The sequence below is a fragment of the Malaya genurostris genome, chromosome 2, assembly GCF_030247185.1.
Source record: "Malaya genurostris strain Urasoe2022 chromosome 2, Malgen_1.1, whole genome shotgun sequence".
NCBI classification, from domain to species: Eukaryota; Metazoa; Arthropoda; class Insecta; order Diptera; family Culicidae; genus Malaya; species Malaya genurostris.
This window is the reverse complement of record NC_080571.1, coordinates 343,896,846-344,185,203: the sequence shown is the minus strand read 5'-3', so window position 1 is coordinate 344,185,203 and position 288,358 is coordinate 343,896,846. Positions and strand designations below refer to the sequence as shown.

At 38.3% G+C, this 288,358-nt stretch overlaps 4 protein-coding genes across 6 annotated transcripts; 3 read left to right on the top strand and 1 right to left on the bottom strand.

Moving 5' to 3' along the window:
• Positions 1–47,135: 47,135 nt before the first annotated feature.
• On the bottom strand, positions 47,136–49,481 carry LOC131431920 (eEF1A lysine and N-terminal methyltransferase homolog). The gene is made up of 5 exons (XM_058597878.1): positions 49,316–49,481; positions 49,133–49,255; positions 48,192–49,074; positions 47,765–48,138; positions 47,136–47,710 (listed from the first exon to the last, which is right to left on the bottom strand). The coding sequence occupies exons 1-5, from the start codon at positions 49,405–49,407 to the stop codon at positions 47,155–47,157; spliced, it is 2,028 nt and encodes a 675-aa protein (XP_058453861.1). The 5' UTR covers positions 49,408–49,481; the 3' UTR covers positions 47,136–47,154.
• A 13,733-nt stretch (positions 49,482–63,214) lies between these two features.
• On the top strand, positions 63,215–213,579 carry LOC131431918 (uncharacterized). 3 transcript variants are annotated; one of them, XM_058597877.1, is made up of 3 exons: positions 63,215–63,529; positions 74,080–75,001; positions 207,229–213,579. In XM_058597877.1, the coding sequence occupies exons 2-3, from the start codon at positions 74,257–74,259 to the stop codon at positions 211,866–211,868; spliced, it is 5,385 nt and encodes a 1,794-aa protein (XP_058453860.1). In that variant the 5' UTR covers positions 63,215–63,529; positions 74,080–74,256; the 3' UTR covers positions 211,869–213,579. The 3 variants fall into 3 exon arrangements, with proteins under 3 accessions (XP_058453860.1, XP_058453859.1, XP_058453858.1); XM_058597876.1 differs by having other exon boundaries at positions 74,069–75,001; XM_058597875.1 differs by having other exon boundaries at positions 73,985–75,001.
• A 17,020-nt stretch (positions 213,580–230,599) lies between these two features.
• On the top strand, positions 230,600–233,695 carry LOC131431917 (uncharacterized). Its single transcript, XM_058597874.1, has 5 exons — positions 230,600–230,845; positions 230,906–231,516; positions 231,580–232,857; positions 232,915–233,149; positions 233,246–233,695. Exons 1-5 carry the CDS (start codon positions 230,750–230,752, stop codon positions 233,579–233,581), a joined length of 2,556 nt encoding a protein of 851 aa, XP_058453857.1. The 5' UTR covers positions 230,600–230,749; the 3' UTR covers positions 233,582–233,695.
• A 29,039-nt stretch (positions 233,696–262,734) lies between these two features.
• LOC131431916 (fatty acid synthase-like) lies at positions 262,735–281,187 on the top strand. Its single transcript, XM_058597873.1, has 5 exons — positions 262,735–265,155; positions 265,220–265,640; positions 276,762–278,912; positions 278,972–279,321; positions 279,379–281,187. Exons 1-5 carry the CDS (start codon positions 262,763–262,765, stop codon positions 281,060–281,062), a joined length of 6,999 nt encoding a protein of 2,332 aa, XP_058453856.1. The 5' UTR covers positions 262,735–262,762; the 3' UTR covers positions 281,063–281,187.
• The last annotated feature ends 7,171 nt before the right edge of the window (positions 281,188–288,358 follow it).

Here is a 288,358-nt window from a genome sequence, read left to right as displayed (position 1 = left end):
TTTTGGATGAATAAAATTTATATTCGATCCAGTGTCGACTAATATTTTCAATGGTTTATCACGATTTTCATAATATAAAAAATATGGTAACGCAGAAGTTACTCTAAAAAATTTAATGTATTTGCACAATATCTTTCTAATGACATAGTATTATTTTCTTGTGCCAAAAATGGAACCTGTTCGACATATTGGTTTATGTCTTCCTCATCATATGTTATTGTTTCAATATTGAATTGTTTTGGAGCGGAGGGTCTATTACCATAATTGATCTGCTTCGATCTGATGGATGAATCAACTTCCATAGGTTCGGGTTTGTTGACTTTTTGAAAATTTTGAGTATATTTTGGTGCTTGTTGATGTTGATTAAATACTGAAGGAGGTTTATGGAAATATTGTTGATTAAATTGTTGAGTGGGCCTATTATAATATTGTGGATTGAATTGTGGAGTGGGTTTATTATAATATTGTGGATTCATTTGTGGAGGAGGTTTAAAAAGTATTTGTTGCGGATGATGGTATTTCATTGGTTGATTAAGATTTTGTGGAGAAATGTGTACTCTATTTGTTTGTGGTACATACATTCTAGGTGGTAGTTTTGGTGGATTTGAATTGCTTAATGTTGAACTTGTTTCATTGAATTTTGTTCTGATAGCCGTTTTTCTGTATTCTATATTTTGATACGTAATGCAATATGCATATGCATTAGCTAATGATTCAGGTTCGTGATTTTTTAAGAATTTTCCAACTTCCCCATCCAAACCTCGTATGCAAGCGTCAATTGCTTTTTTGTTGTACATATCAATCATTTCTTTTGCTGCTTCTGGGTGATTGTAAGCTGGGCATGTTTTTATTTGTCCAGCTATTAAAGACAATAATTTATTTATTTCCTCGTATTATTTCTACTGTGCGTCCTTTTTGCGTACAACTCATCAATTGGTAATTGAGAGTTGTCAGATCTCTTTTTTCTCCATAATAGGTTAAAAGTGTTTTTTTATTGCATGCCAATTTATGTTAACGTTCGATTTTAGCAGGGCATTGTTAGCTTCCCCTTGAATTTTTCGTCTGATTGAAGTACAAATAGCATAAAATTTATTTTTTTGTTCAATTGTACTCAACTCATTAGGTTGATACGCTTTGACTAATTGATCCACATCTCTGATCCAATTACTCAATTCATTTGAAATTCCATTGAATACTGGAATTTCTTTTATTAAATCGGGTATCTTTTCTATACACGATGGATCAACAATAGATCCATCTGGATTCTGATATATTAAAATAGGATCTATATAACTAATACTTTCTTCATTTGACAACTGTATTTGTTCGGACGACAGTTGAAAACAATATTTTCGGAAATCTGCTATTCTGTATTGGCAGATCAAACTAAATAAAATTCACTTTATTATTCGAAATTTCTCATTCTTACTTATACTACTTACAATTGTTTGTTTTCTCTGCTCGAATCTTTCCCTTCTCTTCCCGTTGTATTCGTTTTGGTATTGTTGAATTGTCTCCTAACCACACTATCTTTGTGTTTTTATCCAGGAAACTATCCAAATTAAACCCGTCCGGCGATTATCTGTATAGATCTATTCTAATCTGAGCTCAATCCAGACCTTTCTACCTCCAAATATATAAGTTGAATTTTCCACGCTATCAACATTCACTCTCTAGCAACTTTCACGTACATATTTGTTTACAGTTTTATGTTCTATCTATTGACGTTTGTATCTATTTTCCCTCTCTCTTTCACTATCACATCATTTGACAGCTACTTCATCTCACCGATGACGACGCAACATTATGTTGGCCAGTGGTGCCAGAACAGTATTGTTTCCAATGCACGTAGTCTATTCAGAATCTGTTGATTCTGTGTCTGTTGTTGTTGCAACTGCTGTTGCAGTAGATGTAATTGTTGGTCTGTCTTTGTGAAAGTTTTAAATTTCGAAATTAGGTCGTCAATTTTTTTTATTTTTTTAAACACAAACTATAGCACTAATTGTATTCAATAAAAAAAAATCACTTTATAATTATCACTTTATAATTTATTTTTTTTTAATTAAAAAAATCACTTTACTCTTTAAGAACGTAAAAATAAATTAAATTACTTACAATTTTAAAATAGAGTTCATTTCCTCTTTCGGTGAACTCGATTCGGTAACCAGAGGGAGTCCTGATTATCCCAGTGAGGCTGCGGTGTTCCTTTTTGTCCGGTTGTCCTTCTGTCAGGTCCGGTGACTCGGGGGCAATTCCTCACGGCTGCTTTTGCGGTCAAATTTGGATTTGTCGCGTACTCTCACGTCGCGAATCTTCTTACATTCGGGCGCCAATTAATTATTTTACTACACTAAATTATTTCTTAAAAGAACATTAATTTTATTACTCTTACTAACTACTTATGTCTATACACTACAATGGTTAAATCTAAACTGAACTCGTTGGACAACTTCTCTTGGGGTTCAAGCTCCGGGTTATTGTTATTGTTTAGACTGCCGGTTAGATTCTCACGAAGTTATGTTGATGTTTTGAATTCTTGTACCGTTTGCCCATGTGTCGTAATTGTTGTTGTTGGATTCCTGTGTTGATCATCATTTAACTCTAATGCTCGGAAATGTCCATGCCTCTATAACAAAGTTTCTACATCAAGGTTGCGGTTACGCTGATATGAGAGTTCGCTTGACGAGTTTCCGTCACAACTTCCTACTTTTTCTACAATACTGGCAAATTCAAAGAAAAATTTGCTGATGGCACTGCATTGGGTTTATCTAAATCTTTGAGCTTCTTTTGTTTGTATTTTTGGAAAAGATTCCGTATAATTGCTCTCTTCGTCTAATTCTTGTAAAGAATTTTGGAATATTTTGAAAGGTTTTTCAATAAATGTTGACTAAAAACTTGTAAATTAGAGCTAGCTTATGATAAATATTATCAACCCCACTGTAATTCCCAATATGAAGTGCATGTAGCTTTTTGGGCAAATATTTATATTCTCGTTTTCCCGACAGTATAACCCGCAGGGCTTGCATTCTAATGGACTTACCAGTGTTTCAACATCTCCAAGAAGTATTCTATCAGGTGGACGATTATTTTGACTGTAGTTGTTATTATAGTTATTGTAATTATTATTCATGTTGTGACTAATAATGTTATTATGATGTCGTTTTGTAGATGAATAATGCGTTGAAAGAATATTGGATCTGTTATTGTAATTTTTTCTTGAATTTCGCTTTTTGCGCCTTCTTGACTTGTCAGCCTCATTTTGCTGACGTCGGAACCTAGATTGGTGTGCGTCGTACTCACTCCAAAGAGCTTTCCATACCTTTTTGGTGCCTAATAAATGCCACCCAGAATAGTCGGTTTTTTTACAGTTCAATTCGTCATCCAAACGGGGGCATGAGTCAGGTGTCAGGTGATGATGATGATACAGCAATATTTGTTGATAAAGACTTCAACTCCTCTAGAATATCCAACTCGACCGTAGAATTCGGATTTTTAGGTAAACAGGTTGCAGGTGTCAAGTGAGTTGACTTCACGTTTGCTTCTTCATCTTGTGCGGCGGCACCTTCTGGCTCCTCTGCTACATGCACGTTTCGTCTTGGGTTACTATTGTTTCGGTTGCCGGAATTGTAACTATTCGTTCGGGTAGCCGAATTATTGATATTGCCCTGGTTTTGTTGCCTATTACTATGGTTGCCGCCAAAGTTTTGGTTATGGTTATACCGTCCATAACCTCGGCGGTTGCTATTAGGTCTATAGTTATTTTCTCTACCTCGTTGGTTAGAGAAATCTCTATTACTATTATTATTGTAATGGTTGAGGTGTGCATGCACCTCGTTGTTTTCGGTCGAGCGGCGGCGGGAGGAAAATACCGAAGGGGGATGTTTCTTTTCCCACAATTAATTGAAAGTGATAAATTTGTTCGTATTTGGAACGTTTATTTATTACTATTTCTTCTCAATCAAAACAACACGGTTCTATTTTCATGCTTTTACACTATGGCAACAATCTAGTTTGAATGTTCGAGTATTCTTAATGACCGGACTTTACTCTTTAGTTTTCGCGGTCGAAACAACAATAAAGAGAATTTAGGGGTTAGCCAAATTTTGTGCTAGGGCACATAACCGTTTTCATTATTTTTACGTTTCGTCTTTGACTCATCAGTGCAGAGCAGTTCAAATTGAACTGCTTAGTGCTAAACTCGGCAGTTCAATTTGAACCGCTAAGCAGACGTAAAGTTTCTGCTACTTACAGAACACTTTTTGTTTTGCAACGAAGTGCAATGTCTTTTCTGACGTGCCGAACGAAAACGTGTTTTCGACTATTTCTGGCCGATGCAGGTATGGTCATTTAGGGGTTAGCCAAATTTTGTGCTAGGGCACATAACCGTTTTCATTATTTTTACGTTTCGTCTTTGACTCATCAGTGCAGAGCAGTTCAAATTGAACTGCTTAGTGCTAAACTCGGCAGTTCAATTTGAACCGCTAAGCAGACGTAAAGTTTCTGCTACTTACAGAACACTTTTTGTTTTGCAACGAAGTGCAATGTCTTTTCTGACGTGCCGAACGAAAACGTGTTTTCGACTATTTCTGGCCGATGCAGGTATGGTCATTTAGGGGTTAGCCAAATTTTGTGCTAGGGCACATAACCGTTTTCATTATTTTTACGTTTCGTCTTTGACTCATCAGTGCAGAGCAGTTCAAATTGAACTGCTTAGTGCTAAACTCGGCAGTTCAATTTGAACCGCTAAGCAGACGTAAAGTTTCTGCTACTTACAGAACACTTTTTGTTTTGCAACGAAGTGCAATGTCTTTTCTGACGTGCCGAACGAAAACGTGTTTTCGACTATTTCTGGCCGATGCAGGTATGGTCATTTAGGGGTTAGCCAAATTTTGTGCTAGGGCACATAACCGTTTTCATTATTTTTACGTTTCGTCTTTGACTCATCAGTGCAGAGCTTCTTTGACTCATCAGTGCAGCAGCAGAAAAGACATTGCACTTCGTTGCAAAACAAAAAGTGTTCTGTAAGTAGCAGAAACTTTACGTCTGCTTAGCGGTTCAAATTGAACTGCCGAGTTTAGCACTAAGCAGTTCAATTTGAACTGCTCTGCACTGATGAGTCAAAGACGAAACGTAAAAATAATGAATAAAGAGAATGCATAATATCCTCAATCACAGATTTTCCGACATATTGGATGAAATATTTTACTCTGATTCTCTGATATATTGGGTGGAACACTTCACTGTTGTAGTTTTCCTGGAGTTCACAAAGCTAAGGTTACTCGCGACGCCGTCTTGTTTCATATAGTTTCTCATTGGTTCTACGAACTGGAACTGACACTGAACTCACGTAAACTGACTGTCCGACTAACTACCGTTCACTCTTTTGGGACCGACTACTCGAAACAAAAAAAAAAACTACTTAATGCCGTCCGCCTCTAACTCTTTAAAACAGAACTAACTAACCGACTACTTAATAACGACTCATTAATTTGTCTACGGGCCGACGCCCGAGACTAACGGCTATTTACCGCGCACTATTTAAAACTGAACTAACTCTTAACTCTTCCCAACTATGGGCTTTTAAACTCCTAACTCTTACTTTCGGGTGAAGCCCGAAGATTTTAGTACAAGCTGAGCTTGCGATTTTTTTCAAAAGTTCATCCGACTTTCTCCCGAAGTTCTACCGAAAGCCGAGACCACTGTCACTATGCCAGAGGCAGTGTCCGTAAAAAAAATATAACTTTGTTTTTACAACATTGCTGCGCTGACTTATGCCCGGAACTGTCTATGGTTTTATAACAAAGTTTCTTATACATCGTTGCGATGACTAATGCTCGAAAATGTGCACGCTTCTATAACAAAGTTTATACCTGAAGGTTGCGGCTACGCTGATATGAGAGTTTTCTTCACATTTTCCTACTTTTTCTACAATACTAGCAAATTCGAAAGAAAATTTGCTAAGGGCGCTGCATGCCCCCCTACTTACTGAGCTTGATGTTACCTGAAGGGTAGACATCAAGTCGAATGTGCCGGCTTATAACATTGAGGTTTGTAGCTGAATCACAAATTTCTGTGTTTCTAATTACTATTGCCGAACTTGTTTATACATGTTTTTTTTTCCTTTTTGGTTTTGTTTTCGTTTTTGGCTATACGCAAATTAAATTCCCTAACCTTACGATGGTCCTCGTGTGTGTGTTCTCCTCTGACGCCATCATGTTCCATGGTATGCTTCTATTGTTACTTTATCTGTGGGGGTGATCGAACGGTTGCTAGTCTCGGACTCTGGGTTCCGTGTCGTTTTCGTGCCTAATAGCTCGATCTTCTGTGTTGGTGATACGTATTAGGGCTTCTCGTTGTTTATGTACTCGCTTCATTGGGCATAGTTGAAAATTGATCATTGACTTCTTTGCGTTTTGGGCATCATTTTCAGCATTGGGATTACTGCCAGTAGTAATAATAGTTCCGTAAAAATATATGTGATGAAGCTTCTTCGTTGATTAGTCATGTATTGGTATTCTGTATTGTTGCTTCTCATCATGGCTTCTCGTTGGGGCTGTTGTGTTATTTCTTGTTGTGTTGTGTCATGTGTTGAGGCTCCTAGCAGCTTTTATGTACTTCATTTGATTTCGTGGTTGTTTTCTTCGTAGTGTTTTTAGTTTTCCACGTATTAATAAACTTTGATTTTCTCGCAGCTTCTCTTCCTGTTTTTCCTTTCTAAAAATAAACTCAAATCTGGACTTTAATATTTTTCCAATAATAACCGGAACCTATAAAGTAACTTAGAATCTAATTCCGTTCTGAATGTGTTGTCTTCAATCAAACATATATTTTTTTTGTCTTGTTATGTTTAGTTTCCGAACTACTCCCCTTTATGCTGCCAATTCCTATCTCTCTGTTTCTTGAGGATTCCATTATTATTAGTTTGTTAGTGACAGAGTTTTCATATATATGTATTGTTTTTTTAATCCCCCATGAATTCTTTGGTATATAATATTTGAATTATTTTTTTGTATCTTTCTTTCATTGTGTTTTCGTAACTTTTACATGTCTATATTGTCGTATCTGTATCTTTTCGACATCTTAATTTGAGTGCGTAATGTGCCCATTAGAAATCCTCAATTCATTAATCTAGTACGCATCTTGTTTTTTTTCATTCCGGGGTCGCGATCCCCTTGTCCACACACACTTGATCACTCATACTAAGATCATTGTATAAATGCATACATTAGATAGAAATTATGTGCTGGCCAGCGTCATTTTGATAGTCGTCCGCTTGTGTCTTATCATTTCTTGTCGTATCCGTCATATCTAATCACTATTTTCTTTTTAGTTCGAAGTACATTTGTTTTAGTATGTTTTCAGTGTTAGTTTTATGTTATTCAATGATAAACCATCTTATTTCCCCATAGAAATTTTCCTTGTTTATACATTAATTCCGTATTCCATGCCATTATGTTTACCTCTCTTGAGTAATGTACTCTCTTTTTTTCTAAACGCATTGTAACTTTTCCCCAGTTCATTTCAATTTGTAGCATTATAGCTTCCTCCCAAAGACACATTTTTCTCACATCTATAATCTTCATCTTGAATTTAACATTTTTTTCTTCTGACCAGCACGGTATTGCTGTGTATGACATGATTCCCATGTTTATAATATAATTGAATTTTCTTGATTGGTTGACTCGTCTAGGATCATTAGAATCCCATATTTTCCCATAGTTTATTTCCACTTTGTATTACTTCAACTATATGTTTGAGTTTCTTTAAGTATACTCTCTCTTTTTTCTTCTTCATATGTTTTCCCCCCATTATATATCTTCTTTGACAATGTAACCTATTGCTTTATTGTCCCTCTGATGTATCTTTATCATCATCAGTTTATAATCATTAGTTTCACCTTATTTTTCTTTCTTCGTTTGGTGTCCATTTGTTTTCATTGTGTTCGTTTCATTGCATAAGTAAAATTTTTATTTCTTATTGACCCCCTCTTATTACCCTATTAACAGTTTTAATATCCTCATGTTTTTTTTTTCTCGTGTTCGCATTGATTCATTTCGACTTTCATCTTACATATTTCGTTGTTTTTCCTCCTTTCTTGGTATACAAGGTCTGTTCAAAAAGTACCCGGAATTCTCATTTTTCTAAAAAAATATTTATTTATTCGTCTACATCTATATGGTCCCCTTCAAAGTAATCCCCCCCCCTAGATATAATACACTTATGCCAGCGTTTTTTCCAGTCTTCGAAACACCCCTGATAGTCACTTTTTGTAATGCTCTGTAGCACTCTCAGCGATTCTGCCTTTATCTCTTCAATCGATGAAAAACGCTGTCCTTTCATGGGTCTCTTCAACTTTGGGAACAGGAAAAAATCATACGGAGCGATATCTGGGGAATAAGGAGGTTGGGGCATGATTAAGCGATGGTAATGCGTTTATTTTTTTGATCAAAATTCAGCAGTTTTGGAACGAATTTTGCTGCCACTCGTTTCATGCCCAAAACATTTGAAAAAATATGATGGCATGAGCCAACTGATATGCCAACTTCATCCGCAACTTCTCTAATAGTGATTCGGCGATCATCCATAATCATTTTTCCACTTTTCTCACAAATTTCATCGATTATTGACGTGCTGGGTCGACCGGAGCGTTCGTCGTCTTCAACGTCTTCGCGGCCATCTTGGAAACGCTTATACCACTCGTAAACACTTGTTTTTTCATAGCAGACTCACCGTAGGCTCTCTGTAACATTTCGCACACTTGGTTACACTTTATTTCATTTTTCACGCAAAATTTAATACAAATTCTTTGACTCTTCAATTCTTCCACTAACAAAAATCGCCGAGCTCAAAAAACACGTCTACACCAGCCGCTACAAGACAGAATGTAAACAATTAATACAGCTGAAAATTTCACCATACATTAGGGACATATGTACCAACACAATAAAAAAAATTTTGACCACCGGACTCTCCAGACGCGCGTAATTAAAAAATTCCGGGAACTTTTTGAACAGACCTCGTATACTTCATATTTTTATCTTATCCATTGTTTTCCTTACACTGTGGTTTTAAATTTTTCGTTAAAATCCTATGTCAACGTATCATTGTATGATGTTTGCTGTTAATTTCTGTTATAACTGTATCCTATTTTTCTTTATTTCGATTACTCTCAGGATTTCAGTTTCCCTTATATTTTTAATATTATTTCCTTTTTATTTAGTTTTCCGATGAAACTCTTAATACAATATGTTTATTTTCGTGTATTACTTTGTATACATTTTGAATCTTTTTATTTCTTTTCTAATGTTTCTTGGATCATTTCTTAATTATCTCAATATTCTGTCGTGAGATTCAGTTTCTCAATCCGTATACCTTTTCAATCGGTTATTGTGAACCTTTTCTAGTCTATTCCCATTTTTTATAGTTGTTGTTTGCTCACTAGGAAGAGCGACTGCTTCATACGGTCCTCTCCAAAGTGATTGTAACTTTTGTCCTGCGCCTGTGGGATTGGCTTCTACTAGCACTAAGTCTCCCCACATTGGTTGCCATTCATTGGAGCTTTTATCATACAATTCTTTGCGCTTTTGTTTAGACGCAATTAGATTCTACCTCCAGTAGCAGTTCCTTGCTGGACACAGAGCGGTACTCGCCGAGAGCGATCCTCCCAGCCAGCACCCACCAATAGCTGATGGTATAGATGATCGATGGTGTCACCCATCCTATCGACCGAAGTCGGTACGAGATAACACGTATACGTCATCTTGTCGGGCACACACACTATACTCAGGACGTGGAAGAAAAAGAACTTTACGTTTACTTCTGTTGTTTTTATTTGGATATAAGGTTTTGTGAATTTTTTCTGCAGTTTCAAGTTTATCTTTCAATACATCTGTAAGGTCTTTGTGATTTGGTCCATGAAGTATGTACACTGCTTCACTAGTTCTTCGTTGTAGTTTCTTCTCGTTGCCATGATATTTTTTTCCCCGATGCTAAAGTAACACACGTCTCCTAAACTTGCAGCGCCGAGAGTCTCACGGTTCGTTCGACCACGCGCTGAGTTTGCTCACTGTGCAATTTGATTGCCGCTCGGGCCAGCCAGCACATACCCTACTGCCACTAGTGCCATAACGCAGAGTGCGATGGTTTGGTATATTTCGCATACTTTTATTTTATTGTTTTTAGCGAATTGAATGGTTTTCAAATTCTTAGATCAAGATGCTTTTGTTTCATGAGCAAACCTTCAAATTTTCGCATCGAAGGACGAATTTTGCACTGCCTGAAGTCAACAATAATTGTATTCTTTCGTAGTGGCTTTTGTTCATTTGGTTCACTCATTTCGAAATCGTTCTACTGTTCACTACACAATACTGTACTTGGTTTCTGCCGTCCCGAACGTGAGCAGGTTTGTTTTATCGACTGACTTGAACGAGATGTGAAAACTGAATTTTGTAGTTTCTATCTAACATTCGCTATGCCGTCGAGTTTGACGAGAAGAGAAAAAAATATCTTAATTTTTTTTTTACTTAGCTCTCGATAATCCGTCGAGCTGAGTAAAGGTTCGGATTATCAATGTTTGCTTTTTAATGATACTCGAGTAACGGATAGTAACTAACTACTACAAGCACTCGGCATTAATTATAATGTAAAACTGCTAACTAAGACACCTTCAAATTTTCTTGTCGTAACACAACTTATAGCTTACATTGGTATACTTGGACTGTAGTAGACTCACTGATCTGTAGTAATTGGATGTGTGTTTCGTCATTTACTACTGACCCTCTTACGTTAGGGCAATCTCCGACTGATTATATGGGAAATTAGTAGTAAAATTAGTTCTTGGACGGGCATAACCTAGACGCCTGAGATGTCCAGAACATTTCTCTACCATTGTTGTTTCTAGTCCGCTTCGAAGGAAGATCTACTGGGCTGTCTTCATCTCGTGGGAACTAATGCTAGGAATACTTTGCCTGGCCAAATCTATAGCTTCTTCTATGGATTCTAACTGTTTAATGAGCTCATCAATGTTGAACAGCGTGTTTCTTTAGCTATTAGGTCAAATTTTTTGAGTGTGATTACATCATTGTTTAATAAATTATTGATTCTGTTTTTAAAGACATTGTTAGTTGTGATTTGTTTATTATTCTGATCTATCAGTAAATTTGAGGTACTGCGAGACACGTACTTCCAAATCTTACCTAGTGTTTCCCATCTTTTAGTTCTTGACTGGGGTAGCAACTTCCGGAAGCAAGAGTTTAGCATTTCTATTTTACAATTTAACAGTGAGCTCATCAACTGTTCTGTTTCTGAACTGGATAATTTAGTCGCTCTATAGCTTCGTGAATGAGGCCTAAATCAATCATTCTTATAAAATTATTGCTAAGGATTCTTGGTCAAGTCGTGTATTTGTATGTCGGTGGTTCTCGTCTTTATCCATAGGAAAAGTCTGAAAATGTAGAAGAAGGGTCTGTCTTAGGTTTTAATGCCTTGACTTGCTCGTCGTCCGTGATGGTTTTGTCTATCTGATTTTCAAACTGTAGGGTTGATCTGTTACAAATCTGCCAGGAATTCCTCAGGAAGAAAAATTTCAGGATTGAAGAGGCACACGTCAGAGACTCTGAAACCAGTTTGGCTTTTAAACAATATCACGACAATGCTCACATTGGTCTATTAGAATAATTTGCAACTGTTCTGATTTTAATTTTTTCAGGAAAAAAAGCTGCAATAGGTCAGCTGGTACGTCCTCATTTTCTGCGCAAATCAATCTGAAAACGATATGTTTAAAAGTGTAGCAAAAAACGCTATATCATACTATATAATATATTTTTCTTATTATGAAGTTTTAAATTTTCTATCTAGTGTCGGTAGTCAGACCGACCTTCGGAGAAGAGTCAGTTACTTACACTTTCTTCGCTTTCAATGGTCCAGAATGAGAAGAGGACGAGTCGCTTTCGTTAGCGACCGGTCTACTAAGATAGCTCAATTGGAATCATGAGAGGAGAGAAAAAAAAGCGAGAGAGGATCGAGCAGATATCACTCCTCATAAGAAAACCGTAGTAACTCGTTGTAAGTAATATGTATGAGGGAATAATAATACCGAGCGAATAGTAAGATTAATTAACTATGAATACAACATAAATTTACAAAAAAACCTAAATTTACTCAAAAGCGTCGAAAAAAAAAGAATTAACACAGGGACGACAACACAAAAACACCTTAAGTTACGTCGGTACATGGGTGGCCTAATACTCCAACAAAATCACAATAGATGTCGCCTTTGCGCATAGTAGGCTTTTCATAAAAGTCACTCGGCCAACTTGCCCCTTCAGTCAACTAGCCCCGGTCTGCCCCTACTAGTCTGTAGTGGCGTCCATAAGGAGAGGGCTTCACCTTGCCTTTAACAAGGGTCATTGGTTGATTGATTTTTTTTTTCATTCATCAGAACACATAGTTTTCAACTTTGCATTGTGACCATCGGCCGAAACTTTTATGTTATCTTTGGCGGTTTAAATTGTTTTTTTGTTTTGTCAAATTTATCTCGTCTATGAATATGTTTTCGAATGGTTTCTCGTAAACTCTTCGAGTGATCGGAATTGTTTTTCTTTCGTTGTTGTCACAATAATCGCTTTTGGTCACCCTAGAAATGGAGTAGCGCCAAAAGGTTGTGAACGGTGACAGTTTATATTATACGAATCACACTAGCAAATATTTCTCATTATACTTTCTCCTTTGATTGAATCAGGAACATATCGTTAGAAACATTACCAGCAAATTGAGTTTGAGAGTGTTTATATTATCGGTTTGAAACCAAAGCGCCAAGGCAAGATAAAATACTCAAAATTGTAGGTACAATGATGTAGCATTGATTTCAATAATAAAATAAAATTATACAGTTGAAGCTGATCAACACCCAACTGAAACATCGAGTATAGATCTGCTATCAGAATTCAATACGTGTCCCGCCCTGTTCGCAACATTCGTATTTGGAAAATTTACAATCTTCACCGTTTTATTAAGTGTACAACTTTGCTTCCGCCGTTTTTTTCCAAAATTTAAAACTTTATTGCGAAAAAGTGCTTACAGATGTATTATTCAAAGTGTTGTCCGTCGCTAGCGACAACTTCTCCCATCTTTCCGGAAATTTTCGGATCCCGGCTCGAAAAAAGGAGTCCTTTTTTGACGCTGTCCATGAAGCAATCCATTTTTCCAACTCTTCGAAGGATTGAAAATTTTTGATCTGCCAGGCCGTGTGCCATCGAACGGAATAGGTGGAAGTCATAAGGGGCGACATCTGGGGAATACGGCGGGTGGGGCAAGACTTCCCATTTCAGTGTTTACAGGTACTTTTTGAGCACTTTTGCGATGTGAGGCCGAGCATTGTCGTGTTGGAGGACGACTTTGTCATGTCGCTCTTGATACTGTGGCCGCTTTTCTTTAAGCGCGCGACTAAGGCGCATCAGTTGCGTTCGGTAGCGATCCCCTGTGATGGTTTCACCCGGTTTTTTAAAGGTCGTAGTAAATTGTTTTTCTTTTTTGAAGGTTTTTTCTCTTCCACCATCATGTTTGTCTTCGACATCGAAATCACCATTTTTAAAACGTGGAAACCACTCCCGACACGTTCTTTTACTCAGAGCAGCATCACCGTAAGTTTCTGAGAGCATTCGATGCGCTTCAGTTGCATTTTTTTTTCGAATTGTAACAGAAAAGTAAAACTTCCCACAAATGGCGAGATTTGGGCACATTAACAGACATTTTCGAGCGTGAATAATACGAAACCAAGAACAACTGTCACTGAAACGGCGATGACAATTCGTTAGGCACTGTACACACTCACTTTATACGCCTTCGACCACACCACTCTCGTTCTCTTAGGCAGCTTGGCTAAGTTACCGACATCCTTCCTTCTTCCGCGACGACTGTTCTTGTCACTAAACTACTGATTTGACGGCTAGCAACGATGGTCCTCCGGTCACGGTGGGTTGCGTTCATTGGCGTTCCACTTCGGTGTTGCTGACTTCGCTGTATTGCTGCGAACTTCTATCGGTTGTCCGGGTAAGTTCGGTTGGGGAGTATCGCGTTTAACTGCTTCCCCCATAAGTATTGCTCGTCCCGAGCAATTTCCTGTTTTTGTAAATTTCCAGTGTTTGAAGATGCCGATGGCCAAAAGTATGAGCGTGAGAATGATGACGGTGCCGAATGATATGAATCCGATTCGGTATTTGAATTCTATAGTTTTCATGAGTTGTCTGTTTTTCAAAAGGATATTATGTAGTTCGGAAAGGTTTACGTTTACGTTTCGATTTTTGTTAGTTGCAGCGGAAGAATTGATGGTGGATAAAACCGTAGTTCGTAATTCTCAAAAAGCTCGTTATTGATGAATAACGAACAGTTGTGAAACGCAACTAGATGAGTTCCTTTCAACGTTTCTGGTTTGAATGCTATTAATGATTACGTCTACCGTCTATCGGCTATCGTTTTTGTAATGAATATATGGTGGTTTTTCTGATACCGGGCATTGCCCAGGCTGCCCTCTTAGTAGTGGAGCTTCGCGTGCATTGTTGCTGATGTCCATTAGTTGACTCCTTTCACAGATCGTAATTTGGTTGGCTTCTCGACATTGTGATGTAATAGCTAGTACCTGCTTTGGGTTTATCAAAACGGTGTTATGTGTCAGCTTCACTGAGTGGTTATTACGGGATAACGGTTCAATAATAACTTTCTCGTAGGATATCGGTTGTAGTCTGTTAAGTAGTTGCTAGCGTCTTCGAAGTGTTGAATTTCTATGCCCTGATCTATGAATTCTTGAACAATGATTTGTATTTCTTTTGGTGTAAGTAGGAATTCACTGACGATATTTAATTTTGATAACACAATTGCATATTCTATTGCTTTTGGATTCTCTAGGAATGTGTCTATTTGAAAAGCTATTGATATTTTCTGGTTCTCTGACAGAGTGTAATCGTCGGTTTTTACCAGTTTTTTGCAATTCATCTAAATTATTACTGATAATTTTCAGATCTGCTGCGTCGAGATAACCTGTTATGAATTTGATTGTACTTTTTAATAAGTCGATAGACCTCCTGTATCTGTTTGATTGCAAATTTAGTGTGCTATAAATGAATTTTACTTCTCTGAGTTTCATTTCAAGAATATCTGATAAACTGCATGAAGAATTCTTAGTTTGATTAATTAAATTTTCTAAAATAGATATTGAAATTTCAAGTTGCGAGAAATCGATCACAGGCAATAATCTGTCGTATCCTGCAATTACTCGTCCATCCCCCTTTTTAAGAAGCAACGCTCCTGCGTTGTTCGTAATGTCATGAATCTGGATGGATTGTGCATGCGATGGATTGAGGATTATGAAGGTGGTATTATTAATTGGTTCTGCTTGTTTGGTTTCTTTCATGGTGATAATTTGCTTCTTCTGTACAAAGTCTTAGAGCGTCTTTTAGTGTTGGGGGTATTTCTGCTCCTATGATCGGTCCTAAGGGCTCTTTTAATCCCCCTAAGAAAACTTTGAGGCCCATATCCTGATATAGTTTGATTGTAGCTAACTTTACCTGTTCGTTTACCGTGTTCAGGTTTAGTAAATTGATTAGAAGTGAAATAATGATCGGTAGCAATTGATTTATTGACTTTAAAAATGTGTGTAATTTTATGGGGTTGCCATCAAACGATAGAAAATCTCTGATGATTTGTGGCGTTTGGAGGGATTTTAATATTTCCTCTACACGCAGTACTTGGTTATGCGTAGCAGCGCTCCACTTGAAGCTGTGCGATTTGCTCGTATTTTCCGTTCAACAGACGACTCAGCTCGCCAATTTGGTTTTGGTATTCCATTGTAAACTTTATTAAATTATTCACTTTTTGTTTCTTATTCACTTTTTGAATTTCGTTCGTGATCTTAGATAAGTTCTGGATTGCGATTTTCACTCGCGGGTGGGACTTTTAGGTTCGCGAATTTTTTTTGAACACAAATTCACGATATTATTCGCTCGTGAATACTCGATTGCGGTTCAAAAAACTATTCGGTAAAATCCGCACGGCTGCGCCAGTTAAGTTTTAGATTATATTGAGAGGGTTTTTGAAAAAAATCATAAAAGTCTAAATTGGAACTGATTTTTTGTGTGAAATGTTCGATACATCGAAGAGCCCTGTCTTTGTCCCTAAACTGCTGATTTGACGGCTAGCAACGATGGTCCTTCGGTTAATATATTGTCTAAATGGTAGCGGATGGTTTCCAAGTGAAATATAACATTGTGTAGATGTAGTAATCAATAAATTATTTGAATGTTTAAGTGTATTTATTTGGTTGTTCAATGCTAAAAGGTCTTCGTTGTCAAGGTTACCGGTAATTGATTTAACTATGCCTCCTAGGTTTTGTAAAGTCACACTAACCTGTTTATGTTTTAAGCTTAGGATTTTTGTCAGTTCTTCTACTTTTATATTCTGTCGAAGTTCAACAGTGATCGATTCATATTGCTTAAGTATTGAATGAAACTGGTGTAGTTCGAATTCGTGAATTAGTAACCGTGGTAACCTTGTTTAATAGATACTTTCCCTAATTTGATAGCGAACATGCCAGGATTATGGTTTAGGTCGATTATGTGCAGGTGGTAAAGCATGATGAAACCCATGGGTGCCATTTTCCTGAAAAGAAAAATAGACGTGATTAATATATTGGATGATTACTATGTTTTTCTTTTTCTCATCAATTTTGTTTTGTGAACTTTCCTTCCGTTCTCGTCTATGATGATAACAAATATCTACAACTTTATTTACTTTATATCTCTTGATGATTTAATTTATTGCGTTTTCTTTCGTATACCGTGTCGTTCTCTCGGAAATGTTCAGGCTTTTCTCTGTTTTTGTAAATTTTTTCTAAATCTTTTTGCTTTTATCGTTTTAGTTTAGTGCGAATATGTTAAATAATGTTTCTTTTCTCATGATTCTTTCTTCGAGATCTTCCGGTATGGTATCTTCGTTTTTTGAATCCGAAAACTAGTTCTCTTGGCGTTAAGCCGGTCTGAGAATGAATAAAGTCGTTATGAATTGATACTGCGAGATTGATCTTAGTTGTTTCTGCTAGATCCTTCGTAGATTCTTTATCGGTCAAAATGTTGTGCAACTCTCTCAATGTTCTATGAACAATTTCTACAGTGCCATTAGAAGTGGATTGTCCAACACTCGTGTAGTGGTATTCAACATTATTTTCTTCCAGGAATTCTTTAAGAGTTGTAGACGTGAAAGAAGCTTCTTGATCCATCACGAGAAGGGAAGGTTTACCGAGGCTAGAGAAAGCATGAGAGATTGCTTTCAATACGTGTATGAGGTTTCTAGATTTTGTCTTCGGATCGGAAACTTCGTTATCGTGGCGTCATTGAGCTTCTTTTTTCTTTGTGAGTATGGAGACACTTTAACTTCTTTTTTTGGAGTCATTATTCTCTAATTCGTTGCTGCTTTTTTTTGTTTGCCCGGTATCATGACTGTAATTTCTATTGGAGTACGATTTTACACTCAATTCCGGGAAAAAAATCGAATACTCCCCGTGGTTGATACTCAACTCACCTTTCGGTAGAAACGGTTAAAGTGGAATTGTCACTAAAGGGAATTCGGTAGATCGCACAGATTTAGAACTTTCCAAGTCAGCCCTTTAAAAAACAGGCTGAACTTTTATTTCTCTTATTCTATTCGATAGCCACTTGATGGCCATGCGGCCAGCAAGCAGGACTAATTTGATTTTCGATGTTATTTTCGAACTTATTAATATAAACAAAACATGCACGAAAAACCGTTCTATTTTTCTAGTCGAAAGATCTGGTCTCTTCTGCAATACTCGCTTCACTCATTCACTCTCTTCTCTGGCAATTCCTGTGATCCGTTTTTTGTTCCGCTCCCAGCATTCCTGGCTGCTGTCAAACGTGTATCGAAAGATTTAAGAACGTTATGGACAGTGCTAGCAGGAATATCAAGTTTTTTTTTTCTGCAAGTTTTTTTACTGACAGATCCGGATTTTCATTGCGACTGCACACAATTGCTTTTCGCACTTGCTCTTCTTTCGAGGCTATATTCGATCTGAAAGCTTTTAGTATTTTTAAATATCAAACTTTAAACTGATTATCCGGAATCAGGTCTTACCTTTCAACTACCGAAATAATAAGAAGATGATTCTTATTAATACTCCGAAATATTTCTCAGGAACTATAGCAAAATATAAAAGACGTCCAACAAGGAGAACTATTAGGGATACCTTTCGGAGGAATCGACAGGAGATGAACGTACTAATTGACATCTATAACTGAACTGAACGATGTCGTCCGTTCTCTTTATTCTCAAACTTCGAATGCCATAAAAGGCAGTGTTGCCAGTAGGCAATAATTTCAATTTATATTTAAATAAAACCTGTTATAATATATAACAAGTATCACCAAAAAATTTGATTTTTCACAACGAACAGACATACGTTCATCAGTCTGCGAAATATTGTACGCGATGAGGAAGTTTTTCTAGAGATATGAATATTTAGTGGTGTCCAGATTTTGTTGCGAACAAGTCTAAGTCAGTAGATGAAATGGTATGATGCATGCGCGCTATCACAGACATATGTCCAGAGATTTTCCGATACTCACCACGCGACTCACGGCGTTCGGGAACTATTGGAAACGAACCATCCGTCCCTGTAACTGGCATTGCTAATGTTAAAGTGACGTCACCTATTCTTATTTGTAATACCTGCGCTTTTCTTTGGGGTTTCATCTCCGGATGCTCCTTCGCTACGCGTCCTATTCGAACTGGTTTTCTGATGATTCTCAAGAACTATCAAGTTCACCAAGTTAACAATGTGTTTCGAAATGGCGAACGGATTCGTCGTCTCTTAATTTTGGACTCAAACCGTATCGTACTGTTGAATACTGTTCCAATCGTCAAGATGGTGCCAAATGTTGATTACTCGATATCGTCTGAATCATCTGCTTTTAAATTTTATGTGTTCTTCCGTCGTGTTCTACTTATATTAATGGCACTGTTATAAATAAACGATATTCTAATATTCTGACCTTCATACTTTAAACTATAATTTTAATAATTTTCTTCGATTACTGCATCTAAAATTAAGACATTTATTAGCATATTTTTACTAATCGCTCGCACTTCGGTAGTCGGAAATGGAACGAGCTTTTCCAGTTCATACCAAGGTAGTTTATCAAGGCTGGCTTTGATGCCAACTTCACTTCTGTCTAGCTGCAACAACAGCGATGGATGGTATGTTGCGCGACACGTTCACACCGTAGCGTAGCGCGATATACCAAGCAAGTACTCACTCTGATAGACGTGGGCCTACACATTTGTATGCCACGCGAATGATTTACTTGCGCAGCACTTGTACAAAGCGTCCGAGCCCAATGATTGTTCGAGGTGAAAACAAATCTAAGTTTTTTTGTGTTTCTTTATTGGACGAAAATTTTTCCTACTGGGGGTATATTCATTTGTCTCCGATATTCTTCTATCACCTTTACTACTTCCTCGTAGGGATGGGTATGAAAAGGTAAAGTATCGATACTTGGGATCGCGGTATCGTTTTGTCTTTTCAGGTATCGGTATCGATACTATAGGAAAAACTATCTATACTTGGTATCAGTATCGGAATCGATCGAAAATACAAGTCCCCAATGCTGCAAGAATTTTGTTTGTTGATTGATACAAATGCGGGAACTGATGGCAAATCGATTCCCATTTGTGCAGAGGGTTGCAAGTTCTTGGTACCGGGTTTCTATTAAAAAAAGCCTTCATTTCATAGCGAGCCTCGCTTGAAAAGTCGTCGTCCGGGTGCTGAAAATCGTATCATGCGAACTCCATAGATTTTCAGCGGTCTCGGATTCCGTCGCATCTCCGTTAAGGAACGAACTCGAATGAAGTTGCGCATTTGAAGAAGCCGAAGCACTTTGACAATGCAACCTTATAAACCTGGTAGTGTCCAGTAGTGTTCTTTGGTTGCCGGATAGAATGGGCGCTTTTAATGTCGCTAGCTGCTCTTTGATTGACTACTAGAGTAATGTTTACTTTAAGCTGCTAGTATCGACAGGTGTCGACCATGAAAATATCGACACCACGCGATACCGCTTTGCACGGTATCGATCCAAAAAAATCGATACTTTAGGCCTAGGTATCGATACCTTGAAGTATCACAGTATCGATATCCATCCCTAGCAGCTCGGGACTCGCTTCTTCTTGGTGTCGGACTTATTCTGTTACTCTGTAGCTGTGAGTCTTCGGTTGATTATTCTTTCCAGTGTTTTCGCAAGGCAGAAAAGCAGGCTGACAGGCCTAGAGTCCTGGATGGTTTGAGTTTTTGTTTGTTCCTTCTGGTCAATTGTTAATGCTTCGGAGCAATTCCAGGAATGAGTAGACGAAAAAGTGACAAAATCAGAATCGACCTTCTCCGATTTGGATTAACACTTTGCACATGGCTACAGTGTGGTAAACCATAAGTTTTGAACCGATGGAGAGGTCAATCCGACTCACGACTGATTTTTAAAAAGGGCGTATGTATTTTTGCATTACACAAAAATTGCCTTTTTCAAATCGTTGTAACTCGGAAACCGTTAATCGTACAAAAATGGCGTTCAAGAAGAATCGATTGGGCACTCTAAAAAAAATATACACTGAACGAAAGTCTTGATTTTTTTTCTCTATAATTACAAAATAATCCGAAAAAGTTAAATAAAAAAAATCAGGGTTTTAATTTTGTTTTTGATAATTTTTATTTTAAAGCTGTTATTAAAACCTACAGATTGATGGCTATTCCATCCGTGCTTTTTACAAAATGAAGAAGTTAGAGCTAAAACAGTTTACGGTTTCATGCAAATGATCAAGTTCTTCTCGTTGTAATTCAGAAACCGTTAATCGTACAAAAATGACGTCCAGGAAGAAATTGTAGGGAATCAATAGGATACTCTAAAGAAAATATACACTGAAAAAAATTGATTTTGACCAAAAAAAAAATAAATTTAAAAAAATCAGGGTTTCGATTTTTTTTGATAATTTTTATTTTAAAGCTTTTTTTTTTTAAACCTACAGATTGATGGCTATCCCATCCGTGCCTTTTGAAAAAATGAAGAAGTTACAGCTAAAACAATTTACAGATATATTCGAAATTTCAAGTTCTCGTTGAAAGATAATCATCGAAACAGTAGAGCTAACGTAACTACGTCAAAACGAATAAACACATGTAGAATCAAAGAGGTGTGCCAGTTGACTACGTACTACGTACTACGTTTCAGTGCTTTTAGTTTGGCGATGACTGAATCGGCTGTTTCTTTATCGCTGCACTGATTTTGTACCAGGTCGATTATTTCTATTATAGTATTTGTGGTAGGAGATAATGCCGTTCGCGTTCCGGCGTAATTAGTTCTTTTAATAAGTTCACCGGTGCACCGTCGTACGGCTGGCTGCACTAGTGAAGTGGCAGTCCTAATGTCGAACTGTTGTGTCGTCATTTTACTAGTGGATTGTCTCTGATCTATAGGGCAATTCTACAATTTTATTTCAATAATTTTTATCGTTTCTCTATGAGTTTTTTACTAACGCGTAAAATTCTTGATCTGGGATTTTATCCCCATTTTCTGTTAGAAAAAGCTCGAAGTTTGTAAATGCTTCTGTGTACTTTCTTGTTTTTGTTTTCTAATAATTCCCTAGATACGGATGTATTTACTGCCTTTTTGCAGTAGATATAAAGATTTTTTATTATCTCATAATCATTCATCACCTAGCTAATTTAACATACGATAAAAAAAGTCCTGGACATTTGACAATTTATTTTTTTTATAAGAGGACAATATAACACATGGATCAATAAGTCCCGAGACTAACAATGGAAACAACATTTTTTTTGCAAATTTTTTTTTATTCATCAACATAATAACCTTTTAGGGTGATACAATGGTTCCAACGTTTTTCCAATTTTTCAATACCATGTTTTTTAAACAAAATTATCTTTCGCTTCAAAATAAGCTTCAGTTTCAGCGATGACCTCCTCATTCGAGCCAAATCTTTTTCCCTGGAGCATTTTTTTAAGATCAGCAAAGATCACTGGGGGCTAAATCTGGCGAGTATGGGGGGTGGGGAAGCAGATCAAAGTCCAATTCGTTCAATTTCGCCATTGTTTTCATCGACTTGTGGCAGGGTGCATTTTGTTCCATCGAAAGCAATCGCGGCACCCACTTGGAAAAAACTTTTTTCATGCTCAATTTTTCATGAAGGATAGTAAATACACTTCCATATGATATCCGTGTCATCTCAGCAATCTCACGGAGCTTCACTTTACGATCTTTCATTATAATTTTTGTCACTTCACTCACATTTTCCGGTGTAACGGCTTCCACAGGTCTACCCGAGCGTTCCGCGTCATTTGTGTCGGTACGACCAAAGTTTAAACTCGGCGAACCATCGTTGCTTTTGATGGAGAAGAGTCAGGATAACATTTTTCAATCCACTGTTTCGCTTGCACGGTGTTTTTACCCATTAAAAAACAATGTTTTATCAAAACACGAAACTCGGTTTTTTCCATTTTTTAAACAAACTACAAAACGACTTAACTCTAACCTCGATAACTCAGCTGTTTCTGGTCGGATCGACTTAAAATTTTGACCCGTTTCAAGCAAAGGTTAGTACTCTAGAAAGACGTGGTTACTGGTTTACTACGAGCGCCATCTCTGCTTTAGTCTCGGGACTTATTGATCCATGTGTTAATACATTGTAAGATTTGTATTTTTTTTACTTAAACTCAACAAGTTCTCTCAGTCATTTTTCAAGCACTTCTTTTACATTAGACTACTACTTACTCAACAATCGGACGATGGAGATAGCATTGACTAGGTTGCACCTGTACCGCTATTCCTCGATCCACAAGCTCTTCTTTGTCGAATATTGTAGTATTTTTCTTATTTTGTCCCGTAGGACCACTGTTCCCTGATGGGTAGAAAGTTTTGCGTAGAATTGCGGCCATCGCCAGTGGTAAGTTTGATTTCACTGCTTTCGTGAAATTCTGAGTGACTCGATAGTTCGTTAAGAATGTTAACTTGTGCATCACCGCTTTGATGCGTTTGTTTGGACTTGTTGTTTCCCATTTCGGAACTTAATTGGGAAAAATGTCACGTATAAACTCGTTGTTACTGCTAGTGTCGCAAATTGACCTAGCGGGCGGCAATTGTACCGAACGATACACGTGGTATATCGTCAATCACACTGATTGACCCACAAGTACACTTGAATCGCATCAACGCACTATATTGATATATAACTTTTTATTTCAGGTCTATGACGAAGTCTGTGTCGCGTCACTTTTATCGACATCCTTGGGACCCATAGGTCCTTTGTCCATGATTTCCCGCGCCACAGGAAGTGGCGAGATGCCAATGGCCTACTAAGATGTTTGTCTACTTTATCGCAATTTCAGTGTTCCTTTGCTTGTTGGACAACATTTTTTCGATTTGAATTTGAACTTCTTTTTTTATGGCAGACAAGGAGATCGAGGATATCTTTGAATTTTCTGCTGAGATCGGTTATTTTTTCCTTCTGCTTCTTCTCCATTGAGATGGTTTAGAGCAGATGGAGTTTGGTACTTGACTTGCACCTTCAAGATGTTTGCTGCTTTCCCAGTTTGGTTCGGATCAAATTAGGGTATTGAGTTGTCACTGCAGTTTGAGCATCTGGGAAAAATAGCACGTGATATTCCCACCCTTGCCCATATTTCCTCATTAACTCTTGTTCTTTTTTTTTTGAGTGGAATGGCATCTCTTGGAAAAGTGTCTCTGTTGCCATGAATGCAACCAGACATGAAAGCATACTCAAATCGGTTGTTCGCTGAGGCGTAACCCTTCAGTCCAGCAGTTATATCTTGGCGTGCTAATTTAGCTCGCCAAGCTCTAACTGTTGGCAGATTAGCTCAGCTTGTGATTTAGTTGACAGTTCGGAACTGACAGAAGAGGCCTCTTCGAATCAGCTGTAGCGAGATCTTGACTAGTGCTACCAGCCTCTCCACTAATGCCAACTTGTGACAGGAGATTATGAGAGGGGGCGCGTTTTAGCCGATTGTAGGCAGTATAAACTTGAATCGCCACGGTTTCCGGCCAGAGTCCAACCAAACGTGGAAAATGGCTTTGACCTGAACCCAACCTATTTCAGTGGGCAGAGGTTGGAAAATGCGTTTTGATGCAAGTTCATACAACACTAAAATCAGCAAGTCTTGATTTGCTCCAGACTAGAGCCAAAGCACAACTTGCGACAGTGTCGAACTTGAAGAACTAAATGTGATAATCACTACACGCGAGGATACACACACGGTGGTCACTAGTGGTATACTGATTTATTAACAATTTCTTAAACTATTTATAATGAAGAAAGTGTCGCATAGAATTAGAATGTCGCGCAACATATGACGCGACGTATTGCTGTTTTCTCTTTCCAGCCTGTATTGAGTCCTGGCGGTTTACTCAGTTCCCTAGCTCATGCATACGCGCGCATCTGGTTTACATAATTCTTCTGCCTGGTTCTTATAGCCGGCATTCGTTTACCTCCTACATTGAATCGTCTATAAGGCCCTAGCGCGTAGCTCTGTAAAATTGATCCTGCCTGTGCGCATATGCTGATCCCTTTCTTAAGTGGAACGGAAAGGTTTTATTACTGTGGCCTTAAAGTGAGACCCTAATCTTGAGCAAACATTTTCAGTTTTCTGGTGCTCGGTGCTGAAATGAAGCATTCCTTTTGACTGATGAAATCTCGGATTTGAATCTGATGAAATGAATGAAATTTGATTTAATTTAAATCTGCTCATGTAATTCGCTAATTTCAAGCCGTGTTGGAACATCGGTGCTCCTAAGGATCTGAATAATATGCTTTGCCAATGGGGTCTCCTTAGTGATGATATGACGACATATCGTAGCTTTCAACTAGGGGGTAGTCTGACATGGTTTTAGATACCGACATGAGGGATGCAAAATCAATACCACGATCAATCAGCTTGTCTGTTTGTACATTCATTCGACGAGCTGCCTTTGCAGATTCCAAGTGTTTCTTGAGAGCAGTTCTCGTATTATCATATTTCGTATTTATTAATCCGTATTTCGTATTTATTAAACCATTTTTCCAACAGAAAGGGGACCCTTTATTCCATCTGCTTGAATTGACTCTAGCTTCATCTGTTGGTTTCACGATTACGTTGATTTTGTTGCGTTTTATTATTTGCACTAATTTTTCTTGTCTTCCCTTTTTTTCTTCAACTTGATATAAACTGTTTTTCTCTGTCTTTATGGATTGGGTGGTAATGGTAAGCCGTAGAATTTGGCTTTTCAATTTTTTAAACTTCACAAATTCTGGTGCACAGGGTAGACATTAATTCTGTATCTCTATCTGTCAGAATTTGCTTGGGTACACCATAATTCAATATGACATTCTCAACAAATGCTTTGGCCACAACGTCTGTTGATTTGTCTTAAATTGATGTTGCTTCATCAAATCACATTGAGTAGTCAGTGTCAGTGTCCGGTAAAAGTGGACCAAATATATCCCAAAAAAATTTTTTTTCCGAATGCTTGACTGACTGTGCCTGTTATTTGCATAGGATATTTTGTTGCAAGATCTTTGTTTCTTTGGCATTTTGTACATTTCTTTATGAAATTGGTCAGGTCACTGTCCATTGATTTCCAGTGATATCTCTGTTTTGTTGTGTTTGGTGTTTGTTTTATTCCCGCATGCCCTGCCGTTTGGCAATACATGGAAATCATTTAGAATTAATCTCTTTTCTTCTTCGTTCTCTATCACTTGTACGCCGAACGGATCGTCGTTTAGCAAGTTTAACACGGAAGCATCTGCAAACTGCGTTGGAGTTCGTACAGTCATGTATGACGTGGACGTGGTTGCCGTCAAGGAATGCGTAGAGGAATCTGATTCGACTGGATGAATTACACAATCGTGTATGTAATTCCGTAACTGTTTCCAGTTCTTGGCATCTCCATACACCCGAATGCCAATACCTTCTTCTGCTATCTTCTCTTTTAGAATAGTGCAAAATTCCTCTTTTGAGATATTCTCTTTCTCGTAGAATAGTAGCTCCATCATCAGCTCCTTCCATAGACCATAAAGAATTGGCGTCGGACTCTGCGGAAACTGTTCCTTGTACATCACCAACAATTCCTTCAGTCTCTCCAGTGATACTTTCTGCTTCCTCAAATAGATCCATATCTGGTGGGCTACCGTTTCTACGTTCTTCGAAAGTTTAACATCGATAGCACAAGTTTCTTCTACTACGGAAATTTCACTGTCAGACAATTTCGACACTCTACATTTATAAAACAACTAATACTTGTGTTATAATTTCACTGCTTATATAGCATCACATTTTCTTATCAACACACTGATAACCTTCAGTCACCTCTAACTCATATCTCTATCCGCCGCTTTCTTATCATCACACATCACGCCACATGCTGACATCATCCACCACAACCATACTTGCACTTATTGCTTGCTCGATAGATTAGATTAATACTAATCTATCCACTCTAGCCAGCCTCCTAACTCCAAACGCCAAGGGGCCAGGGGGCCAAGGGGCCATCCCTAATGACATAATTATGTCGAGCAAAGCTCATAGGATGGCCCCTTGGCGTTTGGAGTTAGGAGGCTGGCTAGAGTGGATAGATTAGTCACACCTATAATAGGTGGCATGCTCTTTAAACAAGGATTTTCATTTTTTTTACATTCGGTTGTGTTTCGCACAACAAGGCCTTTAATTTTTCTTGATTTCGTGAAATCCACTAATTGTTTTATCACTTCCCGTAGGTAAGTAAATGACATGTTAGGATTCAATAAAATCTTTTCTTCTTCGAGTTGTTTTCAATGTTCTGGTTTTTCTCATCTTTAGATATCTCTATCTGAATATAGTCGACTTTCTCTGTATTCGATTTTTCGCTATTATTTGCCATTGATTGGGCTTTGTTGATGTTTGAAGTTTGTGCTCTTGTTGTCACCAAGCTTACTTGAGGTGTCAGAGCTTTGAGGTCGTCGATCGAAATACGTGATAACGCGTCCGCTACAACATTTTCCGTTCCCTTTTTGTATATTACGTCAAATTTATATTCTTCGAGTGATAGACGAAATTTTGTCAGTCGTCTACTCGACGGGTCTGTTAGTGTAAATAGATAGACTAGTGGTCTATGGTCTGTGTACATTTCAAACTTCTTACCGTACAAGTAAGGTCGAAAGTGTCTAATTGACCACACTAAACCTAGAAGTTCTTTCTCTATAGTGCTATAATTTAATTCGGCTTTGTTTAAGGCTTTGCTTGCAAATGCAACGGGTCTATTATTATTTTTACTCAATACGGCTCCCAGTGCTTTTCCTGATGCGTCAGTATGCAACGTGAATATGTTATCCTCGGAAAAGTCTGGATAATCAAGTACTGGAGGGTTCATAAAGCATTTTTTTCAAATATTGGAAAGAGTGTTCGCACTCGTCGGTCCAATGAAATTCAATATTTTTTCTAGTCAATTTATTCAATGGACTGCATAATTTAGCGAAATCTTTTATATGTTTCTTATAGTAGTTCGCAAATGCGACGAATCTTTTAACTTCGTCTGCCGTTTGAGGGCTACTCCAATTTTTGATAATTTCTATCTTAGAAGGATCTGGTTTTACGCCTTCTACAGATACTAAATGCCCCAAATAAAGTAATTCGGTTTTTAAAAAATTACATTTCAGTGGGTTTAATTTCAGGTTTGTTTTTCTCAATCTTTCAAACACATTTATTAAATTTCTGTTATGTTCATCTAGGGTTTTACCAAACACTATGATGTCATCTAAATAAACGAGACATTTCTCCATATTTTGCTCCTGCTAATGATTCTATCACTTCCTCCAAATTTGGAAGTGGAAATTTATCATCTTGTAGGGCATTGTTTAGTTTCCGATAGTCGATAACTAAACGCCATTTTTTGTTATCATTAGTCGATTTCTTAGGAACTAGCAGTAGCGGACTATTCCATTCGGAAACTGCATCCTCTATAATATTATCCTTAAGCATCTTATCCACTTGCCTTTGAACTTCGTCCTTCTGGGTTTGTGGTAGCTTATAGGGTCTTGTATACACAGGATGTGTGTCAGGTTTCACAGTAATCGAAGGTTGATAAATCTTCGTTACCGATGGCTTGTAATTTATCAAGCAAAAATATCATTATATTTCATACAAAGTCTCTCAATTGTTATTCTATCTCGCTCATTTAGTTCCTGTAAATTTAATTCTTTTAATATTTCTTGTGCTCTATTGTCATTATACTTATAGGCACTCTTAATTTCAATTGCGTCATAATTCGCAAAGGGTTTACACATTGGTTTTAAATTTTTGATTTCGACTGCTTTGTTTTTTGCATTTAATATTCTCACTGGTATTTTTCCATTAGTTGGTTCCACTATAGCTCCTGCTATGTAGACTCCAGTCTGAATTTCTTGGCTACATATTACCATGGATTCAGAGTAATTTACTCCAATAAATGTCATTACCTCAGTTCGTTTGGGTATAATACAGTTTTCCGCAAACAAAGGTTTTCTCAATGTTAATGTAAGCGTCTCAAAATTTATGTTAGCGTCAAATTTTCTAAGGAAATTCGTACCAATTAGACCTACGATATTTTGTGGTAGTTTATCAACAATATGGAAAGTAATGGGGTAGCTACTCCCATCGTATTCCATAAATGTATTCACTGTTCCTAAAGTGGTAGTGATACCATTAACACCATGATGCACCTGTACGGTTTTTGACGTGTCAATGGAAGCGTATAATTTCCCTGGTAGGTGACGTCTGTCTAATATGCAACATGATGCACCACTATCTACTACTAGGTTGAGGTGTTCATTTTCTATGATGAATTTGGATCTTAAAGCTCTCTCGCTGTTTAAATTATTCACGAAAAAACTCGTTTACGTTTGCTTCTTCGTCATGTGCGGCTGCACCTTCTGGTTGCTCCGCTACATGCACGTTCCGTCTCGGTTGACTGTTGTTTCGGTTGCTAGAGTTATGATTGTTTGCTCGGGTAGCCAAGTTATTGGTATTACCCTGGTTCTGTTGCCTATTTCTCTGGTTTCCGTCAAAGTTTTGGTTATGGTTATACCGTCCATAACCTCGGCGGTTGCTGTTAGATCTATGGTTATTTCCTCTACCTCGTTGGTGAGAGAAATCTCTATTACTATTACTATTACTATTGTAATGGTTGAAGTTATAACCCCTGCCGTAATTTCCGCGGTTTCCTCTTCCACGAAAATTAGGCCTATGGAATGCGAATCCCTGCGTCCAAAGGGCAGACTCTGGTGACGATTGCGGCTGCACTTCCAGTGCATCCGATATCGCTCTATTAAGGTTTGGCGGGTTCCTCGCCTTAACGAAGAATGCCATCTGAGCGCTGTTTAGTCCAGCTATAAAAGCGTTGGTAGCAACGGGCTGAACTATTGCTCCCGCTACTGACTCGTTTGGAAAGGTATTGTTTGATACATAGGCAGTTGCTAGTTTCGCTGCCAACTGCTCAATTTCTTTTCCGAATTCGGCGATACCTTTGTTTTTCTGTTTGGCGAGCTTTAATTCAGCTTCGCATGCTGTTGGTGTGAGTTTTATTGCAAATTTTTCGGCAAGCATTCGCTTAGCCTCATTAAGTGTGCTTGCACCTTCGATGCATCCATGTGCTGATCCCACTAGTCTTGTCTTCAAGAAAGTGATTATGTGCCCTTCTGGAACGTTAGTAGAATACGCTCTCAGCAGGTCTACCGTTTCTAGGAAATGCCCCAAAATTGGGCTTTCCCCTTCAAATTTGTCGGCAATCCCTAAATCTAACTTTTCTTCAGCCATTTTGGACTCACGATCAGAGTCACTGTCTGAAGTTTCTTCTACAGTGGGTCAATAAAGTATTGGCACACCCCACATTTTCTTCAGATCTAGACTCTCGTACTTATTTCGAAAATTTCAACATCACCACGTAATTCCCCGTTCAAAATAACCCCAAATCACTCATTTTCAATAAATAATTTTATTTCGATTAAAAGAAAATGCAAAAAAAACAAAAACAGAAACCAAAAAAGTATTGGCACACTGCCGGAAAATAAAAAATTAACGCTAAAATTCAACAAATAAAACGGTAAAATGATAAAATGTAGGACTAAAATCGATCTAATACTTCGTATTCAAGCCATTAGCCACGATAACGGCTTCTAGCCGTCGTTTCATAGAGTTTACAAGCGATCGAGTGTAGTCTGCTGAAATCTTCTCCCACTCCTTCAGTAAAACGGTTTTCAACTCTCGAAGGTTGGCTATGGTGTGTTTTCGAATTGCCCTCTCCACCGCTGACCATAAATTCTCGATTGGGTTAAGATCAGGTGATTGTGGCGGCGTGTTCAGTTTATTTTTAACATTGTAGAGTAACCATTCTCGTGTCACATACGCTGTATGTTTTGGATCATTGTCTTGTTGAAAAATAAACGTATCGAGAATATTCAACTTAGCCGCGCTCGCATGTAGATTTACTTTTAAAATATCGATATATTGTTTAGCATTCATTTTTCCGTCGATAAATTCTAAATTTCCGACGCCATTTGCCGACATACAACCCCAAACCATAACGTGACCGCCGCCGTGTTTTACCGTTTTTAAAATATTTTTTTGAAGTAATTCAGTGTTGGGTTTTCGCCAAACCACTTGATGACCATCGGAACCAAACAAATTAAACTTGCTTTCATCTGAAAAAATAACATTATCCCAGAATTCTTGAGGTTTGTTAACGTATTCTTTTGCAAAATTCAAACGTTTTATTCTGTTCGTTTCAGAAATCAATGGCTTCTTACGAGCTGATCTACCGTAATAACCGGCTTTGTGAAGGCAATTTCTGATTGTTTGTGGGTTGACTTTTTTATCTGAAGTGTTTTCAAGTTCGTCGGCCAAGCTTTGGGCACTTACTCGAGGATTTTGTTCGACTACATGTAGAATACGACGTTTTTCTCGTGGCGTAATCTTCGCTGGTCGGCCACTTCTTGGTTGATTGAAAACGGTTCCAGTTTTTTCATGTTTTTTTATGATTGCCCGTATTGTAGAACGACTTATATCCATTGTTTTTTCGATATCACCATAACTGTAGCCTTTTAAGTGAAGATTAATTATTCTTTGACGAGTATCCGACGACCATTCTCCAACTTTAGTAGAAATCATATTAATTTTTTAATAAAAATAATCGAAACGTGACCGGACAGTGTTTAATTAACACGTAGACAAACTTTTTCATGTTTGCAACAAGTGTTTGTGAAAAAAACAAACAAACAATGTGATTTTTTAGCAGGGGTGCCAATACTTTTTTGGTTTGTATATTTGCATTTTTTGTGCTATCTTCTGATTAAAATGAAATTATTTATTGAAAATGAGTGATTTGGGGTTATTTTGGACGGGGAATTACGTGGTGGTGTTGAAATTTTCGAAAAATGTACGATAGCCTAGATCTGAAGAAAATGTGGGGTGTGCCAATACTTTATTGACCCACTGTATTTCTTTTATAGGAAGCAACTCTGAAGCGGATACCTCAGCTTCAGTGTCTAATAACTTTAAGCACTACGCAATTAATTTCTTTAATGCGTTGTATCGGGTTACTAAATTAGTTTGTTTGCTAATTGTCTGCGCGTTAGTTGCGATCAATTCAGCTTTATTTTGTGAATAGAGCAATTTTTCTCTCTTGATTTGTTTTGTTTCTAGCCTGAATTGACTCCTCACTTGCACAAGTTTTATAGAATTTATTCGATCTTTTGGAATTGGAAATGATCCATTTCATCTTATTTGATATGCTGTCATCAAACTTATTGTAGTGTTGAATTATGTTCATTTAGTAAAAATAAAAAAAATGAAAAGAATTTTTCAACCAGTTTAGTGTAACATTTTTTTTTAATTTTTTTCAATGTAATCTTTTTAAGAATTAAGATTTCATTTCTTCTTTTTATCAATATATATATATATATATATATATATATATATATATATATATATATATATATATATATATATATATATATATATATATATATATATATATATATATATATATATATATATATATATATATATATATATATATATATATATATATATACTTATGTACTTTATTTCATTAGTAAGTTTTTAAAAATGTTACACATTGATTCACTTGTAACACCGAACTGGTTTATTTCTTAAGTCGAACTGACTATCTTGTCCTGCCTGAATGTTCGTTAGACCTGACTACCTAGCCCTAAACTATTGTATCAGCGGTTATCCTGTCCGAACATGTCGAATCGTCGATGCGGCGTGGTGGTTTCGGCTGATGCAATTACTAATGGTTCTTGGCTGATGCAACCATGGTGGCCGGATGTCTGCTGCGATGTCAGCGGTTCAATAATTGGTAACAGGGTGGTTGACATCTCTACGCGTTGGATACACTGGCGACTTACTGCTGGCGCGTACTTTGCTGAGGTCTGTGCGTACAAGCCATATTAGTCGTATTGATTCGAAGATTGTCATCAGCTGGTGGTGGATCGTGTCGATGTTGAAGATGATGCTGTGTACGTGTAGAATGTGTTTCCAGTCGATTGGCCTGTCTAAACTCAACCTAGCTTGTTTTATGATGCTATCAATTTCTATAGATTGTCTATAAGCTTCTTTCGTTAAATTGTTAATCCTGCTTTCAAATAACTCATTTACTCTGACCTGTTCATTGTTTTCTGTAATTAAAGCATTGTTTGAATATTTCAAAGATTCCAATTGATTTTCAATTTTGAGTAAATCTTCATTATCAAGGTTTCCCGTTATCATTTCTATAGTAGATCCAAGAGAATTGAGAGATCTTTTTGTTTTCCTTCGTTTTATAGTTAGATTTTCTAGTACAAAATAAGCTTGGCTATGTTTTTGTTTTAAAATGTTGACTATTTGGATAATATTTGAGTTTTCTTCTAGTTTGTTGATAATTGTTTTATATTGTTTTAAGATAATTCTAAATGAATACAGATTGAATTTGTGAATTAGCGTGTGGGAACCTTCTTTTAAAAAAAACGGGTTTGGTTTTGAAAGCAACAATGCCTGGATTGTTGTTTAGTTCGATTATTTCTATGTCAGAAGGACTGATGAAATCACACCACAGAAGTATGATGCAACAATAAATTATAGTAACTCTGGGTGTCATCTTCTAGCTGTAAAGAAACATTAAATTGAAGACAAAAATGGGATTATTAATTATTGTTAGGGTAAAATATTTCGTTTTCGTTTTAGCTTAGTTTTGTGGATTTTTCTTCCGCTCTCGTCAATTATGTTAGGTTTCCTATTTTCTATTACCTTTAGTTCTTGATATCGAGGTTGGTGTTTTAGATTATTGCGTTTTCTCTCGAAGATCGTGTCATTTAAAGAAAAATTTTCAGGCTCTTCTCTGCTCTTGTTGAGTTTTTCTAAATCTCTGAGCTTCTTTTGTTCATATTTTTCAGAAAAGATTCTGTAGAATATCTCTCTTTGTCTAATTCTTTCTTCTAAATCTTCGGATACCGTTTCCTCATTTTTAAAGCCAAAGAATAGCTCTTTAGTGGTTAATTTTGTTTGCGAGTGTATGGATTCATTATAAATAGAGACTGCCAAATTATTTTTTGCTGTTTCTGACAAATCTTTTGTTGTTTCTCTAATACTCAAGATGTTATGCAGTTCTCTCAACGTTCTGTGAACAATTTCAACCGTTCCGTTGGAAGAGGACTGCCCAACACTTGTATAATCGTACTCAACATCATTTTCTTCAAGGAACTCTTTAATTGTTGTTGAAGTGAATGATGCTTCTTGATCCATGACGAGAAGGGAAGGTTTTCCTACGTTTGAAAAGAAGTGTATAGCGTTGCGTGTCCTTAGAGGGATCGCCATTGTTAGTCTTGAAAACTTATCGCATAATGTTAGATAATGTTTGGTTCCCCGCTATGGCCATATCCATTTCCCTTTGATAGCTTTCTATGGCGTATACCACATCCCGGTGCGCCCACATGAGGGCTTCCTTCAGGGTATTGCTACTTTCGCGTACGGCAGCACCCGCGCCTAGGTAGAGACATGCACTCAACAGTGCACTGGTAAAACACCTTCACCCTTCGGGAGATGAATGTAACGAAGTGGAACTCTGTACCTTGATCTGTTTTTAATTATAAAAATTTACCATATATTAGTATAAAATTTTCCACTTAAGTCTTTGCTATTATGTTAGCTTCTTTAGTAGGTATTGGTGCATAAACTACGTATTTCGTTAGTTCGCATTGCATTGTTAATGCGTACCGGTTATTTTTGTTTGTCTTTGGTAGTGGTCCGATTGTATCGATTGCCACTATTTCAAACGGTTTTGATGGTGTAGCTGTAATTAGTGTGTTTTCTTTAGTATTTTTAGTTATCTTATTCAATTTGCACAATTCACAGGCCTTGATGAATTGTGAAATTGACTGTTTCATTTTTCTCCAGACATAAATTTCTCTTAGTTTGAGGTATAGTCTATGCTGTCCTATATGTCCACCTGTTGGTGTTTCATGATGCCTTTTCAATATTTCATTTACCTTGCAAAGATCACTAATGAAAATTGCTGGTTTGAAAATTATAATTTGCATGGCTTTTAATGTTTTATTACTCACTTGTTTGAGTACTTCCATGGGAATTAGTTTAAATATTTCGTCTTCTTGAGACAGCGCAATTTTATTTATTTGAAGTTTTTTCATATCTTCTTCAATGTCTGAAAGAGCAAAGCTAATTTGACTTTCATTATTTATTTTATATTCATACTTCAGTATGCCTTTCTTTAGTTTATTGTTTATTATTTCCTTTGCTTTAATATAAATTGAAAATGTTATGCAATTTTTTTCGATTATTGTGCTGATTTTGGCTAATTTTTTTGTTTCTGATTGGTTTTCGGTGGTGTACATCGCAAGTTGATCAGGCTTGGTTTCACACTCCTCATTTTTTCCAATCGGTTTGGATCTTTGACTTCGTGCCATTGATCGCGTATTCACTATTAGAATCGACTTTTGTTTAAGTTCATCAGAGGTAACGACAACACGTGACAACGCGTCCGCTCCCACGTTATCCTTACCCTCAATATACTGTATTTCAAAATCGAATTCACTTAGATCTAGTCGCATTCTAGTCAGCTTCGACGTTGGGTCTTTCATGCCGAAAAGATATACTAGTGGTCTATGATCCGTTTTTACTATAAATTTTGTACCGTACAAGTATGATTTGAAGTAGTTAATAGCCCAATGAATAGCTGTTAACTCCTTTAGAATTACGGCTTTATTTTTTTCGCCTGGGGTAAAAGTTTTACTGGCGAATGCAATTGGAAGTTCATCTCCATCTATGTTTTGAGATAAAACTGCTCCACAACCAATGTCTGAAGCATCAGTGGTTAGAATAAAAGTTTTCGTGAAGTCTGGGAATTGCAGTATAATTGGAGACATTAAATATTGTTTTAGAGTATAGAATGCGTTTTGACATTGTGGTGACCAAATGAATTGATGGTTCTTTTTCAGTAACTGGTGTAATGGATAAGCTATGATCGAAAAATTCGGAACAAATTTACGATAGTAGTTGCAAAATGCTACGAATCGTCGCACTTCGTCACTATTTGTTGGTACTGGGTAATTTTTTATTGCTTCAAATTTTGAATCGTCTGGCAAAATGCCTTTATCGGTTATTTTATGTCCCAAGTATATTACTTCACTTCTAAAAAATTTGCATTTACTTGCATTCAATTTTAAGTTATATTTTCCAAGTCGTTCAAATACCTTTATTAAATTCGATAAATGATGTTTAATTGAGCATCCTATTACAATGATATCATCAATGTAGACGAAAGCCATTTCTGGTGTCAGACCAGCCATAGCGATTGTCATCATCCTTTGAAAGCTATTCGGGCTGACATTTAGTCCAAATGGCAATCTTGTAAATTGAAAATGACCTGTCTGGGTCGAGAATGCAGTGTATTTTCTTGCATTTTCGCTTAGTGGTATCTGATGAAATCCGGACATCAGATCCAGTGTGCTAAAAAATTTTGCTCTGCCAAGTTGATCTAGAATAGTATCAATTCTTGGTAGCGGAAATTTATCCGCGAGAAGTTTTTTATTTAGCTGTCTGAAGTCAACAACTAAACGCCATTTTTTTGAGTTATCCTCACCTTTCTTTGGTACTAGTAGGATGGGATTATTATAAGAAGATATGGAAGGTTCGATAATCTTTTCGTTTAGCATTTTATATACCTGCCCATCGATTTCGTTTTTCTGCGAATGAATCATTTTATAGTTAGGGATATAGACTGGTACGTTATCAGTCAGTTCTATATCCTGGGTATCAGTCGCGTATACAGGGAGGTGTTTTAGGGGTTCAAACCCCTTCCGAAACTCAAAAAAGTATTATATTATGTAAATGGAAACTATGGAAATGGAAATTATGGAAATTGATCAACATGTTCTGGAACACCCCCCGAAATTTTTTTCTGGGTACGCGCCTGCTGGGTATAAAAATTGTTGGTAGTAAGTGGCTCATTTTGTAGACAGAAAATGTCGTTGTAATTGCTTATAAGTTTTTTGAAATCGTTTGCTGCATAGAATGGTACATCCGACTTTTCTATGCTTTTTAAAATTTCATTTGTACGTTGCTCTTTGTTGTTATCGCCTAAATTTGTTTTCAAGTGTTTATAATTTTCTAAAGGTTCTAGTTTTAGGTTGAGATTATTGGTGCTTAAATTAACGGTTGAGTCTGTGGTGTTCAAAATTTTAATAAAAGTGTTTTCTGGTGATATGATAGTACTTCCACAGAACACACCAGGGGTCAATTCCTGTGAAACTATTATAATATCTTTGTTAATTTTGAGATTGTGAAGTTGTCTTATTACTTCACACCTTGGTGGTATAATATATTTTTGGTAAATTGTATCTTCAATTGGTAATGAAATAATATTATTATAAATTTTGAAATTTAGCATCCAACATTCGTAATCAATGATGCACTTATGAGAAGACAGGAAATCTCTTCCTAAAATGCCATCAGTTAGGATTGGAAAGTTGTTATCTACTATGTGGAAAGTGTGGTTGGTAACAAGTCCATTGCCAAAATTTAATTCTGTTGTGGTTGTTGCCAAGGTTTCGGTAGAAATGTTTGTTATGCCAGTAATTTTTATTTTATTATTAGCGTCTAGTGGGTGGTTATTATTTACTTTGTTGATTTTTATGACGGAAATGTCCGCTCCGGAATCTAATAAAAAATTGCACAATGAATTAGCCATTTGTACATAAATTTTTACAAAATTTGATGCACAAATGTTCATTGAATAAATCTTCCTAAAAAATTTTGTGGTGGTGTTTGAGCATTGTTAGAATTATTCGGAATAACAGTAATATTACCGTTAGGTTGTGCATTCGGGGCTGCATGTTGATTATTCGGTTGTTCTGGTTGTACGAGGAGCATTCGAGGGTTTCGATTATTATAAGCTCCGCGACTGTAACCTCTGTTATTGTAATTATGCCAGTTTTGTCTGTTTGAATTAAAATTGTTTCGGTATGTGTTGCGGTAGTTTTGGTGTCCTCTGGAATTAGTTCTGCTATTATTATAGTTATTGTAATGTCCGGGGTGCCCATTGCGATGTGAGTATTGTCCACCAGACGTATTTGGTCTTCCACGCCCGCGACTAGTGTGTCGTGTGGTAAAAATTTGAGCAGCATTGCTCGTTTCTGTAGTGTTCTCTCTTACCTTTTGGGTTGCTGCATTAATGTCAGCAAAATTGCCCGCTTTTAGTATGATTTTTATTTCTTCGGACTTTACTCCTTTAATAAGAGAGTTCAGTCCGCTTTTGGTTGCTAACGAGTTAGCCGTCTGCTCAGGGACTCCCTGAGCTAGATAGGTACATTTTAGCCGTAATGTAATGTGGCGGAGGTCTTAGTTAGGTTAAATTAGTCTGATTTTGTGGTAGTCTTCAAAAAGACTGAAGCCTTGAATCAATGAAACTCTAGGTTGCAGAAAAAATTTCCAGGAGCCAAGAGCTATACGCGTGTGCGGTGCGAACGACTGTTCAACACCGACTGAGAAATTCTTATCCCTTACTGCCAGTATGGCCACCTCAATAGCATACCCGCGTTTTTCTTTTTTCTTTCCTTAGTACATGTGCTTCGTACTAACCGTGGTCAAAACGTAAGCAAATAAAATGCAAACGTAATCTGTTTGTTGCCTTTAATGAACTTGAAACTTGATCGAGCTCAGGCTAGCTCCGATCAGAATAAATACAATAACGATAAACAATTTCACTTTACTCACCCTATTATTACTAATCCGTCGATCATAATTTTGCCTGCAATTTTTCCACTAGCACCGTTGGCGTTCCCCTGGCCGCGCTTTCCTAGCGTCGAACACCGCTGTCACCACTTGTAGTCGCCTTGGTCCGAGCAGCGGCGCGAGGAGAATTGGAACGGGTTTTCTTTCAGCGAAATAAAAATTTTCTTTTTCTTCTTTAAACTTTTTGTGTATAGGAAGGACCTTCTGCTATGCACTAAACTGCAGGGGTTCGGGATTCAAGCGAAATCCTGAGAAACGGCCTCTCCAATTTCTATTACACCAACGATTGTCGTGTTGGCTGTAGGAGCGTTTAGTCCGCTGATTCTAAAATAGACTTAGATGTTTCATAATGTCGTATTTAGCCCCGTAATTATTGTTTGTTAGTAACAAAATTTTCTTATATATGGCCATTTTAATGCTTCATTAATTCTTTGTTCTTTGTTATATAATATTTTCACGGACGGGGCCGATAGCTGATAGATATATAGCAATAGAATTTGGGATCGACACATCAGATGGTATTAATGATTTGATGTCGATATATTCAGCTGCAGATATATCGTGTTGTTCACTCTTGACGAAGATGAGACGTTGCCATAGTAGGATCGTACAGTAGTATGTCCACATAGATGATGATACTGATCGAGACCAATATCTGTCGTTAGCCATGAAATCGCGATAGGTAGCATCAACGATATCATAGTATCCGGTGTAGATCAATTGCAATTCTGGGATTTTCTTGCGACACCCCAAAGCTGTTAAATCGAGTACTGAAAAAGCATCGATGTCACATGGGTCGTTTTTCGGTGTTCTGAAGGTTGTTGAAAGGTGTTTAAGAGAAAGGTCAGGTTCTTCCGGGAGATCAACAGTTCTAGCCATGCCTCCGATTTTCTGCCTGGGAGGCTCGTCTGCTGAGATCTAACCTTTGCGCGGCTTAAATTTTGATTTAGGCGGTTTGGTTCTGGGTTTGGTAGGATGAGTTGGCGCCTGAGCGCCGGGTGTTTTATTTTGAGATTCCATCTTAAATAAAACGTAGTTTGACTTCCAGTCTATCCCCAATCTACAGATATAGACCCGGGTTTGTGGTTCAATGCATAGGGCGCTGGTCTTACAAGCCAGTTGTCGTATGTTCGAGCCCCGACCTGAAAGGATTCTTAGTGTCAGTAGGATCCATAGTACTTGCCATGCAATGATTCTGTACACTAAGAATCGGCTGCGAAGTCTGTTGAAACAGAAAGGCTAAATTCCACAAAAGGAATGTAATGCTAGGACTTTTGGTTTTCCCAAATATCGCAGTGTCATACCACTTGTCCAAGATATTCTCAGCTGCCACATCAACTATATCACTACGCATAGTGCTATTCCATGCGCTGAAGTCAAAACTAATATTTAGTACATAATGGCTTGGATTTTTATGTCGCATTGTTCTAAAGTATAACAACTTCTTCAAAACTTCCAGCTCTCCTGGGGTTAACAGCTGATCTGGGATGAACTGGTCCATGAATGTACTCGCATTGTACTCCTGTATAATTCTTCGCATCCTCTCGGGAAGAGGACTTCCACCAAACATTCTTCCCTCCGGTTTCAACTCTAATTCCTTGGGTGTAAGCTTGATCACTAGGTAATTCTTCACAAGATCGCCCCATGCTGAGTTCTCATAAGCTTTCAGATACGATCTGAGGGTGGAATCAAAATAGGGTTCCATCAAGTAACTCAGTAAAACCTTGGTGTCCTTAGGTTTTCTTCGAATTCTGCGGCAAGTTCCATGTGAGCGACAGCCAGCTGAGTGGCTAAGTCTGACCTTGTTGCACCTATTGCAGTGTCCTTCAGAGTCCCGAGAATGTTGTCAATAGGATCAAACTCAGCATTTTTCCCGAATTGGAGTTGGTACCAATTCTCGTATGGAATCTGCCTCATTAGCAACCTCCCTCGGAGTGTCAGCGGATCAACGCCTAGAGTTATGAGTGTCTGCAAGTCAAGAGAATTGGATAAACTTTCAGGGTCAACTCTAGGGTAACATTTTTTTAGCTTGGAAGAAGATCTTACAGATATCCCTTTTTTAGGAGACCAATACATTTGTTGCGGGTGTCATGATTAATTAACTTAACAGCGTGTGTCCTTTCATAGAGTTTGTTTAGCCCCACTACGACTTCTATGCTTGGATGTCCCATAATCTTTACTGTTCCAATTAACTCTGCAATAGAAACGACTTCCATACCTTGAAAAATCTTGTATAAGGGGGACGTTTTATAGTCACCCTCTGCTAGGTAACTCGTGTCCTGCTCGTTTGATCTGCTAAAATCTCAATTAGAGATGCCAGGCCCAAGCCTTCTATATTCTTCAGGAGCACAAATGGGACATTCTCCCTAGCTAAGTTGGGGCGTCCCTTGTAACTCAGAAACTTGATCAGTTTGGTTGATAGAAACTGGAGGAACTTACAGGTGTTTTCATAGTGATTATTAGGCATATTAGTTCCGGATTGCAGATAAGAGTATAGGAGTAGCACTGATGTTTCAGCTATCTTATTGAATAACTCTAAGAACAAAGGCCTAGATACAGACCACTGCGCTCTCCGAGTATCGACATCACTATGAAGTCAGAATAGACAAAACAATTTACACTCAGAGACGGGAGGTGAACCTCGGTTCTTAGTTGCCCTGATTCATTTAGTACATTCATTAAATCTGTGTACACAGCTAGAGCCCTATTTAATTCAATTGGCAAATGGCGAACTTTTGATAGCATATTATTGAGGAGTCCCTTCCAGACTCGGTCACACTTGGTCTTGGTTTGCGACATTAAAATACCTGAGTCTTGACAGCCTCACAAGCACTAGTAAAGGCTCTCCCTCCTTTGCCATGTGTCCAAAGATTCCCTGTCTTGTCTTTCACCCCGCCTAGAAATATCCCTTTTTGAACCCAAGCTACAATCAGAGGTGAGACCCTGTAAGACCTTAAATCATAAGATGGCACATAATTGCTAATCAGTCCCCTTATTGTGGCATATCCCAAACCTGTCATTCTGGTTTTATAGATTTCCATCCAATCATTATATCCATAAGTAAGATCATGAAGCTTCTTGAGAGGCTCTAAATTTAACCAGGTGTCAAATTTTTCCTCATATAGGAGAGACGCATGGTTAGTAGGGAATCTAGATTGCATATTGACAATTATTTAATCAAGATACAATAGATCAAAATTACTATCCCTTTGCGAAACTATTGTTTTATTTCTTACTCCCACCACCTGATTGAGTTCTCCGCCGTTCTATTAGCGTCTCTTTTCTGCTAATTTTCCCAGATATGCTTTCTCTGCGTGTTGCTGGGCGGTCTGGATTTGGGTCTATTACGATTGAACCGCTCAATATCTTTATCGACTTCTCCTTTATAATAATATATCGATCTGTTAAATTGTTCCAATCATCAATTGTTAAGCGAAATTCGCAACGCTCCACTAGATTGGTATATTCCTCGAAGGCTTCTTTCAGCGCTTGAGTTTTTCCTAACACGCCTTGTAATGATCTCGGTCCTGTTTTGTTTTTATACACATTATCGTGTTCTCTTTTTATGTACTCTTCGAATTCGCTCAGTCTGTCCATTTGCGGGGACACCTTGAAATTTCTCACGAGTCCTTGCTATAGACCCACATTTTCTTAATCAAAATTCCCAAACAGAAAAAAAACAAAACACACACACTCACCTGGCGAAAAGTGTAGTGGTTCTCTATACTTGTCTACTTCATCTGAATCAAATAGCTTTCTTAATAACTTTAATAATAATTAAATTCAGTTGCGTAATACTGTCATATATACGTCCGAGAAAAAAGAATAGCGTGTTGGTTTATTAATTGCCGACTTGGCGTCTATGAAGTCAAACTCGATACGATACGTCACGTGTACTTTCTCTTACAAAATTGCGAACTGTGGTCCGAACCCCAATATATGAGTGCGATCCACTTTTATTAGTACCACTGTACCAATGCTCTTGACTTCACTGCAAGATCATATCTAGGCAAGAATAATTCTGCTATAATGGTTGACGGCATATGCTGCAACGAAACATCATACCATACTCGTGGTTGACCGTTATTGTTTACCGTACGCGACTCAAAGTCAATGCCGGCTTATTATTATTATTGTCTCGTACCGCTTCTTGTCCCCGTGCTCTGTTCTTATTTTGGTTGCCCGACTTTTAGCCACAAATATGACCGCGATTGCTTTGGTGTGTCGCCTAGCAACGCATTTTTCCGTAGGCTCCGCCCATACGGTTTGGTTTACCACCTTTTTTAAATAACTACTTCGTGGCATGTACTTCTGGTGCCTAACTCACTGACTTGCTTTGTTATGTTTGTTATGTCAGACGGCTACCTTTGCTTATTCGGAAAATGATGCGTCAGATTACCGATTCTTTCGCTCATACGCGTGAGGTTCGGTTGGTCACCTTGACCTACACCAGTGCTAACTGTTCAGCTGGTCGTGATTTTCTTGTCTCTTCAACGAAGGCGACAAAAAAAAAACTTCTTAGGCCTTCATGCTAGTATGGCCACTTTTGTAAATATAATCGCGGTGTTTTCTTTAACTTTTTGCCACTTGCTTCAAACTCTTGTTTCTCAATCCTCCAATGAAGTGGCTTCTCAAACATTTTTCTGCATACGTGATCTCAGTTTGATTATCTCCCTGCATCTCCTCGATACACTCATAAATGTGTAATGCTCTGTTGGTGTATGCTGTAAAAAACTCTGTCTGCCGCTGCTCAAGTGTTTCCACTTTCTGTTGGATATCCCCACTCGAACTTTTTCTGCTGAATTCACGTTTCAGGTTGTGAAACATAGCCTCCCATGTATTTGCCCGTATTTTATTGATAGATCCGGATGCTTTCCCCTTCAACTTCATTAATACGGTATTGAGCAGTGGTCTTTCGCTTTCTCCTTCCGGTATATCATCTGCAAAATATTGTACAGATTGGCAAGTGACCGGGAAAACCGGGAAATAGTCGGGAATTTGGTTTTACCGGGAAAAACCGGGAAAAAGTCGGAAATTTTAGTGCAAATCCGGGAAAAAAATTTACTAGTCCTAATTTTAGTAACGATTTTCAGCATCATGATTTTCCTGATACAACAAATGAAAAGATGAAGGCCATTTGAAGTAGAAGTTCAGTACAAGTTTTAAAACTTCATATTGTCCCTCACAGGTTCAATGGAGCCAACACCTTTGCAATTTTATATCAATAAGAGCTTTCTTAGTTGTCATCAATCACAGCAAAATGAATGCTCATAATGAAAAATAAGGATAATTTGGATGCTTCTGCTGGATTTCTATTAAATCTCGACAAATATTAGAAAAGATTCCAAGTGTAAATGACAGTTTCTCTTTGTTTATTTTCTCTTTCAATTATTCCTTTCCAACATTTTTTTAACAGCAAATCGAAAGTTGATAGTTTCAGTCGTTATTCTATGCAAAGTGTAAGATAGAGGAACTGTCATTTGCACTTAGGACCTTTTCTAGTGTTTTCCTTCGAATTTCAGAATAAGTATGCATAATGGTAAAAGTAACATCAGGTGACATGTTTGATTTTTTTTAAAGAATTCTAAGGAGCCGTGTTTTTAGTTGCCAGCCAATGATTTCCCCAATTTCACCAAAATTTGTCTCAGTAATGTCAAATTGTGATAATACTTGTTTAGTAATCTTGGTATTGATTTCAATAGGATTCACAAAATCGAGCTGTCGACTTTCATTTTATTTACCGTTTGCAGGGAGTATTTGATTTCCTTCCTTGACAGCTGAAACTGGTTTTTCAGAGTTCGGAAGAGCCTGTTCAGTGTCGATGATAGGAGAATCAAATTTAGATCATCTCAGTCACTAGAGGCATAGATTGTTGTTGTTTTTTCCAAAGTGACAAGCGTACATTTTAAGAATTCTAGAAGGATTTTGTTTTCTCGCCAAAACCCAACTCTGAAAGAATATCGTATATGTTGCTAGCAATGGCCTCTCGTCCTTATGTGCACCTTGTGCACAACTAGTCAAATAGGCTCTGTGAGAACTTGTATGCACACATTCAGGAGATGCTTCAGGGGCTTATGCTTATGGTAGTTGAAAACAAATTGCTGTGTCAGTTGCAACGTCGAAACGGTTCTGATATCATACCATATAAGCAGTGCAAAAAGCAAAGTCCTGGAATTACATTCCTTCCGTGGAATTTCATTGCATGGCTAGTGCTACGATCCTACTGACACTAAGAATCCTTCCAGGTCGAGATTCGAACATACGACAACTGGATTGTGAGACCAGTGCTCTATGCATTGAACCGCCAACCCGGGCTGATATAAGCAGTACACAACCCGTAATTTTTGTCACGAGACGCCACTGGTTGTTAGAAGGAATCGGGTTTGCGGGAGGAGTGTTGTGCTTTAGTTAATTCATTTTTAATTTTTAACCTTATACTATAAAAGGCTAAAATAGTTTTGGAATACACTAGAGATGGGCAGTCCGCATATGGTCCAAAAGAACTAGTTCTCCTCGAAGATTGAGTGAACTGGAGTTCTTTATTGAAGAATGATAGCTCTCTATTCTTCTCAATAGAATAGTTTGCTGGTTTGATGAATCTGGTAAAATTTCGCGAAATTTTAATAAGTATACAAAAGATAGTGATTATTGGTAGAACACATGCAAAAAGACTTCACTATTATTGAATCTGTTTAGTACAAAAAATAATTTCTAGCTCTCATATTATTTTCGAAAAAACATACAAAGTTTCCGAAAAACGAAAGAACGGTTCAATAGAACTAATTCTTTCGGTACAACTATCAGGTTTTCAACAGTTCTTTAAAATGAACGATTTTGCCCATTTCTAGAATACACTCCTAATTTGCATAAGTTTTTAAGAAGGACTGATTTTCCAGATAGCCTTTAAAGACTGATTCAGTGGTAGTCTTGAAAAAGATTGAATAGTTCGAAAAATAATTATTTTAATTTTATTTGTAAGAAAACTACAAAACACCACCAATAATCGTCGAATATGACGTGAAAGTTGCGCTTAAGAGCATTATTGGAAAAAGCAAGAAGTTTAAATAAATTGTGTTGATTTTTCAAGAAAATTGCACGAATTTTGATGCAAGACTGATCACTTTCATCACCGTTAGCCAGATATGTTTCTGTTTTATTCCTATCGAAGTTACTGGCGAAGTAAAATACAAAATAAAGATGGAATACATTGGGCTGGATGGTTGCAATTTCTCACCCGTACTCCTGGCGTATCCTTGCTGCTATCGCGCGTACCGCTTTCTTATATTTTCCGTAAGAATTACGTCTTGATTTGTATCTAAATCAAGGAAGCATTTGTCTTCTTCGTCACACTCTCCGCCTATAAAATCTTTTGTAGATCCACGCTAGGGTTGGGGTTGCTTCCTATTGTTGATAGGAGAGAAGTCAATTGATGACTCAGTCTGATACCATCCTCAATCAATTCATCTGAGTCAACACTCCAATCTTCACAGTAGGGTTTCAGATTTGCAGAGAAACATCGAGACATGCGGCATAAATTAGTTGTCAGCTGGAACGCCTTTACTAGCCATTGGTTGCTTGACTAATGGCCTGAGAATCGTATCTTGTCGGATGAGATGTTTTGCCGTCAGTAAATCCATTGGGTAATATACTCTAGTTAATCAGACCATTTGAGCCGTGAATGCCCCGGATCCAGCTACCAGAACCACGACCTAGTATGAATAGCGCTCTATTCAGACAAGGAGCATAGCTGTAAACAAATCGGTGGGCTCGAAACTATCATTTCGTTGATTTATTCAGTTGCGTTTCAAAAGATAACCAATAATTCATAATTCAAAAATAGGAATTGAACTAAAATTCAAAACATTCACTGGTGTTCATCTTCATTCTCTGTTCGTGTTAGTTCCGCCCTACTTTGGAAGTTGATCCGTGCTGAACGGATAGTTCTATATCGTTTTCGCTTGAGAAAACTGAAACTGACCCAGGGTAGTTTCATGAAACAGACACTTTTCACTAAACTCTGTTGATTTCGTACTTACCAACGGGGGTTTGAGCAAACCTGATATAAAAATCAGGTTCGAAACTGACTCGATTTTCAGTTCAACAACGTTAAAACTAGCTTTAAACAAACGGTTTGACAGCAGTTAGGGTGGAAACTGGGTTAGGTTTGGTATCAAGCGAAAACGACATTAGGATATCACCCTGAAAGAAACTTCCCAAATTCAACGGTTTTGTTCGTCTTGACTAGTACACGTTTAATATTGACAGGTAAATTTTTCTACTGTTACTTGCCAATCTAGGCCTCCTATGATCTTGAATTTGTTTGTGTGTTTGTTGAATTTAAAAAATGCTCGCTGCGTTATGGCAAAAACGAGAGGTTCCATCCAATCCAAGTACCCTTGCTAACGAAGAAAATAAAAATGCTTTGCGATGTTGTTGAGTATGGAAAAATACTTCCGAATTGGTTATAGTGCAAAATTATAGCAAACCTCTCCGAACAGTAAAAATATGGCATGTAGATGTAGGATAAATAATAATAATTATGTGCGAAGCTGTAGAACATAAGAAAAAATATCTGTTAACCCATTGATATTTATAGGTAACTTTAACGTATGTGTTTTGATAGTGAAACCGTAAGTTTGTATTAACAGTGAGTCGACAGTAGATATTGTCCTTGCGTTCGATATTGTTGATAATAGTGAATAAACCTAGGAAATATTAATACCACTGTTAAGGCATTTCTCTATAGAAACTAAAAAGAACATCCTTCCGGTTTGGTTCATTTATCAGAGCGTCAACCCTTCAACAAGTTCATCCAGATCGACTAGATCGCTTCCGCTGAGTCGAAACCTCTTGGCTAGGGCATTTATTTCCTGAGCGGATCGTTTCATTGCCGCCTGCCAGCTTGCCCCCGAGTCCAATGCATCGTTGTCCGTGCAGTAAAATATTTCATTTACGTCTTCCTCCAGTTTGTAGGACAAAACAAATTGGAACACCTGTTTCAATCCCTCCACAACCTTCTCCCTTAGGCAGTCATCGCGACAAACTAGGTTCAGAACAAACATTCCATCACCGGCCAGTAACTTTTTACAATTTTCCAAAACCGGCTGCTCCACGAAAGCCTTCGGTGGACAACTCATTCCCTGGGTGGCATCTTTGCTATCAACGTCAATCAGAATCGCCTTGAAATGTTCCTCCGAACCAGCTCGGACGCCATCGTTCAAGTAGTCAAGTCCGTCTTTTACTTCCACCTTCAATCGATTGTCCAGTGTCAAACCGAAGTAATTGGTAGCCACCGATAGCATTTCCGGGTCAATCTCAACGGCCACCAGGTTGGTGTTTCTGCAATGTTCGAAATAAATCCTAGATCGACTCGACAAATCAAACCAAGCATACCTTAAACATTGATGAATGAACGTACAGAGACCGCCTCCACCAAGGCCAACCACCATCACATTGTCCAGAGACTTTTTACTAGCATCTGTGGTTAAGCTTGCGGCTAGTTGAACCCCAATCGTCATATACAAGTGATGCTGGCATGCCAAATAACCGGGATCGACAATTTTCTTCGATTTTCCCTTGATTTTCTGTACTTTGATAGCGGCTTCCGATTGTATCACAAATTGATTGTTGAGAAAAACGAGTCTTCGGAAAATCTTATTGTCATTCCCTAGAACTTCTTCGATGATATAATCTCCGGACAAGGTGCTGTGACCGCTGAAGATGGTTTCTCGCTTGCCTACGTCTGTCCCGAGTGAAAGGTAAGGAATCTGAAATTCAAACCACCGAATTGAGCATGTTTTGAACAGAACCAGAATCGAACCTGTGCTTGTAGTCCACCAGGGGCCAGCGATCTGATACTTTCGGACAGTTCGTCCTTGACGGCATCCTGGCTGCTATAAGTTTGCCCACGATGCATCGAAACTGTGGCCAATCGATTGTGACCGGCGGAGGCGAGCAGTTTTTGTCTACCTTTCGGCGTTGAAAACAACCACTCGGTTTCGCGTCCCTGTGGCACAATAAAGGCGGCATACTTTCCGTTACCTCGTACCGGTGCCTGATCGAGTACGTGAATAGTATAGCGAGGTACATCTTCTCCTGGCTTATGGAGATCCAAAGAAATCTCGTTCAAACCGGCAATGCTTCCCCGAGCCAAACCGTTGCAAATCATGGCTGCCTTCTGGGCACATGCGACCGAAAGGACAATTTCTTCTGGTTTTTGTACGCGCTGAATCTGTTCATTCGTCATACACAGCTCGTACACTTTCATTGGTAACTTTTTGAACTTGGTTGCCACAACCATAAACACGGGCATGGTTGAACCGTCGCTATTGTCCGTGGCAGTTTTCTTCTCAGCTTCCCAGCATCGTACCACACGAAACACGAACTCATTTTCTGGGAAAAATGTCAACAACTCTCGCAAAATATGCTCTTGCAGCAAGGAAATGCCCACGTATCGACCGCCAACGCGCAGCACTCGGACGATTTCGGATAAATACCTTCGGACGGTGTCGACCGTCGAATTCGATTCATCCGTGAACAATGCATCAAGCGTTCCTTTATCCAGCACAACAGAATACTTTTCCTCACTGAACTTCATCGCGGTGGCATCCATGTGATACCACAGCATGTCCGGTCGTTCGATTTTGTTGGCTTCCTGCATCTGCTTGATGACCACTGGCGAAATATCGATGTTGGTGATTTTTCTGAGTAATATCGGAACAATGTATATGAGCTTCTTTTTTTGTGTAATGTAACACTTACTTGAACCCAACATCGTACAAATCCAAGCTTAATTTCGAATTCCCGCAACCAACAATGAGGATTTCGTCTTTCACTTTGACGTACTTATTAAGCTGCTCACATAACTCCAGATATTCACCGTACCTTGAAAAGACAAATAATAGGATGCAGAAAAATATTTACGCATACTACCTGTACTGTTACCATTCAAATGCTTTTTGTCCTCGTTTTTTGAAAAATTGGTTCCAATATTCAGTAGATCCAAATTCAGTTGTAGTTTTTGGAAGAAGATTCATCACGACTGATTTGAGTCGCAGGACACTAAAATTTTATATTTCTTATAGTTCCAAAAGGAACATGCGGAACGTAATTATTTGTAAACAAAAACTTTAATTATCCGGATACTTCGATACGGTAGTGTGAGAAATGTCATGCGCTAGAGAGTTCAGGGTTGCTTTGATCGAGCTAAACGGTAACGCTTGTCACAAACGGGGGCGCACGGCTCACACACGATGTAAAATACACTGGTGACCACGTTGCTTTATGTGTTTAGTGCGGTTTTCGTTATATTTCGGAATAACAGAGATGTGAAAAGGATAAAAAAACATAAACATGGCATTTTGTTTTATGAAAATATTTAGAGTTTGTTCTATTTGCGGAAATATTGACAGTACAATACGGTGTTTTGTTCCGGGATGCTTCAATCGTCAAACTCGAGGAAATGATCTATCTTCTGATTCCCACTGTGTAAGTCGCTCTGAGACATTCGGTTGATACAGTAATAATAATTTAAGAACTTTTCAACTATTGCTTAACGAACGCAATGCGAACAACTGGTATGCCAATGATATAGATGCCAACTATTACAGTTTCAATCTGCTGTTCGAAGCAGTTAGTCATGTCGAAGAACAAGTCGAAAGGCAGTATGCAGAAGAGATAAGTTTAAACCAAATGATCTTTGCGCATGATATCTCGGAGCTTCAAGAGACGTTACAAAAAGAACGATTGTCGTTTACTGAATATTTGAAGCAGAAGCAGAAAGAAATGGTTGGAAAAGAAGAACGAATAGTTACACTTAGAGCAGCATGGGAAGAACTGAACAATGTAAGGGTAGAAGTAGTTGTGAAGCGGATAAAAGAAGCGTTGAAAGACATCCTTACCGCTAATCAATTAGATCTTCTCCTTGGACGTAAGAAAAAAGTTTGTTGGACGGCAAAAGAAATCGCCACCGCTTTTACTATCCGAACTAAAGAACTGCACATCTTTTGATGATCATGGTTATTACTAATATTCATCTGCGCCGATATTGTGAAATTTTAACATGAAAACTCCTTAAAGAAGAACTTAAGTTCCGACTTCCCTCGTTAAATACCATGCAAGAATGGGGATCATGCATAAAAATGCATGAAGGAGTACACGAAGATGTTTTAAAATTGATGAAAATTGCTGCTGCTATACCAGAAAAAGAATGCGTTACCATTTAGAGCTTTGATCTGTCGATAATACATTCGAGTACGATAGTAGAAACGACATCGCATTAGGTCCTCATAAATACACCGAAGTTGCCTATGCAGCATTCGACACAAAAGATGACCGTAGAGATACTCAAAACTCTAATTTCTCCTTATAATGCGGGTTACAATGTTGATGGATGCATGTCAGATTGTGGTGAAGGAAATCAGGGATTCTTACATATGCATGGATTCTGGCGCCATACTTAATTTCATGGGAAAATTACCAACACAACCAAAAACGGCTTATCACGCCACCAGTGTATTTTACCTCGTACGGCCAACGGAACCAATTCAATTCCCTCTCAGCAGGCCGTTCAATTTTGTTGGTTTTTTGAGCGCATGTTGAACGACATATTGCACGAAATATTCGTTCAATTTGCTGGAACGGTTTGTTGTTGTTTTTTCTGTTGCAAAAATAGTGTGAAAATTAAGTGTTATCTTTACATAGAAAGAAAATTTGTTGTTATTCTACGTGAAGTAGAAGTATTGTGCAGGTATGTATTGTTAGTTTAAACAAATAAGTGGAGAAAACTTCAAAAATTCTGCAGTAAAACTAGTCCAACGGGGCTCCAACTCCTCATGTTAAAAATGGCAAACGAAGGTCCCGTGTTGGCCTCCCGTTGAACGAATGATTGGACTTTCATTGGACCAATGATCCAACGTATTGGACCAATGAAGGACCACCGTTGAACGTTTTTTTCTAAGTGGGTTTGAACCGAACGAAAGTATCCATCATTAAAAAATAACTTTTCTTTCATTCACGCACCACAATTCTCGGGTAATTTTTCAAAAGGGCGTATAAGCCAGTGACAGTTTCTTTTCAATCACTCTCTCTTTCGGTTATTGTGATGTGATTAAAAAATTTTCTTTGATATCACTATTCTGCTTGAAAGTCGAAAGTTTCGGGTATCATTTCATGCAAAGAGTTGAGTGATAAACGTGGAAACCGCTTGGTAGTTAATAGAAGAGAAAGTAAACAAAAAGAAACTGTCACTTGCTTATACGCCCTTTTGAAAAATTAACCGAGAATTGTTTGAAATAAATTTGGATATCTTCCATTAACATCGAGTCACACGGAATCAAACTAATGCAATTTTATGAATATTGCTAAAAATTGATATTGGACTCAGGCATAACGAAATTGAAGAAAATATGAATGATTATTTCATAAAAGAGCATTTAAGAACTTTAGAAATCCAAGTTGCGTGTATGATTTTTAAGCATATACAATAATATTATATAATCCAGAAATATACGGGGGAGGGGGGAGTAAAATTGATCACTCTTGGTCTTACGCAATATATAGTATGGAAAATATAATATATATACTGTTCGAAAGCTACAACTTTCAGTAACAAAACGCATTTGGTTTGAGGTGATAATCGCAGCTTATACGGCCGCAATCTAGCTTGGAGTGCACCAGTCACATTTTGACGCAGGAAACAATAAAACATAATTAAATATTGTATGTAAATGGAATTCTTTGGCCTTTTTCACATCTTACAACTGTTTCGTACATGAAAAATATAATTCATCTTAAATTTACTGATTTTGTTAAGGCAATATGAAAAATGATGAGAAAAAAGTGAAATAAATTTCAATTGTTTTTTTTAGTTAAGACAAAAATTCACATTTTCGCGCTCACTGACTGCTGAGGCTGAAATTAAACATTGTCATGTTATGTGCATGTCGAAGGAACATAAGCCAATTACAGATTGCAGATTTTTAACCTGGAATACAGATTACCAACAAACAAAAAATTACCAAAAGTTTATTTTCAAAGCAGAATATCAACGTAGAAAACAGGTAAGGTAACGCCTCCATATTTCAACTGACTCCTAAGGAGTGTATCGATAAGTAGTTAGCAACATTCAATTAGTTATTACTCTGAAATGGCTCCATTTTTTGCAGCGTGTTTTGCGGTGACATGTTTGTTTACATGTCAATAACAGCTGCGCAATCGATTGGTTTTGGTACGGTTTATCGTTTCAATGATGAGCCGAATTGATCCGGAAACGCGAAAGAAAATTCTGCACACTTGGTGCTCAGAAAGTGGTGTCACGTACAACGAAATTGCAAAACGGGTGAAAGTGAACCACCAAATAAAAATCAGTCAAAAATATTATCGAGAAGTTCGGTAAGACCCTTTCCATGAAGGATTTGCCCCGATCCGGTAGGAAAACGGGTCCCAGCCAGCCCGACCGGGACTTAATAGTGGTTGAGTACATCAGGAAAAACCCATCGGCGTCGACGCGGGATTTGGACAAGCAGTTCAACACCAGCATCGGGATGATTCAACGGATCAAAGTTCGGAAGTCCCTGAAAACGTACGAGAAACAGAAGGTGCCGAAAAAGTCCCTGGTACAGCAAGTTCAGGCCAAAACAAGAGCGCGAAAACTGTATAACCGGATTCTACAGAATAAAGACGGATGCATCCTGATCGACGACGAAACCTACGCCAAGGAAGACTCTCGAGCGCTGCCTGGACCGCAATATTATATGAAATCGGTGTACCAGGACCTGGACGACGCTGACACTACGGTGGCGATGGAAAAGTTTGGGCAGAAGGTGTTGGTCTGGCAAGCAATTTGTACCTGTGGTTTGCGGTCGTCGATTTTCTTCACGAAGGGCACAATCAACGCCAAGGTGTACGAAGAAGAATGTTTGAAGAAGAGAATGCTGCCACTGTACAGAAAGCATAAAGCTCCTCCTCTCTTCTGGCTCGATTTGGCTTCAGCCCACTACGCCATTTCCGTTCTACAGTGGTTGCCTAAAAATAATGTACAATTCGTGGAAATTGACATCAACCCACCGAACTGCCGGATCTTCGGCCAATTGAAAGGAATTGGGCAATTGTTAAGCGGCACTTTCGGAAGGAGTCCAAAAACATGCAGGAGTTCAAAAAAAAAAAAAACTGGACAGCTGCCACCAGGAAAGTCACAAAAGTAACTGTGCAGAATGTAATGAAGAATGTCAAGTCCAAAGTGCGAGTGTTTCACAGAAACTAGGATTTTCTTCAATATAATCAGTGAAATGCATAAAAATGTAATTTTTCTACAATATATCGAAAACTGATGTCAAAATATGTTTTTTTCGCTTTTTTATTCAATAATCAATGTTGCTAACTACTTTTCGATACACTCCTTACTTACTTCTCATTTCTTTATCTCAAAACTTTGCACTTGAATCATATTTATCAACATGCCTGAACCAAACTGTGAATTGCTTTAACATGTTAATTGAAGTTTTTATCACACTTTCTCATGTAAAAAAATCATCCTTCGGTGATCATTTTTTCCATTAAAAATTCCATTTTTTCCATTCTTCACTTTCCAATTTAGGTAACTGAATATGCTAATTGATTTGCCTCAAAACATGATCATTTTTTTTCTTAATTACACAACTATTCAGTGTTGAATGACTTCAAAATTAGTACTGTTCACTTTTCACATGTTGAATCAACGATTGAAAACTTCTGAAATTGCCCGTTAATCAATAAAAATCATTTAAATGATGAGATAAACATTTTCACTTAATTTACTTGATTGCGTCTTTTTGTCATCTCATTTCGTATCGCTAAGCTGCCAAGTTTTCTCACAATGCTATGATAATTTTGTTTGGTTCTTAAAATTCCTATCAACAAATTTATTTTTGATATCCGGGACATTAGTTTAATTATATGATTTATAATTGTATGCCAATAAAACTGTATATTCGAATATTAGCAGAAAGTGCGTGTTAAATACTAATCTTAATCTAGTAACACTAGTTTCATTCCGCAAAAGCAACGCCTTGGTATTACATTCCTGTCGTGGAATTTGACCTTCTGGTTCAACAGACTTCGCAGCCGATTCAGAGTGTACAGAATCATTGCGTGGCTGGTGCTACGATCCTACTGACACTTTCATTCCGATATATGTAAAAAAAACGATGTTGACTGCATCTAATATTTTCATATTTTCAAAAGGGTCAATCCAAATTAACCTTACAGTAAAATTTTAAATGTAAACCGAAAGGAAATGAAAACGACCCAACAATTTTCTTGAGTTGAATTTATTCTGAACTGATTTTCAAAATATAGTGTGTTGGCTCACAGTTGGCATTAGTTCCTTTTTTGAAGAGCTCTGGCATTTTGGACCGGAGAGGGTAATAGTGCAATCAGAGCTAATAAACGTCATTTTTTTCGGTTCAAAATAGACGAAAATGACGAGAAATAAATGCCATTCTCAGCAAATGCTATTTTCAAATTGTGAAAACGAGATCCATGTCCAGCCAACGACAAACGTGGAACTGTAGCTTCAAAATTGTGTTCTTTTTTTCATTCGCCCTTTCAGTCATTTTCGGTTTTCAGTGAAAAATCGTATACTGTGCAGTGTTGATATTCAACCGTAGCTTCAAAAATCGATCATGACAAAACACGATATACAAATTTTTTTACTTGTTTATTCGTATCCACAGTAGTTTCGGTATGCAAAGTTTATAGCGAAATGTCACAAATTTTTCAACATAGTCTTGATAGTCTTGGGCTAAATAAACTCATATGAGATTTTCATCAAATAAACTCAAATTAACAGGTCTGATAGTCCCATAAAAATATCCACGTACGATTTCCGGTTAGAACAGTTTTCAAAATTTTAAACTGTCATAGAAAATTGCAAAAAGTTTCCAAGTTAGGCTCAAAAAGGCTTAATTTGTAGGTCTTGTAAGTCATTCGAATTGTTTTACTTATACAGAATCCGTCGTTTATTTCTAACCGTCATTTGAATGGAAGGTTCAGATTAAAACAGGTTTACACGTTAATTCAGTCTGTTTGTTTTGGTGCCAAAAAATGTATTTATTTCAAAATAAAATAAATTTCGCTAGTTACTACTTTTTTCCACAACTTAGGGAATTTTCGAATTCCATCTCGAAAAAAAATGTCTCTTCTTTTGAGATGATTCAAGTTTGAAGCCAATTTTCGATTATGCGAAAGAATTTAACCTGCCAGATTGTGCGGCATCCGTCGGAACAACCAGTATTCAGAAGGAGCAATATCAGGAGAATACGACGGGTGCGACAAAATGTCCCACTTGAACGTTTCCAAATATTTTTTGCACGACTTTTGCGACACGAAGCCGAGCGTTCTTCTTGTAATGCACGGCTCAAACGCACCAATTGCAGTCTGTACCGATCGCCAACACCGTGTTGGTTCCACCAGATGCACAATATGACCTTCGAACCATGAATATTTGGCTTTGGTGTTGATCTTAACGTCGATGGCATCAATTGACCGGGCCTAGTGTAGTATTTTTTCTTCTTTGGGATTATTAATTTTTCCGCCCCAGCAACAATTAAACGTAAAAATCCCTTTATTTGTTGTGTTTGAATAAGCTGCTCGCAAGTAAAAATCGACTTTCAATGGGCCGTATGAATAAAACGTAGCATGCTTGAATTTCGGTAGTAAATGCTACGTGTGGATCACGTTCCTGTCAAAACATGCTACAAACTGTAGTATTTACTACAAGTTTTCGGTAGGTAGCTCTAGAGGTTGCTACTCGTGTGTTTGCTGATAAAGTGAAGTACATGTATTTTCCAATTTTCTGCTCCGAAAATATAATTTGAAACGAGAAAATAGCAAAAAAACCTACCACTTTACGGTACTGTCCTCAACCCTTAATGACAGATGTCTAAACTCTGAAAACTAACGACATCAGCTTCATAACAGCCAGAGTCATCTTTTGAAAACGGATCGAACTAATTTGTACTCTCAATATAGAGGAGATGATTAATGATGTGAGAAAGGCATCAATTCACCACTAGATGGATATAAACAGGTAACGAAAAAATGAAAAAATAAATTAAAGTGTCTCCTTTTCTTGAGTACAGTCGCCAATCACCGTTAAATTTTCTACACACATTGAGATCTCTGCTTGGATGCCTGTTCTCTGTGCTCTTATTGAACTATCTGACCGCTTAGAAAATATGTCAACTTTCAACCAATTTCTATTACACCCAAACCTCCGTTTACGAACACTTTTTATACGTAACCTTTTTTTACGTACCTCTTTTTACGAACCAAATCCCAAATAACGTAAACTTTTTTTACGAACCAAATCCCAAATAACGTAAACTTTTTTTACGAACCTACTTCGTAAAAAGAGGTTTTGTCATTCATCGAAAGTGATTTCCGACTCCATGGAAACTACTACAATATGGGTATTTTTGGAACGGGTTTAAAGAGTAGATTCCGGAAAATGATGTTTGAGGTATTTTGGAAATCCAAGATGGCGACTTCCGGTTGATTGATATTCCTTGAAAACCCTTGCAATATGGGTATTTTCGGATGGGAATTGATGAGTAGATGTCAGAAAACGATGTTTGAGGTAGTTTTGAAATTCAAGATGGCGACTTCCGGTTTGTTGATATTCTTTGAAAACCTATATAATATGGGTATTTCCAGAACGGGTTTAAAGAGTAGAATTCCGGAAAATCATGTTTGAGGTATTTTGGAAATCCAAGATGGCGACTTCCGGTTGATTGATATTCCTTGAAAACCCATACAATATGGGTATTTCCGGAACGGGGTTAATGAGTAGATGTCAGAAAACGATGTTTGAGGTAGTTTTGAAATTCAAGATGGCGACTTCCGGTTTGTTGATATTCTTTGAAAACCTATATAATATGGGTATTTCCGGAACGGGGTTAATGAGTAGATGTCGGAAAATTATGTTTGAAGTGGTTCTGGAATCCAAGATGGCGACTTCCGGTTTATCGATATTCCTTGAAAACCCTTGCAATATGGGTATTTTCGGATGGGAATTGATGAGTAGATGTCGGAAAATTATGTTTGAAGTGGTTCTCAAATCCAAGATGGCGACTTCCGGTGTGTTGATATTCCTTGAAAACCCATACAATATGGATATTTTCGGAACGGAATTGATGAGTAGATGTCAGAAAACGATGTTTGAGGTAGTTTTGAAATTCAAGATGGCGACTTCCGGTTTGTTGATATTCTTTGAAAACCTATATAATATGGGTATTTCCAGAACGGGTTTAAAGAGTAGAATTCCGGAAAATCATGTTTGAGGTATTTTGGAAATCCAAGATGGCGACTTCCGGTTGATTGATATTCCTTGAAAACCCATACAATATGGATATTTTCGAAACGGAATTGATGAGTAGATGTCAGAAAACGATGTTTGAGGTAGTTTTGAAATTCAAGATGGCGACTTCCGGTTTGTTGATATTCTTTGAAAACCTATATAATATGGTTATTTCCGGAACGGGGTTAATGAGTAGATGTCGGAAAATTATGTTGTAAGTGGTTCTGGAATCCAAGATGGCGACTTCCGGTTTGTGGATATTCCTTGAAAACCCATACAATATGGGTATTTTCGGAACGGGGTTTATGAGTAGATGTCGGAAAATGATGTTTGAGGTGGTTCTGAAATCCAAGATGGCGACTTCCGGTGTGTTGATATTCCTTGAAAACCCATACAATATGGATATTTTCGGAACGGAATTGATGAGTAGATGTCAGAAATCGATGTTTGAGGTAGTTTTGAAATTCAAGATGGCGACTTCCGGTTTGTTGATATTCCTTGAAAACCCATACAATATGGGTATTTTCGGAACGGTATAGTGTTTTAAAGGAATAAAGAGTTAAAGGAAAATGGCAAAAACTTTCAAAAGATAATAATCAACCGAAAGTCACTGTTTTGTATTTCAAAACCACCTCAAATATAATTTTCCGACGTCTACTTTTAAGTCTCTTTCCGAAAGTACCCATATTGTAAGGGGTTTCAAGGAATATCAACAAACCGGAAGTCGCTATCTTGAATTTCAAAACTACCTCAAACATCGTTTTCTGACATCTACTCATCAATTCCGTTCCGAAAATTCCCATAATGCAAGGGTTTTCAAGGAATATCAACAAACCGTCGCCATCTTGAATTTCAAAACTACCTCAAAAATCGTTTTCTGATATCTACTCATTAACCCCGTTCCGAAAATACCCATATTGCAAGGGTTTTCAAGGAATATCAATAAACCGGAAGTCGCCATCTTGAATTTCAAAACCACCTCAAACAACGTTTTCTGACATCTACTCATCAATTCCGTTCCGAAAATACCCATATTGCAAGGGTTTTCAAGGAATATCAACAAACCGGAAGTCGCCATCTTGAATTTCAAAACTACCTCAAACATCGATTTCTGACATCTACTCATCAATTCCGTTCCGAAAATTCCCATAATGCAAGGGTTTTCAAAGAATATCAACAAACCGGAAGTCGCCATTTTGAATTTCAAAACTACCTCAAAAATCGTTTTCTGATACCTACTCATTAACCCCGTTCCGAAAATACCCATAGTGCAAGGGTTTTCAAGGAATATCAATAAACCGGAAGTCGCCATCTTGTATTTCAAAACCACCTCAAACAACGTTTTCTGACATCTACTCATCAATTCCGTTCCGAAAATACCCATAGTGCAAGGGTTTTCCAGAAATATCAACAAACCGGAAGTCGCTATCTTGAATTTCAAAACTACCTCAAACATCGTTTTCTGACATCTACTCATCAATTCCGTTCCGAAAATTCCCATAATGCAAGGGTTTTCAAAGAATATCAACAAACCGGAAGTCGCCATTTTGAATTTCAAAACTACCTCAAAAATCGTTTTCTGATATCTACTCATTAACCCCGTTCCGAAAATACCCATATTGCAAGTGTTTTCAAGGAATATCAACAAACCGGAAGTCGCTATCTTGAATTTCAAAACTACCTCAAACATTGTTTTCTGACATCTACTCATCAATTCCGTTCCGAAAATTCCCATAATGCAAGGGTTTTCAAAGAATATCAACAAACCGGAAGTCGCTATCTTGAATTTCAAAACTACCTCAAACATCGTTTTCTGACATCTACTCATCAATTCCGTTCCGAAAATTCCCATAATGCAAGGGTTTTCAAAGAATATCAACAAACCGGAAGTCGCCATTTTGAATTTCAAAACTACCTCAAAAATCGTTTTCTGATATCTACTCATTAACCCCGTTCCGAAAATACCCATATTGCAAGTGTTTTCAAGGAATATCAACAAACCGGAAGTCGCTATCTTGAATTTCAAAACTACCTCAAACATCGTTTTCTGACATCTACTCATCAATTCCGTTCCGAAAATTCCCATAATGCAAGGGTTTTCAAAGAATATCAACAAACCGGAAGTCGCCATTTTGAATTTCAAAACTACCTCAAAAATCGTTTTCTGATATCTACTCATTAACCCCGTTCCGAAAATACCCATATTGTATGGGTTTTCAAGGAATATCAATAAACCGGAAGTCGCCATCTTGAATTTCAAAACCACCTCAAACAACGTTTTCTGACATCTACTCATCAATTCCGTTCCGAAAATACCCATATTGCAAGGGTTTTCAAGGAATATCAACAAACCGGAAGTCGCTATCTTGAATTTCAAAACTACCTCAAACATCGTTTTCTGACATCTACTCATCAATTCCGTTCCGAAAATTCCCATAATGCAAGGGTTTTCAAAGAATATCAACAAACCGGAAGTCGCCATTTTGAATTTCAAAACTACCTCAAAAATCGTTTTCTGATACCTACTCATTAACCCCGTTCCGAAAATACCCATAGTGCAAGGGTTTTCAAGGAATATCAATAAACCGGAAGTCGCCATCTTGTATTTCAAAACCACCTCAAACAACGTTTTCTGACATCTACTCATCAATTCCGTTCCGAAAATACCCATAGTGCAAGGGTTTTCCAGAAATATCAACAAACCGGAAGTCGCTATCTTGAATTTCAAAACTACCTCAAACATCGTTTTCTGACATCTACTCATCAATTCCGTTCCGAAAATTCCCATAATGCAAGGGTTTTCAAAGAATATCAACAAACCGGAAGTCGCCATTTTGAATTTCAAAACTACCTCAAAAATCGTTTTCTGATATCTACTCATTAACCCCGTTCCGAAAATACCCATATTGCAAGTGTTTTCAAGGAATATCAACAAACCGGAAGTCGCTATCTTGAATTTCAAAACTACCTCAAACATTGTTTTCTGACATCTACTCATCAATTCCGTTCCGAAAATTCCCATAATGCAAGGGTTTTCAAAGAATATCAACAAACCGGAAGTCGCTATCTTGAATTTCAAAACTACCTCAAACATCGTTTTCTGACATCTACTCATCAATTCCGTTCCGAAAATTCCCATAATGCAAGGGTTTTCAAAGAATATCAACAAACCGGAAGTCGCCATTTTGAATTTCAAAACTACCTCAAAAATCGTTTTCTGATATCTACTCATTAACCCCGTTCCGAAAATACCCATATTGCAAGTGTTTTCAAGGAATATCAACAAACCGGAAGTCGCTATCTTGAATTTCAAAACTACCTCAAACATCGTTTTCTGACATCTACTCATCAATTCCGTTCCGAAAATATCCATATTGTAAGGGTTTTCAAGGAATATCAATAAACCGGAAGTCGCCATCTTGAATTTCAAAACCACCTCAAACAACGTTTTCTGACATCTACTCATCAATTCCGTTCCGAAAATACCCATATTGCAAGGGTTTTCAAGGAATATCAACAAACCGGAAGTCGCTATCTTGAATTTCAAAACCACCTCAAACAACGTTTTCTGATACCTACTCATTAACCCCGTTCCGAAAATACCCATATTGTATGGGTTTTCAAGGAATATCAATAAACCGGAAGTCGCCATCTTGAATTTCAAAACCACCTCAAACAACGTTTTCTGACATCTACTCATCAATTCCGTTCCGAAAATTCCCATAATGCAAGGGTTTTCAAAGAATATCAACAAACCGGAAGTCGCCATTTTGAATTTCAAAACTACCTCAAAAATCGTTTTCTGATACCTACTCATTAACCCCGTTCCGAAAATACCCATAGTGCAAGGGTTTTCAAGGAATATCAATAAACCGGAAGTCGCCATCTTGAATTTCAAAACCACCTCAAACAACGTTTTCTGACATCTACTCATCAATTCCGTTCCGAAAATACCCATATTGCAAGGGTTTTCAAGGAATATCAACAAACCGGAAGTCGCCATCTTGAATTTCAAAACCACCTCAAACAACGTTTTCTGACATCTACTCATCAATTCCGTTCCGAAAATTCCCATAATGCAAGGGTTTTCAAAGAATATCAACAAACCGGAAGTCGCCATTTTGAATTTCAAAACTACCTCAAAAATCGTTTTCTGATACCTACTCATTAACCCCGTTCCGAAAATACCCATAGTGCAAGGGTTTTCAAGGAATATCAATAAACCGGAAGTCGCCATCTTGTATTTCAAAACCACCTCAAACAACGTTTTCTGACATCTACTCATCAATTCCGTTCCGAAAATACCCATAGTGCAAGGGTTTTCAAGAAATATCAACAAACCGGAAGTCGCTATCTTGAATTTCAAAACTACCTCAAACATCGTTTTCTGACATCTACTCATCAATTCCGTTCCGAAAATTCCCATAATGCAAGGGTTTTCAAAGAATATCAACAAACCGGAAGTCGCCATTTTGAATTTCAAAACTACCTCAAAAATCGTTTTCTGATATCTACTCATTAACCCCGTTCCGAAAATACCCATATTGCAAGTGTTTTCAAGGAATATCAACAAACCGGAAGTCGCTATCTTGAATTTCAAAACTACCTCAAACATTGTTTTCTGACATCTACTCATCAATTCCGTTCCGAAAATATCCATATTGTAAGGGTTTTCAAGGAATATCAAGAAACCGGAAGTCGCCATCTTGGATTTCAGAACCACTTCAAACATCGTTTCCCGACATCTACTCATCAGTTCCGTTCCGAAGATACCCATATTGTTAGGGGTTTTAGGCAATCTCAATAAACCGGAAGCCGCCATCTTGGATTTTGAAACGAACCCAAACATCATTTTCTTGCACTTACTCTTCACATCCGTTCCGAAAATAAACATATGATGCGCGGTTTCCACAATAATCACACAAAACTTTTTTTACGAACCAAATCCCAAATAACGTAAACTTTTTTTACGAACCAAATCCCAAATAACGTAAACTTTTTTTACGAACTACCTCTTTTTACGAACCCCCGTTTAGTTCGTAAATGGAGGTTTCGGTGTACCCCATCGCAAGTAAAGTGCGCGCTAGGGTGGCTGGCCGTGGAACGATTGCGCGCTTTGAGAGAACGCTGCTTTCTGTGTTGAGTATAGTGAGAGAATTCTATCAACTGTAGGTAAAAACGGTAAAAACACGTGGTCCCGTCATGTAGTGGTAATGTTTATATTTCGACATAATATTATTCTCGCTTTGTAATCACACTGTCACTGAAATTTGTTTGTTTTCCTCCGTTGGCTTGGGAATTGGCTCTCCGATACCGAACAGACACGTGCTTTTCCATCGTTGTGTTGGGAAATATATAGAGAGTGGTGCCGTTCTCTCTCTCTCTCTGCTCCTCTTTCCGTTCGTGCGTGAGTGTTCGCTCTTTCGTGAGAGCCGATGATGGGAAGCCGCCATACACACATTGGTAGCGCGACCGTTGGCTACCGCCATTCATTCAGTCCCGTGATTTTGTACGCGAATGGTACTTTTCGTTTCGTTTCTCGAACAGCGGCTACTAAAATCAACCAAGTTCAAGTGAAACTAGTGATTCGGAAAAAACAAGTTTTATTTTCATTATCATTGTTAGCCTCGTCAGGACTTATCGCATTGTTCGGTGAATTTAATTCAATTGGCGCGTAGAATTTGGTTTGAAGTTTTTGAAAGTTCAGTGTTTAGTTTTCTAGTAGTTTCAAGTGACTGAGTCTGTTTTAAACCGCGTTCATTAGGTTTTTGTGTTTTTTTAGTTAAGTGAATTGAATTGATGGTTAAGTGACATACCGAGAGGTAAACGCAACAATGTAGTGATCTATGAAGCGATTCGGATTTTACAATTGTAAATTTGAGCCGTTCGAGTAATCTGAAATGTTTGTTGTGTTGTTTCCAGTGTGAAGCACGTGGGAACAATTCGAATGAATCTGCTTTTTTTACTGAGAATTTAAATAGGTCAAAGCTGGAATAATTTCGTTAAGCTTTGAATGTAAAATACCAACAGTTGTGGATCGAGGAATGCAGTTGAATTTTTCGAATTCGCTCTTGATAATGAATATTTTCTTGCATATTTGAGTATGAAAAAGTAATATCCATCATTATTTTAAACCCGTACTTGTTGAAATAGCCATGATTTCTTTAAATCTGTGTTTTTCTTAGCTATTTGTCAGCAGCCCAGTTTTAAGATTTTAAATTTCTTACGCCTACTTATCGAAACTTGAGTAACATATCACTCGATCTTGAATTTATTTCGGGAACGTGCCATTTGAGCTAATTTCTTCTGATTCCCGAAATATTTGTGGACATTCAGTTATAATGGAATTATTGAAACTTCTCTAGTTTCTTGTTTCTCAATGTCATTTTGACTGAGAGTTTCGGCATTCGTAACTCGATAAAATAGGACTGAACTCAAATTTTCGTTTACTATCTTGAGTCAAGATTTAATGAATGACACTATTCGAACATCGTGCCACTTGAGCTTCTCAGTTCTGAATGTTGGAGACATATCTTGATGGCGTGAATACGATTCCTTCACATTTTCTTATGTCGAATATAGATTTCATAGAATAGAATCTATTAGGTTAGGCGCGATGATGACACAAATAAACTGTCGATGAATTTTTTTCCACAGATGACAGATATACGGGCTCGAACTAAATTTTTCAAAATCATGTGTACATTTCAACTTTGCTATACGTTGGAAACACCACTGCCACCAACTCGACTATTCGCCGCGATCTTTCAAAACGTTCCACTACGTTCCGGATCAATAACAAAATTCTCCTGCCTGTTATAGAAATATTCCAACTACAACAATGTTAACACTTATCACACGCCTTTCCTATACGTTAAAGGCAACATTTTTCATGTCGCAGAATTCGATCGGAATAAAACAAAAAACAAACTTGTCATTTTAACCAACAGCAAAACAAAAATCTAGCGTGAATGTTGCACCCAAACTTTGTGTCTCATGTGAAAACGAATATGAATATAAGAAATGAATATCGTTCAAAATAATTACCGTTGCATTGGTGCGACTCAATGCCCAACTGAAGCTCTCGCGATCCTGGGGCAAACGCAGGACAATGTAATTATCCGATCGCAGAACTGCACACGGTGCGGATTGAATCAAGTGCAAAACTTTTGATTCGCTTATTTAAATGGAATAAAACATTGCAGCTAACTGATCAATTCAATTTTTTAGGAAATCAAAGCAAAGATATTTCCCTAGATTTTACTTTTTCCATGTTTGTTTTATTCAATTCGAACACCATACCGCAAATGAACGAATTTCGTCTTAGCACTACTCATAAGATGTTTGCACAAGACCAACAGTTTTTGTGTGAAAATCCATTGTTTTCACACCTTCCTCCGAATTCATTTCCTTAGCGTATTTTCGAAGCACTTGCATTTCTTGATAGCCCTGTACTTTTCAATTAACTGTAGTTCCGGTGCGTTCGGGGGATTGCAGCAATCCCAAAGATTTTTCGAATAATGGCACGATGCTAAATCACACCAGAAAATTGGTCTGCTCATCACCTTTTTGTGATTCGATAATCTGACAAACAAAATCTATCAACTAAGGAGTGTATCGAAAAGTAGTTAGCAACATGGATTATTGAATAAAAAAGCGAAAAAAAAACATATTTTGACATCAGTTTTCGATATATTGTAGACAAATTACATTTTTATGCATTTCACTGATTATATTGAAGAAAATCCTAGTTTCTGTGAAACGCTCGCAATTTGGACTTGACATTCTTCATTAAATTATGCACAGTTACTTTTGTGACTTTCCTGGTGGCAGCTGTCCACTTTTTTTTGAACTCCTGCATGTTTTGGGACACTGTATCTTCCTTCCGAAAGTGCCGTTTGACCTTTCAATTGGCCGAAGATCCTGGCAGTTCGGTGGGTTGACGTCCTATTCCACGAGTTGTACATTATTTTTTGACAACCACTGTAGAACGGAGTTGGCGTAGTGGGCTGAAGCCAAATCCATCCAGAAGAGAGGAGAAGCCTTATGTTTTCTGTACAGTGGCAGCATTCTCTTCTTGAAACATTTTTCCTCGTACACCTTGGCGTTAATTGTGCCCTTCGTGAAGAAAATCGACGACCGCAAACCATAGGTACAAATTGCATGCCAGACCAACACCTTCTGCCCAAACTTTTCCATCGCCACCGCGGCGTCAGCGTCGTCCAGGTCCTGGTACACCGATTTCGTATAATATTGCGGTCCAGGCAGCGCTCGAGAATCTTCCTTGGCGTAGGTTTCGTCGTCGATCAGGATGCACCCGTCTTTATTCTGTTTTCGCGCTCTTGTTTTGGCCTGAACTTGCCGTACCAGGGACTTTTTCGGCACCTTCTGTTTTTTGTACGTTTTCAGGGAGTTCCAAACTTTGATCCGTTGAATCATCCCGATGCTGGTGTTGAACTGCTTGGCCAAATCCCGCGTTGACGCCGATCGGTTTTCCCTGATGTACTCAACCACTTTTAAGTCCCGGCCGGGCTGGCTGGGACCCGTTTTCCTACCGGATCGGGGCAAATCCTTCATGGAAAGGGTCTTAACGAACTTCTCGATAATATTTTTGACACTGGTGTGGGGCACTTTCACCCGTTTTGCAATTTCGTTGTACGTGACACCACTTTCTGAGCACCAAGTGTGCAGAATTTTCTTTCGCGTTTCCGGATCAATTCGGCTCATCATTGAAACGATAAACCGTACAGAAACCAATCGATTGCGCAGCTGTTATTGACATGTAAACAGACATGTCACCGCAAAACACGCTGCAAAAAAATAAGCCATTTCAGAGTAATAACTGTTTGAATGTTGCTATCTACTTATCGATACACTCCTTGCTAAGTAGCTGAGACAAATCTTCGAAATTAACCACACGCTTATACAGTTTTGCGGAGTTATGATCAAAATTCAGAAAGAAATTCTGGTTCTAATAAACTCTACACTCTTCAAATTTACAAAGGGGTTGCGGTTTGACATTGACCGAGGCTCAAAAATTGGAAATTAATTTTACTATTATGATGAAATGTGGTCCCAAAAAATGCGCACCGAATTTTTACCGCTTGAGTTGAACGAAGCATAACGAGCAAAAACTGACGCACAGAGTTTTCATAAATCTGTCTCTGACTCAAAAATTTATCTGGATTTGTCTGTGTCTTACTAAAGACTGTCCCAGAAAGTACGGACGCACTTTGATTTCGCTGTAAATAATTCACAAGTGGTAGATATTCAAATTTTATTCGATATACTAATTATATTAGACTACAACAACAGAATATTATTCTAAACATTTACTACTTAGCCATTGTAGAGTAGCTTCGGCACCTTCTTGCGAACGTTCCTCATTAAATTCCGTACAGACTTCTTGGCGACAAGTTTTGACACTTTTTTCCAATCTTTTTCGAACTGTTGAATGGTTTCGGCTGCCGAGACATGTTTCCTAAGATGTGCCTTCGTTAATGCCCGAAAATTCCTCAATTGGTCGAAGTTGTGGGCAATTTGGTGGATTCATGTCTTTTGGGACGAAAGTGACATTTTTGGTAGTATACCATTCTTCCATTGATTTCGAGTAGTAGTTGTTTGGCTGCTCGGCCATCCATGTAAGTTGACCATCAATGTCAACTTCCCTCTCTGAGCAGCCTAGATAGCCGTGTAGTGTCGGTAGCGGTTTCCCAACTGGCTAAGAATAACGCTACGGTCCACCTGTACCGGTGGTATAAGTCCACCAAACAGGTAAGCCGTGTGGAATCCGGCGGAATTATTTTCTACCAAGGATTGATCCACTGGTTTCCTGTTCCATGTCGTAAAAGGCCACGAAAATAGGATCTCATATCAGGAATCAGAACAAATTGACTCCGATATATGGGGGAAGGATTGAAGGGAAATGGTAAGGTTTGGACTAGAAGGATGGGAAAAATTGACGACACAAAAACACATAAAAGCAGAAGTAAATTCTGCACCCCTAAGGGATGCTGAACAATCTGCTGAGGATCACATTTAGTGGAAGCAGAAGTAAATTCTGAACCTCAACGAGGTCCCGAACAGTCTGCTGTTAATAAAACCTCCAACCCCCGAGAGGATTTAGAGATCTTACAAAAGCGACATCATTCTGCACTCCCGGAAGAATGCATAACGATTCGCAGTATGTACGAGCAGAAGTAAATTCGGTACCCCCTAAAGGATGCCAAACAATCTGCTAAACCCTATTTAAGGTGAATACAGAAAGGATTCATTCACTCCATGAAGAACGATGAACCCTTCTGACTATAGCTCCTTACCACATTGGGTGAGAAACGAGAGAATATCCTTCAATTTTAGCTCCGCATACAAAGACTCAACCATGTATGGAGAACCAAAAACCCGGATACGTAGCTGCGTCAATGCGGGACAGATTTCGTAGATTTCTGCTTGGAACACAGTACAGTATCTACCAAGTGAATGAGACTGCTCCAGCCTCATTTCACGACAGTAGACACCAGCACCAGCACGACCATTCAACAGAGAACCGTCCGTATAACAACATATGTGTTCATTAAGTTGTCGTTCCAGACAACCATTCCTCATGAAGCTCACATTGAATGTTTTGAAAGGAAAACTGCATGTGAGAGTTAGGTCACTAGGAGCGAGTAAATACTCATCCCACGTAACCATTTGAGACCACAAGCGAGTGTGGCTGGTAGCATAATCTAATGGGTTACTGTTCCAAAGCCCTGTAACCTTAAGACGATATGCACAAGATAATGCTTCTTGTTTTAGGAACACATGAAGTGGTTTAATGCACAGTAACGCCTCTAGAGCAGCATTAGGAGTTGTCGTGAATGCTCCTGTCATCGCCATTAGGACCATCCTTTGGAGATGATTTAGCTTTGACTGAACTGTCGCGACTTCTCCTTTCTGCCACCATACAAGACAACCATATGCTAAAATTGGTCTAACAATAGTGGTGTAGATCCAATGAATATATCTGGGTTTGAGTCCCCATGATTTTCCAAAAGCTCGTCTGCATTGGCTGAAAGCCATACAAGCTCTCTTAATCCTGAAGTCAATGTGAGCAGACCAATTCAGTTTTGAGTCAAGAATAACCCCGACGTATTTAACTTGATCGACCACAGTGACCTCTGAACCGAAGAACTGTAACGGACGAGCTCCTGTGATTATCCTACGATGAGTGAAAAGCACCATTGATGTTTTGCCCGGATTTACAGATAATCCAACCTGACAACACCATTGTTCAACAGATCGCAGGGCTTGTTGCATTAAATCAAAGAGAGTGTTAATGCTTATACCGGTCAGCAATATATGATAATCGTCGGCAAAACCATAAGTCGGAAATCCAAGGTTATTAAGTTTCCTTAACAAACCATCAGCGACTAGGTTCCATAAAAGTGGGAATAGTACACCACCTTGAGGACACCCACGGACACTCAGCTTTCTAATCTCTGCTTGCCGAAGCGATGAACAAAGAAGTCGATTGCTAAGCATTGCGTGTATCCAGTAAGGGAAATAACGAATAACTAAGTCAAGGTGTATTTCCGTGCCGATGACTGAATGGCAGCAGGAGGTTACACAATGCAGTCGTGAACGGAATATCTTGGGGTTTTCCCTTACTGTGTTAAGCGAAGCTCTGGCACAGTGGACGACTTCTTTCTTCGCAACTCGTGGGATTTAAATGATTAAAACATTTAAAAAAAATCCTTACATGGTTCGCTATAGGCGATTATAAGCCAATATATTTGATTTCTTGTAGTTGTTGTACGATAAGTGCTGGAGGTGGAATGTTCGTTACTCTAATTGATAATGGTTAGAGTGGCACAAATCAATCTTCAGCATAAACTAATTGTCAAATTTATTCCCAAAGGCGGTCGCGACACTTATGAGGAAGCGAAGAGTTTCAGGCCTATCAGTCTTAGCTCATTTCTTCTTAAAACAGTGGAACACATAGTCGATCACTATATCAGGAATGTTAGTTTGGGCCTGCATCCGCTACATGGAATGCAACATGCTTACCAGCGTGGAAAGTCCACTACAACCCTGTTACATGATGTTGTGTACAACATTGAAAAAGCTTTCTCACAAAAGCAATCTTGCTTGGGAGTTTTCCTAGATATTGAAGGTGCCTTTGATAACGTGTCTTTCAATTCAATTCTGGAAGCAGCCCGTGGTCATGGCATACCTTCAAGTATCACAAATTGGATACACGCAATGCTTAGCAATCGACTTCTTTGTTCATCGCTTCGGCAAGCAGAGATTAGAAAGCTGAGTGTCCGTGGGTGTCCTCAAGGTGGTGTACTATCCCCACTTTTATGGAACCTAGTCGCTAATAACCTTGGATTTCCGACTTATGGTTTTGCCAACGATAATCATATATTGATGACGCTACTGTGCATTGAACCTTTTTTTGAACATTGAACATGTGTTCCTAAAACAAGAAGCATTATCTTGTGCATAGCGTCTTAAGATTACAGGGCTTTGGAACAGTAACCCATTAGATTATGCTACCAGCCACACTCGCTTGTGGTCTCAAATGGTTACGTGGGATGAGTATTTACTTGCTCCTAGTGACCTAACTCTCACATGCAGTTTTCCTTTCAAAACATTCAATGTGAGCTATCCTCTTCGTTAGGAATGGTTGTCTGGTTGTCTGGAACGACAACTTAATGAACACATATGTTGTTATACGGACGGTTCTCTGTTGAATGGTCGTACTGGTCTACTGTCGTGAAATGAGGCTGGAGCAGTCTCATTCACTTGGTAGATACTGTACTGTGTTCCAAGCAGAAATCTACGCGATTCTGTGTGGAGTACAATCGGCACTTCAGCAGAGGATCTGTGGTAAGCGAATGTATTTTTGTTCGGACAGTCAGGCAGCCTTAAAAGCACTCAGTTCGAATGACTCACGGTCGAATCTAGTGATCGCATGTCGAACTCAAATTGAAGACCTCAGCATTTCAAATACTGTTTACTTCTTATGGGTACCCGGCCATTCTATATTATTACTGGATATGAATGGGATGATGAGTTGGCCAGAGCTGGTGCAACGAATGATTTCGTTGGTCCTGAACCAGCTTTACCACTTTCAACTAGTTGGATAAAGCACAAGATTCGTTCTTGGGCTGCCTCCAAACATGCCAGCTACTGGCGCAGCTTGCAAACTTGCGCTCAGACAAAAGCATTTCTACCAGATTTAAATCTGAAAATGTCAAAGTGTCTACTGCATTTCTCCAAGCATCATTGCAGTATTCTGGTCAGAGCTCTGACTGGACATTGCAAACTCAATTATCACATGGCTACTATTCAACGTGCTGAGTATTATTCGTGTGATTTGTGTGAATGCGATTATGGTACTTCATAGCATCTGATATGTAACTGTCCCGCATTGACGCAACTACGTATCCGGTTTTTGGTTCTCCATACCTGGTTGAGTCTGTGTATGCGGAGCTAAAATTGAAGGATATTCTCTCGTTTCTCACCCAATGTGGTAAGGAGCTATAGTCAGAAGGGTTCATCGTTCTTCATGGAGTGAATGAATCCTTTCTGTATTCACCTTAAATAGGGTTTAGCAGATTGTGCCGAATTTACTTCTGCTCGTACATACTGCGAATCGTTCTGCATTCTTCCGGGAGTGCAGAATGGTGTCGCTTTTGTAAGATCTCTAAATCCTCTCGGGGGTTGGAGGTTTTCTTAACAGCAGACCGGGACCTCGTTGAGGTTCAGAATTTACTTCTGCTTCCACTAAATGTGATCCTCAGCAGATTGTTCAGCATCCCTTAGGGGTGCAGAATTTACTTCTGCTTTTATGTGTTTTTGTGTCGTCAATTTTTCCCATCCTCCTAGTCCAACCTTTACCATTTCCTTTCAATCCTACCCTCTTATATATCGGGAAAATGATGCTAAAAACAAATTGATGGCAAGGCACAAATCTCCAAATATCAAAGGGAACGTTCCATTTGAGCCAATTTGTTCTGATTCCTGATTGAAGATGTGCCTGCGTTAATGCCCAAAATTCCTCAATTGGTCGAAGTTGTGGGCAATTTGCTGGATTCATGTCTTTTGGGACGAAAGTGACATTTTTGGTAGTATACCATTCTATCGTTGATTTCGAGTAGTGGCAAGAAGCAAGATCTAGCCAGAAGATAACAGGATCCTTGTGGCTTCGAATCATGGATAGAAGTCGTTTATGTAAACATTCCGTGATGTATATTTCACTGTTCATTGAAGCAGTGGTGATGAAGGGTTTCGAAATCTTACCGCAGCTACAAATTGCTTGCCAGACCTTAGTTTTCTTACCAAATTTTTCGACTTCAATCGATGTCTCGGACTGGTTTAACACTTGCCTTTCTCGCACCGTATAATATTGTGGTCCCGGCAAGGAATTGTAATCGAGTTTCACGTAGGTTTCGTCGTCCATGATTATGCAGTTCAAATTTAAAGCAAGAGTCGTATTGTACAGCTTTCGAACCCTCGGCCTGATCGATGCATCTTGTTTCGGACTACGTTTTGGTGGTTTCTGCTTCTTATAGGTTCAAAGATTCAAACGTTCTTTAGTACGAAGAACATTTGACTTCGAAGTGCCCACATTTTTTGGCCACATCCATCTCCTTCTTTTGCTCGAACACCTTCAGTATTCGTTTATCCAACTGAGTGTTAGCAGGACATTTTCCTCGACCCGTTTTCAGTTTATCCTCAAAGGTGTTGTCCTCACCGAACTTCCTGATTGCATTTCGCACGGCTTTTTCACTTATTCCTTCCATTTTTGCTATCTTTCTCAGTGACAGTCCGCGTTCTGTGCACCATTTGTACACCATTTTTCGACGTTGTTCTGCTGAAAGTCCACACATTTCGAAACAAACTAATGAAAACGAATAAACAACTGCACAAGTGGTTAGAGAAGAGTGTAAACAACAGGACGCAGCCATAAAAATTGACAGATTCTGAACCATTGTGTAATGGCAGTGGGTTTTGGTTGCGTCCATACTTTCTGGGACAGTCTTTAGAACTGCTAAGAGAGCTATGTACTTATATGCTAAGCATCAAGAAAATGGAGTATTTTCCGCAGGTCGGTCACAAAATTTTGAGTTGGAGAAGTTTTCTTTTGAATTGTTTGCAATGTTCTATATATAGTACAATACATTCATATATAGTAGACAACTAACCACATATGCTTGCTACAATAAATAATGAGTTTTTGTACAGCCTTTACTCTAGAAGCTGAGAGCGACTTGAGGTTTCTAATAATCAGATCGTTTACGCATTCAATAACAGAGACAGGATCGATAATTTAATCATACTTTATTGAAATTATTGATTTATAGTAATTTCGAATACTCAACTTTTACGAATTTCGATTGTGATAAGTTTTATAAACATTTCTTCCTGAATTTACATGAAGAACCATCAAATGTGCTACTATTGAGCTAGCAATCGCTTATGGGAGCTCACACGCAGACTAGAACATGAAAGTGTCATTTGAGGATAGATTTGCTTTTATATACACCAGTTACTGTTGCATTTTTTTAAAATAGTTCATCGAATTTAATGTTTTAAAACCAATTTTAGCACTTATGATAACATTTTTATCTTTTCTTGATATAACTTTTCATGTTTTTAAATACTAATTAGTATCCATGACGATGTTTGAGTTTTGAATTGCAGCGCTGCCAATTTTATAGATATTCTAGCTGAGTACGTTGTCATGTTGACAGTGTTCAAGGACAGTGTACCTCAAAGCGTAAAACGTGTCCTCGAAAATTTGTCGGAGTATTCCGTATTATAATTGGTATTTGATTTTACTATTTCCTTATGGTCTGAGAATTCCTAAAATCCAAGATGGCGGCTTTCGGTTTGAGGATATTTTTTCGAGTCGTTACATAATTTTTATTTTCGAGATGGATTCGGCAAGTAAGTTATTGATACTGATGGCATATCAATTTCTAACTTAAATTTTGAAATTCTAAGTGGCCACAAATTATTTGTTGTGGATTCTTTAAATTTATTTGAATTTAGGAATGAATTTGAACATTGCATTTTTATTGTCATCGTAATCGGTCTTGTCCCCGACACAACCCTGTAATTTGTTGCTCTCGTGTGTTCCGTCTTGTACCGTTAGAATTCTGTAAGTAAAGCATTGAAAGTTTGCATTGAAAGCACAAATCTACAAAAAACAACCTTCAAATTCAATTCATTTTAGCTTCATGATCACTACATTTTAATATCGGTAACACTTTCTTTTCAATTAGTCAATGGTAGGCCTACTGGAAAAGTAGTGCAAAATTGTACCAAACGAACAAAATTCAAAATTTGGTATGTCGAATTGTGAATAGTTCATTTTCAGGTGTTTAGTGTATGTAGTGTGAAGCTATGTCAGTTCCATCGAACTGTAGGAAAATAATATACCAGAATTTTTCGAATGTCATCTTTTCCCTACTACTAAAACGGTTCACAAGAAATTTTCAAATCGAATAAAGCCAGCAAACCAGCCAACAGAAGCGTTCAGATGTCGGCACGTTAGATGACTTCCGGGTCAAGCCCAGGCACGATGCTATTCGATGCCGTTCAGAATGGAGACGTGGGAAAGGTGTCCTCCCTGTTGGCTAGCGGGATCGACGTCAACGTTAGGGATGACAAATTTTTCAACACCGCCCTTCACAGATGCATCTTTGCAACCGGGAATCGGTACGAGCTGGTCGATTTGCTGATTGCTCGCGGTGCCGACTGTAATGCGTTGAACAAAAAATACCTCACGGCATCCGAGTTGGCGCTGGAGAAGAAACTCGATGATCTGGCAAAACATATGATCCTGCGGGAGACCGAACGCATCGACAATCATCTGGCGTACTATCTGTTGATACGGCGCGGTAACCTGCAGCTGTTTGAGTTTCTGATTTCGATCAAACGCCTCAAGTACGAGGATGAGATTCAGATCATCGCTCGAGCGTACGCCGAACTCAAACTGAAAAATGTTCCGCTGAAGGAGCACATGGAAGCGTATCTGAACGAGATTCTGATCAATCATGACTACTGGCTGATTAACAGCAACGGCAAAGGTAAACAGGGAAAAGTTCAAGTTCAAACTGTGCACCGAATTCGAGAAATTGTGGAAAATGTGCAGGAGCTATTTGCTGGCTACGACAACTACAACCTGATGGATGTGGACAGCATATTTCTGCTGCGATTGTCCTACATACTGGAGAATGTCTTTTTCATCCGAAACCACTATTTGGAATTGCCCCTGCATCATGTGGAGTTCTGCATCGGTAAGTGAGATTTGTTGTCATTTGTTGAATTGTGCTTATTGAAAATTTTATTATTCTAATTATTCTAACAGCAACATACTTCGGCCCAAACGATGTTTTAGTCTAATTACATAACTTTATATTGAAAACCGTCGGAATACTGCAAGAAGTGTTCGTTTGCTGTTGTTAAACAACCTCCGCTTTTTAGTTTCACACTCAGCGAAACGCGCGCGCGATTTCCAGGCCAGGCTGTGTCCCGCGAAGTGCGAGAGCATGCGAAGCATCAACGGGACGAGCTTCGTCGTCTCCTCGTGCGTACTGCCCTCTTGAGGCACGGGTGGGAATCTTGATAAGACCGGGGAACTTTTTCCATCACCAACAGAGACACAGAGTGGATCGGCGAAGGGTGGTCGATACTTTTCTATCCCACTAACTGAAAGGAACAATATTTGATTTGGTTTGGTTCATGATTGGCTGGGAAGTTACATTGTTTATTTTTGTGCACTATCCCAACAGGCTTTTTTAAGCTTATTAACTTTAGTTGTGACATTAAAAATTGTTTCCAATTTTACTTTCAAACATCACTACATTCTTCTTATGCACCTACACTGATGAACATTTGTCACGATGACACTCAGCGCAAAAGAGTTAAACTGTCACCACTGGCAAAACACACTAAATTCATACTAACTCAAAATTTATTTCCCACGTTTCGATCGCATCTCTATTTATTAGTGTATTAATTAAAAATCATTTTTTCACCAAAATGTTGGTGGTGTGATGTTTATAATGACATCAAGTTCATCCAAGTAATTACTTTTGTCTCTAAAGCGAGTTCAGTAGTAAGGACCTAAGTTCACTTCACTTGGTTTTCACCGTGTAATAAGGGCCAATATTTCTACAATAATATTTTCTATATTCGGAATATCACGTGACTTGGACTTTCGTACGTAAAGTAGGCGTTGCAATCCACCCATATTTACATACAAGAGCTCGAACTAGGTGTGGTCATGCTGCAGCCGCTTCCTATCAATGACACATGTGAACATTTAGGAAGAAACTCCGAAATTTTTAATGTGGAACACATTTTTGTTTTCTATATAGAGGTGCAAACTAGAAACTCAAAAACATACACGTAGAAATGTGGTCAGGTTTTGAACAATTACAGCTCAGTCAATTTTGTATCAATTATTAATATTATGTCACCATTTGATTCGAAATATTTCTACGTATTGATTTGAATGTTCATAGCCATGTATTTTTAATTGTATATCATTGAAATGATGATGAATAGCTAGCAGTGTCCAATTTGGTCTGCAAAAAATCTCCGGCATACCGGATTTCCCTGCCATAGATGACGGTTTTAAAGGAGTAAGCGATATATCAATTGGAAAGCATCGCTCTGAAAGCGAAGCTGTTGGAAGCACGCGAATCTATAAATAGAAGCAAAATTATAGCTAACGTTTCATTCGTCATCTAACATTCGATGTGGATAGACGAATAACCTACTACGACTAATTTCGATTTTGTTTTATTTTTTATTCGCAGTTGTCTACCTACCCAAGCTATGGGTAAAAACCGCCATAGATCCGAGAAAGATCCAAAGGATGCTAAGCGTCTGAAGCCAAGTGATGTACAGGTAAACGACCGTTTGCTGAGTAAAAACCAATATGCTGAGCTGCCAGTTGATGTCGAAGAGGAACTGCAGAAGAAGGAAAAAAGGCCGCCTTTCTACCTGAAGGGCTTCCCACCAACTCTACGCTCGGATTTCAACACACTGATCAGCAAAGGACTACAGGCAACAATCCGTTTATGTACTGAAGGCTACAAAATAACTGTTCCGGCTTTGAACCACTACAAAGGAGTGGAATGTTATCTGAAGCAGACAAAAGCGGAATACTTCACACACGATATTGCCGCCAACAAACCTATGAAGGTTGTACTTCGAGGACTACCCGACATGATGGAAGCCGAACTAAAGCAGGCACTGTTGGAGGCTGGACTAAAGCCTTTGATGGTGTTTAAAATGAAACGACATAATACGGACAAAAAGTTTAGAGATCAACTGTACCTGATTCATCTGGAGAAGGGCTCCATCACCATGAGTCAACTGAAAACGATTAAATCGTTATTTCACATAATCATCGAATGGCAGAAGTATAAACCGGTACATCGGGATGTCACACAGTGCACGAACTGTTTGAACTACGGCCATGGAGCGAGGAATTGCCACATGAAAAGTCGGTGCGGGAAGTGTGCCGAACCACACAATACCAACGATTGCCTACTAGATGACATCGCTGTAAAATGTGTGAACTGTGATGGCGACCATCCATCTACTAGCAAATCGTGTCCCAAGCGTGCTGAGTTCACAAAAATTCGACAACAGGCGTCCCGCAAACAATCAAACGCGCAAGAATGTTCCACAGAAGGATGAAGTTGATTTCCCACGGCTCCCACCGAAGAGGGATATTCCGAATTTGCCGCCACTTCCTCGCAGCAATCCAAAAGATTCAGCCGCTGGATCACAAAAAGAATCTTCCTCAAGAATCCCTCCTGGATGGGGCAATAATCAACCACAAGCAAAGGATGACTCTGGTGATTTATTCTCTGCTGAACAACTGATCGTCATTTTTGAAACAATGACAACAAAACTACGAAACTGCAGAACGCGGCTAGATCAAATCAACGCCTTAGGCAAATTCATCATCGAATATGCATCGAATAGGTTGACCAATCAGACAGCTTGGTTCCTGAGGAAAGGAGAGTCACTGCGAATGAGCTGATGGCTTTTGTGAAAAAATCCAAAAATATGAAGGCCCCCGGTTTCGACAACACATTCAACATTGAGCTGAAACATTTGAGTATTCGCTCATTTGTCTTCTTAGCTAAACTTTTTAACAGGTGCTGGGAGCTTGGTTACTTCCCTTCAATGTGGAAGTTAGCTAAAGTTATCCCAGTTTTGAAACCGGGGAAAGATCCTTCCTTTTCCAAGAGCTATCGGCCCATCAGCTTACTCTCTGCCCTATCCAAGCTGTTTGAAAAGTCAATACAAAGGCGAATTCTTGCTTTTGCAGATGAACAGGATATATTTCTGGAAGAACAGTTTGGGTTCCGGAAAGGAAGATCCACCATCCACCAGCTCACAAGGGTTAACAACGTCATCCAGTAAAACAAATCAGTGTCCAAAACGACTGCCATGGCAATATTGGATATTGAAAAGGCATTCGATAATGTGTGGCACGAATGACTGGTGTTCAAACTGCATCGGTATAATTTTCCCATGTATCTTATTAAAATTATCAAAAATTATCTTGCAGATAGAGCATTCCAGGTTTCTCTGAATAATGCACTTTCAGAAAGATTTACTATTCCTGCTGGTGTACCCCAGGGAAGTATCCTAGGTCCCATTCTATACAACATTTTCACATCAGACATCCCACCTCTTCCAGGTGGTGGTGTTCTGTCACAATTTGCTGATGATACTGCCATTCTTTACAAAGGTCGTGTCATTAATGCTCTGAAAAATAAACTACAGACAGGTCTTGACGCTTTAACGGAATATTTTACAAGCTGGAAAATTGTGATCAATGCAGCAAAAACTCAGGTCATCTTGTTTCCACATTCAAGATCTCCAAAACTTGTTCCATCAGACGAATGCAGAATACGATTCGGTGATGAGGTCATTCAATGGTCCGATGAAGTTATCTATCTAGGACTCACCTTTGACAGACATCTGATATTCAGGTCCCATGTTGACAAAATCGTTCAAAAATGCAGCATACTCATTAGGTCTCTGTATCCGCTGATTTGTAGAACATCTAAACTGTGCCTGAAGAATCAGATGGCTGTCTATAAACAAATCATCTACCCCGCAATTGAATACGCAGTCCCTGTTTGGCGGGGCTGTGCACGAACACACAAACTTAGGCTTCAGCGCATTCAAAGTAAGATCTTAAAGATGATTCTAAATCTACCCCCTTGGACAAGGACTAGTAAAGTACAGGAGATGGCCTCCCTGGACATACTAGAACAAAAATTCGAACAATACTGCACGAAATTTGAAGAGAGGTGCTCAATCTCTGAAATACAAATAATTCAAAATTTGTGCGTATTAGGTTAGGGATAGTTATAAGTAGGTAGACATTTTATAAATAATTAAAATAAATATTATGATTAAACATTAGTATGTAAAACAAGAGTAACTAAAACACCTAATATTAATAACGAATCGTATGAACAACAAAGATGAAAGGCCAAAGGGTCAAAACACTTGTACTGTAAAATGTTGATGTAATACACAAAAATAAGATTAATAAACAGATATTTATGCAAGAGGTAGGTTGTTGCTAGACAGCAAGACAAAAAGTGCCATAAAACGATTTCAAGCTTTAACTGATATGCTTTGATCTTGTGTCATGCAAGATCGGATGAAATTCCATGTTATTTCGTTTCGCCTGAGAAAATGACAACTACCCCAGGGTAAATTTTAAGTGCATAAGATTAATTTCTAATTTATATAAGATAAACTCGATTAATGATGAGATAAAGTTTATCGCTTCAACCAAAATCGCAGAAGGATAGTAATGGTAGAGAAACGCTATAAAAATAACTGCTTGCATACAAAACTTGAACACAAGCTTAAATATGGATATCCGTATCGCAAGCATGTACAAACATATAATTGCATACATTTGGGCTATTGATGTAATTTCGTCGGCTACAAAACAAATACAAATCACGACTATTAGAGTCTATATTCTGGGTTCGCGTGTTCGGTGTTGGTTCCTAATAAAGATCAATCTAAGCAGACTCTCGTGCATTTGCGGATTCAAAAGTGTGACGATTAATTGAAAATATAGATCATTAGAAAATTTTGGTTGCCTTGTTCCACATCAACGGCTCGAACAACCCCAGGGGCTGATCCTTGTAGTTTTTTTTTCAAAAATAAGGTAGCAGCTTCAAGAGCTACGCTGTCTAATAATATTAAAACTTCTCTATATGTCACGAACCATGCTCATCTTTAAATACTTCTGACTCAACTTTGTTTTTCTTACAATGCTTTAAAGACAAAAATCGTGAAATCACAATCAAGTAATCCTGAATATTATTTATTAGAAATATGAATCAATTATCTGTGGGAACATAAAAACGTATCTAACTTTACCGTAAGATACAGACTTGGCACCCGGCATGAATGTGTTAAATCTCTTCATATTTTGCTCCACTGTAAACCAGAAAATCGATTTCCTGTAATCGAAAAAAATCGATCCCACACTTTGTTGTCTTTCAATCGTTGGCTTCGGATAAAGTGGATTGATCGCATAAACTTTATCTCATCATTAATCGAGTTTATCTTATATAAATTAGAAATTAATCTTATGCACTTAAAATTTACCCTGGGGTAGTTGTCATTTTCTCAGGCGAAACGAAATAACATGGAATTTCATCCGATCTTGCATGACACAAGATCAAAGCATATCAGTTAAAGCTTGAAATCGTTTTATGGCACTTTTTGTCTTGCTGTCTAGCAACAACCTACCTCTTGCATAAATATCTGTTTATTAATCTTATTTTTGTGCATTACATCAACATTTTACAGTACAAGTGTTTTGACCCTTTGGCCTTTCATCTTTGTTGTTCATACGATTCGTTATTAATATTAGGTGTTTTAGTTACTCTTGTTTTACATACTAATGTTTAATCATAATATTTATTTTAATTATTTATAAAATGTCTACCTACTTATAACTATCCCTAACCTAATACGCACAAATTTTGAATTATTTGTATTTCAGAGATTGAGCACCTCTCTTCAAATTTCGTGCAGTATTGTTCGAATTTTTGTTCTAGTATGTCCAGGGAGGCCATCTCCTGTACTTTACTAGTCCTTGTCCAAGGGGGTAGATTTAGAATCATCTTTAAGATCTTACTTTGAATGCGCTGAAGCCTAAGTTTGTGTGTTCGTGCACAGCCCCGCCAAACAGGGACTGCGTATTCAATTGCGGGGTAGATGATTTGTTTATAGACAGCCATCTGATTCTTCAGGCACAGTTTAGATGTTCTACAAATCAGCGGATACAGAGACCTAATGAGTATGCTGCATTTTTGAACGATTTTGTCAACATGGGACCTGAATATCAGATGTCTGTCAAAGGTGAGTCCTAGATAGATAACTTCATCGGACCATTGAATGACCTCATCACCGAATCGTATTCTGCATTCGTCTGATGGAACAAGTTTTGGAGATCTTGAATGTGGAAACAAGATGACCTGAGTTTTTGCTGCATTGATCACAATTTTCCAGCTTGTAAAATATTCCGTTAAAGCGTCCAGACCTGTCTGTAGTTTATTTTTCAGAGCATTAATGACACGACCTTTGTAAAGAATGGCAGTATCATCAGCAAATTGTGACAGAACACCACCACCTGGAAGAGGTGGGCAGTCTGGTGTTGAAAAAAGATAAACGTCAAATTCGTTGGCGGGAAAGCTACCATCGAGTGAGCACGTTGTTTAGTAATAGTGCAGTGAAAATTAGAGTATTTCGCATATATTTTTTTATTTGATTGGGGAACGGTAAATCAATCGTTGGGACATTTTTTTTCTTACTTTTTTCTCACTTAAGGTGAAATGTAGCGGAATGCGAAAATCGCGTTTTTGATCAATTATTCAAAAACTAGACCGATTTTTGAAAAACCAAAAACACTTAAGTTTTCGAAATCAAATTCATCATAACTAAGTATTCTTAGAATTTTGAAATTTTGCTTTGCCGAACCGTAATTGGTTTTTGAAATGTATAAACGGCCACTGTTACGTCCTACGGTGATGGTTTTAGAACTGAAAAGTAGTGTTTGTAGCAGAATTTCACAAAGAATCTGAAAATGCAACTCAAAATTATAAAATTTTAGCTAAAACAACCGAAAATTGAAAAAGTTTACATACACTTTTCTGCATTTTTTTTATTGCTTGCGCGCTGCTGTTTCGTATTGAGGTGGTGTGAGAAATGCACAGTGGGCACGGTGGCATATCGTGAGCAAAAATTACATATCAAATAATGTCGCGAATTTATGCAGTATTGGGTTTTGTGTTGAAATTAAAAAGAGTTGAATACAATAAAATGGGTATTGTAAGAAATCGTTTATTTTCTATGTAGCTGTCATTTATAATGCTAATACTGTTCAACTCTGTTGAGTTCAATGCATTGATGTTGCTGAAGTAATAATGCTTGGCTGTGTAATATCGTAAAACAGGTATTATTTCAGATTTTTGTAATTTTTGTAGCAAAACTAAAACTTCAACATCGACAAGCTACTGAATGAAATGAATACAAGCCAAGTATTATCGTTCATTAACCTGATATACAAACAAAGTGATAAACATTCGAGCCAGTCAGCATGGAAAACTTATTGGAATTCATTGGTTTTTCAATTATTATAAATACAATGAATCAACGCTTGATTTTGCTTTCAAAATCGATTGAATAATAAGGAACTTCGAAATAACTTTATATTCAATTTCGTGCCCCAAATATGTGCTTGGGAAAAAATAATTTTAACTGCATGGTATGATGAACTATTAGTTATAATAGGAATGTATTCCAATAATGTAATCTAAGAAATTATTAAACTATTGATGATTTCTGTCACCGGAGGCCAGAGGCTGTTTGGTCTTCGGTTCGTTATCGTTGAAACAGACATTTATAGACTCATCATGCTATATAATTCCGAAAGTCGCTTCCGAAAAAAAGTTAATGGTGAATACTTTTACGTAAATTCTATCTCATCGTGGTGAACGACTGGCAAAGATATCAAAAATACTTGAATGTTCTCTTGTCTTCAATCGTTCTTTTGAAGGAGAATCCATGCTTGCTACTAAACTCAGGCATATACATGGTTAGCAAGTTAGTCAATACATATCCATATAGCCTCATGTTAGTCATTCATAATTACTCAAGATTTATAGTTCTAGTGTAAGAGTAATCACTAACAATAACGATTGAAGTAGCATATATTCAAAGTGTCCATTACGTCCAGTCTTTTTTACAAGCCAATATAACGAGAGGTAAGCCCACTGCGCTCAATCATTGAAAAAAGTTCTTGTTTCTATGTGTCCGTTTTTCTTGGTACGCTTTGTGCGACGGTTCGTTCAACTGAAGCGGATAAAATTTTGCGCGCATTTTATGACGCTACATTTCACCTTAAGGGCTGAGGACAGTACCGTAAAGTGGTAGGTTTTTTGCTATTTTCCCGTTTCAAATCTGATTTTCTCAGAAACGGTGACGAATATAAAAAAAACCCAACTGACAATCTCTTATAAAATTAGTTTAGATTATTCTGTGAAAATTTCAGAATGATTCATTGACGCTCAGGTCGGGAAAGTCTTTTTTTCTGAAGGAAGAATTGCATAGCTAAAAACGCCGCTTTTCAACTTGTTCATTGAATATCTCGCTTTCAAAAGCATGGATCAAAAATCTATCCTGACAATGTCTAGATAATTTAATTTAGATGCGATTAGTGCATAAAAACATGGCGATTGTCGCGATAAAAATGAAGTGAATGTTATTTTGTGTTGTTGTTATATATTGAATTTCTATAGACGCGCCATTTTTTCTGCTCTAGTTTTCTAGTAACGTGACGAAACATGAGAGAGAAATAAAATCGGCTCAGCAAGGCTGCCAAACAAGTGGTAACTTTATTGGATGCAGACACATTTTATGGAAACTTGTAACCGAAAATATCGAAACTTTTCTGGTCACCCGGCCCGTCGAGAGTCATTTTGTACATATGCGAGAGAGCATGGAGAGAAATGTAATACGCAGAGCGAGACACGTGGTTATACGCGACCTACTGGCCGCAGCCTTTAAGGCCATCGTCCAAGTACCATGTGGGCGGGTAGTTTTAGTGAATTTTCGATGGAAAATTTGAAAAATTTGCCGAAACCAAAAACATACAGAACTTTGAAAAACTTATATCTATCTGCAGGGTGAAAATGGCTGGAGAATTCGGAGCATTTTCCAAGTGTTATCAAAAATAGCTTTGAAAAATGAGTGTTTTTGTGATCTTTCACAATTATTTAAAAAAATAATGTGCTAATATAATTTTTTTTAAATAAACCTCATGCTGGCTACAAGCATTATATTCAGACACATTTTTGGAAAAGCTTTTAGCGCTTTTCATGGAAAATCAACGAATTTTATATAACCGATTTCGTTGTATTTTGACGATTTGGAAGTAGTTAATGAAATACATATTATTTTGCAACAATGCTAATTAAATTTGTAAACGGAATAATGTTAGTTTTGTAAAATTTTGGAAGTTTTACATAGAATAAGATCAATTTTTCAATGAACTGAAGTAAATCTACATCGTTGCAAAATTCATTTTTCAGAGCTAACACTCGGAAAATGCTCCGAATTTTCGAGCCATTTTCACCCTGCAGATTGATAAAAGTTTTTTAAAGGTCTGTATGTTTTTGGTTTTGGCAAATTATTCAAATTTTCCATCGAAAAAGACTTGAACGATGGACTTAACCAACGATGGGGGCGGCAAATCTTATTTCGTCCCGGGCGCCAAATTTCCTCAATACGACACTGTCTATTGTTCCTACACTGTATTGTCTTTGTTTCTGTCATCTCAACCGTACGCAATATTCAACTGTGTTGGATGAGATGCGAATACGAACTGAGTTTTTTTTTATAATTTTGTTAATTCGCATAAAGAAACTCATGAAAAATGCCGCATGATTTTGAAAATTCGCATTGAACGCATAAATTTGAAAACTTGAATGAAAAGCCGGATAAAAAAAATGCATAAAAAGAGACTTGGGAAACTGAGAATTGGATGTAAGAGTAGTTTATAAATCGGCCTGAAAACCGCATGAGTTCGAAAATGTATATGCTCTGAGCATTTTTTGCGGGGGACATGAGCCGCATAAAAAATTCGCATAAAAAAACGCTTAAACTCGTTTTAAAAAATCGCAAAACCAAGAGAAAAACTATGTTGTTTCCAGATGTCTTAAAAATTTTTAAAACTGTCACTAATCTTTACGTTTCGTCTTCTATTCGTCAGGGCAGAGCAGTTCAAATTGAACTAAGTAATTAAATTTGAACTGCTCTGCACTGACGTGTCGAAGAAGAATATTGAAATCGGTTATGTGCGCATAACCGGCTTTTAACCAAACCCCTAAATGATCATATTATCTCGAAAAATATTTATTCTATTAGAATTTCACGAAAATAAAATATTTTATGTCATATCAACATTGTGTGTTGTTACGACGGAGCTCTTCATTCACTGTTATGTGTCTGCGATGAATTATGTCCAGGGTCTTGCAGAATGGTTTATTATGTCTTGAATTCCAACAGCTATTAGAAATTTTGAAAATGAATTCTGGAATAATTTTGACATATTACGACAACCACAGCGGAAATCAGTATAGAAATTTTATTTTTTCCCCTTTATGGGCTACTCTTGCCGAGGGGGGTAATCAATATTGTAGTTTTATTAGGAGGAAAAAAACTGCTAGAATGGTAAATACACTTTGCGGACCCATACGGACCAAGGGTGCGGCCAGCATAAATATTTACCAACGTCATCCGGAAGACACACGCTATATTCAGTTCATCAACCACTGCGGATAGCCAGCTGTAGGCTGGATTCTCGAGAATAGACAATTTCAACACCAATATTACAGTTTTATGTTAGTCGTTAACTAAAATTAGAAAAAGCCGGCATCTTAGAGCTTAAGCAGTGTGCCTAAAAAATTATATTATATTGTTGAATAAAAAAAAAAAACACTTTGCGAGTGGTCTAATCATGAACTACTTTCAATTTTTACTGTATCCTCTTTAAAATGAGACAATGATTTACAGACATTTTTAAAGATTCATTTGCATTTGATTATGATGATTCATGCTGAAAGACCTAAATACAATATTTATTCTGAATATTGTCAGTAAAAATTATTGTTTTTGAGTTGAATTGAAATGAAGTACCATATTCTTTGTTTATTAGTTTGATCACACAGATCGTAAACTATGTTAAACTCCCGATCCAAAAGGAACTCAGATCCTACAATTTGAGAGCCGCAAGGACATTACTCATAGACTGAAGCTCACTGTTGCTATCTAACGGATCAGCTCACTTTGACAAAACAATGTGCACCTCCCGCGCATCGTTGTAGACAAAGTGTGAATAACAATTTAGCACTCTTTTTTCCTTAGGTATGCTATCGAGCTAGGAATGCATTCAAATGCTATTTGAATCATATTTATTGAATCGGGTCTTTTAGTACTGGAAATCGTAGACTTGAGGATTTGTTTTCGTGGTATCAAATGCCGACTTGGGTTTCATAAAATTTTGTTCCATGGATCGAACTATTCGTGGTACCATTCGGACAACTTTTCTAGCAGCACAAGAGTCTCTAAACAAGGATTCAAGGTTTGATCATAGAAGTCATACCATGCTGTCATGGAGAAAAATAAGCCTACTAAAACTGCTTGAAAATTCATGTAATTTCTGTCACCAGATGGGAGAAGCTTGTCAAGTTGTGAGAAAACCTTTCTTACATGTGTGTCTCAGACGATTCCGATGATGGAACTTGTATTTGATTTATTATTTTTCTATTTTGTGTTGACTTTGTTAATGTGTAAATCCGAAAAATTCGAAAAATTCTGCAAAATTCTGATATTTATCTGTTTGAAAACCCTTTCGATACAAACCATTTTGTCAATTTTATCCCGGCTTTAAGGCCATCGTCCAAGTACCATGCGCGCGGGTGGTTTAAGGAAATTTTCGATGGAAATTTTGAAAAATTTGCCAAAACCAAAAACATACAGACCTTTGAAATACATTTATCTATCTACAGGGTGAAAATGGCTGGAAAATTCGGAAGATATCCCGAGTCTTATCAAAAATAGCTCTGAAAAATGAGTGTTTTTGTGATCTTTCACAATTATCTGGAAAAATAAAGCGATGACATAAACTTTTTTTTTCAAATAAACTTTATTATCGATACACAGATTACATTCGGACACATTTTTGGAAAACCTTTTCACGCTTTTCATAGAAAATCCACGAATTTCAAAAATTTCCACGAAATCGGTTATATGAAATTCGTTGATTTTCCATGAAAATCGTGAAAAGGTTTTCCAAAAATGTTTTCGAATGTGATCCTTGTTGCCAGCATGAGGTTTTTTCGAAAAAAAAATTTCATTCCATCGAATTATGTTTTCAAATAATTGTGAAAAATTACAAAAAAAGCTCATTTTTTCAGTGCTATTTTTGATAAGACTCGTAAAATCCTCCGAATTTTCCAGTGATTTTCACCCTGTAGATAGATAAAAGTATTTCAAAGGTCTGTATGTTTTTGGTTTTGTCAAATTTTTCGAAATTTCCATCGAAAATTTCCTAAAACCACCCGCGCGCATGGTACTTGGACGATGGCCTTAACCATTTTGGACCAGATCTGGTGCAATCTCAAGAAAAAAAATGTTTGAATAAAAACGACTTTTGAACTTCGAGATTTCCGAAATCGATTTTTTTATGCCAAATGTCTTAGAAATGCATCAAACGTGTATTCTAAAAAAAAAAACCCTGTAAAACCGCTTTTAAAAGACCTCAGTGTAGTTTCAAACGAAAGCTGATCGATTTGTTTCTTTTTTCACCCTTCTGTTTCATTTTGAAAACGAAGAAGTGGCATCACGGCCAACTCAGAAGCAGGAAGGAAGAGATGGTAACGTCAGTGACAGGAAATAGTAAAGTGAAAATTCGATAGAGAAGGTCACGTTGATAGCAAAGGTGATACGTTTATAAGCAAAGATAGAAGACAGTGGAAAGTAGAGGAAAATTAGTTGGTGAAAATTGAAATTAAAGAAATCTATCTTTCTGATAAGCTATACGTGGTTAGAGGTTAGCTGATCTATTCAGCGCGGTGAACGGATCGACCGGTACAAACTCAAATAAAATACGTTTACTTCAAACTGTCATCAGCCAGTACTAGAAAACATTTGTTTCCTATGGCCTACTATGTACCTACGTAAATTGTGCATCGAAACCTGGTTCGATAGTTCGCCGTTGGATGTCAAAATGCGAAGAATCGCCCCACTGCAACCTAACGAGATGGGGTAGTATCTGACCAAACTAGGACGAACTAGACGCGCGTTTCGCCGTTGGGGGCATCCACCGATGAAGGTGCAAAAAGTGCATGGGACGCGTGCATGTCCGAAATCGTATGGTCGGAGTGCGTATAACAACATCATCCGAACGTACTCTTCGAACTCATCACGGAAGGAGTGGAATCTAGAACCGACCGGACCGGCCGAAGGGGATGAACGCAATTGTCGCCGTAGCTGTGTGTGAGTTGCACTTCGATGAATCGACTGCACTTTGTTGCACATACATAGAGAAATCAGTTGAGCACGCGATGAATGTAGTGTAGTAGCACTGGTGAGTGCATCTCTCTGGCTTTTTGTTTTATGTTTTAGTTTTCTTCTCGCTAGATCGACTGCTGTTAGGGTTTCGGCCACATGCGAGATGCCTGGCACCCACCTACACATTCGGTCTTCGGTCATATTCCCCGGTACCGAAACTATGGTTGCAATTTCCGAACTAATGGGGCTGTGTGTTGTTTTGTTTTCGGAAGGTACGGAGGATGGGACTCGGAGTCGCGAGATTGGCCCGTACACACCGTACCGCGGTGTGTGTTTCAATTTCGCGCTTTCCTTCCTCTCCTTCTGCTACTCACCTCCAACTACTCCAGAACGACGATGACGACGACGACGGGCGGTTGTCGATTTCGGTTGCAGAAAAAGTGAACCGAACCGGGATCATCAGAGGCTGGGACTGGGCCATCTGGGAAGCCTGGAAAGCCGAACCTGAGATGACCCGCGCGTCGACCGTCACGCAGCGGGGAGCGGGACGCGGGGAAGCAACGGGTGTTTAGGATTTTTGCGCTCGTCCGTCGAATGCGTTTGTCTGATGCATATTGGATGCAATTCTCTTTGCTGGGGGTGCGATAATGGCACGGAACGAAATCGATTGCGGTGATAGTTGGGGTTTAGGGGAATAGAGATTATTCCGCTGTTAGTTGTTTAAAAATATTTCCGTAATTTCTTGGGTTTGACGTTCGCTGTACTCGATTCGTTGGGAAATTTCGATCGTTGAAAATTTGTGGAAAAGTCTTTGGAAAAAACATTCAGGACAAATTGGTTTTTCGAATTTTTCAACACTTCTACAGTTTTTTCAACTCGCGCCTTATTTAAGTCTCGTTTTAAATCGATTCAGTTCTGCACGGAGCTTTTAACTGTAATCTATTTTCATTTTGTTTGATGATTACTTATTTTTCGGTAGACTATTTGTGATTTTGTGTAGACTACCGCTCAAAACTTCTAGCTCAATCGTCAATACCGGAAATTCTTCAGTTGGTCGAATTGGCGGGCAGTTAGGTGGGTTCTTGTGTTTTGGAACGAAAGTGAAATTTTTAATGGTATACCATTCTACCGTTGATTTCGCGTAATAGCAAGACACTAGATAAGGCAAGAAGGTAGCTGGATTGGATCCTTGTGGCTTCAAATTATGGGTAGAAGTCAACATGATCGCAGTAGGCATGCGCGTCGGACGTGAAAAATTTTCGCTCCCGTCAAAAGTAACCCTTTCTTGATTCTATGCTAACATAAATCAAATAAACATAGATTTCCCAGTGTAATACTGATGTAGTTGAGCAACCCGTGACAGCAAAAGCACCGTCTGGTGGAGAATGGGTGCGTAAATGCTCCTTAAATGCATGCATAAAGTTGCCTGCGCATTTGACAAAACCACAGTAGCTAATGGAAAAAAGTACACCCGTTTCACACTAGAGGTGCTGTTAGTGTCACCGTACAGTCGGAAATCTATGTTTATTTGATTTATGATGCTAAGTAGAAGTGAAATTTAGTTTATTTATTCGACTTAAGAAACATAGCAACGCTGTAGGTCATGAAATCTTTTCCCGTCGTATCCGATCTGTGTGCTGAATTGGCGATTACATGGAACTAAGTATCGAATCGACTTTCACTCTGTGTGGTTCGATATTGTCGTAGAGAAGATTGCTAGAACATCGTTCAAAAAGTCCAGGAACTAACTAGGAAACATCATTTCTTGTGAATAGACGCTTGTCGTTCTGGGAAGAAACAACATTCTATGCCACCAGTGACGGTGATGATTTCCGACTTCAAAGAATAACGTACTGAGCTTTCTACTTTTCTCCCGGAAGTAGAAGTCTCATTTCAAATCGGACGAAGAGGAGAATGTCGAGTCTTGGTCCGATATTTGTCGTAGAAACTTCATAAATTTTATTCATATGATATAAAATCAGACAGACCTTTCAAGGCTGTCTTGCAAGGCTTATCAAATGATCAAAGTACTGATGAAATTTAAAATGAACTAAAAGAATTGCTTGGTTTTGCCCCTTCCCAAGTAATACTTATGAAAAAAAAGAGCGAATGGAACTTCTAAACCACGCTCTGGAATTTTCCATGAACTTTACTTAATACACTTCAATCGAAGTGATGTAAACAATTTGAATACTTTAGAAAAAGTACGTTTCATTTCCCACATTAAAATTTATTGGGAACATTATAAACGGCATAATCGTATTGCAAACTTAACGTAATGTCGTCGTTGCCAAGCCTTCAGCAATGGAACCAAAAGTTGTCATATGGATATACGGTGCTTGAATTGTGGTAAATCGCATTCGAAAGACGTTTGTCCAATGAATGAAACCACTAATAATTTTTCATGTTCATATTGCGATGGAAATCATAATCCAATTATCTGAAATGTCCTGTCATGGAAAAATTTTTAAACGCTCGTTTGCTTAGACAAGTCGAATTAACGACCTTGAATTTACAGTGCATACCTGAAAATCAAAAAACCGTTACAAATGCCACACCTAATTCTTCTAAGGCACTTATTTTTTCGAATTTAAAACAAAAAACAGGCACGCTTTCCAATTCTAACGAAAACAATTTATTGACAGGTAGATCGACCTCGTCATCATCTTCTTCTAATGACAGTTACGCTTTGGTAACAGGTAGAAAACTACCACTTAATTCTTCTAATGTGAATAATTAAAACACAGGAACGCCTTCCAGTTCATCTTCTAACGGACACATTTAATTAATAAGATAAATTCTTCATGAACATTCAACTACTCATCAACTTGTAAGAGTAACGAACATAATAAAAGCAAATAAATCTTCTGGGTTATTCACTGGAGTTGCTATTTTAGACATAGAAAAAGCATTCGACAGTGTTTGGCACAAAGGTTAAATGATTTCCAGCTTCCTATTTATTTGATCAAAATGATTCCAAATTATTTAACTGATCGTACTCTTCAGGTTATCTATCAGAATTGTAAATCTGAATTGCTACCCGTACGAGCAGGTGTTCCGCAGGGTTCGAGCGTGGCTCCAATCTTGTATAATATTTTCACTTCTGATCTTCCAAATCTACCCGTTGGTTGTCAGAAATCGCACACAAGTCTGTAAGCCGCAGGTAGAAATCTAAGAATGATCTGCAGTCGCCTACAAAGAAATTTAAATATTTTCAGTGACTATCTGTCAAAATGGAAAATTAAACCAAATGCAGCAAAAACGCAATTAATTATCTTTCCTCATAAGCCAAGAGCTTCTTTTCTTAAACCAAACAATAATCACATTCTCAAATTGAATGGCTTGGAATTGACATGGTCTGATCAAGCTAAATACTTAGAGCAAATTCAGCAGCTGCAAGATTCATATGGGTGGTCTATAATGTAAATGAAACTGAAACAAACGTATCCCCAGCAATCCGTTTTAGTTTTATTTATTCGACCAGTTCTACTGTCAAATTTAAAACTTTTATACATTGCTGTTCTATTTTTTCTATATTTGAAACACAGATAAAACGCTGCTGGGGCTGCCAGTTTATTTTGTTATAATTTCTAGATTTAAATATTAAAACTGACATAAATTATGCATCTAGAACTAGAACACTCCTGAATATGCCCTTAGGTTTAACGTATGACAAAAAACTCACTTTCAAGGATCACATTGAAGGAATTCAGGCAAAGTGTAATAAATATATTAAATGTTTATATCCTCTTATAAACAGAAATTCTAAGCTCTGTCTAAAAAAAAATTGTTAATTTATAAACTAATTTTCCTACCAGCCATGCTTTATGCAGTACCAATTTGGTCAAGTTGTTGTTCCACCAGGAAGAAAACGCTTCAAAGGATTCAGAATAAAATTCTGAAAATGATTTGAAGCGTCCTCCCTGGTTTAGTACAAATGAGTTACACAGATCCACAAATATAGAACCATTAGATGTAATGTCACATAATATTATAAGCAAATTCCGACAAAAATCGATGCAATCTTCAATTGAATCGATTCGCTCTCTGTATTAGTTAGTAAGTTAGTATATAAGTTCCTTTTCCCCATTACACAATACAAGTAGGTTTAGAATTTTCCCTACACAAAAATCTCAGAATTGCGGAAGCAAATGATGTCCTCATGGTAACAACCAAATCATATATATAATAGGGCTGAAAAGTTACCACTTGTGGCTGAACACCCAATTTAAATCGTAATAATTAAATTTTAACTCATATTCCAATAAATAGTTATTAAAAAAAATAGTCTTGTGAAGGAATATTTTTTATTCCTCACCATACTCATCTTCAAATGCAATATAATCGTTCTAGCACTTTTCTAAATTTTCGTTACCATGCTTATTGAAAGATTTGTCCAATGACTCTCTCATTCGAGCCAAATATTTTTCCCTGGGCTATCTTTTTGACATCAGTGTAGGCGCGGGTTCTTGAGAATATGGTAGGTGAAGAAACAGATCAGAGCCCAATTTGGAAAATTTGGCAATTGTTTTCACTGATTTGTGGCATGGTTAAAGATGTTTTTTTCATTTCCGCTCGGTTATTTTTTCGATTTCGCACCTCAAACGCATCAATAACTCAATGTGTAATAATCACTTTTGATGGTACTTTCCTTTTCAAAATAGTCGATGCTCGAGGATCTAAACACTGACGCCATGATTGTTCCAGCTACCAGTTGCGTTTTTGCACGGCTTTTTGTCGTGAATACGACTTACTTTACTATGGGGCGCCTTTTTAAAATTTACCCTCTGAGAAAGTGATAAGTTTTTGATCGTGAATATCTTATGTTGTATCTAATGAATCAACAAAATTTTTGCTACATGCCATCGGAAATATGATCACAATTTTATGATAAAATTATCAATTGTGTGACATCTCAATCTCAAATAATTCAAAATTAAAATTTTCTGAAATGTTAGGTATAAACGAGTATCAAAGAGGATAATTCATAAAGCGCGTTTGCCTTTCTCGTATTTTGAAAGCTCATAGCTCAGTGATCTGTGAAAGGATTTATATAATCTAACTACCAATAGAATCGAAAATTTTCAACTTAAACGGCAACAGCATTGAAATATTTCAATAATACACTATTGAAAGACCTGTCTTATTTGACCCGTGTCAACACCAGCCAATCAGAACGCGTTCTGGGGAAGAGAACAAAATATCTTCTGCTGTACAACAAATCGTTCGAGAAAAATGTTCCAAACAGTGCTTAGTATCGTAGTGGATTCCACTACGTTCAGCCGTTCTAATGACTCTAAAAGTTTTCTAAAGAACTATTAGGATTTTTTACTCGCAAATCGAAGATAAATATCCTCAGTTTAATGCAAATCTAGAACAGTTTGGTTAGATTTATGCACTTTTCGCTGTGTGAAATTAACAATAATCGAGATCAAGTGAAGCCTTCTTTGTTTTTGCGAAAAATTTAAAAATGAGGAATGCTTGCATAATTCATACAATTGATCAACTAATTGATATTCGGGAATATTAAGGAAGCATGTCAGTTGTTTTCGTATTCACGACACCCAGTTATGTCTCTGACATTACCCACCAATCTTTTTCCGTTTCAATGTTGATATGACTCCGGAGAAAAAAAAGTAGATCCATGTTTCGTCCACTGTTTCATACCAATGCAAGAAATCCTTTTTCTTGCGACTAAACAGTGCCGCTCTTTGGATCGTTGATGCGTTGCTGCTTTTGTTCGATTGTGAGCGAGGCACCTATTCGGAAAAGACCTTTTTATGCCCAGATTTTTGCGTAAGATCTTAATAGCACTTCCAGTTCATATGCTAACCATCTCAGCACATCTTATATCACGAACTTTGATTTTACGTTCAACCATCCCGATTGTCAAAACTGGCTTAATTTTTTCCGGATGACTGCCTTATTTTGGCCACGTTCAAAATAAGAATACCACAAATCTTTGTTTTTATTCCTAGTACGGATAACACTTCTCAAGCATACTGGGCTTGCACGGTTTTATTCTTTTAAAAGGCAATGTTTTATTAATAAACGGAAATCGTTATATTCATTTTTTCATAAATGAACAAGTAACGTCTCTTATATGCCGATAGGCTTAGTGTTTGTAGTCCGACTGACGTGAAAGTTTAACACCTTAATCTTAAGTTTGGTACTTTCGAGAAATGAGGCTAGTTTGACATTTCAAACGTCATCTTTGCATCAGTTCCGGGACCTTTTGAATAAAGTGATATGCACATCAGCGGCTGGACCATTTTTTGGATTTATTTTGTGCACCGTTCGATTCGCACGAGACACATTTTGATCGAAATTCAGCAGTTTCTTCATATTCGAGGACATTGCAGGATGACCTCAATCATGGACTACTGGATGAACGATGAACATGGACTACTGGATGAACGAATGATCGTATTTAACGCTTAAATGCGCAATTTCGTTTTGGAACAAACAAAAATTTAAATAATCACTAAATTTCCGTTTGAGCTGTTAGTAGAATATTGTCACTAATAGTACTGTTGTACCGTTTAATTCTACTATGACACGTCATTACACTCACACAAAGTCACTATTTTCACAAAAGTGTATTTTGTGAAAATAGTGACAGTGAAAATAGTGACTTTGTGAGAGGGTAATGACGTGTCATAGTAGAATTAAACGGTATAACAACAGTACTATTAGGGATTGAAAAATCGATTTTGATTTTTTAAGGGATAAATAACATCTCCATTAGAATTAAGGTATACTTGAAAATAGTGGGTCGTTCCCCCCGGTATTAAAAATTACCCGACTGGGCTTAACATGTTTTACTGGCCCTGTGCTAAATGGTTTCTTCGGAGGACTCATTCACAAGAATACACCTCTTGACTTGATTACATTGAAAAATGGGCAAGGCTTACTATGATAAACGATTATGTCAACAACTTTTTCACTAAAGAGATAGAAAAACCAAAGATAAATAATAAAGACATGTACGTGCTTATAAATATTTAAAAAAATGTGGTTCGTTCCCGGTACCTTCTGAAATGACCGCACTCACCGCTTGATGGAGCGCGAGATTAATTGCATTGTTATCATTTCAACCAAAGTGTGCCATAAAATCTCAATATATACAAATGAGCTACCGAACCTAAAGGGTTCTCACGGTTTGACATTTGCATTTTGAGTGTATGATGGGAACTCAGCAGTGCAACCAATTTATCACCATTGGTGCCAGTTTCACGGAAGACCGTAGATGTGCGCCAAAAAAGATCGTGACTGTCATGTCTGGAAATTCGTTTGTGGAAAAACGATGTTTTAGCTTTGCCGAAGAAACTATACGTCTAACACAGCAAGTTTCGGAGATATGAAGCATTTTCATATGAAACCCCTTAAAATCGATTTTTTAATAAATATTTACTTCAATTATTTATAGGAAGCAAGGTTGCGGTCCAAAATGCACGGAGATATACTTTTTGGAAAACTTCAATAAAGGATTGTAAAGTTACGAAGTGCGTAACGTGGCCCTTTTAAATTGTACAAATACGATAACGAAGTATAAAATGCTTATTTTTATTAATCTCTTAAGAAAAACATGTACTAAAACGATTATTTTTAGGTTTATTAAAACAATTTTTAGCAGGACATGTTAAAAAAATGGAATCAGGCGTTAGTGTAGCTTTGGTGCAATGGTATAATGATTGAAAATATATTTTCATGATGCATTCTTGTTTGTTCAACAAGTTTTACTTGCTGCTTTAACAGAAGATTTCTTATAATTCTTTTACTTATTATTTGTTATGATTTTAGGAGTATAGTATCTTTTTTATGAAAATTAGGATTTAAATCGTTTTCTTTGATCACTTGTTTAATGGGTGATATCTTACATCCAAACCATCACCAGCACACCTAAAAAATCTTTTGAATTTACGTCTTCTGAGACTGAGATTTATACAATAGTTCACAGCCTAAGAAGTAAAAAGATAAAGCAAACCTCCAAAAGGGCCCGCATGGCGTTTTGGTTCCCCTGGCAGCCATGGGCTCCAGACGGCTGCTAGGACCAATAACTCAATAACGACTGTCAAACCCAAACTGGCATAACACATGGGCTGGGAATTTCCGGGCCTAACACAGAGAACACGATATTTTTGGTTCAAAATTAACTTTATTCATCAACGTAATCACCATCAAGAGAAACGCAATCATTCCAGCGTCACTCTAACATTTCAATACCACTTTTGTAAAACGATTTATCTTTTGTCTCGAAATAGGCCTCAGTTTCAGCGATAATCTCTTCGTTCGTGTGAAATTTCTTACCGGTGAGCATTTTTTCTGGTCTGCGAACAGCCAGTAGTCGCTGGGAGCCAAATGTGGCGAATACGGTGGATGTGGGAGCAATTCGAAGTTCAATTCATGTAGTTTTACTATTGTTTTGATTGACTTGTGACACGGTGTGTTGTCATAATGAAACAATTTTTTTTTTAATTTGCCATATTGGGTCGTTTCTTTGCAATTTCAACCTTCAAACGCTCCAATAACGCTGCATAATATTAACAGTTAATGGTATTTCCTTTCTCAAGATAGTCGATGAATATTACACCACGCACATCCCAAAATACCTAGACCATAACCTTTCCAGCCGATTATTGTGCTTTCGGGCGCTTTGAATGAGGTCCACCAGTTGCTGTCCACTCAGATGACGATCGGTTTGAAGTGAAGTAATAAATCCATGTTTCATCCATTCTCACATATTGACGCAAAAACTCCGGTTTGTTACGTTTAAATATGACCATACACTGCTCAGAATCATCAACACGTTCTCGTTTTTGGTCAACAGTGAGCAAACACTTTGAACAGAGTTTTCTCATAGTAAAATACTCATGCAATATAAAGCCAACACATTCTTTTGATATCTTTACGAAATCGGCTAACTCACGCAACTTTGCTTTTCGATCATTCATAACGGATGTTTTTTATGTTTTCTTGTGTTCGGTGTCTCTACGACCACGTTTGAAGTCACCAAACCAACATTTTATTGTTGTGTCTGATGGAGCGGAATCTCCATAACACTTTTCAAGTCACTGCTTCGCTCAAACAGTATTTCTTTCCCATCAAGAAGCAGTGTAAAATTAAAACCATTGTTCTGAAAACATCAAAAGTAGCGTCACTCTTAGCACAATAATTCACAAACTAATGAATAGAATATCATGTAAGTTTAACTGCTCTCTTTTAAAGGTTATTATTAATTGAAAAAAAGGTGACTGCAATAAAACTAGCACCATCTATGCGTTAGACCCGGGACTTTTCAACCCATGTGTTGAAACACTCGCTCGTCGCTTAGTAACCCGCGCACTTGAATGGATCATTTTCGTTGCATATGTTGGTGAGAGTAGCGCAGTGCAGAAAACAGATGAGTTTATTGATAACACACTGATCGAAAAAATAGTCTAAGAAAATTTTATTTTTTGTCATCGTTCCTAAGGAACTCTTTTTCAAAATTGAACGTTACAGATGACTTATTGACCGTTTGGTTATAAGATTCTTGTATTTCGAAGTAAAATAACAACTTTATTGAATTTTTAATAATTTAGTTGTATTTTCAAGTAATTAAATCGTTATGATCATTACTACAGCGATGTTTAAAATGTCACGTCATTGAAAGAGTGGATTCTATTCACGAGTTAGGTGTGATATTTGACAGCAAGCTGAGCTTCTGAGGCCATTTTCCATCAGCAATGGTGAAACCATGAACCAACACTTGGATCTCAAAACGGAATACTGTTGATTTTATTGATTTCTACTTACCCGAAGAGCTCTAGATCGAGGTAAATTGGAATATAACTAAATCTACTGTAAAACATCTTAAATTTATCTTTTGAGTAGTGGCAAATAATTGTATTCCAGTAACACGTTGTCATCCAATGGAAACACTCGCATTGAAATCCTACCAAGTTCTATATGACTAGTTCATCAACAGGATTGCTATTGAAATCGACTGGAACAGTTGACCTGGAACGGAAAACGCCGTCATTGCGTCCGTCATATTGCCAGAACTCAACCTAGGAAACAGATATTCTCTCGGGTTGCTGGGATGGGTTCATTTGATTAAAACTTTTTCGAATACCCTCGTTCACAAGTTCAACGAAAACCAAACAAACAGTAACCCTTACGAAATGTTGACTAAAATCCTCTGTCTAGCCGTCCGACAGAGTGGCGTGATTTTTGGAAAGGGTAGCACAGCCGTTTAAAAGCGTTAACCTGTTTATCACTGCTGCAGAAGGAGTGAATGCTCATCCTGCTAGATAAATGGACAAAAATTAAATTTGCGTTACTGACCTTTCCTAACGGTTTTTTTCGGAACCCTTTTTTGGTTAAAATATTCACTGGCCCGTTGATGCCCAGTCGGTAACCGTTGGGTATGGTCAGTTATCCGAATCACAATGTTGATTATGCGATAAATTTATCTTATCACAAAAATTAAGCAAAAAAAAAAGTGCACAGCTCAGATCCCGTACAAAATGTAATTTGTAGCTACCGCACGACCGCATGTAGAATGTTCATAATCAGGATAAACGTCTAACGCAAACATCTCATCCCAGCAGGCCTAGAGATGCGAGCGTGCACTTTTTTATTACCATGTTCAAGTGAGTATAGGCAAAAAATGCATTCGATGCGAAAGGCAATAATAAAAATAACAAATAATAAAAATAGCACGAACACAAACAAAAAAACAACAGAACAGTACAGTTCCACCGACGAAAACCGACCGCTGGGCGAGCTAGAAGGAGACGGAGCGACACACGAAACAGTTCATCAGGCAGTTGTTTGTGAAAAAAGTGCAGGAGTGCAGGAGGAAGCGTTTAGTTTTGCTGTTGCATGCAGAAGGTGACGAGATAGATGCAAATGCAGATGCGGCACAGACTAGCGGATCTGTCATCGTTTCGAACTCGAACACAACTATTTAATTGTTCATGGTTTTTTTAATCTATTTTATTTATAATAAAAAAAAGATTAAGAATTCGTTCCAACCTAGGACAAAATGTTAGAATCTCGTATGCCAATCGATTCAGCTCGATGAGTTGAGAAAACGTGTGTGTTTGTGTGTTTCTGTATGTGTTTGTACAGAACAAAAATGTTGACATGGTGAGACCGGTTCTTAATTGAGCTATGCTTTGGTATTACATTCCTGTAGTGGAATTTGACCTACTGTTTCAACAGACTCCGCCGCTGATTCAGAGTGTACAGAATCATTGCATGGCTGGTGCTACGATTCTACTGACACTACGAATCCTTCCAGGTCGGGGCTCGAACATACGACAACTGGTTTGTAAGACCAGTGCCCTATACATTGAACCGCCAACCCGGGACAATTTCTTAGTTCTTAATTAAACTGGTCCCAAATAAAACGTCCCTCTTCTTCCACAACAGGTTTTGTTGTTGTTTTGATCTGATGATAATCTGATTTCAGCTGTTAACGATTTTAGGTAAAAAAGTATTTGGACATTTTGGTATACAAAAAATGTTTTGAAACTTAGAAACCATATCAAACAAGCTATAATTTGTAAAATCTGTTTGCTATCGACGGAGAATCGCTATTTTGTGTAAGAAACATTTCTGACATATTTAGTCAAATGTGATGTTTGGAAGCAAAATCAAATACAATTTTCAATGTAATTGTTTCTAACTACTTAAAAAAATAGTACAGCATAATTTAGCATAAAATTCTTGCACCTACAGTACCTTTCCTTGCAAGTATAGTTCGTTTTTGGAACATACGTGATTTTTTATGCTCATACCAAAGGTCTTTGTTATTTTCCGTCGTAAATTCGACTACGTCCGAAGGAACTGTACGTATGTTGCATTACTAGATTTCTTCAACTGATGCTTTTATACCTTGTTTATGTCGTGGTGCACTTTGACGTGAATACGTCTTACTTTACTGTTAGGCGCCTGTTCAAAATTTATCCTATAGATAGATGATAAGTTTTTTTTGTTGTATTATATAGAGGTTTTAACCTTAAGGTCATTCGCCTTTTCGTGTCAGATAAATTTGGGTTTGGGAATCATCAAACCAAGGTGGGCTGCATGAAAGAGTGATAAGTTGTTGGTTGTGAATATCGTATCGACATAATTTTTTCTCCACATCTTCGAAGATATGATCAGCAATTTGTGATAGAATTTTCAGTTGTATGAAATAACCACAAATAACTCGAAATTATAGGTTTCCAGAATGTTTGTTAAGTAGCAAAGGTGAAAATTCAATCCGTCATTCATTCTAGCTTTGTTTTCAGAATTTAGTTCCTAGAGTTCAGTTCTGGAATTCAGATTCAGAATCCATGCCCAGATATCCGTTTCATTTTCGGAATCCAGATCAAAATTTCAGTTCTTCACCTTCACCATTTGATTCTGAGCCAGGATTTTGAAACCAAAATCTGTTACTGAGATCTGGATCACGATTCTAGATCTGGACTGTCGATTCAAATTTCTGACCTTGGATCTTAATTATGTGACTTAATTCTGGAACTGAAATTTAAGCTCAGACCGGAATTCAGTTGAAAACATTCAGGTCCACAATTCATTTGTATTTCCAGTGTTCAGTTCTAAAATGCTTTCCAGGCTCAGAATTCAGTTCCAGAATGCAGGTCTACAATTTGGTTCAAAAGTTCAGTTCTGCATTTCAAGAAATGCAACTGAAAGCTCTGAAGATGCTTGAACTAAATTCCAGTTATGGATTCTAGTACTGAATTCCGGAACTGAATTCTGAATCCGAATTTAAATCTGAATCCTGAACCGGAGCTCTGTAATCAAAATTCAGCTATAAACCAGAATACAGGTCCTCTTTCTTAATAGGGTTTTAAATGCTAAGCATCTCGTAAAAAATCGTAGAAAAATGTCCTGAAAGTACGACTTTTTCATAATAAACTGTCCGCTGGTTTCTAGCCGGTTTTATTTCCAAACAGTCCAACTAGTTAATCTTCTATGAGAAATCCTTCTACAATTGATCTGGTTCAAGCAGATCAGTTTAATATTTGTAGTGCACTACTTACTCGAACAGCCTTTGATTCAGATAATCTACCAATAACATTCATGATTTCAAATAGAGCAATGACTAATTCAGGATAGGATATAGATGTTTCCCTTTAAGGTCTGAGGACAGTACCGTAAAGTGGTAGGTTTTTTGCTATTTTCCCGTTTCAAAATAAATTTTCTTGGAAACGGTGCAGAATATAGAAAAAACCCACCTGACAATGTTTTCGAAATTTAGTTGAGAATATTCTGTGAAATTTTCAGAATGATTCATTGAGTTTAGCGATCGTGTTGTATTTTTTTCTGACTGAAGAACTGCTGAAAATTGGAAACGCTCGGAAATGCATACCTTTACTTGTTCATCGAATATCTCGGTTTTGAAGGCTTGTATCATAAATCTACCGTGACAAAGTCTAGATAATTTAGTTTAGATGCGATTAGTACATAAAAACATATATGTTATCGCGATAATAATAAAGTCTTGTCTTTTTCTGTGAAACAAAGTCAGTTTCAATGCATCCGCCATTTTTTTTTTCGTTTTGGTTTCCTGATAGCATTCTGAAAAAGGAGAGAGAAGTAAAATTGGCTCGACAAGGCTGCCAAACACACAGACATTCAATCTTACGATGCGCAAAGGGAATTGAGCGAGCCACCTGGTCGATTTAAAACTCAACACGTGGCCCTCTGTCCTCAGACCTTAACTTTGCCAACAACAATTTGTATATTTATTCCCAAATTTAGGTATCCATATTTTTCATAATGAGCTTCCATTGTGCTGTTATTGATAACATCTAAGAAAGCTGTTATGCTTCCTGATTGATTCGAAATTGCACTCAAGCTCTTAAAAATCTTGAGACGAGGGTTGTTGGTCGAATTTCCATTGGATTGCTCAACATAGAACCCGTGACACTTCTACTAGACTGCTCGCTCAATCGCAAATTAGGTAGTATCCAATAATTTTACAGTGTAAGTTTGATATATGAAGAAGCCAAATGAAACAAATCACCACAGAGAATCGATACCGATTGCAATGCGATGCTTTTGAGTCGAATACTTAAAGAAGAATCTGGAGGTCATTCATCCTTTCTAACCTATGTACGGGACTGAGAATCGAACCCAGGTAAAGAATTTCACCTGGCCGTGCTTGGGAATCGACGAGGCAAAGATGGTTAAAACACTTGGGAACATTGAAATTGGACCCACCTACCGTACTTTCCTGGCGTTGCTCCATCAGACTACCTATGAAAGGTTTCGTTAAACTTTGATGGCATTACTTTTAACGAAAATAAATTCCATTTACATCCACTATTTTTCAAATGACATTATTTTTCATCGTGTCTAAAATGTCTTTGCACGATTAACTCTACACACAACGAAAAGATCATGTATATTTGTGTCTCAATAGATGCGATAGATTCTATCTCATTTGTACGATGCAAAAAAGGGTAAAATTCTTCTAGATTTGGCTCAAAACTGATTTAATTTGTAGGCTATATGTTTTACTTATTAAACAAACCGACTTCAGCTATACTGGTTCCCAGTTCCCGGTTCCAGAAATACACGAAATAGTAGTCAAAAACTCTAATCCGAGACTAACTCAATTTTCTCAGCAATGGTTTGATCGATTTCCACAAACTTAGGCTCAAATAAAAGTTCCTATAGTCTCATAGGTTGATGTTTAATTTTATCCGGGTCCGACTTCCGGTTCCAGAACTATAGGGTAAAGTGTGTTTAATCATTTAGTGCGACGATGCAAAAAAAAGCTTGGTATAACTGTTGAAATTTGAAAAGGTTATGTTAGTTCAAACCCAAAGAAAGTTTCTTATTTTATTCAAGATTGAAGCAAACATTTCTTGACAGAATCTTCTAGTGATAATATAGAGCAATTCCATGCGGAATCGGCACGACCCCTTCGATTTGCATGTATATTCGTTATAGCAAATGAAGTATTTTTCACTGGTCTAGAGATTTTTTTTCACTCAAGACTAATTTTTAAAAACGGCGTACAAATCCTACAAAAAATATGACAAATAAGAAGCTGTAGGTAATCAATTGAACTTTTATTTAAATATACACTGAAACAAAATTTCTTCCATTTTTTCGTGAAATCGAAAATAAAATTTATTATTCAAAATTCTCAGTTATTTTACCGTAAGATTTTGTTAAAATTTTGTATCTCAAAAGACGGCAAGGAAACTAATGAATGTTTTTGACGGCAAGGAAACTAATGAAAGTTGGAGAGATGATAAATAAAAAAAAAATTCCGAAGGAAAACATTTTAACAATTTACGAAAAACGATTTTGTTGTAGGAATAAATTTATCTGAGCAATGAAATATTATTCTCCAAGTTACGTTTAATGAAAAAGCTCATAGGAAGCTACTTTCTAATTGCAGTCATTGTCGAGATACATGAGGAACTAAAACGACAAAATGGATATTTCATGAGAATACGCCCTTTTAATAAAATTAGTATGAGTTTTTCATCATTAAATTTATTATTTTTGTAATCCTCATGAAATTTTGAATAAATTATTCCTTGACATCAAGACACAATGGAAAAATACCTACTTTTAGGTATAAAAGTTTACCTATGATATAAAAGATTATCTACACTCAACTATAAAAGCACACTTTTGAAATACAATGCATCAGTGTGGAAACTAACTAATCAACAAACTATAGTATTCAGTGAGTTTGATTTAATGATGTTAATAGAAAACCTTGTTTGTCTAAGCGTCGTAAAGTAACAGATAGTATGATTGATCACTTTGATTTCAAGTAGTGCGCAATTACTGTGAATACTACAATGCATATTTGGGACTCATGTCGATTATTATCATATCGATCTGTGTCTGTTGAAAGTGCACAGCAACTAGGCTCCAGCGACAGCGAGATGCCAGATTATACGACAGCTTCACCAGCAATATAGGGAAATAATTTAAGAGAAATACCGCTAGCTACATCGAGATATGATTTAGAAGAAATGCCATCAGCAGCTTCACTCGTTTCAGCATTCTCCCAACACAGTGCTCTAGCGGATGATTTGAGGAACCAAAATGTTGAGGTACATGTTTATTAAAGGTATTTCTGAAATTTATGTATCTCCTATACTACCCATACTTGCATATCAGTCCCATATGGAAAATCAATATTTTGAGAAAAGGACGATCAAAATTTTTATTTCCGAATTTTTTTATTTGTTGTTCCACCTAGTGCTAAATCATGGTATTATTATATGAAATATCGGTAATTCACCTTTGCTATTCCAATATTGCAACAAATGAAATTATTGAAATTTGCACTGAATAGGACGGGTACTTTGCATATGGGACAGACATGAGTTGGTACTTTTTCACATTTTACTGAACAATTGAGGGTCTTTTTGCCGATGGAACATGATAAAGTTGGTTTGCAAAACGACAATTGTCTCATCATTTTTCGCAAATTATACCTTCAATATTGTAGTTTGCAACTTGAATACCAAAATTAATTGTTCGAATTTATGTGCTCGGAGATAAGAATTGTCAAACGTTTCTCTTCAATATTTTTCTGATTACTTAACCTACAATCAACGGAATTCGACACACATTCGCTTTCGCCAAAAAAAAAGGAACATCACCAAAAATCAATGTAAAAATGTGAAATACTTCTGTTAAGTAAAAATAGAGCAAATGAACAGATTGTCATCTCAGGATATATTTGCAATTTGTATTTAGCTCGAGTAACCAAAGGTTTGTAAAAAAAGATTTGGCTTAAGCTGTATACAATGCATTCTGAACAGTCCGAGGAATTACCCAGTTTGAGAAATTACCCATACTTCAATGTTCACCCGACGCAACAAAACAAACTTTGAAGCAATTCCTTGTACAACTTTTAAGCATCGAAATAGTTTTCTCAGAATTTGATCTGTACGTTCAAGTTGCCAAAAAGTGTCACGCGTACTTCAGAGCTCCAATAAAGTGGATATTTTTAGCTACCAAGGAACTTTTGGTAACTTGAAGAGACGACGCTTACCAATTCGAACATTCTTCTCAGCAAGGATGGCTTTTATCGTATCAAAAAACGCTCTCTAGCAACTCTTCACACGGTTGAATCAGTGCCATCAACGAGAGACGGATATCATCTCAGCAACAAAATCATCAAGTCGAATTATCGATTCGATTTTCAGTGATAGTTCTCACCTTGCGATTCTCTCTTGAAAAATTCCACACAGCGCCGATCATTGCAAAACTGTATCTATATTGGTAGGAGGCGTGAAATACTCAGAGTATAAGGTAAAACGAATAAATGTAAGATTAAGATTTATTTAGATCCGGGTCCGAATAAATGTAGAAAAACTCTCTCACGGTTCATGCATTGAGAGGCAGCGAGTTAATGTACTAGATAGATGATGTTGTATACAATCATAAATTAAGTAAACTTTGGTTTCCCACTGTACGGTGACACATTTACGCACCCTTTCTACACCAGACGGCGCTTTTGGTGTCTCGGGTTGGTCAACTGCAGTACTATTACACGGAACGCCCGAAATTAGCTCTGCGCCTAATTCGTATTACTGTTTTTGAATTAGTTGATTTTAACAACAAAATTTCCAAAATAACTATAAAATTAGTTAAAATTTAGAATTTACTGTGCTGAAAAAAACTCTTATTTTTAGAGAATGTGTTTAGTTGGCGAATATTCTGGACACAAACCAGCAATATTTCAATCCAACACGAAATTCTCATTGACAACTAATTTCGTTATTAAAATCAGAAACTTTGATTCTATTTATCTATCACCGTCATTACTGAAGGACAGCAGTGTCAAAGCAAAACAATCCATTCAAAAGCTAAAAGGGACAGTCTTGTTGAAACTGCTCGCAAATTGTTTAGATGTTTTTCGCATGTGTTACGATATATCCCTATATAAATTGCTAAACCGATATGTAAAAATGACGTAAGTGGAAAGTGTATTTATTCAGAATTTGTGCGCAGTTGAAGCGATTGTGGGTAATAATGTTTTTACGCGAAACAGTGAAGTGAGTTTCGAATGTTGCACTCTATTTGTACACGTCAAATGATGTTTTTTTGTATCTTCTCATTCCGGGCTACGCCTTCCGGTGTACTACTTGTATTCGGTTTTTGTTTTCCAAGTGCTCAAAGCTTTCAGTGAGAGAGTCGATTTCGCGAAGTCGAATGAAGAAAACAACGATTTAGAAGTAAAATTTTCAAAAAGAAGTCTATGTTTCGCTTATGTCTTTTTCTCCAATACAACATCGTATTTATACCTGCAAATATAGAAAAGAGAACCGCGACTGAAATTTTTTTCGGTAGTAGTGTGCCATCTAGTGGCTAGTAGTCATTACGGTGTTAACGAGCGCCATATAGCTGCTAATTGCAGAAACCAATTCAACCATTTATGTTGGTTGAAAACAACGTTTTATTTCTCTAATTCAACTAAAAAATTAGTTGAATGGATATGAAGCGTGCCTTAGCTAAGAAATGACAGCACGTTTAATTGGTGAATTCAACTAAAAAAATAGCCATTTCAACAAATATTTTATTATTATTAAGAGAATTAGAATTAAAAAATCTAAATTAGCAAAAGTAAGATTTTTTTAGTTGTCTCAAAAAATAACTAACTAAAATCAGAAAATCAACTAATTTTTTCGCCAAAATGCTAATTTCGGTCTTTCCGTGTACACTGGGGAATTTAGGTTTATTTTATTTATGATACAATGTAGGGAAATATCGAGCCGCTCTCTGGCAAATTGTCGGCAATCACCAACACTGCTTCTCAGAATATGAAATGGTCTCAATCCATCTTGAATATTGATATCTAATTGCCATATATTATGTGCACATGAAAGCAAAATGCAAGAAAAATCTCTTAGTTTGACCTTAGCGCTTTTACAGCACAATCTTTTCATTGTTTCACAATGACCAATATTATTCATTTGACTACATTACACACAATCCATCAACTGGTGAAAGATATCGGAACTTTTTCTTCTGCTTGGTATTTCTAGAACAGTCATATGGATTCCGCCAGTCATTTATGTCGTTTTCGCTTGATGCCAAACCAACCCAAACTAGTTTCAAACAGTTTTGAACCTAGTTTCAACGTAATTGAACTGAAAATCGAGTCAGTTTCGAGTCAGATTTTTATATCGGGGTTGCTCAAACCCCCGTTGCTCAATACGAATCCAATTCAGTTTCGTAAAAAATGTTTGCTCGATGAAACTACCCTGAGTCAGTTTCATTTTTATCAAGTGAAAACGACATTAGTAAGCAATAATTTTGATACCCAATTAAGCACGTGGTTCGGAATGACGAATCACATGAACCAAGTATGCATGTGAAAACTTCACACATAACAACTCGTTGCGCGCCAACAGATTCTTTCAACGATCTAGTATTCCTTTCTTCGACGGCCAAAAACTTATGCAACTCGTTATGCGCCAGGCACCTGTCGATGATCTAGCAAGCATTTACGACTTTTTCAACGGATAATTCCATTGTCCATACAAAACAACTTTATGGATTTTTCCCACTTTTCCGACAAGTTTTCCTAATTTTTTTGATGTACGAACCCGGTGGGGGTAAAAACTGATCAAACAAAAAAGAGTTCTTACGTGATGCGATTACAAAGAATGATCTCTGCATTTTTATATATATACTAGCTGACCCGTCGAACTTCGTCTCGCCCACAAATTATTTGTTCGAATTTATGTTTTCGGATAGCAGAATTGTCAAACGACTAAACGGTTAATGTTTCTCTTCATTATTTTTCTGATTTTCATAACCGTTTCTCATCGGGTATTTAAAAAAAAATTTGAGTAATAAGATATTGATTGATGAGTTCAATCAAATCAATTTCGATCGAGTCAGGTTCTCGTATAAATTTCTGGAGGAAATATTTCTAAAATAACTCAATTTAGACTGTTCATATGCGTATGAGTATTTTTTCATGACCTCGTGTAAATTTATCTAGCTTGGAGCGTTTATTAGTGTTCAGCGGTATCGCCTGCCGTTGCACACAAACTCACATTATTTGTTTATCTATCCGTTTGCTGTACCACTCACTGATCCCCCTTCGACGCTCCACGGCAGATTCTTTACTTCTTACGCAGATATCCACAGATATCAAGACATTGCACTTAAAACCTGTCTCGAATTTGGCATTTCTTTCCTCTTTCTATGTGCGAGCTGCGCATTGGTCTGAGGGTGACCTGCTCGTAAAAAAAAAATTCAAGATATTTACGATTAAGTTCTACCTACTTTGTAAGACATATTCACGTCAAAAATAGTCCAATTTCATCTGCCCTAAAAGACATGCCCGAAAACGAGTTCCATTATATTTAATTCAGCACGACCGCCTAATTCGCCCAGTTTGCGAAAAAAATTCTTGGTCTGGCAGGCGATCTGTGGATTTTTCTGCATCAGTCATTTGATTTCCCGACCAAATTCAAATTCAACTGCCGGCAATTGAAAGAGTAGAGCTTATGGAACGGTTGCTATTACCTTCCCTTTCCATACCCGTCTAGCCCAATAACTTCTGGAAATGATTTTTCGCAAAAATATAACTCGCACAGCCGAAATAAAAAAGGTTGCAACAAGATTCATATTGCGGTAGGAACGCAGTCTAAACAAAGCAAACGAAAAAAAAAAAATAAAATGTTCCCAGTTCTTTATGTGTTTAGAAAACGCTCCGCTACAGTTGCAGTTTCATAAGTTCTCAACTGTTGGCACGGCATTCCGGTGTTTGGTGGTGTTGGTGCAAAATGGAAGAATATCCATCCATCCAAGTGCACCGTGCCTTTACTGGTGGCGGTGGTTTGGTTGCGTCAATGTGCTAACTTTCCCGAACGGACGCCTGGGATTTGTTATGTTTTTTTTTTCCGAGAGAGAGATTTATTTTTTCATTATTTTTCACTTCACCATAATGACGGAGAAATGCCGGTCGGTTGCAGAACGAAAGGGAGCTGCATGGCTGCAGCAGAGTGCAATTCTTTTCTCCTTATGCAGCACGATTTTGTGTTCTTTCCGAGTACGTACGGCGTTTGGTACGACTGTGAGTCTCTCCCGCTAGTTTCTATCCTCGTTTTTTCCATCAATTTTTATTAAATTTAAACAGTTTTTCTTGTTTTGTTTATTTGCATACAACCGAGCGTACTTGTCCGGGTACAGTCCCAGGGGCGTTTGCACTGCGGTTGTGTGTTTGCTTGCACTATTTACAATAATGCATTTTTCTTGCTCTGCTAGCGGCAAGGTTTTCGCATCCAAACCGTCATAGCACAAGTCATAGCGATACTAGGTCTACTACACCGAAAGAAAGCGAAACAAAAAAAAACTTCGCGTGTTTTGAGAAGCTATTAGACTGGTATCTATAAGTAGGAATTGCGTTGGCGAACAAAATTTGATCAGACTTTGGAAACAGAAATGAATGATTAATGTTCATTTGATTCAATTTTTCTACAGAAGACGATAAAGATTGCATATTTGCACAACACAAAATTTCGTGTTCCCCTGGTTTTAGAATCACGATTCAAGATTTAAGAAAGTGAGGTGACAGGAACTTTTTTATTTTTCAATGATCGATAGAAGAAGTGAAGCAGTCGGTTACCGAAAGAGAGAACTATGGGATGATTTTAAATGAGGACGATTTAATTAGAAACTGTCGTTTGTTCGATCATCGATACTAAGAAAACTTAGGCATTGTGTTTACTTTTATCCTTAAGGTCTGAGGACAGAGGGTCGCGTGTTGAGTTTTAAATCGACCACGTGGCTCGCTCAATTCCCTTTGCGCATCGTATTTCTCTTGTACTCTCTCGTATATGAGCAAACTGTACCGGGTTGCCAGCATACATTTTATTATTTTGTTGAGAAGTTTTATCACATAAATCATTCGTATGGGTTGAACATCACATGGATTCCAATGAACAATGAAAAAATATTCAACTTTCACAAAGATTGAATGTCTGTGTGTTTGGCAGCCTTGTCGAGCCAATTTATTTCTCTCTCCTTTTTCAGAATGCTATCAGGAAACCAAAGCGAAAAAAAATGGCGGATGCATTGAAACTGACTTTGTTTCACAGAAAAATATAATAAATATAATAACATATATGTTTTATGCACTAATCGCATCTAAACTAAATTATCTAGACTTTGTCACGGTAGATTTATGATACAAGCCTTCAAAGCCGAGATATTCGATGAACAAGTAGAGGTATGCATTTCCGAGCGTTCCAATTTTCAGCAGTTCTTCAGTCAGAAAAAAATACAACCGCTAAACTCAATGAATCATTCTGAAAATTTCCCAGAATATTCTCAACTTAATTTCGAAGACATTGTCAGGTGGGTTTTTCTATATTCTGCACCGTTTCCAAGAAAATTTAATTTGAAACGGGAAAATAGCAAAAAACCTACCACTTTGCGGTGCTGTCCTCAGCCCTTAAAAGGCTGGTGGGTAATGTCATGACAATGACTCAGTTTCTTTTAAGTTAAAGAATCTGAATTTTATCCCTAGAATTCTGGAATCGATTTTAGAAGCCGAATGCAAAAATTGAATTCTAGACCTAAATTCTGAAACTCAATTTTGATACTAGATTCTGAAACTGAGTTCTACAACCGAGCTCTGAACCTGGATTTGGTAAACTGATCACTGAAGCTGTATTCTGAAACTGAATTCGAGATCAGAAACTCTGTCTTGACACTGGATTCTGGACCGAAATACTAGCACTGAACTCTGAAATTAGATTCTGGTCTGCAGTTGAATTTTAGTTAGATAATTCCAGTTCAGTATTCAGTATTTAAACTGGCCAATTCGCCCTCGTCCCCCTCGATACGCCACTGTTGGGATACAATGTAATTGATTGATATGCAAAAATATTACAAATTGACTACGTAAATATTTGAGTTTCAAATTTGCCGCTTTGTAAATGTATGATAATTCATTCATAAATGATTTATTGCTAGTTTAAAAAAATAAAAAATAGAAATTTATCTTACTGCAAAATTTTTAATATTTCACGTCGACTGAAGATGAAAATTAGATTGCTTGCTCTATTTCACGAACTGCATTTCAAAACGACGCTCAATTTTAAACTGAAACCAAAGGTTACTTTGATAGCTTTCATCACGCCTGCTAATAAGATGTGAGGTGCTGAATCCCATGGTAATTAATAATTTCGAACGACTAGTCGAGCTTCGATCTCAAACAAAATTCATGACAGTATATTTTAACCATATGTCACAGGAAATCAACCCTTCAAGATATATTCCTATCCGTGTCAGCTTCCTAAATGTCCCTGACTCAACTTAATTTTTCGATACATCCATGCAGCGTAAAGTGCGTGGAATCCCGGAACATCTACGTTCGACGGAAATCCCAAAAATATTTTCAAGTAAGTTCAGGCATATTGACTCTGAGAAAATGTTTTACACGGACGGATCGCGAATTGAAGAAGCGACAGGGTTTGGTATGTTCAACAATAATGTTTCGGCCTCATTTAGGCTTCAAGAACCTGCATCTGTTTATATAGCAGAGCTAGCAGCAGTTCATTATAGTTTGAGTGTAATCGTCACATTAATTCCAAACCATTATTTCCTCTTCACAGATAGTCTGAGTGCAATTGAAGCCATTCGCTCAAACATGACTGGCAAGACTGAACCGTTTTTCCTGGGCAAAATAAAACAGTGCCTGAACGACATATTGAACAATAATTATCTAATCACTATAGTCTGGGTCCCGGCTCATTGCTCCATTCCTGGCAATGAAAGAGCCGATATTTTAGCCAAACGTGGTGCAATTGAGGGTGAAATTTATGAGCGACCGATTGCTTTTAACGAATTCTATAGCTCGTCTCGCCAAAGAACACTTGCCAGCTGGCAAGCTTCTTGGGATAAAGATGATCTGGGTCGGTGGATGCACTCAATTATTCCGAAAATATCGACAAAGGCATGGTTCAGGGGACTGGATGTGAGTAGAGATTTCATTCGTGTGATGTCCAGACTCATGTCCAATCACTACACGTTAGATGCACATCTCCTTCGAATTGGGCTCTCCGAGACTAATCATTGTGCTTGCGGAGAAGGTTATCGGGATATTGATTATGTCGTTTGGACATGCGTGGAGTATCGTGATGTCAGATCTCAACTAATAAATTCTTTGCGTACCCAAGGTAGACTATCCAATATCCCAGTTCGAGACATTCTTGCTTGTCGTGACCTTTCATACATGAAACTTATTTATCATTTCGTAAAGAAAATTGGAGTTCCAATTTAATAAAGGCCCCTTTTAAGACTTAGTTCTGATCCCAGCTGCGTCCATGAGTTCAACCAATAGCTAAATTAGAATAAAAATTATGTAATGATACAAACAAACTCGAAACAGTTTATGAAATTATCAACAAAATGTCTGAAAATAACAGCTTATTTTATAATTTATAGAAGTTAATCGTTTGGTTCAAATAATATTTCCGAGTAGATTTCATAATTAATGACGAGTTACCTAAGATGATATTTAAGCTATAAGAGAATATGTTTTAATAAATTCAAAAGGTTGTGACAATGTTAGAATTAAATTAGGATAAGAATATTATGTAAAAGTGATGCTACGGCGAAGAAAAACTTATGTAAACTGCCTTAAGAAATAAACGTATTTATGAAAAAAAAAGGTTACTTTGATGGTTTCTCGAATTTCGGTTACAAGGAAGCTTCCACTAATGCCCCGTTTACACTTCTGCTGGCTGCCAGCATGCTGGTGTCAGTGTACTGCCCTCTTAGGAAAAAACGTTCAACTGTGGTCCAATGATCCAAAGTATTAGACCAACGAAGGACCACCGTTGAACGTTTTTTCCTAAGAGGGCAGTACACTGACACCAGCATGCTGGCAGCCAGCAGAAGTGTAAACGGGGCATAAGCAAATGGTTAGATTTTGTCCAATTTAAACCGCCTGCTACGGTTGGACGAAATTAATCGAACTGCGCACGAATGTTCGTTTAGTTGGGACCCACATTGAACATGAATATTTACTCGTCTGTTGGTTTCTGAGAGCTCGACCAACCCGATTAACAGTGGTATTGTAGATATCATTGAATTTTCGCTAACTTTATGAATGTGCTAGTTTTGATTGATAAATACTTGTCGCTGTTTTCAATGCCACATCTTGCATTAAAACTTTAAACTCCACGAGAGACTGAAAAAAACTTGTGTAAAAGTATATTCTTGTTATTTCCTAGTTTTTGTTTATTTAATGTCAATAAATGGTACGTTATAGAACATCAAGATGGTGGCCATGAAATTTTCTCAATGCAAATCACAAATAGCCCACAACAAAAGTGTCAGAGATGTACTTTTAATCCATCAATTTCATATAGCGTGATGCGTAAGTCGATGCCTTTCACGCAGTCAGTGATGTACCAAATCGGCTTTTTAATGTGGAACACATTTTTGTTTTTTATATAGGGGTGAAAATTAGAAACTCAAAAAAAAAAATACACATAGAAATGTGGTCAGGTTTTGAACAATTACAGCTCAGTCAATTTTGTATCAATTATTAATATTATGTCACCATTTGATTGGAAATATTTCTACGTATTGATTTGAATGTTTATACCCATGCATTTTTAATTGTATATCATTGAAATGTTGATTAATAGCTAGCAGTGTCGTATTTTGTCTGCAAAAAATCTCCGGCATACTAGATTTCCCTGCCATAGTCGACGGTTTTGAAGGAGTAAGCGATATATCAAATGGAAAGCAGTGCTCTGATTGGTCGATCGATGCTAACGCGAAGCTGTTGGAAGCACGCGAATCTATAAATATAAGCAAAATTATAGCTAACGTTTCAGTCCTGCGCGTAGCTTGCTAGTGATAGGTTGTTGCTAGACAGCAAGACAAAAAGTGCCATAAAACGATTTGAAGCTTTAATTGGTATGCTCTGATCTTGTGTCATGCAAGCTCGGATGAAATTCCATGTAATGTCGTTTCGCCTGAGAAATTGACATCTACCCCAGACAAATTTTGAGTGCTTAAGATTAATTTCTAATTTATATAAGATAAACTTAATTGATAATGAGAAAAAGTTTATCGCTTCAACCGAAATCGCAGAATGGTAGTAATGGTAGAGAAACGCTATAAAAATAACTGCTTGCATACAAAATTTGAACACGAGCTTGGCGAAGAGAAGCTTAAATATCGATATCTGTATCGCAGCATGTACAAACATATAATACAAACATATAATCATTGCCGTTTCAACCTTCCGAGCGAACAGACGTGCTTTTGTGAACTGCGAAACGCTGAAAACCAGTGCCGTGTGTGATAAAGCGATCGGACAATCGACATTGTACCGTTATTGTATAATAGACAATGGTGCTCGTTCCGCTGAGAGGTTTTCATACATAATACAATAGTGCAGTGTATAGACTTTGAATAGTGAACATTTGGAGTAGTGTCGTGACCCGGTGCTGTGTGCTTTTTTTCCTCTTAGAGGTTTTTGGCACACAGATACAACAACAATTCAACCAACGCGTGGCCCCAGCGGCCGAGTTTCGTAGCACACCGATTAGCCAAGGCCAGGCATTGGTGGCTATCCATTATTAAGCTAAGTATCATTCTCTTTTCCTTTTTTTCTGTCCTTGAAATTATCTGGTGGTATCCCAGATTTCTAACCCGTGCGGATACAATTCCGTGCCATGACAAACCCTGTGAAACAAAACCCTGACCCACCAGATGATAAAATGGAGACAACTGTCGATAGCAAAACTCGCATTAAGAGCTATCCCGACGGACTTGCACTCCCGGCCGGACCGTACACGGTTTATTTCCGGCCCAAATTAAATGGAAAAAAATTAAATTGTCTCCATATATCGCGAGAGCTGTCGAAGCGATACTCTACTGTCAAGAGTATTGACAAAGTACGCCCGGACAAGCTTAGGGTCTCGTTAACCAGCTCAAAACAGGCTAACGAGATCGTTCAGGGTGAGCTTTTTACGCGGGAATACCGTGTGTACATCCCAGCTCGTGAAGTCGAAATTGACGGCGTTGTCACCGATGCCAGTTTGACTTGCGATGACGTTCTTAAGTACGGGATGGGTTGCTTTAAAAACCCCCTACTTAAGAACGTAAAGATACTGGATTGCAAGCGATTGCATTCAGTGTCGATCGCGGGGGATGGTACCAAATCATACCCCCAATCAGACTCGTATCGGGTGACATTCGCTGGCTCGGCTTTACCTAACTACGTCCTCCTGGACCGAGTTCGCCTCCCTGTTCGTCTCTATGTTCCACGTATCATGAACTGCACCAACTGCAAGCAACTGGGACACACAGCGTCCCATTGCAGCAATAAGCCCCGTTGTGCTAATTGTGGGGAGGCTCATGCGGATGGCTCCTGCGGTAAGGGTACTGCAAAGTGTCTTTACTGTAAGGAGGGTTCGCATGACCTGATGGCATGTCCCGCGTACAAAGTGCGCAAGGATGGTTTGAAACGTTCCCTGAAGGAACACTCCAAGCGTTCCTTTGCTGACATGCTCAAGAGTGCCACCCCCCCTAAGCAATCAACGAACATCTATACCTGCTTGTCAACTGACGAGAGCGATTTTGACGACCCATTAGAAGGTACATCTTCAGCGGCCCCTCATAGCTATAGGAAAAGAGTAAACAAATCCTCTCCTAAGCTCCCTAGTAAGGGTACGAAGTTGTCTTCCAATGGGCCTCCAACATTTATGTTTAGAAGTAGTGGAGACAAAGCTCCGAAGCAAACAGTTCCTGGTCTCGGAAAACTCAATTCTGAGAAGGAATTCCCACCACTTCCCGGGACACCAAAATCCCCAAGTGCCCCTGAAAACCCAACAGAGAACCAGCTGGGTGCTGGGCTCATAAAATTCTCTGATGTTGTGGACTGGATTTTTAACACCTTCAATATTTCTGATCCTCTTAAAAGCCTGTTTATGGCTTTGATACCTACAGTTAGAACTTTTTTGAAGCAGTTGACTGCAAAATGGCCCCTTCTTTCAGCGATCGTATCCTTCGATGGCTAACTCATCCACCGAGGTCACGGATTCAATCACTGTTTTACAGTGGAATTGTAGAAGTATCATCCCAAAAATAGATTCTTTTAAAATTCTTGTGAATAATCTGAAATGTGACGCATTTGCATTGTGCGAAACTTGGCTAACTTCTGATGTTTCCCTGAACTTCCACGATTTTAACATTATTCGCCTGGATCGAGACGATCCCTACGGAGGAGTACTTTTGGGGATCAAAAAGTGCTATTCCTTCTATCGAATTAACCTCCCATCGATACCAGGTATTGAAGTTGTCGCATGTCATGTCACAATGAAAGGCAAGGACCTTTGCATTGCTTCCATCTACATTCCCCCTAGAGCCTCAGTTGGGTACCACTGGCTCAGCAGTATCATGCAATTTCTTCCCGCACCGACGTTAGTTTTAGGAGACTTTAACTCTCACGGTGCGGGATGGGGTTGTCTTCATGATGACAACAGATCAACCGCGATCTATGATCTTTGCGATAACTTCAATATGACTATTTTGAATACCGGAGAAATGACACGGATTCCCGCACCACCAGCAAGACCAAGCGCGCTGGATTTATCTTTATGCTCGACCTCGCTACGGTTGGATTGCACGTGGAAGGTGATCCCCGATCCCCACGGTAGCGACCATCTACCTATCGTAATTTCAATCGCCTACGGATTAAGACCATCGGAGACAATCAATGTTTCGTATGACCTCACACGAAATATTGATTGGAAATACTACGCAAATTCGATATCTGAGAAACTAGAATCAACACAAGAACTTCCTCCGGAGGAAGAGTACACGTTGTTGGCTGGCTTGATTCTCGACACCGCGACTCAAGCTCAGACGAAACGTGTACCTGGCGCGAAAACCAACATCCGTCCTCCTAACCTGTGGTGGGACAAAGAGTGCTCATCACTGAACGCGGAAAGATCTTCAGCGTTCAAAAAGTTCAGAAAAAATGGAACACCCGATAATTATCGGAATTACGCGGCGTTAGACAAGCAAATGAAGAACTTAGTCAAAGCAAAAAAAACTTGGTTATTGGCGACGGTTTGTTGAAGGATTATCAAAAGAAACATCGATGAGCACTCTTTGGAACACAGCCCGACGAATGCGCAACCAAAACGCCACGAATGAAAGCGAGGAATATTCCAACCGCTGGATATTCGATTTCGCTAAAAAAGTATGCCCAGACTCTGTTCCGGAACAGAAGACCACCCGCGCCGCGACATCAAATACAAACGAAACACCGTTTTCGATGGTAGAGTTCTCACTCGCACTCTTGTCGTGTAACAATAAAGCCCCGGGGCTAGACAGAATTAAATTCAACTTGTTGAAAAATCTCCCTGACCCTGCGAAAAGGCGCTTGTTGAATTTATTTAACAAGTTTCTTACGGGTAATATTGTCCCACACGACTGGAGACAAGTGCGAGTGATCGCCATCCAAAAACCAGGAAAACCAGCCTCCGATCACAATTCGTATCGGCCGATTGCTATGCTTTCCTGCATCCGGAAATTGTTCGAAAAAATGATTCTCTTTCGTCTTGACAATTGGGTGGAGACTAATGGCTTGCTTTCAGATACACAATTTGGTTTCCGCAGGGGCAAAGGAACGAACGATTGTCTTGCGTTGCTCTCAACAGAAATTCAAATGGCATTTGCTCGTAAAGAACAAATGGCGTCAGTTTTCCTCGACATCAAGGGGGCCTTTGACTCAGTTTCCATAAACATCCTATCTGAGAAGTTGCATCAGCATGGTCTTTCACCAATTTTGAATAACTTTTTGTATAATCTATTGTCCGAGAAACACATGTATTTCGCGCATGGTGATTTGTCGACAATACGATTCAGTTACATGGGTCTTCCTCAGGGCTCATGCTTAAGCCCCCTTTTATACAATTTTTACGTAAACAACATTGATGAATGTATCAACACATCTTGCACGCTAAGACAACTTGCCGACGACAGCGTTGTGTCTATTATAGGACGCAAAGCTGCCGATCTCCAAGGACCATTACAAGATACCCTCGACAACTTGTCGACATGGGCTCTTCAAATGGGTATCGATTTCTCTACGGAGAAAACTGAGCTAGTTGTATTTTCAAGGAAGCGAGAACCAGCACAATTACAGCTTCAACTAGGGGGTGAAACCATAGCTCAGGTCTTCACATTTAAATATCTCGGGGTCTGGTTCGACTCCAAAGGCACCTGGGGATGTCACATTAGATATCTGAAACAAAAATGCCAACGGAGAATCAACTTTCTTCGTACGATAACCGGATCGTGGTGGGGTGCCCATCCAGGAGACCTGATCAGGTTGTACCAAACAACGATATTGTCCGTTATGGAATATGGATGCTTTTGCTTCCGATCCGCGGCGAACACTCATTTCATCAAGCTGGAAAGAATCCAGTATCGTTGCTTGCGTATTTCCTTAGGTTGCATGCAGTCAACTCATACGATGAGTCTCGAAGTGTTGGCGGGCGTCTTACCGTTGAAAAACCGATTCTGGGATCTCTCATATCGATTGCTAATCCGATGCGAAATCTTGAATCCGAAAGTGATTGAAAACTTCGAAAGGCTTGTCGAGCTCAATTCTCAGACCCGTTTTATGTCCTTGTATTTTGATTACATGGCTCAGAATATTAACCCTTTATCGTTTGTGCCCAACCGTGTCCTATTCTTGGATACTTCTGATTCCACTGTATTTTTCGACACATCCATGAGAGAAGAGATTCGTGGAATTCCGGATCACGTACGCCCTCAAGTGGCCCCCAATATTTTTTATAACAAATTCAGAACAGTCAACTGTGAAAAGATATTCTACACTGACGGATCATACATCAACGAGTCCACAGGCTTCGGCATCTTCAATCAAAACATCACCGCTTCTTACAAACTCAGTGATCCAGCTTCAGTTTACGTCGCAGAACTAGCTGCCATTCAGTACACTCTTGAGATCATTGAAACCTTGCCCAAAGATCATTACTTCATTGTCACGGACAGTCTAAGTTCAATAGAAGCTCTCCGGGCAATGAAGCCAGGAAAGTATCCCCCCTATTTTCTGGGGAAAATATGGGAACACTTGAGAGCTTTATCTGGACGGTCTTATTTAATATCCTTAGTCTGGGTCCCATCGCATTGTTCCATTCCAGGCAATGAACAGGCAGACTCATTGGCTAAAGTGGGCGCATTAGAAGGTGATATTTATGAAAGACCAATATGCTTCAATGAATTTTTCAGAATCTCTCGTCAGAAAACTCTCGAAAGTTGGCAAACTTCATGGAGCAATGACGAACTGGGACGATGGCTACACTCCATTATCCCTAAGGTATCGACGAAACCTTGGTTCAGGGGGATGAACGTGAGTCGCGATTTCATTCGTGTTATGTCGCGGCTCATGTCAAATCACTACACCTTCAACGCACATCTCCGGCGTATTGGAATCGTGGAGAGCGGTCTCTGCACCTGTGGCGACGGTTATCAGGACATCGAGCATGTCGTGTGGTCGTGCGTAGAGTATCGCGACGTCAGGTCGGAGCTACTGGAATCCCTTAGGGCCCGAGGTAGACCGTCCAATGTTCCGGTTCGGGATGTGTTGGCGAGTCGGGATAGTTTATATATGCTTCTCATATACCAGTACCTTAAACACATTAATATACAAGTGTAATCCGTAGTTTCCTCTCTCTTGTCGAGGCTAAGAATAATCTTCACCTGTAGGTTCGAGACTAACATTCGCCCGATTCTCCAAATCCCTCGCCTGTCCACCATCTTTGTATAAAATAACAAGATCTTTTTGCTGTCACTAACTTCCTCGTTCCCCATTTCTCCGTTTCTCCACCATCTCGATGTCAACTAATTAGATCTTTATCGTGTTTGGTCATTCGTTCTCATCCCCCCTTTTTCATCCCGTTTTCCACAAAATTACTTCTCTATACTTCTTTCATTCTCTTAGGCAAAGGCATCGCCCACGGGAAAACTGCTTCAATCGATGAACAACATGCGGGCCACCCGCTGGGTCTCTGTGACCTGGGGGTGTTTCCCGCGGACCCATTGAAACGTATAATCGTCATCTAGAAGAAACTAATGCCATATTTAATCCACCGACCATTGCCGATCGCCAGCTGCAGACTGAATTTGCAGAATCGACCATTGCGACCGGAATTCGCCACTACCCTAATGATAATACCCTAGTTTTAAGTTAGTTTTAATTTAAAATAAGAAAATGCCCTTGGCATCTAAGAGCTTAAGCAGTGTGCCTTCAAACATGTTACTATTGAATAAAAAAAAAAAACATATAATTGCATCCATTTGGGCTATTGGTGTAATTTCGTCGGCTACAAAACAAATACAAATCACGACAAATAAAGTCTATATTCTATGTTCGCGTGTTCGGTTTTGGTTCCTAATAAAGTTCAGCCTAAGCAGACTCTCGTGCATTTGCATCTTTCTGGAAATGTTCAGTGCGAGTAGGTTGATTGATAAGCGGATCAATAGTGGTTATGTATGCGAAATTTTTTCGGCAATACCGTGGCAGTGGAGTAATATCATTAATAAAGACAGCAAGTGTTATAATAATAATGAAAACATTAATATTAAACAATCACAATTAAAAAATATTAGCTTGAATATCATACGCAGAAGTAACAGGAGCGCAGGCTATCGTTACAACAATTCAAACGGGCCACTTAAACGCCGCGCTTGCTGTGTGTTCGAGGCATGCAAAATTCTGCGTTCCTGTTACTTCTATAAATCAAATTTATGCTTAATAGCATTTGATTGGGTTTAATCAAAATAGTTCAGAGTATTCAACCAGCTAGATTTGAAACATCCTTCAATGAAAAATGCATCGGAAATATGGCACTAATTATTTCTCATGTCAGTTTCGCTTGATGCCAAACCTAACCCAATTTCCACTATAACTGCTGTCAAACCGGTCGTTTGAAACCAGTTTTGAACCTAGTTTCAACGTTGTTGAACTGAAAATCGAGTCACTTTCGAACCTGGTTTTTATATCAGGTTTGCTCAAAACCCCGTTGCTAAAGGCGAAATCAGCAGTGTTGGTGATTGCCGAAAATTTGACAGAAGCTGCTATATTGCTATCTATATTGTATACAATATTTTCAATCCGGTAGAAGATGCTACAAGAACTCGCTGCCTCTCAATGCATGAACCGTGAGAGAAATTTGCTACATTTCTTTGCTCCACTTCATACGCTGAGTATTTCAAGCCCTTAAACAAAATTTACAGTCTGATAATGATCGTTGCTGTGTGGAATTTCCCAAGAGAGAATCGCAAGTTGATTATTATCGCACAAAATCAAATCGATGATTCAACTTGATGATTCTCATACTAGGTTGCAATATTTAAAAACCTTTGTGTGGAGCATTCACATACATTTTCGTAGACACAACTTATACAAAGGTTATATGCACATAGTTAGAATAAGCGGCAATAGTAAAATGATTTTATTGCAACTGCCCATATAGAATCGGATCGCGAAACGAGAATAAGCGACTGTTTGTTGCTTCAGAGAGGATCCCCACAGCAGCGTGCTAACCTTTGATTCTCAGAAATGTCATCGAGAGAAATTCGCTCTCGCACTGGTATCGATTCTATGTTGAGCGTTCTTTGATACGATAAAAGCCATCCTTGGAAATCAGCACAGTTTCGTGGAAAGTGTTTGTTTGATGAAACCACCTTCGGTCAGTTTCAGTTTTCTCAAACGAAAACGACATCAGTTGAGAGCTCATTTAATAGATATTTTATTATTGATGGAAACATAATAATAAAATCCCGCATCGAATTATCATCGGAGACTCTTTTCCCTTTTGGTTATCTCTTTAGCGATATTTCTGTGGGTCAAAATTGGTCATCAAGTTTTGCTGACACACATTAAAACACTTGTGAACTTTGAAATTAAGAGAAATGATCTTTACAGTCACTGAATTTTTTAGTAAACTTTTTCATATCAGGATTTTCCCAATACTGGCTAATTGCACATAATTTTATGAGAAAATTTCGACAAAAATTAATGCAATCTTCAATTGATTTGATCCGCTTATGTATTAGTTAGTAAGTTAGTTTATAAGCTCCTTTTCCCCAATAAAGACTGTCCCAGAAAATATGGACGCACCTTGATTTCGCTGTAAATAATTCACAAGCGTTAGATATTCAAATTTTATTCGATATACTGATAATAATAGACTACAACAACAGAATATTATTCTCAACATTTGCTACTTAGCCATTGTAGACTAGCTGGCACACCTTCTTGCGAACGTTCCTCATTAAATTCCGTACAGAATTCTTGGCGACAAGTTTTGGCACTTTCTTCCAATCTTTTTCGAACTGTTGAATGGTTTCGGCTGCCGAGACATGTTCATTGAAGCAGTGGTGATGAAGGGTTTCGAAATTTTACCGCAGCTACAAATTGCTTGCCAGACCACAGCTTTCTTACCAAATTTTTCGACTTCAATCGATGTCTCGGACTAGTTTAACACTTGCCCTTCTCGCACCGTATAATATTGTGGTCCCGGCAAGGATTTGTAATCGAGTTTCACGTAGGTTTCGTCGTCCATGATTATGCAGTTCAAATTTCCAGCAAGAATCGTATTGTACAGCTTTCGAACTCTCGGCCTGATCGATGCTTCTTGTTTCGGACTACGTTTTGGTTGTTTCTGCTTCTTATAGGTTCGAAGATTCAAACGTTCTTTAGCACGAAGAACATTTGACTTCGAAGTGCCCACTTTTTTGGCCACATCCCGAACTGAAACATCCTTCTTTTGCTCGAACGCCTTCAGTATACGTTTATCCAACTGAGGGTTAGCAGGACCTTTTTTCGACCCGTTTTCGGGTCATCCTCAAAGGTGTTATCCTCACCGAATTTCCTGATTGCATTTCGCACGGCTTTTTCACTTACCTCTTCCATTTTTGCTATCTTTCTCAGTGACAGTCCGCGTTCTGTGCACCATTTGTACACAATTTTTCGACGTTGTTCTGCTGAAAGTCTACGCATTTCGAAACAAACTAATGAAAACGAATAAACAACTGCACAAGTGGTTAGAGAAGAGTGTAAACAATAGGACGCAGCCAAAAAATATGACAGATTCTGAACCATTGCGAAATGGAAGCGGTTTTTGGTTGCGTCCATACTTTCTGGGACAGTCTTTACCTATTTTCATTTTCAATTTTACGAAGAGCGAAAGCTTATCGCAACCTTATACATTCGAGTACTGGCGGTTTTTTCCATGTTTGACTTATTAGTGCAGAGCAATTCAAATTAAATGTTCGCTTTACTTAATTGAAGTTATCGAAAATGTGAATCTCGGAATCATTCCGTATTATCTTTTGCATATTTCATGCATGCTTTTATTATTGCTTCTAGCAAAGTGCTAAACAATTGTTCCGGTGGCGTTTGATCAGAAACTAATTAGCGAATATTTATATCCATTGGTTTTCAAAGTTTTCCACACTGCCAACCAATTGCAACCCAGTTATTTGAGATCTCTTCGCATCCCGACATTCCGGATCAATATCAGCAGTAGCCGCATACGTGAGCTCCTTCGCCTGCCATTCGCCGTGCGCTATCTGCGGTGCATAAATGTATGAACTTTCGGAAGAAATCAGATTTATATTCAAATTCCGTTCATCTTCAGTGAAACTCCCAGTTCCCATGGATTCGATCCAGTCTCCCGTGCCGTGACTTTCTTGGGGGCAGATCCCGAACGAATCGGTGATGCAAAATCCCCAGGACATCGCCAGCCAAGAAATGGCTCAAACTTATCTGCAATCATTTGTAGCTTCACCTCAGCATTTCTTTACTTTCTCTCGTACGTTCCGGTCTTATTTTATATTTGCATAAGAAACCCCAAACCCAGTTCGGGTGGGTGTTTACCACATGGTCCCCACATATATCTGGTGCATCATACATAGGTACATGAATCTGCATTCCTCTATGTACTGTGCAGACAATTGTTCTGTGCGAAGTAGCTTTTTCTCCGGTTGTGCTACGTCCAGTGATTTTCATTTCTCTGCCCAACTACCGCAAAACACTTCCTCACCTTGTTGTTGCCGTGCAGGGTAGATAAGACGTACAGACACAGACATAAAGTGTCTAAGAAAGTTTCAAGACATAACACATTTCGGTCCACACGTACCACACAAACGGTCGGTTTGACATACTGGGTCTGGGAATGAGTGCGTTTTATGGGGGGAGTGGAATTGGTATGAGCATGAAAAAGCTTACAACCTCCGACCCACATTGGCACCAGAACACAAGAACACAAGACACAAAATGTCTTGAACAACATTATACAATCTCTTTATAGTACAGGGAGTGTGCAACAGCACTAGAAGCCCAATAAGCACCACCCACTGGACATCTAAGAAATGGAGCCCGGGTTATGTACTGAAGAATAATATCACATGCGTTACCCCCCTCCCCCTTGTTAGCCGGGTTTCTTCGGCTTTCGTCCTGTTGCAGGAAGCTGTTTGCCTTTTGTTCAAGACGTACGGTTACGTCTTAAGTTGATCTTTGGGTGATTGGCCTGGTTGCCAGCGATAAGACCTGCTGCTTTGGTTTTGTGGTTTTATTGATGGGTCATTAAATAAAAGTCAAACACGCAAAACACAAACAAAGAACCTGTCTGCTGTCAATTTCACACTAGACTACTATCAAATCCTTACCAACACTGCCAATTGAAGTAGGCCTTGATATGTTCACACTGCTGCGGATGTGAGAACCATTCCACCTTCCCTTTCCCCTTTTCTGGTGGTTCGAAGAAAACCCATTCCAACGAATGTTCCGAAACGGAGTGAAATCAATCCTCCCAAGTGTGGGGTCAGCTAGCCACCACTGCAAGCACATGTGATTTTATCTCGTTTCGAAGAGAGGAAGGGAAGGGGGGGGGGGGGGTAAGCCTCCTTCACTCTGACTGTTGGTGTGTGCCAAGACCAAAGAGGTGGCGCATAAGAAAGGCTAACAGTTTCCCATTTGCGTTTACATTTGATGTGACATTCCACTTTCCTTCCAATTCATATTGTGGTTGGGCAAACTGCAACTGAAGATTCTACAGGTCCACTGGGAAGAATGCAGTCACATAGAAAACGTAGGAGACGTTGCCAGTTGGTTGCCAGGATGCAACGATTTTCCTCGTTTGTTTTCTTGTACTTCTACGGTGGTGGTGACAACGCATGTGTGCCCTGGGGGTCACACACACACACACACACACACACACACACACACACTCACACACACTCACGCACAGTCATAGAAGGATGGTACAGCATTTAAACGAAGGAAGAAAAACGGCAATGACGATGATGGTGATGATGATGATGATGATGATGACCATAATTTTAATTTTGATTTCTGGTTCTAGTGCAATGACATCTTTCCTTTCTTTCTGTTTACGCATCAGGAAGGATGTTTCTGATATGGGCAATATATCGGAAAAGACGTAAACTCAAAAAGTTGTATTGAGCATGATTGGATGGTGTCTTTATTTATACAACGGAAGATAGTTGCTGCATCCTACTCATTAGAGACAATCATCGAATCAATATCATGTAGCATATTTATATAAAATTATTATATTACTATTGCCTTAAAGACTGGAACGCGCAAAAATTGGTCGAAAAAAAAGGTTTTTTTAGTCACAATTCATAATAAAAAATGTTCTTATTTTTCTTTCGGTAGTTCAATTCATATATTTAAAGGAAACAAAATAGTCGTTTATTGATTTGGTTAGTTAAATCCGAACTGCCGTGCCTTCCGCTTAACTCCTTACAATAAATTTTGTATAGTGGTCTCATCGACCTTAATCGCCGTCGAACGCCAGTTAGATTTAAACTGCTGCCCGTTTTCCATGAATTTAGGGTAAGGGTTCCCTATTTCATCTTAGCTCCAATTTCCATCTCATTCCTTCACCTCATAACTTTGAACATTAATGATATCTTTGAACGTACCTGAACAAAACTGTGGAACGTTTTAAAACATTTATTCAAGGTTTTGCCACACTTTCCAATTGAAAAAAAATTAGTTTAAAAACCTTCAACGATCGCTTTTTCATTTAAGGCCATCGTCCAAGTACCATGCGCGCGGGTGGTTTTAAGAAATTTTCGATGGAAATTTTGAAAAATTTGCCAAAACCAAAAACATACAGACCTTTGAAATACTTTTATCTATCTACAGGGTGAAAATGGCTGGAAAATTCGGAGGATTTTCCGAGTCTTTTCAAAAATAGCTCTGAAAAATGAGTGTTTTTGTGATCTTTCACAATTATCTGGAAAAATAATGCGATGACATAAATTTTTTTTTTCAAATAAACCTTATGATGGATACAAAGATTACATTCGGACACATTTTTGGAAAACCTTTTCACGCTTTTCATAGGAAATCCACGAATTTTAAAAAGTTCCACGAAATCGGTTATATGAAATTCGTTGATTTTCCATGAAAAGCGTGAAAAGGTTTTCCAAAAATGTGTCCGAATGTAATCTTTGTATCCATCATAAGGTTTATTTGAAAAAAAAAATTTATGTCATCGCATTATTTTTCCAGATAATTGTGAAAGATCACAAAAACACTCATTTTTCAGAGCTATTTTTGAAAAGACTCGGAAAATCCTCCGAATTTTCCAGCCATTTTCACCCTGTAGATAGATAAAAGTATTTCAAAGGTCTGTATGTTTTTGGTTTTGGTAAATTTTTCAAAATTTCCATCGAAAATTTCCAAAAACCACCCGCGCGCATGGTACTTGGACGATGGCCTTAAATAAACTCACTCGTTGATTTAAGAACCACTTTCGTCTGAAGTTTTACAATTCATCATGTTTCTGAATATTTACTAAACCATTCGTCTCAAAACATGATCACTATTTCACATAATTACACCACTATTCAATGTTGGATGACTTTATAGTTAGTAATGTTCACTTTCCACATGTTTATTCAACGATTAAAGACTTCTGAAATTACCTGATAAGCAATAAAAGCAATGAAAAATATGAGATGAAAATTTGCACTTAATTCACTTGATTGCGCTTTGTTTTCATCTCATTTCGTATCGCAAGGTTGCCAAGTTTTCTCATAACGTTAAATAAAAAAATATATTTTTACCTATTTTTATATATATAAAAAATAGGTATAGAATTCGCTCAAACTTTCGAAAATTTTTCCGAGGCCCGGAGGGCCGAATGACATATACCAATCGATTCAGCTCGACGAACTGAGCAAATGTCTGTGTGTGTGTGTGTGTGTGTGTGTGTGTGTGTGTGTGTGTGTGTGTGTGTATGTGTGTGTGTCCGTATGTGTGTTGTCAACTAAGAGGTCGAGATCTCCGAGATGGCTGGACCGATTTTCATCAAACTAGTCGCAAATGAAAGGTCTCCCCGTCACCCAAAACGCTATTGAATGGTTTTGAGATCGGATGTTTACTTTTTGAGTTATACAAAGTTTTATGTCAAAATTTTCAGTTTTTTGACAGTATCTGTCACAATTGACCTTGAAAACAGAATATGTTTTCAGACTTAGATTCCGCACGGTAATACCTATCCAACAAGCCATAGATTGTTAAAATCCGTCCATTTTTAACGGAGATATCGAAATTTTTCTGTAAGCGACTTTTCCCCCTATTCCAGCAGTAGGAGTTTTGAGCGCTGTATGACAAAGAAATGCTTGGGAGCAACGGAAAACACGATTTTTTATACTGTTACATACAATTGTTTCTAAGAACCAAAAGAATTGTGTACAGCATTCTTTTTCATGACATTTAGCCTCGGACCGATTTTGGCACGGCTCGTTTTTGGCAACATAATCGTTCGAATATGACATATATAAACCAGATGATGGCAGAATTTTTCTAAATTATTTTGTTTTAAACTACTTACAGCAATAAATGCTGGAACAACATAACATCCATATACCATTCGAATCAGTTCGTCGAGATCAGCAAATGCGTGTGTGACAAATAACTTCAATTAATTTTCTCGGAAAATTTCTTTTCTACAAATTCAGATTCATACGAAAAGTCGTATGCTCCCAAACAAAGTTCCTGCATTATGTTTGGTTCCGACCTCTGGTTTCGGAACTACAGGATGATATGTGAAACGAAATCAAAATTGTGTAACTCATTTTTCTTGAAGATGGCTGAACCGATCTAAGATGCAAATGAAATCTAAGAATCATCTAAGATTCAAATGAAAAGTTTCAAAGTTCTATAAAACATCTTGCTTTTCAGTCAGATCCAACTTCCGGTTTCGGGGATTGTATAAAAATGTCTATTCCACATAATTTAATCAGGTTTATCGGGTTAGCAGATTTGGATAGTCGATAAAAAAATTAACTTTTTTCAGTTTTAGTGGTATTCAGTTGTCGATCAGAAGGCACCTAAAAATTTAATTCGTGCTATGATCTCTCAAAGATGTCTTAACTGATTTTCAAATGTTTTGAAACAAATGTAAAGTGTACAGCTACTCAGGTGAATTTATCTGACTTCGGCCATACCGCTTTTAGAATTCCGGTTCCAGTATAAAATCGTTTCTCAAAGCTCAATCGTTTTCTCAAAAAAAGCCTAATCAAATTTCAGAAACAAAAATTTTAATTAAAACAAACTTATATACAAAAATTAATTATTTTATCCAATTATGACTTCCGGTTCTCGAATTACATGATGATGAATTTTTAAAATTCAAACCGATATAGAAGATGACAATCCCGAAAAGCTTCAAAGTTGAACTCAAAACTGTTGTAATTTATTCGTCATATGGCCATACGAATCGGTTTGGGTTATGCTGGTTCCTGAATACCGGCTCTGGAAGTACCTTAAATTACCGTAAACTCTAGAGTGGAACTTACATATCATGGCATGTTTAATCGATTATCACACTTCTAGATTCAAATTCGATCCGATTTGCAGTTTCGACATTACAGAGTAATGAGTGATTAAAATCTCAAATTGTCGCTTAAAACGAAGGTCATTAAAATAATGTCATGAAAACTTAAACACCGAAGAATATTCATGCAAAAAACACATGCGGATTGATAAAAATAGGTATCATCTCACTGCTAGGTGGATTAAACACGTTTTTCTTCTTTAAATTATCATCAACAAGTATTTTTTGGTATCCGTGACATTAGTTTAATTATATCATTGATATTTATATATAAATAAAACTGTTTCGGATTCTAATATTACCAAATAGAGCGTGTTAAATACTAATCAAATAACCATTGTGGCAAATCTAGATGCACTGGTTTCATTCCAATATATGTCAATATAACGCTGTTGAGTGTGTGCGTTTCATCGGCTGTGCACAGAGATGCCAGATATTTTCATAGAAAATCTGCATTACGTCCGTTGATTAATAAACTGTTGTATCATCAGTGCACTCAAGTACTAATAGATGCTCAAACAGAAAAGTTTAATTTGAATCTGAACCTGTACAAATCTGCATTGAATTTAGGTAATCTGTATTAAATCAGTACACGAATACAAAAATCTTCATAATACAGATAAATCTGTATAAATGGCATCTCTGGCTCTGCATTTTGTTTTTTAAAGGCTAATCCTATGGAGTATCATTCCGGAACGATACATTAAACATCCTATTTACTGTTTGGACTAACTGTCACATTTTCGTACTGCGTTTCGGAACGATTAAAATTCAACAATAGAAGAAAAAACGAATTGTTTATGCTTTGAGCTGTAACAATTTCTCAAATATGGATAAAATTAGTGCACGTAAGTAGCAATCATCAATCCTAATATCTTATATTCTAGGTACCAAAGCAAAATATACAGTTAACTTTTCAATACGAATAAAGGAGAGTGAGTGAGGAAAAATTTATCCGTTGAATGTAACTTCTGATCGGCGGTACAACGGCAACATGAATTTACAGAACGGTTGCATAACTAGTGGTTCGTTGAAGAAGCAACATATCTGTGCCTTACATGTTCATAACTTAGCTGCAGTGCTGACAAAGCTCCATGTACGGACGCTAATAATAATTCCAAACTGGTTCTAAAAGTATCGTGTGTTGTCTTATAGTTGGCATCAGGCCCTTTTTAAGAAAAATTTTGACATTTTGAACCTGAGAGTGTAATAGTGTAATGTTTTGTTTTGATTGCCGTCGCCATTGCTAATTAATAAGATGAATAAAGGACCAACGATAGGATGAATAAAATTCCATTAAGATGAAACTAGGAGCAGAGTAGTGAACATTTCATAAGTGTTTTTTTTTTCTGTTTTATGAACATTATTTTAATTTCCAAGGAATGTGAATTAAATCTCAATGTGGAGCAAGGTGAATTAAGCAGGAATATGAAAAAATCAATGAAAGTTTAGTGGCTAAATCAGGTTATTAAGGTAAAATCCTTACAAATGAGATGAACTAGGGAGCCCTTACCATATTCGTTTTTTTTTGAGAATTCGTTTGACCAAGCCCAATACTGTTCGATAGGGCGGAGTTCTGGGCTGTTGGGAGGGTTGTGGTCTTTGGGTACCACAACCACGTTGTTCGCATCGTACCACTCGATTGCCTTTTCCCATAGTGGCAGCTCGCCAAGTCCGGCCAAAACAGTACAGGCACTCCTGTACGTAGTTCGCTTGGTTGATGGTTCCCGTTGTGATGAGAATGCCGCTTTTTAGACCACACGTGCATACGGCCTGCCAGACGAAGTATTTTTTTGGGGAACTTCGATAGTTTGATGGTTTTGAAAATTTTAGACACTCTCCCTTTTCCTGATGCTGTCCCGGAAGCTGCGTGAAATCCGCCTTCCCATAAGTTTCGTCATCCATGACGACACAGTCGAACTTTGTGAGCATATTACGAAAGTCTACGAAAAACTAGATTTTCAACAGTCTGCAATAGTCTGCACAACAAAAAATGTCTGCAGCACTGTACGTACGAATGTACGAAATCTGCAGATTTACAGACAAATCTGCAGATCTGGCATCTCTGCGCTGCTCCTCTTAGTTGGACGTCATTTTAAAGACTCTTGTGAAGAGTCCCGAAAGTTCGGATAAGAAATATGCGCCACATTTTAATTTTTAATTCTCGGGAACACATTTTTAATTCTCGCAGAAAATCAGATTCCGGCTACAAAGAAAATAAAGGTTCAATAAAACACTGAATATTTTAGGAAATATGACATACCGGAATCCAATCAATTTCATGCAGTAGAATAGCGTCTTTATTCCGTGTGCGTTAGGATTCTCTGGGGAATTTCTCGTCACCAATAGTCGCTAAAAATTGAACACTTTTGCTTTCAATATCGGACACAATTTTGGTTGCAATTGATTCCACATATGAGATACTGAAGAAAAATGGCTACTTTGATGAATCACCGAATTTCGGTTGTCTAAAAGCTTCGAAGATTCTGGAAAGTTTGTTGATTTCGGTAAAACGATCAATTGCTGGTAAACACGGTGATTTGCAAAACCAGTATCATTATATCGTTATGAATATTTTAGAAAAAGCTATATCTTTATCGAAATGCCTGTTTAGCTTGGTGAGTCTGTCAGGTTTATTTAGAGTTTCGGCCCACGGTAGTACTGGGCTATTGTGCGCATTGAGTGTCACATGATCGTTTTGGCATGGCCTGCTTGACTTTTTACAGATATTTAACAACATCCTAGACCAGTTCCATAACTTGCAGTAACATTTATTCTACGTCATTATCGTCTGTTTTTGGTATAAGCTTCAACGGAAATGCTGTGAATCCTTTTCCATTCGAACCTGAACGAGCCTAATCTAAATTGATGCTTTTTCCCGCCAAATCGAATACGAAGCTTGCTGCTCCACAATTACCACCGTAACTTTTTAATTATCAGTCGTCATCGTCATGGTCGTTGGTCTCTCGAAGCCTGGGAAAAACCCACTCCGGGTGATTTTTTTTTTCGTCCCGATGCCGTTGTGTGACTTTACATACCAACATAAAAACGATCAAACAAAATCCGTTCCGAACTTTCGTTTGCGTTTTCCTGTTTCCGCAGCTATAATGCTATTTATTATCTCCATATAGCTATCTATTGAGAATACCTAGCCGAACGCAGCCCCACGCTGTCATCGGAAAGTCCACGAACTTTCGCCTCACCATTATCGATTTTCGGGAGGTTGGCTGGACCACGGATGCCAGAATCCACGGTCCCAACCCAACCCACGATGGGTGTGGGAGCTGCGCCTCTGATGGATGAAACCGTGGGGTGAGTTTCGGAAGGAGGTGTACTTTTTCACGGTTCGCTCTCGCCGTTTCCACACTTTTTCTTCCTTGCCTACCTTGCCATTGCACGGTAACCAGTTGCGAGCTGCTGCTGCTGGCTGCTCTCTGGGGAAACTTTCGGTCCGGAAAACTTTGCGCTCCCGTTCGCCCCGGTACGGTGCGGGCACACAAAATGGACTCACGCACACCAGGAGATACCCGTTTGGCTCGGGCGATGGCATGGTCTGTGGAACAACACACCGAACAGCGGCGGGGTGTGGGTTTGGCGAAAAATAAAAAAAAATAAAACACACACTTCTGATGAAACGAAAAATCGTACGAACAAACTCTGCTCCGACAAACGGAGAGTTTTTCTTTCCGAGCAAAACTGGCACTTGAAAAATAATTTTAATTGAATTTTGTTGTGGGCCAGAGTTTTTCGGGTGCTGCTGAGAAAGGGGAAGTACATGCCTTTCGTTGGCAATAGCCGGAGCGGGGAGAAATTGAATACAAAAATGGAAATTGCAGAAAAAGTTTTTTTTTCTATTTTTAATTTTCAACTGTCGCGAACTGTAAAGATTCTGAACTAAGCTGAAGAAACTTTAACTGAAGTCCGGTTGTATCGAAAAAAATAGAGAATTCAGTTGATGAATGGAGAGTTGCTGAGTGAATTCTATCATAAGACAATAAGACACCAGGTAAGAATCCGAGTTCTGGCCACTATTAGCAAATTTTGTTCATTTACTTTAGATTAGACGGCTGTCGTTTTGGTTGAAATGCATATTTGTTTCTAATATTCCTACATGTTTCATCTTCGACTCATCAATGCTGGTCAGTTCAAATTGAGCTGCCATTGCCACTTAGTAACTCATAATAGTGATCATCAACAGATGAGTACTCGAAATAAGTTAGTTGGATCGTCAACTAACAAGACCCGTAGGTTTGGAAGACAAATTTGCTAGAACAATCAATGAATTCTTTATGCTTCAATGATTTGTTTAGTCTTGTTAAGCCACCGAGAACAAATTTTATATTCGATCAGTATCTAACGAGGAAAACAGATTTAAAAAATTACATGTCATGAAAACCGTGAAAAAGCTATCCCAGAGACGGAATTCGAACCCGTAGGGTCTAAACGATGAAAAAAATTATCATTTTTTCGATTTTTTTCCAGAATTATCTTTCATCAAAATAAATTCCAATGTTTGGCATGATAAAAAGCATCATTCGAACAACAATTTGTAATTTTTTCGTGGAAAAATATTGAGAAATAAGTCGGTGACGAGGTATTTTCGAGAACGCTTCTTCAAAATCATGATTTGCGGTGTCCACTGTATCTCAGCGCAGACTAATCAGAAATGAACAAATGAACGCGTAGAGAAGAAGTTTTTCTAGACCCCAACGTTTCTGTTTGATTTTTTTTAAATTTTTGGTGGTTGCTCAAAGTGCTGCGATTTTTCCCGAAAAACACCGCCATTTTGTAGCTGTTAAACTTCCCCAAAGTAACAAACAACGAAAAGGAAAACGTTGGGGTCTGGTTTTTTATATGTAGAAAGTGTGTGCAAAATTTGAAAAAAATTGGTACAGTAGTTTTTGAATGACGATGGACACGGACTTTTAAAACCTGCTTTCGAGAAAAACGCGTTTAAAGTTTTTTGTCTATAAAATCAATAGAAACAATTAATTACTCCAGGGAGCCTGTAGGGTCTAACATTTTAAAAAAAAATCATATTTTTTCATTCATAATTTATTATAACGAAACAATTCAAGAATGTTTTGTCAAGTTTTGAAGTCAATCGAAGTAGAAATCTTGGGTCTGTGCGCCGAGCTCTTGCTTCTTCGTAGAATGAGATTGCCATAGATAAAGGTCCATAACTTCCAGTTTCGTTCCAATAGGCTTGAAAATTTCACAGAAAATTTTTCAATTGTTTTACTATAAGAAAATATAATGAAAATAATAAATGATTTCTCAAAAGTGTTAGACCCTACCCGCCCCTTAAAGTGTCGTGACAAATGCTGCGAAACTAAGTGTAAAACACTTCGGTAAAACGTGTCGATTTTTATCAGTGTATGGCAATCCCTCCGCCAGCAATCACTACACGTCGTATCGCAAAGTCTATCTTCACTATCTGCTCGTAGAATGCAAGTATAAGCTAAAGCCAAGCCAGTAACAAAACGAACATATTGAAACAGTTTTTAGCATGATTTAGTGGCGTCCCATCCTCATGTACATCTCGTGTACTGCACAACCAGTCAAATTGAAGGGATTGGACCTTCATTTGCATTCAATTATTTTTTTTGGATTATCTTTTCGATGAACACAGGTTGTTCCAGAGCTCAATATTATTTTCAAATTCACCTTAAGCTTCTTGTGCTTACTGGTAAAGACTGTCTCAGAAAGTATGGACGCACTTTGATTTCGCTGTAAATAATTCACAAGTGTTAGATAATCAAATTTTATTCGATATACTGATAATATTAGACTACAACAACAGAATACTATTCTCAACATTTGCTACTTAGCCATTGTAGACTAGCTGACGCACCTTCTTGCGAACGTTCCTCATTAAATTCCGTACAGACTTCTTGGCGACAAGTTTTGACACTTTTTTCCAATCTTTTTCGATCTGTTGAATGGTTTCGGCTGCCGAGACATGTTTCCTAAGATGTGCCTTCGTTAATGCCCAAAATTCCTCAATTGGTCGAAGTTATGGGCAATTTGGTGGATTCATGTCTTTTGGGACGAAAGTGACATTTTTGGTAGTTGATGACATTCTACCGTTGATTTCGAGTAGTGGCAAGAAGCAAGATCTAGCCAGAAGACAACACGATCTTTGATGTACATTTCGCTGTTCATTGAAGCAGTGGTGATGAAGGGTTTCGAAATCTTACCGCAGCTACAAATTGCTGGCCAGACCATAGCTTTCTTACCAAATCGACAATCGATGTCTCGGACTGGTTTAACACTTGCCCTTCTCGCACCGTATAATATTGTGGTCCCCGCAAGGATTTGTAATCGAGTTTCACGTAGGTTTCGTCGTCCATGATTATGCAGTTCAAATTTCCAGCAAGAATCGTATTGTACAGCTTTCGAATTCTCGGCCTGATCGATGCTTCTTGTTTCGGACTACGTTTTGGTTGTTTCTGCTTCTTATAGGTTCGAAGATTCAAACGTTCTTTAGCACGAAGAACATTTGACTTCGAAGTGCCCACTTTTTTGGCCACATCCCGAACTGAAACTCTTTCTTTTGCTCGAACGCCTTCAGTATACCTTTATCCAACTGAGGGTTAGCAGGACCTTTTTTCGACCCGTTTTCGGTTTATCCTTCCTGATTGCATTTCGCACGGCTTTTTCACTTACTCCTTCCATTTTTGCTATCTTTCTCAGTGACAGTCCGCGTTCTGTGCACACAATTGCCATTTGTACACAATTTTTCGACTTTGTTCTGCTGAAAGTCCACGCATTTCGAAACAAACTAATGAAAACGAATAAACAACTGCACAAGTGGTTAGAGAAGAGTGTAAACAACAGGACGCAGCCATAAAAATTGACAGATTCTGAACCATTGCGAAATGGCAACGGTTTTTGGTTGCGTCCATACTTTCTGGGACAGTTTTTAAATGACAGCCAAACGATCATTTCATATCGCATATTGCCGTAGCTAATACATGGTGCTGTGAACTTCAGCACTTTGTCTTGTGCACACATCTCATACACATCCCACCCGGCGGACGACAGTTACTCGGTCAAAGCCGAGTATAAATAAACGATATAAATTAAAAATCATATACATCCAACATTAAATTTCAAGTATCTCTCGTCGTTGTGTCAGTGTCTTTTCCGTGCGCAAGAAGAGAAATAATTACTCAGCTCAGCTCTGAGATTTGTTGTTTTCTTAGTCTCGTTTTGCTTTGTGAAAACTTGTATTCACACCTTCAGGAGTGGCTTCAGTGGCCTCTGCTCATGGCAGTTGAAAACAAATTGCTGTCTCAGTTGCAACGTCGCAGCGGTTTTACTGATAAAGTTATTGAAAGATTTGCTCGAATTTTCCTATTGTTTTGATTATACTAAATCAGTTTAGTAAAAAATTCCCATCCAAAAGTATATCGTTATTTTGTTGTACTGAAAACACACGAGAATATGCATTCCTCAATCTTTAGTTTTCAATTACAACGAACTGTTACTTCGGATATTATATCACATGATCCGTGTACAACCCGTACATTTTGTCACGAGACGCCACTGCTTTGAAGTTATTTGTGCCGTCACGTTAAATGACAGTTTACAATTTCCAACACTCTTTGCTCTCTAATTTTGGAACCGCGAGTCGGATCCGAAAAAATACAGATTTAGCACCAAACAGTACAGAGCGGTTGAGGAAAAAGGTACAGAGCGTGTTGGTAGTGAGACCTTTTTTTTTGCTCACCACATTGATTTTGATCTACTATTATGGCACGGAAAACGGGCACAGATTTTCACAGACAGGTTTTTGGCTTGATCACAGATTTTTGAAAAAATGACCTGGCATCCCTGGTTGTGACAATTTTCCACCAGCACCAGCAACAACAGATCATCAGTAAGCTTTTGAATACTGAATCTGGATTCGGGAACTGAATTTTTCATTAAATTCTAGAACTGAATTCGAAACCTGAAATTTGGTCCACCTGAATTATGAATTTTATTTGAATTTGGACTCTGGAACTGAATCCTAATTCTGGATTGTGAGACTAAATTTTTCGAAATGGTTTCTTAACTAGATTTTGGAATTGAATTTAGTTCTTTAATTTATTTTCTAAATCCAGGAATGCAACTTCTGAGTTCTGAAGTAGAATTCTAGGTATGAATTTTGGATCTGCAAATAATGCAAAAATGTCACATTAGTTCCTAACTATAATTTAGTGGTCCTAGATGACAAGCGAATTTTTATGTATTTTTGAAATTTAAATGAATTTGTGTATGAACTTGACGATAGCATCGTAATCGGTCGTGTTTCGTACACAACACTGTATTGTTGAACTTATTTGTCTCGTTTCATTTAATTGTATGGTAGATTTTCTTCCTCATCAAAAAGTTGTATTCTAGTACAGATGCATCGTAACAATTCTAATAGCGAAGGAGAAAAAGTTGCCAAATTCAACCAATCGATCAGCTAATATGAACGAAAGAAGCATGTTAGATTCACCAGTAATGTCTTTGACATTACCCACCCGCCATATTTTTTTTCAAATTCAGTCCATCTCTCACAAACAAGATCGCAGTTTCGGTTATAATTAAATTGATACATTTGCTGGTATTCCCAAGCTCGCCAACGAGTCGATTTCCAGAATATGAATTCGTGGTGGGGAGATTGGGATGCAAACCCGTGTGAAGAACCAGTAAACAGAGGCTTAACCAAATAGAGGCACATAAATCTTGCAAATGGCTTTTATGATGGAAGTAAAATCGCCTTCAACTTTAAAGTGAACATTCGGGTGGAACCTCCTCCTGCCTGTCCTCGTATTGCACAGTTTCACAGCCCAGTCTTCTGTCCAGTCATTATATACACAATTATTTCGGTTGAGTGAGCCTAAGCTAACCTCTACGAACTCACACCACCGTTCATGGGGTGGTGCTTTGTGATGATACACCCACCCCAACTCGGGGCTTTCGCTTCTTTGAATGCACGCCTGTTTTTGCGTACCGACATCAGCTTTCCGATGTTCCCTTTGGCGAAGAAGGCGTCTTGATTCCTGGCTTACCATCCCCCCATCCCCAATTTCTTAGCCAATCATCATCGTCATCTTCATCATAATAATCATCATCGTCATTATCATCGAAATCATTGAAAATCTAGTCACTACTGTTTCCCATCACCATCGTCACCGTTATCGAAATACTGAGGTTGAGCATTTCCATGCATCCCTCGTCGCTCCGTCCGACAATTCCAGTCTCAATCATAGATTATACTGCCAAAGGCAGTATGTTTTATCATCTTTCTCATTATCCACACTAACCGGCTCTAGTTGGTTTGTTGGTACAAGGCTGTTGTTATCCTTCAGTATTGGCTTTGGTTTTCCATCAGAAAATTTTCAATTCTAAACCAACATTTGAGTTGGGCGGAATTCCTATCAAATGATATTTCTTTTGCAATAATACAATTTACAATCTTACAACAATACTTATGCCCATAAGTGTTTCAATCCTCTTAAAATAGATATCAATAAAGTATGCCCTGTTTAGCATGTACATGGTAATTGCGTCCAATTATTCTTCCTTGAATCTGGCAACACTGTAAATTCGCCGTTGAATTATGACATTCAACACGCTCATTGAACATAACTCAAGGTTTGAGTTGTGATTACTCTAATTCATAAGCTGGAACAATATGTCAAAATTTGGGTACATCCTCATTTAACATAAATTGAAGTGAGTGACACACCACTTAAATTCATAAAAAGTTCACGTACTAAGGAGTGTATCGAAAAGTAGTTAGCAACATTGATTATTGAATAAAAAAGCGAAAAAAGAACATATTTTGACATCAGTTTTCCATATATTGTAGAAAAATTACATTTTTATGCATTTCACTGATTATATTGAAGAAAATCCTAGTTTCTGTGAAACGCTCGCACTTTGGACTTGACATTCTTCATTAAATTCTGCACAGTTACTTTTGTGACTTTCGTGGTGGCAGCTGTCCAGTTTTTTTTTTTAACTCCTGCATGTTTTGGGACACTGTACCTACCTTCCGAAAGTGCCGCTTGACAATTGCCCAATACCTTTCAATCGGCCGAAAATCCGGGTAATTCGGTGGGTTGATGTCCACGAATTGTACATTATTTTTTGACAACCACTGTAGGACGGAGTTGGAGTAGTGGGCTGAAGCCAAATCCGGCCAGAAGACAGGAGGAGCCTTATGCTTTCTGTACAGTGGCAGCATTCTCTTCTTCAAACATTCTTCCTCGTACACCTTGGCGTTAATTGTGCCCTTCGTGAAGAAAATCGACGACCGCAAACCACAGGTACAAATTGCTTGCCAGACCAACACCTTCTGCCCAAACTTTTCCATCGCCACCGTGGTGTCAGCGTCGTCCAGGTCCTGGTACACCGATTTCGTATAATATTGCGGTCCGGGCAGCGCTCGAGAGTCTTCCTTGGCGTAGGTTTCGTCGTCGATCAGGATGCATCCGTCTTTATTCTGTAGAATCCGGTTATACAGTTTTCGCGCTCTTGTTTTGGCCTGAACTTGCTGTACCAGGGACTTTCCCGGCACCTTCTGTTTCTTGTACGTTTTCAGGGAGTTCCGAACTTTGATCCGTTGAATTATCCCGATGCTGGTGTTGAATTGCTTGGCCAAATCCCGCGTCGACGCCGATGGGTTTTTCCTAATGTACTCAACCACTTTTAAGTCCAGGCCGGGCTGGCTGAGACTCGTTTTCCTACCGGATCGGGGCGAATCCTTCATGGAAAGGGTCTTACCGAACTTCTCGATAATATTTTTGACACTGGTGTGGTGCACTTTCACCCGTTTTGCAATTTCGTTGTACGTGACACCACTTTCTGAGCACCAAGTGTGCAGAATTTTCTTTCGCGTTTCCGGATCAATTCGACTCATCGTTGAAGCGATAAACCGTACCGAAACCAATCGATTGTGCAGCTGTTATTGACATGTAAACAAATATGTCATCGCGAAACACGCTGCAAAAAAATTAAATTTTTTTTTTTATTTTTTTTTTTATTTTTTTATTTTAAATAACTATTTATTGGAATATGAGTTAAAATTAAATTATTAAGATTTAAATTGGGTGTTCAGCCACAAGTGGTGACTTTTCAGCCCTGTTATATATATATATATATATATATATATATATATATATATATATATATATATATATATATATATATATATATATATATATATATATATATATATATATATATATATATATATATATATATATATATATATATATATATATATATATGATTTGGTTATTACCATGAAGACATCATTTGCTTCCGCAATTCTGAGATTTTTGTGTAGGGAAAATTCTAAACCTACTTGTATTGTGTAATGGGGAAAAGGAACTTATATACTAACTTACTAACTAATACAGAGAGCGAATCGATTCAATTGAAGATTGCATCGATTTTTGTCGGAATTTGCTTATAATATTATGTGACATTACATCTAATGGTTCTACATTTGTGAGTCTGTGTAACTCATTTGTACTAAACCAGGGAGGACGCTTCAGAATCATTTTCAGAATATTATTCTGAATCCTTTGAAGCGTTTTCTTCCTGGTGGAACAACAGCTTGACCAAATTGGTACCGCATAAAGCATGGCTGGTCTGAAAATTTGTTTATAAATTAACAATTTGTTTTTTAGACAGAGCTTAGAATTTCTGTTTATAAGAGGATATAAACATTTAATATATTTATTACACTTTGCCTGGATTCCTTCAATGTGATCCTTGAAAGTGAGTTTTTTGTCATACGTTAAACCTAAGTATTTAGCTTGATCAGATCATGTCAATTCCAAGCCATTCAATTTGAGAATGTGATTATTGTTTGGTTTAAGAAATGAAGCTCTTGGCTTGTGAGGAAAGATAATTAATTGCGTTTTTGCTGCATTTGGTTTAATTTTCCATTTTGACAGATAATCACTGAAAATATTTAAACTTCTTTGTAGGCGACTGCAGATCACTCTTAGATTTCTACCTGTGGCTAACAGACTTGTGTCGTCACAGAATAGCGATTTCTGACAACCAACGGGTAGATTTGGAAGATCAGAAGTGAAAATATTATACAAGATTGGAGCTACACTCGAACCCTGCGGAACACCGGCTCGTACGGGTAGCAATTCAGATTTACAATTCTGATAGCTAACCTGAAGAGTACGATCAGTTAAATAATTTTGAATCATTTTGATCAAATAAATAGGAAACTGGAAATCAGACATTTTTGCTATTAAACCTTTGTGCCAAACACTGTCGAATGCTTTTTCTATGTCTAGAAGAGCAACTCCAGTGGATAACCCAGAAGATTTATTTGCTTTTATCATGTTCGTTACTCTGACAATTTGATGAGTAGTTGAATGTTCATGACGAAATCCAAACTGCTCTGGTAAAAAAATTGAATTCTCATTTATATGAGTCATCATTCTTAACAAGATAATTTTTTCAAAAAGTTTACTGATAGAAGAAAGTAAGCTAATTGGGCGATAACTTGATGTTTCTGCTGGGTTTTTATCAGGTTTTAGGATAGGAATTACTTTAGCGTTTTTCCATCTTTTTGGGAAGTAAGCTAATGAAAAACACTTGTTGAAAATTTTAACCAGGAGTCTCAAGGCAACATCGGGGAGATTTTTAATAAGAATATTAAAAATTCCATCATTACCAGGAGCCTTCATGTTTTTGAGTTTCCTAATAATTGATTTAATTTCATCCAAATTCGTCTCAATAATGTCATCGTGTGATAACACTTGGGTTGAAATATGATCATACTTCAGTGAGACTTCATTTTCAATAGGACTCACAACGTTTAAATTAAAATTGTGGACACTCTCGAACTGCTGAGCTAGCTTTTGAGCTTTTTCACCATTTGTAAGAAGTATTTGATTTCCTTCCTTGAGAGCAGGAATTGGTTTCTGAGGTTTCTTAAGAACCTTAGAAAGTTTCCAGAAAGGTTTAGAATATGGTTTAATTTGTTCAACTTCTTTAGCGAAATTTTCATTTCGCAAAAGAGTAAATCTATGTTTAATTTCTTTTTGTAAATCCTTAACTATGTTTTTCATAGCAGGATCACGAGAACGTTGATATTGTCGTCGACGAACATTCTTCAACCGAATGAGCAGTTGGAGATTGTCATCGATGATAGGAGAATTTAATTTAGTTTGAGCTTTGGGAACTGCAAGATTTCTAGCTTCGATAATATAATGATTCAAATTATCAATTGCTGTGTCGATGTCCGCAGAATTTTCTAAAATAGTTTCATGATCCACATGATTTTCAATGTGAGATCTGTAATCCAACCAATTAGCTCTATGATAGTTGAAAATAGAACTAATTGGATTAATTAAAGCTTCGTTGGAAAGTCTGAATGTTACAGGAAGATGATCTGAGTCAAAATCAGCATGAGTAATCGGTTCACTACAAATGTGACTTTGATCTGTTAGAACCAGATCAATTGTAGACGGGTTTTTCACGGAAGAGAAACAAGTAGGATTACTGGGATGAAGAACTGTAAAGTAACCAGCTGAGAGTTGATTATGAAGTATTTTACCATTACTGTTATTTTGCCTACAATTCCACTGGACATGCTTAGCATTTAAGTCCCCTATTACGAAAAATTTCGATCGATATCTTGTAAGTTTTTGCAAATCGCCTTTAAAGAAATTTAATTGTTCGCCGGTGCATTGGAATGGCAAATATGCTCCAGCGATGAAATAAATTCCATGAATGGTTTCAACTTCGATTCCCAAGCATTCAATAACTTTAGTATTGAAAGAAGGTAAAATTCGATGTTTAATTTGCCGTTGGACAAAAATGGCAACTCCACCACCAATTCCAGTAAACCTGTCAAATCGATGAACCACATAATGTGGATTACTTTTCAATTTTACATTTGGTTTAAGAAAAGTTTCTGTCACAATGGCAATATGAATTTTGTGAACTTTGAGAAAATTATAAAATTCATCTTCACTCGATTTCAAAGATCGAGCATTCCAATTTAAAATATTCAAATAATTATTTAACATCACTGTTAAATTTTAAGTTCATTATAATATTATTTGCAAATTTCCATCCGATTTGAAATGCTTCAAAAAGTGATGAAGTCGAATTTATTTGGATGATCATTTGAAAAAGTTGATCTTGTAGGTAGATCATTTTATTTTCAGTTATATCGCCTAAATCGACTTCATTTAAAGAAGCGAATGGCATTGAAGGAATATTTGTAGGTAGACTGACATTAGAAGAAGATGATTTGGCCGGTCTACCTATTAATAAATTGTTTTCGTTAGAAGAAGAACTGCAAGGCGGTCCTGTGTTTTGATTATTTACATTAGAAGAAATAGGAGATAGATTTCTACCTAATATACCAGCATAACTGACATTAGAAGAAGATGATGACGAGGTCGATCTACCTGTCAATAAATTGTTTTCGTTAGAAGACGAATTGGCAGGTGCCTTAGAAGAATTTTCAGGTATATTCTGTAAATTTAAGGTCGTTGATTTGACTTGTTGTCTAAGCGAACGAGCGTTTAAAATTTTTTCCCTGACAGGACATTTCAAATAATTGGATTTATGATTTCCATTGCAATTTGAACATGAAAATTTATCAGTGGTTTCATTCATTGGACAAACGTCTTTCGAATGCGATTTACCACAATTCAAACACCGTATTTGCATATGACAATTTTTGGTTCCATGACCGAAGCCTTGGCAACGACGACATTGCGTTAAGTTAGCAATACGATTATGCCGTTTATAATGTTCCCAATGAATTTTAATGTGGGAAATGAAACGTACTTTTTCTAAAGTTTTCAAATTGTTTACATCACTTCGATTGAAGTGTATTAGGTAAAGTTCATGGGAAATTCCAGAGCGTGGTTTAGAAGTACCATTCGCTCTTTTTTTCATAAGTATTACTTGGGAAGGGGCAAAACCAAGCAATTCTTTTAGTTCATTTTTAATTTCATCAATACTTTGATCATTTGATAATCCTTTCAAGACAGCCTTGAAGGGTCTGTCTGATTTTATATCATATGAATAAAATTAATGAAGTTTTTCGGACAAATATCGAATAAGACGTTCGTAATCTTCCAATCCATCCACCAAGACTCGACATTCTCCTCTTCGTCCGATTTGAAATGAGACTTTTACTTCCGGGAGAAAAGTAGAAAGCTCAGTACGGAATGCTTTGAAGTCGGAAATCATCACCGTCACTGGATGCATAGATTGATGTTTCTTCCCAGAACGACAAGCGTCCATTTTGGGAATTTTTGAAGAATTTTCTTCTATGTCGCTACAATCGGATTCAGGAAGAATCTCGTAAATATTGTTAGACGGCATAGGATCAACGGAAGGGAAATCCGTCCGTTGTCTTTTATTTTTACATTCAGATTCTATAAGATCGTGAATGTTATTAGAAAAATGTTGAATAACGGATTGTGATTTATTCCGTATTGAATTATTTTTAGCCTTAGGCTTGTTGCCTTTCCGGTTGGACGCAGGCATTTTTGAAATTAATGAAATTTTAAATTAAATTAACTAGGCTAAATTAGTCTTCGATTAGACTCCTAGCTAGCCTTAAAAAAGGCTGATTAATTTATTAGTCACTCTAATATCACTCTTTGTATCACTTAGTCACTCTAATATCACTCTTTGTATCACTTAGTCACTTAGTTAGTGATTCAGGTAGCCTTGAAAAAGACTGAAGCCTTGAATCAATGAAACTCTAGGTAGCCAGAAAAAAATTCCAGGAGCCAAGAGCTATACGCGTGCGGTGCGAACGACTGTTCAACACTTATAGTCATTCTTCTTTCTTTTAAATGGGAAGCGTGAAAAAGTGATTCAAGCTTGATGGGAAGCGTGATTGAAAAGTGATCCAAAACCATTTCCTTTTGACCGGTTTGGAGTCAAAATTATGTTAGACATCTCACTTATTTGAGGGTTCTAAAGTACATTTATGACACATTAGTTGTAGGCTATTTGATTTATTGCTTCTTAGGTTAAGTGTAATTTGCATTAAAGGAAATTTCATGGCCGCCATTATGATGTTCTATACCGTAGCATTTATTAACATCAAATAAACTTCGAAATGCAAAAACGAGGAAGTATGATGGACTTCCATGATTCGTTTTCAGAATGTATGCACAAGTTTTAACGCCACGAAATAGTTTTATACAAAAATGACGATGAATCACGAAAAATAATTTTCATAAATCATGAAGAATATCGCAAAATTCGCATTTATTTCAAGGCGATTAGTTATAATTCTTATTTTTATCCTTACATTCACGATAAAAATGAAAGCGCATGAAGTTTTTACGTTCGGAAACAGTCCCAAACTCGTAAAAAAAATCTAATATATTCTTACTGATTGCATTCAAAGTAGACATGACACACACATAGTCAAGAAAAATATTATCAAAACGTCAGTTTATTCAAAGCGAAATTCAATCCATCCAAATAAATTTAACGTTGATCGTAAAGCTGGTTTCAAAATTTTCTTGAATTTGGAGTTTTAAAGCAGGTTTATGCTGATTCTTCATTTTGATTTATAAACCTTATGAAGAATGGTCCACTTGGCAGGAACATGCTCTTCTAGAGGTTTTCAGTAGGCTTTCGTGAAGTTTAAAGTTTTATTGCAAGATTTATTATGTAGCATTGAAGACAGCTACAAGTATTTATTAATATTTAAAATGTTACTTGGCATGAGCCGAAGGCGAAACGCGAAGAAATCGAAAGAGAAACTGTCATTTGCTTTTACGGCCTTCTGAAAAATCAACTGAGAAGTATGGATTTGAGTAAATTCTACTCAAATCCATACTCAATGTTTGACATATTATTCCAGTTTATGAATTTAACTAATCGCAACTCAACGTGTATGGATTTGAGCAGAGATGCCATTTGTATACAGATTTGTCTGTATCTTACAGATTTTTATATGCGCCTACAGACTTAATACAGAGTACCAGGCCCGTATGCAGGATTTTGAACCCCGAAACCCCCCCCCCCCCTTGCGGGGCCGGCAGAGTACAAATTTTATACATATTTCTTAAACTTAATACAGATCTATACAGATTTTACAAAAAGTAAGAAAGAAAAAAATATCAAAATTTTCTGTCTGAACTATCTATTAGTATTTAAGGAAAAAGTTGATTAATCAACGGACAAATCACAAATTCGAATGGAAATAGTTTGTGCAAATATTCATTCCAGGAAATCATGACATCATGAAACTTTACTGTCAGACTGAGAGTTGTATGACCTGACTTTACGTTGCATATTGGACGTTCGATTTCCATGTCAGCTTATGAAGACAACAATTTTAAAACAAGATAAGTATACGGAATTAAAACTGTTATTGATAAAAACGCTATTACATTTCGTCGTTGAATATTCCTGTGAGCGCGGCAATGACTGACGAAGATATGAACAATAAATGCTCATTGAATCTATCAGTCTATAACCATAACCTATTGGAATTATCATCATTTTATTGTAAAAATTTCATATGATTAGTGAATACAGATAAATATAGATTTTTTATACTGATAAATAAGAAAATTTCTAGAAAAATATCTGGCATCTCTGGAATTGAGTGGAAATTACCCAGGCTATGAGTTCTCTCGCCGTTATTCATACATCAGAGTAAGCGTTGAGTTTTCAAACATTCGAGTGAAAAAAAAACTGCTTGCAGTTCAGTGCGCTTTCATTTCGGGGAAAATTCTTATCTAATTTAATGTCGATTTTCATTGATTCCATTCGCTCGGTGCCAGTGTTTTGGCCTGAAATTCGATTCATGTATCAGGAATCAGAACAAATTGGCTCGAATGGCACGTTCCCCTTGATATTTGGAGATTTGTGCCTTGCCATCCATATTATTTGTTTTCATCATTTTCCCGATGTGTTAGAGGGAGGGATCGAAGGGAAATGGTAAGGTTTGGACTAGGAGAATGGGGGAAATTGACGACACAAAAAACATAGAAAGCAGAAGTAAATTCTGCACCCCTGAGGGATGCTGAACAATCTGCTGGGGATCACATTTAGTGAAAGCAGAAGTAAATTCTGAACCTTTGCGAGGTCCCGAACAGTCTGCTCTTAAAGCCTATTCAGGTTTGTTACTATGTACGTTTTTCTGATGAACGATACGTACATAGATTTTCTGAAAACCATAGTTCAGACGGAATTTTGTTTTCTCTAGAAGGCTCATTGAGTCATCGTCGATACTGCAGAAAAACATGCGTTTTCCCACAGTAACCGGACCCGCCTTGAGTAACATCCACCGATTCAACAAAATCCCCGGATTTTGCAGATCTAATCTCATCAGAACATCGGATTCAGCCAACCCTTCCTCAGTATCCCAAGGAATAGGAAGGCAAACCCGATTTTGATGTAGACTGTAGGGTTCAATAATGAACTTACTATCGCCAGCCTGCTGGTTTATCAAACCAAGCTTCTGCTTGAGCCAGGCACTGCTCATCTCATTCTCCGGAGAGAACCAGACGATGCCGTACCTAAGTCCACAGCCTTTGAAGCTTGGTATAAACTCCGTAGACGGCGTTGTGAAGAGATGTTTGACCGGCAATATAATAAAAACACAAACACTGGCTTGCGAAGACGCGATGATCGAAGCGACCATGGCGAAAAAAGATCAGCAGCCATCAATTTGGCTGATCGGCACTTTAAAATATGCTGTTTCCAGCCACTAAAATGCACTCATTGCATCATTATAGGGTGCGACAACCCTTTAAAAACACTGAAACCACTTCTATAGCTTCCACTCGCGCAGTTTTCACTGTTTAAACCGACTTTTATTTCGGAGGGTGTTTGTGGTGTTGTGTCCACTACCCGATCACTCACTACTCATTCCATTCGAGTGAAAAAAAAACTTCTTGCAGTTCAGTGCGCTTTCATTTCGGGGAAAATTCTTATCGAATTTAATGTCGATTTTCATTGATTCCATTCGCTCGGTGCCAGTGTTTTGGCCTGAAATTCGATTCATGTAACAGTTTTCCAATGTTTGCACTGTTATTTGTTCATTTGTTTTGGTATAAGTTTACACGCTTGCTGCTCGAAAAAAAACGAGTGCTCCGAAAGTGCATCTTTTTGTCGTGAATACGACTTACTTTACTATGGGGCGCCTTTTCAAAATTAGCCATATGGAAGAATGGGCAGAACTTAATCGCGAATATCTCGACTTGTATTAATGGTAGCAACATAATTCTTTCACCATTTCATCAAAAATATGATCAGGAATTCAGGGTAATATTTTGAACAGTGTGCGATAACCACAAACAACTCAAAAATTAGGTTTTCTTAAAATTTGAAAACAACGCGGAAAACTTCTTACTTTCGCTTGGGTTTTTCGCGCAAGGACGACGATTTTGAGATAGTCAGGCACATATCTTCAACTGAATGCGTATAAAAGGGGAACCGTGGTCGAAAATCGATCATTTCTTCTTGTGCGTTCGATGGAAGCAGACGTCGTGGGAGTGGAATCATCAACCAGCAGCGAGAGAGAATGCACCTTCTGCGTGGTTAATAAAAACCTCAAACGCTCAGGTCGCATCTCTCATTTGCTTGCTGGCCATCGAGGCGCGAGGACCAGCCAGCAGCAGCAGCGGGAGTTAAACTTTCCACCAGCAGCGAGAGAGAATGCACCTTCTGCGTGGTTAATAAAAACCTCAAACGCTCAGGTCGCATCTCTCATTCGCTTGCTGGCCATCGAGGCGCGAGCAGGGTTGCCACATTTAAATCTGCATTTTTCAGAAGAAAAATCTGTAAATCTGTATCGGAAGCTCAAAAACCTGTATTGAAAATCTGTATATAGAAGTGATAAGAAATCGAAGCACAACGGAATGAAAAAGTCTTCAGAACTCAAATTTAAAGAAACCAAAACTTTTCTTAGTCTGAATTTTATGATTTTGTAGTTGAAAAAACGCTGGAAGTTGTTTTTTGCGTTGGAGCCTCTCGAAATAATGATTTGACGAAAAACTTTCAAAATCCAATCTGAAAGTGAAACTTAATCTGATTGATCAATTGGCAATCTTTCTTCTTTACTACCTTACGTTTTGGCCGAGGCCATCATCTTTTCATCTTAGAAGCAATTTTTGAAAGCATAAGCAATTACGCTACACTAGTTGTAAATAAAAGTAAGCATAAACAAATCTTTATTAGCAGATAGAACATCTGTGTTTACTGTCTTTAACATACTCTTTTACATTTAGTTTTATCGTCTTTTTAGAATTAACACACAATCAGGATAATGTTTTCACTTTGAAAAAATAATCAATACCATTATTTAATATATTTTAACTTGATCTTTATTCAATTGTTAATCCACGCTATCGGAAATCTGTACAAATCTGTATTTTTTGCCAAAAATCTGTAATCTGCATATACAGAATCTTGGTCACAAATTTATCTGAAAAATCTGTAAAATGCAGATTAATCTGTATATGTGGCAACCCTGGGCGCGAGGACCAGCCAGCAGCAGCAGCGGGAGTTAAACTTTCCACCAGCAGCGAGAGAGAATGCACCTTCTGCGTGGTTACAACCTCAAACGCTCAGGTCGCATCTCTCATTCGTTTGCTGGCCACCAAGGCGAGAACCAGCAGCGACTGAAACTGGATTCTGAGTGTTATTGGATCTAAATTTAGGTCTTGAACTCAGGGTCCAGTTCTCTATTCCAGACTTCTATTCGGTTGTTCTTAAAACCATAATAATACTCCTAAAGAATTATGCGGAATTTACTTTACTGTACCTCTATACAACCCATTTTTGTCGTGAATACGACTTACTTTACTATGGGGTGCCTTTTCAAAATTTACCCTCTGAGAGAGTGATAAGAATCAGAACGCGTTCTAAGGAAGAGAACAAAATATCTGCTGCTGTACAACAAATCGTCCGGGAAAAATGTTCCGAAAAGTGGTGAATATCGCAGTGAGTTCCTCAATTTGGTCCTTGTGAATGCTAGAAACGAGTCCCTTCAGCATATTGATAGTTTCTTTCAATAAAATATGCAAATCCGAAATGAAATAATCGACATTAAAATTCTGTATGCGGCTATTTTTATAGCCGTTAGGACCGCCCATTAGTGAAAAAGCTACAAACGAAATCAGGTAGAAACAAGCCTCTCAACAAAACTTGAATCAGTTTGGATTGTATCGCCACTGCGAGCAGATGTGTTTTGTGTCGTCTGCACGCTTTCGACAAGAGCGATTACGTCACAGCTGCCAGTCATTAGCATTGGGAAAAAAACAACGATGGAGAGCATTGCACAATATCAGCCGTTCTAATGGCTCTAAAAGTTTTCTAAAGAACTATTAGGATTTGTTGTTCGCAAATCGTAGGGAAATATCCTCAGTTTACGGCAAATCAAGAACAGTTTGCTTAGATTTGTGCACTTTTCGCTGTGTGAAACTCACAGTAATCGAGATCAAGTGAAGCTTTCTTTGTTTTTGCGAAAAATGTGAAAAAGGGGAATGCGTGCATAATTCATACAATTGATATTCGGAAGTGTTAAGGAACATGTCAGTTGTTTTTTTTTTTTTTTGTTTCAATTATAGAGGCTTTAACATTAATGTCATTCGCCTCTTCGGGCCAGAAAAACTTCCTGACCCTATGTGCGGGGTTGGGAATCGAACCCAGGCGGGCGGCGTGAAAGGCATCGACTTACCCATCACGCTATACCCGTCCCCGTGTCAGTTGTTTTCGTATTCACGACATCCAGTTATGTCTCTGACATTACCCACCCGCCTTTTTTTTTTTTTTTACGTGCGGTGCTAATCAATGAAACACAGACCACAGTGCACCTGTTTTGATTGCTCGACCACTCGAAAAGTGCACGAATCGAGCAAAACAAACGGGTGTTTTGAATGAAAAACGACATAAGAATGCAAGAATACGTCGTTTTTCCTTGTCGTTTCTAGATCCAGTTTTTGAAATCATGAATCAACAATCATAGATGTTTTCAAAATAAATTATGTGGTTTCAATTATGCTAAGTGAGAAGCATATCAAAATCGTTCAATGGTCGAAAGTAAACGAGATTGAATCTTTTTTTTGCATTCCCATTTAAAAGAAAGAAGAATGACTTTGTAAATAAACATTAGCGAAGAAGAATTTCTTTATTTTGAGTGCAAGAAACTCAAATTTTGAGTTAAGCTCACTCAAATTTTGACAACTAAAATCGGGAATAAATAAACGATATAAATCAAAAATCAAATTTTGACAGCTTCGTGCCTTAACTCAAGAATGAGGTGGTAACTCAAGTTTAAGGTACGTGCACTTTTTATGAATTTGAGTGATGTGCCACTCAATTTTGAATTATATTCAATGAGGGTGTAGGTTTATACTAATGCTAACGTTGTCAATCAAATTTTTTGACGTAACCGTAAAATCCGAATGTTTTGCCTTTCTCATATAGAAAGGTTATGCAATCACTGTGAAAACCGACTTTTTAACCGAGGTCCGGAGGGCCGAGTGTCATATACCATTCGACTCAGTTCGTCGAGTACGCAAAATGTCTGTGTGTGTATGTGTGTATGTAAGGTTTTTTTGCACTAACTTTTCTCGGAGATGGCTGAACCGATTTTCACAAACTTAGATTCAAATGGAAGCTCTTTAGATCCCATACTAAATTCCTGGATATTATTTCGATCTGATTTCCAGTTCCGGAGATATGGGGTAAAATGTGCAAAAAATGAAAATTGTATTCTAACTTTTCTCATAGATGGCGGGACCGATTTTCACAAAAAATCCTGAAATATAGGGTAAAGTGTATTAAAAATTTTATACCAAAAAAAGGGCGAAAAGCCGTTTAAAAATTCTAAACCACCCTAAAATCTTCTCCAGTTGATAGTTTTTATCAATAGATGGTCAAACAAACAGATTTCGGTTATTCTTTTAAGAATCGAAGAAAATTATTTTGAAGAATACCACCGTATTATATATGATAGTATGATTGATATGAGAAAGGCATCATTACACCATTAGGTAGATTAAAACAGGTTTTTTAGTGCAACAGAATTCCTCGGAGATAAAGAATCGATTTAGAAAGCCTATGACTCGATTCAAAACTACTATTTGGTCACTTTATAAATTCACAGTTGGCCGAGAATAAAATCATACAAATGTTTTAACGAGACTATTTAAATAACAAGAGAAAGGCATTAGCACACCACTAGGTGGGTTAAGAAGGGTTTTTTTTAAATAACACCAGATCTCGTCGTTTCATGAATTTTAAGGCATCTGTTAACAATTTTTTACTTAGATTTACGGTTTTTGTAGGATAATTTTCATATTTATGAGAATTTTCAAAGCATAAAAAGGCGGGTGGGTAATGTCAGAGTCATAGCTGGAGGATGTGAATACGAACAAAACTGACATGCTTCGTTCCCACTACCGAATGTCAATAATCGTTCGTATAAGTTGATTGATGGTATTAATTTTAGAACTTTTGCTGCTTTGCTTCCAGAATTGTAACGTTGCATCTCTACCAGTGCGGTAAAATTTCATTTTCAATCGAATAATATAAGATGAAAATGAAATTTATGGCCCCTGACCGTCAGCATATTCCTACTAATTCATTTGACTTTTGCTGCCGTTTTCAAGTGAAGTTCCTGGAATTCATCGTCAGTTGATTAATCGTACCTAGTCATTTGAAGTTTTGCTTGCTCAGTTTCGAGTGCCAAGTAGTCTACCTGCTTCAATGCCTTCGCTCTTGGTAGTAAGCAAATTCGAACGAATAGATTATAAATGGAGTAAAGTATTAAAAATAAAAACTAAAGGAGGAAACAATTAATTTATGTGTATTCTGTGATTAATATTTCAGCTATCGGGTTTGTCTTTCATCTATTATCTTGAACCAATTCGAATGTGTACATGAACCTCATTTGAAGGGCGCTCTCACACTATTGAAAGAGATATTTTGTTACTTCAAAAGATCAACTGACGGTGGTTAAACTGAGCCTCGATTGAAGAGAAACGAGTGATGAATTGAATGCTACCCGTTCGGGCCGTCAGCAAACATTGTGTGTGTCAGAGAGTGAAGTTTACTGCATTAGAGAGATCGTTAATGTGTTCCATATTCAGTTTCAATTGAATTGAATGAAGTTTTACTGCACTGATCTCTACCAAAGTTGGACTGGAACTGAATTCAAGAACTACATTCGGAACCAGGGATTGGTTCCGAATCCAGTTCCAACATTTGGGTTCATAATCTAGATCAAGAATTCAGTTCATGAATTTAGTTCTAGACTATTGCAACTGAGCTAATTTACAGAGTCCAACTTTAATTCTAGAACTGAATAATGAACTTGAATTCCAAACCTGGTTAAGGCAATGAGTTCAGTTCAAAAATCTAGTTTCAGAGTCCATGTTCCGAATTCAATTCCAGCATGTTATTTAATTTAATTCAGATTAAGAAATCATTTTCAAATTTATGGTTCGGAGCTCGGATCTAAAATGTTGTTCCAGAATTCAGATCTAGAATTTATATTTTAAATTTTGTTCTAAACTTTGTTTCAGAATGAGAATTCTGGATACGAAATTCCAAGAACAAAAATCCAAGAACAAAATTTCAAGAACAAAACTCCAAGAACAAAATTCCAAGAACAAAATTCCAAGAACAAAATTCCAAGAACAAAATTCCAAGAACAAAATTCCAAGAACAAAATTCTAAGAACAAAATTCCAAGAACAAAATTCCAAGAACAAGAATCTAAGTCCAAGTACAAGTCCAAGTCCAAGTCCAAGTCCAAGTCCAAGTCCAAGTCCAAGTCCAAGTCCAAGTCCAAGTCCAAGTCCAAGTCCAAGTCCAAGTCCAAGTCCAAGTCCAAGTCCAAGTCCAAGTCCAAGTCCAAGTCCAAGTCCAAGTCCAAGTCCAAGTCCAAGTCCAAGTCCAAGTCCAAGTCCAAGTCCAAGTCCAAGTCCAAGTCCAAGTCCAAGTCCAAGTCCAAGTCCAAGTCCAAGTCCAAGTCCAAGTCCAAGTCCAAGTCCAAGTCCAAGTCCAAGTCCAAGTCCAAGTCCAAGTCCAAGTCCAAGTCCAAGTCCAAGTCCAAGTCCAAGTCCAAGTCCAAGTCCAAGTCCAAGTCCAAGTCCAAGTCCAAGTCCAAGTCCAAGTCCAAGTCCAAGTCCAAGTCCAAGTCCAAGTCCAAGTCCAAGTCCAAGTCCAAGTCCAAGTCCAAGTCCAAGTCCAAGTCCAAGTCCAAGTCCAAGTCCAAGTCCAAGTCCAAGTCCAAGTCCAAGTCCAAGTCCAAGTCCAAGTCCAAGTCCAAGTCCAAGTCCAAGTCCAAGTCCAAGTCCAAGTCCAAGTCCAAGTCCAAGTCCAAGTCCAAGTCCAAGTCCAAGTCCAAGTCCAAGTCCAAGTCCAAGTCCAAGTCCAAGTCCAAGTCCAAGTCCAAGTCCAAGTCCAAGTCCAAGTCCAAGTCCAAGTCCAAGTCCGAATGAGTTTTTTAGCCGAAGCGAAGTCTCCAAGAACAGTCGTTGGTCGTGGCCGGCGTCGTTATTGACTATTTTTATGAATAGTTTTGAATACGTTGGTATGCAAAGTGAAAATTACGGTCGTTCCACTCCAGTTCAGTTGCAAATTGTTCATTGTGATTAATGCTTTGCACGCGGAGTTATTGGACACAAGTAACTCAACCTGGACCACTCACATCTCCACGTTCTGGAAGAAATCATCTTCACAAAGTTTCACTGCAATCATGTTCAGCAGAGCGAAACGAAATATAATATTTCATAAAATTTATATACATTTCTGTAAATGAAATGCGAAAAGAAATTGAAGATAATTTAATATTTTTTCCTTCTCAGTTGGTGCGCTTCGTTTGGTGGCGCTTTTCCAACGCTCAGCACTTGGTGCTTGCAATCCGTTGCCCGGCAAGATGTCCTCCCTGTTTGCCCTCAAACCGTGGAAGAAGGGGGGGGGGATATTAATTTCTTTCAGTCTCCAACTCTGTCTGTTGCAGGGTAGTTTTTCCTCACTGGCACTTTTTATTCTTGGTTTTTTTTTTGGAGCTGGCGAGAGAAAAAATCAAGACAATCTATATATTTTTCCGGGTTTCCTGTGTGTTTTTTTTCCCCTGGTGGTTCTCAGTTCCTACGGAGGGCGGAACGGAGCAAACTCATTCCTTGGGCAGAAGATAATGACTTGGAGATGATGGGCGATGGCGACGGCGACGCGAGTCGTCCTTTTTTCGAGATGTAATGACGACGAAGATGGTAGTTTTTCTCAACTCTTTCTATAGCATCCTTTTCTCTACCCGAGACTGGACGGGACGGGTTTTTGGAAGCTTGGCTCTATGTAGATGGTATTCATTTCTGTTTGCACTATAAATAGCGGGATGAAAAAATAATTTATTTCTTCAATACAGTAGCGTGAATAATAAACCCGTCGGTGCAAGACCTTATACTGCTACTGGTTTGTGGACGCGAAACACTGCCGGCGATAGGTATTTGAATACGAATTAGAATAGTCAGTTATCGAAAAATTATCACACAGAAATAAACTTTCTATGCTTGAACCAATCTGTCACAGTAGTACCCACCGCAGTAGGCATGGCTTGCTATGCATCTGTTATTATTGTGAACTGGTTTGAAATTTGGGCCGAACCCACACATACACGTTGGAGAAAAGTTTGTTAAAGTTTCCCTGTGACACTTGAATTCCTGCAGAGTTCCGAGTTTTGGTATCAGTAGCTCTATAATTGCGAACATAAAAATGTAATTTCCATTCTTTGGAGCTTTATTTCATCATCGTCATCATCATCGTAATCGTTGCTACGCGCAGGATCGCTGTCCTCAGGACAGGTACTTCAAATGATAATGCTATTTATTCGACTAGAAAGAGAGCGAAACGTGGGTCCTTATCTTCCAGTCAGTTTTCAAAGGATGCACTTCAGTCGCAGTCATTATTATTTTTTTTCTGTTCTGCAAGTTCCTTTTTTTTCTTTCTCTCTCGAACGGACGCCGGACCGCTTGAACGTCGTGAAGAATTACTCGATTTCTTGGATGGAGCTACATCACATCGAGGTGTAGGGGAGCGAATAAATTATCTCCATTCAATTAAATTTTCTTTTCGAAATAATTAAATTATCTCGTAACGTTTTTTTTCCTGCACTTTTCTTTAGAATGTGTTTCAAAGTATTGCGAAGAACTTCGGCTCAGTTGTCGCGTTTTTTTGCTTCCAGTTTCTTCAAGATCCGGGTCCTTGTGGGTGAACGAATGCCACGTCAGGACACTTTTAATAGCCAAATATTTATTCCGGTCGTCTGGTCGCATTGCACTTTGCCCTCTCCGTGAACGGCGTAGTTCGGTAGTTTGGGTGGCCAATCTTCCGGAAGTGAAGGAGAAAAAAAACAGACCAAGAGTTTCTGCTTCGAACCGCGCCCGGACAGAAAGAATCTGTCCTCGCTGTCTTCGTTGGTTACCGAGAACGGTTCACTTTTTTTTCTGCTCTCCATGTTTGGCTTCGTTTCTGCACCACTGCTACCGGAATGAAATGGTTGTTGAATTGAGTTGATGAGGTTTTAATTGTGTTATTTTTTAATTACGAGAAATTTAAAAAGTTTGTCCTGCCACGGCGGTCGTCTGCTGGTCGGTTATTCGGGAGTGAGAGTAACTCGTGGTGTAAAATTAACGAAACGTGCTCAACGACGAATGTGGCTACTGCCGGAATGGGCGGGAACGGAAATGGGGTTTCTCATTTGTAATGGCAATTTTAAGGTACACTTTTTGCTGTAAGACCACGATTCGTGTCGAAGCTGGTCGAGGTGTTCATGACACGAAATGCGAAACGCAAGAGTCACTGCTAGAAGAAAACTCATTTTCGGACAGTCGAGATAACGCAGTAGCCTATGAGTGGAATCGTTTCCTTTGTGTCAGTTATAGAAGCACGTTGATTGATTGATTAATGACTTCTGATGTCTTTAAATTCAAGCTTATTTCTTGGAAAGTTTACTGGTGTTTCCAATCCAGTTGCGATTCCAATTGCTGTTAAATGTATGAATTTGACAACAGTTTAGATCGGATCTGGATTGGGTTAGGTTTCACGTGAAAACTGTACTAAGAAATTGTTTACATTTTAATTGTTTTGAAACACGCATCGTACGCAGAAAAACCTGTTTTCCACTGTAAATACATACAATTATTTACAATGACATCCTAGCAATCACTGACTAGCTGCCATACGACGAAGGTAGATGGGCAACGAATTACCCAGGTTGACGGTCGTTAGGGCAACGGCTTCCTATTTCATCCCTTTCGTAAGGACGTTTCTCAAAAACCCGATTTAGCCACTCAAATCACTATAACTATTTCATTTTTCTGCTTCATTCGCCTTGCTCAACATTGAGCATTGATTCACATTTCTTGAAAACTAAACTAATATTCATAAAACAGCTAAAAACACTTATAATGCACCTAATTTCATCTCAATGGATTTTTATTCATCCTATCGTTGGTTCTATATTCGCCCTAATCATTAGTAATGGCGATAGCAATCAGAATAAAATATTGCACTATTACACTCTCAGGATCAAAATGTCAATATTCTTCTTAAAAGGCCCTAATGCCAACTGTGAAACAACGCACAATATTTTAAAAACCAGTTTGGAATAATTTCGATTTTTTTGGGTCGTTTCCGTTTCCTTTCGTTTTACGTTTATAATTTTACTGATAGGGTAATCTGAAATAGCCCATTTAAAAATATTAAAGTATCAGATGAAACCAGTGCTACTAGATTTCCCACAATGGTTATTTGATTAGTATTTAACACGCTCTTTCTGGTATTCGATAATATAATTAAATTATTGTCACGGATTCCAATGTTTTGCATGATAAAAAGTATCATTCGAACATTATTTTGTAATTTTCCTATGGAAAAATAATGAGAAATAAGTCGGTGAAGAGGTATTTTTTGCGGTGTCCATTGTATCCCAGCGCAGATTAATCAGAAGTGAACAAATTAACGCAGCATAGTTAGAGCAGAAGTTTTTCTAGACCCCAACGTTTCCGTTTGATTTTATTTTATTATTTTGAATTTTTGAAGGTTGTTTAAATTCAAGAGTACGATTTTTCACGAAAAAATCGGCCATTTTGAAGCTGTAAAACCTCCCCATAGTAACAAACAACGAAAAGGAAAACATTTGGGTCTTGTTTTTTTTATATGTAGAAAGTATGTGCAAAATTTGAACAAAATTGGTGCAGTAGGTTTTGAATGACGATGGGCACGGACTTTCTAAACCTGCTTTAGAGAAAAACGCGTTTAAGGTTTTTTGTCTATAAAATCAATGGAAACAATTTATTACTCCAGGGAGCCCGTAGGGTCTAACATTTTCAAAAAATCCTATTTCGTATTTTATAATTTATTATAATGAAACATTTCAAGAATGTTTTGTCAAGTTTTGAAGTCAATCGAAGTAGAAATTTTGGGCCTGTGCGCCGAGCTCTTGCTTCTTCGTAGAATGAGATAGGCAATGATAAAGGTCCATAACTTCCAGAATTTCGTTCCAATAGGCTTGCAAAGGCTATAGCAGGATAACCATATGAAATCTGCCCCCAAAGGGAATTCATATTGTTATACCACATTCGAAAGGTCATAGACTGGAAACAATTTTCTCAAAGTTTCAACCCTTTAACTGCCATATTGACGGAGCTAGGGTGGTTCTATTGATTTTTATTTTATTTGATTTTTGAAGAAACTGCTTCTCCGAAAAATTTGAAAAAAATCAGGCATGTTTAAGGCATTATGGGGATGCTTCACAATTTTTTTCAAAATTTTTGAAGATGTATTTCTTTTATTAAAAAATACTAGAAAATTTTGAAACATATTTTTTCCCTCTTCCAATTTTTGCACCACCCTGGATTTTTTAGTGATAAATAAAGAATTTTTGGACATGTTAAAATGGTATGTTTTCATATTTTTTAAAAATGTGGACGACCAAAATATTTAATTTTTTCTAAAAAATCAACAACAGTCGACCATGCGTTCCCATCATATTCTGAGAAAAGGAAACGCATGGTGCTTTATCTTAGCAGTTTCTAGTAGTAGTCGACCATGCGTTCCCATAAAGTTCTCTTAAAAGGGAAACGCATGGTGCTTTGTTCTAGTAGTTTATGATGCAACTCAAGCGCAGGGCTTAGAAATCAAAGTAACGAAAAGAAGGAAATGAGTATCAACCTTTGCATAATACATACACGATCATACTTCGGGTACAACCTAGAAAGCTACAAAGCAAGAACTTACTGGTATGTGGTTTATATATGAATGGTAGTAATATATGAACGTTGCGAGTATCACACATATGCAGTTCGGTTACGGCAGTCAAGAACTAGAGCGAGTGACTGTATATAATTCGATGATTCGATAGTGTTTCATGAAAAGGTCAAATCGATTTGCACTGTTGGGTCTCGTACAACGCGGTTTTCTTTTTGCCAGCTCTGTACATTTCACTAAATACATAGCGAGTTGAAACAGCAGTGAATATAATTTTTTCTTTTTTATATTGGTGTCAAACAAAAGTGGCCACTGATGAAGGTTGGAATTGATTTCTTAGAATTGTTTTTCCATAAATACGTTTATTTCTTAAGGCAATTTACATAAGTTGTTCTTCGCCGTAGCATCACTTTTACATAGAATTCTTATCATAATATAATACTAATATAGTCACATCAATTTGAGTTTAATAAAGCATATGAACGATGAACTGCTACAAATTTTAAAATAAGCTGAAATTTTTATACATTTTGTGGTTGATTTCATAACCCACTTGGAGATTTTTTTTATCGGCACATCATTTTTAATAAAATTTTGCTATTGGATGAACTAATGGACGCAGTAGGAGTCAGAACTAAGACTCAAAAGGGTCAATTATTAAATTGAAACTTCAATTGTCTTTATGAAATGATTAAGAAGTTTCATGTAAGAAAGGTCACTAAAAAATTTCTGTAAATTATTGACTGTATTTTTCATTTAAATAGGAAATGGGATAAAAATGTTATAAAAATACATTGCTGTTTCAATGCACACATTTTCTTTCTGATTCTTTTCGTTCATTCTATAGAATTATCATCGTCATTTGGTAGCTGTTCTGATTTAAGCATTTCTGACAATATTTTCGCCGGTCTCACAATTCTGGATAAAAACCGAGCATAAGGAAAGGTAGTGAATAATGGCGGCCTCGTGTGAACAGCAACCAACAGTTCTATTGCCAAAAACGCATTCACAGCAACGGCGCTGGATTCCCAAATATCCAGTCGAATTTGTAGTGTACTCGATATAGTACTTGTAAGCTTTTAAAAATGAGACTTATTACCGGCCTGAATAGCTTGTTTGTGATCTGTGTGTCTCAATTGGGTCATCTCGTGATAAAGCTTTAAATCCGAAATTACTTGGCAGAACATCCTTTTCAAAAGCTTCTATTCCAGAGCTACGATATTCCGATACTTGTTGCTCTCGTTCTCGGATTGATAATATTATCTTGTTAGAACTTCCCGTTCGCAATTTGAACAAAATTATTAAACCTGTAAAAACCTGGAAGCGTTCCTCTGAGAATGAAAATCACTTACTGAGTTAATTATGTATTCTCAGATATTTTCTGGAAAATATGGAGCTTTCTACACAATATACCCAAAAATTAAAGAGATCGATTCAGCGAATCAAGTTTTTTAATAGACATGGTCGATAAATGCTTGATTTGAAATTATGCAAAAGTTATAACTCAAAAATGAAAAATAACGCATCACTATTTTTTATATCTGTTGTTGTTTTAAATTTTCGAATAAATAAAAAAAATATACAGCGCTCTCAGTCTACAAACCATGAAAACCATCATAAAGATATTCGATTGAAGTTTTCAAACACAAAACTCCAACTTTATCTTTATTATACATTTTTCCAGAAAACTGTACACATCCCTCGATAACATATCTTTATGATAACTTTTGACACTGTAATGAAATTTTCATTCTTTCTTTCATTATTCTTTCTTTACATCCATCAGCAACACGTAAAAAACTGACACTCGCTCTAGTTCTTGACTGCCGTAACCGAACTGCATATGTGTGATACTCGCAACGTTCATATATTACTACCATTCATATATAAACCACATACCAGTAAGTTCTCGCTTTGTAGCTTTCTAGGTTGTACCCGAAGTATGATCGTGTATGTATTATGCAAAGGTTGATACTCATTTCCTTCTTTTCGTTACTTTGATTTCTAAGCTCTGCGCTTGAGTTGCATCATAAACTACTAGAACAAAGCACCATGCGTTTCCGTTTTAAGAGAACTTTATGGGAACGCATGGTCGACTACTACTAGAAACTGCTAAGATAAAGCACCATGCGTTTCCTTTTCTCAGAATATGATGGGAACGCATGGTCGACTGTTGTTGATTTTTTAGAAAAAATTAAATATTTTGGTCGTCCACATTTTTAAAAAATATGAAAACATACCATTTTAACATGTCCAAAAATTCTTTATTTATCACTAAAAAATCCAGGGTGGTGCAAAAATTGGAAGAGGGAAAAAATATGTTTCAAAATTTTCTAGTATTTTTTAATAAAAGAAATACATCTTCAAAAATTTTGAAAAAAATTGTGAAGCATCCCCATAATGCCTTAAACATGCCTGATTTTTTTCAAATTTTTCGGAGAAGCAGTTTCTTCAAAAATCAAATAAAATAAAAATCAATAGAACCACCCTAGCTCCGTCAATATGGCAGTTAAAGGGTTGAAACTTTGAGAAAATTGTTTCCAGTCTATGACCTTTCGAATGTGGTATAACAATATGAATTCCCTTTGGGGGCAGATTTCATATGGTTATCCTGCTATAGCCTTTCACAGAAAATTCTTGAAATGTTTTACTATAAGAAAATATAAAGAAAGTAATAAATGATTTTTCAAAAGTGTTATACACCACCCTACTCACCTCCCACACCACCCCCCACCACCCTTAAGAATTTCTTTTCGCTTCTCCATCAGCAATTGTTCGACTTTCAAGCTTTCTAAATTTTTTTGCGTCGTCTTACGATCACTGATTATCGCTTGCAAATAGAAAGTACACTCACAGCTCACATTATTTTTAACCCAATTATTTTATCGATGGGCTGACTGTAAATGTTAGTATATCAATACAATTCATGAAAAAAATTCCATAACACAGACTTGAATGTAGGATTTTAAATCCGTTGAAAACTTCGTTTCCACTTGCAATTGGATCCTTTTCGGATTTCACAACAGAAGAATTCCTTTAGCAAATCCGAATGACTAGTCGATCCACTGCTCTGATGCTGAAACAGTTTCAACGGAAAAAGATTTTCCCACTCGGAAAATCCATTTTAATTATTCGCTTTCAAATATCCGATTTGCAGTTTGTTTTGTTTACATTTCTCATGTTTTCAAAATGCAGTAACCAAGGTTACGGTAACTGTTAATTAAAATCAATAATTTATCAACATGTGTTGCCAGTTTCAACATTTTTTTAAGGGATTACGTTTTGACATTACCAGTTACTGAGGGGTAGTTAAATTTACGATACAGTTTTAATAGACGAGTGGCAGGTCGTGTCGTCGTGAATACAGTCATTAGTTGTGATTCATCACAAAATGGATCCAAGATAGAGTGGTCTGCGATTTTTCATGTGTCATTTGAATCTGAATGAACTCGGTTCATCGTCAGTTACAGTTCAAATTTTCCGTACGAAAATGTAAGAAAATGCAAGCAACAAATATGGCCTAAACATTGGAATAGTTTTGAACCTAATGAAAAAGAATTTTTCTCTCTTTTGCTTCATAGCTTAATCCGGTAGTTCCGGAACTGCAAGTGGGATCCAGATGAAATTCAGGAATTTTTATATAAGACCATAAGACCTTCTACTTGAACCTAAGTTCGTGAAAATCGGCCAAACCATCTCTGAGAAAATAGACTGAGTTTCATGTTGGTTAATTTTAATACTATTTTCTTGGATCGGAAATCGGGAGCCAGGATAGCCGTTTACTAACAATGACTAACGATTGGAATAGTTTCGAGCCCAGTTGAGATATTTTTTTTTACATTTTTTGCAACGCCGCTTTAAGAGATAATATAAATTTTTTAACACTCTTCAACCTGTAAATCCGGTACCGGAAGTCGGATGAATTTGAAATGCTGAACTCTGCTAAGTCGTCTTAGCACCTTTTATTTGATTCTAAAGTTAAGAAAATCACTTTAACCATCGCCGAGAAAAGTGAGTGCACAAAAAAGTTTCATACACACAGACATTTTGCATACTCAACGAACTGATTCGAACGGTGTATGACGCTCGGCCCTCCAGCAGAGTTGCCATATGTTTCGTTTGTAAAGGGTTTTTCGTACCAGCACGTACCGGTTTTTTAGTCGACTTGGAGAAAATATGAGCTCTAATTTAAATCAAGATTTGTGAAAATCGGTTCAAGCATTGCTTAGAAATCGAAGTGAGCTTTACTTTTGGAGCTTTCGGTACTTCCGGAACAGAAATCAAGAGACCAGTAGTACTGAATTAAGTATACGAGGTCTGTTCAAAAAGTAACGGCTTTCGTCGAAACGGCTATCGTCGAAACGGCTTTCGTCGAAACGGCTTTCATCGAAACGGCTTTCGTCGAACGGCTTTCATCGAAACGGCTTTCGTCGAAACGGCGTTCGTCGAAACAGCTTTAACGAGCCAACGGCTTCAATCGAGCCAAGTATGCATTAAATTTGTTCACTGTCAGACTAATGAACAATTCCATTATCATAAAACATTATTAGCAGAAAACGTGACTAAATCAGGTTCAACATTTTTCAATTTGAATAAAATTTTTACACACGTTTTAGGATGGCAAGTCATTTGGTTTTCACGGATGCAGAGCAAAATTCAACTCGATTGGGCTTTCTAAGAAAATATACACTGTTAAAAAAAGTTGATTACTTTTCCAAGAATCAGGAAACCAACTGAAAAACAATAATTAAAAAAAACGTTTCTTTCATGGATGTGTTTAAGTGATTTTATTACAAATCTCAACTTAAAGTCCACATTTGAAGTTAATTTGATTAGTGTAAATTGAAAAATGAAGAACTTGCAGCTAAATAAACCTTATAAACATTTGCAAAACTTCGAAGCTTTTAATGAAAAATAGTCTTACAAACACTATAATATAAAACAACAAATTAAAAGAAATACATTTGCTTATAATGACCTTTTTCTGGAAGTAGCCGTTCTCGAGATATTTAACACACAGGGTCAGAGATGACAGGTAAAAATTTCAAATAACTTAAGACAGGGCTGCAAAAGTTTGTATATCCGAAAAAATATCTGCAGTTAGCAAGTATGTCTTTATTTCTCTATTAAGTATGATACGCTAAACTGACTTGGCGAGCAAAAAAAAAAAAAGGTCGCGACAATTTCAAATGTCTGTAAATTTTGACGAAAGTCTTCGAAAAACTTGATTTTCAAAAGGCAGCACTATGTACGAAATCTGCAGATTTACAGACAAATCTGCAGATCTGGCTTCTCTGCACAGGGTCCCGGGCCTAACAAAGAGAACGCAATTTTTTTGCTTCAAAATTAATTTTATTCATCAACTTAATCTCCATCAAGAGCAACGCAATTATTCCAGTGCCGCTCTAGCACTTCAATACCACTATTGCAGAACGTTTTATCTTTTGCCTCAAAATAGGCCACAGTTTCAGCGATAACCTGATCATTCGTGCGAAATTTGCTTACCGGCGAGCATTTTTCCAGGTGTGCGAACAGCCAGTGGTCGATGAGAGCCAAATCTGGCGAATACGGTGGGTGAGGAAGTAATTCGAAGTGCAATTCATGTTGTTTTGCCATTGTTTTGATTGACTTGTGAAATAAATTTTTTTCTTTACCATATGCGGTCCTTTCTTTGCAATTTCAATCTTCAAACGCTCCAATAACGCTGCATAATATTAACAGTTAATGGTATTTCCATTCTCAGGACAGTCGATAAACATTACACCACGTACATTCCAAAATACCGAGGCCATAACCTTTCCAACCGATGCTTGTGCTTCCGCGTGCTTTGGATGAGGTTAATCAGTTGCTCTGTTCACTCAGATGACGATCGTTTTGATTCCGGAGTTAATCCATGTTTCATCCATTGTCACATATCGACGTCAAAATTCCGGTTTGTTACGTTTAAACATGGCCAAACACTGCTCAGAATCATCAACACGTTCTCGTTTTTGGTCAACAGTGAGCAAACGCAGCACCCACTTTAAACATGCAATACAAAGCCAATACGTTCGTTTGATATCTTTACGATGTCAGCTAACTCACTTTTCGATTATTGTTGTTTGTTTTGTTGTTGTTTCTGATGGAGCGGATTCTCCATAACACTTTTCAAGCTTTGCTTTGCTTGAACGGTATTTTTCCCCATCAAGAAGCAATGTAAAATTTAAACACGAAATTGTGTTTGATCCATTGCACAGTGGGAAACAAAAGATCAAAAACGCGACTTTGTTCAATAATTTTATAAAAACATGAGCAAATATTTTCAAAATTAGTATTTTTTATGCAAATTTTTCTGTAGAATCGATTTATAATAGTTAGAAGATCCGCAAAATTCATTATCATGCCCGTTTTGCTCCAAGTCCTTTTTTTCTGACTTTACTTTGAAAACTAACTGTGAAACTCAGGAAAAAATTCAATTCCACCAATCGGAAGGTATTCCTGACATGCTCATAAGTTAGATAAATGGATTGTTTTTAATAAGATTGACCGCAAACAACTGTATTCTGTTGCCAGTCATCTTCTTCCGTGAGTTTACAGCAAAAAAAAGTTCTACTGATCGGTGTTTGGACCAATTTTGGTTAAACAAGACAGTTCTATGTTTCGCATATAACCTCAAATAATAATTTACAGATAGTGTTCATGATCACATGCTTCGTGCTACATCGTTTTACCCCAATTTTCCGACAAATATAATTTCATGTTGAATGCAGATTTACAATCCCGAAGCAGATCCAGTATGACCTACCAATATTGGTTCATATTACGTGAAAAGCATTTGTGATCCAATTAAACACAATGGGAATGACAGTACCAGCCTGTTAAACCCGTTTTACCCCAATTTGTTTCATAAGTCGTATTTCTGGTTAAACTTTCTTTCATATACCGGAGCAGACTCAGTTAAAGGATAAATTGCGGTAAAACGGTAAAACAAGATTCGTGCGATCATTGAATTTATTTGTAATCCTATTTTCAGGTCTTTCTTTGTAATATCAATCGATTTTCATCAACCGCAATCAGTCTGCTTTCGGTATGCGAGAGAAAGTTTAACCAGAAATATGACTTATGAATTAAATTGGAGTAAAACGGGTTAAACAGGCTAGTACTGTCATTCCCATTGCGTTTAATTGGAACACAGATGTTTTGCACGTATTATGAACCAATATTGATAGATCGCATTGGATCTGCTTTTGGATTGTAGATCATATTTCAACTGAATATTATAACTAGAAAAGAAATGGGGTAAAACGGTGCAACGAGTTTTCTGCTGTCAATAAAACTATATGCAATCGACTTTTTTACATCGGAAACACTCTATTCGCTATTCTGCAAGTTCTTCGGTTTCATGTTATATAGTTAAGCTTGAATACAATGCAGTATAATACTATGTTCACACTATGAGTGAAAACAAGTTTTAACTCTGATTTCATGTTTTAAGCAAAATAACATGTTTTACTTTTGCGTTATTTCATATTCAGAAACGTCACATTAAAACATGTTTTTCCGAAATAACATGATATAATTGTTAGTAAAGTACAACCCTGCTAGCATTTTCCGTCACTTTACGACTATGTCAATTGACAAGCTGTTCAACAACAGCAGTTTCCCATCAAAGTAGCCATGTAATCATAATGAAACAAAACTGGAAACTGGTACCAACGTTGCCAGGTATATCGATTTCTCGGTATTTATACAGATTTTTGCCGTCCATACCGCAATACAGATATGTACTCCCGAAATACCGATAACTCACGAATCATACAGATAAGTACCGATTTTGGGTTTTAGCTTGAATAGACCTTGCTCACCTCTTGGTGACATATTCTATTACTGATGTAGAAGAGACTCTGATACCGATATGGTACAGATAGATTTTTGCGCCAAATGCAGATTTTTGGAAAAACGACCTGGCAACGCAGACTGGTACAACCACTTTTGTTTTCGAATTAAAAGATGACTTTTTTGAACATTTGCTGCTCAAAAATATTCGGAACGTTGGCAATAAGCGTGAAACGATAATATCCTTCATAGCTAGGAGAAGTACCTGGTCTGATTCTTATTTTTCGGATGTTGTCAAAATACTGTTTTCTGTCCTACCTGCGACGTAGGCATTTTTGCAGTTTGTTTATAAACAAACTCAATACCAAGTAATATGTCATGCGTATAACATAATCTTAGTGTGAACAGTGCGGTTTTAACTTTATATTACTATCGTTAAAACATGTTATTTTCTGCAGGTGTGAACATAGTATAAAAAGGGAACTTGGGGTAAAATGAACATGATAGCGTTTCGTGCGGTCCTTTTAAATACATGCCATCGATTTTACTGACCATTTAACATCGAAAAAGTGCTTTGTGGTCAGCTGTATCAGCCCTCAAAAAAAAAAAATTGTCGCGTTTTTTATCCATTTTCCCCACTGTGCATTGTTCTGAAAATATCAAAAGTAGCGTTACTCTTAGCATAATAACTCACAAACTAATGAATAGAATAGCATGAAATTTTACCAGCTGTATTTTAAAAGTTAGTATAAACTGAAAATAGGTGATTGCAATAAAACTAGCGCCATCTATGTGTTATCGTCCGAAGCAAACTGACGACTTGCTGATTTCCGATAGATAGAGTGGTCATCTAGGTGGCTCGGTTAAAGGTAAAAATTTTCTTCCCGTTCAACGTGTTTCATCTGAAAAGACGAAAACAAAGGAAATCCAATCTTCTATATACCGAAGAAAATATTAAAAAAAATCACTCCACTTTTATCTTCTGAGTAACGATTCTCGCTTCAGTGGCGCTCTCCTTTATATACATCTCTAGCCGGCATTACTTTTTGTCCTCCACCCAACAACCCAACTCCGAAGTCATTTTCCTACTGGCTCTTTTCCGAGCTGAACCGGTAGACCGGTGGTGTTTCGCTCTATGTTTATGTTCGTTAGTGTATTTTGTTCGCTGTCCTCGTTCCATGGTCTGCCCACTTTTTTTTTTTGCTTACTCGCCTGGGTGCCCCCCAAGTTGGGTGGTAATTTTTCCACTTCCTAGCTGGTGTGCGGTGGCTGGTGTGCTGCTGTTGTCAAGCGAAAGCTTTGAAGCAGGGGCAATGGGAAAAAAAAGTTCCATCCGAAGCAGAGATGAAGCAAAAATTTTTTTTTCTTTCGTCGGTTGGTAGAACCCAGGCCAGGGGTGGCATTATGTATCTCGATTCGACTGAAATTTTATCGAATCGACCACGTTTCGTATTATGGTTCTCGATTCGAAGTCGATCATCGAGCTTCGTTCGACTTCACTCGAAGAAGTATTAGATTATCGAGAAGTTTTGGCATTATGGAACCAAAACAATCGAGCTCGTAAACGACTGAACTCGATAAGAAATGGTCGAAAGCCTTATTACTATCGACTATGAGTTTTCGAATACGTTTCTTTTTTATTTAGATAGTTATCGATAACATCTTAGATTTTCATAAACATATTAGTATTGATATTCTTTATTTTAATGCATTATTTTGTATATCGTTATATATATTTTGTGTGTTTGACATATTATGTACAAGTCGAACTGTTTAGAAAGCATATTAATTGAAAGCTGCGTGGTGTTTACTTAAAATAACAAAAGTAAGTCGAAACTAACCTATGCCCAGTAACTGTAGTTTGTAATAAAATTTCTGAATCCTGTGGACAGAAATCGTCGCTTAAACGGATTGTAGGAAAAAGCTTATTCGATCGATAACAATGAGCAAATAATGTTTTTACCCATATATCTAACTCAAGTAAATTGAAAAATTTGTCCAAACACCTTGAAAGTATTTAGAATATGCAAAAAGCATCACATTCTCGTGCTATTAGCGTGTATTTGACTCTAGTACCTAAATAGATTATGAACACTACAAAGAATGGGTTGCTCCTGGTATGTTAGCTAAAGCAATATCTCCTAATAAATATGATAAAATACTACAAAGAAAGTTGCAAAACCTACAAGCCTTTGATTAAAACTACACATATGGATGACGTAAATTGTATTAGACTTGAAACAATACATGAAAACTACAGAATTTTTTTTATTATAATTTCAAAAGTTCATCGATAAATTGTGTACAAGAACACGCTTGAAAAAATTCTTTACGTTTTCAAATGGAGTGGAAATGAATCTGCTTCTTGATTTAAATTTCAGAAATGTGTTCATGTTAATTTCGTGCGGCAACTTAAAACCGCAGTATTACAAACAGTTTGCTTCTTTACAGTACTTGAACTGAATAAATGTAATCGAAAATACTCAAACAATAATTCAGTTTAATTTTTTTCATGATTGCAATGTATATGGGTTTTTTAACCTATGTATGTTATGACCAGAGATGCCAGATATTTTCATAGAAAATCTGTATTGATTCGTATAAAATATCTGTATTTATCTGTATTCGCTAATAAAATGACATTTCTACAATACAATTATATTAAAAGGTGTTATTCCAATAGATTATGGTTATAGAGTGGTAGATTAAATTTCATATCTTATATTATATTCATCGACGAAAATTTGTAGTTTTTTCCTATCAACAACAATTGAATTATGGTGCCATATACTTGTCTAATTTGAAAATGTTCACTTCATAAGTTGAGATGGATTTCCAAAACCCAGTATGGAACGTCAAGTCAGGTAATACAACTGTCAGTCTGGCAATAGTGTTTCATGATGCCAAGACTTGTCTAACTTTTAAGTTCAATTTAGTTACAAAATTTAATATAAATGGATTTCAGTGTTCTTCATTAAATATCTGCACAAAAAATATATATTTTAAAAAGTGATTTGTACGTTGATTCCTAAACGTTTATCTCGTCATTGCAATCAAATACTAATAGATAGCTCAAATACTAATAGATAGTTTAATTTTTTCCTTAATACTTTTGGTGAAATCTGTATAAATCTGTATTAAATTTAAGAAATCTGTACTCTGTATTAAATCTGTATGCGCATGTAAAAATCTGTATAGAACAGATAAATCTGTATAAATGGCATCTCTGGTTATGACAGTTCGAGCAGCGTCAGTCGAAATCTAGTACCACATTGTTAGGATCTCGATCACGAGGTCGAAAGCGATACGTAATGCCTCAGTTCAGTCGAATCGACTTCAAAAATAATCGTTTCGAGCAACTCGATTCGGGATGCATAATGTCAGCCCAGGACTCGAAAACCCGAATGGCGACAGGCTCTAAACAGTGTGCAAATTATAGCAGAGAAAATTTAAAATTTGGTTAATTACAGTACAGCGTTTGCTAATTCCGTCCGATTGTGCAGGGAGCGATAAATCAGTTCCGCTTGGTGTGCTGTGCTGTGGCGGAAAGAGGTGAAACGTGAAAGAATTTACCTTTCGAGCTTAATTGAGATTTTGCGATTCGGACGATGTCTAAAATTATGGAAAATTTCAATCTTTTTCGTTTCTAATAAAAGAAATCGATCGATTGGCTATCGGAGTACTTTCGACCGACAAAAAAAACCGTATTTTTCATCTGGTCTTGGTTTTCCGGTAGTTTCAAAGTAAGGGGTGTAATTAATTTCTTTGAAAAACTACGCGAGCTTCGTGCCGTTAATCGCCTTCACGATGAACAGACGAATGCTTTCTTAGACCCCGTAAATTCTGTACGTATCCAGTTCCGCTTCGTGTTCACACGCACAAATTTTCGAATTATCCATTAAAACTTCTTGCCAGTGCACCGCCCCCCCCTCTCCCCGCCTTACCTTGAAAGATACACAAATCGCACCGTTCTTCGTTCCACTTTCTCCGGGACCGATTGTCTCTTGTGACTTGACTTACCGGTGGCTGTGTAGCTATCGGATGTGGTAGGACTTTCAGGGAATGGTGACACATAAAAAATAAGCAGTTATTTTTCAAATTATACACACCGAACTTGACAGAAATAAACGACAGTATCGTATAAAATTACTGCCCTGCCCACTTGCCTGCCATCCGCTTGTGGCACCACATCTTGGTGTGGATCCTTTTTTTTTCTGGGGCGCACCAGGCGATGGTGAAGCGATGTGGAAAATAAGTTTCCTACAACCGCAAACACACAAAGCCAGAAGATGAACATCCTCGTTCGACCCCGAGCCAGGAACCGTGGGGGGGGGGGGGGGTATAGGATGGGGAGATTTTTTTATCCCTGCAATGAAACTGCCGGGTTGGTTATTCTTTCAACCGCAAGACGACGACGGCGACGACGAGGACGCTGCCGATTTCCTATAAATTTTCCGTTTTTGCCTCGGTGCCAGTAAACATATTCTTTTTCAACCGCATGGAAAGGTAAATTAAAAATATAAATATAAACATTCAGGACTGGTTGGATACTCACATGGTATATGGTTGTCTATATATTCATGCAAGCATCGAGTTTCAGCAACGTTTACGGGTAAGGAAATAAAGCTTCACGGTTTTGGTTTTTTTCTCTTCCGTATCCATTGTTATTCGCATCATAGCGTAATTTCCAGGAAAAACAATAGTACACATTATCAACTGAACAAAACTCTACTTCGAATGAATGTAGTTGTTTGTTTGTTTGTTACACCTCAAGAAAAAATTCGATAAGCATTTATGATTGAAATATGTGGATTCCGTTAAAGTGGTTTACGAAGAATCTAAAAAGCAATCGCGTATCGGCAGTCATCGATTTAGTTAGTAAGGAGTGTATCGATAAGTAGTTAGCAACATTCAAACAGTTATTACTCTGAAATGACTTAATTTTTGGCAGTGTGTTTTGCGGTGAAATGTTTGTTTACATGTCAATAACAGCTGCGCAATCGATTGGTTTCTGTACGGTTTATCGTTTCAATGATGAGTCGAATTGATCCGGAAACGCGAAAGAAAATTCTGCACACTTGGTGCTCAGAAAGTGGTGTCACGTACAACGAAATTGGAAAACGGGTGAAAGTGCACCACACCAGTGTCAAAAATATTATCGAGAAGTTCGGTAAGACTCTTTTTATGAAAGATTTGCCCCGATCCGGTAGGAAAGCCAGCCCGGCCGGGACTTAAAAGTGGTTGAGTACATCAGGAAAAGCCCATCGGCGTCGACGCGGGATGTGGCCAAGCAGCTCAACACCAGCATCGGGATGATTCAACGGATCAAAGTTCGGAACTCCCAGAAAACGAACAAGAAACAGAAGGTGCCCAAAAAATCCCTGGTACTGCAAATTCAGGCCAAAACAAGAGCGCGAAAACTGTATAACCGGATTCTTTAGAATAAAGACGGATGCATCCTGATCGACGATGAAACCTACGCCAAGGAAGACTCTCGAGCGCTGCCCGGACCGCAATATTATACGAAATCGGTGTACCAGGACCTGGACGACGCTGACACCACGGTGGCGATGGAAAAGTTTGGGCAGAAGGTGTTTGTCTGGCAAGCAATTTGTACCTGTGGATTGCGGTCATCGATTTTCTTCACGAAGGGCACAATTAACGCCAAGGTGTACGAGGAAGAATGTTTGAAGAAGAGAATGCTGCCACTGTACAGAAAGCATAAGGCTCCTCCTGTCTTCTGGCCGGATTTGGCTTCAGCCCACTACTCCAACTCCGTCCTACAGTGGTTGTCAAAAAATAATGTACAATTCGTGGACATCAACCCACCGAATTACCCGGATTTTCGGCCGATTGAAAGGTATTGGGCAATTGTCAAGCGGCACTTTCGGAAGGTAGGTACAGTGTCCCAAAACATGCAGGAGTTCAAAAAAACTGAACAGCTGCCACCAGGAAAGTCACAAAAGTAACCGGGCAGAATTCAATGAAGAATATGAAGTCCAAAGTGCGAGCGTTTCACAGAAACTAGGATTTTCTTCGATATAATCAGTGAAATGCATAAAAATGCTATTTATCTACAATATATCGAAAACTGTTGTCAAAATATGTTTTTTTTTTCGCTTTTTTATTCAATATTCAATGTTGCTAACTACTTTTTGATACACTCCTTATACGGTTCATTTGGTCGAGGGTTCGATCTTTCAAAGTGTTTCCTAGCAACTATCAAAATCAAGTTTTTGTCAAATCAGCTAATTCAAACTTCTGCTCTATACGACATTGAATTTCAAATTTTGCACATGTTCGATAAACAACGGTTAGTCGGCGGAACGATTGAAAAACTACACTGAGCTAAATTTTTATTTTTACATTCAGCCCCGTACCTAGGATTTCATTTCGGGAGGGGCCCACAGATGAAAAATAATACATCTAACTGATGATTCTTAATCTGCTAGGTTTCTTTGCTTTAGTTAGGTCCGAAAGAGCGGTAGCGAGGTCGGACAGCACATGAACCAAAACGATGTGGCGTAGACGCATTAGATATTTTTGTCGTGAATACGACTTACTTTACTATGGGGTGCCTTTTCAAAATTAGCCATATGGAAGAATGGTCAGAACTTAATCGTGAATATCTCGCCTTGTATTAAAGGCAGCAACATAATTCTTTCACCATTTCATCACAAATATGATCAGGAACTTAGGATAATATTTTGAACAGTGTGAGATAACCACAAACAACTCAAATATTAAGTTTTCTCAAACTTTGAAAACAACGCGGAAAACTCATTACTTTTGCTTGGCTTTTTCGCGCAAGGACGATGATTTTGAGGTAGTCAGGCACATATCTTCAACTGACTGCATATAAAAGTGGAACCGTTGTCGAAATTTTATCATTTCTTCTTGTGCGTTGGATGCAAGCAGACGTCGTGGGGCCAGCAGCTTCGGAGAGTGCACCTTCTGCGTGGTTAAAAACCTCAAACGCTCAGGTCGCAACTCTCATTTAGACTTCAGTCGTCAGGTGGAGAAGTCGGCAATGAAAGCAGACCTTTTGCGTGGTATAAAGCCTCAAACGCTTAGGTCGTGCTTTCATTTGGACTTCAATCGTCGGGAGCAGCGGTCGTCAATAATGAGAGTTTTAGTTTTAGAATTGCAACTGATCTCTGAGTCTGTTCTGGGTTCTAAATTTAGTTCTTGAACTCAGGTCCAGTTCCTTATTCTAGAATTCTTCTATTCGGTTCTTTTCAGAACCATTATAATTATGCGAAACATTGCGAAAGAATTATGCGAAACATTGCTTTACTCTATACAACCCATTTGATGGTCGTGACGAAAAATCGTCTTCAAGTTTCAGAGCTTAGCTCCGGAATATGGGTTTAGAATTCAGAGCCTGTGTGCTGAACTGGATTCTGGAAAAAGATTCCGGAATTGATTTCAGTTTCGAAATTGTAGTTCTAGAACTAAAATCCAACTGAGTTCTGAGTCTGTTCTAAGTTCTGAATTTAGTTCTTGAACTCAGATCCAGTTCCTAATTACAGAATTCTTCAAATCGGTTCTTTTTAGAACCATAATAATCGAATTCGAACGTAGAAAGAAATTATGTCAGTTTTATTCGTATTCACGACATTCGGTTATGTCTCTGACATTACACACCCGTACTTTTTTCATTTTCATTTAACAAACGGAAAATACTACATACATTTGCCTTGCAGATACACCTATGCAATTGCCTTGATGCTTAGTAGCTAATAGTCAACAAGTTTTCTTGGGAACTCCGTTCTGAGGTTCATGAATCAATCTTTACAAGAGTACAAGAGTCAATCAAGAAGTACAATTGTAAGTCAACAAAACGGGCGTTAACGCTATCATCTTTCATTTGTCTTTATTTTAAATCAATTCTAATTACCCTTTCGGAGAAATGGCTTTCGGCGAAATGGCATTCGGCAGAGTGGCCCATTCGGCGAAATAACCCTTTCGGCGAAATGGCTTTCAGCGAAATGACCCTAATCCCTCCAGAATACAGAACTAAAATTCATGTCCAGAATTCAGATACAGAATGGAGGTCCTGACTAAAAGCTCAGAATTAAGGTCCAGAATTCATTCCCAGAACCAGAATACAAATTTATAATTCAGATACAGAATCAAATTCTATAATTCTAGTGCAGAATCTAAAATTCAGGTCCAAAATTAATTTGAATCAAGATTCAAGAATTCAAGTTCAGTTTAAAATTCAAGTCCAGAATCCAAGTCCAGAATCCAGGACTAAGTCGAGAATTCAATATCAGGGCTCAGGCTTATAATTCATTTTCAGGATTCAGGTTCAGCTCCTGAATTCAGATCTAGAATTCATTTCCAGTATCCAGGTCCTGAATCCAAATTCAGAATTCGTGTCCCGAATTCAGGTTCAGAATGTATTTCTAGATCCAGAACTCACGTGTAGAATCTAGAATTTAGGTCAAAAGTCTATTTCCAGAATCCAGTCAAGCATGGTATATGTTAACAACTTAGCAAACACAACTCATCACACGTAAAATAAGGTGAGGTCTCCAGTCTTCAGTTTTAGTCGGCAGTGGCTGATGGGATACAATTTTACATGGGGATTGTCCAGATGACGTGGGTACTGGGTGATTGTGACCGTATTCTTTTGTTCCTGTGGGAACTGTCCACTTGGCTGCAATATGATCTTATAATGGTTTTCAGAATGCTTTTGTGGCGTTTCCCGGGTAGAAGTGATTTGCAAACCAATAAAAAAATTTATTATTAAAACCGAACATCTCAATGGTAGAAATTAACATTATTTAGTTTGATAACAGTTCGGCTGAAAACTTCGTATCGTTTAATAGAAACACACATTTTTTTGCCAAAATTCGTTTTTATTATTCAACATAATTGCCATCAGAGGCGATACAGCGATTATAGCGATCTTCCAACTTTTCGATACCATTTTTGTAGTACGATTTGTCCCTTGCCTCAAAATAGGCCTCAGTTTAAGCGATTACCTCTTCATTGCTTCTAAATTTTTTACCAGCGAGCATTCTCTTGAGGTCTGAAAAAAAAGTCACTGGGGGCCAAATCTGGAGAATACGGTGGATGAGGGAGCAATTCGAAGCCCAATTCGTTCAATTTCAGCATGGTTATCATCGACTTGTGACAGGGTGCATTGTCTTGATGAAACGAAACTTTTTTCTTCTTCAAATGAGGCCGTTTTTTTAAATCGATCGATGAAAATTATACCATGCGAATCCCAAAATACAGACGCCATAACCTTACCGGCCGATTGTTGAGTCTTTCCACGCTTTGGGTTCGGTTCATCGCGTGCAGTCCACTCAGCTGACTGTCGATTGGACTCCGGAGTGAAGTGATGGAGCCATGTTTCGTCCATTGTTATATATCGACGAAAACAATCGGTTTTATTTCGACATAACAGCTCCAAACACTGCTCAGAATCATCAATTCGTTGTTGTTTTTGATCGATTGTGAGCTCGCGCGGCACCCATTTTGCACAAAGCTTTCTCATATCCAAATATTCGTGAATAATATGTCCAACACGTTCCTTTGATATCTTTAGGGTGTCAGCTAACTCGATCAACTTCACTTTACGGTCATTGAAAATCATTTTGTGGATTTTTTCACATTTTCATCGGTAACAGCCTCTTTTGGACGTCCACTGCGTTCATCGTCTTCGGTGCTCATATGACCAGTACGAAATTTTGCAAACCACTTACGAATTGCTGCTTCGCCCGGTGCAGAGTCTGGATAACAGACCGTACAGACTTCTTGGTGACGAGTTTTGACACTTTTTTCCAATCTTTTTCGAACTGTTGAATGGTTTCGGCTGCCGAAACATGTTTCCTGAGATGTGCCTTTGTTAATGCCCAAAATTCCTCAATTGGTCGATTTATGTCTTTAGGAACGAAAGTGACATTTTTGGTAGTATACCATTCAACCGTTGATTTCGAGTAGTGGCAAGAAGCAAGATCTGGCCAGAAGACAACAGGATCCTTGTGGCTTCGAATCATGGGTAGAAGTCGTTTTTGTAAACATTCCTTGATGTATATTTCGCTGTTCATTGAAGCAGTGGTGATGAAGGGTTTCGTAATCTTACCGCAGCTACAAATTGCTTACCAGACCATAGCTTTCTTACCAAATTTTTCGACTTCAATCGATGTCTCGGACTGGTGTAACACTTGCCCTTTTTGCACCGTATAATATTGTGGTCCCGGCAAGGATTTGTAATCGAGTTTCACGTAGGTTTCGTCGTCCATGATTATGCAGTTCAAATTTCCAGCAAGAATCGTATTGTACAGCTTTCGAACCCTCGGCCTGATCGATGCTTCTTGTTTCGGACTACGTTTTGGTTGTTTCTGCTTCTAATAGGTTCGAAGATTCAAACGTTCTTTAGCAAGAAGAACATTTGACTTCGAAGTGCCCACTTTTTTGCACATCCCGACCTGAAACCTCCTTCTTTTGCTCGAACGCCTTTAGTATACGTTTATCTAACTGAGGGTTAGCAGGACCCTTTTTTCGACCCGTTTTCGGTTTATCCTCAAAGGTGTTATCCTCACCGAACTTCCTGATTGCATTTCGCACGGCTTTTTCACTTACTCCTTCCATTTTTGCCATCGTTCTCAGTGACAGTCCATGTTCTGTGCAGCATTTGTAGTCAATTTTTCGACGTTGTTCTACTGAAAGTCCACGCATTTCGAAACAAACTAATAAAAACGAATAAGCAACTGCACAAGTGGTTAGAGAAGAGTGTAAACAACAGGGCGCAGCCATAAAAATTGACAGATTCTGAACCATTGCGAATTGGCAGCGGTTTTTGGTTGCGTCCATACTTTCTGGGACAGTCTTTAGCAGAAGTGAAGAAATATTTTCCATCGAAAAGAAAGTATGGCGAATTTTTTCCCGGTATCTGGAATGACGTGCGAGTGTTACGCGTGCGACTGCATAAGGCGATTCCACGTCCGTGGAAATCAGTTGACTACATGTCATGTTTCGTTACATAAGGTGCGAAAAAGACAACTTCAACCAAAGACGAAGAACCCGGTTCAGCAACGGCAGCTATTGAGTCCGGTACTCCTTTTTCAAAAATACCGTCATCATTGAACCAACTAGCAACTGCCAGTAATGCACAACAAGGTACAAACTGTGGAACTAGCAATGATCCCGAGACTGCGAACAACAATGAAAATGAAAAGAAAACGGAAACCACCCACATCAGTACGTTGGACAACAACAGTAACAAAACTGACGATGAACCAATGGTGGATAAGGCGATCCGCGAACAAAGTGCCCCTCACTCCTCGCCGGATGGAAATGGAAGCCATCTCCCCCAAGAAAAAGGGCGACAACGAGATGCAATAAGAAAAAAAATGCTTATTCCTCCACTTAATGCTTGTACGCGAATAGGCCTGAATGAAAAATTTTATTAAATAAAAAAATGTCATAAGTTAGGGTGAGATCTACTGTGTCTACTCGATCCATTGGTTGTAGGAGTAAGACGAAAGTAGGTGCATTTTTGAACCTACAATAATAGTAGTTTCACACAATTGGCGGGCTCTTTTTCCCGTGGTTTCACATCTTACACTGATAAAAATTTGTACGATCGATTCATATGTAAACTGCACTTCAGTTTAATATGCTTTTCCATTTCAATATATAACCATAGCCATTTGTTTTAAGATTTCATGTGCAAATGCACTAAGATGCAAGATTAGATTATTTTTCACTTAGCTTTGATGTGTTTTTCCTTTGGATGTGATGTGTTTTGCTATTGAATCGAACAACATGTGTTAAACACTTCATTTTCTAGTGGAAATGAGTACAGCACAAATGTATGTGCAAAACACTTTTTTTTAAATAACTATTTATTGGAATATAAGTTAAAATTAAATTAAAATTAAAAATATCTAAATTGGGTGTTCAGTCACAAGTGGTGACTTTTCAGCCCTATTATATATATGATTTGGTTGTTACCATCATTTGCTTCCGCAATTCTGAGATTTTTGTGTAGGGAAAATTCTAAACCTACTTGTATTGTGTAATTGAGAAAAGGAACTTATATACTAACTAACTAACTAATACAGAGAGCGAATCGATTCAATTGAAGATTGCAGCGATTTTTGCCGGAATTTTCTTATAATATTATGTGACATTACATCTAATGGTTCTATATTTGTGAGTCTGTGTAACTCATTTGTACTAAACCAGAGAGGACGCTTCAAAATCATTTTCAGAATTTTATTCTGAATCCTTTGAAGCGTTTTCTTCCTGGTGGAATAACAACTTGACCAAATTGGTACTGCATAAAGCATGGCTGATCTGAAAATTTGTTTATACAATTTGTATTTTAGACAGAGCTTAGAATTTCTGTTTATAAGAGGATATAAACATTTAATATATTTATTACACTTTGCCTGGATTCCTTCAATGTGATCCTTGAAAGTGAGTTTTTTGTCATACGTTAAACCTAAGTATTTAGCTTGATCAGACCATGTCAATTCCAAGCCATTCAATTTGAGAATGTGATTATTGTTTGGTTTAAGAAAAGAAGCTCTTGGCTTGTGAGGAAAGATAAATAATTGCGTTTTTGCTGCATTTGGTTTAATTTTTCAATTTTGACAGATAATCACTGAAAATATTCAAACTTCTTTGTAGGCGACTGCAGATCACTCTTAGATTTCTACCTGTGGCTAACAGACTTGTGTCGTCACAGAATAGCGATTTCTGACAACCAACGGGTAGATTTGGAAGATCAGAAGTGAAAATATTATACAAGATTGGAGCTACGCTCGAACCCTGCGGAACAATGTGCAAAACACTTGATTCGGTCAACTGTGTTTCAATTGAAATCTATATGAAAAACAATGTGACATTCATATAAAATTATTTAACTTTTGGTCCCTCATTACCACTTTATAAGAGTAACTTAAGAAAGTAGAACGTGGAATGTTACAGCCATCATGAGTGCAAGCTGTAATAAAAGTGAGTGCATGAAATTTTATTTGTGAGCTTTCAATATAGGTATGTTGAGGTATATAAACATACCATAATTACGTTCCAAATATTATCTTGATATTACATCATTTTCATTCAGCTAACACAGTTTTTACTCTTTGCAGTTCACCGTATTCGGAAATGATCTTAGAGTTGGACATGTACAGCCTGCAGGGGCGATATACAATTCCCTATAGAAAAACATTTGCCAGATATTATTTGTCTGATAAAATTTTGCCCAAAACAGATCTCCTATCAGAAAAACATCTGCCAGAATAAACCAATCCTCAGAAAATCATCTCTTAGGATGGACGTTTGATTCGTTTTCGAACGTTAACTGGTGTTTTGTAACATTGTACATTTTAGAAAATTTCGAAAACTAACATATTTCAATACAATGAATAAATGAGAATTGAAGGAAACGCTTAAAAATCATTCACTAATTTTATTTCATACGTAATAGTTTAAACAACATTAAACTATCTGAGGAAAATGACAAATACAGCGACGAATAAAAACAAAAGGATTTTCCCTAGTGAGTCCAACCTTCTGCAGTACATTCGATCATTTCAATATCAGTGTAGTTTTTTCTATGTCCGTTTCCTTCAAGTAGATTTCATTTGAGGTATCATTATTTATCGTTAGTAGAATGGCATAATTATTTTGAATGCCAAATCCGTGCTAAATATGGCAAGAATTACTACATCAAGACCGACTAATTGATCCACTGCTCTAACAGCTAATGATGCTGGAGAACTTGTAACTGCATAAAACGGATCTTCCACTTGAACCGTTGAATCCATTCTAATTTTTTCGTAATAATATACTCGTTTTGCAGTTTCATTTGTTTACATTTCTTAAGTCTTCAATATACAGTAACCAAGGTTATGGTAACTGTTATTCAAAATCAATAAAATATCAACTTGTGTTGCCAGTTTGAATATTTTCCCAAGCAATTTCGTTTTGACATTACGAGTTACTGAGGGGTAGTTAAATTTGCGATACAGTTTTAATAAACGAGTCAGGTCGTGTCGTCGATTCATATATAATCTAGAGGTAACGATATATCCTTTCATTTTGATGTGCATTTCAGATAAATATAACATGATTTCCACTAAATATCAACAGGTTTTACACTCATTTTATGAGTCAAGTGTATGTTTTCATGAATTTTATGTGTTCTACAAGTAGTGATAGTTCAAATACTTTGCACATGATGCTAGCGTGCAAATTATTTTCAGTGCAGTGCCGAAGCGAAGATATTGTATTCGAAAGAATGAAAACAAAATCGTCGATTCCGGTGGAATCACTGGGTTGTTCAATGCGTGATTTTTAAACTCTATTTTGTCCCTTTTCTAGGTAGCGGGCACTATCTACCATTTTTTTCTCGGAGGCGCAAACTCTCTTGATATGACTCCTTTGGATGGCACTGTAACACAAGCTGAAAGGCTAATTAGTTATTGTTTGTAGTGCGATATTTCACTACACCGAGACGCCACTGTGCGGATTTTCATCGTTTTTTTCCCAAATGGAATTTCACTGTCTAACTATCTAACACACACTCCAAAAAATTTTGAATTTTACAGGTGACTTAATCCTTCATACGATGTAATTCATAAAGACCTAATTTGTCAAATGCCGGAAAATTTTATTTGTATTGACTTAATGTTAGATGAGCTTGAATTTTACTGGTTTCGACTGCAACTTGCGTTCTGCTAGCAGGTTCGACTGTATAAATTTAAATGCACCTTTCACCAGCCAAACAGATGCATGCTTCTGTGGCTCAGTCGATTAACAGACGTACTTGCGATCTAATGATTCTGGGTTCAAGTCGCGGTGGTTTTGCTATCCAGTATTCTTTTTTTTATTATTTCAATGAATATCATGTCATGGAGTCTTAGACACAATATTAAATGTTCTTTGACGTAAATTTGCGTGAACTGCGACGCTCCATTTATGTGCATCTAATAAGATGTAAAATCACAGGGATTTTTTTAAGTGTGCACGATAACGTGCTCACCTATTGAGAGCCTCGCTGGAAATCGGTTTCTCTGAACTCCAACGTGACTCTGTTTTGCTCGGGCATCCATCGTTTGACATGTCGTTTAAATGCTAATTCGCACCGCATGCTACGATTTTGTTTTCATTAGTAAACGGTCGTAATGCTGTTAGCAAAAATAATCAGAATTACTGATAGTAATCTAATTTTCATCTGTACGACTAAAAATGGTCTTTCGTATTATGTCTGATTATGTGCGAAAGTTGAACCAAAATTGGAAACCGAAGCGGAACTATCGGTTGGTCTCCGAGTTAGTCCAATTTCCCGGAACGCTGAAGAGGAGATCGCGAGGCAGTCCGGTATTTTGTAATTACGCTTCCTGAATTCACCTACGCATAACCTTTTCCCCGACCCACCCACCGATGTTTGTAAGTTAGGACGAAGTAAGTGGTACAACATGCTGGAATGCATCGCAAACCAAGTTCAATTTACATACACAGATAGCGAACATTATCGGAGTACTCTCGCTCCCTATTTGAAATGTTTCATTCGTGTCGCTAGGAGCCAACAAGTGTAAGCAGGATTTATTTTCTGTATTTCCTGATTATTAAAAGCACATACCCCGGAGTTCAATGCGTTTCGAAGATTTTAGTAATAATATATGTGTACGTCAGTCTAAAAACCCATTATAGGTGAAAAATTGAACAGTAACTCTCTAATTATATCAAACATTTATGTTTATCACTTGGCTCGTGGTCTCACTACATGTCACCGATGGGAGAGAGAGAGAGAGAAAGAGCGTACGAAACCAGTAGAGAACAGCAAACAATTTTCCACCCTCACTGACGATACACACATAACCGATTCCTCACACACTCAAATCGTCCGCTTGTTCGATTGCCTTTGCTTTCTCAATGTACCGTTGCATCTCATGACTACATACCACGTTTTGTGCTTTGCTCCTTCGTCCTTAAGTACCCGTCGGCTATAACCGCGCATACATGTGCATGTACACATCGATAGCCACTATCATTTATTATTATTTTAAGGGAAGTGAACTTCATAATGAAAGTTGTTTAAAAAAGTTGTTTAAAAAATTCCGCAGGAAAAAGTTGTTTAAAAAGCCTTTCCGTCGGGTAAGGATATTTCCTGTGTCGAACACGGCGAAGTAAAACGACCGACGATGCGAAAAACAGTTCGATATCTTAGTAGGCCGGAAAGCGAAAGACACGCAACGGCATTCGGAACGGGACTCCGTTCAATGTCTCGAGGAAGTGTGCCAGTCAAACCGAACCAAGGAAGTTCCAATTCCGATCCCAAAGGGAGTACTCCTTCTTACCCACTTGACCTTTACGCTGTGCCATCCGGTTCCGAGTTTGTCCTACTTTCGTGTGTCGACAGACTGTATCATCAGCCAGCCAGTTCATTGCTATGGTACCCACAGGACTGCAACTGTTGGCCGACTCGATTGGAGTGATGATTCGCCCGTCTGTCTGAGTTTGGTTAGAGTCTGCTGCCTTACTTGCTCGTATGACCGTAGGTGTATGGCAGGATTGGCAGGAACTGGGATGATGACCATTCGAATGGGCGGTCGAGCAGCAAGTTTGGCTTTCGGATTGGGATGTGTTTACCGTATGTTCTGCGAGCAGGGGGGTTGCACTATTTTCTCTTGGCCAAAAATTCTTCGGTCGTTCGGTAAACGAAAGGGAAAGCTACTCTGGTAAGTTGTTATTTGTGGGAAACATGTGGAAAGAATTTCTCAACACGTGTACCAGGTGTTGTACTCAATGGAATGCAACATATATCCATCAATTATTTGTCGCTTCAAGGGAGCCCTGAGCGTAGCCCTGTAGAGTTTTGTAAAAAAAAAGTTTGTAGTTTGTTCTCAAGCCGAGTTCGAGCCAAATTTTTATTAGAAAAATTTTTCGTGTGTCTTAAAAATTAAGCGAAAGTAAAGGGTGATTTTTTAAGAGCTTGAGAACTTTTTTAAACAATAAAACGCATAAAATTTGCAAAATCTCATCGGTTTTTTATTTTAAACGTTAGATTGGTACATGACATTTATTTTTGAAGATAATTTCATTTAAATGTTGACCGCGGCTGCGTCTTAGGTGGTCCATTCGGAAAGTCCAATTTTGGGCAACTTTTTCGAGCATTTCGGCCGGAATAGCCCGAATTTCTTCGGAAATGTTGTCTTCCAAAGCTGGAATAGTTACTGGCTTATTTCTGTAGACTTTAGACTTGACGTAGCCCCACAAAAAATAGTCTAAAGGCGTCAAATCGCATGATCTTGGTGGCCAACTTACCGGTCCATTTCTTGAGATGAATTGTTCTCCGAAGTTTTCCCTCAAAATGGCCATAGAATCGCGAGCTGTGTGGCATGTAGCGCCATCTTGTTGAAACCACATGTCAACCAAGTTCAGTTCTTCCATTTTTGGCAACAAAAAGTTTGTTAGCATCGAACGATAGCGATCGCCATTCACTGTAACGTTGCGCCCAACAGCATCTTTGAAAAAATACGGTCCAATGATTCCACCAGCGTACAAACCACACCAAACAGTGCATTTTTCGGGATGCATGGGCAGTTCTTGAACGGCTTCTGGTTGCTCTTCACTCCAAATGCGGCAATTTTGCTTATTTACGTAGCCATTCAACCAGAAATGAGCCTCATCGCTGAACAAAATTTGTCGATAAAAAAGCGGATTTTCCGAATGGACCACCTAAGACGCAGCCGCGGTCAACATTTAAATGAAATTATCTTCAAAAAGTAAATGTCATGTACCAATCTAACGTTTAAAATAAAGAACCGATGAGATTTTGCAAATTTTATGCGTTTTATTGTTTAAAAAAGTTCTCAAGCTCTTAAAAAATCACCCTTTATTATTCCTTGTCTCTGCGAGAGCCAAATTGTGAATCTGAATGTGAGTCCTGAGTCTTGACCTATTTGTCGAAACGAAAAATAAACATATTATTCAAAATAAGGAGTGTATCGAAAATAAGCTATCCACATACATTTGTGTTGTACGCATGTATTTGTGATGATTCTTCATGCTCAGATCGCAGCATGCTGTGCGTTTGACTGTCAGCTTTCGATTCTTTACTTGTTTGTGCAGTTGAAATTCTGCGTTTTCAAAATGTCCCGTATTGAAAAAGAAGTGGTAATTAAAGTTCTGGACACATGGCTAAGTAAGAAGGGTACTACTATGCGAAAATTGACGAAGCGATTTGGAATTCATCATGCCAGTGTTAAAACCATCATTAATAAGTTTGGGGAACATTATTCTTAGGATGAGCTACCAGGAAGAGACAGAAAACCCGGTTATATAAGAAGCATAGTACACCTCCACTGTTTTGGCTGGATTTGGCGTCGGCTCACTATGCCAAAACCTCTCTCAATTGGCTTGCGGAAAAGGGTATACATTCCGTTGAAAAAAATATCAATCCACCAAATTGGCCTCAGCTTGGACCCATCGAACGTTACTGGGCAATCGTGAAGAGGGCCTTCAAGAAGACTGGTTAGGCAGCTGGGAACATGCAGGAGTTCAAAAAAATTGGGCTCAAGCGTCCAAAAAATGCGATGCAACACTTGTCCGGAACTTGATGAAGAGCGTTCGATCAAAAGTTCGAAGACTCGTGAAGGAATAACTTAAATTTCATCCGGTTTTCTTTATGCTCAAGTTTAACCTCGTACAATAAAGGATCAATTTTTAGTTTGAATAAAATATCGTTTTTTATCATAATTTGAAAGAAAAATTTGTGGATAGCTTATTTTCGATACACTCCTTAACAGGAAATTATCATTAATATCATTATTTTTTTATTACGGTAACCGCTGCACCTTCAAGGAAGTTGTTCAATAATTTTAGAAAGTACTTTTTGCCGAGCTAAGCGGATTTCTAAGCAAATTTCGTTTGATTGTATGTAGCCTTGGAGTCTTATTGTAACATGACGGAATGCTGAACGCGGGAATGAAGTAACGTATTCAAACACACAAGAATTCTCCTTTATTTCGATATGTCTTAACTTATATAGCTTCTCTCTCTTAGATTTATTCTGGTAGGGGAAGTTAGACTTTGCGTTTCAATTTCGGTTGGTTCCAAATTAATCACCAATGAGGTTTCAGTATCGCATAGTGTGTATAGTAGTCAAAGCGTGCGCGTGAGTGTGTGGTAAGGAAAGAGAGGGCGAGAGCGCGTCTAATGAGCGGGCTGCTCGTGAGTTATCGGAGTTCTAAAGATTGCTTTCGCTGTTCTTGTTAATGGTTCCATATAATGAGTCATGCGTCGTGATTTGAATGTAGGTCTCGTGTTTGTAAGCATACGTTGTTGGTATCAAATATCTGCTTCGTATGTGTTATGAAGCTTTGGTCGTTTCATGACCTCGTTTCGAAGGCGATGTCATAATATCGTTGAATTTAGTTGCTGATTTTGAGTTTACCTTTATGTTTATAGGAAATGTATGTCGTTTGAAAATATCTGGTTCTTTTCAAAGTCTTTTGAGATGTTTACGGTTCTTTCTTGAGTCTTTGAAAAGTGTCTTTGGGAATGAATTCTTGAAGCGTTTCTTGGGAAAGTATGTATAGATGAAAGTTTAAGATGTTCATATCACAGAAGTTTCAAAAACCATCCGAGAAATCTTGCATGCCGAATATAATTCTTCCCTGTTAGATAAAAAAATCCACATCTCGCGTAACTTAATGCCTTAAAGTTAGAAGAGTTCCTGACACTGCAAGAAGTAGGTGAATGCAGTACCGTAAACTATTACAATGATTTTTTAGGCACTTCCAGCTGTACCTATTACAAGTCTCGCTAGACATAAAAAGGTAGGTGTGTAATGTCAGAGATAACATCGAACGCGCTATTTAAAATAATAAACACTTGAACTAAAGTTGCTTTACAAATCAGAGGAAAATATTCAGTACAAAATATTATTCCTTCTATCTCGAACCTAGAGTTGTGGCATTTACCATCAATATAAAGTGAATGAAGTGAATAAAGTGAATAAAGTGAATAAAGTGAATGAAGCGAATGAAGCGAATGAAGCGAATGAAGCGAATGAAGCGAATGAAGCGAATGAAGCGAATGAAGCGAATGAAGCGAATGAAGCGAATGAAGCGAATGAAGCGAATGAAGCGAATGAAGCGAATGAAGCGAATGAAGCGAATGAAGCGAATGAAGCGAATGAAGCGAATGAAGCGAATGAAGCGAATGAAGTGAATGAAGCGAATGAAGCGAATGAAGCGAATGAAGCGAATGAAGCGAATGAAGCGAATGAAGCGAATGAAGCGAATGAAGCGAATGAAGCGAATGAAGCGAATGAAGCGAATGAAGCGAATGAAGCGAATGAAGCGAATGAAGCGAATGAAGTGAATGAAGTGAATGAAGTGAATGAAGTGAATGAAGTGAATGAAGTGAATGAAGTGAATGAAGTGAATGAAGTGAATGAAGTGAATGAAGTGAATGAAGTGAATGAAGTGAATGAAGTGAATGAAGTGAATGAAGTGAATGAAGTGAATGAAGTGAATGAAGTGAATGAAGTGAATGAAGTGAATGAAGTGAATGAAGTGAATGAAGTGAATGAAGTGAATGAAGTGAATGAAGTGAATGAAGTGAATGAAGTGAATGAAGTGAATGAAGTGAATGAAGTGAATGAAGTGAATGAAGTGAATGAAGTGAATGAAGTGAATGAAGTGAATGAAGTGAATGAAGTGAATGAAGTGAATGAAGTGAATGAAGTGAATGAAGTGAATGAAGTGAATGAAGTGAATGAAGTGAATGAAGTGAATGAAGTGAATGAAGTGAATGAAGTGACCATGAGAAAAAGATCTTATAAAGTAGTGCATACATTTTGACTTTTTTTTAGGGTTACACTGTACAGCCAAAACAAAATACACTGAGCTAACTTCGGAAATTCCCGTAAAAACCGTCAAAATCTAGCGTGATCTCAGAAAAAAAAACAGTTTAAAGAATTGACTCTGGGTAATTTTGATATTTTCGTAATCAAGACATTTTTTTTGAGTCGATTGTCTTAGAATTGTAAGAAGCGTCGAGATCTTGTGTAATCTGAAACATTTTTTTCGTTTTGATTTTAAACAAATATTCAGGATAATACCAGATCTCGACATTTCATGCATTTCCAAGACAAAACAAGAAAACCTGATAACTTTGAAAACTCGCGTAAAAAAACGCGTTACTTCAGAAATTTGCGTAAAAAACCCACATGAAAATCCGTGAAAACAAAGATCTCAGTGTATATTTTGAATATTGATTACAGAGACAAAAGGTTTTGTTCTATTTCCACCTAGATTTAATATCGATTAGGCCAAACTAAACGCATTTAATTTTTGGACGTAACTGGAGCGCAGGATTTTGTTTGTCACGAGCACTCTGCATGCGAAGCGTTTGAACATTTGTTTGTGTTCACCAGACTAGCGAAATAAAAGTAAATAGTGTAATATTTTGGAAGCCCAGCAGCATGAAACATGGTTTGTGGTTGGGTTTTTACTATTGCTATTATTGTCATTATAATTGTTTTTAATCACGGAATCTATTACGGAATTACTTTGCGTTCTAGTTGACGATATTACCATTCACCTTACTGAACATCGTCATGCTTTGAATGAATAACATGTCATTTCCATGTGAGAGTTTAAAGTACATCATTTTAGTGGTATTGAACGGGATGAGATTTGGCTCATACTCTCTTTGAGTGATCACAATTATCGTTGATTTTGCGATGTTGAAGTCGAAAATCGGACATGATTCTGATTTTCAGAGGTGCATTATTCGATATGTTCTCAGCAAAACTCCTTAATTTCATTTGGATGTGTTTTCCGGCTCCGGAAATACACGATAATAACTATATGAATTTCGGTTGTCACTAAACATGGGTTATGTAGTTCAAAAATGAATTGTTTCAGAACATACTGCTCTGCACTTTCCACACACGGGTCTATTGGAACAATGAGTGGCTGTATGGTCCAGCTGTTCACAATTGACTCAAATGACTTGTGCGCATTGTTGGGAAAATCATGATCAGAAAAAGTTCATTTCAGAGATTTTCTAGAAAACACTCAGTGGCTGAAACCATCACACAAACCTCTGACACACCTACAGAAATATCGCTAAAGAGATAATCGAAAAGAAGAAGAGTATCCGATGATATTTCGATGCTGAATAAATTCGCAACTGAATCGGAACTGAGAAATAATGACTGCGATACTTTCGATGCACGTATTTTTTTCCACATTCAAAATAGTGATTATAGTGACAAAAGGCTGCTTTAATTCCAGCTGGTTGATTATACTGCACTAAAGACTAAACACAATAAAGTGCCATTTAGCATGAATTTGATTTATAGAAGTAACAGGAGTGCAGCATTGTGTATATCTCAAACACATAGCAGGCGCTGCTTTTGAGTGGCTCGTTGCGATAGGCTGCACTCCTGTTGCTTCTGCGTATGATATTCAAGCTAAGTTGGATAGTATTTTTCAATCAGCTGTATAACATGCTTTGTGGCTGTTTTTAAATAATGTTTTTATTATCATTATAACTGTTATTAATCGCAACACTTGATGTTTCTACTCTACCACCACGGCATTGCCGGATAAATTTCAAATATTTCACCACTATTGATCCACTTATCAACCACCCTACGCGCACTGAACATTTTCAGAAAGGTGCAGTTTTTGTTCATCGGTGAATTTTTTCATCATGTATTCTGCAAAGGGTGGGGATATAACGGCTATGAAAATTTATTTCCCAAAAATCTTCTGTTCAAGAATCATATCCGATATATTCGATGTGCGAACATTTTTCTTAAATATCATCGAGAAAAATAATTGCTAGTGAACTTTTCACAACTGATTTTTCTATGAGAAATCAGTTTCAGTGAGAATCGCGTTTTTTTTGTCTGCAAATCGCGAAAAGTTTCAATCGCGAATCTCGATTTTTTTAAATTTTTGCCAACACTGGCTCTGCGACACAAAAATCATCTACACTGATAAAAAACGACACCTTGAACCGAAGTATTTTACACTTAATTTCGCCGCATTTGTCTCGACACTTTAATTGTAAGTGTATGTCTTTTCAAATCTTATTGAAATGAAATCATATCAAATTCTACTGGTAAAACACTTAAATTGCACCCACTAAACAGCAGATAAACTCCATGTGTTTAGCATTTAGGCTGTGAACCATTTTGCGGTTAATTTTAACTTTTTGGTTGAAATCTGACTCTTCAGTGGTTATTTTGTGTCGAGCAGTTAAATTTAACTAAAACTGCGGGCCATTTCAAAATTTGACGGACGGAAAGTTATTTGGGTTTATTTTCCACTGGAAATAATTTGAACTAAAGAATTAAGATTAGAATTTTCATTGTAAGATTTTTTTCAGTGTCGGGAAATAACCATCGATCTGTCAAAAATAACCATGCTCTAGAACAGGGTTATTTTTGACAACATCAAATTAACCGCTCGAGTGTCATATTTTAACCAAAAGCTAAAATTAGTTGCGAAATGGTTCACAGCCTTAGTATACAGTCCAATTATCACATATCATATATGAATATATAAACTTATGAAAAGGCTTAGACTTTAATAGATCTAATTCTCATGCAGAATACATTTTCATATGAGGTACACAGGAATTTGAAATAGAAAGATATTGGGTTCTTTTTTTTTTGTTTCAATTATAGAGGTTTCAACCTTAAAGTCATTCGCCTCTTCGGGTTAGAAAAGTTTCCTGACCCTATATGCGGGGTTGGGAATCGAACCCAGGTGGGCTGCGTGAAAGGCATCGACTATACCCGTCCCCATATTGGGTTCTTAATGATTTGATGAAAATAGTTTATTGAAGTATATTTTATAACGTATTAAAAGCTGAGGCCAGTAGGTCGCGTGTAACCACGTGGCTCGCGCCGCGTATTACATTTCACTCCATGCTCTCTCGCATATGTACAAAATGACTCTCGATGGGCCGGGGGGCCAAGATAGTTTTGATATTTTCGGTTACAAGTTTGGCTACATCACATAAAATCCAATAAAGCTACCGCTTGTTTGGCAGCCTTGCTGTGCCGATTTTATGTCTCTCTCATGTTTCGTTACGTTACCAGGTAACAAAAGCAGAAGAAAATGACGCGTCTATAGAAATCGACTTACCTTCACATAAATTACATTCACTTGATTTTTATCGCGACAACCCCCATGTTTTTATACAGTAATCGCGTATAAATCAAATTATCTAGACATTGTCAGGATAGATTTTTATCCATGTTTTTGAAGACGAGATATTCAATGAACAAGTTGAAAGACGGCGTTTTCAGCTATGCAATTCTTCCTTCAGAAAAAAAGACTCTTCCGACCGCTAATGTCAATGAATCATTCTGAAATTTTCACAGAATAATCTAAACTAATTTTCTAAGAGATTGTCAGTTGGATTTTTTATATTCGTTACCGTTTCTGAGAAAATCAGATGAAAATATCCCTCTTAAACGCTCTAAAACACACTGGCCTCAGTGTCAGTGTTTGACGGTTTTGTTTGGCATCCATAGTTTCGTTAGCTGAAAATACAAACATGTTATGAATCATGCAAATAAAAATAGAACAACTTCTGGTAAATTTTTGAAAGGTACAAATGACGCTTTCTTTTTGTTTATTTTCTCCTTCAAGCTCAAGTATCAACTGTTTATGTTTTTATGCTTAGTTTCATGCATGGTAAAAGAGGTCAACAAAAAGAATCTGGGACTTTCTGGTACACTGTTTCGAAAAGGCACCGATAATTTAATGAATATGTGAATGTTTTACGTGACGAAAACGGATGTTATGCGAACAGCCTCCGGAACTAATAGGATCCTCACATACAATTTACGTGAATTGATCAATCGTCAAACAATCGGCGTGAATTTCCAGTGTGAAAAACTCCGTCCTAAAAATAACGAGCAGAGAATTCTTTAAGTGTAAATAGTTGGTAAATTGTGATTTTCTTTTAACTAAATTTATCAATTTTTTGTCAGTAGATAGCCTCACGATCTCGCTTATCGGCTGCAATTGAATGTTAGTAACGGGTGGCAACTAAAATTTTGGAATTTTTTCCAGGCCTGTATGCTCAACAACAAACGAGCTCAGAAAGAACTAAGAGTGTGTATGCGTTAGCTCTCTTTCTCCTCTTTCTGCTAGTATTTTCTGTTCTGTTCATGCTTGCTCAGTTTTGCTCAAAATGCCGTCGAAACAAGAAGTATTTCGCGAGCGCATTGTACAGTTCTACGAACTGCACAGAAATCTCGGCAAATAGTATACGGTACAACATTTTAAAAGCAAAAATGTTGCGGCTTCAATAGTTTACAATATCCTAAGATGCCCAACAACTGCTCGTAAGGAAGGTAGTGGAAGACCAGCCAAAATTATGGACACAAAAGGACTTCGTTCTCTTTCTCGTGCCTTCAACAACAAGGATTCACTGAGTCAAAGGGATGCCACAAAAAAGTTCAACTGTACTCACCAGTACATCTGCAAAACATTGAAAAGACTCGGAATATAGTACCGAAAGAAGACACGAGCCCCGATATATACTGACGCACAGATTTCAACGCTGAATTCCCAATGCCGCTGGTTGATTAAAAATTTTACCGGAAAAAGTTTTGTTTTGGACGACGAAAGTTACTTCCCTCTTTCGAACACGCAGATTCCCCCAAACGATCGATACTATTCAACGGATAGTTCTACTGTACATTCGACCATAAAATATTAGTTTAAACATAAGTTTGAACAGAAAGTGATGCTGTACACTGTCATTTCCGAGAAAGGCATTTCTAAGCCATGGTTCAAGCCCTCTGGTTTGGCAATCAATCAATATGTGTACCAGAACGAATGTTTGTAGAAAGTTTTGATCCCGTTTTTTTTCAAAAACATCATGCTGATGAACAATACGTGTTTTGGCCGGATAAAGCGTCATCGCATTGCGCCCAAAATCACAATCGTTCCTGAATACCCATTCGATCCCATTTGTACCAAAAAACACAACCCGATAAATCTACCTCAGTGTCGCCTAATCGAAGATTTCTTCGGGGTTTTGAGCTCCTTGGTGTACAAAAATAACTGGAGCGCCACGAATTGCTAACAGTTGATTGGTAGAATCAAGAGATGCTTTCGTAAAGTTGATATGAAGTCCGTACAACGCTCCTGTTCCGATAACGTATCTTTAATTTCAATAAATCAGATCTTCTCCAAGTTTGTTTGTCTTTTTTTGACAGCTTGAGAAAGAAATTCCAAAATTTTAGTTGCCACCCGTTAGGATTCGGAATCTGGTGCAGAGTAATGCGTTTTACAGTTTGAAGGCATTGGTACTCAATCATAAACGCATTGCAGAGTTTTCATGTGTCAAGTTTTAGTTTTCTGAAATAAATGATAAGATTTTATTTTATTTAGACGAAAACGTGAGAAAATTTTCCATACTCCTACGAGTGGTTGGAGTCTGGAGACAAGCTGTTTTTTTTTTCATAAATACGTTTATTTCTTAAGGCAGTTTACATAAGTTTTTCTTCGCCGTAGCATCACTTTTACATAATATTCTTAACCTTATTTAATTCTAACATAGTCACAACGTTTTGAATTTATTAAAACATATTCTCTTATTACTTAAATATCATCTTAGGTAACTCGTCATTAATTATGAAATCTACTCGGAAATATTATTTGAACCAAACGATTAACTTCTATAAATTATAAAATAAGCTGTTATTTTCAGACATTTTGTTGATAATTTCATAAACTGTTTCGAGTTTGTTTGTATCATTACATTATTTTTATTCTAATTTAGCTATTGGTTGAACTCATGGACGCAGCTGGGATCAGAACTAAGTCTTGAAAGGGGCCTTTATTAAATTGAAACTCCAATTTTCTTTATGAAATGATAAATAAGTTTCATGTATGAAAGGTCACGACAAGCAAGAATGTCTCGTACTGGGATATTGGATAGTCTACCTTGGGTACGCAAAGAATTTATTAGTTGAGATCTGACATCACGATACTCCACGCATGTCCAAATGACATGATCAATATCGCGATAGCCTTTGTCACAAGCACAATGATTAGTTTCGGAAAGTCCAATTCGAAGGAGATGTGCATCTAAGGTGTAGTGATTGGACATGAGTCTGGACATCAAACGAATGAAGTCCCTACTCACATCCAGCCCCTTGAACCATGCCTTTGTCGATATTTTCGGAATAATTGAGTGCATCCACCGACCCAGATCATCTTTATCCCAAGAAGCTTGCCAGCTGGCAAGTGTTCTTTGGCGAGACGAGCTATAGAATTCGTTGAAAGCAATTGGTCTCTCATAAATTTCACCCTCAATAGCACCACGTTTGGCTAAAATATCGGCTTTTTCATTGCCAGGAATGGAGCAATGAGCCGGGACCCAGACTATAGTGATTAGATAATTATTGTTCAATATGTCGTTCAGGCACTGTTTTATTTTGTCCAGGAAAAACGGTTCAGTCTTGCCAGTCATGTTTGAGCGAATGGCTTCAATTGCACTCAGACTATCTGTGAAGAGGAAATAATGGTTTGGAATTAATGTGACGATTACACTCAAACTGTAATGAACTGCTGCTAGCTCTGCTATATAAACAGATGCAGGTTCTTGAAGCCTAAATGAGGCCGAAACATTATTGTTGAACATACCAAACCCTGTCGCTTCTTCAATTCGCGATCCGTCCGTGTAAAACGTTTTCTCAGAGTCAATATGCCTGAACTTACTTGAAAATATTTTTGGGATTTCCGTCGAACGTAGATGATCCGGGATTCCACGCTGCATGGATGTATCGAAAAATAAAGTTGAGTCAGGGGCACTTAGGATGCTGACACGGATAGGAATATATCTTGAAGGGTTGATTTCCTGTGACATATGGTTAAAATATACTGTCATGAATTTTGTTTGAGATCGAAGCTCGACTAGTCGTTCGAAATTATTAATTACCATGGGATTCAGCACCTCACATCTTATTAGCAGGCGTGATGAAAGCTCCCAAAATCGATCTTTTAATGGAAGAACTCCCGCCAGAACTTCAAGACTCATTGTATGTGTCGAATGCATGCAGCCTAAAGCAATTAGCAAACAACGATATTGAATTCGCTCAAGTTTGATAATATGAGAGTTTGAAGCGGAACGAAAGCAAACGCATCCATATTCCATCACTGAAAGTATCGTTGTCTGATACAGTTTTATTAGATCTTTCGGATGAGCACCCCACCAAGATCCTGTTATTGTTCATAGAAAATTTACTCTTTGTTGACATTTTGTTATCAGATACCTAATGTGTCCTCCCCACGTGCATTTGGAATCAAACGACTCTCCAAGGTATTTGAAAGTCAAAACCTGTTGGATAATTCTTAAGCTGAAGCTGCGCGGGATCATGCTTTCTTGAAAAGACGACCAGCTCTGTTTTCTCCGCAGAGAATTCGATACCAAGATGAACAGCCCAATCGGACAAGTTATCTAAGGTATCTTGCAATGGCTTATGCAGATCAATAGCTTTGGGTCCAGTAACTGAGACCACGCCATCATCTGCCAATTGTCTTAGTGTGCAGGGGGTTACTAGACAGCTGTCAATGTCATTCACGTAAAAATTATAGAGGAGCGGACTGAGGCATGAGCCTTGCGGGAGACCCATGTAACTAATTCTGAGTGTTGCTAAATCGCCATGTGAAAAATGCATGCGTTTCTCTGACAAAAGGTTGTGCAAATAATTATTTATAACCGCTGGGAGTCCATGTTGGTGGAGCTTGTCTGAAAAACATCAATGGAAACTGAATCAAATGCTCCTTTAATGTCTAAAAATACAGATGCCATTTGTTGCTTTTGAGCGAAGGCAATTTGGATGTCAGACGAAAGTAATGCAAGGCAATCATTCGTCCCTTTATTTCTACGGAAGCCAAACTGAGTATCTGACAACAAACCGTTCGTCTCGACCCAAGTGTCGAGACGTCGTAGAATAATTTTTTCGAACAATTTTCTGATGCAGGACAACATCGCAATGGGTCTATATGAGTTGTGATTGGAAGCTGGTTTCCCCGGCTTTTGAATGGCGATAACTTTCACTTGCCTCCATTCAGGTGGAACAATATTTTGCTCAAGAAACTTGTTGAACAATTCCAACAAACGTCTTTTTGCGAGGTCGGGCAGATTCTTCACCAAGTTGAATTTAATTCTGTCCAACCCAGGAGCGTTATTGTTACAAGACAAGAGTGCTATTGAAAATTCCATCATTGAAAATGGGTTATTAATAAAACCCACGTTATTGCCCACGTTACGATTCCTCATTCGTCTGGCCGTGTTCCAAAGAGTGCTCATTGAGGTTTCTCTTGACAAACCTTCGACAAAATGTCTCCAATAGCTACATTTTTTGGCTCGAAGTATGCTCTTGTACTTGGTTTCTAAAACCATAAGTTTTTCAAAATTCTGAGGAGTTCCTCCTCCCCGTTTTAGAAACGTCTTGCAAGCATTTTGTTTTGCGAGTTTAGCCTCTGAGCACTCTTTGTCCCACCAGGGGTTTGGAGGCCTTCTGTTAGTCGTTGGCCCAGGAAAGCGTTTAGTTTGGGATTGTTCTGCTGCCTCCAAAATCGAACAAATGAGGAAGTCATATTCTTCAAGTGGAGGGAGCTCTTCCATTGAATTCAAAATACTAGTGATACTACTTTGGTATTTAATCCAGTCGATATTTTTTGTCAAATCATATGGAATACTAGCTGAAGTAGCAATGCAATTGCTACTGCTAATTGAGATGATGATTGGTAAATGATCGCTACCGTGTAAATCAGGCAATATTTTCCAGGTGCAATCTAGTCGAATTGATGTTAAGCAAAGAGATAGATCTAATGCACTTGGGCGTGCCGGAGGTCTTGGGAGGAGACAAGCTTTCTTAAGAATTTCTACAAAATATCATGACTTGAGATGAATGTTGCCAAAATATTAAGTGAAATATATTTCAATTCCATGTAGCTTTTAGCAATATGAAACACGTTACTCTTACTTGGATTATGCATTAAAAAGCTTTTAAATGGTAGTCTAATAACAACTACGTGAAAAGCAATGTATGTTAATTATAATGTGATTATTTTTTTAGTGTACACTTTCCAGAAGAAAATATTTAGACTATATGAAGGCACACGAAAGCCACACGACGTGGATCTAATGGCGTTTTCGTTTTTAATTTGCACTACACCGGTGCAGTTCATGAGGCATGAATGAACGAACAAACATGACGAAAACATAAACAGTAACCATTGACTACAATAAACGATTCCATTGCACAGAGCAACAGCACTGATGTAGTGCTTTAGGTAAAAACGAACGGTTTCTGTGCAGCTTTCGCTACACCGGTGTAGTGCAATTTAAAAACGAAAACGACATAATTGAGTTTCGGGTATAATTTACCATTCCAAATGTCAGTTTTAGAGCTTCGATATAATGCCTGTGGTTGCTTGGATGAGAAATGATATGGAAGCGTCAAAGCTTCAATGTCTTATGCTTGAGTAGGTTGGCACCTACGATGGAATTCTAATCACTCCCATAGAATACCAGCCAATGATCAATAATACAACGACAATTTGCTCCGATATTTCAAATCGTTTCGGTTTTTGTTGCGAGAGCAGCATGATCAAATATGCGAAAGCTTTTGAACTATCCTCCCAAATTGGGTGGGAAAACGAATCGCGTATGTATTCACGTGCGGGAGAGGAGAAGAGGAGAGAAAAAAATAAATCGCAACAACAACAACGATAATGACGTTGACGCTGACGAGGGTGATTCGTCGTTGGTTGTGTGAACTCACAGAACTCACCTCTCTTTCACTCCAATGGCTTGTCGCAGGGAAGTACATGAAAGTAGCCACAAATGGTCGTGGAAAAAAAAACTACCGCTAGTGTGATCAGATCAGGGTGGGTGGGACCGAGGGTGAAAATAACATTTGTACAGCGAGGGTGCAGAGGAGAAAAAAAATCTGCTAGGCTATATATAATAGCTTCATGAAAAAGCTTGCAGTTAGGGTGGAAAATTGGTGGAAAATTTTCCTGTATTCTTTTTCCTCATCAGCTTCCGCAATGCTGCACTGTGATGTTCTGGGGTTTCATGTAGGACGGACAGTTCCGTTTGGTAGGCAGTACCGTGGAGCTACGTGGGTATTTCGGTTTGGGGTGAACAAAAAAACCATCATTCGATGGATGGGTTTCGTGGAGGAACGTCAATTGAATGAACAGAGATACGGGATACGATGTGCCGGGTTTTTTTTTCAACGGAAAATAACGGGCGTGTTCGCTGTTTGATTCGTATGAAGTTCCGGTGGGACCGCATGATTTGCGATACTGGGTGTGGTCAGTTGTTTGGAGATTTGAATGAAGGATAAACAAGTGTTTCGTTTCCATAAAACTTTGGAGTTTTGTATTGTATGTTTTGAAATAATTAAGCTTCAATATGTTTTAGTTGATAGTATGATGCTGATTATCAAACTTATTTTTGTATGTTGGTTTGCTTTAATTGGTGGCCAACCGTATTATAGGTAGAACTCCAGGACATTCGATCTTAAGGAGTGTATCGAAAATAAGCTATCCACATACATTTGTGTTGTACGCATGTATTTGTGATGGTTTTTCATGCTCAGATCACAGCATGCTGTGCGTTTGGCTGTCAGCTTTCGTTTGTTTTTGCGTTTTCAAAATTTCTCGTATTGAAAAGAAAGTGAAAATTAAGGTTCTTGACACATGGCTAAGCGAGAAGGGTATTACTATGCGAAAATTGGCGAAGCGGTTTGGAATTCATCATGCCAGTGTTAAAACCATCATTAGTATGTTTGGGGAACATTATCCTTTGGATGAGCTACCAGGAAGAAGTAGAGAACCCGGTTCTTCCAACCCGAAACTGGACCAGAAAGTGGTATCTCTAATCATGAAGAACAAATCAATGTCAATACGTGATTTGGCCTAAAAAGCAGGAACGAGTGTCGGAATGATCCAGCGTATCAAGAGGCGAAACCACCTGAAGACCCACAAGAAGCAGAAAATCTCGAAACAAAGTGTAGAACAGAAGAAGCGAGCAGCAACAAGGGTCCGGATATTGTATTCGCGTCTTTTGCAGTGCCCGGATGCATGCGTTTTGATGGACGACGAGACCTATGTGAAGGTACACAATACTTTACTGTCGTCTTTGGGAAGGATGAGAGCGATGCGGACAGGTCGATTCAAGTGGAGAAATTCGGTCGAAAAATTCTTGTATGGCAAGCTATATGTTCCTGTGGTTTGAAGACAACCATTTTTACACTATTGGAACTATAAATGCAGAAGTCTATCGATCTGCGTGTCTCCAGAAGAGATGGCTGCCTTCATATAGGAAGCATAGTACACCTCCACTGTTTTGGCCGGATTTAGCGTCGGCTCATTATGCCAAAACCACTCTCAATTGGCTTGCGGAAAATTGTATAAATTTCGTTGAGAAAATATCAATCCACCAAATTGCTCTCAGCTTCGACCCATCGAACGTTACTGGGCAATCGTGAAGAGGGTCTTCAAGAAAACTGGTAAGGCAGCTGGGAGCATGCAGGAGCTCAAAAAAAATTGGGCTCAAGCGTCAAGAAAGTGCGATGCAACACTTGTCCGGAGCCTAAATGAAGAGCGTTCGATCAGAAGTTCGAAAATTCGTGAAGGAATAACTTAAATTTCATCCGGTTTTCATTATGCTCAAGTCTAATTTTTAGTTTGAATAAAATATCGTTTTTAATCATAATTTGAAAGAAAAATTTGTGGATAGCTTATTTTCGATACACTCCTTAAACGAAAAACCTTAAGAAAGGTTTACTACTATCATTTTTCCCAGATGTTCTCTTCGACTGTAGAACTTAAAATTAGATTACACAGAGCTAATTTGATTAAAACTGGTAAAACTTACCTTCTTTATCAGACTTTTCATGTCTGAAAATATTTGAAACCCTCATCACTTTTCTATTTGGTAAACATTTATTCGTTGTTCAAAACCATTTTCTAGTGTCGCTTTTTTTCCCTTTTGGCAACACTCAGGTCCTCGAAATCCATCTAAGAAATACAGTACTGTTCAACTGCATTTCTTCGGTGCTGATATTTCATCGGTTGAGCACTAAACTGCACATGATGGACCTGCACAAGAAAAAGAAGAGGAAGAAGGGATTCCGACGTGCCAGCATTTCGCTTACGCTTACCATTGCCCGACAGAACTACAGAAGCTTATGCTTTCGAAGAGATACTGCCAGGTACTGACTGGTCCAACTATGCCAACAATTATCCCCCCGTGCCAGTCACAGCATCCGATGGACAAACGGTCCGGAGAAGCCATTCCCGGTTCGAAATAAGAAACGAAAAAAAAACTTCATCCCTTTCCGAGAACCGACTCTCTTTCCAAGGCCGGCAAAGGATGAAAAGAAATGGAAAATAATTTAGAATTTTTGTCGATTAAGTCCACCCTCCCACACCTGAATCGTTTCCCGGATTGCCCGAAAAGATGTTTTTCATTCGTGCTATATTTTGCTGGCACGATCCTTTCGAATTTTTCGCAAATTTTTCACTGGGATCTGCCAGCCAAGAGGGTGGCCGGAAAGAAACGAAAAGTCGTCAGCAATTTACAAAGTTTACATCAGAGCTTGTGTTTGTACTGTTTCGCATTTTTTTATTCCATGATTGCATTTCGGAATTCAATTTTACATTACTGCTGGTCGGGCAGTTTTCGGTTTTTGGCTGATAACAAGAACCGACACTTTTACACGGTTAACTATCCGTTACTTGCGGTTACTTGTTTATATGAGAATAAGTGCGGTTAGGACATATCTGTATTGTACTGTAAATTCATGGGGAGAAAAATATTAACTAATCGCTAATCTAAAAAGCTCGAAAGTTATGTTTTTAACGATGAACATCCAATCCCGAAAGCAAATCGAATGCTAATATAATCTGTAAGAATTCGGCGAGGGTTTGATCGGTTGTTGATGACAAGTTAAGAACGAAGAAGGCCATGGAATCATTGAATCCAACTGAGTTCTGTGAAGAAGCAACTATTCAAATAACAAAATAATCACACTATGAGTTAAAACATGTTATAACTCCGATTTCATGTTTTAAGCGAAATAACATGTTTTCCCATAGTGTTATTTCATATTCAAAAACGTCACATTAAAACATGTTTTTCCGAAATAACATGATATAATCATCAGTCAAGCACAACCCTCTCAGCACTTTCCGTCATTTTTGACTGTGTCAATTGACAAGCTTGCGTCGAGCCCATTTTTTAATCAAAGTAGCCATGTAATTATCAAAGAACAAATCCTTCAAATCTGTTTTTAAAAGGGGAAGTGAAAATGAATCCGTTAAAAAAATTGAGAAAAGTGAAACTAAAAACGCGGAAGTGAAAATAAAAAAAAACTAGGTGGAGCCAAGCCCACATAGAATTGCTGGTGGAGCTGTGGGTAGGTAAAGTATCGGATCTACGCGGTAGCCGCAAAAATAGCCATGTTTACCAAGAAATAAAGCATGAGCTTGACAAAAGAGGTTTTTTTTGTAGGAACTGAAGAGATAAAAGTGAGAATTCACAATCTCACTTCAAAATATAAGTAAGTAAAACCTGAGTAGAATAGGAAAAAATAATGATTTTTGCTTTTCAGAAAAGAGAATGTACTCATCGGTCCTTCGGGGGGGGATCACCGTCGATTTGGCCTTTGTACAATAGAATCCATTCATTTCTCGGAACGTTCCCCATAAATAACGTATCAAATCAAATTGGAGAGAGTATATTCGAAGCATCAATAGGTATAAAAAAGTTCCCTCCCTTGAACATTTTAAATTCATAAATGAGAAAATATGTACTTGTGTTTCATACAAATACGAAATTGCAGGTGCGAACGACATTGAAATCGCCGAAGAATGTATGGAAGCTTCAGATCCAGAATCACCTCATCAACAATCATCGGATCTTGAGCCGGCAACGCAATTAAGGGCTGAAAAAAAAGAAAAATTCATTTAATAATGAAATACTAAAACGTTGGAGTCAAATGGACGAAGAAATCAGAAAGCAACAAGACTACTTGGAAAGGACTGATGAAAAACTGTTCGAATTAGAATCACGACGAACAGATCTTCTTGAAACATTAGTAGCTAACACAACAGAGATGAAAAATGCTTTCATTACATTTTTAAGCTCCAGAGATTAACAGAGAAATTAGTTAATAATAAAATGATTTGTTCTGACTTACTAACATATTCAGCTATGGCATGCCTTATATGTTCAGCGTTGTCATCAGTATCGTTTATAATAGCTGCTTCTTCGGGAATATCTCGATTCTTTTCATTATTTTGCTATGTAGGACACAACAAGCCTTAATGATAAACGATGCATTCTCTATTTTATTATTTATTCCTTTACCATTTCGACGAAATCGAGCCTTGATATGCCCAAAAGCATTTTCAACGACCCTTCGAGTACTGGCTTGGGCAAAATTATAGTTTTTTTCTGATACTCATCCCCCCGGACGTTGAAAGGATAGGGTTTCATCATTGATTTTGAATATCTGAAAGCAGAGTCTTCAATAACAATAATTGGCACATTGACACAACATATGTTTCTTGAGAGCTCATTGATTAATGGGTTTTCCGTTAGATGTTTTTTTTTTAAATTCGTAAATTTGTGAATCGTTGCATCTTCCCGGACTTCGATATCTGTGAAATAAAGAAAAATTTTATTAGCACAACTAGTTCTTTTGAAAGAATGAATGATCAATAGTTCTTTTTTTTGAGAACGGTAGTTCTTCAGTTCAAAGTCGTGGACCTTTTTTGAATCTACGAAACCTCAGTTCTAATTGAGATTTCGGTTAGTCATTCAACAGGCAAATTAACTATGAAAAGAATGAATGAACGGCTCTCGAGAACTAGTTCTTTTAATAGAACCCTGCATCACTGAACGGTTCTTAGAAATGAACTGTTTCGCCCATCTCTAGTGTGAACATAGTATTATACTATGTTCACACTATGCGTTAAAACCTGTTATACCTCCGATTTCATGTTTTAAGCGAAATAACATGTTTTCTCATCACGCTATTTCATATTCAAAAACGTCACATTAAAACGTGTGTTTTCTCAAATAACACGATATAATCGTCAGTCAATCACAATCTTCTTAGATCTTTCCGTCGTTTTTTACTATGTCAACTGACAAGCCTGCTTCAAACCCGTTTTTCAATCAAAGTAGCCATGTAATCATGATAGAACAAATCCTCCAAATATGCTTTCAAATGAAGAAAATTGAATGAAAAAGCGGAAACGTGAGGACAAAAATCTAGAGAAAAAACTCGGTGGAGCCAAGCCGACATAGAACTGCTGGTAGAGTTGTGGGCAGATATAATATCGGATCTGCGCGTCAGCCGTCAGAATAGCCATGTTTACGAAGAAATAAAGTATGAGCTTGGTAAAAGACGCTTTTTTGTAGGAACTGAAGAAATGAAAGTGAGAATTCACAATCTCACTTCAAAATATAAGTGTGTAAAGCCTTAGTAAAAATAATTCCGAGAAAAAGAACATAATTTCTGCTTTTCACAAAAGAGAAGGCATCAGTCCTTCGGAGGAATAACTTTCGATTTGGCCTTTGTACAGTAAAAACCATTCATTTCTCGGGACCCCACGAACACGATTTCATTTTTATTCACCATCTTTTTCGATGTCCTTATTTAATTTATACTCTCTGGTGTACGGAAAATCTTACAGTGAAAAGAAAATTGCTTAAAATTGTGATTTCGAAAGAAGTTAAACAGATTCCAGCGAAGACAATTGTTTTTGCTCCAACATCTTCTCGGTAAGAAGAATTATAAAGTAGACCACATCAGGATGATCTCATTTACTCTTTTTAATTTCAGTTTCAATTTCGTATCACCTCCTGTTTAGCTTTTGTTTTCTGAGACAGCGCACAGTGATTCTGCCAGAGGACAAAAATAAAGAAAATACTACTGTTTATTTACTCAAATTTGATATTTTCCGTCATTGTCAGATAATTTTTTGAAAATTTTGTTCATCTTGCCAATAACAGTTCGGCTGAAAAGTTCGTATCGTTTAATAGAAACACACATTTTTTTGCCAAAATTCGTTTTTATTATTCAACATAATTGCCATCAGAGGCGATACAGCGATTATAGCGATCTTCCAACTTTTCGATACCATTTTTGTAGTACGATTTGTCCTTTGCCTCAAAATAGGCCTCAGTTTCAGCGATTACCCCTTCATTGCTTCTAAATTTTTTACCAGCGAGCATTCTCTTGAGGTCTGAGAACAGGAAAAAGTCACTGGGGGGCAAATCTGGAGAATACGGTGGATGAGGGAGCAATTCGAAGCCCAATTCGTTCAATTTCAGCATGGTTTTCATCGACTTGTGACACGGTGCATTGTCTTGATGAAACAAAACTTTTTTCTTCTTCAAATGAGGCCGTTTTTTTGAAATTTCGTCCTTCTAACGCTCTAATAACGCTATATAATAGTCACTGTTGATGGTTTTTCCCTTTTCAAGGTAGTCGATGAAAATTATACAGACGCCATAACCTTACCGGCCGATTGTTGAGTCTTTCAACGCTTTGGGTTCGGTTAATCGCGTGCAGTCCACTCAGCTGACTGTCGATTGGACTCCGGAGTGAAGTGATGGAGCCATGTTTCGTCCATTGTTATATATCAACGAAAAAAATCGGTTTTATTTCGATATAACAGCTCCAAACACTGCTCAGAATCATCAATTCGTTGTTGTTTTTGATCGATTGTGAGCTCACGCGGCACCCATTTTGCACAAAGCTTTCTCATATCCAAATATTCGTGAATAATATGTCCAACACGTTCCTTTGATATCTTTAGGGTGTCAGCTAACTCGATCAACTTCACTTTACGGTCATTGAAAATCATTTTGTGGATTTTTTCACATTTTCATCGGTAACAGCCTCTTTTGGACGTCCACTGCGTTCATCGTCTTCGGTGCTCATATGACCAGTACGAAATTTTGCAAACCACTTACGAATTGCTGCTTCGCCCGGTGCAGAGTCTGGATAACACTCATCAAGCCATTTTTTGGTATCGGCGGCACTTTTTTTCATCAAAAAGTAGTGTTTCATCAACACACGAAATTCCTTCTTTTTCCATTTTTTTCACAATAACAAAAGTAGCTTCACTCAAAATGCAATATCTCACAAACTAATAATCAGACAGCTGTCAAATTTATACACGTATCTTTTGAAGGTTGGTACTAACTGAAAATGGTATGGATTTAATTCTAGTGGCGCCCTCTCATAGAAACGATACGAACTTTCCAGCCGATCTGTTATGTTAGATTTCAAAAGGTGGCAGGCTAGAACAGTTCAAGAGAAAGAAGCCTTATCGCACAGAAAAAAGTTCATCCAGTTAGAACTTAGATCCAAATTAATACTAATAGACAAACCACGCAGTGAAGGAAACTGGAAACTCGAATGCTGGCAATACGACTCGGAATAATAAGAGGATATATTAGAATTATATTAGGATAAGAATTCTATGTAAAAGTGATGCTACGTCGAAGAAAAACTTATGTAAACTGCCTTAAGAAATAAACGTACTTACGAAAAAAGAATTTTTTTTAGGAATTCCAATATCGTTGCGGATGTTACTGGATAGAATAGGGAACTGATTGATAAGTGCAACGTAATACTCCAGTGTTTAGCGTCAGGCTATGTTTCTAGTAGTGAGAGTGCTATTTATTGAATAATATTGATCCGCGAAACTAAAGATGGCCAAGCGGCGGAAACTGATAATTTACCGTCCCAAAATTCAACGATGTTAACCTGTTAACCGACCGAAGCGCCGTCTACATGTCATTGTCGGTGTTGTCGGATTTCTATGGAATGTGTGAAAGTTTAAAAGTCGATCGTGTCATTCAGACTGAAGGTCTAGGGTTGGTCTGCAGCGAACCCATTCGCGAGTGTTTTTATTTCATTCTTTCAGTGGTCGTCTGCACTGTCACTCAAAATAACAGTTTCTACCAAATTTTTTACTATACGTATCAAACAACACATTTAAATTAGACTTTTTTGAGAGCAGCACTTAGACACCGCATCTTGCTCCCAGTGATGCCAACTTGGCTCGATCGAACGATAGTACATTTGATCGAAAACTTTAGATCGTTGAGATACAATAAAATTATAAACAATCCAAGTGATTTCCTTGAGGAACTCCAGAGGTTACAGCAAATGGCGATGTTGTACAGTCTCTTATTGGCACTATCATTTCACGACCAGTTAGATATGATTGAAGCCAATTTAGATATGATTCGTTGAATACCAGTCTACTTAACTTGGAGATCGTTATGTGATGATTGATTTTGTCGAATGCAGTAGAGACATCGGTGTATATATGATAGAATCTACTTGTAGTCGTGCTTGTAAAGAAAGTATGATGAAGGAAGCGTATAATTTATATATACGATATAATTTCAAACAGCTTCGATAGAGTGCACAAAGTAGCAATTTCACGGTAGTTGAATACTATACCCTTGTTTACATAGGATTTCTTCCATATTTCAGGAAAAATTCCAGAACTCAAAGAACAATTAAGAATGTTGGATAGTGGAACTAACAAAAGAATTAGAACCATTTCTTATCACCACGGATGGAATCTCGTCGGATACAGCACTAGATGAACGTTTTAACTTTTTCTCCACTGAAGAAAACATTTGCTAGAACCGCCTTCTCGTAAATTCTGGTTTTATCATTAAGAATCCATTATTAAGCGATTAGATTGTACTTTTATAGCAGCAAACGAAATCAACATTATTCAGTAAAAGCAAGTTAGTAATGCAGCATTCACTTGTTTTCTTTTCTTTCAGGTATTTTCCTCCACATCTGGAAGAATCCTCCGCAGTACGAAATCTATAAGATGTTCATCGATAAACGCCAACTGCTCACCTATCTAAGGGCGATTGCGAACGAGCTAAAAAAAATCATCACCCTGCCGTGTTACAATCTAACACCGCCTCCCAGTCCTCCGTCTACTGAGTCTACTTCATCATCAGAACCTCCCGCCGGCAAAGACCGGCCAGGCCACCGATTCCGCTGGTCATCGGAGCTGAATCGGGACTTACTGTTTTGCTTCTATGTCGTCACTTCGGGCGATCGAAACAAGATCGGATATCGAAAGCGGCTTCGTGAGTTGTGGTGTAAGCGACACTCCGCGCACAGTCATCTATCCGAACAGAATCTCTTCAATCAACTCCGCAGAATTCATCGAGATCACCTGCTGCCGGCTGACATCTGCCGGAAGCTTCTTTCGGAAGCCAGCAGCTACGGGTTCGGTTACCATTGTTCGTTTACGCAACCGATCAAGATATCCGATAAGAACCGAAAAGTGTTCAGAAAATTAGCCAAAAGTTACAGTCGAATGAAGGAACTTCACTCGATCAAACGAGCGTTGACTTATGTAAACTCTGTCGTAGATATGAAGTTTAACCCCGGTCGGGAAATCGATGTGCTAGCCATGAAACGAGTCGTCCAGGTGCTCTGCGAAACCATTAGAACTAGTAAAGATACCGTCAATGTTCGAAAACATATTGTTAGTTTCCTAAATGTTCTGACCCCTAGATATCTGGTAGGCGATACAAAAGTACGTTATTATCTGTCACATTGTCGTAGGGACTTTTCGTCGTTGCTGGAGATCGCCGACGAAGAAATTAACTATGCCGAGTTGCACCGTAATCTTAAGATCCTTAGAAATCTCTTGTTGTATGTAGAGAATTTAGAGTACATATTAGCTGTGAAGTCTCTGATGCATCGTCTGTACGATAGTAAATGTCTCGAGGAAATTAAGTCTTATTATGCTTTCATATTTCGTCACAACTCGAAAGATTTGCTGAAAGATTTTGAGTTTGCTCCGTTTCTTCTTTTGGAACTGGACGCAATTCTGGAAGCGATTGCCGTTGAACAATGCACCGTTGGATCTACCGGGAACGATCGTATTGACCGAATGAAACGTTTGCTTCGCAGTGAGATCGATGGCTACAAATTCCTCCATCAGCATTTCAGTAACGCAATGCTGCTGGTTGACGGAATTGTTTCGAAGATCAAGTCGAATCAGAATTACGACAAAATACGCCACCTGCTACGATCTCATCTGCGAGTGCTGCAACAAAAACGCAAAGTGAACGGTCAATTTTTGACTCGCTTCAAATCGGAACTGGTCACCTTTCTGTACGATGATTTGGGACGTTCGGCGAACGACGAACCTTCGAATTCGACGAGACTTATATTGCTAACTACAGCAATGCTGTTCTCCGTCGATAACCATTCGATCGGTCGGGGCGGCGATGGGGATACTTACTTTCAGAAATATCTACTGTCGCCTCTGTTGGACAACCATTCGGAAACGATTGCTTCGCTGGAAAGAAGAACTGGCCACTCGCTATCGTTTCTTGCCCATGATCCGAACTTTCAGAAAGCAAAAGAAAGTTCCAAAAAACGATACGAACTGCTTCGTCAATGCTTGCTTAAACACAGAATTCCATTCGATGCGTCCATGCTTCAGGACTTTCGGCGCGATGACGAAAAGATCTCGGTGGAAAAGATCAACCAGTTGCAGGTTCTGTTTCTGGATCCGAACATGAACCTCCGGACGTTCCAGCGAGTGGAGGAAATTGCCTTTGAAATGGCAATGCTGGAAGCGACGTGGTCCTTGTCGGACAAGCTGTTGAACAACGCCGAGAGTTTGACCAATCCGGTACCCGTGCTAACCGGACGGAATCTACGGAACTACTTGACGCATGGAAACTTAACCTACGAGGTGCTGATTCCGAACGTAAGCGCCAAAACGATCATGCAAAACGCGCTAAGTATCATAAAACTTTCGAAGAATATAATTTCGGAAATCTACGAACGGAGAAGCTGGGATTTCCGGGATCGTTTGGATTGCCTTCGGTATCAGGTGAACGTTTTGGAGGGATTTCGGTTTCAAAGTTGTGACGAAATACGAGACACCATCAAGCGAGATCAGTATTTGATTGGGCGGGATCATCTAACGTTTGGAATTGTTGATCGGTTAGTGCAGACGCAGAGCTGCCTGCTGTTGGGACATCTCCTGGACTTGGCCCATACGGATGAGTTGTATAAAATCCTATCGTATCTACTGGATGATGTTCGGGCCATTTCTTGCGGTGCCTCTTTTCACGAGCTACCGAAGGATGTCGGCGCTAGGATTCGTTTCTGTTACCAGCTAGCCATGTTGAGTAACGAAGAGGACATTCTGCTGAAAATAGTCACGGATTTCGGACATGAACAGATTGATTCGATTTCGACGATTTTCAACTTTGATCAAATGTTTACCAGCTTCCTGGAGAACCATCCCGACTACGACGTCAACACGGAGCCGAACGCGGAAATTCTTCATTGTGCAGTTTTATCGGGAAATGTGGAATTGCTGAATTTGCTGCTCGATCAATGTAACGATCTGAACCAAAGAAATGCTTGCAAACTGACCCCGCTGGATGTGGCTTGTAAGCTAAGCAATATAGAAATGATTAAAACTCTGACAAATGCCGGTGCGAAATGGTTTACCAATGATTTGCGCCAGTACACGTGGCTTTTTCTCAACAACGATTACGAAGCGATTATATTTCTCAAGAACAACGATCTACTAGGGGATAAAATAGCACGAAACTGTATCAATCTGTTCCTGCAGTACTGCGAGGATGACAAGGAAGAAATAGTGGAGTTCATGCTAAACTACGTGGATTTTACGGAGCTTTATCCGGTGGCTGCAAAGTTCCGAAGAATGCACGTTTTGAATTACATGATCGCAAATGACCCACGGGTCGGCATCAACATTAACCGAAAGGATTGGTGTGGCCAAACCGCACTTCATGTGTCCAGTATGAACGGATTTCGGGAAGTTGTACAGTTTCTGTTGCACCATCAGGGAGATCCACAGATACTGGACTTGGCCGGAAATTCTCCACTCCACTTCGCTGTTCAAAATGGAGACACCAAGATAGCTAAACTGTTGTTGAAACACGGTACGTGTGTTAGTACGAAAAATTCACTAAATCTTACTCCGTTGGACTTAGCTGTAAAATTGGGACACCTAGGAATGATAAAATTGTTACTTAAGCAAACGCAGCCTGCGCAAACGGTGATCATTCCGGAAGTGATCCATTCGGTGGACGTTCTGAGCATGCTCCGAATCTCCGATGTACAGTACAAATTAGAACATAACCAAGAACACAAATTCTACGATCCGCTATCGCCATTACATCTCGTCGAAAATGTACAGGACATACGAATTTTAATGCGGTACTTTGATGTAAATATCCGATCGCCTAGATTTTTGGACACTCCTCTACACCTCGCATGTTTAGCCAACGATTTGAGTGTAGTTCGAATGTTGCTTGCCCAAGGAGCAAATCCGAATCTGACCAATTACGATCATTTGTCTGCCCTGGATGTGGCGGTGATCAATCAGAACGTGAACATAGTACGAGCTATTCTTCCCTACCTGGAACGGCCCTGTCAGGAACGACTAAACGTAGCTTTAGAATTGGCCGCCAAAAAAGGAAACCTAGAAATATCGAAGTCGTTACTGGAAAATGGAGCGGATATCTCAATTCTTCGATTGATTGTGAACCAACCGAAGCTGCTGCATACAGCGGCCCGGAAAGGTTTTGTAAAAATCTTGCAGTATTTCCTAGAAGAGAACATATTCACTGTTAACGACGAGGACTCCACCGGGTCCACTGCTCTGTTTCAGGCTGTAATCAATGGAAACCTAGAAACGATCGAGTGTCTTCTCAAGCACGGTGCCGACGTAACACATTCGAACAAGGCTGGCCAGAATGTCATCTCGACGGCTACGATGTTTGGGAATCTGGATATCGTTAAGTATTTTATCAACAACTTTCCGGAAATTTCGAGTTATGTTCTTTTGCCGCATGTCGGTCAGAATACCTCCCTCCACATAGCCGTCCTGAAAGAATCCGTACCGATGGTAAACTACTTTATCAAACTGCACAAAGATAACCAGTACCACTTGAACGGCCAGAACCAGGAGGGCTTCACGGCCATTCACATTTGCGCCCAAACAGGAAACGAACGGATATTCTGGCTGCTGTTGGATCATGGCGCAGACCCCACGATTCCGTTGAGCAACGGGCAGTCCATCTTGCATACGGCCGTGTCCAACAATCACTTGAATATCGTACGCATTATCTTACGGTGGGCGTTGGTCGATGTGAACACCGTAGACTGCAACCAGCGATCCATTCTGCACTATGCCGTATACTCGAAAAGCATAACCGTGGTCAGGTTGGTCCTGAAGATTCGTGGACTGCAAATCGATCGACAGGACCGCAACGGAAACAGCGCACTTCACCTAGCGGCTGATAATCAGTACATCGATATCTACAATCTGCTGCAGAAGCGCGTTCGGAACGATTTGACAAACCATAACCGGAAACGTGCAATCGATGTTCTGCTTCGAAAGTAGACTGGGAAAAATGTAAAAAAATGTGTTTATAGGTTAGCAAGAGGTGTAACTTTTCAGTGTTTTAGTAACAGATATAACTACAACATAGAAATATATAACCATTCTCTGATATATGCCTACAGAATCTGCCGAGAATATTTTTCTGGATAAATGCTCGAGTCTACTTCACGTACTTTTGTATTTTAAAGTTTAATTAGAATCTAATAGCTTTCAAATCGATCTATTTTAAGTTATAATAAGTAATAAGTGAGGTTGGTCTGGTGCTGGGACATTGTTCGGAGTTCATGCTATTTACTTCATCTGGCTCCAGATCGTACCGACAGGGATTTATAATTCTATTGTCATGTTCGCTTGATGCCAAGCCTAACCCAGCGATGTCAGATCTACGGAAATCTCCGTAGATCAACGGATTCGAACATCCGTAGATCCGTAGAGAAAATCTACGGAAATTTGATTTTTTCTACGGAAATCTACGGAAATTTAAATTTATCAACGGAGAACTACGGAGACTAGTTTTGTCTCCCAAGCAAAAAAAAAAAAGCTTTTCACCGCGAGAGCTTCCGAGAAAATTGTCAATTAACGGAAATTACACCACTGCTATCTGGCATCGCTGAACCCAGTTTCCAGCCTAACTGCTGTCAAATCGTTCGTATGAAGCCAGTTTCGAAACTAGTTTCATTGTCATTGAACTGAAATTCGGATTAGTTCCGAACCATATTCTTATATCGGGATTGCTTACACCGCCTTTGCTAAATGCATGGAAATTGTTTGTTGAAACTACTCTGGGCAAAAACGGACAGTGAAAAATTAAGTACGATTCAGACGGTCCGGCTTCTTCCGTCACCGTCACCGGAACGTCAGCGTCCGTCACCGTCATTCTGATTCACACGATCCGGTTTCCTATCCATGTCCGGCATGTCATTTTCTTACACGTAGAATTTGAAGAACTTAGTTTCGCACAATTTTAATCCACTAATACAAAATCTGGGAGCTTTTGAAGCCAATCGATCTGTTGTTTTCCTACCTTTTAATCGAATAAATAACTTTCAAAATTAACTAGAAAGTGGTAAAAACAAAACAATCAGTTCCACTCAACATCGTAACGTACTTTGCAAATCTACTGATAAGTTTAATTACTTATATGTGGTATATTTCGTTTAAGAGTGGGATCTTGACACCGAATACATACATAACAAACGTCAGCTCAATACCGTAATCATATGAATCGTGCATGTGTGCGATAATCACAGTCCGTCAAATATTCTTCCGGAGAAATGTTGACGGAGCTTGCCGTTGACGGACGTTGACGTTCCGGATCTTTGCTGGATCGTGTGAATGCGCAAAGGGAAAACTCATTTGACTGATTTTGACGGAGGCTGACGTTCCGGTGACGGTGACGGTGACGGAAGAAGCCGTATCGTCTGAATCGTATATTAAAAAGCTAGAACAAAAGAAATATTTTTTAGGAAAATTTGCTCTATTGAAATAACTGTAGCACTAAAACCGTTACTACACTGGCGTCTTCGGCAAATCGGTTTGATATAAGTTTCTCTACAATTTTCCTGTAGGATTGGTCCTCTATCTCATCACATTCGGAAAATAATTATTGAATCTCCCTAATAGTAATATTCATCCTAATACCATTCGCATCAAAATATGACATATCTGACACTGATCATTTCTTCGTAAGACATCATAGCTCTAAGTTTAAGACTAATGCCCCGTTTACACTTCTGCTGGCTGCCAGCATGCTGGTGTCAGTGTACTGCCCTCTTAGGAAAAAACGTTCAACTGTGGTCCAATGATCCAAAGTATTAGACCAACGAAGGACCACCGTTGAACGTTTTTTTCCTAAGAGGGCAGTACACTGACACCAGCATGCTGGCAACCAGCAGAAGTGTAAACGGGGCATAAGCCACAAATGTTTTTGGTCCCCTAAATTATCCTGCGGGACCACTGTGCCTTGTGCTAGCACAAACCCACATTATCGAACCAGATTGACAGTGACATTATAAATCTCGGTTAATTTTTCAAAAGGGCGTATAAGCAAGTGACCGTTTCTCTTTGTTTACTTTCTCTTCCATTAATCACCAAGTGGTTTCCACGTTTATCACTCAACTCTTTGCATGAAATGATACCCGAAACTTTCGACTTTTAAACAGAATAGTGATATCAAAGAAAATCTTTTTAATCACATCACAATAATCGAAAGAGAGCCTTAATGAAAAATCAACCGAGAAATGTCATTGAATATTCGCTCATTTTATGAATGTGTTAATGTAAAATTTAGGCGACTCAAGCAGAGATGCCAGATCTACAGATTTGTCTGTAAATCTGCAGATTTCGTACATAGTGCTGCAGACAGTTTTTGTTGTGCAGACTTTCGAGAATCCAGTTTTTTGCAGACTTTCGTCAAAATTCACAGACTTTTGAAATTTTTTTTTTTTTTTTCATAAATACGTTTATTTCATAGGCAATATACATAAGTTTTTCTTCGCCGTGGCATCCACAATACATAGTAGTTTAAACCTAATACATTTCGAATATCATATTAGTATGTTGGTACTCATTAGTTAATCTAAACACTGTTTTTATCAAGCGAGTTGCTATTTTAAATTACATTAAATAAAATACATTTATTTTGTACATGATCTTATAACTATTTCAGGATTGTTTGTATCAGTTCACCACTTATATTCAATATCCTATAGTTGGCTATTGGTTGAACTCATGGAAGAGAAAACAGTTTAACATAAAATAAAATTTGAATTGGAACTCCAATGGATTTAATGAAATGATAAAGAAGTTTCATGTATGGAAGGTCACGACAAGCAAGAATGTCGCGAATTGGGACATTGGATAGTCTACCTTGGGTACGCAAGGAATTTATTAGTTGAGATCTGACATCACGAAACTCCACGCATGTCCAAACAACATGGTCAATATCGCGGTAACCTTCGCCGCAAGCACAATGATTAGTCTCGGAAAGTCCAATTCGAAGGAGATGTGCATCTAACGTGTAGTGATTGGACATGAGTCTGGACATCACACGAATGAAATCTCTACTCACATCCAGTCCCCTGAACCATGCCTTTGTCGATATTTTAGGAATAATTGAGTGCATCCACCGACCCAGATCATCTTTATCCCAAGAAGCTTGCCAGCTGGCAAGTGTTCTTTGGCGAGACGCGCTATAGAATTCGTTGAAAGCAATCGGTCTCTCATAAATTTCACCCTCAATAGCACCACGTTTGGCTAAAATATCGGCTCTTTCATTGCCTGGAATGGAGCAATGAGCCGGAACCCAAACTATTGTGATTAGATAATTATTATTCAATATGTCGTTCAGACACTGTTTTATTTTACCCAAGAAAAACGGTTCATTTTTGCCAGCAGCGTTTGAGCGAATGGCTTCAATTGCACTCAGACTATCTGTGAAGAGGAAATAATGGTTTGGAGATAATGTGACGATTACATTCAAGCTATAATGAACTGCTGCTAACTCTGCTATATAAACAGATGCAGGTTCTTGAAGCTTGAATGAGGCCGAAACATTATTGTTGAACATACCAAACCCTGTCGCTTCTTCCATTCGCGATCCGTCCGTGTAAAACATTTTCTCAGAGTTAATATGCCTGAACTTACTTGAAAATATTTTTGGGATTTCCATAGAGCGTAGGTGGTCCGGGATTCCACGCACTTCGCGCTGCATGGATGTGTCGAAAAATAAAGTTGAGTCAGGTACATTTAGGAGGCTGACACGGATAGGAATATATCTTGAAGGGTTGATTTCCTGTGACATATGGTTAAAATATACTGTCATGAATTTTGTTTGAGATCGAAGCTCGACTAGTCGTTCGAAATTATTAATTACCATGGGATTCAGCACATCACATCTTATTAGCAGGCGTGATGAAAGCTCCCAAAATCGATCTTTTAATGGAAGAACTCCCGCCAGAACTTCAAGACTCATTGTATGTGTCGAATGCATGCAGCCTAAAGCAATTCGCAAACAACGGTACTGAATTCGCTCAAGTTTGATAATATGAGAATTTGCAGCGGAACGAAAACAAACGCATCCATATTCCATCACTGAAAGTATCGTTGTCTGATACAATTTTATTAGATCTTGCGGATGAGCACCCCACCAAGACCCTGTTATTGTTCGAAGAAAATTTACTCTTTGTTGGCATTTCGTTATCAGATACCTAATGTGTCCTCCCCACGTGCATTTGGAATCAAACCACACCCCGAGGTATTTGAAAGTCAAAACCTGTTCGATTATTCTTCCCATCATATGAAGCTGAAGTTGCGCGGGATCATGCTTTTTTGAAAAGACGACCAGCTCTGTTTTCTCCGCAGAGAATTCGATACCAAGATGAACAGCCCAAACGGACAATTTATCTAAGGTATCTTGCAATGGTTTTTGCAGATCAATAGCTTTGGATCCAGTAACTGAAACCACGCCATCATCTGCCAATTGTCTTAGTGTACATGGGGTTACTAGACAGCTGTCAATGTCATTCACGTAAAAATTATAGAGGAGCGGACTGAGGCATGAGCCTTGCGGGAGACCCATGTAGCTAATTCTGATTGTTGCCAAATCGCCATGTGAAAAATGCATGCGTTTCTCTGACAAAAGGTTGTGCAAATAATTATTTATAACCGCTGGGAGTCCATGTTGGTGGAGCTTGTCTGAAAGAACATCAATGGAAACTGAATCAAATGCTCCTTTAATGTCTAAAAATACAGATGCCATTTGTTGCTTTTGAGCGAAGGCAATTTGGATGTCAGACGAAAGTAATGCAAGGCAATCATTCGTCCCTTTATTTCTACGGAAGCCAAACTGAGTATCTGACAACAAACCGTTCGTCTCGACCCAAGTGTCGAGACGTCGTAGAATAATTTTTTCGAACAATTTTCTGATGCAGGACAACATCGCAATGGGTCTATATGAGTTGTGATTGGAAGCTGGTTTCCCCGGCTTTTGAATGGCGATAACTTTCACTTGTCTCCAGTCAGGTGGAACAATATTTTGCTCAAGAAACTTGTTGAACAATTCCAACAAACGTCTTTTTGCGAGGTCGGGCAGATTCTTCACCAAGTTGAATTTAATTCTGTCCAATCCAGGAGCGTTATTGTTACAAGACATGAGTGCTATGGAAAATTCCATCATTGAAAAGGGGCTATCAATGGAATCATCATTTGAAGAAGACTCCCTAACAATGCTATGCGTAGGAACGGAATCTGGACAAACTTTCCTCGCAAAATCAAATATCCATCGATTCGAGTACTCCTCACTCTCATTTCCTACGTTACGATTCCTCATTCGTCTGGCCGTATTCCAAAGAGTGCTCATTGAGGTTTCTCTTGACAAACCTTCCACAAAATGTCTCCAATAGCTGCATTTCTTAACCCGAAGTATGTTCTTGTACTTGGTTTCTAAAACCAAGAATTTTTCAAAATTCTGAGGAGTTCCTCCTCCTCGTTTTAAAAACGTCTTGAAAGCATTTTGTTTCGCGTGTTTAGCATCTGAGCACTCTTTGTCCCACCAAGGATTTGGAGGTCTTCTGTTAGACGATGGACCAAGAAATCGTTTGGTTTGGGCTTGTTCTGCGGCCTCCAGAATCGAACAAACGAGGAAGTCATATTCTTCAAGTGGGGGAAGCTCTTCCATTGAAGTTAAGACACTTGAAATATTACTTTGGTATTTAATCCAGTCAATATTTTTTGTCAAATCATATGGAATATTAACTGAATTAGCAATGCCTTTGTTACTGCTAATTGAGATGATGATTGGTAAATGATCGCTACCATGTAAATCAGGAAATACTTTCCAGGTGCAATCTAGTCGAATTGAAGTCGAACAAAGAGATAAATCTAATGCACTTGGACGTGCAGGAGGTCTTGGGATCCGTGTCATGCTACCCATATTTAGTACCGTCATGCTAAAATTGTCGCAAATATTATATATTAGAGATGATCTGCTATCATTGTAAACGGAACCCCACATCATTCCGTGCGAATTGAAATCTCCTAAAATCAAACGTGGAGCAGGAAGGGCTTCGACAATTTCATTAAGCTGTCGTTGTCCAACTTGAGCTCTTGGAGGAATATATACCGAAGCAATGCAAATGTCCTTTCCTTTAATGTTTATTTGACAAGCAACAACTTCTATACTAGAAGTCGAAGGAATGTTTAATCTATAAAAGGAATAACATTTCTTAATTCCTAAAAGCACTCCACCATACGGGGAGTCTCTGTCGAGACGTATAATGTTAAAGTCATTAAAATTTAAGGCTATGTTTGATGTAAGCCATGTTTCGCACAAAGCAAATACATCACATTTTTGACTATGCAACAAAACTTTAAATGAATCAAGTTTTGGCATGATGCTTCGACAATTCCACTGCAGGACAGTGATTGAATCATTTGCGGCGGATGATAAATTATCCATCAAATGATACAAAACCTGTAAGAGCTGGCCATTGAGCTGATAACTGTTTCAAAAAAGTTCTAGCTATTGGAAGGAATGCTGTTATGATGGTCTTTAGAGGTTCAGAAATATTGAATGCAGCGAAAATCCATTCTACAATTTCCGAAAGTTTCAGTAATCCTGTTGGTGAATGTGAAATGGAGCCCACTGGATTATTGTCTTTTCTTGAGCTAGTTCCTGGATTGGTTTGTGAATTTGACAAACCAGGAGGTACAGTTTTTGGTTTTAAATTTGGCTTTTTAGCTTTAACACGGGGATCTTTTTTTGAAGGTATAATTTTAGGTGTCTTTTTTGGTATTTTGTGGTTTGTTAATCTCCTCTTAACAGACCCTTGAGGAGTGACAAACGAGGTATCTTCACTATTTCCGTCAGAGTCAGATTCCTCTGGCTCCGCAAGATTTGAAAAACCGTTTTCGGTTTCCAAAGGGGAGACATGTATGACCGTTTTGAGCATTTCTGCATATGTGCGCTTAGACCGTGCTTTTAAAGAAAGCTTCATTTTGTCTTTACGCAGCTTAAATGCAGCGCACACTGAAAGATCATCATGAGGGCTTTCCCCACAATAAACACATTTTTCAACATCTTTATCGCAAAGATTATCCTTATGAGGCCCTTGACATTTGATACATTTGGACTTATTACTACAGTAAGTAGCTGTATGTCCGAATTTTTTACAGTTCGTGCAATTCATAACATGCGGTACGAAAAGCCGAACAGGAAGACGAATTTTATCGATATAGACATGGCTAGGCAATGCAGATCCGGCAAATGTTACGCGAAACGAATCTGAGGGACGATAAGACTTTTTTCCATCGACAATAGATGCTGAGTACAATTGTTTGCACTCGAGTATCTTAACTCCCTCAAGCATGGAGTTTTTAAAACGGCCAACTCCATTTTTAAGTAAATCATCTGCTGTCAGACTTGCTTCAGTCACAACACCGTCAATTTCTACCTCCTTCGATGGAATGTAAACTCGATATTCAATAGCAAATAATTTACAGGTTACAATATCGTTTGCCTGTTTCAAGTCGTTAACTACAACTCGAATTTTATCTCTATTAACCTTACAGATTTCTTTAACTTCAGAGAAATGTGATGTCAAATCCTTTGTAATTTGCATCAAGTTTAAAATCTTTTCTTTTTTTCGAAGATAGACTATCCATGGCCCAGTGGTACCCTGTGGATAATGTTTAGCCCTCGGAGTATTTAAACTTTTACTAGTATCCGGAATCGGATTCGGATGATCTTCCATGAGATCATCCATTACATTAAATTTTTTTTGTAAATTAATAATACCAAAATAAAAACTTATGTTTAGTAAAATTTCAGATATAAGAAATAAAAAATAAATTAAATTAAATCTACCTTGTAGCTGATGTCTCTGTTCCTTTATCGTGAAGAACGACGTGAAGCTCTTCCAACGATTTCCAATTGGCAGTCTTTTGCTGTTTCCAATTGGCAGTCTTCTGTCGTTTGCTGCTATCTCAGTTGCTCTGCCGTCGTTGTGAACACCACTGCACTTGCTGTACCTGACCCCAGGTACAGTGCTTTTGCTCTTGGTGGCGATCAAATGCGATGCTTGCAGTGTAGCACCTCGCGATATATGCCGTCTCTTTTGATCCTACGCAGCGTACAAATTCTGGTACCTGGTAGATCAGCACTGGGTTGCTTTAGCACCTCTGTGCCTTTGCACCCCTTCGTCTTCGCACCTTTATGCGATGGCACCTCTGTGACTCGTCACTTCTATGCTCTCGCACCTCTGTGTCTCTACACCTCTGTGCGTATGAACGGGATGGCCTTCGTTGCTAGCTTTCCAGTCGGGAAACGCCCCGAATATTGCGTTTGCTATGGGCAGTTTAACTACCTGAAGCTTAGAATTGTCTCGGTAGCAGCCGTTAACTCACGAGCCAGTACAATCGAAACACAACCTCTTCGCTTGAATGGTTTTTACTGAATCAGACTTTTGAAATTGTCGCGGCCTTTTTTTTTTATTTTACTCGACAACTCAGTTTAGCTTATCATGCTTTATAGAGAAATTGCTTCCAGCTAGACTTACGTGCTGAATGCAGATGCAGATTACAGACTACAGACTTTTACAACCCTGTCTGAAGATATTTCAATTTTTACCTGCCATCTCTGGACTTAAATCATTTCACTACTAGGGAAGTCGGAAATTTCGAGTTACTCGATTATTTAATAATCGAGTATAATTTTGAAACTAATCGATTGAAATTTATTCGATTATCTGGGTTAATAATCGATTACTCGATTATTCATTCGATTTTCACTATGGGATTTTTTTAATTATTCGATTAGCTCAATAATCGAATATTAGTTTTAGGCTAATCGATTAAATATTACCCTATTATCTGGGTTATTAATCGATTACTCGATTCATCGATCGATATTACGACATCCCTATTCACTACACTCCAGCTAGAGGAATGGATGTTGCTGACTAAGGTAGGCCGTTTTGGTGATTTCCAGCGAATTTCAACAGTTGGTTCTGGAATTTCCAGCGTGATTTCCAGCGAATTTCAACAGTTTATGTTGGAATTCTAAGAAGAACTGGTTATCGGGAAAGAAGAAGAAGAAAACGAATTGACAATTCAGTCCGCATCTTCTCACTCAATTCCGACAGATTTCCACATCAACAGTTGAGCTCGTAGTGCATATCGCAAAGGACTCAATGCATTAAACTAGAGCCCCAGCCACTTTTCGAAGATGGCTCAACCGATTTGTACCATCATAGATTCAACTGAGAGGTCTTCAGATACCATAAGAATATCCCGACTTTTATTCAGTTCTTACTTCCGGTTCTGGAGATGTCAATTTGGAATTTGGAAATGTCAATTTCAAGCGTATTTTCATTTCATTAGTAACAATATGATGAGTAGTGAATTCATTAAATTGGCTAATAATTTTGGATATTCTCTTGAATGTGGCTCAAAACTGGTACAGTTTGTATTCAATTTTCGGTTCCGGAAATAGTGGTTAAAATCTTTAAGGCCTGAGAACAGTGGGTCGCGTATAGTGATGTATTTTTTTACTCGATTAATCAAAATACTCAAAATAATAAGGCTAAAGTAATCGAGTATTTGTAATCGATTAACGACAGTGCCACACGCTCTTTGAGTTGCAATTACTCAAATTCATAAACTGGAACAATATGTCAAAATTTGAGTATGGATTTGAGTAGAATAAACTCGTTACCATGAGTTCTCCCTCATTTATTCATATATTAGAGTAAGCGTTGACTTTTTGAACATTTGAGTGAAAAACATACTTTTTGCAGTTTAGTGCGTTTTCATTCTCGGAATATTCTTATCGAAATGAAGAATGCAAGAATACGTCGTTTTTCATTGCCGTTTCTAGATCCGGTTTAAAAAACTTGAATCAACGTCAATCATATATGTTTTGTGGTTTCAATTATGCTAAGTGAAAAGCGCAACATAAGGATTTCAAAACAATTCAATTTTTACTCCAAACCGCTCAAAAAGAAACGGTTTTGAATCACTGTTTTGCGCATTCAAAAGTAAGGAGAATAACTTCGTATATGAAATTTCTTAATTTTGAGACCAAACCAAAAGTTAAAGTTAAAAGCGAAATGGTTCACAGCCTTAATAGATAACGTTTAGTCTTAAGCTGCAGACATAGTGGGCGCAAGAAGCGAAGCCAAGCTGGTGACTAACATTGGCAAATCAAAAGCGAGAATGATACTAGTAGTTAATCAAAAGGACTCTTTTAGAGTACAAGTGAGAAATCGGCTCAACTTTCACTCTTACAGGGTCCCTCTGTTTTGCTGTAAGTACGTTTCCTGCTTTGTTCAGCACCAAGCTCGGCTCAGCTTCTCGCGCTTACTCTGTCTGCAGCCTAAGTCTAAACGATGCCATGATGAGAGTTGCAGTTTCATCTGTCATAATTCAAGGAAATACAAATTTCAATTTAAATAATGATTTTTTATCCATTCTGCCTACGGTTACAATGTTCATACATTTTTCCATCCGTTTGATCATATATATTATTGAATTTTCTAGACATTTCAACCACATTTTCTCATATTTATCTTACTGTATGATACACTAATGGTAAAGATTTGATATTCAACCAGGGATGCCAGATAATACCAAGCATTACTCTCTATAAAAATCTGTATTCATCTGTATTCACAACAAAATTGAGTTTCAACAATCAAATGATGTTAAAAGATGTTATTCCAACACATTATGGCTGTAGAATGGTAGATTCAATGAGACCAAGACTTTGCTCCTCGTTACTGCAATCAAATACTAATAGATTCCTCTATTATTAATCGAATACCTAATAATCGATTAATCCGAAAAATCAGACATCACTAGTCGCGTATATAGATTTTGAATCTTCCTCTCTGACTCCCTAGCCGAACTGCCAACTGTTTTTTTTTTTCAAAAATCTGTATTTGGCGGAACAATCTATCTGTACAATATCTATCTCGAAAAATCACATATTGATGTACTGAATATACTGATTTTGCGAGCAAAACAAAAACTGAAAATCGGTATTTATCTGTATGTAAATTGAATTATTGGTACTTCAAGAGAGCATATCTGTATTCCGGTATCGAGTCCAAAAATCGGTATAAATACCGATAAATCGGTATGGTTGGCAGCGCTGCTCCCTAGATTCCCTTTGCGTCAATTTGAGGTTTCTAGGCCCGGCGAAAAATGAACGGCGGCCCTACTGAAAAATGGGTGGCCCACACGTTTCCTGATGAAAACAAAACAAACACGCAGCATCAAGCGACTATCGCCTGCATGGAACGATTACGGAACAACAACATTAATTGCAAGCAATTCATATGAAAGAACACTACATCAAGTTCACGGAAAATTTTAAAGTCGGATACGTGAGCAATTTTCGGCTAAAAAACTTAATAAAAATAATCTGGACGTCGACGGAAGTTGATTGATCATCTGAATCGTGTTTAATGCATGCGTTTCCTGATGAAAACAAACCAATCTCATTTGCATTTGTGGTTGTAAGTGAACTGTCAGAGAGCCTAATGTGTTCAGAAACCTTGTTGTGTAGATTTGTTTTCTCTCCTCTCCTCTACTTTCCCCGGACACCATAAGAAAATTAAAGCGAATAAAATGTCGGACGCATTGAAACTGACTGTGTTTCACAGAAAAATATTAGACTTTATTTTTATCGCAACAACATATGTTTTTATGTATTAATCGTATCTAAACTAAATTATCTATACTTTGTCACAGTAACTATATAAGATATAAGCTTTCAAAGTCGAGTTATTCGATGATCAAGTAGATGTATGTTCTTCAGTCAGAAATCAGACATCTTGACCAATTATCCCCAGTAAATTAGTCTGGAATTTGATTCGAAATTCAGTATGATTTCCAAATGTATTCCGAATCAGATGCAAAAACAAGATGGTTGTTGCATCAGATTCGGAATCGATATAGTAATCATTCTGAATAAAATTCCAGACAAGTTGATTGTGCGCGATCGTGGCGGCTTCGTACTCAATCGGTTCGAAAATTGGGTTCATGCGGATCGACAAAATTTACTGGGGTAAGAATAATATCGCCTTGTGAGTTTCACTATTCACCGTTTGGGCAGCGCTACGTTACACTAAGCTACTACTCTCATAGAAAAAAAGTTCAATGTTCGTTTTTTTTTCGGATATACAAAACTAGTAAAAAACCAGTTCTTCTTGTAATTCCAGCTTAAACTTTTGAAATTCGCTGGAAATTAACAAAAAGGTCTACCTTAGTCAGCATCATCCATTCCTCTATCTGAAGTTTTAATGAAATGGCGTAAGTCGCCTGACTTTTACACTAACACATTCATAAAATGAGCGAAATATCAATGGCATTTTTAATATCACTGTCAATCAGGTAGATCGAACACCCAAAAACGAGTAGTCGATTGAGGCTGTGAACCATTTCGCGGTTAATTTTAACTTTTGGTTTAAATCTGACACTCGAGCAGTTAATTTGATGTTGTCAAAAATAACCCTGCTCGAGAGCATGGTTATTTTTAACAGATCGATGGTTATTTTCCGACACTGAAAAAAAACTTGCAATGCAAATTCTAATATTAATTCTTTAGTTGAAATTATTCCCAGTGGAAAATAAAACCAAATAACTTTCCGTCCGTCAAATTTTAAAATGGGCCGCAGTTTTAGTTAAATTCAACTACTCGACACAAAATAACCACTCAAGTGCCAGATTTCAACCAAAACTTCAAATTAACCGCGAAATGGTTCACAGCCTAAGAATTTATTGCTCATTCTGTCATTTCGATAATGTGGGGTTCCGCTGGTACGCAGCAGGCACATTTCTCTCCTGATCACCGGCAGTGTCTGACAGTCGACATCCTGGCAGAAATCCGTTAAGAGTTATTCATTAAGGCAACAACCATTGCCTGAATCTTGTCAGACAATGCTGGCCGTACCATTTAAATCGTTCGACAAGTCCGGGGCTTTTTCTATTCTAATCTAAATTTTTGCCTGGTATTTGTGAAGGCATACTGCTCTCCTCGAGGCTCTTCTTAATTAATCAATAGAAAATATAATATTCTTGCACCTCCTGTAAGAGAATAAAACATACACTTTTTTACAGCTGCCGAAAGCTATTCTAAAGCTGAAATGAGCTACTCGAAACGAAATCACTAAAAATGACATTACTTGATGATAATGACATTTCTCGTGTAAGTTCCCGTTAGAACTTGAAGAAATCGTATTTAACTATCGAAAATTATGGCTTGAAAGAGATCGATCTGAAATGCGGATGAATGTTTAATTATACCGAAAAGTTAGACTAATTGTACTTGAATAATAATGATCGGCAATAAGAATTTATGTTTGGTTGTCTATAACTAATTTTCGCTCGACATTAATTCCTATATCTTTGCTAGACCGAAAATGATTATTATCAGTTCAAAGCTCTTTTTTGTAGAATGGTAAATGTTACATTCTACAGTTTCAATACTGTGTCTCAAATTGTACAAATCATGCATTATATAGATTAGAAAAAAAATCAATAGTTTACAATGTAAAATAATAAATCAACGTGACCGTGTGTTGCAAAAATAGCAATTGCAGTGTTATAATTGGGAAGATACTTTTTATATGTATTTTAAACATTACATCTTGTCACAGAACAATCAAACAATTACTCAACCAATAAACTTTCATGTAAACGTTCTATCCTTCAGAATCGGGAAGGAGCGACATTTGCCACTCGATAAGGCGCAATAGTTCATAAGACAAGCAATAGATATTTGGGTATGTGAACGGCAGAAGTCCACATACCTACAATAACCGGATCAAGTAATTTAATAAACAATAAACCACGGGCGTACACAAACTTGTTGGAAAATCGTGCAACACGTTTATGTTTCATCTTAGTTTACGTTCAACGCAAATCAAAGAAATAACAGATTCTAGTCACAGCTAAGAATAACAAACATACATCAGTTTTCGCATATTACAACATTTTCGTTACACAAACTGCAATATCCAAATATATGTAATCTACTGAATTATATATATCTACAATACAAACATAATCCAAAAATATTGAGTGGCAAATGTCGCAAAACCGTCTTCACGTTCGTATCAACAAATCGCACTTTGAAAACCACTTGCAATCGAGATTTACAAGAAAATCGTAGGCACATCTCGAGGGTAAATCGCGTTCCAACAATGGCGAAGGAATATAATAACTTCTGTATAGGTGTGCTACAGTGCAGAAAAGATATTTTGATAGCAAATTTATCGAATGGAAAACCGAAATCAAAAATTGATCGCTATTGAGAACAATCAAATGACGATCGCTTACGCAGTATGATACATTTCATATCGTAAAACCAAAAATGTTTTTTCTCGTCAATCCACTGGTTTCAGTAGGACTAATCAACATATGAAACACAATACAAGAAAATCGCAACTGGAGAATCGAAGTGGATTGATTCGACACAAAACAAAAAGATAATCCAAATGAAAATATCTGAAAAGTATTAATACGAAATAGTTGTGTAAAAAAATATGCATGCATGGGTGCAGGTGAAGGCTTTCAAACACACGAAACACTAATTCTAATTCATATACTTGTTGAAAGCATTTTCGTTATCACATAGTACATGTTTGCCTATTCGAACAAAAAGTAATAACTCAATTTCCTCAAAACCAAAAGAAACTCATGGATGAAATTAGAAGATAATTCTAGCGAAGAAAAATCTACACGTCTTGTCAAGACTACAAAAGTAACAATGTTCAGACTCAAAAGAAACCATTTTTGATTGTAAAAATAAATTCTTATTTATATTTTCACAGTGAGTATTACAAAACGCCTGGTAGTTTGTATATCTGCTAATGAAATATCACAGCTCCTATTGCTCAGTTGGGTGACGACTTCGACACTTATTTTCGATTTTCTGTTTGGCAATAGTTTTATCGGGTAGAGGTTCAGACTGTAAGGTACTTGTTTGAATGGGGCATTTAGTTCCCCATGACTTATTGTTATTCCTAAACATCAAAAACAAATTGCATGACCTACAGTTTTCGGCACTTGAAGCAAATACAAATAATAATACCCCTAAGTCCCATATAAACCGATTGAATATTTTTGGTTCACCAAAGAAACAAGTTGGCCTAGCCCATCCCTTAGTTTCGAGCTGACAGATTAGATTGATAGAAAATAAACATATCTGGCAACGCAACATCAAAGTTGCTACGATACCGGACTAGTTTGTTTGTTGTTTTTCGTGTGGCATTCTGAATAATGAAGAGTTTCGTAATTGTAGAAATTTCAACATGAATGTACTAGTGTATTTGCTTGAAGATCTTTGTGAAGGGCGTACGAGTTTCATTCATAATTTATTTGCACGATATTGTAGGGAAGCTACCACCGAGGAGCCAGATTTAAGACGATTTTGAGAATCAGTTCATTTCTTCGATTATGTGACGGTTGGCTACGCGATTCATGCCGTCCTGATTATAACAAATAGTCTGGATGCACTGATTCTAGTCAGAAGACTAGAACTGCCGAAGAATTTCCTGATAAATTCGTGATGGTAAAGACGCAACTAGGTAAACAATGTGATGTACTTTCAATACAAAATGAAAAAATAGGAAAATAATTCATTCAAATGCAATTTTTCTGTTCTTGTACTAAAAAGTACAGGTGTGTAATGTCAGAGACATAACTGGATGTCGTGAATACGAATAAAACTGACACGATTTCTTCACACTTTCGAATTCAAATTGATAGTTGATAGTTGAATGTTGTCCACTTTTCGTTTCTTGTTTTCTTTCTATCCAATGCAAACGACCAGCAGCTGATGCAATCGTTCTTGCTTGAATTGAAACTAGTTTTGCGTACAAACCGACACATCCGCTCGCAGTGCCAAATGATGCGAAACTGGTTTAATGCGTCTTCTCGCCTTGACGACCGAAAGACAAATGAGAACTACGGCCTGAGCGTTTGAGATTTTTAACCACGCAGAAGGTGCGCTCTCCGATGCCGTTGTTTGAATGCGTCTTCTCGCCCCGACGCCCGCTTCCATCCAACGCACAAGAAGAAATGATCGATTTTCGACCACGGTTCCCCTTTTATAACGTTCAGTTGAAGATATGTGCCTGACTACCTCAAAATCGTCGTCCTTGCGCGAAAAACCCAAGCGAAAGTAAAGAGTTTTCCGCGTTGTTTTAAAATTTTCAGAAAACTTAACTGCCAGAATTGCGGCAAATGTCTGGAAACAATGCAAAAACCGTTTCCGGTAGAGAATTTTGCCTAGCGGTTATTAACGGTTCTTTTCTGTCGGATTCTTGCCATACAAGGTTGGCAGTACCGTTTTGAATCGGTTCTACATTTTAAGTGTCTTAGTTTTATTTTTTCAAAATAAAGTACATATGAAAGGCAATAAGTTATTGCTTTTCATATATACTAATCATGGAAAATGTTATTGCCAATAACATTGCTTTCTCACTACCAAACATACCCATATTTCAATCTTATTTACCTCGTCTCAAGATTCGTTTTTTGTACGTACATGCGGGATTGACGAATATCAAATGAAGTCGAATAAAAAAAAGAAAATAGAAAGAGGAGGAAAATAAACAAGACACGTACGGCAAGATAATGACGCAATTCCGCCTGGACAATTTTGACAGCAGCCGGAATGCAGCCAGCTTTCTGACGGTTGTCAGAATTCTCACAAGCGGGACGTTGTCATTTGGCATATTGTCGCAAAACTGAAATGTAGAGGCGCTGCTTGTTTAGAGATGATTCTTTCTGCAAGAGCTGTCAAATCGGTAGGAAAATTTCTAATTACTCCACCTTTTCAACGATGTCTTATGAAAACGGGCAAATTCATTTGAATAATCATAGTAGAAGTTGAAGAAAACGTTTTTACTGTGAGGTGGTAATGTTGATCTTAGTTCATTGTGCGAAATTTACCGTTTATTCAGAATAGAGCATTAAGCTTGGTTTGATACAATTTTTCAAATGCTTGGAAATAACAAATAAAGTATCCAAAATAAATAGTACTCGATCGCTATACATTCTAGTACTCGAGAAATCAACATTACACTGGTTTCTGTTTAATAAAATGTTGATCCGAAAAAACCTAACCTCACCCAGTTTCACACATTTCTGAAGATTTAATCGTAGTTGACACTAAAAAAAAGTAGTAGTAATCACTTTGAAATCGATTTTCTTCTACTCCGAGTGTACTTTTATTGCTGATATCTATTTGTACTCTTGAATAAACGATAAAAATGTTGCAAATCACTACTGCCGATATGAAAATTTCCGAAAGAATCCTCCTTTTCTTTGTTCTATTTTTCATTGGCAGGTGTCGCTACCAGTAAATTAGCTTTGCGACAATGTGCCATTCATGTTTAGGTTAATTATTCCCGAATCGTTTGGTATTTAAATTATATCGATCCATCAACAAATGACTGAGTTATTATCGTTCAAAATTATGACAGAAAAAAGGTTACTCGGCTAGTTTTGCATGTCAAAAACGCGGCAAACAGTTTATTGATCATTGATCAATTTTACGAGCAGCAAACGGTATCTCAGCTCAAACGTGCTAGTTTCAGTTTTGCGTGTATGTACTTGCTATTGAGGTTTCTATGCCCGGTGAAAAATGAACGGTGGCCCTACTGAAAAAATGGTGGCCAACACGTTTCCTGATGAAAACAAAACAATATGTAAAAGTGATTCACACGCAGTATCAAGCGACTATCACCTGAATGGAACGATTACGGACCAACAACATTAATTGTAAACAATTCATATGAAAGGACACTACGTCAAGTTCACGGAACTTTTTAACGTCGGATACGCGAGCAATATTCGGCTAAAAAAATTAATAAATCAATCTGAACGTCGACCGAAGTTGATTGATCGTCTGACTTGTGTTTAATGCATTCGTTTTCTGATGAAAACAAACCAATCTCATATGCGTTTGTGGTTGTAAGTGAGCTGTCAGAGAGCCTAATTAGGGTTTTTATCGTGACGACACAAATGAACAAGTATTCATCCTTGACAGTTCAGCGGTACTGTTTACAAACAAGCTTAAACAAAAATCGAAGAACACATCTAAAACAATCATTTTTACACTTTGCAACTAGTCACTTTTATTTAATAAATATCAAAAAGGAACCGTATTCAATCGTGAACAAATGTTTTAAAACTTTATTTAGGCGATACGGACCGTAAATGGTCTGATCCAATTTGTCAATAAACAAACAAAAGAAATTTCTGTTTACAAACAGTACTGCTGAACTGTCAAAATGTGTTCATCCGATTGAGGTTAGCAGTGACGGTAAAAAACCTAATAGCTTGCTACTCGACGCAGGGCTGGTGTGTTGTTTACGTTACTGGAGGTGGAAAAATGGTAACAGTTGTAACGTTACGTTGACAGACCGGCGTTTGAAAGTTTGACACAATAAACCAGAGATGCCAAGTCTGAAGATTTGATAGTAAACTTGCGGACTTCTAGCGATGTTATGAAAAAAAACTGTCATATTTGTTTTCCCAGGCTTTCACGAATTTAATGTTTTTAACAATATTTATAGAAACTTGCCGATTGTTCTAATCGCCGTGGAATCCATGTTAATACTGTTTTAACTCTTCGATAGGTTTGATTGATTTTTGAAAATTTTATCTGGCATCGCTGCACATAACCCGGGATTGAAACGAAACAACCGTTTTATTTTCGACACATTAGATTTCGTGTTTTCCGTTGAGTTTTTAACTAAAAATTATTTTGCTTGTGATTTCGTTTTATGCATGACCTAATTTTAGTTTTTCTTGGACCTGTTTGTATCTGAGTTTAACGGACTACCGATCGTACATCGGTTGTTATTGCAATGTCGTCATATATTAGTGATTTTAATAACAACATTCAGTCTTTCTTTATAAGTAGCACCTATGGAAATGAGACGCTTGTTAGCAATAGCTTACAAGTAAGTTTTGTAGATATTATGTGGCTGGTTGTTACTGAAAGTTTGTCCTTGCGGTTTTAGCACTTGGCCCTCGTTGCGGACCAGCGGGTGTTTGATCTGTCGGTGTACGATAATAATGTCTTTTTCATTAACCTGCACAAGCTGATGAGCTCTGGCACGAAAAAGATGTCCATGTTGTGGTCGGCGGTGTCCGTGCTGGAAACTGTTGCCGCTATGTGTGAGGAAACTCGTACGGCATTAGTTCGAAACTTCCATTACCTTCCCACGTTGACCAAAATGTTGCAAGAAACTCACAACGGCGAACAACAGCAGAGGCTGTTGGCATTGGTCGAGGTTCTAACGTATGGCGTTCGTTTGGAAAGTCACGAACCGTATGTCGAGACCTTGATACTAAAACTTCTCGGTATGATTGAGCAGCATCAGGATCGCGGGGAGCTAGGAACATTGGCCCTGTCGATTTTGGTGAATCTCTGCTATATGAACCTTCCGATGACGTATCTGTTGACCAAGAATATCGGCATTTCGTCGTTTTGCGGTCAGATCAAGCAGTTCGGTTTGGTTGCTTGTAAGATGTATATTATTCTGGAGAAAAACGACTACATGAAGGAGATGGATTTGAATTATTTGCTAAAAATGAGTTTCAAAGAGGTGAGGAATGTATTGACGTCTAGGTAGGTAATTTAACGGTGAGGTTGTAAGGTATGTGAGCTTATTTTTGTTCGGTTGTTTTGCAGGAATAGTATTATCTTGCGGCATGTGGTAGATTATCTGCAGTACATTCGACGGTGTAGTGCTGATGAGACGTCGAAAGAAAACAGGCAGAACACGGTCAGCATAAAGGATAACTTTTTCCAAGAAAACTTGAAAGAATTTCTGGATGACATCGGGAAATATGTCAGTGGCCTTTCCAAGGAAAAAGACATCGTTCACACGAAAAAGAAACGAAGGGCCGAAGAAAAGTCCTCTAGTACTGTTTCCGAAGCTGACAAAGACGACTGCATGGATATATTGTTTGAAATTTTGGAATGCATCGTTTCACTGGAATCGGTTGAAGAATCGTTCCTGAACCCGATGGTTGAAGTAGCTCTGATGTGGATTCGTTCGAGGCATAGCTGCTCGAAAGCGTTGGATTTGCTGAGGGCGATTCTTGAAAAACTAGCAAAATCAGAAGGGCCAAGCGAATGTCTAGCTTCAGTATTGGATTCATGCCAAGCTGTGCTGACAGAATTGAGAGATGTAGTGCGAAATAACGATGATTCGAAATTGCTGATCTCCATCTGCAAACTACTGACCATGATAATAAAACTGAGAAACACGTCCAGTTCGGATCTGGATAATTTGGCTGAATCATTCTTTCGACAAATTTTCGGACCTATTTTGAACTCCAGCCAATCGTTCAACTATTCATTGCCGGACAGTGAAATTCGAGTGTACCTCTGGGCGTTACACACATTTAATGAGTTTGCAAATGTCGCTCCTACGTTTTGGTACGCAAAGATTGGCAACCTGCTGAAGCAGAAGCAAGTTCACTTTCTGATCGCTAAAGGATTAACCTCTAGTGAAATCGATCTAACAGAAGCCATGCTGCACGTGTCTTCTTCGGTAGATTTTCCTCGCAAGGAAGTATCGCGGATGGGTAGTATGCTTAATGCTGGTTGGCGTAACGTTTTGGCAGAGTCACAAAAACACAATGTCGATGATGGTAGTAACGTTCGCAGCTTTCCCAACTCGGTAGCACTCAGTCGAGACTTTCTGGACCGAATGAATCGAACCGTATCGCACATACATGACGCGGCCTCGTCTGGTCACATTAACGAGCTAACTAACGTTGAACTGATCGAGTTCTACAATTTAAAAATCAACATAGAATCTCAGCTGATGGGGGACTTGCGTGCCAGTCTCGGCAGTATGTCGGCTCAAATCTGCACCCTGAAGCACCAGAACCAACTACTGATGGCAGAAATCGAAAAGGTCCAGCGGAAAAATTTGCCCCTAGTGCTAAAAGTTTCTGCGTAAGTATTGTTGGAATCGCATTAATGGTAAAATCTGACTCTTCGATATTTAACCAGACAAGAAGCGGAAAATCGGACGCTCGAGAAGGAACTGGGCAACATAAAAAGTGCCACAGCATCCTACGATAAGAAAATCAATCAGATGAAGCAGGATCTGTCGGATTACATTCGAAAGGCTAGCGAAAAATCACAACAGTGCGCAACTCTGGCCAAGGAAATCGAAAGCTGTCGGGTGCGGAATGAAAACTACGAAAAGGAGAACACGCGATTGCAGCACGATCTGGTGGAAATGGTAGGATTTTGTTTTTCTCTAAATATTTAACCTTTTTCGCGCGTTTATGATTTGTTGAAGCCAACTCTCTTAACCTTCTCCATTTCCATTCTCCAGACTAAAAACCGTGACGACTCGCGTGCGCTGCTGCGAGTGTCCGAGGACACCTGCAAGAAGCTGAGCGAGCAGAAGGATGCCGATAAAAAAATGTATGAAACCAAGATACGTGAGCGGGAGCGGGACATTTCGAAACGCACCGATCTGATCGGGCAGCTGGAGCAGCAGCTTTCCCAACGGGACAGCGATCTGACCCTGCAGGAGAGCAAAGTGAAGGAACTGCTGACGCAGATTGCCGCCAAGGATGAGCGGATCGCTCAAATCGAAGCGGAACTGAAGGAAAGCGAAAGCATACAGAAGGCCATTTACAGCTTGATGAACAAAGGGAAGAAGTGAATCATCTCGCTTCATAACATTGCTGACTTGGGACTTTTTGTGATTCACTTTTTGTGACTTTTAATTATTTCAAACAAATTGTAAAATAATGCTACAAATAAATGCCATCCATTCCTGAATGACAATTTCAGTTTTAGACAATCTACTTCACTTAGAGCCAGAAATGCCAGGTAAAAATTTCAAACATCTTCAGATCTGCAGATCTGGCATCTCTGCTTAGAGCTTACCCCAGCGCTGCCAACTATACCGATTTCTCGGTACATACGGATATTGTACAGAGAGATTTTTCCGACAAATACAGATTTTTGGAAAAAAAAACAGTTGACAGCACTGGCTTACCCACACGATCTTTGAACATAATTCATGGCTTGAGTTTAGTGATGTCTGTTTTTTTGTATTAATCGATTATTAGGTATTCGATTAATAATAGAGGAGTCGATTAGTGTAATCGATTATTATTAAGCATTAATCGATTAGTGCAATTAATCGATCAAATTATTCTAAACAGAATCAGAGCTGCCAAATGAAAATCTGTGTTGAATATCAAATCTTTACCATTTGTGTATCATGCAGTAAGAAAAATATGAGAAAACGTGGTTGAAATGTCTAGAAAATTCAATAATATCTATGATCAAACGGATGGAAAAATGTAGGCAGAATGAATAAAAAATCATTATTTAAATTGAAATTCGTATTTCCTTGAATTATGACAGATGAAATTGCAACTCTCATCATAGCATCGTTTAGACTTAGGCTGCAGACAGAGTGAGCACGAGAAGCTGAGCCGAGCTTGGTGCTGACCAAAGTAGGAAACGTACTTACAGCAAAACAGAGAGACCCTGTCAGAGTTGAGCCGATTTCTCACTTGTACTCTAAAAGAGTCCTTTTGATTAACTACTAGTATGGGGACGGGTATAGCGTGATGGATAAGTCGATGCCTTTCACGCAGCCCACCTGGGTTCGATTCCCAACCCCGCACATAGGGTCAGAAGCTTTTTCTGGCCCGAAGAGGTGAATGACCTCAAGGTTAAAACATCTATAACCGAAACAAATAAAAAACTACTAGTATCATTCTCGCTTTTGATTTGCCAATTTTAGTCACCAGCTTGGCTTTGCTTCTCGCGCCCATTATGTCGGCAGCCTAAGGCTAAACGTTATCTACTAAGGCTGTGAATCATTTCGCTTTTAACTTTAATTTTTGGTTGATATTTTTCAGTGTCGGAAAATAACCATCGATCTGTCAAAAATAACCATGCTCTCGAACAGAGTTATTTTTGACAACATCAAAATAACCACTCAAGTGTCAGATTTCAACCAAAAATTAAAAATTAACCGCAAAGTGGTTCACAGCATAACTGATATAAATCTCGATTAATTGATTGCTATTAATCGATTAGCTCGATTAGTGGCACTGTCGTTAATCGATTACAAATACTCGATGACTTTAGCCTTTTAATCGATTATTTTGATTAATCGAGTAAAAAAATACATCACTACTTGAGTTGCGATTACTCAAATTCATAAACTGGAACAATATATCAAAATTTGAGTATGGATTTGAGTAAAGTAAACTCTTTGCCATGAGTTCTCTCGCATTTATTCATACATTAGAGTAAGCGTTGAGTTTTTAAACATTTGAGTGAGAAAAAAAACTTCTTGCAGTTCAGTGCGTTTTCATTCTCGGAATATTCTTATCGAAATAAAGAATGCAAGAATACGTCGTTTTCCATTGCCGTTTCTAGATCCGGTTTTGAAAACATGAATCAACGTCAATCATAGATGTTTTGTGGTTTCAATTATGCTTAGTGAAAAGCCCAGTAAAGGGATATCAAAATAATTCAATTTTGACTCCAAATCGTTCAAAAGGAAACGGTTTTGGATCACTATTTTGCGCATTCAAAAGAAAGAATAACTTTGTATATGAAAATTAATGAAGAAATATTTCCACAGACTAACAGACAGGACACTCAAATTAGATTCTTCAATCATTTTAACGGTCATTTCGAATATTCCTTTATTTGGGACAGTACTCACATGTGTCATGATGGCGCCACGTTACCCTATCAAAAACATCCTGTCTGTCATCTAGACTGTGTTCATTTTTTTCATTTACCAACAGAGTTGCCATTCATACAGAATTACCTGTAATGTATTGATTTGTGTACGTCCATGCGAATTTCATGCAGGATACAGGTTTAATACATATTGCCAAAACTATATACATAATTGTGCCTCGTTCTGCCTACATCTCATCCTACAACGCGATATAAAGTCGAACCCGTTTTGTTACGATATTTATTTGCTGCTGGTCTGCCGCCACTTAATTTCGGGTGAGAACTACCAACACAATAAAAAATAGTCTAGATGAACAACGTTGGGTTAAATAAATGGTTACCTTCCAACATCGCGAAAAAAAAATCATTCAGTAATAGCCGTTCAACCGAGAAGGTTGTGTATAGAAGCGTACAGTTTAATAACGCTGGTTGGTTTACACGCGTTAAATACGACAACGGTTGAACTACAGGTAGAGACCTGTTGGCAGCACCGTTAAAACGTAAAATCGTGCTGCATAAGAGAGCCCTAGTGCTGGGCCAAGCTGGTGAAGGAAACAACAAAGGGCGTTTCCCAAACTCTACCCAGGTCGCAATATACAGCCACAAGTGCTGAGCAGGAGAGTGCAAAGACACATCGAAGAGGAAGAGTGCAAAGGCACATAGAAGCAGGAGAGTGCAAAGGCACACCGGTGCGAAGGCACTTCGGTGCAGAAGCATATCGGTGCGGAGCACAAGGAAGAAGGAGACATGACAACTCGGTCTTTCCACTGCCATACAACACGCAGGTATACACCGGTGACCTGCGCTGGTTGCAGCTGGCGAAGACAAAAGTAAATCGGAAATCGAGTGGTGCTGGATGACAGGTAGCAGTAGCATCACATCCAACAATCAGCATCCAACAAGAACATCTAGAGCAACGAGGATCTACACGGCAGTGCAACGGAGATAGACAACAATTTCAAGGTAGAAGTTTTTTCTTTTCCTTTTGATTGAGTACTGTGTAGTGTTGGTTTCAAATTTTATTTTAAAGTTTAGTTAAAAATTTTAATGTAATGGATGAATCCATGGACGTAAATCCTAGCATGAATCCGATACCCCCACGAACGAAAAAATATCAGGAGAGCTCTTCTGGGCCTTGGATAGTCTTTTTTAGACGTATATCAAAGCCATTAAACATTTTTCAAATTAATAAAGGTTTGACATCACGATACTCTTCAATCAAAGAGATCATAAAAGTAAATAACGATAAAATTCGTGTTGTGGTAAATAATTTGAAACACGCGAATGATATTGTCTCTTCGGAACATTTCAATAAAGAGTATAAAGTTTACATTCCCTCCAAAGATGTCGAAATTGACGGTGTTGTTACCGAAGCGAGTCTTTCGGTAGATGATTTACTCAAGCATGGTGTTGGTCGTTTCAAGAACTCTATGCTTGAGGGTGTGAAAATACTGGAGTGCAAACAACTGTACTCAGTAGTTCATGAAGAGGAAAAAAAAGTTTATCGCCCATCAGACTCGTTTCGAGTGACATTTGCCGGGTCTGCGTTGCCGTCCCATGTCTATGTCGATAAAATTCGCCTCCCTGTTCGGCTTTTTGTTCCAAATGTAATGAATTGTACGAACTGCAAAAAATTCGGACACACAGCTACTTACTGTAGTAATAAACCAAAATGTATTAAGTGTGAAGGGCCTCATAAAGATAATGATTGCAACAAGGAAATTGAAAAATGTATTTATTGTGGGGAAAGTCCTCATGAGGATATTTCAGTATGCACTGCATTTAAAGTGCACAAAGACAAAATTAAGCTTTCTTTAAAAGCACGGTCTAAGCGCACATATGCAGAAATGCTTAAAACGGTCATTGATGTCCCCCCTTTGGAAACCGAAAACGGGTTTTCAAATCTAGAGGAACCAGAGGACTCTGACTCTGACGAAAATAGTGAAGGTAATTCGTTTATCACTACCCAAGGGTCAGTTAAGAGAAAGAAGTCTTCCTCCAAATTACCAAAAAAGACACCTAAAATTTCATCTTCAAAAAAAGATCCCCGTGTTAAACAAAAAAAGTCAAAACCAAAGACTGTGCCTCCTGGTTTGTCAAATTCACAAACCAATCCAGGATCTAGTACAGAAAAAGATAATAATCCAGTGGGCTCCATTTCACAGCCACCAACAGGATTACTGAAGTTTTCGGAAATTTTTGAATGGATTTTCTCAGCATTCAATATATCTGAACCCTTAAAGACCCTCATAATGGCATTCCTTCCAATAGCTAGAACCTTTTTGAAGCAGTTATCAGCTCAATGGCCAATTGTCTCAGGTTTTGTATCTTTTGATGGATAATTTATCACCCGTCGCAAATGATACAATGAATTGTCGAAGCATCATGCCAAAACTTGATTCATTTAAAATATTATTGCATAGTCAAAAATGTGATGTATTTGCTTTATGCGAAACATGGCTTACTTCAAACATAGCTTTAAATTTTAATGATTTTAACATTATACGTCTCGATAGAGACTCTCCGTATGGTGGAGTGCTTTTGGGAATTAAGAAATGCTGTTCCTTTTATAGATTAAACATCCCTTCAACTTCTAGTATAGAAGTTGTTGCTTGCCAAATAAACATTAAAGGCAAAGATATTTGCATAGCTTCGGTTTATATTCCTCCAAAAGCACAAGTTGGACAGCGACAGCTTAATGAAATGGTTGAAGCCCTTCCTGCTCCACGATTGATTCTGGGGGATTTAAATTCGCACGGAATGATGTGGGGTTCCGTTTACAATGATAGCAGATCATCTTTAATACAAAACATTTGTGACAATTTTAGCATGACGGTATTAAATATGGGTAGCATGACACGGATCCCAAGACCTCCGGCACGCCCAAGTGCATTAGATCTATCTCTTTGCTCAACATCAATTCGACTAGATTGCACCTGGAAAATATTGCCTGATTTACACGGTAGCGATCATTTACCAATCATCATCTCAATTAGCAATAGCAATTGCATTGCTACTTCAGCTAGTATTCCATATGATTTGACAAAAAATATCGACTGGATTAAATACCAAAGTAGTATCTCTAGTATTTTGAATTCAATGGAAGAGCTCCCTCCACTTGAAGAATATGACTTCCTCATTTGTTCGATTCTGGAGGCAGCAGAACAATCCCAAACTAAATGCTTTCCTGGGCCAACGAATAACAGAAGGCCTCCCAACCCCTGGTGGGACAAAGAGTGCTCAGAGGCTAAACTCGCAAAACAAAATGCTTGCAAGACGTTTCTAAAACGGGAAGGAGGAACTCCTCAGAACTTTGAAAAACTTATGGTTTTAGAAACCAAGTACAAGAGCATACTTCGAGCCAAAAAATGTAGCTATTGGAGACATTTTGTCGAAGGTTTGTCAAGAGATACCTCAATGAGCACTCTTTGGAACACGGCCAGACGAATGAGGAATCGTAACGTGGGCAATGAGAGTGATGAATACTCGAACCGATGGATATTTGACTTTGCTAGGAAAGTTTGCCCAGATTCTGTTCCTACGCAGAGCATTATACGGGAATCTCCTCCAAATAATGGTTTTATTAATAACCCATTTTCAATGATGGAATTTTCTATAGCACTCTTGTCTTGTAGCAATAACGCTCCAGGGTTGGACAGAATTAAATTCAACTTGGTGAAGAATCTGCCCAACCTCGCAAAAAGACGTTTGTTGGAATTGTTCAACAAGTTTCTTGAGCAAAATATTGTTCCACCTGACTGGAGACAAGTGAAAGTTATCGCCATTCAAAAACCGGGGAAACCAGCTTCCAATCACAACTCATATAGACCCATTGCGATGTTGTCCTGCATCAGAAAATTGTTCGAAAAAATTATTCTACGACGTCTCGACACTTGGGTCGAGACGAACGGTTTGTTGTCAGATACTCAGTTTGGCTTCCGTAGAAATAAAGGGACGAATGATTGCCTTGCATTACTTTCGTCTGACATCCAAATTGCCTTCGCTCAAAAGCAACAAATGGCATCTGTTTTTTTAGACATTAAAGGAGCATTTGATTCAGTTTCCATTGATGTTCTTTCAGACAAGCTTCACCAAAATGGACTCCCAGCGGTTATAAATAATTATTTGCACAACCTTTTGTCAGAGAAACACATGCATTTTTCACATGGCGATTTGGCAACACTCAGAAATAGTTACATGGGTCTCCCGCAAGGCTCATGCCTCAGTCCGCTCCTCTATAATTTTTACGTAAATGACATTGACAGCTGTCTAGTAACCCCATGTACACTAAGACAATTGGCAGATGATGGCGTGGTTTCAGTTACTGGGCCCAAAGCTATTGATCTGCATAAACCATTGCAAGATACCTTAGATAACTTGTCCGATTGGGCTGTTCATCTTGGTATCGAATTCTCTGCGGAGAAAACAGAGTTAGTCGTCTTTTAAAGAAAGCATGATCCCGCGCAGCTTCAGCTCCATATGATGGGAAGAATGATCCAACAGGTTTTAACTTTTAAATACCTCGGGGTGTGGTTCGATTCCAAATGCACGTGTGGAGGACACATTAGGTTTCTGATAACAAAATGCCAACAAAGAGTAAATTTTCTTCGAACAATAACAGGATCTTGGTGGGGTGCTCATCCGGAAGATCTAATAAAATTGTATCAGACAACGATACTTTCAGTGATGGAATATGGATGCGTTTGCTTTCGTTCCGCTGCAAACTCTCATATTATCAAACTGGAGCGAATTCAATATCGTTGTTTGCGAATTGCTTTAGGGTGCATGCATTCGACACATACAATGAGTCTTGAAGTTCTGGCGGGAGTTCTTCCATTAAAAGATCGATTTTGGGAGCTTTCATCACGCCTGCTAATAAGATGTGAGGTGCTGAATCCCATGGTAATTAATAATTTCGAACGACTAGTCGAGCTTCGATCTCAAACAAAATTCATGACAGTATATTTTAACCATATGTCACAGGAAATCAACCCTTCAAGATATATTCCTATCCGTGTCAGCATCCTAAGTGCCCCTGACTCAACTTTATTTTTCGATACATCCATGCAGCGTGAAGTGCGTGGAATCCCGGATCATCTACGCTCGACGGAAATCCCAAAAATATTTTCAAGTAAGTTCAGGCATATTGACTCTGAGAAAATGTTTTACACGGACGGATCGCGAATTGAAGAAGCGACAGGGTTTGGTATGTTCAACAATAATGTTTCGGCCTCATTTAGGCTTCAAGAACCTGCATCTGTTTATATAGCAGAGCTAGCAGCAGTTCATTATAGTTTGAGTGTAATCGTCACATTAATTCCAAACCATTATTTCCTCTTCACAGATAGTCTGAGTGCAATTGAAGCCATTCGCTCAAACATGACTGGCAAGACTGAACCGTTTTTCCTGGGCAAAATAAAACAGTGCCTGAACGACATATTGAACAATAATTATCTAATCACTATAGTCTGGGTCCCGGCTCATTGCTCCATTCCTGGCAATGAAAGAGCCGATATTTTAGCCAAACGTGGTGCTATTGAGGGTGAAATTTATGAGAGACCAATTGCTTTCAACGAATTCTATAGCTCGTCTCGCCAAAGAACACTTGCCAGCTGGCAAGCTTCTTGGGATAAAGATGATCTGGGTCGGTGGATGCACTCAATTATTCCGAAAATATCGACAAAGGCATGGTTCAGGGGACTGGATATGAGTAGAGATTTCATTCGTGTGATGTCCAGACTCATGTCCAATCACTACACGTTAGATGCACATCTCCTTCGAATTGGGCTCTCCGAGACTAATCATTGTGCTTGTGGCGAAGGTTATCGAGATATTGATCATGTCGTTTGGACATGCGTGGAGTATCGTGATGTCAGATCTCAACTAATAAATTCTTTGCGTACCCAAGGTAGACTATCCAATATCCCAGTTCGAGACATTCTTGCTTGTCGTGACCTTTCATACATGAAACTTATTTATCATTTCATAAAGAAAACTGGAGTTTCAATTTAATAAAGGCCCCTTTCAAGACTTAGTTCTGATCCCAGCTGCGTCCATGAGTTCAACCAATAGCTAAATTAGAATAAAAATAATGTAATGATACAAACAAACTCGAAACAGTTTATGAAATTATTAACAAAATGTCTGAAAATAACAGCTTATTTTATAATTTATAGAAGTTAATCGTTTGGTTCAAATAATATTTCCGAGTAGATTTCATAATTAATGACGAGTTACCTAAGATGATATTTAAGTAATAAGAGAATATGTTTTAATAAATGCAAAACGTTGTGACTATGTTAGAATCAAATTAGGATAAGAATATTATGTAAAAGTGATGCTACGGCGAAGAAAAACTTATGTAAATTGCCTTAAGAAATAAACGTATTTATGAAAAAAAAAAACATCGCGAAAAAGTTAAATATATTATCAACGTAATCCAATAATTTATTGTGACGATTCATTTTCAAATATTTTGATGAAATCAGGTATCCCTGCAAGCAGCTGATCGGTGTTGACAAACGAGGGGAAACCAACTAGTAAAAAAACTTTTACGTAACACAAGGGGTGTACAGATAGTAAATAGTTCGCGCAGTACAATATAGGTGGAACTAGTGCATTACGAAAAATTAATTTTATAAGATTTTACTCATACTGTCATGTCTGTTAGTCTGCGATATTTCTTCATTTTGAGAGTAAGGAACTCAAATTTTGAGTTGAATTTACTCAAATTTTGAACAAAATATTTTTTTCTTATTTTGAGTAAAAATTACTCAAGTTTTGAAAATTTGTATAATTGATATTAAACTCACTTTTGTAAATTTATATAATTGATATTAATAAAATAATTTACATGATTTTGTAGTTTTAGGGATATTTTTTAATCTAATGACAGCATGTAATAAATCGATTTTCCCCTCATATTTGTATGGTTCGTCATACATATTGAGATGAATTTCATTTATTTTGAATTCGTGACATGTGACATACGGAGGGGGGGGGGGGGGGGGTGTGGTCTTTGCTTCTGTGACAATTTGTGACACAGGGGGGATGGGGAATCAAAAATCGTCAAAAAACTGCGTGACGTCTTTTATGGACAGCCCCTAGTGCGAAAGCAATGTTATTGGCAAGAACATTTTCCATAATTAGTATATATCTAAGACAAGACCTGACAACTGGGGGGGGGGCTGATTTTGTTCCAAAATGGACCAGTTTCTGATTGGCTGATTTTGGTGTTGCTACCCGCACATTGTAAAAAGAAAAAGCTTTCGCAGGGTACGCGAGCAATGATGCCAAGTATAAAAAAAATCAGAAAACAAGTGTATTGAAATATATAATTTTAGCTCACCAATGAAAATGAAAATTTTCAAAAAAATGTTTCCCTTTTTTTCAATCTCATTTGTAATAAATGTTTATAGTAGCAGCACTGTGTAATTAAAATCAGCATCAAGCCGTTTTTCTTTTTAGTGAATTAAAGTGTAACCAAAAAAGATTTTTTAAATTAGTGTAAACTCGAAAGTGTGTTTAGTTTTACGAGAAGAATGAACTGTTGTGTTCCACACTGTGGTCGCACTAAGCATTTCTATCCAAACTTGACTTTTTCCGGTTTCCAAAAGATCCGGTAATACGTCAACAATGGGTTCGATTTTGCGTCCAACATGAGATATTTCTTGTATTGTCATCAAAGCTCAATTAATAGTATTTAAGCATTCATATATAATAAAAAAAAATGCATTCACCAAAACATTTTTCTTGTTTTTTTCAAATCAAAAAGCGAGTCTAAAAAATTTAAATTTAATAAATATTTTTTTCTTAGTATATAGTAATCTGTAAATATGGCTACACTGTAGCCGATACGTTGGTATTTATCCCACAGGGTGAAAATGACGAGTAGGATGATTTGGAAGGAAGAATAAGAAGCGAGTTGTCAGGCCTTGTCTTAGGTAAATATGAAGGGCAATAACTTAGTGCCTTTCATATGTACTCTTTATTGAAAAAATAAGAACAAGACGCTAAAAATGTTCAAAACGGTAGTGCCAATCTTGTATGGCAAGAATCCGACAGAAACAGAACCGATAATAACCGACAGGCAAAATTTTCTGCCAGAAACGGTTGTTGCATTGTTGCCAGACTTTTGCCGGAATTCTGTCAGAGCTCCGGCAAAAATGGCTGGCAGACATAGCAAACCGTCTGAGGGGAAATCTGCCCGCCGCGTACAAGTGGGTATTCTTAAGAAGAGATTTCCCACATTATCAGATCCGAATGGATTCCGAATCAATTCCGAATCGGCGAGAAATTTTCATTCGGAATTTCATGTGGAAATCATAATGAATTCCGAATCAATTCCAACTCCAGTGCAACAACCGATTCCGAATGAATTTCGCCTACAACCGGTTGATTCGGAAATCAGTCGGAATTGAGTGAGAAGATGCGGACTGAATTGTCAATTTGTCTTCTTCTTCTTCTTTCCCGATTTTGCACGTTTTCGTGCTGACTTTCAGTTTATTTTTAAATGAAAACATTACATAACTGATTATACACATTGAACATAGGAGCATAAGCATTCAAAATCAAAACAAGCCTTTTCGTGTATGTGCCGTTTCAGTTTGAGTTTATTCAAATGTTTGCTCATAATTTATATAATAACGCTGGTTGTAACGAATGTTGAGTCCTTTAAAACAGATAAGAAAATTTCGAAGGTAAATTTATGGAAATACATAGTAATTTAATTATTTTCAAATCGACTACAAATTGGAATGGTACTAAAAAACTTTTCAGTGTGGGAAAGGTTGTATGTTCTTCGATTGGGGGATGTTTACCATGGCCCCAAGGAACGATCATCACTCGCCGGACCAGCCTGCTAGACAAACAGAAGCTCTACGATGAATGATAAGACAGCCGGAATCCGAAACACCAGCAATGTCATCGCGGGCCATCCGCCAGAGATCTCTCCTCTGGGGATGCTTCCCGCGGCCTCAGCACAAGAACTAACGCAAGAAAGATAGCACAGACCAATCTGCCAGTGTGGTGTCGTGTGCAGTCTTCCTCGGGGATGTTTCCTGTGGCCCCAAAATACGCGAAACGTGCCATCTTCAATCGACCATCCATCAAAATAAATGGAAGACGATACGGAATCTAACTTGAGCTACATACTGTTGTATCAGCGTTCAGAATATTAAATTCTTTCAGTGTAACTGCGCTTTACTATGAACTATTTATCTAGATATTATGTAACATTCAATTAGTGTGTTTACGACAATGACTACCTGAAAATAAAAGATAAAAGTATGGTCTGAGAAAGAGCCGGTCTCTTCTTCGATTGGACTTCAAGCAAACAACATGTTTTATTTAACAACTACCGAAACACCCGAAAAATTCTTTCAAGATACATATTGTTTCGGACATAATACATACTTATCATATCATTGTAATTTTTGGTTACGTAATTCCTCTTTTTTCTTATTGTTAATAATAAACAGTTTTATTTGTACACTTATTTATAACATTTCAAGGTTCAAGACATCGTTCAATATATTTTCATATTCATTAGGTTCTTATTAAAGGTACAGTATATCATTGAATTTTGCAAAAAAATTTAGACCTGCTGCTAGATTATAAGCACATCAAGCTACATTTTTCTATTTGCAAACACATTTTTTCGAAGAGAAATCGTATAGCTGTATCTCTTAGACGGTATTTTTCAGCATATATTCCTAAAAACTAACGGTTTAACACTTATCAAGTTTCATCATTCACGTTTCCTGTTGAACATATTCCCACTATAGCTACTGATTTGCACTAAGGTTTGATAAGAATCGCTGGTGGTACACCTGCAACCGGCTGGTTGATAAAGTTTCGATTTTGAGTTCGATAAACTGTACCGTTTCCGTACACACTCCGATGTCTTGATGCAATTGCCTGCAATACTATGAATTACTATACAAAATTCACTTAGCAATTACACATACCTTTTGTCAAAAAATATTGCACAACTTTAAAATACATTTCCGAATGATTATTGACTATTGTTGTCTAAACAGACAAACGAATTACTAAATTATTCAATTCACCTAACCCATATTAAAAAAAGGTCTAAAAACAAGTCACAAAATGAAATGGGTTTAAAGACAAACGTCACAAGTTGTTTTGATTAAAAGGAAAAGCCTAATAGAAGGGTGTATGAACAATATTTCGCCGAAAAGGTGTTTCAATGAAAGGCATAAAAACAACGTTGCCTTTTGAAACGGACCAAAACATTTTTTGGTTAGTTTTCTTGTTAAATATTATACATAAATTAAAACCACGATTTGTTTGAGTACTTTGTAAATTATTACAACATATTATAATGCAAAACACAAATTATGTGTTCAAATAGTTAAATAGGAATTTAAAATGCTAACTCATTTTTCAAAGTTGATTATCCTAAATGTATCTTTTTGTTCTTAGCACCTTATGAAATGTTGTCATCGATACACTTGAACTGTCAAAAAGCCCCAAGAAAACGAAAGAAGCACATAAATTTTCTAAATCAATGACATATTCTTTGGCGATTATTGGATATGTCTCTGAACCAAAATCGATCTACGATAACATGTGTTTACGCTAGCCTTAGCATTAAACCGACGACACGACCAGGCACTCTGAAGAAAAATCAGCATTAAAATTGTCCGTTGACGATTCACCGACAGTTACCATAAATATAGCGACCCCTTGAGAATGATAAAAATAATCTTCTCGAGCAATACTGTTTAAGTTACTAAGCTCAAGTTACCAAGGAGCCCAAGATAAATAAACGAGCAATTTGAGAACGTATAGCAGATACATGGAAGCGTAATAGTAATGAAATGTGAATCAATTTGTCTTTAAAATAGTTAAAAAAGTACGGGTGTGTAATGTCAGAGACATAACTGGATGTCGTGAATACGAATATGACACGCTTTATTTATGCTTCCGAATTCGAATTGGTAGTTCATCGATTGTTTGAATTGTGGAACTTTCCCCTTATTCATTACTAGAAATTTAAACGATGCGCCTAGACTAAATTACAGATTAGTTACATTAAACATTCTGAAACGCAATTCAATATTATGAAATAAGCAGTATAGTTCTTTATAATAAAAAAATGGTGACGATTTGAGTTAGTTCAGCACGCAGACTCTGAATTCTAAACCCATATTCCAGAACTAAGCTCTAAAACATGAAGACGATTTTGCGCCATGACTACCAGAATGGGTTTTATAGAGTACAGTAAAGTAAATTTCCGCATAATTCTTTAGGAGTATTATTATGGTTCTAAAAAGAACCGAATAGAAGAAGTCTGGAATAAAGAACTGGATCCTGAGTTCAAGAACTAAATTTAGAACCAATAACAGACTCAGAATCCAGAATTAATTCTAGAATTGCAATTTCGAAACTCAAATTAGTTCCGGAATACAGTTCCAGAATCCAGTTTCAGCACGCAGGCTCTGAATTCTAAACCTATATTGCGGAACAAAAATCTAAAAATTGAACTTCTCGTTACGACTACCGAAAACCAAATGATGGCAGGTGCTCTCTCCGTCGCTGCTGGTTTAACTCCCGCGATGGCAGTCTGCTCGCCTTGAAGGCCAGCAAGCGAATGAAAGTTGCTACCTGAGCGTTTGAGGTTTTAACCACGCAGAAGGCGCTCTCTCCGTCGCTGCTGGTTGAAGGTTTAACTCCCACGACGTCTGCTCCCATCGAACGCACGAAAAGAAATGATCGATTTTCGATCACGGTTTCCCTTTTATACGCATTCAGTTGAAGATATGTGCCTGACTACCTCAAAATCGTCGTCCTTGCGCGAAAAACCCAAGCGAAAGTAAAGAGTTTTCCGCATTATTTTGAAATTTTGAGAAAACTTAATTTTTGAGTTGTTTGTGGTTATCTCACACTGTTCAAAATATTATCCTAAATTCCTGATCATATTTTTGATGAAATGGTGAAAGAATTACGTTGCTGCCATTAATACAAGTCGAGATATTCACGATTAAGTTCTGCCCATTCTTCCATATGGCTAATTTTGAAAAGGCACCCCATAGTAAAGTAAGTCGTATTCACGACAAAAATAGAAATTTCAGGTTTAAGATGAGTTTCAGTTAAAATAGCAATATCGGCATTCTTCTCTTGAAGAAAGTCGGACAATTCAGCAGTTTTGCTCCTGAGTGAGCAAGCATTCCAATTTACTATAACCAACTCATTATATTGCATATTCGATGATGAATTTGCCTAAGGCGTTGATTTGATCTAACCGCGTTCTGCAGTTTCGGAGTTTTGTTGTCATTGTTTCAAAAATGACGATCAGTTGTTCAGCAGAGAATAAATCACCAGAGTCATCCTTTGCTTGTGGTTGATTATTGCCCCATCCAGGAGGGATTTTTGAGGAAGATTCTTTTTGAGATCCAGCGGCTGAAGTCTTTGGATTGCTGCGAGGAAGTGGCGGCAAATTCGGAATATCCCTCTTCGGTGGGAGCCGTGGGAAATTAACTTCATCCTTCTGTGGAACATTCTTGCGTGTTGATTGTTTGCGGGACGCCTGTTGTCGAATTTTTGTGAACTCAGCACGTTTGGGACACGATTTGCTAGTAGATGGATGGTCGCCATCACAGTTCACACATTTTACAGCGATGTCATCTAGTAGGCAATCGTTGGTATTGTGTGGTTCGGCACATTTCCCGCACCGACTTTTCATGTGGCAATTCCTCGCTCCATGGCCGTAGTTCAAACAGTTCGTGCACTGTGTGACATCCCGATGTACCGGTTTATACTTCTGCCATTCGATGATTATGTGAAATAACGATTTAATCGTTTTCAGTTGACTCATGGTGATGGAGCCCTTCTCCAGATGAATCAGGTACAGTTGATCTCTAAACTTTTTGTCCGTATTATGTCGTTTCATTTTAAACACCATCATAGGCTTTAGTCCAGCCTCCGACAGTGCCTGCTTTAGTTCGGCTTCCATCATGTCGGGTAGTCCTCGAATTACAACCTTCATAGGTTTGTTGGCGGCAATATCGTGTGTGAAGTATTCCGCTTTTGTCTGCTTCAGATAGCATTCCACTCCTTTGTAATGGTTCAAAGCCGGAACAGTTATTTTGTAGCCTTCAGTACATAAACGGATTGTTGCCTGTAGTCCTTTGCTGATCAGTGTGTTGAAATCCGAGCGTAGAGTTGGTGGGAAGCCCTTCAGGTAGAAAGGCGGCATTTTTTCCTTCTTCTGCAGTTCCTCTTCGACGTCTACTGGCAGATCAGCATATTGGTTTTTACTCAGCAAACGGTCGTTTACCTGTACATCACTTGGCTTCAGACGCTTAGCATCCTTTGGATCTTTCTCGGATCTATGGCGGTTTTTACCCATAGCTTGGGTAGGTAGACAACTGCGAATAAAAAATAAAACAAAATCGAAATTAGTCGTAGTAGGTTATTCGTCTATCCACATCGAGTGTTAGATGACGAATGATCGATTTTCGATACGCATTCAGTTGAAGATATGTGCCTGACTACCTCAAAATCGTCGTCCTTGCGCGAAAAACCCAAGCGAAAGTAAAGAATTTTCCGCGTTGTTTTCAAATTTTAAGAAAACTTAATTTTTGAGTTGTTTGTGGTTATCGCACACTGTTCAAAATATTATCCTGAATTCCTGATCATATTTTTGATGAAATGGTGAAAGAATTATGTTGCTACCATTAATACAAGTCGAGATATTCACGATTAAGTTCTGCCCATTCTTCCATATGGCTAATTTTGAAAAGGCGCCCCATAGTAAAGTAAGTCGTATTCACGACAAAAAATTGACCCATTCGTAACCGAATGTTCGAAGTGAGCACACGCGTTTTTTTAACAATCGACATCGGTAAGACGAAGGTGCCTATCACAGCAGAGGCTGTAGTATACTAATACCAATTTTGGGAACACTGTTCAGTTGAGCTTGTTGTGTTTTTTACATACCGTATTTTTGCAATTTTTAACCGTTTCCGCGATAGTTTATCACTAAGTGTTTTTGTCAGTGAATGACAGTATACTATCCGGATCTGGACGAAGTGTTATTCTTAACCGCCAAGTGCCAATCGAGTGGTGATTTACGTTCATTTGTGTCGTGCCTACGGCTATTCTTTTTGCTGCCTTCGTTGTAGTTTAACAATAAACAATCGACGAACCGTTTCCTTGCTGTGCTGTACCTGCTGCATAATTAAAGGCGCTTTCCTGCACATACAATGAGTTTGGAGAAAAATTGTGCAAAGTGCAGTCTGATTATCGCAGGCATCGATTTCGTTGTGTGCAGAGGCTACTGTGGACGCATGTTTCATATGGCATGCTCTGGAGTATCCCGCGCTCTTTTGGGCTATTTCTCATCACATCGAAAAAATTTATTCTGGATGTGTGATGATTGCGCCAATTTGTTTGAAAACTCGCATCTCCGTTCTATCACGAAATTGGCAGATGAAAATCCACCGTTGGTGTCGCTCACGGAAGCAATTAATGGTTTACAAAACGAAATTAAATCATTATCGAAACCTCCATTGACTCCCACAACGTTCAATAAGCGCTGGCCATTCATCGAGGGTCGCCGTCCAGCCAAAAGACCTCGTGGACCAGATTTGGAACAAAAAGCTTCAGAATGCCAATCTGGATCGAAGCAGATTGGAGAGAACGTTGTTTGTGTTCCAGTTTGTGAACAACCACCTGACAAGTTTTGGCTATATTTGTCACGTATACGTCCAGACGTCACCAATGATGAGATTTCTGCTATGGTACGAGCTAATCTTGAAATGAACGAAGACCCAGTAGTCGTAAAACTGGTCGCTAAAGGTAGCGATGTTAGCAAAATGACCTTTGTATCGTTTAAAGTTGGCCTCGATCCTGCCTTACAAGTTATTGCCTTGGACCCTTCAACTTGGCCCCAAGGAATCTACTTCCGTCAATTCGAGGAGAAATCAACTCAAAAATTTTGGAAACCTTCTGCTGTTCATCCATCTCCAACGCCTGTTTCTTCGCAAGGAGGAATAACTCAGCAATAATTCAACGCAGCATACTGGGACGCACCGTAGATGATATTGTGGAAGCCTCTGACCCCCCTGCCCCAGTCGTGCCATCGCTGCCAGCGTTCATCAGCCGTCCCGGTCCTGTGGGTAGGTGTGGTGAAGGGGGCTTCCAAACTACTCCTCTTGGCAAGTATCCGTCAGTTCCCAGATTTTCAAGCGCTGATTCGTCTTATCCCGTATTGCAGAATGATGTGGCTGACATCTGGGTATACTATCAAAATGTTCGAGGCTTGAGGACAAAAATTGACGATATTTTCTTAGCAACGAGTGACTGCAACTTCGATATTATCATTCTAACCGAGACTGGACTTGATAGCCGAATCAACTCGCAGCAGTTATTTGGGAACTCCTTTAATGTTTTCCGCTGCGACCGCAGCTCAGCGAATAGCGACAAAGTATCGTTTGGTGGAGTATTGATTGCTATTTCTCGAAAATATGCCAGCTCTATTATTGAAACGGTAAATGGAAACTGTCTTGAACAAGTGTGTGCGAGTACTACAGTACGGGGTAAAAAGTTACTTCTATGCGGTGTGTACATTCCCCCTGATAAAAGCCAAAACGTTGATGTGATCGATGCGCACATTTCAACTGTTTCGGAATTGTGCAGTAAAAGTTCTGCTAATGATATTGTTCTGGTGTGCGGTGATTTCAACCAGCCCCGCATTGTATGGAATCAACGGAATGAGGAAACACTCTCCTCTTGTTCTTCGTTGCTACCCGCTGCTGGCACGGCGTTGATTGACGGCATGGATTACCTAAATCTTTGTCAAGCTAACCAACACAGAAATCATCTCGGACGATTGCTTGATTTGGTTTTTTGTTCTTTGGAGCATCAATTAGTTGTTGATTGTAGTGTTGCTCCAATACTACCCGTCGACCCGCACCATCCGCCTTTAGTTATCACGTGGCCTACTAACGGCGAAGGCAACTCCTGTCACATGGAGTCCGTGAATGAATCCAGAACATTAAATTATAGGAAAATAGATTTTGCTGCTTTACTTGAATTCTTACAAAATGTTAACTGGAGAACACTGCAAGAAATCGGTAACGTAAATGAAATGGCATCCTTTTTCTGTGACACATTGATTCAATGGCTGAGTTCAAATTTACCTTTCGTTAAACGGCCAATGAGCCCACCTTGGACCACTGTACGGCTTCGTAGATTAAAACGTACCCGCAATATTTGGCAGCGCAGACATCGTCGCTGGCATAGCTCTGAAACAAAGCGAATGTTTAAAAGTTCCAGTGAAAATTATCGTAAATTAAACGCGGGGTTGTACAAAGCCTACGTTATGCGGATTCAAACTAATCTTCGTCGGAATCCTAAATATTTCTGGACTTTTGTAAACTCGAAACGCAAGTGCTCATCGATTCCTTCAAAAGTTTGTCTCGATGGTGTTGAATCCATGTCAACCTTGGACTCATGCGATCTGTTCGCAAAGTTCTTTGCTTCTGTGTTTGCTGAAAATACTGCCTCCGGTATCGAAGCGGAGACCGCCGCGGTGGATGTTCCTGAGAATATAGCGCACATTGACACATTTTTGATTACTCCCGTTATGATTGTTGCCGCAGCGAAAAAGTTAAAACGATCGTTTTCGCCCGGACCAGATGGTATTCCTTCTGTGGTGTATAGTCATTGTGCTCCTGTTTTAGCTGATCCTTTGTGCACTATATTTAACAAATCATTTGAGCAAGGAATTTTTCCAGTGACTTGGAAGCAGTCTTTTATGTTTCCTGTATACAAGAGCGGTGATCGTATTGACGTAAGGAATTACAGAGGCATAACGAATTTATCTGCTGCATCTAAGCTATTTGAAATAATTGTGAGCACTGAGGTACTTCTTCGTACAAAAAATTACATCTCTTCTGATCAGCATGGATTTATGCCAGGTCGTTCGGTCAGCACGAATCTCTTAGATTTCACTTCCACTTGTATCTCGAGTTTGGAAAAGAGAGTACAAGTTGATGCAGTATACACTGACCTTAAAGCAGCTTTCGATCGAATTGACCACCGAATACTTTTGTGCAAGATTTCGCGGCTGGGTGCAACACAAAAGTTTATTGAATGGCTTTGCTCTTACTTATGTGGTAGAGTTTTGCGAATAAAGCTAGGCTCCTGTGTATCATCTCCGTTTTCAAATCTATCTGGAGTTCCTCAAGGCAGTAATATGGGTCCACTTTTGTTTTTGCTGTTCTTCAATGATGCTGTTTCGCTGCTCGGTGTTGGTTGCAGATTAGTATATGCCGATGATTTGAAATTGTATCTTGAAGTTCGTTCTATCGACGACTGCATCCGGCTTCAAAATCTTCTTGATACATTCGTCGCCTGGTGTCATAGAAACTGGCTTATTGTCAGCATTGCAAAATGCCAGGTCATAACGTTCCACCGAATACTGAATCCAATTCGATTCGACTATGAAATTGATGGACTAAAACTCCAGAGAGTTGATCATGTTAATGATCTTGGTGTTTTGTTAGATGCTAAGCTTACCTTCAATCTACATCGTTCAACTATAATTTCAAAGGCAACACGGCAATTAGGTTTCATTGCGAAGATCGGGCGGGACTTCAAAGATCCGCATTGTTTGAAAGCGTTATATTGCTCCTTGGTTCGTCCTATACTGGAAAATGCTAGCCTAATTTGGAATCCGTATCAGCTGGTTTGGAATTTACGGATTGAACGCGTACAGAAAAGATTTGTTCGTCTTGCTCTAAGAAACCTCCCTTGGAGGAATCCGCTTGAGCTTCCACCGTATCCTGATCGCTGTCGACTGATCGGACTCGACTCATTAGAAAGACGCAGAAAAATTCAGCAAGCTGTTTTCGTGGCAAAACTGATGAACGGTGATATCGACTCTTCGAAGATTCTGTCTCAACTTGATTTCCGTGCTTCACAACGATCGCTGCGCTCCACCAGTTTACTGCAGCCGAGATTTCATCGAACGACGTTCGGGTATTACGAACCGATAACATCTTGTTTGAGGACGTTTGGCACTGTTGAACATCTCTTCGATTTTTGTGAACCAACTCACAAATTTTCGCAGAAAATACTACGTTCTACAATTTTATGACTTGACTGATACATATTCATTAAGACCATTTTATTGTCAGATGAATTTCATAATTATAAATAAATAAATAAATAAATATAGGCATTAAATAAAAGTGATAAAAAGTAGCATCCCCGCAAGTGAGTTCTGTCTGTGCACCGGTTTTGTATCGGTATCGACAGTAGACGCTATTGTGCTATCCTCGGGCAGCAGTTATTTCTATTGTTTGCTACCCGCATCGCAGCAGCCAAATCCTGAGTCAAGGTCACGCTGAAGCACAACGAAGGAGTGAAGGAGCAACTCACCTAACAGCTTACCGTGACATACTGTTAAGTATTTTCTCAAACTTTTTCTTTCAACTTTTACTATTCATATATTTTCTTTTAATTTTATTTCTTTCTTTCTCATTTCAAGTGCGGGAGACTTCTTTACTCCCGCACTTTAAATATGAATATTGATGACAGTGGGGGTGTCTCGGAGGAGGGCGAAGCTGAACGAATGAACGAAGAACATTTAGAGGCTGAGTTTGCTTCCGAGATGCCATCTCCCCCTCCTATACCATCTCCCCCTCCGATACCATCTCCCTCTCCGATGCCATTTCCCTCTCCGATGCCTCCATCTCCCTTTAAGATATTGCCTGCTCGCCAAAAAGTTTACCAAGACGATGGCTCGGGGGGTCCGTGGGTGGTATACTTCCGGCCCAAATTAAAGTCTCTCAGAGTTTTAAATATTGCTCGGGACCTGGAAAAACATTTCTCGGCAATAAAAACAATAGATAAGGTTTCGCCAAACAAGTTACGCGTTGTTGTGTCCGACCTGAAGCAAGCAAACGAGATTGCTACCAACGAGTTGTTCACGAAGGAGTACCGCGTGTACGTCCCGTCTCATGTGGTGGAGATCGACGGTGTGGTCCGTGACGAAAGTCTGACAATCGAAGATCTGATGAAGGACGGGGTAGGCCGTTTCAAAAACCCCGACCTTCAACCAGTGAAAATTTTGGAGTGCAAGCAATTGCACTCCAAATCGATAGATGGTAAATTTTACCAATCGGACTCATTTCGCGTGACTTTTGCCGGATCTGCACTTCCAAATTATTTGGTAGTGAGTGGAGTTCGTCTACCTGTTCGGCTGTATGTACCGCGGGTAATGCATTGTACAAGCTGCAAACAGCTAGGTCATACGGCAACCTATTGTTGCAACAAACTGCGATGCGGCAAATGCGGAGAGGCCCATGAGGACGATCTCTGCAGAAGAGCAGTGGAAAAGTGTTGCTACTGCGGGGAGAATCCTCATGATCTTTCGGTGTGCCCTACGTACATACAGCGTGCGGAGAAATTGAAGCGATCCGTGAAAGAACGTTCCAAACGTTCTTATGCGGAAATCTTAAAAAGAACCACTCCATCGACCCCTGAGAACCCGTTTGCAATCTTGCCAGTTGAAGAGGATACCTCTGACGACCCAGGCGAAGGACCTTCCTACACACAGGTTGAAGGAAGCAGGAAAAGACAAAATCTGGCTTCTCCCAAGCTTCCTCGTAAAGGCCTCAGACTGTCCTCTTCGTCACAAAAGAACCAAACGGAAACAAAAAGTGCTGACTCAAAACCGAAGCAAACACCTCCTGGGTTCAAAAAACTTAGGGATGATAAGGAGTACCCAGCACTTCCTGGGGCATCAAAAAACCCGAATGACCCCAAAGCACAACCAGAAAATCCAACAAACGCTGGATTATTGAAATTTTCTGATATCGTGGACTGGATATTAACAGCCTTCAATATTACTGATCCTCTGAAAAGCTTCCTAACTGCTCTACTGCCAACAGTAAGGACATTTTTAAAACAGTTGACTGAACAATGGCCCCTCCTTGCAGCGATCGTATCTTTTGATGGATAATTTACCACTGAGAATCGAAGATATGATCATTGTGCTTCAGTGGAATTGCAGAAGTATCATCCCAAAACTTGATTCTTTCAAACACTTAATACATACTCATAATTGCGATGTAATCTCCTTGAGTGAAACTTGGCTTACTTCTAACATCAACCTCGACTTCCATAATTTTAACATAATCCGCCTGGACCGAGAAGACTCTTATGGAGGGGTACTTTTAGGGATTAAAAAGTGCTATTCATTTTATCGTATTAACCTCCCCTCGACACCGGGAATTGAAGTTGTTGCTTGCCAAATTAATATTAAAGGCAAAGATCTATGTATAGCTTCTATCTACATTCCTCCCAGAGTCTCGATAGGGCATCGTCGGCTTGCAGACATCATAGAACTTCTTCCTTCACCGCGGCTGGTTTTAGGGGACTTTAACTCGCATGGTACAGGATGGGGCTGCTTATATGATGATAATCGTTCTTCGTTAATCCAAGATCTGTGTGACAACTTCAATTTGACAATTCTAAACACGGGAGAAATGACACGGAACCCTAGACCGCCAGCACAACCAAGTGCGCTGGATTTATCCCTTTGCTCGACTTCGCTACAGTTAGATTGCAAGTGGAAGGTAATCTGTGATCCTCACGGTAGCGATCACTTGCCGATCATAGTTTCTATCACCAACCGTGGAAGACCATCGGAAACAATCAATGTTTCGTACGATTTCACACGAAACATTGATTGGAAACGTTACGCGAGCTCGATGTCTGAGAAACTGGAAACATCACAGGAGCTTCCTCCGGAGGAAGAGTATACATTTTTGGCTGGCTTGATTCTTGACACCGCAATTCAAGCTCAGACGAAACAAGTACCTAGCGCGCAAACTAGTATGCGTTCTCCCAACCCATGGTGGGACAAAGAGTGCTCAGAGCTGAAAACGAAAAAAGCTTCAGCCTTCATCTCGTTTAGAAGGAACGGAACTCCAGATAATTATCGGAAATACGCGGCGTTAGAATTTCAAATGAAAAGTCTGATTAAAGCTAAGAAACGCGGTTACTGGCGAAGGTTTGTTGACGGATTAACGAGAGAAACAGCAATGAGCACTCTTTGGAATACGGCCCGTCGCATGCGCAATCGAAATCACGCGAACGAAAGCGAGGAATATTCTAACCGCTGGATATTTGATTTCGCTAAGAAAGTATGTCCTGATCCTGTTCCGGAACAGAAGATATCCCGCGTCGCGACATTGAATACAAACGAAACACCGTTTTCGATGGTAGAGTTCTCACTTGCGCTCTTGTCGTGTAACAATAGAGCCCCGGGGTTAGACAGAATTAAATTCAACTTGTTGAAAAATCTGCCCGACTCTGCCAAAAGGCGCTTGTTGAATTTATTCAACAAGTTCCTCGAGGGTAATATTGTCCCACACGAATGGAGAGAAGTGAGAGTTATTACTATTCAAAAACCTGGAAAACCAGCCTCCGATCACAATTCGTATCGGCCGATTGCTATGCTTTCCTGTATTCGGAAATTGTTGGAGAAAATGATTCTCTTCCGTCTAGACAATTGGGTCGAAACAAATGGATTGCTTTCAGGTACACAATTTGGGTTCCGCAGGGGCAAAGGAACGAACGATTGTCTAGCGTTGCTCTCAACAGAAATTCAAATGGCATTTGCTCGTAAAGAACAAATGGCATCAGTTTTCCTCGACATCAAGGGGGCATTCGATTCAGTTTCCATTAACGTTCTATCTGAGAAGTTGCATCAGCATGGTCTTTCACCAGTTTTGAACAACTTTTTATATAATCTATTGTCCGAGAAACACATGCATTTTGAGCATGGTGATTTGACGACAAAGCGATTCAGTTACATGGGTCTTCCTCAGGCTCATGCTTAAGCCCCCTTTTATACAACTTTTACGTAAATAACATTGATGAATGTATCAACACATCTTGCACGCTAAGACAACTTGCCGACGACAGTGTTGTGTCTATTATAGGACCCAAAGCTGCCGATCTCCAAGGACCATTGCAAGATACCCTCGACAACTTGTCGACATGGGCTTTTCAAATGGGTATCGAGTTCTCTACGGAGAAAACTGAGCTGGTTGTATTTTCAAGGAAGCGAGAACCTGCGCAACTACAGCTTCAACTAGGGGGTGAAACCATAGCTCAGGTTTTCACATTTAAATATCTCGGGGTCTGGTTCGATTCCAAAGGTACCTGGGGATGTCACATTAGGTATTTGAAACGAAAATGCCTACAGAGAATCAATTTCCTTCGTACAATAACCGGAACTTGGTGGGGCTCTCACCCAGGAGACCTGATCAGGTTGTACAAAACGACGATATTGTCAGTAATGGAATATGGATGTTTCTGTTTCCGCTCCGCTACGAATATTCATTTCATTAAACTGGAAAGAATTCAGTATCGTTGTTTACGTATTGCCTTGGGTTGCATGCAATCAACCCATACGATGAGTCTTGAAGTGCTGGCGGGCGTCTTACCGTTGAAAAACAGGTTCTGGGATCTCTCATATCGACTGCTAATCCGATGCGACATTTTGAATCCGATGGTGATAGAAAACTTTGAAAAGCTCGTCGAGCTTAATTCACAAACCCGTTTTATGTCCTTGTATTTTGACTACATGGCTCAGAATATAAATCCTTCTTCGTTTGTTCCCAATCGTGTTCATTTTGTGGATACTTCTAATTCTACTGTGCTTTTCGACACATCCATGAAAGAAGAAATTTGTGGAATCCCGGATCCTGTACGCCCTCAAGAGATCCCAAAAATTTTTAATAATAAATTTAAAGAAGTCGACTGTAATAAAATGTTTTACACTGACGGATCATATCTAGACGGGTCCACTGGCTTCGGTATATTCAATGTAAATTTCACCGCTTCCTATAAACTCAGTGATCCAGCTTCAGTTTACGTCGCAGAACTAGCTGCAATTCAGTATACCCTTGAGATCATTGACACTCTGCCCACAGATCACTACTTCATTGTATCGGACAGTCTCAGTTCCATTGAGGCTCTCCGTTCAGTGAAGCCTGGAAAGCACTCACCGTATTTCCTGGGGAAAATACGGGAACAATTGAGTGCTTTATCTGCAAAATCATACCAGATTACCTTGGTTTGGGTCCCCTCACATTGTTCCATACGGGGCAATGAGAGGGCGGACTCGTTAGCCAAGGTGGGCGCACTAGAAGGTGATATCTATGAAAGACCAATCTGCTTCAATGAATTTTTCAGTTGCTGTCGTCAGAAAACTCTAGCTAGCTGGCAGAATACATGGAATAGTGGAACTCTGGGACGATGGTTACACTCAATAATCCCACAGGTATCGACGAAAGCTTGGTTCCGGGGGTTAGACGTGAGCCGAGACTTTATTCGTGTAATGTCAAGGCTCATGTCTAATCATTATATGTTCAGCGCGCATCTCCGTCGTGTGGGGCTCGCTGAGAGTGGTGTCTGCGTTTGCGGTGAGGGTTATCATGACATCGAACATGTTGTTTGGACATGTGTCGAGTATTGTGATGCCAGGTCCCAACTCATAGGTTCCCTTCGGGCCCGAGGTATACCACCCTTCGTACCAGTCCGCGACGTCTTGGCAACTCGAAATCTTCCTTATATGACTCTCATCTATAACTTCTTGAAAACTATCAATGCTCAAATTTAGTGCTCTCCCTATCTCTTTCTCGTCTACAGCTCTACCGCACTCTTCTTTACGTTGCTGGAAGTATGGCCTGTGTAAACGATGCTTCGGAGCATGCACCTGCCTTGAACTGACTGAGTTGCTGGAAGCTACCCAAAAACGTCACATCAACGTCAGAACACACCAACGAAGCATCCCAATCCAGAATAATCTCTTCATTGCTACAAGCTGAAAAACATGAAGATTCATCGAACGCAAAATGTGTCTAAAAGATGTATGCCACAAACCAATGATGTATTCAAATTTCAATTCAATACTGTGTAGGTCCCACCCTCCCTATGTCCCCTTACTAACTGGGGAGTATGCCGCCCCGTAATACGGCATCCCTTTCTCTCTCCCTAACAACAAGACAATCGGCCACGTTAAGCTAAAGCAAATGAGCCTAATAAAAATTTTATTTGAAAAAAAAAAAAAAAAATTGACCAGTGTTCCAAGAAAAGATGTAATTGCTCCCAATGAAGGTTTCCTGTCGCGAGTAATCTTTCATTACTCTCGAACTAGTCAATATGCCCTTGTTGTGAGCGGTGGTGGAGGCTCGAAGGCGGTAGTTGTGAATTGTTTGATAAGAAATTAAATTCATGGTTAAGGAATAAAACCAATTACAAAAGCAAAATTGCATGATATATTTGTGTGTTTTCTAATATATCATTTTTTATGATGTAGGATGTAAATGAGATATACAATAACTACAATATCGTATTGCAGTATTTTGTTCAAAACCAATCTGTTTGTATTGTATTTACTATTTCAATTGGAAATGCCGTTCAAAAAATCAAGCCTGTGTTAATTCAATCTAATTGAATTAATCGTCTCCAGGTTTATAAAACTTTTCGGATATTTTGCGTTGTATTGCTATTTCTGAAAGATTATTCCCGAAAGTAACACTAAGCTGTGGTTGGAATTTGCGTTGATATAAGTACTCGGTTTCTGTGGTGATCCAGGCCCTAGGGTTTCAACGGCATATGAAAGACGAGAACACAGTGAGTGATTTTAGTTGCCGGAGAAGATATCTCGTAAAATTGAGATAATTTACAAAGGATGTGAGAGAGTCGTTACTATAGTTCTAAACACTGTGTCCTCTGTGCCACTTGGGTGAATCAGAGAGCACTAATGAATAGGTAGCAACCAATTGTTTCAGCCATTATCACTGCAAGCTATAATAAAGAACAATAATGAATTACATATTTTCCTTTTTCAAAATACTTGGTTCTTTATTTTTAACTAACCGAATCAACCCCAGCTTCAACGAGGTCGTCCAGCGAGTGAATAAATCATAGTGATTAACCACAAACGAGTTCCATATCCACCAATAAGTTCCCATAACTTCTCTTAAGAGTGCCGAGTGACCAATCGATCTACTGCTCAGAAAATTAATGATCTTGGAGCACTTGTGCAACTTATCGCGAGAATACGAACCAATTTAAATTTTCTGCGATTTGCGAAACGATACGAAATTCGTTTTGTTTACATTCATTTGGTCTTTGATACACAGTATCCAAGGTTATAGTAACTATTATTCAAAATCAATAATTTATCAACTTGTGTTGCCAGCTTTCGAACATTTTCAGGCAATTTCGATTTGACATTACCAGTTACTGAGTGGTAGTTAAATTTGCGATACAGTTTTGAATGGCGAGTGGCAGGTCGTGTCGTCGATTAAACGTAGTAGCAAATGGTAAATCCAAACAATGAACACACAAACTTAAATTTTATTGCTGAATCTCGGCGAAGTAATTGCCGAGATTTGCACAGCCACAGGGGTCGGTAATCGTCTCGCAAAATGTATAATTACTGAGAAATTCGGCAATCCTGAACTGTAAATTATTGCAGAACTTGTCAGCAGCAATTTTGCTGCTAGTTCGGTAAAAGCGATCGGGATCGAATCATGGATTACCGAGTCTTCAGTAATCGAGTGTAGAAAGGATTTTGCTTTATTATTGCACGAAAAACTTATCACGAAAGCTAAGTTTGGGGAATGAGTGTATTTTATTAATGCTCACTTTAATAAAAAAAAAAAAGCAAATCCCGAAAAGAAATATCACAGATAAAATCATTTGTTTCTAGCGCTCGCCCTACCAGGAAATAAACAAATATTCAAAAGTATATAAAAAAGAGCATTTTGATTACACTTAGCTTTTCACGCAATACTGAAATCTCTTTCATTCGCCAAATTCGTAAATATTTTTCAGTATCATGAGAAATGGCGACGTCCCGCGGTGCTGTACAAAATCGATAGGTGACATTCGATGACAAGTTCTGTTCGAAATCTTAGCAAACGGATTTGCTGATTTCGGTATATTTGTTGTTTACGGACAAGTTCAGCAACATATTATGCCAAACTTCGGCAAAAAAATGCGCTTTACCGAGATATCATAACTCTACAGTAAAGAATTTCGGCAATGAGCAGGTGAATTATTGAACAATCAGTAAAATTTTGTGTCGCCGAGCTCGAGAATCGGTTCTAAGTGTGCAGCATCTAGTGAGCATTCTTTGAAATTAGGATATGCGTCCGTTTGTCTAAAATATTATGATGTCGCATCTGATTGGGACAAACCAGTGGCAAGTTCTAAGTAAGTCAGTAAACAAACTGCAATCAACCATTCAATTGAATTGATTTGCAATGGTAATTCAGGTATTGGTTGCTTTACGTAAGATTGCTAAGTCGGATTCAAGTTCACAGCGACATCACAGAAAACAGATACAATTACAGGCACATAATCGTATATGAACTGTTGGTGAAATTTCGAATGAGCAGCTTGGCGAACACTCCTGCAGATGTCGCCGTTATCGCCACTCTTTCAGGTGTTGCCATATCATCACGTCAAATTTTTGTTGTTGGTGTTGATTGATATCGTAAGTTTACTTGTGTGTTTTTTTTATTTATATAGTTTAATCCTCTTGTGATTTGAACGAATTCGGAATAAAATAAGTTGTTTTACACTTGAGAGTGTGCTGTGAGAAGTATTTCATTTGTTGTCGAAGGATAAATTTGACATGAGGGCTTTGCTATCATTCCGGAACGAAGGTATATGTATTGTATGAATGAGAAGAACAGTCGAGTAGGTGGCAGTAGGTAGTGAACTCCTTAGTACCAATGTAAAGCAAATGAAAATCCATACACAGGTCGGAACAAATTTGTTTTCCAGCAGGTGTGTCTGTTGTCTGTGGATTTCGTTCAAAGAGCCGTCGAACATGAAGAACATGAATGTTTCGAATATACTGAATTCATCACCATAAGCAAACTGATGTGCTAGACAGTCATTCGACTCGGTGCATATCAATTTGTGTCATTAATTCAATGCAAATTATTTGGAAAAAAAATGTTATATTTCTGTATAAAATGAGCGTATGTTTGGTGTTCCACGCTAGTGTCTAATCGGTTTTTGAGTGTTTCCAAGAAGTAGCGTTTAGTTTATCGTGATGGTTGTCGCTCATTTGGTATCAACAAAGCTAGACGAATGCGTGGTGCTGTCCGGAATATCCGGTCGGTTTCCGAAGGCAGAAAATATGCGAGAGTTTGCGAATAATCTGTATCGAAAGAGAAACATGATGGATGACAAGGAGTCACGCTGGAGGCACGCGGTTTCGGATATGCCTCGTCGAATGGGTAAGATCAGTAAGTTGGATAAGTTCGATCGAGATTTTTTCGGATATGACCATATGCAAAGCAACATTGTGGACTGCCAGCAGCGGATGACGCTGGAACATGTGTACGAGGCCATTCTCGATGCGGGTGTAAATCCGGAAACACTTAGAGGTTCGCGTACCGGTGTATTCACTGGTGTCTGTTATACCGAAACGGAATCAACGATCATAATACATATGCGGCCTCCGAAGGGATACGGATTGCTGGGGTGTGCAAGGTCTCAGCTAGCGAATCGTATTTCCTACGTGTTCGATTTTCATGGCCCATCACTGACCGTCGATACAGCTTGCAGCAGTTCGATGTACGCCTTGGACATCGCTCGCAAAAGTATTCTCAGTGGCCAGTGTGATGCAGCAATCGTTACGGGAACTAATGCTTGTCTTCGTCCGTATATAACGTACCAGTTCACTCAGCTTGGAGTTCTCGATAGGAGTGGAATTTGTCGACCTTTTGACAAGGATGCTGGTGGATATACACGAGCAGAGGCGGTCTGTGCAGTATTCCTGCAAAAATCGTCCGATGCAAAGCGAATCTACGCTCACGTGCTACACACTAAGACCAACTGTGACGGCTTCAAACCAGAAGGCATCACGTATCCGTCCGGTGCCATGCAGAGTCAACTTATGAAAGAATTATACCAAGAGTCGTCGATCGACCCTGTTAACATTTCCTACGTCGAGGCACACAGTACCGGAACTGTAGTCGGAGATCCGGAAGAGTGTTCTGCCATGGATGAAGTGTTCTGCACGAAGCGTGATCGTCCGCTAATGATCGGATCAGTCAAGTCCAATATGGGGCACTCCGAGGCATCGGCGGGCATTGCCTCTATCGCTAAGTGTGTAATCGCCCTGGAGAATAAGCTGATACCACCAAATATCAATCTAACGTCAGTAAGACCAGATATCCCTGCATTAGCCGAGGGACGCTTGCAAGTGGTTGTAGATCCTCAACCACTTGAGGGCCCACTGATAGCCATCAACTCGTTTGGTTTCGGTGGAGCCAATGCACACACTTTGATACGAGGAAATACGAAGAATAAAAATGATGTTCCGAACGACGATCTACCGAGATTGGTGATCTGGTCTGGTAGAACAAAGGAAGCGGTTGATGTGATGTTTGACGATATTTCACACCGAGCCCTCGATGAAGAATCCATCTCACTCTTGTACAACATTCAAACACATCACATTCCCGGACACCGATACCGTGGTTTTGGAATCTTCAGTAAACAAGGAAAAGAATCTGCAAAGCTGGAGCTCTTCGAGTGGACACGAATAAAACAGGACTCGTTGCCAGTAGTTATAGTATTTCCCGGAATCAACACATACTGGCGGCAGGACCTAGAATCATTGAAGCCGTTCCCACAAGTCCAGACTACATTAGAGAAGTGTAAATCAGTGTTGGATAAGCTAGGATATGACCTGTTTCGCCGAAGTCATGGAAAAACGAATTTACTACAGTTGATGGTGGGTACAATCGTTTTGCAACTTGTCTACGTAGACCTGCTGGTTGCGATCGGGGTGAAATATTCTGCTTACGGAGGATACTCTGTCGGGCAATTGACCTGTGCCTACTTGGACTGTTGTCTATCGTTGGAACAAGTCATTGAGTTGGTGTACAGTCACGGAATGATCTTCGAACAGTACAAAACAAAGATAAACTTCAATGCCGTCTTGGATCTGGGTGTTCGAAAACCGATTCCACCACTTTCGTTCGATGCGTTCATTCAAAATAAAATTCTTTCTCGTTTTGGAGTTGTGAGTGGTCCAATGAATCCGCTGTGTACCGTCGTAGACCAGCTAAAGTCACAAGGTCTTGTTGCCGAACATTTGCCATTCGTAAGTTTATTGTACAGCAAAGATTTAGCGGATGAAATATCGGCCAAGTTGAAGATAGATTACTGGAAAATAGTCCCCAAACCGATGAATGCCTCATCCAAGTGGTTCAGTGCCAAGGGAACTGTCAGTTTTGGATCAACGAAGATGCATGATTCTGCCGCCATAGCAGATCTTGTTGAGAAAATTCCCGATCGTTGTTTGCTACTGGAGGCGCTCTCAAAACAATCAATTCAACCGGTTTTACGAATTTCGAACCGAAAAACTGTGTCTGTTTCGATCATTAAGCATTCGGACAATTTTATGATGAGGTTTCTGTCGGCGTTAGGACAGTAAGTACGACATTGATTTTTCGTTGATTGGTTTGACTAACGTCCGAACTGTTTTGTTTCGCAGATTGTATTTATCGAAACAGAACCTCAAACTACTGAATTTGTATCCCGCGGTTGGATTTCCCGTGTCTCGTGCCACACCCATGATATCACCGTTGATTCGTTGGGATCACCGGGATTCGTGGTATGTAATCGAACACGACTGGGATGCGTACCGGGAATCCAACGTAGTGAACTTGAAGGTTTCATTGTCAGATGCCGAATTTGCATATATTGCCGGTCACAATATCGATGGAAGAGTACTCTGTCCGGCAACCGGATATTTAAGCTTTGTCTGGCAGATGATGGCCGAGATTCATTATCAGAGTATTAACGACTGTCCGATCCAGTTCGACAACATACAGTTTCTCCGTGCTACCCCAATGGTCAAGATGCAATCCACACAGTTGACGCTAATGTTGCAGCAAGCAACGGGACGATTTGAGGTAAGGAGGAGTTCATAGGTTTAATTTTGACGTGATATCGTCCATCTTGAGAAACTGTTTCGTAGTATGACGACTGTAGAGACGTCAGATTTGACTCGGTTATAACTTTCATTGTACTCGGTAGACAAACAAACTGTTCCATTTATCTCTATAGCAATTTCTTCATCAATTGTTGATGAACTAGCAATTGCAAAGTAAACAACATGTGAAAAAACTTTTCGCTAAGTTAAGAAGATAATGGACTTCCGGTGAATCTCTCAACGGGCGAGCACGTTGAATCGTGTTAGTGCGGTGAATATTCGAGTATTTCGCGAAAAAGAAAGAATTTGTATCCGTACTTTGGCGACTCGACGTAGCCACACAGCGAGATTTTCGCTTTTAGTCCAGTGAAAAGAAAGTTTATTGGACAATATTTACTATCAATATAGGCTAAGTTGCTGTGCCACCAATCGGCGTCATCCAGACCATAACAATGAAGAAGAATGGCTAACAAAAATAGTATATTACTAACTATTTGTTAATTCATTACCCTTTACCACACTTCCCCATAAATTATCGGTCAGAATATTATCACTACAATAAGAAAATTAAGACTTTACTCGATTTGAAATGCTCGATTTACTCCGATTGTCACTGGGCTGGCGTCATCTCAAGTGAAATGACGCCAACCAGAAAGAAGAAGAAACAAACTTCTGTACTTTTTCTGTATTCCCAACTAAAGAAACTCAAGTTGGCATGTATCCAACACTAAAATTGTCACTCAATTTATTTATGAGTTAATCTCGTAACGGTTTTACTGTAATGTCGTACATTGTAGAATCCTTTCCTTTTTATTTCCCAGAAAACGAAAAAAAAAGAAAGCAACCCACATTATCTGATCCGAGTGGATTCCGAATCGACGAGAAATTTTCATTCGGAATTCCATGTGGAATTCCGAATCAATTCCAACTCTAGCGCAACAACCGATTCCGAATGAATTTCGCCTACAACCGGTTGATTCGGAAATCATTCGGAATTAAGTGAGAAGATGCGGACTGAATTGTCAATTTATCTTCTTCTTCTTTCCCAATTTTGCACGTTTTCGTGGTGATTTTTAGTTTATTTTTAAATGAAAACATTATATAACTGAATATACAAATTTAAATCTTCATGTTTTTCGGATATACAGAACTAGTAAATAACCAGTTCTTCTTAGAATCCCAACATAAACAGTTTTAAGTTCGCTGGAAATTAATAAAACGGCCTACCTTAGTCAGCATCATCCATTCCTCTAGCTGGAGTGTAGTGAAATGGCTTATGTCGCCTAAATTTTACACTATCACATTCATAAAATGAGCGAATATTCAATGACATTTATAATGTCACTGTCAATCAGGTTGATCGCAGAGCAGCCAACTCAGGCGAAAATTCTAGCACTGAACCGATCGAGCACTAAAAAATCATGCAGTCGAGTAAGAATTCATTGCTCATTCCGTCATTTCGATTGGCACATTGTCGTAAAGCTGATTTACCGGTAGCGACACCTGCCAATGAAAAATGGAATCAAGATAAGCAGGAAATTTTCATATCGGCAGTAGTGATTTGTAACATTTTTATCGTTTATTCAATAGTACAAATAGATATCAGCAATAAAAGTACACTCGGAGTAGAAAAAAATCGATTTCAAAGTGATTACTACTTCTTTTTTTAGTGTAAACTACGATTAAACATGGAAAATCTTCAGAAATGTGTGAAGGTTAGGGTTTTTCGGATCAAAATTTTTTTTTGAGCCGAAACCTGTTGATTTCTCGAGTACTAGAATGTATAGCGATCGAGTAGGGTAACAGAGGTATTTTGGCCCACTTTAGGATTGATTTTATTTTGGCCCACTTTATAAAAATATCCACCAAATATTGTAATATCTTTAAAAACCCCTTCCGCAATAGGTAATTTAATGTGATTAGCTTCAAATTGATGCAAAATGAGTTACTTAACATCGATAAAGTTTGTTAGGTGGGCCAAAATATATGAAGTGGCCAAAATACCTCTGTTACCCTACTATTCATTTTGGATACTTTATTTGTTATTCCCAGGCATTTGAAAAATGGTATCAAACCAAGTTTAATGCTCTATTCTGAATAAACGGTAGATTTCACACAATTAACTAAGATCAACATTACCACCTCAGAGTAAAAACTTTTTCTTTCACTTCTACTATGATTTTCCAAATGAATTTGCCCGTTTTTAAAAGAAATCGTTGAAAAGGCGTAGTAATTGGAAATTTTCCTACCGATTTGACAGCTCTTTCTGAAAGTATTATCTTTAAACAAGCAGCGCTACTACATTTCAATTTTGCGACAATATGCCAATAATGTGGGAACAAAAGACAGACGCCAACGCTCTGTCAGATCCAGAGATGCCAGATCTGCAGATTTGTCTGTAAATTTGCAGATTTCGGACATAGTACACTGAAATGAAAATCTTATTCATAATCATCAGATTTGTCATATGAATCAAATGCAGAATATAATTTATAGAAGTTATATGGAAACTTATAATCTTTATTTAAAGTGTACGTTAAATCTAAATAGACGTTACCATAATGAAAGTTATGAGAATATTCCATATAATGTACATGGAAATCCGATGAAACCTAACTCGTTACATAATTTATATTCATTGGATATGTCTTATGTATCGTACACAGATGGTATTTCACAAAAGACATATAACAACTTATGACCTTTAATGGAACTCTACATAAAATTTAAATGATGTTCAATAAATTTTATATCTTCATAATCTCTATGATATTGATAAAAATATCATATACAAGTTGAAGCTGAAGAAGGAGTTGTGTCCTCGATATTCATCAACTGCTCCAGACAGTTTTTTTTTAGGAAGTTCCGTTATTTTAAATCGCTGACAAGACAGCTTATTCAATTTCGTTCAAGGATATGCCCTAACGGATTATGAAATAATTACCCGGTACGTCTCATCATTCTTTCTGTCTAATAAGAGGATTTAAATTATTTATTTATAGTTTCGGGATCCTACTTCTCCTTCGCAAATATCATAATGACTAGTATAGCTCAAATCCTCAATAAAAGAAGTAGTTTCCGATTTGTTGTGCATCTGATTCGTCTGCACTGCACGAAATATTTGTTCAGTTTACTAGAACGGTTTGTTGTTGTATTTTTTCTTGCGAAAATAGTATCAAAATTAGGTATTACCTTCACATAGAAAGAAGTTGTTATTCTATGTGAAGCTGGAGTATTGTACAGGTATGTAGTGTTAGTTTAAAAAACCTGTTTCAATCCACCTAGTGGTGTAATGATGCCTTTCTCATATGAATCATGCTATCATCTATAATACTGTGGTATTCTTCAAAATATTTTTTTTCGATTCTTAAAAGAATAACCGAAATCGGTATGTTTGACCGTCTACTGATAAAAACTATCAATTGGAGAAATTTTGAGGTCGATTTAGAAAACTTTTGACGGTTTTTCGCCCTTTTCAGTGATGGTATAACATTTTTAACACACTTTACCCTATATTTCCGGATGAATTTCAGGAATTACGTATGGGACCACATGACCTTTCATTTGAACCTAAGTTTGTGAAAATCGGTCGAGCCATCTATTAGAAATGGTAGAACACATTTTCATTTTATTTTGCTCATTTTACCCCATAACTCCGGGACCGGAAGTCGGATCCAAATAACATTCAGAAATTTTTTATGGGACCACAAGACCTTTCATTTATTTATTTATTTATTTATTTCGTCAAGCAAATGTAGACTACATATAAATTGTTTACAATGTTCACTTACATACTACGCATTATTTCTACGACAAAGCTGAGATTTGATTTGATTTTTTGACATAGTAAGGTCAAGATGTTCGCAGTATTGATTGTAATGGCGCATTATTCGATTGACTGGACTGTATTTTGCATAATTTGTTCTAGCTTGTTTTTCTAAAAATAATTTCCTGGAACGTAATTGACGGCTAGGTATATAAAAATTTAATTGCGATAATAATGGAGCTGATTGAATGCGTTGAGAAATAATGTCGCTGATAAAATAAAGCATTGCAAAGTCGCGGCGTTCTTTAAGTGTTTGTATATTGATGAGCATGCAGCGTGCTTCATATGATGGTAGAGGAAATGCTGTCCAGTTTAATTTACGAAGTGCATATAAAAGAAACTGTTTTTGAATAGATTCGATGCGTTCTTCGTGAATAATATTGAATGGATTCCATACTAGGCTGCAATATTCCAAAATAGGTCTGACATATGTAGTGTATAATAATTTAATTGTGTATGGGTCCTGAAAGTTATGACTGAAGCGTTTAATAAAGCCCAGCATGCTATTAGCTTTATTGATTATGGTATTGTAGTGTTCCACAAAAGTGAGCTTGGAGTCTAAGATTACGCCTAAATCTCTTACAATTTTGCATTTTTCTACAAGTTGATTTCCTAGATGTATGTTTATAGATATAGTTTCATTTTTCCTACTGAAAGTTATTGAGTTACATTTTTTTACATTGAGTTGGAGTAGACTTTTGCAGCACCAAATGTGGAATAGATTAATTTCGTTCTGGAATATTACAGCGTCGTTGATATTTTTAATTTCCATGAAGAGTTTCATGTCGTCTGCATATATAAGCACTTTCAGATTTTTGAGTATGAAGGAAATGTCGTTTATATGTAAAATGAAAAAGAGAGGCCCTAAGTGAGAACCCTGAGGTACGCCAGAAGTTACATTAATTGGTTCAGACAGAATGTTTTGGAAGCGGACTATCTGTACACGATTCGTTAAGTATGATTTGAGCCATTCCAGAAGGCTATGTTCTATGCCATATTTTTGTAGTTTGTGTAGAAGTAATGGTATGTCAATACGGTCGAAAGCTTTGCTAAAGTCAGTGTAAAGAGTTTCTACGTAGTTTCCGGCGTCCATTGCATTCAGAGTGAATGTCATAAATTCTAAGAGATTTGTTGTTGTTGAGCGGCCTTTAAAAAAGCCATGTTGTTTGTTTGTTATTACATTTTTAAGTTGATGAAAAAGTTTTTCATTTACCGAAGTAGTGTTGTTTTGAATACTTCTTGTTCCTTTGTAGGGGTTGATTGTTTCACCTTTTTGAAAATTTATGAATTTTGAGGCAATATCTGCACCTGGATTCCCGGAGAATTGAACCCGTGCAGCTGCTAGTAAGTCTTTGTCCAAGGGTAAGGTATATTGTAATGACACATTATTGTTATTGTTGTGGCAGGTATTATTACTATTAGTGTTCAAGTTGCTGTTGTAGTGCACATTATTGTCGTTGTTGTTGTTGATGTTGTTGTTGTTGCTGCTGCTGTTGTTGTTGCTGTTGTTGTTGTTGTTGTTGTTGTTGTTGTTGTTGTTGTTGTTGTTGTTGTTGTTGTAGTTGCTGTTTTTACTGCGTGTACTGTAATTTGAATTATTTTGTTGTTTCCGCTTCCGATGTTTTCGTCTGCAGTTTGCTTTGAATCTAAGTTTGTGAAAATCGGTTCAGCCATCTCTGATACGCCCATACACACACAGACATTTTGCGTACTCGACGAACTGAGTCTGTTACGTTATGTACTAACCCCTCGTATGTCATTCCGATTGACACACGATCGAAAAAAGAGAAAGAGTTAGTTTTTAGCGGGAAGCAGTTTCAAACGCCAGATGAATTCGCTCTGTATTTCAGTTGAAATCGATGTTAACTATTATAAACCGTGTTTATATTAAATACAACAGAGTCGAATGGTATATGACACTCGGTCCTCCGGGCCTCGGTTCAAAAGTCGGTTTTCACAGTGATTGCATAACCTTTCTATATGAGAAAGGCAACAATAAGTGGAAAAACTTCGGAAATTCTTCAGTAAAACCAGTCCAACGGGGTTTCAATTCCTCATATTAAAAATGGCTCCATAGTGAACCTCTGTCTGCCGGGTTTGTTGTACGAAAAAAATGGCATTCGGTACAACGGTTTGTTTCAAATTCGGCAAACGAAGGTCCCGTATTGGCCTCCCGTTGAACGATTGTTTGGACTTTCTTTAAACCAATGATACAACGCATTGGACCAACGAAGGACCACCGTTGAACGTTTTTTTTTTCTAAGAGGGTATGATTACACGCTGCTCAAAAACGTCTTCTTTCTCGCCTACCTAGATTGAAAATCAACCCACATACGAATTCCGTCAAAAATCGATTCGATTTATAATTGAATCGATCCGTTTTTTGAAACAGTAAGGTAATTTGTAACTTCCTTTTCCCCGTTACACATTGCATGTAAGTTTACAATTTTCCCTACAAAATATCACAGAATTGCGAAAGCAATTGAAGTCCTAATCGTCTAAATCATCTATTATAGACTGAAAAGTCATCACTTGTATCTGGGCACTCTACTTAAATCTTTGCAATGTAATTTTATCACAGACTAACAGACAGGACACTCAAATTAGATTCTTCAATCATTTTAACGGTCATTTCGAATATTCCTTTATTTGGGACAGTACTCACATGTATCATGATGGCGCCACGTTACCCTATCAAAAACATCCTGTCTGTCATCTAGACTGCTTATTTTTTTCATTTATCTACAGAGTTGCCATTCATACAGAATTACCTGTGATGTATTGATTTGTATACGTCTTTGCAAATTTCATGCAGGATACAGATTTAATACATATTGCCAAAACTATGTACATAATTGTGCCTACTTCTCATCCTCCAGCGCAATACAAAATCGAACCCGTTTTGTTACAATATTTACTTGCTTCTGGTCTGCCGCCACTTAATTTCGGGTGAAAACTACCAACACAATAAAAAATAGTCTAGATGAACAACGTTGAGTCAAATAAATGGTTACCTTCCAACATCGCGAAAAAGTTAAATATATTATCAACGTAATCCAATAATTTATTGTGACGATTCATTTTCAAATATTTTGATGAAATCAGGCATCCCTGCAAGCAGCTGATCGGTGTTGACAAACGAGGGGAAGCCAACTAGTAAAAAACTTTTACATAACACAAGGGGTGTACCGATAGTAAATAGTTCGCGCAGTACAATATAGGTGGAACTAGTGCATCAGGAAAAATTATTTTTATAAGAATTTACTCATACTGTCATGTCTGTTAGTCTGTGATTTTATTTCATATTGTGTATTTACAAAATGCGGATCGAAATGAATTGCGTGTCAAACCCGAATAGGCAGAAGTATGAGTTGTCGCCAACCGAATTATTAATTCGATTTTGCATATCTTTTGCATTAATTCGATTTTGCATATATTTGCATATCGGAAGTAAAATTTTAAGTATGTTAGTCTAAAACTATGATATATTTGATGGGTAATAATTGTATTAAATGGTTTTATACTTTTCAAGCTTGCTAGTAATGTTTTTCTTTCATCAACGTTTATTTATGTGGGAAGTTGTATCAAATTAAATCGCCCGAAATATGATACGGAAATTCATTACGATTACTATCTGGATTCCGTTTCAATCGGCTTCTAGTAAAACTGAACAGGTATGGGAACCAGAAAAAATTGTCCTAAATTGTTGCCCAGAAAGAGAACTCGAATGTACAACTTTTTCCTTTACCACAGGCACCATATTAACAAAGATAAACTCATAATGGAATAGTCTATGATTATTCATGTACTATTCAAATACGACCCCTCGATGACCGTCAGTTGTAGTTCAGTTTAAAGTGCCTATAGTCCAATCCACGTGCGAATGTGGTGGTGTGGCTATTCTCAGCAGTTGGAAGGTTAATGCTAGTGTGAGTATGTCGAAATAACCCAGTGAATTTTGTCGAGCCGCATCGAGCCAATTATTGTAGACATATATGCAATAAAAAACACTGCAATGCCAAGAGAACAGTAGAGAAAGACATAAAATCGTTCATGAAACTCAATATCACGTAATGGAACTGTCTTCTACTTGGTTCATTAGTTCATAGCTTACGAAATTCTACATGCATTTTTCGTAGTGTATGATTATGAGTCAAAAATGTTTTACCTCAGTTTAAAATCAGACCCTGTCAGCTTGGAGCGAAATCAATCTTCAGTTCAGCAACGCCATCGCACGGCATTACATTCAACATATCATGTCAATTGTATGGGTGCGCAGTGCTGCTATTTTAGCGCGCACGAATTTGACATTTCTCTTCCCTATTTCTATGTATGAAATTCGATGAGGACTCGCCTGAGGGCGCCATGTTCACAAAAAAGGATGTTGCCAATGATTTGTTCGTGAAATGTGAGAGCTGGATATCTTGTTAATATGATGTCTTTGGTAAAATTGAACCCACAACCAGAGATGCCATTTATACAGATTTATCTGTATTATACAGATTTTTACATGCGCATACAGATTTAATACAGAGTACAGATTTCTTACAGATTTCTTAAATTTAATACAGATTTATACAGATTTCACCAAAAGTATTAAGGAAAAAATTGAACTATCTATTAGTATTTGAGCTATCTATTAGTATTTGATTGCAATGACGAGATAAACGTTTAGGAATCAACGTACAAGTCACTTTTTAAAATATATATTTTTTGTGCAGATATTTAATGAAGAACACTGAAATCCATTTATATTAAAATTTGTAACTAAATTGAACTTAAAAGTTAGACAAGTCTTGGCATCATGAAACATTATTGCCAGACTGACAGTTGTATTACCTGACTTGACGTTGCATATTGGGGTTTGGAAATCCATCTCAACTTATGAAGTGAACATTTTCAAATTAGACAAGTATATGGCACCATAATTCAATTGTTGTTGATAGGAAAAAACTATAAAATTTCGTCGATGAATATAATATAAGATATGAAATTTAATCTACCACTCTATAACCATAATCTATTGGAATAACACCTTTTAACATAATTGTATTGTAGAAATTTCATTTTATTAGCGAATACAGATAAATACTGATATTTTATACGAATCAATACAGATTTTCTATGAAAACATCTGGCATCTCTGCCCACAACAAACTTTGACTTCGGCTCGCACACATTCTAATTTCGTATATGAATAGATCTGCGCACTCTGCAGCGGTGTGAGTAACGGAGACGTCAAATTGCTCAATAACCACAGTGACGACATCTGTTCGACCGTCACCGGAACGTCAGACATCATCGACTGTCACCGGAACGTCAGCCTCCGTCAAAATTAGTCAAATGAGATTTCCCTTTGCGCATTCAAACGATCCAGCAGAGATCCGGAACGTCAACGTCCGTCAACGGCAAGCTCCGTCAACATGTCTCCGAAAGAATATTTGACGGACTGTGATTATCGCACACATGCACGATTCATATGATTACAGTATTGAGCTGACGTTTGTTATGTATGTATTCGGTGTCAAGATCCCACTCTTAAACGAAATATACCACATACACGTAATTAAACTTACCAGTAGATTTGCAAAGTACCTTGACTTGTTGAGTGGAACTGATTGTTTTGTTTTTTACCTTTGCTAGTTAATTTTGAAAGCTATTTATTCGATTAAAAGGTAGGAAAATAATTGATCGATTGGCTTCAGAAGCTCCCAGATTTTGTATTATTGGAATAAAATTGTGCGAAACTAAGTTCTTGAAATTCTTCGTGTAAGAAAATGACATGACGGACACGGATAGGAAACCGGATCGTGTGAATCAGAATGACGGTGACGGACGTTGACGTTCCGGTGACGGTGACGGAGGAAGCCGGACCGTCTGAATCGTACTTAAATGACCTGTCACTTACAAAGTAAAGCTTAGTGACACCACAGACTAACAGACATGACAGTATGAGTAAATTCTTATAAAAATATTTTTTTGTGATGCACTAGCTCCACCTATATTGTACTGCGCGAACTATTTACTATCTGTACACCCCTTGTGTTATGTACAAGTTTTTTTACTAGTCGGTTTCCCCTCTTTTGTCAACACCGATCAGCTGCTTGCAGGGATGCCTGATTTCATCAAAATATATGAAAATGAATCGCCACAATAAATTATTGGGTTACGTTGTTAATATATTTAACTTTTTCGCGATGTTGGAAGGTAACCATTTATTTGACTCAACGTTGTTCATCTAGACTATTTTTTATTGTGTTGGTAGTTTTCACCCGAAATTAAGTGGCGGCAGACCAGAAGCAAGTAAATATTGTAACAAAACGGGTTCGATTTTGTATTGCGTTGGAGGATGAGAAGTAGGCACAATTATGTATATAGTTTTGGCAATATGTATTAAATTTGTATCCTGCATGAAATTCGCATGGACGTATACAAATCAATACATTACAGGTAATTCTGAATGAATGGCAACTCTGTTGGTAAATGAAAAAAATAAACACAGTCTAGATGACAGACAGGATGTTTTTGATAGGGTAACGTGGCGCCATCATGACACATGTGAGTACTGTCCCAAATAAAGGAATATTCTAAATGACCGTTAAAATGATTGAAGAATCTAATTTGAGTGTACTGTCTGTTAGTCTGTGGTGACACTGCCAACATTTCATTAAAGTGAATGGGCGTAACAAAATATTTTGTGTGATATGTTTACAAAGCTTACTTCCTTGCAAACTTGTATTGTTACTATGGTATTTTACCGTCATTTCCAAATGTTTATCGACGCTTATTAACGAAGGTTCAACCAAATTACACTATTACTAAGTTCACTGGTTCACGTTTACTGATATTGAGTTTATCTTTGATATTAATAAGATATCCAGCTCTCACATTTCCGGTACAAATCATTGGCAACATCCTTTTTTTTGCGAACATGACGCCCTCTGGCGAGTTCACATCGCATCTAGTACATAGAAGTAAGGAAGAGAACTGTCAAATTCGTATGCGCCAAAATAACAGCACTTGATATGTTCAATGTGATGCCGCGCGATGGCGTTGCTGAACTGAAGACTGATTTCGCTCCCAGCTGGCAGGGTCTGCCTTTGAATAGAGATGTTCGTATGGAAGGATACGTACTAAGCTACTAATGGCGGAATTCTACACAAGGAATGTAATGCTAAGATATAGCTTTTTCTCAGTTTTTTGACTTTAATTAAAACTATTTCGCAGAACTTGAAGTTGTAGTAAAGAAATAATCATAATTCTTTATTCCGATAGATTTTGGAAGGAGACACGGCTGTGGTAGTCGGTTACGTACGAGTGCTAGATGATCGCAACGAAAACTTTGCAGTACATGAAGTACCTTCTTCGGCACCCATTCTGACGTCTCGCGATTTCTACAAAGAGCTACGTCTGCGTGGTTACTATTATAGGGACGCGTTCAGATCAGTACTGGAAGCTCGCAGTGATGGGTCAGCGGCCAAGATCCAATGGACCGGGAGCTGGGTGACATTTCTGGACTGTATGCTCCAAGTCGGCATCATAGCAGTCGATACACGCTCTCTGATGATACCAACGGCGATCGAAAGTTTGACGATCAATCCCAGTCGGCATCTTTCGTTGATGTCCCGAGATTCCGAGGGGCAGGATTATTTTGTATCCACAAACTGTCGATTGACTGAAGTGAGTACTTGTGGGGGCGTTCGAGTGTCGGGTATTCGAACTAATATTGTTAGTAGACGTAATCCACCAGGAGTACCTGTACTGGAAGCTTATCGCTTTGTGCCTTATGCTCCGAAGGTGAGAATTTCTGCATTGGAAGCAGTAAGAATATGCGTACAGCTAGCTATTGAGAACGCTCCATGCCTTTCGATGCAGATTACGGAAATTCATCAGACGAATTCTACAACAATTCTTCCTCTTTTCGCCAAAGCTACAGAAGATTTACCATTAATACAGCCGACGATGACTCTACTCAGCAATGAACCAATGGAAATTCCCAATGTTGTAGTAAAAAATCAAAAGTTGAATGGTCAAGACAACTTGCAATGTCTAATCAGTCACAACATGTTAGATAACCCCGAATCCCTTAAGCTCGCTTTGGAAAGTTTGTCGGAAAAAGGCTACCTCGTAATTAGAAACAAGTGTCCAGTGATTCAATGTCCTCCGAAGTTAGATCAAATTGCCTGTTTCGAAATAGATGATGAAGAGACTATCGTGATATTGCAACAGACACCGAAAGTGGTGAAGGAATCTCCAAGAGTGGTTTGTGTTGAGTTCAACGATACTTCATTTGATTGGCTGCAGCAATTGAAGGACGCCATGAAAACCAAACCCGTTATTGTGTACTCCCAGAATGACCCCCTGTCCGGAGTCATCGGTTTAGTAAACTGTATCAGGAAGGAACCTACTGCGCACAGCGTTCGTTGTGTGTTGATAGACGACTCGAATGCTCCACCGTTCGATTTGAATCACCCATTTTATCAGCAACAGCTGAGCTTGAACTTAGCGATCAATGTGTACCGAAACGGGAGCTGGGGAAGCTACCGGCATTCTCTTCTGGATCTGAATCTGAGTTCAAAAATAGCACCCATGATCAATCACTGTTACGCCAATTGCGCGAATCAAGGTGATCTCTCATCTATGACATGGTTTACGGGTGCCTTGAATTCAACTCCAGTCAAAGGTGATCGAGTTCGGGTCATGTACAGTGCATTGAACTTCCGGGACGTAATGCTCGCTACGGGACGAATTAATTCCGACTCGTTCGGCATTGGTCGATTGGATCAGGAATGTATATTAGGTTATGAGTACTCGGGAGTGGTTGATGACGGTCGACGCGTGATGGGTATTAAAACTTGTGGAGCAATGTCGACACTGGTGGAAAGTGATCCTTGGTTGACCTGGACTGTACCCGATCATTGGAGTTTAGAGGAGGCCGCGACGGTGCCGCTTGTGTACGGAACAGTTTACACGGCTCTGTTCATTTGCAGTCGAATAAAGAAAGGTAATTCGATTCTTATTCATGCTGGTAGTGGAGGAGTCGGGCTTGCAGCTATTCAGGTGTGTCTGGCCTATGGTTTGAAGGTGTTTACCACGGTTGGCAATGAGAGGAAGAAGCGCTTTATCCTCGATAAATTTCCTCAGCTCAAGGAAGAAAATATCGGCAATTCTCGAGATACATCGTTTGAACAGATGATTAAGCTGAGAACAAATGGTGAGGGTGTTGATTTCGTTCTGAATTCATTGGCCGAGGAGAAACTTCAAGCTTCCGTTCGATGTCTAGGGAATAAAGGACACTTTCTCGAGATCGGTAGGTACGACATAGCAAAGGATTCAAAACTGGCCATGCATTTGTTCCAAAAGGGGCTGTCATTTACGTCAGTTATGCTACACGGTATGCAGGAAGAAGCTGCTCATGAAAAACAGGTAACTCAATCCAGAATAATTTGTTTCCCATTTTTGTAAAGTTATGAGTTCCGTTTCAGAAAACTTGGGAGTTTTTACAGTCAGATATCAGCCGTGGAATCGTTCAACCTTTACCTACAACCGTTTTCGCAGCATTGGAAATAGAAAAAGCGTTTCGTTTCTTGGCAAGTGGAAAACACATCGGGAAGGTTCTACTGCGCATACGAAAGAATGAAACTGACATCCAGACATTGCCGATATGCAGCACTCCGAGACTGTATTGTAATCCTTTGAACTCGTATGTGATCGTCGGTGGTCTTGGAGGCTTTGGTTTAGAGTTGGCAGATTGGCTTGTACTTCGTGGTTGCCGAAAGTTGGTTCTGAGCTCTAGCCGAGGTATCTCGAAGTCCTACCAAGACTACAGAATCAGGTTAGATCTTCGTATATGCGGATAGCGAAATCGACTATCAGTGATTATCGTTTTCAGGTTATGGCGCAGCTATGGCGTTGAAACTATCGTAAATAAAGCTGACGTTACTTCGTTGGAAGGCTGTCGGGAGCTTCTCCAGGTTGCTTCGGAACTGGGTCCTGTGGCAGCGATATTTAATTTAGCGGTACAGTTGCGAGATGGTTTGATCGAAAAACAAACGGTCGACAAATTTGTTGAATGCTTTGCTCCTAAAGCAAAAGCTACGCAGTTTTTAGATGAGGTGAGCCGGAAGCTTTGTCCGGAATTGGATTATTTTGTGGTGTTTTCGAGTGTATCGTGTGGACGAGGAAATGCAGGTCAGAGCAATTATGGAATGGCAAATTCCATCATGGAACAAATCGTGGAAAAACGATGGATTGAAGGATTCCCCGGAAAAGCCATTCAATGGGGCGCCATAGGAGAGGTTGGCTTGGTGGCAGATATGGCTGATGATAAGCTTGATATGGAAATTGGAGGAACATTGCAACAACGGATTTCCTCCTGTCTGCGGGAGATGGATAGACTTCTGGCGTGTGAGGATCCAATTGTGGCCAGCATGGTGGTAGCGGAAAAACGCACTGCGGGTGGCAGTAAAAATCTGGTCGAAACGGTAATGAATATTATGAATATCCGGGACCTGAAGTCGGTTTCTGTGGAGAGCACATTGTCGGATATCGGAATGGATTCGTTAATGGTAGTTGAAATCAAACAGGTGTTGGAACATGATTTTGATTTAGTGCTGTCACCGCAAGAATTGCGTACGTTAACGTTTTCGAAGCTTCAGAAAATGGCTGACGAGAAAAGCATCTCAGCAGGCGAAGACTCTCCACAAATGATCGTCGTCGGTTTGGAGTTATTATTTAGAAATTTGGGAGATGAGACATACAGTGGTGAAACAGTTCTTAGGCTGCCTTCAAAATCAACGGAAGGCCGTCCGATTTTGCTCATTCCTGGGCTAGAGGGAGTGGCCGGAAACGTGTGGCGCACAATGGCGGCAGAACTGAACGCTCCAGTGTTTATCTTGCAAACTTTGAACACTTCCGACATGACCAGTATTGCTATGATCGTGGATCACATAATGGACGAACTTGACGACAAAGTGTTCAACGGCTTCACCGACTATCTGATCGTGGCCTATTCATTCGGGACATCGATTGCTCTTGAGATCGCTCATAGATTGCAGAATAGAAATCGTCCAGGGAATCTGATTCTGATAGATGGGGCTCCGATGTTTCTAGTGAGGATATCGAAGTTGCTGATTGGAGAGAATCACTCGGACGCGATGATCCAGAGAGGTATGATATCGGCAATAATTTCGCATGTGTTTCCAAATCAATCGATAGAAGAAATATACTCCCTGATGGAATCGTTATCGTATAGCGATCAAATCGAGATGTTGTTAGAAATTGGTAAGGACTACAGGGTTTACTCCCCAGAATATTTTCGTAAGATTTCGACTATGCTGTACAATCGTGTTAAAATAGCTCTCACAATGAATGAAGAGTGTGAAAAGTTACTGCGAGTTCCAATAATGTTGATACGGGCATCCGAGGGATCTGTGCCTGATATTGATGAAGATTATGGAGTGGAGAGTCTATCGAGCGCTTCGTTTACGTTGAAAGTAGTCGAAGGCAGTCACCTGACAATGTTGGAGAATAAGGTTCTGATTGAAATTTTAAATAATGTAATTAGCAGTTATTAAATAAAATGGTGGCAAGCCAAAATATTTTGTAAAGTTTTGTAGGAGTTCATTTTAGATTTTTTTTCAGTCATTGATTTCTGATTGAAATTTTAAATTGTGTAATTATTATATTGTTGTTGAATAAAATGGTGGAAAGCCAAAATATTTTGCAAAACCAGTCGCGTACCCTATTTCTATCATAATTTTGAACGACAATAGCTCAGTGATTCGTTAATGGATTGATATAATTTGACCACCAATCGATTCGAAAACATTTAACTGTAACATGTATTGTAACGTCGCTTCAATATTTCAATAGTATACCATTGAAAATTGGTTTGAAACGTCCTATGTTTTCACGAGTCAATCACAACGTGCCATAATGATGTCATCTTTATGATTTCATTCAATAGCAGTTCCACTTCGATCGGTCTAGGGAGGGTACACATCATGCATGAACAATTATTGCTCTGTTCTGAATATACGTACAAAACTGAATTGATCTAGTCGCTCGCTGGATAGTCGTGTGTGTCGTGTCGTGTTTCGGCTCTAGGTAACAATACTGAAGAAAAAATTGTTTGAAAATTGTGTAACACTGCTGTTGTAGTGACACTCGAAGCAAACGAACCTAACGGCGTTTTGTGCAAAACAAGAAAACCGCATAACTTTGAAAACTCTCATAAAACCGGTAATTCCGGAAATCCGCGTAAAAAGTGATAGGTGGATAATGTCAGAGACCTATACGCCAATTTTAGTCTCAAACGAGTCAAAAATTATTTGTACCGATTCATCCATATCCGGGAAAATTGATCCGTGATGAGTTTTGACGCTTACGTCACTTATTCCATCATATCACCGGAATCGAAGGTGACAGCTATTTGAACTTAAAACCTGTTCAATAAACTAATAGTCGTATTGAAATGAGCCTAAGTTTGTTGAAATCTTAGTTGTCTCTGAGAAGATTGAGCGATAAAAAAGGGGGGCGGATAATGTCAGAAGCATAACTGGCTGTCGTGAATACAATTAAAACTGACACGCCTCCTTCACACTTCCGAATATCAGTTAGTTGATCGATTATGTGAATTGTGTAAGCATTCCTCTTCTTCACTACTAGAATTTGAAACGATGCACCTACACTAAATTGCGGATGAGTTACATCAAACATTCTGACACTGACACTGAGAAAATCATCCTCGACAGGCTATCCCCCTTCATAGAGGAGGCAGGAGGACTGTCCAGCCAGCATTACGGGTTTCGCAGAGGCAGGTCGACGGCGGATGCCATAACAGCGGTGGTAACCACGGCGGAGGTAGCTATCCAGCGCAAACGACGAGGAATCCACAATTGTGCGGTAGTAAGTTAATAACGCGTTCAATAGTGCTTGTTGGGCAGACATTGCTGATTCCCTACTTTGACTGGGAGTACCGGAAGGGCTGTACAAGATTCTGGAAAGCTACTTCCAGAACCGAGTATTGCTCTACGAGACCGACGAAGGCACACGTACCACTCCAATCACGGCTGGAGTACCACAGGGATCTATCTTGGGCCCGATCCTGTGGAATATAATGTACGATGGAGTACTGAGGCTGAGGCTCCCTCCGGGTGTCAAGATAGTCGGGTTCGTGGACGACGTCACACTGACAGTCTACGGCGAATCCATCGAAGAGGTCGAACTGAGTGCATCACACTCAATCTGCTTGGTGGAGGACTGGCTGCGTAGCAGGAAACTGCAACTCGCGCACCACAAAACAGAGGTGATTATGGTAAACAACCGCAAATCGGAACAGGAGGCGTTGGTACATGCCGGAGACTGCGTGATCCCCTCCAAGAGATCACTGAAGCAATATTGTGTGATGCTTGACGACAAACTCAGCTTCAGTAAGCACGTTGAATACGCCTGCAAGCGCGCATCAATAGCGATCGCGGCGCTCTCACGATTGATGGCCAACAGCTCGCCTGTGCGCTCCAATAAACGTAGGTTACTGACAGGAGTGGCAGTTTCGATCCTCAGGTACGGCAGCCCGGTATGAGCGTCGGCACTTGGTGTGGAACGCAACGCACAGATGCTGGAGAGTACGCATAGACTGATGTGTCTTCGCGTGATCAGTGCATAACGCACTGTATCGAGGGATGCGGCCTGCGTGGTTGCAAGTATGATGCCTATCGGCTCCAGTGAAGAACGACGTGGCGTGCTACAGCATGCGAGGAAACAGGAACGCCCGTAGGGCCTCCAAAGCCGCTTCTCTACGCAGATGGCAACAAGAGTGGGACAGCTCAACCAAGGGTAGGTGGACACATCGGCTCATACCTAGGGTCTCGAGTTGGTTAGATAGACCTCACGGAGAAATGAACTTCGGCCTGAAGCAATTCCTCACAGGTCACGGGTGCTTCAGATGGTACCTCCACAGGTTCCGCCATGCGACATCCCCTGTATGTCCTGGCTGCCCAGACGAGATCGAGACGGCAGAACACGTCTTGTTCGCATGTTCCCGTTTCGCGGCTCAAAGGAGTGAGCTACTGGCGGCATGCGGCATTGACACCACGCCGGAGAATTTGATCCAGAGAATGTGCCGCTACGTAGAGAACTGGAACGCAGTGTCGACCGCGGCATCCCAAATTGCGGGCATATTGCAGCGGAAATGGAGTGCGGAACAACAACAGGCAGCCGCGACCGCTAGCCGCGTGCAACCGTAGTAGGCTCAAGCGGGATCAGCGAATAACCACTTGGACTTGGTGTCGGGAGAATCTCCTTTGCCGGGGGACTATCCGTCGGAGTAGTCTAGATCCTTTGTCGGGGACTAGATGAGTAGATCGTCGCGTGGTACCGCTAGGATCGTCTGAGCGCCAGTGAACCGGAAGTCACGCTCCAACCGGAATCATTGGATCGACTTATGCATCCTTTCGGTCGGGTCGTAGACGCGTACCGTAAGCGTCGGTTCGGGAGAACTTCCCTCGTCGGGGAACCCTCCGTCGGTGTAGACTAGATCTTTTGGCGGAGGCTAGTCGAGTAGTTCCGCGACGTAGCATCAGTTCTTGGTCGTCGAGGCGCCAGTGAACCGGAAGTTACCCTCCAACCGGCATCACTGGACCGACCTCGTCATCCAACTGGTCGATCCCTCGAGAGCAGGATGCTGATCCCCAGATCCGCCGTTCTTGTCGAAAGCGAAACTAGCTTTGCAAACGACACAAAACACATCTGCTCGCAGTGGCGATAGAATCCAAACTGATTCAATTTTTGTTGAGAGGCTTGTTTTTACCTGATTTCGTTTGTAGTTTTTTCACTAATGAACGGTCCTAACGGCTATAAAAATAGCCACATACAGAATTTTAATGTCGAAAATTTCATTTCGGATTTGCATAATTTATTGAAAGAAACTATCATTATGCTGTGGGGATTCATTTCTAGCATTCAGAATGACCAAATTAAGGAACTCACTACGATATTCACCACTTTTCGGAACATTTTTCTCGAACGATTTGTTGTACAGCAGCAGATATTTTGTTCTCTTTCTCAGAACGCATTCTGATTGGCTTGCGTTGACATGGGTCAAATGAGACAGGTTTTTCAATAGTGTACTATTGAAATACTTCAAACCTTTGCTATACACGTTTAAGTTGAAAAATTTCGATTCTATTGGTAGTTAGATTATATAAATCCCTTCACAGATCACTGAGCTATGAGCTTTAAAAATACGAGGAAAGCAAACGAGCCTTATGGATTATCCTCTTTGATACTCGTTTATACCAAACATTTCAGAAAAGTTTAATTTTGAATTATTTGAGATTTTGTCACACAACTGAAAATTTTATCATAAAATTGTGATCATATTCCCGATGGCATGTAGCAAAAATTATCTTGGTTCGTTAGATGCAACAAGAGATATTCACGATCAAAAACTTATCACTCTCTCAGAGGGTAAATTTTGAAAAGGCACCCCATAGTAAAGTAAGTCGTATTCACGACAAAATCGAGTGTTATCTCAAATATATTCTTTTGAAAAAATCGAAAATTTTCTAAATTACAAAAAGTTCCGGGATAACACCAGCTCTCGACGCTTTGTACATTTCAAAGACAAAACAGGAAAACCGTAACTCCGGACTCCGAAGTTCCGCGTACAAATAGTAGATGGGTAACGTCACGGACCTACAGACCGAGACTTTAGTCTCGAACGTGCCTAAAATTGTTGGACGTTTACGTCACTTATGCGATCATATCACAGGAATTGTAAGTGACAGCCATTTGAACATGAAATTTGTTGAATAAACTAATAGAAGCAACGAGCCTAAGTTTGTTGAAATCGGTTCAGCCATCTCCGAGAATCTTGCGCGATAAAAAAGCACCGCGTTTTGTCGGTTCCGTCACTTATACCATCATATCTCCGGAACCAGAAGTCGTAGCCATTTAATCTTCGAAATTGATCAATGGCATAAGCTTGTTGAAATCGGTAAAGTCATCTCTGAAAAAATTGAGCGGTAAAAATATCTTCGAAAAGTGCACACACACACGCACACACACACAGACATTTTCCGATCTCGTCGAGCTGAGTCGATTGGTATGTAACACTATGGATCTCCGAGGCTCCGTTCGATAGTCGGTTTTTCCAGCAATTCTAATACCTTTCTATAGAGAAAGCAAAAAACGAAAACTGCTGGAAACCAATTGAAGAAACCGTTGGAAAAACGGCTCATAAGAGATGAAAAACTGCCCGATAACTGCACGAAAATGATAAAACAATTGCATATTTAAAAATTAGCTTAAAACCATAGAAAACTGGTATCAAACGGTTTTGTCACCGTTTTCGAGCAGTTTTTATCGTTGTTGAGTTTATTCTGCTTGAAATCTATTAAAAATGTCTCTAAAAACTACTCGAAAGCGGTAAAAAACTGTTCGAAAACGATAATAAAAACGAAATGTCCAAAATAATTTTTTTTTTAAAGGAAGAGAAGTACTAGATGTGCTCAATTTAACGATATAAGACTGCTTGGGACCGATGAGAAACGGATCGGAAACGAAATTGCTCGAAAAACTGTACGAAAAAATTACAAAATTGTTTGAGAAACTGCCCGAAAACGAGAAAAAGTGTCCGAAGGCGACAAAAAAATGCTCGAAAACGATAATAAACACTGCAAAAAAGTACGGGTGTGTAATGTCAGAGACATAACTGGATGTCGTGAATACGAATATGACACGCTTTATTTATGCTTCCGAATTCGAATTGGTAGTTCATCGATTGTTTGAATTGTGGAACTTTCCCCTTATTCATTACTAGAAATTTAAACGATGCGCCTAGACTAAATTACAGATTAGTTACATTAAACATTCTGAAACGCAATTAAATATTATGAAATAAGCAGTATAGTTCTTTATAATAAAAAAATGGTGACGATTTGAGTTAGTTCAGCACGCAGACTCTGAATTCTAAACCGATATTCCAGAACTAAGCTCTAAAACATGAAGACGATTTTGCGCCATGACTACCAGAATGGGTTTTATAGAGTACAGTAAAGTAAATTTCCGCATAATTCTTTAGGAGTATTATTATGGTTCTAAAAAGAACCGAATAGAAGAAGTCTGGAATAAAGAACTGGATCCTGAGTTCAAGAACTAAATTTAGAACCAATAACAGACTCAGAATCCAGAATTAATTCTAGAATTGCAATTTCGAAACTCAAATTAGTTCCGGAATACAGTTCCAGAATCCAGTTTCAGCACGCAGGCTCTGAATTCTAAACCTATATTGCGGAACAAAAATCTAAAAATTGAACTTCTCGTTACGACTACCGAAAACCAAATGATGGCAGGTGCTCTCTCCGTCGCTGCTGGTTTAACTCCCGCGATGGCAGTCTGCTCGCCTTGAAGGCCAGCAAGCGAATGAAAGTTGCTACCTGAGCGTTTGAGGTTTTAACCACGCAGAAGGCGCTCTCTCCGTCGCTGCTGGTTGAAGGTTTAACTCCCACGACGTCTGCTCCCATCGAACGCACGAAAAGAAATGATCGATTTTCGATCACGGTTTCCCTTTTATACGCATTCAGTTGAAGATATGTGCCTGACTACCTCAAAATCGTCGTCCTTGCGCGAAAAACCCAAGCGAAAGTAAAGAGTTTTCCGCATTATTTTGAAATTTTGAGAAAACTTAATTTTTGAGTTGTTTGTGGTTATCTCACACTGTTCAAAATATTATCCTAAATTCCTGATCATATTTTTGATGAAATGGTGAAAGAATTATGTTGCTGCCATTAATACAAGTCGAGATATTCACGATTAAGTTCTGCCCATTCTTCCATATGGCTAATTTTGAAAAGGCACCCCATAGTAAAGTAAGTCGTATTCACGACAAAACAGTTCAAAAGTGATACCGAAATGTTGGAAAATTTACTCGAAAGTGATAAAATCTGTACGAAAGCCATAACAAACCGATTGATAACGATGAAATAACTGCTCGAAAAGTAAACAAAAATACTGCTAAAAAATAACAAAAAAAAAATTGAAAACCATTCAACAGCTGCTCGAAAAGCTACATGAAGAAAGTAAAAATGTTTCGTAGAACTGTTCGAAAACGATAAAAACAGCTGAAAAACTGCTAAAAAACCATGAAAAATTGCTCGAGAACGATGAAAAACTGCTCGAAAACAATTGATGAAACTATCGGAAAAGCTGCTCACAAGAGATGAAAAACTGCTCAATAACTTCTCGAAAATAATAAATATAATTGCTCGAAAAATCGATCGAAAATTGAACGATGCAAAAATAGCTAAAAACGATAAAAAACGAAAACTTTTTATATCGTTATCTAGTATTTTTTGCACCGTTTTCGAGCAGTTTTTTCAACTGTCTTTGAGTTAATTTTTCTCAAAATCGATGGAAAAATGTCTCGAAAAACTACTCTAGTTTTCAAGTAGTTTTTCGAAACAATTTTTCATCGATTTCGAGAAAACCCGATAAAATACAATAGCTAACAATTATAAAAACAACTGCTCGATAACGATGGAAAACTGTTGAAAAACAATAAAAAACTACTCGAAAACGGTGAAAAACTGCTCGAAAACAATTAAAATTTTTTACTTCTTCGATAATGATATAAAAATTCAAATCCATCACTGATTCGTTTGCTGGTGTGCGGGATAGCATCGAGGCACACATTAATATTGCGATAGAAAGGGGAATCGATAGACTGATCAGATCTTCCAATGATGCTCTGGAGAGCAAAATGGCCTGCTTAGAAAACAGTGTGGCCAGAAAGTTGGACGATTTGAAAAGTTTGTTGATTTTGAATAATCAGCAAAATAATAATGATTTGGTTGTAATGAATAGAAAGA

Coding starts and splice junctions, on each gene's coding strand:
- LOC131431920 (XM_058597878.1), bottom strand. CDS start 49,407: ATGAATCTTCTTCCAAAAACTACAACTGAATTTGGATCTACTGAATAT. Junction 49,075..49,132: donor TTGTACGATGTTGGGTTCAA/GTAAGTGTTACA, acceptor GATATTACTCAG/AAAAATCACCAACATCGATA. Junction 48,139..48,191: donor CTGGTGGACTACAAGCACAG/GTTCGATTCTGG, acceptor TTTGAATTTCAG/ATTCCTTACCTTTCACTCGG.
- LOC131431916 (XM_058597873.1), top strand. CDS start 262,763: ATGGTTGTCGCTCATTTGGTATCAACAAAGCTAGACGAATGCGTGGTG. Junction 265,641..276,761: donor AAGCAACGGGACGATTTGAG/GTAAGGAGGAGT, acceptor TTATTCCGATAG/ATTTTGGAAGGAGACACGGC. Junction 278,913..278,971: donor AAGCTGCTCATGAAAAACAG/GTAACTCAATCC, acceptor GTTCCGTTTCAG/AAAACTTGGGAGTTTTTACA.
- LOC131431917 (XM_058597874.1), top strand. CDS start 230,750: ATGTCGTCATATATTAGTGATTTTAATAACAACATTCAGTCTTTCTTT. Junction 232,858..232,914: donor CTAGTGCTAAAAGTTTCTGC/GTAAGTATTGTT, acceptor ATATTTAACCAG/ACAAGAAGCGGAAAATCGGA. Junction 233,150..233,245: donor AGCACGATCTGGTGGAAATG/GTAGGATTTTGT, acceptor TCCATTCTCCAG/ACTAAAAACCGTGACGACTC.
- LOC131431918 (XM_058597877.1), top strand. CDS start 74,257: ATGACTTCCGGGTCAAGCCCAGGCACGATGCTATTCGATGCCGTTCAG. Junction 75,002..207,228: donor TCATGTGGAGTTCTGCATCG/GTAAGTGAGATT, acceptor CTTTTCTTTCAG/GTATTTTCCTCCACATCTGG.